Source organism: Dromaius novaehollandiae, chromosome 13, assembly GCF_036370855.1.
Source record: "Dromaius novaehollandiae isolate bDroNov1 chromosome 13, bDroNov1.hap1, whole genome shotgun sequence".
Taxonomy (NCBI): domain Eukaryota; kingdom Metazoa; phylum Chordata; class Aves; order Casuariiformes; family Dromaiidae; genus Dromaius; species Dromaius novaehollandiae.
The window spans coordinates 1849379-2124982 of record NC_088110.1 but is presented as its reverse complement, the minus strand read 5'-3'; the positions used below and the strand labels follow the sequence as shown (position 1 = coordinate 2124982).

At 50.6% G+C, this 275604-nt stretch overlaps 9 protein-coding genes and 9 non-coding genes across 34 annotated transcripts in view; 11 read left to right on the top strand and 7 right to left on the bottom strand.

Moving 5' to 3' along the window:
* COQ9 (coenzyme Q9) overlaps positions 1 to 216 on the bottom strand; it is a 9893-nt gene extending 9677 nt beyond the window's left edge. Inside the window, exon 1 of the mRNA XM_064519368.1 lies at positions 97 to 216. Coding sequence (XP_064375438.1) covers positions 97 to 160 — 64 coding nt within the window. The 5' untranslated portion in view covers positions 161 to 216. The remainder of the gene's footprint in view (positions 1 to 96) is intronic.
* Positions 124 to 9413, top strand: CIAPIN1 (cytokine induced apoptosis inhibitor 1). Its single transcript, XM_064519367.1, has 9 exons — positions 124 to 255; positions 3146 to 3321; positions 3618 to 3770; positions 5210 to 5283; positions 5689 to 5857; positions 6068 to 6141; positions 6475 to 6590; positions 7409 to 7478; positions 8116 to 9413. Exons 1-9 carry the CDS (start codon positions 182 to 184, stop codon positions 8224 to 8226), a joined length of 1017 nt encoding a protein of 338 aa, XP_064375437.1. The 5' UTR covers positions 124 to 181; the 3' UTR covers positions 8227 to 9413.
* Positions 9414 to 13352: 3939 nt separating this feature from the next.
* TRNAG-GCC (transfer RNA glycine (anticodon GCC)) lies at positions 13353 to 13423 on the bottom strand. Its single transcript has one exon. It is a non-coding gene; the product is annotated as a tRNA-Gly (tRNA).
* A 576-nt stretch (positions 13424 to 13999) lies between these two features.
* On the bottom strand, positions 14000 to 14070 carry TRNAG-GCC (transfer RNA glycine (anticodon GCC)). The gene has a single exon. It is a non-coding gene; the product is annotated as a tRNA-Gly (tRNA).
* Positions 14071 to 14659: 589 nt separating this feature from the next.
* On the bottom strand, positions 14660 to 14730 carry TRNAG-GCC (transfer RNA glycine (anticodon GCC)). The gene has a single exon. It is a non-coding gene; the product is annotated as a tRNA-Gly (tRNA).
* A 356-nt stretch (positions 14731 to 15086) lies between these two features.
* Positions 15087 to 15157, top strand: TRNAG-GCC (transfer RNA glycine (anticodon GCC)). The gene has a single exon. It is a non-coding gene; the product is annotated as a tRNA-Gly (tRNA).
* A 978-nt stretch (positions 15158 to 16135) lies between these two features.
* On the bottom strand, positions 16136 to 16206 carry TRNAG-GCC (transfer RNA glycine (anticodon GCC)). The gene has a single exon. It is a non-coding gene; the product is annotated as a tRNA-Gly (tRNA).
* An 854-nt stretch (positions 16207 to 17060) lies between these two features.
* On the bottom strand, positions 17061 to 17131 carry TRNAG-GCC (transfer RNA glycine (anticodon GCC)). The gene has a single exon. It is a non-coding gene; the product is annotated as a tRNA-Gly (tRNA).
* A 359-nt stretch (positions 17132 to 17490) lies between these two features.
* On the top strand, positions 17491 to 17561 carry TRNAG-GCC (transfer RNA glycine (anticodon GCC)). The gene has a single exon. It is a non-coding gene; the product is annotated as a tRNA-Gly (tRNA).
* Positions 17562 to 18134: 573 nt separating this feature from the next.
* TRNAG-GCC (transfer RNA glycine (anticodon GCC)) lies at positions 18135 to 18205 on the top strand. Its single transcript has one exon. It is a non-coding gene; the product is annotated as a tRNA-Gly (tRNA).
* A 586-nt stretch (positions 18206 to 18791) lies between these two features.
* TRNAG-GCC (transfer RNA glycine (anticodon GCC)) lies at positions 18792 to 18862 on the top strand. Its single transcript has one exon. It is a non-coding gene; the product is annotated as a tRNA-Gly (tRNA).
* Positions 18863 to 31080: 12218 nt separating this feature from the next.
* On the top strand, positions 31081 to 48900 carry GFOD2 (Gfo/Idh/MocA-like oxidoreductase domain containing 2). Of its 4 annotated transcripts, none has more exons than XM_064519361.1 (3): positions 31506 to 31640; positions 37280 to 37623; positions 46599 to 48900. In XM_064519361.1, exons 2-3 carry the CDS (start codon positions 37365 to 37367, stop codon positions 47495 to 47497), a joined length of 1158 nt encoding a protein of 385 aa, XP_064375431.1. In that variant the 5' UTR covers positions 31506 to 31640; positions 37280 to 37364; the 3' UTR covers positions 47498 to 48900. The 4 variants fall into 4 exon arrangements, with proteins under 4 accessions (XP_064375432.1, XP_064375431.1, XP_025959871.1 ...); XM_026104086.2 differs by lacking the exon at positions 31506 to 31640 and adding an exon at positions 31975 to 32049; XM_026104087.2 differs by lacking the exon at positions 31506 to 31640 and adding an exon at positions 34705 to 34857.
* An 11724-nt stretch (positions 48901 to 60624) lies between these two features.
* Positions 60625 to 76280, top strand: ENKD1 (enkurin domain containing 1). Its single transcript, XM_064519359.1, has 9 exons — positions 60625 to 60891; positions 61431 to 61524; positions 66628 to 66736; positions 67513 to 67737; positions 69156 to 69328; positions 72967 to 73128; positions 73594 to 73763; positions 74679 to 74815; positions 75353 to 76280. The coding sequence occupies exons 3-9, from the start codon at positions 66652 to 66654 to the stop codon at positions 75511 to 75513; spliced, it is 1113 nt and encodes a 370-aa protein (XP_064375429.1). The 5' UTR covers positions 60625 to 60891; positions 61431 to 61524; positions 66628 to 66651; the 3' UTR covers positions 75514 to 76280.
* A 3419-nt stretch (positions 76281 to 79699) lies between these two features.
* LOC112985437 (partitioning defective 6 homolog alpha-like) lies at positions 79700 to 86578 on the bottom strand. The gene is made up of 3 exons (XM_064519360.1): positions 86434 to 86578; positions 84845 to 85067; positions 79700 to 80841 (listed from the first exon to the last, which is right to left on the bottom strand). Exons 1-3 carry the CDS (start codon positions 86494 to 86496, stop codon positions 80054 to 80056), a joined length of 1074 nt encoding a protein of 357 aa, XP_064375430.1. The 5' UTR covers positions 86497 to 86578; the 3' UTR covers positions 79700 to 80053.
* A 6176-nt stretch (positions 86579 to 92754) lies between these two features.
* HERPUD1 (homocysteine inducible ER protein with ubiquitin like domain 1) lies at positions 92755 to 101564 on the top strand. Of its 4 annotated transcripts, none has more exons than XM_026104079.2 (8): positions 92755 to 93001; positions 94626 to 94703; positions 94789 to 94860; positions 96008 to 96129; positions 96497 to 96619; positions 97304 to 97651; positions 98948 to 99053; positions 99959 to 101564. In XM_026104079.2, exons 1-8 carry the CDS (start codon positions 92870 to 92872, stop codon positions 100124 to 100126), a joined length of 1149 nt encoding a protein of 382 aa, XP_025959864.2. In that variant the 5' UTR covers positions 92755 to 92869; the 3' UTR covers positions 100127 to 101564. The 4 variants fall into 4 exon arrangements, with proteins under 4 accessions (XP_025959864.2, XP_025959863.2, XP_025959862.2 ...); XM_026104078.2 differs by having other exon boundaries at positions 92757 to 93001; positions 94786 to 94860; XM_026104077.2 differs by having other exon boundaries at positions 92758 to 93001; positions 99956 to 101564.
* Positions 101565 to 107568: 6004 nt separating this feature from the next.
* CETP (cholesteryl ester transfer protein) lies at positions 107569 to 119064 on the top strand. Its single transcript, XM_026104039.2, has 16 exons — positions 107569 to 107729; positions 108942 to 109056; positions 110002 to 110136; positions 110845 to 110915; positions 112092 to 112179; positions 112317 to 112386; positions 113040 to 113100; positions 113710 to 113801; positions 114114 to 114293; positions 115030 to 115080; positions 115432 to 115599; positions 117178 to 117245; positions 117371 to 117413; positions 117499 to 117568; positions 117901 to 117986; positions 118081 to 119064. The coding sequence occupies exons 1-16, from the start codon at positions 107585 to 107587 to the stop codon at positions 118153 to 118155; spliced, it is 1518 nt and encodes a 505-aa protein (XP_025959824.2). The 5' UTR covers positions 107569 to 107584; the 3' UTR covers positions 118156 to 119064.
* Positions 119065 to 119974: 910 nt separating this feature from the next.
* Positions 119975 to 176963, top strand: NLRC5 (NLR family CARD domain containing 5). Of its 6 annotated transcripts, none has more exons than XM_064519354.1 (48): positions 119975 to 120034; positions 125489 to 125679; positions 126245 to 126545; positions 129872 to 129934; positions 133136 to 133201; positions 135377 to 137132; positions 138981 to 139064; positions 141024 to 141107; positions 141191 to 141274; positions 143100 to 143189; positions 144037 to 144087; positions 144956 to 145021; positions 145752 to 145835; positions 146816 to 146899; positions 147325 to 147414; positions 148056 to 148121; positions 149187 to 149264; positions 150056 to 150139; positions 151183 to 151266; positions 152304 to 152393; positions 152526 to 152576; positions 153031 to 153105; positions 154029 to 154112; positions 155066 to 155149; positions 156148 to 156237; positions 156344 to 156406; positions 157106 to 157189; positions 157624 to 157707; positions 158377 to 158466; positions 158768 to 158833; positions 159598 to 159681; positions 159770 to 159853; positions 160525 to 160611; positions 161222 to 161302; positions 161857 to 161940; positions 162322 to 162405; positions 163149 to 163232; positions 163955 to 164038; positions 164127 to 164210; positions 164929 to 165012; positions 165990 to 166073; positions 167200 to 167283; positions 168444 to 168527; positions 169534 to 169617; positions 169975 to 170058; positions 172299 to 172382; positions 173506 to 173589; positions 174693 to 176963. In XM_064519354.1, exons 2-48 carry the CDS (start codon positions 125668 to 125670, stop codon positions 174772 to 174774), a joined length of 5598 nt encoding a protein of 1865 aa, XP_064375424.1. In that variant the 5' UTR covers positions 119975 to 120034; positions 125489 to 125667; the 3' UTR covers positions 174775 to 176963. The 6 variants fall into 6 exon arrangements, with proteins under 6 accessions (XP_064375424.1, XP_064375425.1, XP_064375426.1 ...); XM_026104098.2 differs by lacking the exon at positions 119975 to 120034 and adding an exon at positions 121719 to 121834; XM_064519355.1 differs by lacking the exon at positions 157106 to 157189.
* A 3002-nt stretch (positions 176964 to 179965) lies between these two features.
* On the top strand, positions 179966 to 273822 carry CPNE2 (copine 2). 6 transcript variants are annotated; one of them, XM_064519350.1, is made up of 16 exons: positions 179966 to 180065; positions 205435 to 205631; positions 217463 to 217642; positions 221175 to 221249; positions 226556 to 226627; positions 232636 to 232719; positions 237096 to 237185; positions 237920 to 238018; positions 244383 to 244469; positions 245300 to 245359; positions 249141 to 249274; positions 250182 to 250236; positions 257724 to 257775; positions 260021 to 260154; positions 271551 to 271787; positions 273225 to 273822. In XM_064519350.1, exons 2-16 carry the CDS (start codon positions 205464 to 205466, stop codon positions 273330 to 273332), a joined length of 1635 nt encoding a protein of 544 aa, XP_064375420.1. In that variant the 5' UTR covers positions 179966 to 180065; positions 205435 to 205463; the 3' UTR covers positions 273333 to 273822. The 6 variants fall into 6 exon arrangements, with proteins under 6 accessions (XP_064375420.1, XP_064375423.1, XP_025959874.1 ...); XM_026104089.2 differs by lacking the exon at positions 179966 to 180065 and adding an exon at positions 181164 to 181874; XM_026104090.2 differs by lacking the exon at positions 179966 to 180065 and adding an exon at positions 201963 to 202187.
* The last annotated feature ends 1782 nt before the right edge of the window (positions 273823 to 275604 follow it).

The following is a 275604-nucleotide window of genomic DNA, read 5'->3' as shown; positions in this document are numbered from 1 at the left end:
CCCGCCCGCCGGGCCGCGCGTAGAGGCGCGCGCGCGCGCCTCCCTCCCCCCCCGCGCCGCACCGCCCCGCGCGCGCGCGCCCCCCGCCCGCCTCACCCGGCCGGGCGCGCCACAGCCGCCAGCCCGCGCGCCGCAGGCTGCTCGCCGCCGCCGCCGCCATCTTGGAAGCGGGCAGAGGGCGATGACGTTGCTGGAGGGCGGGCCGCGGGGTGACGGCGTCAGACGGAGCCGAGCGGAGCCGCGCGTGTCGCTGAGGTGAGCGGGGCCGGGGGGCGCCTCTCGCAGCGGCGCGGCCCCCCGTTGGCCCAGGGTCTGCTTTTCCCCCTAAGAAAGCCCCCCCGGGGCCTCGCGTCGCCCCTGGGCGCCTGCGGGGGGGCGCGGGGCGGTGCCGCCGCTGGGGGAGGCGGGGGCAGGCGCCGCTTGGCCCTGTCCTCTGAGGACACGCGCCGGCAGCCCGCGCTGGCCCCCTCCGCGCTCGGCGCCGCCGCCGGTTCGATCCGCGCCGCAGAGCTGCCGCGCCGCGCCGCCGCCTCCCTGTTGCGGCCGCCGTGTCCTTGGCGGGAGGAGCGGCGGTGTTCAGGGCCCCCCCGGAGCGCTGATGTGCCCGGCTCCTAGGCGGTGAAATCTGCTCAGGCTCCTCGCTGAGGAGCAGGGCTAGTGACACCTTCAAAGGGACAGTTGGGGCTTCAAAGGGGAGCTCCCTGCCACTCCCGGCAGTCTCTCTGGAGCTTTAATCTACCGAAAGCGTTATGTTGGGAAGGTCAAGTAGTCTAAGATCAAAGACTTTATAAGCAACGGTTGAGAGACCTGGGCTTGGAGAGAAGCCCTTCGGGAACGAGAGGCTCCAAGGCTCGTTGTGACCACGTCGCTGCTGCGGCTTAAGGCAGAGAAATAACCTTGATAATGTTTGTCACATCCTTGTGCAACTCCCAGGCGCCTTAGCTACTCATCAGACTAACAAGAAGCGAAACCCGGTGACTTATCTACTGAACATGTCTCTTCTTTTCTCAAAATGAACTGGATTATTTCCAGTTCTCCTTGAGAAACCGATTTTTATTACTGTTTCTTCAAATGCTTGCTTTTCATCCCGGCTGTGAAATTCCTTCCTGTAGCTAATTCCAAATCCTTACAAACTGTTTCTGCCTCCATGACTTAGAGGTTTAGCGTTCCCTTTTTGCATGAGGGATATTCAGCAACTGTAGGTCTGGTTTAGTAGTTGCCTGCCGCGCTGAACTGAGTCTCAGTCACTAGGAGCTTCTTGGTTTGCATCACGAGACACTGAGCTCTCAGAACACTTTGGTTTGTAGTTTTGATGTGCTATACAGGCTATCTTGGAGAACAGAAGATTTGTTAAGGTATCAAAGCTGGAAACCTTCAAAATTGTTTAAAACGCTTTTCTCATCCTAGTTCTGGGAGTAACAGTCCTGAGCCTCAAGGGCTGCTAAACACGTGTGAAATTAAGATAAGGAACCCCTCCGGCATACTATCTACCCAGCCCTGGGGCTGCCTCCCTGATGTGGCGCGAAGGAACCTAAATGTCACTGGCACGAATCCTTGCTGTGATAGAAGAAAGTTAGTGCTCACCTTGTTCATGGTGACAAAGCCAAACATTGTGATGGTTTAGCAAGCCAGGTCATTGTATTCTAAAGCTGGAGATATTTAAAAGAACAAAGAGAGTGTAGGCTGGTACACAGAACCTTGCATTTTAAATAATACTGGAAGCTATGGTGGCAAAAATGTTCCCCCATGGCCCCATCAAGAATTTAACTTATGCGTGTCTGATAGTCATTCCTAGCCATTAAACCAGCCGAAGGCAGACTACAACATCTTGTCTCTGAGGACTCCAGTAGTTTCCTAATTTCTTTTGATTATGTTTCAAGGGGTTGATGCAGACTGGTATTGTTTATACAGTTTGGGCTCTGACTAAAAGTGCTTATTGTCACATTATGTTTGGGACCTACTGGGGTATCTTATTTGCGAGGCTGCCTTGAAAGGCTGCAGCTTGATATTGCAAGGGGAAGACCCAACTATGTAACTCCAGGATGCACAGTGATCCCAGCAGATGTCCAGGATGCCCAATGTTGATATGATTTGGGCTAAAGAGCTTACATATAACAGGCTCTTCCAAAGCAGGCATGTCACTTTGGTGACTATGATAAGCTATATAAATGATACCTTTGTAATGCATATTTTCTTTGGACTCTATCAGAAATATGATATTTACTAAAATACTGGTGCAGAGAGTTTTCTCAAGACTGTCACATGTCACTGTTTCTCATGTACAGTGGAAATGTACACCCACTGGGTTATGTTCAGTGCAGAATTGGCAAGCTTATGTTTAACATCAAATAGTTGTCACTAGTCTGGAATTCTAGAAATCCTGTATAAGTTTTTATTTAAATCTTTAAGGAAAATAGGTACTTTTTTTTTTTTTTTAAACAAGGCTTGCAGTCTCCCTGAGAAACAGGCCTCCTAATTGGAGAGCAACTGAATTATGCTCTTAAATGTAGACGTTTCTTAATGCTGCATTAGCACTCAGCTTGTGGGAAGCTCTGTGTTGCCTGTCTCCTGAAAATAATCCCATTTATTACAAGAAGGCAATGCTCTGTGGATTAAGTCACACTCCTTGGAACTTTTCTGATGTGCTTGGCACTTAACGTTCTTCACAGAATAGTTGGCTTTGGGAGGGACCTCTGGAGATCATCTGGTCCAAACCCCTTCTCAAGCACAGTCCTCTAGAACAGGATACCCAGGGCCACATCCAGTTGGGTTTTGAATATCTCCAAGGATGGAAACTCAGCAGCCTCTCTGGGCAACCTGTTCCAGTGTTCAGCCACCCCCCACAGTAAAAGTGTTTTCTTGTGCTCAACTGCAATTTCCTGTGTTTGGGATTGTGCCTGTTGCCTCTCATTCCTATCACTGGGCACCGCTGAGAAGAGTCTGGTCCCATCTTCTTGACATCCTCCCATCAGATATTTATACATATTGATAAGGTTCCCCCCCCCAGAGCCTTCTCTGTCCCAAACAATCCCAGCTCTCTCAGCCTCTCTTTATTTAGGAGGAGCTCCAGTCCCTTAATCACCTTGTCTGTCTCATTCTTGTCCATCTCTCCCTCACCACCCCTTCTCCTATCTGTCCCTGCCAGGTTCGGTGCTGCTGCAGAAATGGGGGAGTATGGAATCGTACCTGGACAGCGTGTGGCCGTCATCTGGGACTCCTCCTCGCCAGTTGAGGCACTGAAGGATTTGGTGGATAGAATTCAAGCGCTGGTGGGAGCTGATATCCGTGTGTCCGTGGAAAACATTAACCAGCTGTCTCAATGTGAGAATGATCTTTTTTTTCCCACTACTCTAAATGGAGAGGGTGCTTTTATTCTATGAGCTGCCCTGGTTTGTAGATAGGCATTTATACCAGAAGCTAACTCTTATCACTGGCGATAGAGCAAAGAAGGTGGTTCACCCTACTCAGGCTTCTAATGACTAGTGTCTTTAATCAGCTACCGCTGTTGTGCACAAGTATGAGAGATGTGGAAAGGAGGTGAAACTGATGTATTAAGCAAGGGGGGGGGGGGGTATATAAAATTATATCACCTTATATCTTCATCTCTTTCTTTTCAGCGGCTCACAGGGAGTCCAGTTTCGATGTAATTCTCTCTGGCGTGGTGCCAGGTAGTACCGTCCAGCACAGTGCAGATGTACTGGCAGAAATAGCTCGGATACTTAAGCCAGGGGGCCGTGTCCTCCTGAAAGAACCAGTGGTTACAGAATCAGGTGAGAGAATCTGCACCAGTTCTGCTTTCAAACTAACCAAAGAAATTCTCGTGAGGATTAGGCTGAAATGAGAGGAGCAGGAACGCTCACTGATGTTCAAAGTAAAGACTTTCATTCTCCTCACATGCTAACCTGAATAGCAAGGTTTTTATCCTTTGTTTAAGTTGGTAGACATCCAAGATATCTACAGGGATTCTCCTGTCGAAAGTGCAGAATAGGCTTGTTCCTAAACCACACTGAAAAGTACAAGCTCTAGCAGAAGACCAGTGTCCATTGAAGAGTTAAATATTGCTACAGGTGTCACATTTTTTAAGAGCTTCTGAACTGATTTTGAAAATAGGTGTCCTGAGAAAAGTATTGTGCCTTTAGATGTTACAAGTTAGCAACAAATGCTGAGAGAGACTGTCCCAGAATTCAGCTGAGAATCTGTTATCCAGAAAACGTAGAAATGTTTGGACTAAGTCTTAAGAGTGAAGCCAGAGCACCTGCAGGTGTTGCATAGGACAGCTGGAGGAATACACTAGGAGGTGGATACTGGATTATTTCTCTGTCTTAGGTGTGACCTACATTCATACCTTGTTGGCGTAGTGATTTGGTTCAGGCTAGAAGGAGGAAATAACTCCCTACCTGATAAGAGTAGAAGCATCCATGCTGACTGTTTTTTGTTGGCATAATCTACAGTGCTGAAAATGGTGATTTAACTGGCAGCAGAGAACTCCTCTTTGAGGTCAGGAGAATTTGCCAATGTATTGAAGCTGGTAGTGGCTCTACAGTGCCGGCAGTACCCTATGGGGGGAACGTTTCTGGGACACAAAAAAGACCATGCAAAGTCAGGAGTAGATGGGGTTTCTTGTTTCCAAAGTTGTAAATGTCAGGCAGGAATTTGGTGAATGTGGAATAAAGTGCAAGTAGGACTAGTGTGAGAAAGTGGGCGAATTTTTTTTTCAGTGCTATTTTGTGCCCAAGGGAAGAGGTCTGTTAGGAGTTTATGATTAAATAGTGACTAATAACTTTTGCCTACTAGAATGAGCTCTTGAATATTATATTTCTGAGTATAATGTTCATGTAGGAGTCCATGTTTTGAAAACTTCATGAGTTATGCACTTTAATATGTTAAAATGTTTTGGGGAGAGAGGTGTTTTTTTTTTTTTTAATGGGCTTTAATTGGGTTCAGGAAGGTTTCGGCATATATAGAACAGATCCAGAGCAAGAACTAGCTTTTTAACCTCAGGCCATTATTCTAATGAACAAGCTGCTGACTCTCTGTGCTGGTTTGTTCCTGCCATGAACTGGAGAGGGCCCATTTTAGACCAAAGGTTTGGCTTGGGTGCTTCCTTACAAAGCTTTTGCTCTTCTGTGTTTCAGGCACCACGTCTGTTTCTCAATGACCTGTATTCTTGTTCTTCCCTCCTCTTACCACTTGCTTTTGTGTCTTCCAGAAAACAGCAAAATTAAGACAGCAGCCAAACTGCCCACAGCTCTGACTCTCTCTGGGCTGGTGGAAGTGAAGGAGGTATGTGTATACTGACTGCATCAAGAAACTCCCTCATGCTGTTATCCTGAAAAGTAGATCAGGGATTTCTGAAAGACTTGCTATGTATTAGCTCTTTAGCCCCTCAGGTTTGCTGTAAATATGCATGAACACTGCCTGCCGTAAAAACTGACTGCGAAGATAATGTTTTTCTTTAGGGTTGAAAATAAAAAGGTACCTGTCTCTTATCGTGACTGCTGTCTGGCATCACGCTGAACAGCTCTGTTACACCGGAGCTGGGCCTGACTCACCCTCCGCTTTGGGGGATGAGTAGCCAGAGCCAAAGGGAGCCAGTCACAGCCAATGAACTGTATTCAAAGCCATTCTGGACTGGGCACTGAGATAAGGTGCTTCTGCGTGAAGTTAACCCAAGATCTTGCATTGCAGCTGCAAAAGGATCCTCTGACCCCAGAGGAGGCCCAGTCGGTCCGAGAGCATTTGGGTTACCAAGGCAATGACCTTCTCATTGTTCAGATGGAAGGCAGGAAACCGAACTTCGAAGTGGGATCCTCAAGTCAGCTCAAACTTTCCTTTGCCAAGAAACCTCGTCCTTCAGGTAAGAAGTGGTGAATGTCTGGACTGCCGGCCTCTCAAGTGACAAGCATCTCTTGAAATAGTCTTGAAACAGCTCTGGGGTAGGGAGTGCTACAGTAGAAGTACAAACTTACAGGGTGGGGCTTTCCAGAGTTGCTTGAATTCCATTTATTGGGAGTAGACAGGACAGTGGCTGGAGTAACTGCTGTCTCTTTCTTTGTTTTGGCTCCAGGAAAGCCCTCTGTGGACCCGGCTACTGCTAAGCTGTGGACTCTCTCTGCCAATGATATGAATGATGAAGAGATGGTATCTATATTTATTTGTGAGGCTTTGCTGTTGTTCCCTTTCCCTTCTGCTCTTTCCTATTCTAAATAGTTTCAGCCATGCCACTTGGCAAGCTTTGCAACTTGAGAGGTAGAACAACATCCCTAGGGCAAAATTTCTCTGTTACTATATGAGGTCTTGGGTGCCCAGAGGTGCAATGAGTGTGGAGAGGAGACGTAGATAAGAGGGCAGGGCTGCAGCACTTTAAAGTTAATGCTATTCAGAGAGTACCATTTCTTTGAACATAATGCAGCAATGTCATTACCTACTGACAAGTCCCTTTCCTGGGTCCTGTCTTCCATGGTGTGTTTCCAGGATCTTCTGGACTCAGATGAGCTGTTGGATTCAGAGGACTTGAAGAAGCCGGATCCATCATCCCTCAGAGCTCCATCTTGCAAAGAAATGGGCAAGAAGAAAGCCTGCAAGAACTGGTTAGTGTTGAGATTAGCCTGCTGGTGAATCTCTTGACTGTAATATTGAACCTTTAGAGTTGCATCATTTTTAAAAAGATTGTAGGCACTTTCTGTTCTTCAAAGCATAGTTCATTTGGTTTGTATCTATTTTTATCTTAGCAATCTGAATGCAAGTCCAAATACAATAAGATTTTTTTTAAGGTACTAAATTCAGAAATGCTGGCCAAGTGAAGTTGCTTTGCCTGACTCTTAGTGTCCAGCATGTTAATTGCCCTGTGAAAACCTTAGGGCTTGCTTTATTTGAAGAGTTGTGAAGGTTTAACAATACCAATATAAGCATTCACTAAATTTAACTAAAAACCCAAACACTTTTGATTAAGCAGTTCATGTTAAAAGTTAGTCCAGGTACGGAAAGGTAATTCTAAAAGCATCTTCCTCTCACCATTTGGCTAGCTACACTGAAACTGCTAGAAATTACTGCACTGATACCATGAGCAGTGTTCTTGGGGGTAGAGGGTGGCTGCACAGTTTGTACAGCCTTCGCTAAAATCCTGATTCCTTCTCAGATTTCCAGAAGAAATAGCCCGTGTAGGTTTAAAAAGATCACCAAGTACTTTAGAGCCATTTTGCCACTTGGTTTCAACCAGAGGAATGTGCTTCAGCACTTGTTTTTGTTAAAAACCTTGTTGTCAGAGAATGTGAAATTCCCAGGATCAGCTGTGTCTTGCAACAGAGTGAGGGCTGTTGCCTGTTGTGTGTGAGCAGGGCTTCGACAGGTATTGGTGACCCCTAACCTTTAAGCAGAAAGATGCATGTGATTTCTTTATTTTTTGCAGCACGTGTGGCCTGGCTGAAGAGCTGGAACAGGAGAAGAAGAGCTCACAACCCAAATCCGCCTGTGGAAATGTAAATGATCGCTTTTCTTTCTATACTGTGGTTTGTACTGCACAATCTGTGTCTGAGAAATATCTTCCTGAGTGACTGCTCCCTAAACTGGATTTCTGTTTTCAAACGCTGCCCATGCAGATTCTGCACAGCTTCTTGCCCTGCTTGTCTTGGCTCTTAAAACAGCCTGCTGCCCTCTGCCCACATGCGCCTTATCAGTGCGTGCTGTGTGTTACAGCACGCCACCACCCATGCAGGAGAACGTGTCGGAGTGAACAGTGAACCTTTACCTACCCGCTGGCACGCTGATCAGCGATCTGCTCGTTGCAGATGGCCTCATGGGAGCGCAGGGGGACTTGGTGGTGGCTAGGGAGCTGCTGATGCCCTGCAAGTAGCAGCGCCTGGGTGACGCCGCCCTCCTGTGGGGCTGTGGTGGAAACTGGCCTCTTTCATGCGAGTGCAGGGCCCTGCACAGCTCTGCTAACTGACCTCACCGAGCATGTGTTGGGAGGAGGCAGAAGGGAAGTGGTTTCTGTGCTGATACACACTGAGGAGTGGATCGTCCCTCTAGCTGGATAAACCATATCACAGTGGGAGAGAACTGAAAGTTGCCCCTGGTTTTTGATTAAACAGAAACTGCTTTTCCTTCTCTTGCCAGTGCTACCTGGGAGATGCATTCCGCTGTGCCAGCTGCCCTTACCTGGGGATGCCAGCGTTCAAACCTGGAGAGAAGATTCTTCTGAAAGAGAACCAACTGCATGATGCCTAACAGACATTTCTGGGTGTCCTGCAAAGGACTCCTCTGCTTTTCCATCAGTCTGAGATGCAGAGCTTCTTCCAGTCCTCTTCATCCTCTCAAATTCATGCTCTCCAGCCAGTACTCCTCATGAGGAGGGACGCTGTGGACACTGACACTGCTGTGAGCTCATCAGATGTAATCAATCTTGGGGTATCTGATAATCTTTGACAGGTGGTCTTGTATGTATTAGACTTCTTCATGTTACGCCTTGTTTTAGGTGGCTTGATTTGATATTGAGACGCTGTCCATCACAGCATGTCCCACTAGGAGAGGGAAGTGGAATTGAGTGTCAAGCTGACCTTATGAGTGCGTGGCCGGAGCCTCGTTGGTACTTCCCCTAGCCCGCAGCGTACCGCTCCTTGCCATAATTATCCCTGGTGAATCAGCAGCTCTGGCTTAGCTTTCAAGGTGACACTGGGCTCCTGCGCTCTTGGAAATTTGAACCTGCAGTTCTTTACCACGTGAAGGTGGCTCAGCAGCTCCTGTTGTGTAAGTCAGGAGTAGTAAGTACACCCAGTGATGTACGATGTACATGGAAAACCTTTGCAAAGTTTGGCAGGCATGATAAATTTCCAAGAGTTTTGGGAGCCTGCCAGAGATTACCCCCCTCCCTGTCTCCATCAAGATGAAAAAGCTTCACTCAGATTGAGAAACCTCCTGCCCTTAAGGCAGGGAGTGGATTAAACAGGATCCCTGCATTGTTCCCCCACACCTTTCCATCCAGCATGAACTGGTAGCACAAGGGTAATCTGTCGCTTTTGGTGGTTACCAGCGGAGTTACCTACAGTGTCCGATAAGTGAGAACATAGCAATAACTTAATTTCTGGGATGACCTGTGGTCACTATCTGCTTCTCCATGAGATACTGACAGCTCTTTATTTATTTGCATAATTACTGCTAGTGAAACATCCACGCAGGTGTGGGATGAGGGAGCTGTTGTTCTGTGCCAGGCTTTCTCCTATCCAGAGAAGGAAAGGTGGGAAACCCAAATCCAGCGTCTCGAAAGGGGATTGCTCTGTTTGGAGCTGCCGCTCTGCAGAGTGTAACTTCTTGTCACTATGCTGCCTGAGTCACACCACAGACTCATGCAGGGAGTTGGGATGAAAGGCTCAGTTCTTAAAATAGATGTGACCAATAGTAAAGCATCTGTTTCAAAACTGGTGTTCATGGCATTTGAAACGTACGTCTCTCCTTTTACTCGCTCTCTACTCATTTAATCTGAGCTTGGGTCTGTTTGTGATTTCTGGAACTGTTAAAGAGTTGGGTCACACAGTACATCTTGGAATTCTGCAAAAATTTTTCCACTGAAAGCATTCGAGTGCATGGTACCCATTAGAAAGAATAGAATCAAGATGTCTAGATTCACTTTTTTTAATTCAGTATTAATTTCAGAAAGAGGCTTTCTCATAGTTAAGAGAGCAAAGCTTGCAGGGAGAGGAATGAGGATGCAGGAGACCTCAAGGTGTGCAAGGTACCCTGTGTGGATCAAGGCGTAGACACAGCTGTGTCGTACTTGGTACTTAGGAGCCAGCGGTGCACATGAGGGACTGGCAGGCTACGGTGACTTCCCGAGTGCTTGTAAATACAAGGGCAATGTTGTTGGCTACCCCCTGGCAAGAGCATGGCTTTCCTGGAACCCCGTCCTCATCCTGCTCCTGAATCCTTGGCTCTGTTGTCAGCACTAGCAATTCCCATGGAGGCACTGATCTCATGATAAATGTAGTGTCCCATGAGTCTGTTAGTGCTCCCGTCCTGTGATCAAACAAAATGAGTAAAAACCTCCATGCACCTTTATCCTTTTTCTTTTTTCCATTACCTTTTTTTTTTTTTTTTTCCAATTTTGCTCGCAGCTGAAGATAGGATCTCTGCTGTGGTCAAGAGAAATGTAGCTGTATCCGGAAAAGCAAGTGTCACCTTTTCATGGAGGAGAGTGATGCAAGTTGTTAAGGGGTGCAGAAAAGGAACTGACTGGGATTCTTTTTTTCTTTTGGTAATTAAAAAGAGTGAAACCAGGATGGTGGTTTACCTGATACCAACAAAGCTGGGATTTTTGTTTATCCTGATGCAGGGCATGAACTTAGCTGGAATTTGAGGTTGGGACAAAGACACTTTCAGTGGTGGAGACTTCTGCATTGCTCAGCAGACCACAGCCTGTCTCCAAGGCCATGGCAGCCAGTTGGTCTGTGGAAGCATGTTAAAGCAGAGACATTAAGGCATTTGCTAGTTCAGTGTGGCTAAACTGGTGGTCCTGGGTAGCAGTGTCAGTTCGCAGTGGTCTCTTGGCCCCAAAGTTTGGGAGCTGAAGTCCTTTGAAATGCTGTGTCTCCTGGAGCAGTAGGAGGGCAGTGCCCTTTCTGGAGACGGAATTGCTCAGTGCCTGCGTTAAATGAGCTGGATGTTTCCGTGTGAGAAGTCCTAGATAAAGGTAGTCCTTAAGCTGAGTTCTGCTTTCCCTTCAGGAGCAAATAAGATAAAGGAGGGAGGAAGCGGCAGAGGCTTTTGTTTTATGACAATTCACCAGACTGGAATTTAAACAAGCTGGGAGCACTTTCAGATACTGTTGAGTGCAGTTAATCATGGTTTAGGCTGTATAATCTTGTTTTCCTCTTTAAATAATGTTACTTGCTGCTCTTGCTGTGTAAGAGGCCCTCCAGTGGGGACAGAGTTTGGCAGTGGAACTTCATCCAGGTGGGAATATGCTGCTATCAAGCTGGGTTTGATGAATGTTTATCCTTTTAGCCCCCTTTGTTTGCTGGTCAGTGTCTGCTACGAGCCCCAAGCACACTTGTCCTCCCGTCCTAGTCCTGATCTCCAGCCACCCACCGTGCGTCAGAGGTGGTAGGGCTTGTCTGCGGGGACTGAGTGACCTGAGGCTGAGTCCTCCTTCACTTGCAGCCGGGAAGGCTGCGGGGAGGCCCACGGATGGGCACAGAAAGGAGTTGGCAAGGAAGAAATATCCCGTCCCGAGGACTGAGAAAACCTGCCTTGCAGGCCTGATCCAGCCCCTGGGCTGCCAGTTGCCCTCTCTATCTTAGGACCATATTAGTCTTTGCTGAGGTGTTTTTTTTTCCAAGCATGTGGACCAGATTTCTCCTCCTCACCGCTGCCTGGGGTGGTGGCTGGTGTGAGCCAGTCCCCCTGTGGCCTTACTAGATAGGGCTGACTCTGGAGCCTGGGCCATCCCGGCCAGGCCAACATCTCTGTGTCACTGCAGATAGCTGGGAGCTGGGGTTAGAAAAGGTTAATACATTTTGTCGCATATTGACAATGACCCCACTCTGGGTAGATTAACACTTCTAACCCAGCTCACCAAAGGGAGTTGCAGTTAGGAAGTCGAAGGCACTTCTTCCTGCTACCCCCGTATATTTTATTCTCAATTAAACCCAGCCAGGGCAGGGAGCAGTAGCGGAAATGAAGAGCCTGTTGTGCCTGCCGAGAGCTGCCAGCACGTGGGAAACGTGGCCGGGGAAGCCCCTCCGTATCCCTGGGGGATGCTGAAGACCTCGGTGCAGAGGGTGGTCCCGGCTCCCCAGCACCACGGCGGCTGCTGGGGCAGGGGCCAAGCCCTGCCAGCGGCGTGGGAGCGCTTGGGGCAGCACAAGCCCTCCTGCCATTGCTCCAAGGAGAGGCGAAAACAGCCGGTGAATTAAGCATTGACCCAAGCAGCACCCTTCTCTCAAAAACTGCGTGGTCTTTAACTGGTGTTTGCTGTCTTTTCTCAGATGAATAATTGCTACTGTTATCCAGGAACGAGGGCAAATTAGTGTTTCTCCCTGATTTATGAATGGAGAACCATAAGGTGAATGCTCATTGCTTTGCGTATTTATAGTTAGCAGAATCCTTCTTGCACTGTGAAAATGCATTATTCATTGGAAAACTATTAATTTTTGCCACACACTGGTAGCAAATCGAGATCTCAATATCAACAAATTACTGAGTTAAGCCACGGGAATGCATTGCCTGTCTTCAATCAGTCCAGCTATGGACTTGTTCCACACTTTCCTCAAGTTCTGCATTAAGAGACAGGTATCTCGTCTAAAAGCCGGGCTGGTTGTTTTGGGGCAGGGCGACTCCCTTTCACCGTCAAGCAGCGTCCTTCCCAGCAGGTCTGGTGCAGCCCACCGCGTTACATGCCGCACGCTGGGCATGGATGGAGGCTGGAGCGGTAAAATCGGGCACCGGGCGAGCACGAGGGCCGCACAGCTCTGCTCAGCGTGAGGGGTGAGGAAAGCCTGGGAGATCGCACCCACATCTGGATGGGATTTGGGGGCTGCCTCTGTAACATACAGATGTGTGAGAGGAGGGAAAGGGAGTGGGACCGAGGGTTTTGGACCAGGACCATCACATGAATTTCCCCACGCTGATCCTCACCCTCCTGCTATTTCCAATTGCGCAGCACAAACAGCCAAGACCTGGGGTTTCCTCCAGCTGCAGAAACTCAGAAAGACATCTCACCCAATAAATGCAATGTTGTAATAATAAAGTGGAGTTATACACGTCCTTGAGAGGACCTGTTGCAGAGGAGTGGATGCCTTTCTCTCCACCTGGTTCACTCTAGAGAGGGTAGTTCAAGGCACGATCATGTTTCAGGTTTCTTTGATGGCATCCCTGCTCTGCTGTCTCCCTCCAGCGGCTGCGCTCCAGCACGCCGGGTCCTCTTCACTGCCGGCTTCCCCGGCTCTGCAAAGCCTGTCACGTCACCTAGGAAATCCCATCACCTTTGTGGTTTTGGTTTCACCTCCCACCGTGTCTTTTCCCCCCGCAATAATTTCAGCAGAACTGGTCCTCCTGAGGGTTTTCTCAGTGCCAAGAAAAATGGCCTAATTTACAAAGAGAAGGAATTTATGTAGTCAGGGAGGCTGTTTAAATGTTCCCCAATGAAAACCAGTAAAGGACAGAGCTGAGACTACTGGAAGCTCATTGCTGCCAGGACCAGAGCTCTCTGCAGCCAGACTGGGACAAAGCCAAGAACCTCAGCGGCCCCCAAGTTGTGGATGCTGTTTGCACCTCTTCTCATTCAGGAATATGTTTTAGGGGGGAGCATGATCAGCTGTGGGCAGGGGCTGCTGTGGGGGCCCCAGGGGGAAAAGCAGGGCTGCATTGGCCGGGAATCGAACCCGGGCCTCCCGCGTGGCAGGCGAGAATTCTCCCACTGAACCACCAATGCTGCGTGGGGGCTGCCCCACAGCCCCAGACACCCCTGGGTGCCAGGCGCTGCAGAAGAAACAAGGGGAGGGAAAGGCCTGAGCCAGCGGTGCAGCTTCTCTGACAAAGGCGACCTCTGGGTGCCGCCTACCCCTGCGGTGCTGAGACAGGGAGCTGGGGGGCAGTGGGGCTGGCACCACCAGTGGGGACCTCCCCAAGGAGAAGGAGCCAAAGAGCCAGCTCTGGTTGAGGGGGCTCAAGCCACGAGAACACCAGTTTGTGCTGCCTCAGATGTGGTGGCCATGAAGGGAGTTGTCAGTAGGCTCCAGAGTTAACAATGCATCACAAGGGCCTAAACTAAGTTCGCGCTCCCCCGCAACGGGTAGGAGAACCTGCCGCAAGGGAAACACCAACTGCCTCAATACTTGGGGCTACAGCAGGGGGCAAAACTGCAGCAAAGCAGCATGCCCAGCTCCCAAGCACAGCTGCCCCTGGGGCAGCCCCAGCCCCAGCCAGGGCACCCGCCAGCCGCGGGGCTGCAGCAGGAGGTGGCGGCAGGCGCAGGCAAGGCTGGCGGCGAGGGGTGGAAAAGCAGGGCTGCATTGGCCGGGAATCGAACCCGGGCCTCCCGCGTGGCAGGCGAGAATTCTCCCACTGAACCACCAATGCTGCGTGGGGGCTGCCCCATGGCTGCCCCATGGCCCCGGACACCCCTGGGTGCCAGGCGCTGCAGAAGAAACAAGGGCAGGAAAAGGCCTGAGCCAGCGGTGCAGCTTCTCTGACAAAGGCGACCTCTGGGTGCCGCATACCCCTGTGGTGCTGGGACAGGGAGCTGGGGGAAAGTGGGGCTGGCACTGAGGGTGGGGATGAATCCCCCAAGGAGAAGGAGCCAAAGAGCCTGCTCTGACCGCGGGGGCTCAAGCCACGAGAACACCAGTTTGTGCTGCCTCAGATGTGGTGGCCATGAAGGGAGTTGTCAGTAGGCTCCAGAGTTAACAGTGCATCGCGAGGGCCCCAGCTAAGCTCGTGCACCCCCACAACAGGTAGGAGAACCTGTCGCAAGGGAAACACCAACCGTACCAACACTTGGGGCTGTGGCAGGGGGCAAAACTGCAGCAAAGCAGCACGCCCAGCTCCCAAGCACAGCTACCCCTGGGGCAGCCCCGGCCCCAGCCAGGGCACCCGCCAGCCGCGGGGCTGCAGCAGGAGGTGGCGGCAGGCGCAGGCGAGGCCGGGGGCGAGGGGGGAAAAGCAGGGCTGCATTGGCCGGGAATCGAACCCGGGCCTCCCGCGTGGCGGGCGAGAATTCTCCCACTGAACCACCAATGCCGGATGCGGGCGCTCCCCGGCTGCCCCCCCCCCACCGGGCCCCTCCCATTCCCCCGCTGGCCCCGGCCCCGCGCCCCCCCCACCCGCCCGCGCCCCTCGCTGCCCCCGAGCCGGGCTCCCCCCGGCCCCGCCCCGGGCAGAGCCGCTGCCACCGGCCCGCGCCTGCGGCGGCACCAGGCGGCAGCGCCCACCGGGCCGGGCCGGGCCGAGGGTGGCGGCAGGGCCGGGGGCTGCGCAGGCGCCGGCCGGCAGCGCAGGGCAGCGCGTGGCGCCGGGGGGCAGCGAGGGGCGCTGGCCCCGCCCGAGGGGCGCCCAGGTGGGGGGGGGCGGGGCCCATGGGGCAGCCCCCGCATCCGGCATTGGTGGTTCAGTGGGAGAATTCTCGCCCGCCACGCGGGAGCCCCGGGTTCGATTCCCGGCCAATGCAGCCCTGCTTTTCCCCCCGCAGCAGCCCCTGCCCCTCTGCCTGGCACCGCACAGCCGGGGCTGCCCCTGCGTGCTGCAGCCCCGCGGCTGCCTGGGCTGGGGCGGCTGCTGCTGCCTTCCCCCCCCCCCCCCCCCCCCCCGGGGCAGCTGCATTTTGGGTCCAGGAGCGCTGCTGGCTCGTGGCCCCTTGTGCTGCAGCGGGAGCCCGGGCGCTGGTGGAGCTGGCCTGTTCCTTCAGGCCGCTGCTGCCCCCTCCCCCCCCCAGCAGTGAATGGGCTCTGCCCGGGCCACTGGACATGAACTCTGGAGCCTAATGACCACCTTCCTGTGGCAGGGCTGTTGCAGGCAGCAGAAACGGCTTCTCTCATGTCCAAGCCCCACAGTGGCATCTGTGTAGCCCCTTGCGTTGGCCCCTTTCCAGCCTCAGCTCAGGAGGAGCCGCACGGCAAGGGAAAGGCCCAACCTAGAACTGCTGTTTCCATGACAGAGTCGACCTCTGGGTGCCAAACAGCCCTGTGGCTCCAGGACAGGGCAGCTGGGGGCAGCGTCCTGGTCACTGCTGCCCGGGAGACACCGGGGACAAAGACCCAACCAGATGGGTTCAAAGCTGAGGGCTCGGACGCAAGAGTGGCTGTTTCTGCTGCCTGCAACGGCCCTGCCACAGGAAGGTGGTCATTAGGCTCCAGAGTTCCTGCCATGTCCAGTGGCCTGGGCAGAGCCCACTTGCTGCTGGGGGTGGCACCAGTGTCCTGAAGGGATAGACCAGCTCCACCAGCGCCCGGGCTCCTGCTGGGGCACAGGGGGCCACGAGCCATCGCTCCCGGCTCCAAAACACAGCTGCCCCAGGGAGGGTGGCAGCAGCCCCAGCTCCAGGCCTGCCCAGCCCCCCAGGCAGTGGTGGCTGTGGGGGCTGCAGCAGGGGCAGCCCCAGCTGTGCCAGGCAGAGGGGAAGGGGCTGCTGCAGGGACAGCAGCAGTGCTGCATTGGCCGGGAATCAAACCCGGGCCTCCCACGTGGCAGGCGAGAATTCTCCCACTGAACCACCAATGCTGTGTGGGGGCTGCCCCACAGCTGCCCCATGGCCCCTGTGCACCCCTGGGTGCTGGGTGCTGCCCCCGAGCAGGGCAGGCACGGGTCTGCCCTCCCTCCCGGCCATGCAGCCCTGCCGGCACTTTGCTGCTGCCCAGGCTGGGTCCAGGGGAACCGGAACAGCCCAGGGTGACCGACTCCAGCGCCTCGTGGGCGCCGCGTGGCGAGTCCTGCCCTCCCGTCCCCCGTCAGCTACTGGAGCCTGGCTTGGCCCCTTTTCCAGCTCATCAGGGACTTTTGCAGCAGAAGAAACAAGGGCAGGAAAAGGCCTGAGCCGGCGGTGCAGCTTCTCTGACAAGGCCGACCTCTGGGTGCCGCATACCCCTGCGGTGCTGGGACAGGGAGCTGGGGGAAAGTGGGGCTGGCACTGATGGTGGGGATCCCCCCCAAGGAGAAAGCCAAAGAGCCTGCTCTGACTGTAGGGGCTCAAGCCACGAGAACACCAGTTTGTGCTGCCTCAGATGTGGTGGCCATGAAGGAAGTTGTCAGTAGGCTCCAGAGTTAACAGTGCATCACAAGGACCTCAGCTAAGCTCATGCACCCCCACAACAGGTAGGAGAACCTGCCGGAAGGGAAACACCAACCACCTCAATGCTTGGGGTCTGTGGCAGGAGGCAAAACCATGTCAAAGCAGTGCCCCCAGCTCCCAAGCAACAGCTACCCCTGGGGGCAGCCCCAGCCCCAGCCCCAGCCCCGGTCCTACCCCGGCTGGGGCGCCCGCCAGCCGCGGGGCTGCAGCAGGAGGTGGCGGCAGGCGCAGGCAAGGCCGGGGACAGCGGGGGGTGGGGAGGGGGCAAGGGGCAGAAAAGCAGGGCTGCATTGGCCGGGAATCGAACCCGGGCCTCCCGCGTGGCGGGCGAGAATTCTCCCACTGAACCACCAATGCCGGATGCGGGGGCTGCCCCATGGGCCCCGCCCCCCCCACCTGGGCGCCCCTCGGGCGGGGCCAGCGCCCCTCGCTGCCCCCCGGCGCCACGCGCTGCCCTGCGCTGCCGGCCGGCGCCTGCGCAGCCCCCGGCCCTGCCGCCACCCTCGGCCCGGCCCGGCCCGGCCCGGTGGGCGCTGCCGCCTGGTGCCGCCGCAGGCGCGGGCCGGTGGCAGCGGCTCTGCCCGGGGCGGGGCCGGGGGGAGCCCGGCTCGGGGGCAGCGAGGGGCGCGGGCGGGTGGGGGGGGCGCGGGGCCGGGGCCAGCGGGGGAATGGGAGGGGCCCGGTGGGGGGGGGCAGCCGGGGAGCGCCCGCATCCGGCATTGGTGGTTCAGTGGGAGAATTCTCGCCCGCCACGCGGGAGGCCCGGGTTCGATTCCCGGCCAATGCAGCCCTGCTTTTCCGCCCCTCGCCCCCGGCCTCGCCTGCGCCTGCCGCCACCTCCTGCTGCAGCCCCGCGGCTGGCGGGTGCCCTGGCTGGGGCCGGGGCTGCCCCAGGGGCAGCTGTGCTTGGGAGCTGGGCGTGCTGCTTTGCTGCAGTTTTGCCCCCTGCCACAGCCCCAAGTGTTGGTACGGTTGGTGTTTCCCTTCCGGCAGGTTCTCCTACCTGTTGCGGGGGAGCACGAGCTTAGCTGGGGCCCTCGCGATGCACTGTTAACTCTGGAGCCTACTGACAACTCCATGGCCACCACATCTGAGGCAGCACAAACTGGTGTTCTCGTGGCTTGAGCCCCCGCGGTCAGAGCAGGCTCTTTGGCTCCTTCTCCTTGGGGGATTCATCCCCACCCTCAGTGCCAGCCCCACTGCCCCCCAGCTCCCTGTCCCAGCACCACAGGGGTATGCAGCACCCAGAGGTCGCCTTTGTCAGAGAAGCCAGGCCTTTTCCTGCCCTTGTTTCTTCTGCAGCGCCTGGCACCCAGGGGTGTCTGGGGCCATGGGGCAGCCATGGGGCAGCCCCCACACAGCATTGGTGGTTCAGTGGGAGAATTCTCGCCTGCCACGCGGGAGGCCCGGGTTCGATTCCCGGCCAATGCAGCCCTGCTTTTCCACCCCTCGCCCCCAGCCTTGCCTGCGCCTGCCGCCACCTCCTGCTGCAGCCCCGCGGCTGGCGGGTGCCCTGGCTGGGGCTGGGGCTGCCCCAGGGGCAGCTGTGCTTAGGAGCTGGGCGTGCTGCTTTGCCGCAGTTTTGCCCCCTGCCACAGCCCCAAGTGTTGGTACGGTTGGTGTTTCCCTTCCGGCAGGTTCTCCTACCCGTTGCGGGGGAGCGCAAGCTTAGTTTAGGCCCTTGTGATGCATTGTTAACTCTGGAGCCTACTGACAACTTCCTTCATGGCCACCACATCTGAGGCAGCACAAACTGGTGTTCTCGTGGCTTGAGCTCCTCAACCAGAGCTGGCTCTTTGGCTCCTTCTCCTTGGGGAGGTCCCCACTGGTGGTGCCAGCCCCACTGCCCCCCGGCTCCCAGTCGCAGCACCACAGGGGTAGGCGGTGCCCAGAGGTCGCCTTTGTCACGGAAGCTGCACCGCTGGCTCAGGCCTTTTCCTGCCCTTGTTTCTTCTGCAGCGCCTGGCACCCAGGGGTGTCTGGGGCCATGGGGCATCCGTGGGGCAGCCCCCATGCAGCATTGGTGGTTCAGTGGGAGAATTCTCGCCTGCCACGCGGGAGGCCCGGGTTCGATTCCCGGCCAATGCAGCCCTGCTTTTCCCCCTGGGGCTGCCTGTGCCGGACGGGGCTGGGGCTGCTGCAGCCCCCCCCCCACCAGAGGCAGCTGCGTTTTGGGGCCAGGAGCGCTGGCTCGTGGCCCCACACCTCCTGGGCAGAGGCTGGAAAGGGGCCACGCAGATGCCACCATGGGGCTGCGCTTGTCCTCGCTCTTCCTCACTGACTGCTACGCAGAAGCAGGGTGCAGACCCCCCCCCCGCCCCGCGGCCCCTCCCGAGTGCCCATGCGGGGCTTGGGTTCCCCCCGCACAAGACCCAGGTGGCTGCGGGGATGGGTGACCCGGCAGCCAGCTGTGAGCCCTGCCGCCGTCCCGCACCCGTCATCTCTGCTTTCCCCCACCGCCAGGAGCAGCCCGAGAACCCGGCTGGTGGCAGCGGCCGTGCCCAGCTCGCTGCGGCCGGGGGAGAGGCGCCCGGTCCCCGGCAGGGCCAGCAGCCCTTGTCCCCGCGGCCGAGGGCAACGTTGGGCCCTTCGAGGCTGCAGGGACGGCTCTTCCTCTTCCTCCTGAGAAACAGGGCTCCACCTGAACGCTTGGCAGGCCACAAGCCAGAAACACACTCCCTAGCATTCGACATCAGCCAAAAAAACTACAGATATATAAATATAGATAGATAGATATATATATATAGGGGAGATGGGGACGTGCACCTGCTGTTAATGGCAGTTCCCCTCATCCTCCCCCATGCCCACACGATGCAGCTCCTCTCTCTTTGACCAGATATTACTTAAGTGAGGTGAGCAGCTAGATCTTTCATTCTTCCCTTGACAGGGGAGAGTAACAGCATTTTTCTCCCTGCTTCTTCTGCCTCTCTTAGGGTCTCCTGGATGGCAGGGGATAGAGCAGCTTGGCGCTGGGGAGGCAGCAGCGGCTGGGGGGGTCCCGCGCTTCGTGTGCGCGCCGGCTTTCCTTTCCCCGAGTCGGACAAGCTGCCTGTCCTGCTGGGAAAAGCACCATGCATTGCTTTCCACTTGAGTGTTGCGGAAGGATGTCTTGGACGGGCGGCTCAGTCATTCCTCCTAGCAGGGAGGCTGTCTGCTATCGCTCCTGCATCCCCTAGGGAGTCTGATCACCGCTAAGGACAAGAAGCTTTTCTCAGGGTCTTTGCCCATTACTTGACCCTTCTCAAAGAAATAAGAACAGGTCCCCGGCTCCCTTGAACGAGAACCAGCTGCATTGCTGGATGGGAAGGTACATGAACCGGGCAGTTCCCATGAGAAGCATGGAATAAACCTCTTTTCGTGGCTCCGAGAACTTCATAGGTATTAAGGTGAAAGGAACTCGTCAGCAGAAATATGACTGATCACCCCACTAAACTGCTGTTTTCCTTGCAGCTAAGATAGTCAGGGGTCTCCTTAGCCCGAGCTGTTTTTCTCCTCCAGCTTCTTCCCCTTCTCCTGCCTCTTCTGGTCTCTCCTCTTCTTTCTCTTTCTCTCCTTCACTTCCCTCCACCTCTCTCTTTCTGCTCTTCTCTCCCTAAATCTCTGCAGTTTTCTCTCTTCCGTGCTGTCCTCTCCTCTTCTCTTTCTCGTGCCATCTGTACACGCTCAAATCCTTCCTCCCTTTTCCTTCTTTGACCCTTTCGTGCCTCCTGCCCTCGGAGGAGCCGGCTGATCGCACACCTACAGAAGGTGACAGGACAGTGAAGGTAAAACATTTCCCAAGGCTCTGTGTGTCTAAGGGCGGCTGTGCCGCACGGGCCGCAACGGAGCTCGTCCCTGGGCTCCAGCTGCGACGGCCGACGTCTGAGCCGGCCTGCTGCTAAGCGGGACGCTTATCAGGTGCAGGATAATCAGCCTCCCCAAATACCTGTTGGCATGACTCCGCTGGAAAAAAATCGGGGAAGGCAACGTTTTGCTTCCCTTTTTCAGCATGGCTCCGAAGCTCCCTCTGTGCAGAGAGCAGCACTTGCGGGGGGGAGGAAAGCCTCCAGCTCAGGCAAGAGACCGAACCTCTCTCCATACGGAGGTGGCAAACACAGGTTTGGGGGGAGCTGCATTTAGCATCACCTAATCGTCCGATAGGCACTCCCACACTTGCTTAATCATCCCTTCGTAACGAGTAGTAGGTAGAGACAGAACGTAGCAGAAAGAAATAGTAGAAAGATACCTAGTATCGCCGAGAATGGAAATTCTTAAGATCTGATCTGCATTCACCCACTTCACCTTTTTAAAAATAGATGATCCTCTAACATGTTACGCCCACCCCTCTTCCATGTTCTTGCAAAAGGCCGCTAGATCTTAAGAGACTTTTTCACTTAGTCCCCTAAGCACTTGTGGGTGAATTTCTTCACGTCTTGCTCACTTGTCTAACTTCCCTAACGTTATCTAACCTTTTCTTCCCTGGTTCTGGCCTGCTCCCTTGTTTCCTTGTCAAAAATGCTGTCACAGATCTGATCCTGGCTAACCTTAAGTGTGAAGGAGGATGCAAAAATGGGACTGTGACTACCTCAGCTTTCTCCAGACCATCTGGAGAAAGTATACTGAGTGCTTCAAACAACAGCTTCTCTTCCAGTGCCTTCAGGACCTGCTGTTGAGGTTTTGACTCCACTTCTCCCTCAGCTTTTAATTTATGCCTTCCCTTTCCAAGCTGGAGCACCCTCCCAGCAATCCTCCTCCCCCGGGTCCTGTGGATGGCCAGGAGGAGCTAATGTCTTTTTTACAAGGTTGCTCCCCACAAACATTTGTTTTCTTCCTAGTTTTTTCCCTTCTATAGCCCTTTTCTGTAGCTGTGTCTTTCCGGCTGTGTGTGACCCTGATTATACCTGCCCTGTGGGGAGGATTAATGAGAACCCTGCCTCGAGGACGAGTGTCCATGGGCCCTGCTTCCATCGCTTCAGGGCTCTCCCACTGGTAGTTGGTCTGAAGCTGGACAGGGGGGAAACCAAAAAGGCTTCACTGCTCTGCGGCAGTTCCTCCGGGACACACTGGTTTCCGTGGTCAGTATATAACTGGAAATAGTGATAGTGAAAACCACACCTTTTATTTTCTTTTTTATGAATTATGGTAAAGCTTTATATACGTGAGGATACATGTCCACTCTTGGTATAAGGAGCAGCTCCACACAGATCATTACAGCTGTACCCACGGTGTACCCCTGCGAAGCAGACGATGGTTTTCCTGACCCATTTCTTGTGCTTCGAGTGAGCACATCAGAGCAGGGTCAGGTCACTTCACAGAAGACTCCTGCTCTGGACGAAGTGAGAAAACCCAGAAATTTGCTCCTGGGCTTTATCAGCGTAGCTGTCCCTCAGCGCCGGGAGGAGAGCTCCTCAGGGCCACTCCCTCAGCACACCTAGTGCCATCCGGAGAGTAAGTGCTTCCCGCGTCAGGGTGGCCGCACGTGGTGCCCGGTGACATTTCTGAGGTGTGGAGGAGCTTGTTACAATGGCCCTGCGGTGAGCAGAGACGGTCAAATGAGTCGCTGAGACATGGCAGTGCTCACAGTGTGACTGCTGTCCTGACTGGCCCTGCTGCAGCAAGGCAAGGGGAAAAGGGGCCAGGCGAGCCCCTTCTTCAGCTGAAGAGCTGGTGTCTTCCAGTGCAACGTAAAGCAGAAAGAGGGAGGCTCACATTGGTACCCATTTGGGTGTAAATAGAGGGCTTTGGTCTCCAAGACTGCACCTCTTTGAGAGCAAATGCCTGGTGTTCAGGGAACATACCTGGCAGGCGTGTGAGATGCTACTTGTCCCTTCAATCTTCCTCTTTCGCCCTCTTCCTAATGGGAAATGCTCACTTCTGCATAGGTAGCACTGGCATTCTCCTCCCTCCACTTTTGCCAGGGTTTTATTTCAGCATAAACAACTTCTGAGGCAGGTTTTGTCTCCTTGTTCTCAAAGTTCAGGTCACCTCATCGGTTTCAGATGCCAGGGGAGACTGCAGAAGAAGAGAGCGGTGAGCGGAGCCTGGGCTGTCAGTTCTGCACGTGCCAAGCTATAGGATCAAATGTTTTCCCCTGGCCAAGCACTGTCAAAGAGGGCCTGGCTTCTCAGGAAGCTGCTCCCTAACTTGTAAATAAGTCCCTGGCACTCCTGAGATGTATGTTGACAAAAACATAGCATCCTCACAGTGCCCTGATATTTGGAAATAGTGCCTGGCCCAGCACAAACTTTGCTCTTGCCTTGAACTTCCCTTTCTAATTGCTTAGAAAAAAGCGCTGTTTTTTTGTATTTTTTTTTTTACCCCGGAAGACCCTGTTTAACCACTATAGGGGAACAAGCAAGGCATCTCTCCCTGCTCACATTTTTTAACTCACTCACTCTCGGCCACCTCCCATGCTACCATGCACTGCACGGCTGTTTCTGAAGCTTTCTGTTTGGGCTGGTGCTGCATTTTAGTAGAGCCTGTCACTTCCCTCTTCTCAAGTTTTCCTGAAAAAGAAAATGTAGTTGATTTATTATTATTTTAACTGCAGAAAACAACAGCATTGGTCTTGTTGACTCTATTGCAGGAGATGAAGGGGTTCTGAGGCTGGTTGGCTCTGAAGACAGACAACCGTAGGCATGTTGCTGAGGAGTGTAAGTGGCTGGCAAGGATTTTAAAGAAGTGCCTTTGAGGGGTTCAAGAAAAGCCTTGACCTGCCATTTCTGGAGGCGTGGGCAGTAATGAGGAAGACCTGTTTCACATGCACTGTGTCTGCAGCTTGTGGCATAAACTAGCATTTTTATCAGCCACCGGACAGAGGAAATGGGGGGACGAATGTTCTCCTCGCTCCCGGATGGGTTTCTTCTGGGACAGGCAGGAGACACTAGTGTAGGGGAAACTGGCCCTGCCACCGAGTAAGCAGGGACGGTTGTGTACTCGGGTCTGGGAGCTACAGAAGGTGACAGGACAGTGAAGGTAAAACATTTCCCAAGGCTCTGTGTGTCTAAGGGCAGGTGCTTACCAGCTCCCACTGGAGATGGTGGCTTAGCCCAGGTTCAGCCTTACCTTTGGTGTTCATTTTGCACTGCCACACCATGACACAAAGTACTAGCAAGGAGAAAAATACCCCAACCACTACTCCACACACAGCGTAAAAAGGAGGTTGAGTCCTGTGACACATCATGACGAAAGAAACATTCATTAACTCCTGTCCCACTGCACAGTGACACATGCTTCGGCTTGCAGGCACTCGTGGTGCTGCTTCTTTGGGGGGTTTCTTTCCCAAGGTCATTGGCAGCATCAACAACACTGTGAGAGACAAGTCCTCCAAGGGGTCCCCCAGCTGCCTTGCCCCCCCTCCTGCCCACATCCCTCTGCCCAAAGTTTGCAGCTGCAGGTGGTTTGGGCAGTGCTGGGCTCTAACACACCTGCAGCAGGTCCGTGGGAGCTCACCTGCCTGGGTGTCCTCGCCGGGGGCATCAGTCTGAGGTGCCTCTGGGTCCCAAGCTGGAGGACAGAGACACAAGCGAGGGCCAGCACAGAGCCAGTGGGTCACCACTGCGCCTGCAGGCAGGAGGAAGGCAGTGCTGGGTGGGCTCCTGGCAAGGAGCTGGGCTGCACCAAGGGTGGACAGCGTTTCCGCAGGGCCAGGGGTCTCTCCCAGCCCTCCTCCCAGACCAGCAACCTCCTTCCCAGACACTCTGAGCACACGCTGGCCAGGCTGCTGCGGGACCCACAGGGCTATTGCTCACCCTGCCTTGGGGCAGAGACCCGGCGCTGGGACACCGACTGCCCCCTGCTCGCTCTGCCCCTGGTCAGCGCTGCCCTTCCCTGGCACCTCCGTGCTGGCACTGTAGTTGGGTACGGCAGTCCCCTCAGACACCCCACACTGCTCCTGGGTTCCTCGTGGTTGGAGAGAGGCATCTGGATGGGCAGAGAGCAGAAGCCCTCTTTTTCTATACATCCAAGCCCACAGACCCAGAGGTTAGGCAGGACCGGGCTGGGTCTGATGGCCAAACAGCTCCTCTGCTGCATGCTGGGTTTAGCGGATGGAGGTGGGAGGTTTCTGAGTTGGCCCCTCCTGTTCCTAAGACAAGGACACATTCGGGGGAAACACTGTCAGAAATGAGCAAGTGACTCAGGAACCCAAAGTCCTGTTCACATAAGTAGCTCAGGACTTAGCAGGCTTGCGGTGTCTGTATTGGTGTCAGAGCAGGGACAGTAATGTCAGGTACAGACTGAACAAGGTGTGTTGGAGCGTAGCACTCAAGGGGTCGTTTTGGAAAGCGTTCACTGTAGCAACCTTCTCTCCCTGCTCATCACTTCCATGAAAACCCAGTGGGAAATTGTGCCACTTACCGAAAACTGTCACTTGAGGGCCATTTCCTCTGCTCATCAAGTTCCTTCCTGCGATCAACACCGCACACACGTAGGTTCCTGTGTCGGCTACACACACATTAGTCAAGGCGAGATTGGCAGAGTCTTTTCCCATACACAGGGTTTGGCTGTTGTTTTGCCCCTCTGCCACCAGCTTGCTCTGTTTGTACCACTCCACGTGCGCAGCGAGGTGCCTGGACGGCATCTCAGACATGCACTCCACGCTGACGTTCGACCCTTCTGACCGGCTGATCGGCCCTGAGGTCTGGTACACAATCAGGTCAGAGATTTCTGGAGAAAACAAAAGCATGAAAAGATCGTACCTTGCAGCAGACATATTCCATTGGTACATGTTGCTCATAAAAAATGAGAGCTCATATAACTGTCCTTTCCTCCAGCAGCTGATGTTCTTTTCCAAATCCGGCTGCTAAGTGTCCTTCAATATTGAATATTAAAATGGTGCATGTTGATTAGTGCCATCCAGTGTTGTGCACTGCACGAACATTTCTTTTATCACGAAGGATCAAAAACTGCAAACGATCAGAGAGGAGACATCTGCTCTTGTGAGAGGATCTAAGGCAACCTAGGCAGAAGGGTCTTCAGGCACCCAAACCAGGAGGCATTGCTGAGGCCACTTATTCCAGTCTCCATCGTTCAGGGAGTGAAACATGGGTGTGCTGGGATAGAGGGCTAGGTGTAAGGAAACAGCCAGCCCTAGAGAATGACAGATACCTAAGAGACCCCCACAACCTCCCTGGTTTCATCCCATCCCCAGTTCTCTGTATTTCCTACGTTTGTCCCCAGTTTCAGGCTCACAAACGTACATTGCAGAGTTGGTGGCAGGGGCCTTCCTCAGAATGAGGGTTGGCAAACTGGTCGTGAAACTCAGCCCCTGACGATGGAGCTGCCTGGCCTTGCTCCCTGAAGGTCCCACACGATGTGGCATAAAATCTTCTTTCCCTTTGAAATAACTTCTCCTGTCTGCTCATCTTTGAAATGACCCCCAGGAAGGACCTGCTTTGGTCAGGCCTCAGCTTACCCCTTGCTCAGCCTCCCCAGCTCCTGATAGCAGTGTCCACAGGCAGTGAGTACGTGGCAAAGGGCTGAGGGCTGACCTCAGCCTGCCTGCACCTGCATCTCAGCCTCCACCTTCCCAGGAGAGGGTTCACCTTCCCTGCGGTCGGGGGTTCAGGCTCTCTGGTCATGTTGCCTAATAGGCGCTGCAGACCTCAGACCCTGCAAATCAATGGCAAATTCCCAGAGCTCAAGAGAGCCAAGAGCCAATGCACCCTGGCTGCCAGCAAGCCATGGTCCCAGAGCATCAGCTAGACCCCGGGCAGCGGCACTGTCCCTTCCACCATCTGCTCTTACCAGCCGTCTCCTCTCCTGACCCACAGTTAGAGCAGAGGGCGTAAGGGCCTCACTCATGGGCGGCCACACGAGGAACAGCATGGACAGAAAGCTGGTTGCCAGTGGGATCATCATGCTGTCTTCTTCAATGAACTCTCCAGAGCCTCGCAGCGACCATGATGCATGTAGTGAGTCGATTTGGAGCTTTCCTGTCTCTCTGCAGCAAAATGGTCACCCCTAGCTGCGGGGAGCCAGAGCCCTCCCTGCACTCCTAGGAGCTCTCCTCCTCTTTGCTTCCCTGCTCACATGTAGCTAGTTCCCTTTGCCTATGGAGGCTTCCTCTCTTCTTGGTTTCCCTCACATCAACCTGATTTTAACTCTTGTGTCTGCTGTTTGATTCACAGAATGGCTGAGGTGGGAAGGGACCTCTGGAGATCATCTAGTCCAACCCCCCTGCTCAAGCAGGGTCACCTAGAACAGGCTGTCCAGGACTGAGTTCAGACAGCTTTTGAGTATCTCCAAGGATGGAGACTCCACAAGCTCTCTGGGCAACCTGTTCCAGTACTCAGTCACCCTCACCGTAGTTTTTTCTTATATTCAGATGGAACTTCCTTTGGTTTCATGCCAATCACATGCGCCCAGTGCTGATGTAGACAGAAATAATGATGAACAAATTCTGAAGTGCAAAAAACTGAAATGCAAAGACGGAAGGAGGGTTTCAGAAAGAAGGCAACAGAGTTTGGGGATGTTGGGGTAACCCCTGATCTGGTGGTAGATCCCTGGACCTCAATGAACTGAAGGTTGGGTGAACTGCAGAGCTGAGGGTATGTGTCTGCAGCTCTGCTATAGGGTGCCCCCAGCCCTGCCCTTCCGTCCAGGAGCAGACACTGGCTCCCATGCTTCCCTTGAGCTGCACTTGGCATGGGCCTCCTAGCCACTGCAGGTCTGCAGGAAAGCAGAGGGAAGAGAGGGGGTGCCTACATTCTCCTGAGCCCTGCTGCAAAAGCCTTTTTGAGGTGCTGTGACGCAAGTGCAAACACCAAGGCATGGAGCCTGTGGCTCTTGGTCTCGGCTGGAGTCTTCCAGCTCACTAATATTTTAGCCTGGAAAGCGGTTTGGGCCAACTCAGCTCTGCTGTAAGCTAGCACAGTGCCTCATGCACACAAACCAGCATTAAATCTGGTCTTGTCAGGAGATCCAAATAAAGTAAAAAGAGCAGCCAAGGGAACAGATGAAAATAGTCCTTTATTCCCTGATAAGCACCGGTCCCCAAGGAGAAGATTTGCTTACACTAGGAAGATCAGGACATCCTTTTTTGGGTGGCTGAAAACTTCCAGCTCTTTAGGGAGACATCCTTCAACTCTCCAGCAGCGTAGCACCTGCAGTCATCCTCAATTGTTTCTGACACAGAAGGTAGACAGAGACAGGAACTGTACTGCCCCATGATTATGTACAAGCTTTATCTAGATGGCCTTAAGCAAGCTGGATTCTGTGCTCAATTAGGTACTAGGATAATTTGCTAAATCACAATTCAGAGAGTGAAGGAAACAGAAAGATTGTCCAAGTGTTGCCAGGCCTGTGTTACTGTCAGTGTTACAAGCCTTGCCTCACTTCCAGACCCCTGGTTGGGTTTTCTGGCCTGGGGACATAAGAGTATCAGTTTTAACTGCAATCTGAGCACATCAGATGTGTGGGCCTAACTGTGGATGGCAGACCAAAGGTTTCAGTTCTCTCTTCTAAGTTTTTCCATGGCTTTAACCACCCAGGCCATCCTTGGGTCAACACAAACCTCAAAACCACAAACAGTCACAAACCTGCAGCGAGAAGTGCAAGAGCTTGATAAGAAAAGTCAGTGACAACAAGACCTGTGAGCTCTTCCCTTTCCATGTATGACTTTCCCCCACTCCCCTGTAGACCTGTTTGCAGCCCCAGCGCAGACAGGGACTAGGAATGACTACTCTGGCAGGCAGTGCCCTCTGTGTGCAGGGCAAACAGTGCATTTCCGAGTTTTCCAAGACTGCTGGCATTAGCACGGCTATGCAGAAAGGACCAAAGTTTAATGTTTTTTCTACTGTTGACTCCACAGAGCTACTCTCCTACCAGAGTCCCTCCCAGCTGGACCCCATCTTTCACCACAATGAGGTGACTCTGTGGCAAGATGGGACAGGTAAGAGCTGCTCTAATTCTCAACCATAATGCTCTGACTGAAAAAGGAGGCAAATCTAAGCAGCGAGAGTGCTGTGTATTTACACAGCTGCTGGTAAGGAACAATCCCTGGGAGTCTCACAGAAACTCTGTAGCTGATGAGTTCAAATAGGTTTTTTCATATACATAACGCAACACTTCATGTACTTTTCTACAAAGAAAAACGAGGGAAGGAAATCACAAGTGCTGTTAGTAGCACTGGGTGCACTGTATTGTCAGACATCTGTATCACACATTACACAATATATGACACAGGACAGAGGCTGTGGACTTTCTCAGCATCTCCACACTCCCTTGTACAGCACTGGGAAAATGCAAAAGCCCTGAACATCTGCCTGAGGTCCTGTCCCAGGAGTTGTGACTGTCATGCTAGAGAGAGCTCAGCACAACCACGGCAGAAATTTGTTTCCCTTTATTGTAACATGCGCAAAAGTTGGAAACGCTGATGAAGAGGGGAACAGCCCTGACCCAGGCGCCCTACAGCCCTTGTTGTGAGGGGTGTTGCAGCTGTCAAACCACATAGTGATGCCAGGGCACCAGGTCAAGGGCCAAGGGCTTGGGGGTTTCCCCCTTTGAGGGCACAACCTGAATTGCATTTCAGAAAGCTCCCAAGATCCAATCAGTCCATATGCACACCCAAGTACAAATCCTCACAAAGAGCCTCCACACATTCATCCTGTCAGGGCTCTGATGTACTAATTGGCCTTAATGGCCCTGAACAGCTTCACCTGGGGCCTCCTCACATGCACCCAGAATGAGCCCAGAAACTCATTTATGCTCAGCCCTGGGCCTTCAGCCCCTACCTGAGCTATGTTGTAAGAGTACTGGCTTCTAGTTTGGCCATGTTTGTGTCTGGCTGCAGACCCCAACCCCTGGTCTGACATCCCAGCTTAACATCAGTCCTGCCTCATCACTGGATCTGCCCGACAATCACTGCACTGTTTCTCATCCTGGTTACCCTCACTGGACCTGATCCTGACCTTTGGGCTGACTTCCTGGCTTGACCTCAGACTTGCCTCATCACCACCAACTTGCCTGATGATCTGGACTCTTGGTTGAACCTGGCTACCATCTCTGGGCCTGCCCTGCTCACCTTGCTCAGGCACTGTGGGACTGGGCCTTGGCTAGTGAGGCCCCTGCCCTGCTGGCCATGTTGTTGTTCTTGGCTGCCAGCTCTCTGACCCTTAGGGAGCAGCAGGCCCTTGCTGTGGCCTGACACATCCCCTGGGAAACGGCTGCTGAAGTTTCCTTCTCCTGCCTTCTGCAGCTCTTCACAGCCTGTTGTGAGCAGGTGAGGAGCTGGCCCTGCTCTGCCCTGAGATGACCACTCACCCCCTGTGCAGTGTTGGGAGAGGAAGACCAGCACCAGGAGGACAAGGGCTGTCCTCAGGCCAAGCGTGGTGGTTGTGCAGGAGCTTTTCTTTGGATGCTGCACTGCTCTGCCTTCCCTAGGGTCTCAGGAGTCATCCTCTACAGTGCCTGGCAGAATCCTGCTCTCAGTCAGCCTGTAACAAGAAACTTCCTTGAACAACAGACTCGCAGTGAGGCAAAAATCTCCTGAACTAAAGCCTAAGCCTAGGAAAACCCAGTTCATTCTTTCTATGGACAGAAAGAAGGGTCCTGAGATGGACTGATCCAACAGCCCAGTTCCTGGGACCTACCACCAAGGCCCCTCACAGAGCTGGACCATGGAAGCACAAGCCTGCAAAATGGCTCAGTGCGACCACAATCCACCAAGTGGATCTCTGACTTCAGCACAGTCCGGAGGTTTTGGAAAGGGAGACAGCCACAACACAAAAAGCTTTATTTTCCACTGTATCAAAACCAGTGTATGAGCATCTCGGGTGTGGTTCTAGTGCAGTTCTAGTCTCCACGTATCAAAAAAGGTACCTCCAAATCGGAGGAGATACAGAGGAAGACCAGGGAGGGGTACATCAGTATGCCCACAAAGAGAGGGAACAGAGGAAGCCCCCGCTAACGTCCTTAATCCCGTGACCGTGGATGCCGGGAGGAAGGCAGGGCAGCCGGGCTGCCGCCTCTCCCTGCCCAGCCCCTCCCAGGGTGGCAGCCGCTGGGCCGCAGCGGCGCTCGGAGTCAACCACTTTCCTAATGCCCTCGGCTCCGGCAGGGCAGCCGGGACCTGCAGTCCCCTCCAGGGCCTCCCTCAGACTGGGCCTGGCAGCGGGGGAGACGGGCGGGCGCGAAGTGCCCCCGGTATCCGCACCCACTGCCGCCCTCAGTGCGACCGCCGAGCCGAGGCGCTTCACCACCGCCGCTGACGACACACCGCGCCGATCTTCTGCTGGCTGTCGGCGCTGCCAGTCGGCCGAAGGCCCGCCCTCCTCCCCGCCTCCGGCCTAGTGACCAGGCGCCACGTCAAGTGGCCGGGCTGAAGCCTCCCACGGCGCCGCCATTTTAGGAGTCCCTGCCCCGTTCCGGCTGTGAGGCGTGATGTAGGCGCCTCCAAGAGGCGGGCACGGAGACCTGCCCCGGGGCAGCCGGCCTGGGCCACGGCTCCTCGCTCCCCTCTGCCCCAGGGTGGCCGTGCCAGCCCCGGCGCGGGGTGCCTGAACCGGCAGGAAGCTGGAGCCGGTGGGGCACCTCCTCTCGCCCCTTCCTGCCCCGGTAGCCCTGGGCGCTGCGGCCCTTGCGCTCCTACAGCCCACTCCCGCCGCCTGCTTTGTCGCCGCCCCGGCCGGGACGCCTCCCGCTGCCTCTCAGCGCCCCGGCGGGGGGACGCGCCCGCCCTTCCCTCCGCGGTCCCGCTTCCTTCCCCGCGGCGCGCGAGGCCGCCCCGCCCACCGAGGGCCGCGGGCGCCGCGCATGCGCCGAGCGGCCGGGCAGGGCGTCGTCGGGAGCGCGCGGCCGTCGCCGCCGCGGGAGCGCGCCCGGCGCGAAGATGCGCGGGGGGCGAGGCGGGGCGGCGCCGCGCAGCCCCTCCGCCGGCCGGCAGCAGGTAGGGGCCGCTCGCCGCGCTCCGGGGGCCGCACGACGGGGGCGGGGGGGCGCGGCCCTGCCGGCGGGCGTTGGGCCGGGCCCGGGGGGCGCGGCGGGAGCTGCCCGGCACCGTGCCGCGGCCGGCGGGCGTCTCCGTGCGGGCCGGGCCGGGGAGGCGAGGGGCTGCCCGGGCCGCTGCGGCCGGCGGGAGCGCGCCGCGCCAGCCGGGCCCCCTCAGGGGCCGTGTCCGTGCTTCTGCCGCTGCCCCTGGCGCGGCCTCGCCGCCGCGCTGGACCCCGGCGGGCCTCGGGGGCAGCGGCGGGCGCCGGCGGCGCATCCCGCACCGGGAGGCCAGAGCATCGCACCGCCTCGGCCGGGGGGGTGGCGGAGGCTTGCGGCTCCGTGGGCCGCCACCCCGGACGCGCTTGGTAAGGAAAGGATGTCGGCCCCTCTGAGGGGGGGCAGCTGGTCTCGGGGGGAGCAGTGCGGTTCCCCCGCTCTGTCCCTGCGGGAAGCCTGTCGGCGAGTCACGCTTGCAGCCTCCGCCAGCGTCTCCGCTCCTCTGCGGGGCCCTTGCAGTGCTGAGGGTTGGGAGCAGCGTCTGTCGTTACAGGCTTTCTGTCTCAGCGGTGAGTTACCGTCACTCGTGGAAGACCCCTGTCTCCGGGTGAAAACTGGCTTATTTCCTATGTGGATTTTGTCAAGGATTCATATGCATCCTTGAGATCCATGGGGATGCCACAACCAGTTTCTGGCTTGCGCAGGCCTTGGTACTTGTCTTCACCTTCTTTGCGAAGAAGGCAGCGACAGCTGGCTGGCGAAAAGCGTGCCCCAGTTGTTGGTGTGCTCCTGCACCGAGTGCCTCGACATCGCTTTCCTCGGGAGCAAAGTGGAACCTTTAAGGCTGAGTTAGAGAAGTATGAATTGCTCTTTCCTTCCAGAGAGCCAGTGTTAAGCTAACTGGCATCTTTTTGGACACAGACTGTGTTTTTTTTACTCTATTTGGCCACCTATAATTATCCACAAACTCTTTCAGGGTATTGTAGCCCTGAGGTTTTGAGATTTCTGCCTCTGACTGATTCAACGTGGAATTGAATCATGATCAAATTCTGTAGGAATAATCATGTTTTTTCAATGTATTAAGTCATGTGTTTATTGCCATGTATCCCAAAAAGTCAAACAACTCCTTCCTGTGACAGTAGGATGTGACTTCAAATACATTGTCAAATTCATTGAAGAATGGAAACATTGTGTGGTTATGAAAAGGAAAGGTAGCTAGAGACAAGATTAGATTTAAGAGCCTTAAGTGCCTCTGTTTGAAAATACAAGTTCAGAATGATGCTGCAGGCATTGCTGATTTTGTCTCTCTAAAAGGGAATTTGATTTGTATCATTTGACCTGCAAGATAACAGTTTCAATCCAGTTTTCACTTCCAGATAAGAGTCCTGCCTTCTGATGTTTCCATGGTAGGGAGGGTCCTTACAGCAGTGTTCATTCCAGTGTTTGCTGACAAGAGATGCCAATATATAGGAATTATTCTTTTCTGAAAGACTGGCTTAAAAAAGGCTGATGATCTATTTGTGCAACTAATTTGGTCAGTCTTGTTTTAAGGTTTTAGACTTTCTGGTTCCTAGAGTAACTATAGAAATTGCACCTAATTCTAAGTTGGTGTTTGGAGGGCACAGAAGCTGGTGCTTGTCTCCTCAGGTTCAGGCCTTTCTTTCTCAGGCCTGTTTCCATTCTGCTGAATCTTGCCATGCATTTGGAGTCCTACAGCCAAAGAAGGGAGCTGTTTGGCTTCTTGGGGACACTTGGCAGCATATACTTATGTAACTCTAGATACCCAAATTTCAATGAGACACTTAGAGAAATGGCTCCGAGTGGTAATGTCTTCAGTTGGCGTGTGCTGGTGTCTGTTCCAAGTCATATTTGCAGATCAGTGTATCTGCAAAAGGAGACAATTTCATTTCCCTGCCCCAAACAGGGTGATAAGACTGTGCAAAAACATACTAGCCCATCTCTGATAGCACAAGCCTGAGGAAGGGTGTAAGAAGAAGGCATCCATGCACTGACGCCCCTTTCCCGTTTGCTCTCTCTGCACTTGCTGGGCTTCCAGTTTTTTTCAGCTCAGCTGCTTGTTGAGCTGGAGATGACTTCTGTAATTTGTAACCCTCAGTGGGTTCCTTGAGCTTGTCTGAGCTCCCTTTGGATCCATGTAAGCTGTTAGCACCCGCAATGTCCTGTGGCGAGGCATTTCACAGCTTATCAGTTTTGTGTCGAGAACCACTTTCTTTAGATTGTTTTGATCCTGCTTTCTATTAGATCTGCGCCGGTTTTCGTAAAGGAAGAGACAGTGAAAAATTGGTCTGTCTCCACCCTGTCTGTGCCATGCATGACTCTTACCTTCCGTAGTATCCCCCCTCAGTAACCTCTTTCCCGGGCTGAGGAGTCTTTGCTTGGTTAGGTGTTTGTCATATGGAAGATGTGTGCTGTTGATTGTCCTTCTCTGAGCCTTTGCCAGTTCTACTTTTTTTTCTTTTCTTAGATGAGAAGGATCAGAAACTCCCACAGTGTTCCCCAGGAAGGTGCACCAGGGATTTTTGCAGTAACACAGTGATGTTCTTTCAGTCTCTCTGTTCTTTCTGATGAAGAAATCTGTTAATTACAGATTCCTCTTTTCTCACCTGGGAGCTCATTCTGATACGCTGGGTTTTTAGATTGCTTCCCAGGGGTGGCCTGGGCAGGAACGCCTCAGGTCCAGGCTCTGCAATGCGTCTGCAAAGTAGTTCACTAGTGTGCGTGCTGCATGGGGTACGTGTTGGTACCCCCTTTCAAAAAAGCTTTTGCAGAATCTCTGTTACAGCTCTCTTAATATTTATTCTGATTCTGTCCACATCGTGTGTGCTCTGTGACTTCTCCTGTATAATACTTCATTTTCATTGCCCTTCAACATCCACACTGATCCCACTGTGACTTTCCAGGTGGTGAAGATAGAGAGGGAGCAAGAGGCTACAGGGAGCTCTCAAGTCGGGGAAGAGAGGCATGCCCTCTGGCCAGTGACACTTTTCTCTCTGCAGAACCATCTGGCTGCGTTATTTGGGGGGCTTTCAAACCCTGCTGGGGGTGCGGGCCATGTCTTCAATTGCCAAGAGCGTGGTTGAGTTGCTGGAAGTCATTGCTGAGATTGGGCTTGCCAGTTCTTTGATGGCTCTGGACTGCTGTCGTAGCACTTGGTGGTGAGTTGGTGTTGGGCTTAAGGCATTACACGATCAATAGTAGGTCTCCACGGAAGTAAAATGCTACTTTTTGTAGGTCTGAGCTGATAGCTGTTGGTGATGCTCAAGCAGCTGCACGCTGCTCTTTGGGAATAGGTGAGTTTTGAGTGAATTCCATGTGACTGGGACTTTTAAGAGGCAGTTGGACAAGAAACTGGAAAGAAATAGAACTTAAAATGAGCAAATGTTATGGAAATCAGCTTCCTTGAAAGGCAAGAGTCTCGTATTATATATGTTGAGTACTACAGTGTGCTTTTAATAGCAGTTTCAGGCAATTCACCCTTTTCTAAACTTTTGTTATATGTTTTTGAGCATGTCTGTGCAATCTTTTGCAAGCAGACATGTACTTGCTCTGTCTGTCTTCCAATATGTTTAGTTTGTGTGTGTTCAAAAAGAATTCTTCTTACCACAGGCACTTTTTCTTATTCCAGCTATAAATTGCCAAATATGTGTGGGGTGACTAAGATCTATACTTACCTGCCATCCAGTTGTCAGGCTTTATTTTTGTTCATTTGGCTTACAGAAAACAATCATAAATATAAACCATCTTTCCTGCCAGTAAGCTATCTTTTTCTGTAGAAGAATAAACATTTTCAAGATTCCTTTGATGCCATCCTTATTTGAGTGATCAGCTAAGTGTTGGAGAAAGAGGAGTAAATTTTAAATGCAAATGAACTTTGCTCATGTTTATAAGGAAAGACAATGAGTGTAGCACTGCAAAGCCAATGTCCCACAGAATGAGGAAAAAACATACAGAATTAGTTCAGTGAATGTTTCATAACATTTTATGGCATCCATAAATATTTATATGTATATTGCAAATTAATCACAAATGGTAATGTTTCTGTTTTCTCGTTCAGTGCTTATATCGCAGAAACACCTAGATGTTCAGTCAGTATTATTGTTATGCTGGTCAGTGTACGTACTTGTATAGGCAATGCCCCCAAACTAACAAAATGCTAATAGCATATAAAACATTTGCCCTATGGGTACGTTGACTTATGTATGCTAGTACTTCCCAATGCTAGGTCAGGATTTGCTTTCACGCGTTGTAACTTAGCTTGAGCATTTTAGGATGGGGAGATGCGTAACTGTGCTTTGTTCTGTGTCTTTTGCAACCAAATCGTCTCTTGCCGCTCGCAGGATGGCTTGCGGGGATTTTTTCTAGTATCAGTTCTGTTAGCAACGTGATCTTTGCCTTTTCATTATAGACTTTTAAGGAAACCTGATTCTGAGTAACCTTATTTTTTAAAGAAAAAATCTTATGAACATGAGAAAGATCATCAGCAGTGGGTGTAGCAGATGTGAATTCAAGAAAGCACGCAACAACAAAAACCAAATCATAGGTTGCAGTGGCATCACAGATTGAGCAGACTTCTGCTAAAGGACATTGTGGCCAGAGGTAGTTCTCAGACAGACATGCAAGTAGGAGTCTGAAGGGATTAATTTATCAGGAAATATGTTTTTAAAAAAAAATATTTGGCTAAACCAAATGTTTGTTTATAGGAAATATAATAATTGTGTGCAAGAACCTGTGTTCCCAGTCTCTACTGAATGTCATGGGCAGAAGGAGATATTTTTAACTGGTCCAGAGTTGAGGAAAACCCTGAGTACCCACAATGGCCACGGATAGAAGAATGTCCTTTTCCTTTTTGAAGCAGCCTTCTATGTGTTTTAACAGTGACATTATGTCTCCTTTTAGCCTCCTCCTCTCCAGGCTAAACAAGCTCAGTGAATCCCAGCTTTCCCCACAGAACCTATTTTCTAGATTTTCTCTCGAGTGTCTTAACTGTTTGGCGTAATTGTTAAACTCAAAATAGTTGTTTTCAACCTGTATATTTAGTTTGGAAAAAAGGCTTATGTGCTCCAAAGCTTGCCTATTTTTTCCAGCTATATCAGTTGCCCTAATAAAAGGTATTACCTCATCTCACAAACCTTTATCTTATTTAGAGACTGACATTGTCTCAACTTCAGCAGCGCTACTTTTACTGCTGATGCGATAAACTGTATGTCCTGTCCCCTTGATGTCTCCTCTCAGTTACAGTTTGTGCCTTGACTTTTCTGACTTGTCCTGGCATGCTCCTATGTATTTCTGTACATGCTTCCTGTGTTTTGAAGCTCAGGAGAAACTCATGACTTAGTCGAACCGCTTTATTATCGCTCTTCCTGTCCTCTGCAATAGAACTGTTTAGCTTGTTCCCTTAATATCATTTCTCCAAAAATTGCAAGGTTTTTTTCTATATTGGCTTTTTTTTTTTCCTTTGTGAGGATCTTTGAATATTTTGCATGCCACGTGAAGGTAATAGGTAGCATTTGGACTTGCTGCGTTTGATGTCAAAATATGCCCTCTGTTGATACTCGCTTGTAACTTTTCCTGTTTTAGGAACTGTGGTCAAAACGGAAAACTGAGGAGTTTAGCATTTTATCGAAGGCCTACATGTAGACCCTGATGCTTGAATGAACGCAGAATGAAAATGCTTCCTGGAGTGGGCGTTTTTGGAACTGGCAGCACTGCCCGGGTACTGGTCCCCTTGCTGAGAGCAGAGGGCTTCTCCATCGAAGCACTTTGGGGGAAGACTGAAGAGGAGGCAAAACAGCTGGCAGAGGAAATGAACATCTCCTTCTACACGAGTCGGACTGACGATGTCTTGCTGCACCAGGACGTAGATTTGGTTTGCATCAATATCCCTCCACCGCTAACTCGGCAAATTGCTGTGAAAGCTCTAGGTACCTTTTTATCTTTGGAGTTGGCCCCCAAATCTATAGCTTATTGGCAGAGTGCAATTTGAACCTCTTAGCCCAGTACTATTCTAGTTGTCCCAATGTGCACATACAGTGCTAAAGGCTATTTTGTTCGGAATTGGCAAAGCCATCTGCAAGAAAGGTTACCTAGAATTTCTTGTAAAAATACTATTTATAGTTATAACACTATTTATAGGCCCATATCCTTTTCAGACTGAATTTATGGTGAGAAGACTGTAATAAAAATGATTGAGCTAATTCAGAGAAGATGATGGGGGGGGGGAGTTTTTATGCCCATTTAAAAAAAAAATCTTGCTTGCTTCATTTCAAATCTCCCTGTGCTCTGGAATAGGAACCTGAAATTTGCCTTGGAGCTGAAGGGGGGGGGGGGGGGGGGATTGTTCAGCTGTGCTGCTTATTTTCCCCACAAATAAAACAACATTTGAAAGTTACAAGTCTTGAAAGAAAATGTTTGCATCTACTTGATAGTCTTGTTAGCGAGGACTTAAATTCTCTGAAGGTGCTGTCTTCAGTGAGTATGCTGTTAGCCTGGCCACAGCTCGGAGGCGTCGGGCTGTAGCAGGCTGTGAGGTCCCGAGTGCAGACATGCTCAGGGAATCTTTTCATTTGAAATGGAGGGCCCAGATGTTGGGGAAGGGACAGATGTTGGTCCATGTGGGATGGCAGGAGGGATCTAACAAGGAAGTCTGGGTCAAAGTGTCTGGGAGAGAAGGGACGATATACTGAACTGGTTGGGCAGGGAGGTAGGAGCCAGCTGCGTGGGCATCCTGACATTCCTTAATTTTCCAGCGCGTGACTCTGTAGTGTTAATGTTCTTCTTGCATAGTACAGCGCTGGTGTGACTTTGTGTATAATTCTGTAAATACCAAGTGTGATGTTTTTATTGTGTTTACAGTAGATACGCATGAATTCATTTTAGGAGGGAGAAGTAGGTTAAACTCTGTGAGCCAGCGTGGTTTGTTGTTCTTAACCTCTTTGCTCTACAGTAATTTGTTTTGGAAGTAAATAATTCCTCATATAAACCTTTTGAAATGCCACTTAGATATGCACAGAGATATTTCAGGCTTTATCATCTTTTACATTGTTAATTTGTTTGGTTTTTTTTTTTTGTTTACATCGTTAGGCTTCTTTAAGTCTAAGAAATTCTGTTTTTTCAATATTTGAACTGCAAGTCTCTCTCGTAAATACTGAAAATTCTTTTAAACACTTGTTAGGTAATAAGCATTTCACTAGCTCTCATAGCTTTTGATGGTCAAGTGTGAAGTGGGCTAAAAGGGAGACTTGAACCTTCTCTGGTGAATTAGTAAATAAAAGGTGAATTTGGGTTTTTTTCTGCAAAGACTAGGAGCCCATCAGATGGCATTACCCAGAGGAGGCAAGGGAGTCAAAGCTGGTGCAGAAGTACAGAGGTGGTATGTATGCTTGACTGCAAGATAGATATTTGTGCTTCAATGGAAAGTTGAAAATGCTAGGCAAATCAATGGATGGAGTAGCAAAAGACAGTTTATTCTTCACTTATTTCTATATTCCCTGAAATGTTCCCATCTGAAAACTATCTTGAACCCAGTATGAGGCTGCTCCTGTCTTTCAGCTTTCCAGATTTGTCGAAATGGTATTTATATACCGGCTACCAAATACGTCGTGACATGTTTTAAGCACAATGTTGGATAGCTTGTTATGATTCAGCATTTTGGAGCAACGCAAAATCAGAGTAGGGTCAAAGATGTGAAGTGTGTCTTTTAGGGACATTCAGATTGAAATAGTGACGTTTGTGATTAGAGGATTCTTGGCTGGGAATTGTACATGATGCTACACCGATGTTCTACTAGCTGAGACAGGGATTTAGGAAAGATCAGATGCGGTACAATGAAAACAGTTTGTCGTATCATGCGCTTACATTTTATTACTGGTGAAAAGGAGAGGCCTACTGTTTCCAGGGTGTTCCATTTATTTGCATTAAATTTCTCACTGATCAATGCCCAGAAACAAGCATAGGTACAATCCTGGCATGACAGGGGCAAAATAATAACACTAGACTGAATTCATGAACTAGACAGAACAGATCAAAGCCTTGAGAATAAATCAAATTAAGACAGTATAATCTTATGGTTTATCTTGACAGCAGGTAAAGCAAGGAGCTATTCTAAAATTTGTGCTTCTTTTGATCTCAGAGGAATGAAATTTAATTTTGTGGTTCATGTCCCACAGTTAAAATGCATTCATCTCTGTGTTAAATGAACTCAGAGCTGAGTGACAGGCTAGAGTGGAATGTGAAGTAGACAATATGTATATGAAGCCAAGTTTAAGGAGACAAAACATTAGGAATTCTCAGATAAAAATTTCTTCAGGATATTAATGGTAACACTGTTGCCCATGCAGAGCCCAGCCTTTAAATGGGTAGTTTGTGGAACAGCTACAAAGGAAGCCTTTTACTTTGCATGTTTTGAATTACATGGGTTGATTACATAGTTTGAGAATAAGAAATCTTTGCAAAATACATTGTTTGGACACCTGATTTTGTAGAGTCACTACAGATTATAGCACGTACCTGTTAATTATGAAGGAGAGAATCAGCAAAGGCTGTATTGCTGCTTTGCATTGTGACAGATCCAGATTTCCTGTTCTGAAACAGGATGAACAAACATGTTATGAATGCTCTTTGCATACTGTGCTTCCCATCTCTGTAACAAATAGCATGGAGGTCTTTTCAAGACTTATGCAAACAAGAAATGAAATGAAAGAGAGCATTTTGGAATGAGCTGACATTCACTGGGAGGCTTCCAAAGCAAGCAAGTCTGAAACTAAGCTGGTTATTTTGTGAAGGCTCCTCTGTCACTCCCAAATTCTTGTGATGGGCAAAGCAGTAACCTAGTATGCTTTGGTAATGGCCAGTTATACATCTCTCTAGGTTTAACCTCAAATACCTTGCATTATTCAAAAGCGGGTGAATAAAGTAGTGGCACTTCAATGGAATGAACATATTCACGTGGGATAAATGGTTTTAATAGTTCAACATTACAACTCAAGCAGAAAGAGGCAAGGCTGGGGAGATTTTAGATATTTATAGGAAGTGCTGGATGGGCAGCTGTACATGTGATAGCCAGGGAGATAACCAATCAAGCAGGTGAAGCAGTAGCTGTCTTGGTGGCAAGGCCATCCCAGCCCACCTCTTATGCCACCCGGCCAGGCTGCATGACCCCCAGCCAGGTCCCCCTCCTAACTGCATTGCCTGGTAAACCCTCGCACCCCATCCCTGTATTTCATTCACTGGAAACATTTGATTTTTCTCCATATTTTCTTTTTCCTTAGTCCTCTCCTTCCCCTGGAGGGTTTTGAGGTTTGCTGAGGAGAAATCCATTTACCATCTCTCCTTCTGCAGCAATGGCTGCAGTATTCGAATGGCGGGGTCACAGTGGAAGGGGCTAAGAGGAGTAAAGTTTGTGCTGTGTCAGGAGACAGGAATGCGATACAGGTAGGATGAGAAAGCAGTGGGTTTTCTGTGCTTCTGTTTTATTAACCAGTGCTTTAAAATACTTCTTAAATAAGGCAAGTTTTGGATCTGGCATGGCTAACTAGCTACAGGAGAAGCTGAGAGCTCTTGGCTGATGGCCAGCATGGATCTGACTAAAGATGTAAGATTCCTTTAAGGAAAAAAAAAAAAAAAAAAAAAAGGATCTAGTTTATCCTGCCATCCAAAAAGTCTCAGTTCATGTTACTTTTTGATTATTTCCATAGGATGTAAGCACACTCTGAATCAGATATTTTGCTGACTGAAACTATGTTTTGGATGTATTAGATGAACAAGAGGTGAAGGATGTCTTTTTAAATGTTTAGCTTATTTCCCGTCTCAGGAATCAGTTTGAAAATTCCTAGAATCTAGCATGGGGTTTTACTTCTGAATATGGGAGTGGATGGTTTGTTTAAGGAATCCTGGGTATGGAGTCCGTTTTTTTCTTTGCTCTCCCTCCTACTACAACAGCCAATTAAATAGCCATAAATAAAAGTGGTTTTTCTCCTGCACGTGGAGCTAGTGATAAATGTTCTAAAGAGGGTATCTACTTGGAAATATGTTTTGAAAAGGTGATTTCTGCTGTATCAGGAAGAGTAGCAGTCTGTTCAGAATCTGATCTGATTGCTTTAGTAAGGAATATTGAGTGTTCACACTTTTATTAAGCACTCTAATAGAAATACAGAAGGTGTTTCAAGGACCCTCTTTCATCTCAGGTGGTCTTACAGGCACTCGATAACTGCTTTCAGCTTCCAAAATAACCTGCTCCAGCCTGGATGCAGTCCGTGCTGTGGAATAGTTGGAGCGCTCCTTGGTGGAGTGGTTTTGGTCAGTGCCAGCTGTCAGACTCCCAAGCAACCTTCTGGCACAATTTAGGAGCCAATTTGGGCTAAACACTGTACCCAGTTAGCACTTCAGATGCAGGCATCCTGCTCTGGAGAGCAAGGCACATTTGTGATATGAGTATGGGCTCCTCTGTGCCAGTCAGTACCAGAGAACAGACCCAAGCATGCCTAACTTACTAGCACTAGATGTAGGTTCTGAGTTTTGCTGGATGCAGATTAATTTTTTGCGCCTTAACCCTAATTTGTTAGCTTATCCTTCTGTCTCACTTGGAACCATGTTCAAACCAGGTCTTCAAAAAACACTTTTTCTCTGATGGAGTCTCCCTTAAAAAGGGGGAAGGAAACAAAAGAGGACAACCTAGCCTGACAAGAAGAGTGAGACACTCACTGAGTCTACAAGGCAGGTGGCCCTAGTCCCCAGAAGAAAGAGTGAACTGATGCTACCCTTCTCACTTTCATTAAGCACTAAGGTTACACAGGACCACTTTCTCTTTAGTGTCTGGGTATGTTCTTCCTGTGTCTTAGACATTTCCAAAAGCATCATCACCTTGATGAAATAGGGTCGAGCTGCTTCTTACATCCTGTGCTCTACAGAAGGGACAGTCACCCCATTGCAGGTGGCAGAACCAAACTGCTAAAGATCAAGGGAGCTGGATGTTTTTGCTGGGGGTGTGTAATCAGGTTTTGCACTCTGGTCACATCAGCACATCCTTCCTCTGCTCACGTAGTGGAATCTTACTGGTGCCAGAGCCTGTTTCTGTTGGCAAAGCCATCATAAATGGTTGGAGCATGTAAAATGGTAGAGAAAGCAAGTTAAAAAAAAAAATCACTTTTTGCTTTTTCCACTTCTCAATGAAATACCAGCAGAAAGGCATGCAGCCACCTAATGCCTTTCCTTCAGGGCAGAACTCAACATTGTTTTGGGGAGGATGTTAAGGCCAGTCGCCTCAAGCCCATTCAGGGTTAATTGCAGTCGTTACCAGTCTGAGAGCTAGCTAAGAGCTGCATACATACCTTCATACTAAGATGATTATGTTAAACATGTAGTTTCACATTCGCTGACAGGAAATGTGACACTGAGAGTAAGAAACACTTTCCAAGGAATCATCACCAGAGCACAGAGGGTCTGTGGAGGCTCTGAGTTGTTAACTGCAGTGTGGGCTAACAGAGGAACCTGCATCTCCCAGGAAAAGAGCACTGGCTTTTGTTATGTAGAATGGACAGCCTACTTCTTGAATAAGCAGAAAATAGATAATTTTGGGGAGTGAGATTAAATCTCTCCCTAGCTTCCTCAGAGGGCTTCAGTGGAGTGACTGTCTATAGAAGCTAGTATGTTTGGTCTGCTAGATGGGGAGATGCACTCGAGATACGCACAGAGAAGATGCTGAGATGTGTTCTTAGGACAGCCTGTGGTGAAAGCTTCATCTTGGACTGTGGTCCCATGGGCAGCTAAGCTACTGCCGTACTAGCTTGTTGCCACTGAGGCAAACCGGAAGACATGGCCATTACGTTGTAAGGGACCTTGTGACCATCCCCTGCACAGCCCTTTCTCTTGCTGAATGGCCATCTCCATGAGCTTGGAGACGGTCTCCTCTGCAGGCAGCTGTGCGGGCGTTACGTCGCGGGCTTCTCAGTCTGTGCTGGTGAGCTCCCCTTGTCTTGTGCAGCCCCCGGGCTGAGTCCCGCAGCACCCTATGGGGGTCTCGCCGCTGGGTGTCCCCAGCCCCCTCTCCACTTATCCACCCCCTTCCGCTGTGTCCTGGCACTGCAGCGGTGCTCGATGGGCTGCGCTGAGCGGTGTCGGCGCGCTGAGTTGACTGCCATCCAGGAAAGGGATCAATCACTTTCAGCACCCTAAATGGCTCAGCCTGCGCTGGCAAAAAGAGCCCGGAGCTGACGCGAAGATGAGGGCGAGTGGGTGGCAGAACCAGGGAGGCTTGTTAGATCAGCTTGCGGTGACGGTGTTGGGTGGTCAGCCCTCCCCGCCCACCGTGACCGCGTGAATCTGGTTCCCGTCCCCTTTTGTGTTGATGCTGGCAATTGCCTGACTTTGTGGAGAGTCAAATCAGGGCAATAAACTGCCAGAAAAACAGCGGAGATAAGTGAATATTTGTGTGTTGGTTTTGCACCCTGAATTGGCTCATTGTACAGTCAAATCCATGCCAGAGGGGGATGGAGTTGCACAAGGGGGAAAACAGGACCAGCAGGCCGCTAGAAGTGGAGCTGTGCCCTGTATGTGCACGGATCAAGAGTGGATTTTATTTTCTGTGAACTTTGAGAATGGTCTGATCTACTTGGGATGCTGTGAAGAACCTTTTACTTTTTTTTTTTAATTGTATTTTAATGTAACTTGGCTTGAGATAAGTGCCATTTAGAACTATTGGGTAACAACAAAGCAAATAAATCAGGCACTGAAGCATCTTAAGAGACGCTCAGCAAGCCCTCCAGAATACTGAAAGAACAGTGTCCGTCTTAGCAGCAGGGATTGGGGCAGGAGAGTCGGGAATGGTCCCTGAATAGGTTACCAAGGGGTAACCAGGAATATCTGGCAGTCAGCAAGATAGTGGGGAGCACACCTGAGCTCCTGGAGACTCCAGGGAGTTTGACCTGACCCTTTCTTTATCAAAGCTTTTTTTGATGTACATTTATTTAGGGTCTTTAGAAAAGACCACTAGAATTTAACGAAACCTGAGGTTTATTATTTTTGTGCTCTTTGGATGAGGACTGTTCATACTCGAACCATTGCTAGCAATGACAACTTGGTAGTCTTGTCATTCTCCTGGCTGGATTTTGATTTTACCCATTAAAAATATATGCTTAGAGGTGACTTTAGCTGCCCCTGTTCCCTGGCTGAGTTGGGCCTAGAGATTTGTCACAAGAGCTCCTTTTTCACTTCATTCTGCTCACCAGCAGCTGGACCGCTCTGATGGCTTACTGAAAGGTTTCCTCCATCCAGCCAGGAGGTGGAGCGTTCGATGCAGGAGCTGCAGTGTGGGATTCAGCTTCCCATATTATGTAAGAGCCTGATTTAAATGATTATGCTGCTGTCTTTTCGTTGGGGAATCGATAAAAACCAAGGCAGTTCTGAGAAAGGAGCGCAGTCCACTTCTGTGTAAGGAGTAGCTTTCAGAGAGGTGCCTGCTACTGTATACTGTATTTCCTGTAACTCTTAGGCAGAAAATGGCACATGAAGAGGCTGACCTTCAAGTCTGACATCGCCAGTTAATGTCTGGAGACTTTAGATGTGTCTCTGGATATTATATTGAAAAATGCCTGTAAGTTTTTTATTGGAATAGATGTATATGGAAAAGCAAAGCTATGCCATAAAGGAGAAGCAAAGCTATGCCATAAAGGAGAAGGAAGGAAGAAAAAGGTGAGGATGGGGAAGGGAGAAGGAATCCCAGCAGAGCGTGGGATGTAGGATTTTGGTTGAAGCTTGCCCTGGGATGCTGTTTATTTCTGCTTAGAAGTAAAAGAATGAATTTATTGACTGCCCATGTTGGTTCAGGCTGGGAGCAAGACCAAGGTGCATTGCTAGCAATAAGACCTCAAGTGAGTCAGCTTGCAAATGCAGTTCTCATCTATACAACTCATATAGTCACCTTTGCTGTCTAATTATACAAGCAGAAGTCATTCCTGCTGATACAGCTGTCCTACACATACAGACCAAAATGCCTTGCTTTTCAATTAGCAATGGTGTTGAAGCAATCCACTTACCAAAAACATTATTTCTAATTCTTGTGTCTGCTATACAGGCCCCTAAGTATCTTGTATCTCCCATTTCTATTAATTTATTAAAATAACACATTCATAGTGATAGTAAAATACAAAGTCATAATCAAATCTCCCCTTCAGTCACCTTTTCTCTGCAGAGCACAGATTCCCATGATGATTTTCCTTCTCTGTGTTGTGTTTTGTTGCTGTTTGACCATCTGCCTATTGCTGTCCCACCTAATAACTCATGGCATCATAGTCCAATTTCACCGAATTTGACTGCAAGAGGGAGATTTCCTGAAATGCAGTATTCATTTAAAAGGAAAAAAAAATGGCAGCTGGGGAGATCTGAATGAGCACCCTACTAGAGGGAAAGCAGAGAAAGTAAAGGGGGGTGGTGGTGGGTGTTCCCCTAGCAGAGTTTAAAGCAGTTGCTTAATCTTAAGGATTTCTTTTTGATTTGGGAAGCCCAAAGTATATCAGATTTATTTTAGTGGGACTATTTCATTTTTGGAACATGTTTCTAAACAAATAGCCTGCTACCCTTAATTTGAAAGAGCAGAATTAAAATGGAACAGCTGAGCTCCCCCACCAAATGGTCATCGTTGTCATATCTTGTCACAATCTAGAAACTCTTTTCTTTGGAGCCTTTCTCTGTGGGAGTTTGTTGGCTCTGCAACCAAAACATCTTGGAAGCTGCTTTGAGACTTGCTGCACACTTGATGTTCTTATTCTAATTCCTAGACCTTTGCTTTGCAATTGGAGCAGGAAAGCCTGGCTCTTAGAAAACATTGCTTCATGGCAACCTTCAGGCCATCTGAGCATGTTTGTCTTCCGTGCGTGCCATATTATTTCTTTTTTTTATACTGCAGGAATAGGGAAGAACGTGATCTGTGAGAAAGCTGCTACCTCTGTGGATGCCTTCAGAATGGTTACAGCTGCCAGGTATTATCCCAAGCTGATGAGCATCGTTGGCAACGTTCTCCGTTTCTTGCCTGCCTTTGTGAAGATGAAGCAGTTGATAGAAGAACACTACGTGGGCAATGTGATGATCTGTGATGTACGAGTGTATGGGGGAAGCCTGCTCAGCCACAAATACAACTGGATCTGTGATGAGTTAATGGGAGGAGGTGGCCTGCATACAATGGGAACGTACATTATCGACCTCCTAACTCATCTCACCAGCAGGAAAGCAGAGAAAGTCCACGGTTTGCTCAAGACTTTTGTGAAGCAGAACACAGCTATAAGCGGGATCCGTCATGTTACTAGCGATGACTTCTGCTTTTTTCAGATGCTAATGAGTGAGGGTGTCTGTTGCACTGTGACTCTCAACTTTAACATGCCTGGATCATTCATTCATGAAGTCATGGTCGTTGGATCCACCGGTCGCCTTATAGCTCGTGGGACAGACTTGTACGGGCAGAAGAACACGGCGCTCCAAGAAGAACTACTGTTTACAGATTCTCTGACTGTCAACAAAGGCCTTTTGGAAAAGGGATTTAAAGACATCCCACTGCTCTACCTAAAAGGAATGGTGTACATGGCGCAAGCATTGCGACAGTCTTTCCAAGACCAGGAAGATCGTCGGACATGGGATCATAAACCTGTTTCTATGGCAGCCTCTTTTGAAGATGGCCTGTACATGCAAAGTGTAGTAGAGGCCATCAAGAAATCCAGCAGGTCAGGGGAGTGGGAAACTGTGGAAGTGATGACTGAAGAACCAGATGCCAATCAAAATCTTTGTGAGGCACTGCAAAGAAATAACTTATGAACAGTCCTGTTTTGGAAGATGGGACAATTAACATTTCCAGCTGCAATTGTAAAACTCTCTCTGTTTTTTAAGATATGTAGATTCTTATTTAATATGCTGAGTCTCTTGATTTTTTTAAAAAAAGTGTGTAAAATATGTGATGTTCTGATAGAAACCGTTCTGATTTAAAATTGTTTGAAGAGTTTTAAATGTTTCTGTTTTTCCAAATGTTTAATTTTTGTCTTGGAGACTGTTAAGAAAACTTGAATTGCCCTTTGCACTTCAGTAGCTAAAGTGAAGCATGGGATCTCTGCCGTTGCATGGCTTGGAAATGGGATGCAATCCCAAATGCACAGGTCGCTTATTTTAACAGTTTTAACATGAAAGTAAGTAGAGCAGGATCAGGGAGCATCTATTGTTCAGGTGCCTTTGCCTTCTCTCTTGGGGATTCACTTAGTTTTACTCCTCAGTTTGTAAAATTTTATAAAAGAAAAAAGTGTGGTGATGTAATAGATCTCTAAACTCCTGTAGTACAAAGAGTAGAAGGAACAGAATATAGTTTGTAAAATAAGGATCCGTCTTTGGCTTCCTGTACATGGCAAAAGTCTTTCATATTCATGTAATTTGCTGTTTTATTTAAATGATGCTATGAATTCTCTGTTGAGTGTCTCAACAGTCATGAGGAAACTGTTCTGGAAGTCTGTGATGATTTATGCTATTTTTCCATATCTGTAGACATTATTCCTTCTACTCAAGAGGCTGATGGCATCCAGCAGCTTTTTTTGTATAAGTTCCATGTCCATCAGTTGTGTTTACTGCCTGGCAGCCTGAATGCCAAGACTGTATTGCTATTTTCTCATTTCTGTGACTGTTAATAATGGCCTCACGGTGTCACAAGTGGGGCACAGGATTTTCACAATGTCATTGTTAACGAAGCTGTAAAACATTAACCTTCTAGAAATCCGAAGGTGGAAGTAAAGGGGTATTTCCTACCTCTCAGCTCTCATGGGCTGGCTGGGGAGTCGTCACACTACGCAAATCCTGATAGCTAAAGAGAATGGGGACTGAACTGTCTTGGGTAAGTTTGTTGTTAATCTCAAACACTGGATATTTACCTTCTGGTCCTGTCCATCCTCATGCCCTCTTACAGTGCATATCCAGTGGAGATACCTGGCATATCATGAGTGGAAGCTCATTCTGTTTGAGAAATGTTTATCTCTTAGGCAGTTGTTTGGAAAGGATAATCCAATTTTACTATGTTTATTTTGTGTACTTGAAAGTTTTTTAAATGTATTTCCCACTAAATTGTAACCCTGTATATTTATGTACATTAACATGCAAACAGCTTTTTCATAAGCTGGTCCTTCCTGAAGAGTGTCTTACTTGTTTTCTACAGAAATAAAAAGTTGTGTTTGTTGAGGGCATTCTTTATGCAGCTATTTGTTTGTATGTTTGATTTGGACCAGCTGAAAGCATCCTAATAAATGTGACCAGAAGACCATCGCTATTAGTTGCTAGCACAGCACTCTCTGTATTTGATGGCAGCAGATGTTTTATGGCAGCAAAGAAGATTCTGCTGTTTGTTTATATCTGTTCATTGCAACTTCCCACATGTGGGGTTAAGTGCCTGCTAAGTCATTCCTTCTTTCCCTGCTCTGTGAAAAACAAGGAGCTACTTTCATAGTGCCCAAGAAAAGGTACTGGTCATCCATGTATCACAAATAGATTTCATATGACATTCTTTCCATTTCCCACCTCTTTGTTGTTTCCTTCCTATCAACCTTTGTGATTAATGATCTCTATTTTCTGTCTACCTCAATCCAAAAATTGCTGGAAGGAGCAAGCTAAGCAGCAAAATCCCCGTTGGCTCAATGGGACTGGTTTCTTTGTTTAGTTCTTAGTTCAAGTAACTCTACTTTCAACTCTGTCAGCAACAAGTCTACTGACATGCTGCTTCAGAGGGTAGGATTGTGGCTGGTCCTGTGCTCTGAGCAACCTCATCTTTGCTGTAGGTTGGATAGAGAAAGTAAATGGTTGAGGTTTGTTCACTGTTCCCAACTGGAGCTGTGAAAGATCTGCTCCTCTCTGCAAACCTTCCTTTACTTGTAGTGGACTGTTTTCTGCCATAGCTCTGAGCATCTACTATCTCTGATGATGTCTGTGTGCTACATAAAGTGGATGAGTTAATGTCTCCTGAGCTTACCTGGAATAATCACTACCTTCATACAGAGAGCATAGCTTTGGCTTATTTCAGGCCAGGTTTGTACCTGTTTTGAAGCTGCCCTCCTTGAACTGAGAAACACATCTTCTGCCACCAAGTCATACATTTGCATTGAGCAGAAAATCCTAAAGTAAAACTCCTTCTGCTAGAGGAGAAGAGAGGAGCACAAAACAGGTCCAGGTAGACCCAAATGATCCCAGCAGAGGAAGGCGGATGCCAAGACTCCTGGATGCGCAGGAGACCTCATTGTGGAAATGCAGAGAGAAGAGAAAAGGGCTTCTCATAGCCTGGTTACAGTATCCAGCTGTCTGACTTCAGGTAAAAGCGTATGGGGATGGTGCCCGAGGGAGCACACAGGTGGGTCCTCATCATGGAGTCAAGATCCCCTATTTAAGCCCTGTTCATCTAACACAGGAGTAGTGGAAATGCCTGCTAGTTAGCACTGCTCTCAGAGCTAACACCTGCACAAGAAGCTTTAGCAGGCCAGGGTGAGCCATGATTCATACCATTTCCCCCAAGAAATACCTGGACAACTGCTGTGGAAGCGCATCTCATTTCTTCAGTTGGTTCTCAAGAGTCTGATTTAAGCAGCAATCTGCTAAATGTTCCAGGTTCATATTAAGCCCATTGCCATGATTCACTATGTTTCTGGACAGTGCATATTCTAGTGCATGTGTTTAATTTTTAAAAATCAGTGAGAAGTGTTTGGGAAGGGGGCACACTCTGCGGTCTGCCCCATTGACTGGCTGCACTGTAGTGTCCCTTGCAGTCTGCCCTGCGCAGGGTGATCTTGCGGCATGGCACACAGCTGGCTCCTTGCATTTTATAAACAAGAAGCGATAGTCCATGCATCCTAATGCCAAGCAGCATGCAGTGCATTTTATAAAGAAAAATTTATTTTTTTCAGGCAAATCATATTCTCTGTTTTAAAAAAACAGGTTTGTATGAGCAATGCTGTGATCATAACCCTGCAGGTTAGGCCATAGTGGCCAAATAGGACACACAAAGCTGCATGACTGTTTATACTGAGGTGAGAGAGGTGGCACAAGGTGAGTTGCGCACACACTGAGCATCTTCTCGACATCAGCCTGGGTGGATTTGTCATCCTCTGCTGGGGCTGGGATTTCTGGAGTGCTGCTGGCCCCGGTACCTGCAAAAGAAGTGAGTGCATCAGCTGCCAGGCCTCGTCCTCCAAAACTGAGTAAAACCCAGTATTTGCAAGAGCAGGATGCCAGCAGTGGCAGGGAGATGGGACCTCTGGGTCTCCAGCCCAACCTCCTGCTTGGGGCAGGACTGTCACCAGCATTAGCTCAGGCTGGCCATGGTTTTGTCCCACCATGTGTCGAAAACTATTGACCCTGGAGACTACAGAGTCAACTGAATGGTGCTGTGCTGGTGGGAGAGGTCCTAATGTGTTTGGTTGGGCTACTGAAGAGCAACAAGACAAAACCCAGTGAAAGAGCTGCTGCAAATGGTGAACCAGAGACATCCAACTAAGTAGCTTCTCTAAAAGATAGGAGCTAGGGCTGAAGAAGCAGGACAAGGTGACAAAACCTGCCAAAACGGTGGGTCTGCTGGGGAGCCACTGCCAGCAGCGGAGTGAAAACAGCAGTGAGCTGTAAGTGCTGCAAGTCCAGGTGATGTTCTACCACGTCAGGTAACCACAGGGGCTAAAGGCTTGCTGTCCTTTCTGATAAAACAGATGGTCTGAATTGCACCAGCTCTTCTCCCTCTGTTTTCCTCATTTATAGCCAGGAGCACACGAGAGCGGCAGGACTGCAGAGCCTGCTGCTGTTGCGTCTAAAAGGCAGCAGCTTAGCTGAGGTCAGGAGGAGTTGAGTGGCCACATCGCGTGTGGTGTTTGAATGAGAGCTCAATGCAGACCCTGCTGGTTTGTGCCTTAGGGAAGACCCCAAGAGCAGCACAGCGAAGAGCAAAGCCTCCATTTCTAGGGAGATGAGCTACGAGGACTGGCAGGTCTCTCTGTGGTCGCTGGCAGGATGAGGCCAGCTTCCAGAGAACACAGGAGCTTGGTAAATCCTTCCTGGTTCCCAGTCCTTCTCAGCCATTCACCCTCTCCCTGTCTATCTCTGTGCCCTGCCGGCAGCTCACTCCCTCTCCTGACTTGGTTGGCATGGGGTCCTCTCTGCCTGGCCCTGCGCCTACACTACATGGGGGTGCATGAGAGAGGCTGCTAAGCTTCATCCCACCAACAGCGGAATGAATTTCCAGTCCTCAGCTCAGCCAGTTTGTTATGGGCAGATGGCTCTTGGAGTCAAATGCTGCAGAACAACAAAAAGGGGAAGCTTGTTTTGATAATATACGCCATCCTGGTGCTTTCTCCTGCTTCCATGGAAGCTCTCCAGCTGTTTGGTAGTGCTGCCTAGCAGCACGTGCTTATGGAGAGGGAGCTGATGGATCCCACTTGTACTGACAAAAATGGCCAGGTAGGAGCTGTGCACTGGGAGGGATGCAATGACCCCTAATATTGCAGTGACGCACTTTCAGTCTGTGACCCGTGGGGGGGTCGCTCTGCCTTCGCCCCGAAGGTGAGGATGACCAGGAGGGCAATGTGTGTCCTTTGCAGCTATCCATCCCACACAGCAATGTTATTTGCGATCTCTGTCGGAAACTGCTACTCGTTCAGCCGCGATGCTTTAAAAGAGTTTATGTATAACTGATGCCTTGCACTGCACTCAGTATGTGATGCATTTGTAGCCTGATATGGTGCCAAGAGTGTTTTATATTCCAGATGGAAACTGTCACTTACCTCTGATTCCAGATTACCCCAAAGGACAACAAAGCAGGATGAAAATCAGCCAGGCCTTGCTGAATTAGGGCTCTCAGGGCAATCCTGGTCTAACACCGCTCCTTCCTGCCTGCACGCTGCTTGCCACCCCTCACCAGGGCTGGTACAGCAGGTTGGAGGCTGCACTGTTTGTCTGACCAGGGAATTATCCCAGGTTAAAAAAATAACAAACCAACCTTAAAAAAAGTCTCTTTTCACCTACCCGTGGCCAATAATTTAGAGTAACATTTCAAAGAATAGAACTGCAAATCTCTAATAATCAGAATCTACCTCGGGATTTGTAGAGAAGAGCTCAGATAGATACAGGAAGGTACCTGGGAGCTCTGGTTAAACCAGAACTGTGCTCTGTTTTCCCTCAGACTTTGGGATTTTTGGCTCTGTAGCTGAAAGCTCAGAGATGATTCATTTTTGTTAAAGCAACCTTTGTTTGCTTTCACCATTATTATTGCCTTTTACCCTTATTGATTGGGAGGAGGAAGATGAAGGTGGTGTGAGAAAGGTGCACACTATGGAGGCAGCAGGGATGGGCCAGATGTGCATGAGTGTGGGGCAGGAGTTCTGTCGGGGACTGAGCATGCCAGCTTCCAGCAGAGACCATCATCCACTTGAAGATGGAGTTAACCATGCCTGTAGTGTTTGCTTCTCTCCACCGTTTCTAGAAGACTCTAGATGTGAATCCAGGCAGGTGTGTGGGCTTTGAAGAAGGGCTCCTCTCTGGCAAGTTCAGACATGCATGATCTGCTGCAAGGAGCAGGCACCCAAGCTGGTAACCCAGAGGGACTTCAAACCACCCAACATGTTTGCTTTTACCTCCTTGGAGCTCAGCGTCCGGTTCCAGAGTAGTTGCACTCCCTGGGGCTCCAGCAACCTGCTCCAGCTCAGCCTGCCCTGCTGCTTCACATTCCTCCTCTGATGGGTAGCTCAGCTCCAGGCTGTCCAAGTTGATGTACTGGTATAAGGGTCGCAGACGCTGCCGTCGTCCTAGCATAGGTAGAAGAAGAGCACAACACTGATAACCCCTTCCCTGCCAGGGCTTTGCTCTATCTCACAGGCTACAACAGGCCTGGGAGGAAGTGGGGGGGAGGCAGAGGGGAGAGAATATTATCCCAGGGAGAGAATATTATCCCAGGCTAGGACAGGAGTCTGGGGCAGAGCACCCATTGCTTTATCTGCCCCCTCAAAGAGCAGCCACCGCCAACTCAACCTGGCCTGCAGCATCCCATTTCAGAGAGAAGCTGCTCCTGAGGGATGATGTCCCTCAGTGGCCCAAGGGTTGTATCTTCTCTGGATCCAACCTGTGCATCCTTGGAGGACAGGGACGCTGTTGGGGAATGATGAGGCAGTGACTTAAGGAAAGAAGAGGTTTGTAAGTAAAAACTGGGCTCAAACATAGCCATCTTGGAGGACTGCAGACTGGCTTAGCTGGTGGCTGATTTTTTTTTTTTTTTTTTTTTTTTTCCCCTGAGAGGTACAAGTTGAAGGGGGAGGCCGATGCCTTCTGGCTGAGGCTGCCAGGTGGGACAAAAGTGGAGTATGTGGCCACAGCCCAGAGACAAAATAGCAGCTGGAGGGAAGAGCCCTGGTGAGCCTGTTCTGGCATTGTGGTGCCCAGCTGAAAACTCGGCAGTAGCAGAAGCATGGTCATCACTAACCCACAGGGACACCGCCAGATTTGGGAGTAGCAGCAGGGCTGTGGGCCACTGTTGTGCTGTGGACTAAGCCTTGAGGCTGTCAGCATTCCTGAGATGACTCAGTTAAAATAATTAAAACAGATGCCAGCCCTTGCAGACACCATGCCCTGCCAGGCAAGCTGGTGAGGCTGCAGCAACACCTCTTTGCTCACCCAGCACACTCAGGCCAGCCCCTCCACAGCGGGCTGTACAAGAGGACAGGCTGCTCGTTTTCTTCCTTCTCTTCCTTTTCTTCTGATGTGTGGCAGAGAGGCCAGAATTGCCTCTGAGGGCATCCGTCTCTTCAGCTTTGGGATGCAGCTTCTGGAAATCAGTGTGCTGGAAGACGAGTACTTGCAAATCGACCCTGCAGGACCGAAACAAGCTACCTGGGCTCAGGGCCAGCTCTGAGCTGGTGCGGCTGTAACCTGGCATCAGGCTGCGGGGAGAAAACTAAGGTGTGAGACATCTCGGCAGGGCCTCTGACCTCTGGCTCAGGATCTGCATTTAAGCTCAGCCATCACCCTTGGTCCTTGCCTGAGCTATGCTGCAGCCATTCCCATGCTGTTCACACACCTCGCTGCTCCTCCCCTTGCCTTGCTGACTTGACTCCCTGGCTTGACCTTGGACTTGGTCAGCTAGACTCTGGTTCCCTTTCTACTGTTGACCCCACATCCCCTTGGGCTTCTCCCTTTATGCACTTATCTCTGGTCTATCTGCTCTTTTGAACTCAAAGCAACTTTTAAAATTACTACAAACTCAGTTCCTTAAATTTCAACAGCACAAAATAAAAACCAAAGCAGAAACATGTTCTGGCACTAAGCTGCAAATCCTTGATGCTAATATCTTCAGTGCTACACTCATCGCCTTCCTCCCGACCTTGTTTCACTCTCACACAGTGCAAGTGCACCCAGGGCAGATCCAGGCCTTACTGGTGGCTGTTCCCAGTGCAGTGAGTCCAAGTTTCACTGCAACACAATGTTGGCCCATGAAGGAGATGTGGTGACTTACTTTGCTTCCTTGAGTTGGAAGCCATAGGCTAGCAGCCAGACCTGCAGCGCTGAGACAGATCTGAGATCCTTCAGCTCCGGAAAGAGCTCTCTGTTCTTCTGCATCTCCTCCTCATACAGCTCAGCGTGAACGACGACACCTCGCCCATCCTCGTCCCACTGCGGCAGGATGCGGGAGGACATCACTAACAAATAACGCTCCCATGCTGCCCAGCCCAGAACCCTCTCTTCTCAGACCCTGGCATGGTCTTTGCTGACCCTGTTATTGTGACTTGAACCCTTTGGCAGTGGTTAATAACCATCTGGATTTGTGGTTTTACACCCATTGCAGCCACAAGGTCTGGGAGACGAACCCAGCTAGACCACAGATGGGAGCAAGCCCATGTTCCTGCAGTGGCTTTCTATGGTGGCTGAGACTGGCAGTGTCCATATGGCTCACGAGGCCTCCATATTTCAATATGGGTTAAGGACTCCCCTTCCTTGGGCTGTCAGCTGCAATCCTGCCCCTCCAGCAACAGAAGGAGGCATTGCCGGTGGTGCCACTGCGAGGCCCCAAGCAGTGGCTGGGGAGACCCCCTGAGTGTGCTACCACAGCAGAAAACCGTGAACCAACCAGACAAAGTGTTGGCTGGAAATTATTTGGCTGCCATTTCATGCAGTTTAACTGGAAAAAATCACAGATAAATATTTGGGATCATCTCTTCTCGGCTTGAGAAAGACTTAACAGTAATGTGGTACTTTTTGTTTCTGGGCAGCAGTCCCTGCCCCAGGGATATTCATCCTTTGCAAAAAGACACTTTCTCTGTGACTTTCTCCTCCCCTAATTCTGGGGCACATCAGGGTCACCCCATTCTCTTGCAAGGTTCACACTGGGGCAAATGCTCCAATTTGTGGCACCAGGGCAAGAAGACTTCTCTTTGGGTTCATTATAACACCCATGTCAAACATGAAATCTCTCTTCACCTCCAAAGCTTTGATGTTTGGGTTTTCCAGGGCTGCTGACAGCTGGGAGAGGATGTGCTCAGGTGGGACCTTCCCTCTGGGCTTCTTCGGCCTGGGGCTCCTCACCATGTCAGAAGTTCCAACACAGACGTCCACGTGGCAGACGCTCTGGGTCACAGACCAACGTCTACACGAGTGTTTGGTTTGGCTCAGGACTTCATCCCAAAGTGTGATCCTTTGCCCAGCCAGGCTGGAGCCAGGCCAAGGCAACCCTCCTCCACGTGGACATGGGATCCTCAGCACCGGCTGTTTCTCTGTACAGAGCCACTGAGATGGCACTGCCCTCCTCACAGCCTCAGGATCAGGGTGGTGGGTTTGAGCAGGCTGAGCTCTTCCTGGAGCAATAACTCCATGAGATGTGCTGGAGCCAGCACTGAACCTGGAGCCACATTTTGTGCTCAGCCATTAGCCCTCCTTCTCCTTCATGCTGTTTGTTCACTCAATCTGTAACTGACCCACTTTCCCACAGCAGACCCATATCTCTATCCCTCTCTACTCCACCCTGAGCTGCCAGAAGACCCCAATCACACCTTGCACCTCTTTCTTGTACCTCTTTCAGGTCAACCATCAGCTTCCAGGGTCTGACCTAAGCCTTGGCATTGCCTCCCCTTCCACAGGGAAAAAGGGGAGGACAAGTGGCACATTACATGGATGCAGCAGCTAGCTTGGTCTGTGACAGATGAATTTGAGTAGCTATGTCTCTGCCCTGCTTTTTATGGAAAAAAACAGATCTGTTGGAGGCAAGTAACCCTCAATGTAACCCTTGGGAGGGGAAAAGGAACTGATATGGCATGGAGAGTGGTGAGCAGGGGCTGGAAGAGACTATGAAGCAAGGAGGGGACACCTGTAACACAGGTATGCTGGGGGCTCTGAGGTTGGGGACACAGCCGGGGACCAGCACAGACCCAGAGATCAGATCCAACAACACAGCTCAGCACCTAGTTTCCCACAGATTTAATATATAATAAGGACCCACTATAGCTTTCTCATCTAGCCTCCTTCATTCAGGAGACTGTCACAAATTCATTCCTGTCCTGCCTTTTCTAGAGACCTCCAAACATGATTTAAGCATTTCCACTGGCTGACTACAACCCTGGGCAGCTTCAGGCACTAATTACCCTCCCCAGTGAAAAGAGCATCTTACTGCTGGTCCCTGCACGGTCCAGCTTCCCTTTCCAGCCACTAAAACGCCTTATAAACAGATGCCCACCTGGAAGGCAGCCAGCACGTGTAGATTTGGCACAGGCGATGGCTGATGCTGAGAGGCACAGAGCTGCAAAAGCCAACTGCAAGTGTTCAAGCTGCACTAACGGATGTCCTCCCCACAGCTCCCTTTTGAGCCTCCCTCGTGCCCTGGGGGTCGGCTTTGGGGTTTGGTTTCAAATGGCTGCAGTTGGAAAGGGAAATTCCAGAACACCTCGCGGGCGGCCGGTATTACCCTGCCTGGCGCCGTGGGGACACGCCAGCAATGCCGCGTCCAGTTTTGGGCTCCTCAGCTGAAAAGGGATGTGGAGAAACCAGAGAGGGACCAGCAGATGCTCCCAGACGGCTGGTGCCGGGGTACATGGTCCGGGAGGGTAGGTGGTGGCGCGGGGCCCTGTGAGGCTGACCGAGGGGAGGCCCCAGGGCGATCGCCCAGGGCAGGTTCAAGGAGGATGGAGCCAAACTCTTCTGGGTGGTGCCAGGCGGTGAAAGGAGAGGCAGTGCCCCCAAATTATGGGTTGGGAGGCTCAGGGGGGCTGTGGGGCCACTCCATCCTGGGGTGGGGTGCAGCCCTGGGACTGGTCACGGGGAGGTGGGGGCTCCATCAGGGCTCAGCAGGACACGAATGCCCCTACCTGGTGCTGGCGTTGGCCCTGCTCCAGGGGGATGAGGTCCCTGGTGGTCCCTTCCCGCAAACGCTGCTGTGGGTCCTACGGTGACCAGCACCAAGTCCCATCCCTCATGGCCGCAGCAAGACTTTGGTTGGAAGAGGCAGAGATTTCATTTGACTTTTGCACCCTGAAGCTTTAAGGGAAGGCAGGAGGGCAGGCAGGGCATCCGGGGAGGCACTTGCTGTGTGCCCTGAGGCAGGGCTGGGCTCTTTTGCTTCGCTCCATGCCACGGTGTCTAACCCAGCTAGGCACCGTGGCACTCCTGGGCATGCTGAGTTGAGCAGGGAGCCCAGCTGAAGGCTTTGGGGGCCCCTTACAGTTTTTAGTGAATCTGGATTTGTTAGCAGGATTATGACCAAGCACATCCACACACATCATGGTCTTCAGAAGCAGCTGAACCTGGTTAGTGTGGCCATTCTGTTATATACTGTCGTATCGCTGAACCTCTTGCAGCCTCTCTGTCACTTGTAGCATCACCAAAGGAACACTGGTTTGACCATGTCAAGGAAGTCTTCTCCATTCATCAAGCGAATGGTGCCCTCTCAGCTTGATGAAGAGAGTACTCTTTGCCTCCTCCACCTCACCAAAAAAGATTGAGAGTAAAAATTCAGATTTATCGTAGAAAATAAAAGTTCAGCTGCTGGAATTAGAAAGAAAATCACAGAAAGGAAAAATAAGAAAATACTCCATCAAAATATATCTCAAATCTAGCTCTGTTCCTAGAATTTTCAGAATGTTTGGAATTTTCTTCCAAGACATGCACCAAATTATGGATTGACATTTGGATATGGGGGAATCCATTCCCACACCTGCAGGTGTTCATTTTTTTGCTTTGCTTGCAAAATTTTTTTTTTTTTTTTTGCTTTTTGGGTGCTAGAAAGCATGAGAGCACATACTATGGGAGCAAGCGGTGTTACAGCAGTGTTTAAAGTAAGTGAGCTCCTCCTTTTAATTTAAGGTGCATGTCAAAACTCAGTGGAGTCAGCAGGGCATGGGGGCCCTGCAAAAGTGGGGAGATCAATCTTTGAACGAAGGGTTGTCATGAAGGCCTGAAACAAGGCTGTTCTGCATATATTACCGTGTCTGAGAAGGACACACGTTAAAAACGGAGTGATAAAGTGTAGGCAATTTGCAATTACAAAGGTGCAGAGAAATCTAAGCCATCAACTCTGTCTAGATGTGTCTGAGCTGAGTGAGCACTTGAACCTAAGGCACTACATTCTCACACTGGGGTCTAAATGCTAGAGTCCAGAAGAAACTATACAAGAGACTTTGAGGAAGTTTTCTGCAGGGTGTCTTCCTACTCAGGATGATTTATTATGGTAACCAGTGAACATAGGAGGGGAAAAGCAGCTGGCTGGCCTACAAGGTATGTTCTGGAGGAAAATAAGCACACTGCTTTTGGTATGGTTTAAGAATCAGTTAGTTGCCTGCTTATCTACTGCTGATCTCCCATTTGCAAGCAGGGAAAACTAGCTCCTTGAGTGCTGGAAAGTGGAGGCTGGTTTTCCCAGGTCTCTGGGTGGGGTGCTCAACCCGCGGAGGTGACGCCCTGCACATGGAAAACCAGGCCCTTGCGGAAGGCTTATGGGTGTATCACAAGCCCGCCGGCCCTCCCCGCAGCCAAGGGCAGTGAATATTTCCTGCCTGCCCGTTCCCACTCTGCTCGAACGCCGGTCATCTTCCCAGCCCTTTGGTTTTGTCCTGCCCTCATCAGCTCCTTTCCGACAACCACGGCGTTTGAGATGGGTTTCGCCCCGCTGCGAAAGCGCATCCCTGCAGGAGCGGGCTGAGCAGCGACTGAGCCAGTCTGGCAGCTTCTTCCTGACGGAGACGGCAGTCCTCGTCCCACCTCCTTCTTATCTTTTGCTTAGGAGGACTTGAAAGCCAGCCGTGCTCCATCAGAGAAAACATTTCAACTGGAATTAGTTTTTATCGCAGTTCTGTCTAGGCTGAGGCTTCTCTAGGCAGGGGAAGACTGGTTTGTTAGTGACTTTTTGCAGGGCAAATCACTCGATTAGAGATACACAGCGTGACGGGGCAGATCTGCAAGGCACCACCGAGGTGATTTTACCAGCCTGTGCGAGAGGGAGATGCCTGCTGCGCCTTGACACTCTTCTCACTCGCTGTTTGCTACAGCGCGGAAAACGTCTGTGAAACCCGTTTGGCTTTTCCCAAGCAGGCCTTGCTGCCCTGGGATCCGGCCGACGCCGCTTCCCGCCTCCCGCGGCTCCTGTCCCCGCGCTCCTGCCTCAGCCTGGAGCAGGCTCCCAGGCCTCTCCCCAAGCCACCCAACGGGGTGACCCAAAACTCCCTCAGGCAAAAAGCCTCGGAGCCTCGGGTGGAGCGAGCGAGCGAGCTGGCGCGGCCCGCGGGGGGCCGGGGGCCGGCGGGGCCTGGCGGGGGGACTCGCGCCCTGAAGCTCCCCGCCGCGGCCACTCTCCCCTGTCGCCTCGACTTGACCCCAGATGCTCCCTGAAACCCCCCCCGCTGCAAAGCCGAGCCCCCGGGCTGGCCGCCCCCAGGCAGGGCCGCCGCCGAGCCCGGGCCAGGCGGGGGGGCAGGGCCGCGGCCTGGCGCCGAGGGGAGGCACAGGGCCGCGGGGACAAGCCGCGGCGGCACCGCCAGGCCGCGGCTCCCCGGCCCTGCCCCGGCCAGGGGGGGCGGCCCGCCCCGGCGCAGGCGGGCAGCGCCGCCACGGCCGCCCCCCCCGTGCCCGTCCCCTCCCCGGCGCGGCGGCCGGGCGGAAGCGGCTGTTGCCGGGGGAGCGCGGCGGCGCCGGGCCGGGCCGGGCCGGGCCTTCACGCGGCGGCGGGCGGCGCCGGACGGGTCGGTGCGGGGTGCGGCCGGGGGTGGCAGGGCCGCTGCCCGCTGAGGCTCGCAGGGGAGGAGCTGCCGGTGGCCGCCGGCCTGCGTGAGGCCCGTCCGCCGCGGGGCAGCCGCCTCCCCCGGCGCTCGCCTGCGGGGCTCGGGGAGGAAATTCGCCCTGCGGCCGTGGCGTCGCCGCTGCCCTCCCCTGGGCCGCAGCCGCAGCCTGCTCCGTGGGGAGGCGGCTGGCCCTGGGCAGGGGCCTGCGGGCTCCCAAGAGGGTCCCCCGCGGCGCCCAGCGCAGCTCTGCGCTCCAGCGAGTCAGGCCCCGGCCTTCGTTTTCAGCCTGTTGCGCTGCGCAGGCTGCCTGCCGCAGTCCTTGGTTGAACGTTGAAACGCGGCAAGCTCTGGGATGGTTTGGGACCGCTTTAACAGCGCCACGTCTGGGGGGGAGCGGAAGGGGGGCACTCGCAGCTGTTAACATCGTGGTGTGCACAAGTGGGACATGGTTTGGGGCTGTAGCTCCTGCAGAGCCCTTATCTGTGACCCTGATTCTTCAGGTGTGTTGGGAAGTTCATCAGAAGGCTCCTCGGCACAACGCCTTGTTCCTGGTCTCAGGACTCACCTGGAAGAGCTTCTCTGCGGCCTCCCTTGGTGAGTTCCTCTTCGGCATCCAAGGAGGCGTCCCGGTGCCTCGTCCTGGGGACAGCAGTCTGGTTTTCAGCCTTTTTAAAGTCTCAGCGGGAACGTTTCTTGGCCTCTGTCGGACAGCAAGGCTGTTTGTGAGCAGGGTGTTTTTGTGTTTTTGGTGTGAGGATGTGGTGCTCCTAGAGAAGTCAGCTTGTTGAGGCACGTGGACCGTTCAGGTGTGACTGGAATTGCAGTGTGATGGAGTGAGGCTCAGAAAAGCCCAGCACTGGAGGGGCGTCTTAGTTGTTTTGAGGATATTAATGAAGTATTAGTGAAGCGCAGCTTTGGCGACTGCCCGCTGCCTTTCCATGGTGGAACTGTATCAGCCACAGGCTGTTTCGGGCAGTGGGTTTTCAGCCTCTAGACAGTTGTCTCCCAGGGGAAGGAGGGGTCACTGAACCCACTTGGTGAAACATTGGTGAGCTTCTGCCTACCCAAACTATTGGGCGCCTGCATGAATTGCTCCAGATTTTCTGGGCAGTCAAGTTGTGGCACCCTGAGATCTGTTTTTCTGGCTGCCTTTTTCACACCCACCCACTCCCTCCCTTGTAACACAGGAAACGAAAGGAGCCAGGAAAGCCAGGAGTGTTTTTTAGGGGTATCCAGATATTGTTCAGTGGAGCATTGAATCACAGCAGGACTCCCAAAATAGGCTTTCTGTGGATTTTCTGTAACAAAACAGCTAGTTGAGATTTTGGACCCCAATGTGCAGGCTTCTGTCTCCATCTCTCATAGCTAAGCATTGCGTGCCAGGTCCTGTAATCTCAGCACGTGATTCATCCTTGCATCAGAGAAGAATCCCACGTGTTAAGGTGGGGTGCCTTTTTGTTGTCCTCCTCCACTGATTTCCTTGTCATTGTAATAGAGGATTTGGCTGCATCTCTGCTCCTACTCTGAAATACCTGCATCAGCCTCTGCCTACCTTCCAGGGCTGAGCACAGCTCTCGTTTACCTCCTGTTCAAGGATGCTGCTGCAGGATATGCTAGCGACTCTTTAGACAGAATGTATAAGCTGGCTTTGTTCCTGAGGGGCTGTTCATGGACACATGCCCAACTCCTAGGGAACAGATGTCCCAAATACAAATGCCAGCACCACAGTTGGCTATACCTGGCCCCCTTTGTTTTCAAAGCGGCAAAAGAGAAAATAGGTCTTGGAGACTGGCGGGTGGTGAAGAGCTACTGTCTGAGGGAAAATGCATGGGGAATGGTGTTAAAAGGAGATTATTAGTCTATCTCATTGCGATCTGCACAGAGTAGCAAGGGAAAAGCATGCACGTGGACTAAAGTCGCTGGATAGGTTCGTGATACAGTAAACTGCACATTGAGTGTCACTTGGACCTCAGAAGTCAGGGACACACTGTCCAGTTCCACCCCTCTCGTTTTCCTGTTCTGTCTCCATCCTCTTCATCCCCTTCCTATTAAACATACTCACCTTGCATGCTGAACTAGCGCTGTTATTGGAATCCTGGAAACAAGGGGTGTTTCGGCCCTCGACTGGAAGAGGAGCAAGCTCAGTCCCTCTTGACCTGAAGTGTTTGCTCTTGTGACCTTGTTTCCTAACCCCCGATTTTGCCCTCGAGTTTCTGCAATAGGTATGATCCCAGATCTGTGTGCCAGCCTGTATGGCACTGGGCCCTAAGGATTATCCCAGGGTTACTTTCCATTTAAGCTAAGGGTATTGAGGGAGGGAGCAAACAGCCAAGACCAGCTGAGTTGAGACTAGCCCTTTAATTTGTTTCAGATGACTTGCTCGAGTTACCACAGTTTATCACAGCTGTGGGATTTTTTTTTATTTCCTATGCTTTTTGCAGAGGTCGGCTCATGAAGGCATGAGGCTCATTTTGTTTCAGCTCTGTGTGTGGCAGTAGCCTTCTGGCTAGAGACCCAGGCACAGTAGAAATGTGATCTGTGAAGAAAAGGGAGTGCTCGAAAGTCAGATACAGCTCAGGTTCAGGTTTTGACTGGGCTGTGAAGAACACCTGACAAAGCTGTATCCGTTTGTGTGTTTCATAGTTTCCTTAACTACGATGAACAAAAACAAGCCACAAAATGAAGTCACGGTTCTCCCAGGCTCTGAAAGGTCTCAGGCTACTTTACTGGGGGGGATAAGTAACATTTTTATTGTTTGATAAGCTGGGACAAAGAGCACAAAGAGTTGAATTAATGGTCCTTAAACTTACAGGGCTGCTCTGGGAAAGAGATAGGGCTGGAGCTGTGTTTCTTGACTCCCAGGCCAGGACTGAGCTGTGGTCCTGGAGAGAAAGTCTGCACCCAGTCAAGAAGGAAAATGCTTCGAGCCAGCCTGACTCAGACTGGATGAATAAGGAATGCTGAAGTATTTTGGTTGTTCTGGCAACTGCGGTACACCTCTTTTGTAGCTGTGCTAATTTCAGGTGAGCAGGGAATAGAAATCTAGGGTTTGTGTAGCCCTGTGGCTAGAAGCAGCATCACTGCTACCCTAGCCAGTTCTGCAATCTTGCATGGGGTTAAGAAGTCAGAGGAGTTGCACATATATATCCGTTTACCTGTATTTAACAGGATTGAGTTTGCGGTCTGCCTGCATCTCTAAAATGCCATAGCCTGAGAGGGCCCTAAATAGTGTCTTTCTCTTGGCATCTTCAGGGCAGTCAGATATGTGTATTTTTGACCTTTAGCGTTGTAACACACAGGTAAAGAAGATGCTTTCCTGGGTGCAATTTAGCCAGTGTGGCTGAGCCAGCTGTCAGGTCACTACTGAAAGGGCTACCTCTATTCTCTTTTCCTTCCTCCACTGTATTCAAAATGCACAGGACCATTTGAGCTACAGAGCTGTCATAAGAAGTGAAGCAGGAGGATGGGAATGGCAGTGGGAGAGCATGGAGCTCATCAGCACATCCCCTTTTGGCAGACGTGAGCCGTTAGGTTCTCTCTCCTGTGTCAGCTGTGTGCACCTTTGGTTGACATGGCCAAGAAACAGGAGCAGAGCAGCAGCTTGGGAAGTCTGCACTGATCATTGGTAACTGAAGGCTTGGCTGCTTCATCTTAAGACTGAGAGACTGATGCTAAGGGCTTGTATCCCACAAAGATGAGTTCCCTGTAGATACCTCGATAGGCAAAATACTATTGTAATGAGGTTGTCTGATCTTGCAAGATCCAAATCCAGAGGCAATGTGACTTGCAAAGCAGGGAGTGGGTGTAATTTGCAAATTCCATGCGGCAGGGCCGGGTGCTGTTGGGACGTGAGATGTGGCTTGTGCTAAGGTTTAAGTCAGCCCTCCATCCCCCGCGTCCTATCAGCTTGCCTTTCCTCCTTCAATCCCCCACATTAATTGTCTGCTTTGTTACAGGTCTCGCTTTCAGTCTGTCATTTTGTGTGTAAATTATTGGGTTTGAAAGTGAGTTCAGATCAAGATCAGATGTGAATTTCAAGGCCAGTTGCTATTCTAGAGTAATTTCTTGGTGAACACTTCTTTTCTAGAGTAAGAGAACCCGTTCTGGCGTAGCTGGAGCAATTAAAAAGGAGACTAAATAATACCAAAACAGTGTCCTCTTATCTCAGGCTGAGTGTCTGTTCTGAAACTTTAGAAATAGTTTTCCAGACTAACTAGGTACAAACAAGCCACTGAACTTGCTTCCTGATGTGCAGTAGTCACCATTGCTTACTGTGCCTCTGCAGTTGTGTGTGGGAGATGAATAACAGCTTTTTGCTAATGGGTCTCATGTCAACAAGGGTGATTTAACAGGGAAGACTGCAGTGCATTAGTTGCTATGACACAGGCTCACTCATCCTTGTACTAATTGTTTATTGGCTTATAAATTAAACTGAAGATGCTGTGTCCCATCAGTGCTAGGATGCTGAGGATCCTGAAAGGGGTTCTTCCCATAGAGTCGTCTCTGAAATCTTTAAATTACTGACTTGGGAGTAAGGATTCTAGCCCCCGCTCATTAACTGAGCAGCAACCTGTCCTGGTTCCCATCGAAATTATGTTGCGATCCTAATAATGGATCAAGCTCTTGTGGCATCTGCCGGAAGTTTACCAGCAGTCTGTGCCTGTTGATGCAGAATCAGAGGTTTTGAATCCTCATTTTCTGGGCAGGGAGCAAGTCCCCCGAGTTTCTTGTCCAAAAGATCTCAGCCAGCATCACAAGGACATAGATGCTGGCTGCTCATGTGTTGGAGGGCAGTGCATTCCTTCCTTGTCAGAGGGAGGAGAGAGATGGCAGGAACCAGCGTGAGCTAGACCAGACAGTGCATAACAGGGTTTGCCAGAAAGTAGCTGGGACAGGGATTTGTGGATCTGTCTTGTTCTCCGTTGGTCTGCTTTGAAAAGTTATTAAGAAATAAAGAAGATGTTTTTATAAACAGCTAACTCCCCCTTCTCCCTGAGATCTGAGAGATCAGCTGGGCTCTTTTTGTCTCAGGACTCTTCCCTAGAAATGAAGAATCTGCCCCTACGCCGTCCTGGAGTGAAGTGTTTTGTCTTGGGTCCTTTTGAGGTTCAACCCCAGCTTGCTCAAACCCAGTGACTTCACTGGCACATCTCTCGCTCATAATACACCAGAGGGGCTTGACTGCACGGGGTGGGGGATTCGGGTTACATTGGGCGGGTAGTGTGCGAAGCACAGTAGTTATGTGGAAGGAGCCCATGGTGCAAGGTAATTCAAACATAAGGCTAAAATGTGTCAGATGATGTCAAACTACCCTGTATTTCCTGTGAGCTAAAAGCACATAGGGCAGTTATAACAGCTCGGCTCTTGCTTGCATATCTGTATTAAATGTTTCTATGTGGGAGAGCAAAGCCAGGAAAGATTTTCTGTACTGAAGATATAGGTATTATAGCAACCACGGACATTTCAGGTTCAGCTCTGGTAAGAACACTTGTTAGTCACACAATGGGGATGGTGCTGCTGTTAAGGGCCTTCACCCCAGACAGAGTCCAGTTTTGGCTGATTTTCTCCAGGATGTTTCTGTAGTTGAGTGTGAGCTCTTTCTAATGAAGGTCGGAAGTCTAAATGTATATTAAATGTTGCTTTTCAATGGCTCAGTGAGCCCTATTCATTTCTGTTCTCAGTGATGTTTGGTTTCAGTTGCAGAAGCAGAGCAACAGCAGAATGTGTGAAGGGCCATCCAAAATTTCTGGACCCATTCCTCCAGACCCTACACTCTTTCCAAACTATTACAAACGTCCTTTCTCAGGTGAGTCCTTGAGTGCTTATAATATGTCTGCTTTTTTTTGGACTTTGGCATGAGACAGCATACCCATTTTCACAGAAACACAGAACGATTGAGGTTGGAAGGGACCTCTGGAGGTCAGCAAGTCCAACCCTCCTGCTCCAGCAAGGTCACACAGAGCATGTTGCTCAGGACCCTGTCCAGATGGCTTTTGTATATCTCCAAGGAAGGAGACTCCACAACCTCTCTGGGCAACCTGTTCCGGTGCTCAGTCACCCTCACAGTAAAGAAGTTTTTCCTTATGTTCAGATGGAATTTCCTGTGCTTCAATTTGTGCCCATCGTGTCTCATCCTATAACTTGGCACGACTGAAAATATTCTGGCCTCATCTTCTCTATACTCTCCCTCTAGATATTTAAAGGTATTGATAATATCTACCCCTTCCCCGCGCCCCCAGCCTTTCCTCTCCAGGTTGAACAGTCCCAGCTCTCTCAGCCTTTCCCCTTGTGAGAGGTACTCTAGTCCCTTAATCATCTTAGTAGCTTTGCTGGACTTGAAGGTTTTATGTCCTTGCTCTTTGGTGTGCTCAGCAGTCTTGGTCTCCACTCTTACTGGTGCAGGTATTTCTCCTGTCTCACTAGTGGTGATCCAAAAGGTATTCTGTACACCTGACTGAAAGATGGGAAAAGATAAGGTACAGGTGTGGGGGGGTGCCTCGTGTGCTGTTTGCAGCTGCAGGTGAAGAAAAGCATGAGGTAAAGTCATTTCCTGATAATCTGCTTCTGTTTCTTTTTCTTTAGCTCGAGGAAGGCTGGAAGGGAATGCACAGAAGCTGGATTTTACCTCTGGCCCCCTGGACCCAATTCCTAACCCGTATCTGACTTTGGGCAGTGCCCGCCAGGTCCAGCCAGCCCCTCGCATTCGTCCCAGTGGAAGGGACATTCTGGAAAGAGGGCAAAAGGGAACAGTCAGTCTCTTACTGCAGCTCGAAGGGATCTCCCTTGACAGAGGCCTGCCAGTGAAGAGTAAGTACAGCTGAATCATTGCTGATGTGGTTCATGCTCAGGACCAGGGATGAAACATCAGGGGTTTGGGTGGATTCCTCTGCTCTGCTGCCCCAGAGGTGGGAGAACCTGAGTGTCACAGGGCTGGTCACTAAATCTCCTGTGTTTGGTCTGCCTGTTTGTGGGCTGGCAGCAATGTCCCTGGGCCATTGCCCATTCTGGAGTGGTTGCTGCTGCGGCCTCCCTGACTCCAGTCTGGCCTAGGTCTGCAGTTGGAAGATGGACTGTGAAAAAGACACTGTTTAATTTGGACTGAGGACTAGTCATGGATTAGAGACTATTTAGAGATGCTGGAAATAAATCAAGCCCTTCTAATTTGCTGCCTCTGAATATAACCAGTATCATTTTAGTCAAACTTGCGTTAGGATTTCACATGATCCATCTTCATAGAGCATGTTTAACCTGGAGAATTCATTGCTGCTGAGGCCCGGATTCAAGAAAACAGTCTAAGTATGTGGATAATGAGAACAGTGGAGGAAAGTAGAAAGTGCAAAAGATACTCCCTTCCCTAGGGAAGTCACCCAGAGTAAGTAGGGAGGTCCAAAAAAGAAGAGAGGAAGCCAAGTGCTGGCTGTCACTTAAGTTGCCTCATATGCTGGTACTGACCCTGGCCCTATCTGTCACCAGTGCGGTGAATGTCAGCTGGTGGCTACCACAACTGCTGTGCCAAAGCAGGAGGGGAATGGAAAAGGGTCTGGTTGTGTCAGCTGTCTTCCCTGTCTTGGGGAGCCCAAGGAGGGATCACTTTTGTTGCTTGATTCAAAACCAAAAAATATGCTCCAAACTCTTGATGATGTCTCCTGGAACAACAGCTGGTCCTGAACCTGAAACCAGGAACAGTGCTGGTTCAAGACTCTGTGGTTGCAGTTAACCAGCGTTCCCTTCCGTGCCCAGCAGACCTCTTGATCTTCTCCCTGGCATCTGAGACAGGGACAGCTGAACACCTTTCTTTTCTTGTGAAGCAGAGTTGGTTTTGTTAGGTTCAGAAACATGACATTGGCCTAGCTCTCGAGAGTATGACAAGGGCAGACGTGGCTGGTCTGGCAAAGTCCAAAAAGGGACAAGTGTGACATGTTCCTTAAGAACGAGGGAGTCTGTGAACACCAGGAATGCACATAAACCTGTGCTGATACTCATCCAGGCACTCTGGGGTCTTGGTCCATGGCAGAGTGGAGTCACTCCAAGAATGTGCATGTAGCATGGGAGGAAAGCACGCAACAGATTGTCTAGTCTGCAGGAGAGGGGAGAGCTTGTGGTTTCTGTGGGCAGTTGAACTCACTCTGATGGTGGAGCTGTCAGCTCTGGTGCCAATGCTCCAAGAGCCTGTGTCTGTTGGCAGTGTCTGAGGGGTGAAAGCTCTGTCTCCCCTTGCTGAGCAGGGAAAGAGTCCAAGGACCACGAGAAGGAAAATGTGAGGCGAATAAAGGAGATTCAGAAGAAATGCAAAGAGAAGGAGCGAGCCCGTGAGCACAGCCAGCCCAAGCCTGTGAAGGCTCTGTGGAAATCCCAGAAATATGACAATGTGGAGTCAAAGGTGAAGGCCAAACTTCAGGTCAGTACCCAGTGAGCTCTAAACTCTTCAGGCCCAGGGATGCAGGTCAGCCAATGGGTCTGTGGGACACTGGCGGTGGGAGAGCCCCAGACCCCATGGGTTTGGGGCAACTCAGTGCTGAAGCAGGGAGGACATATGCGATAGTGGGACTGTGCTCTCTGGATCCACGTCACATGTTCTTGCTCAGCACAATTGCTGTAATAATCCCTGTCCTGTCTGGCCAAATGAAGCCCTCACATAAGGGAAGCAGAGAAGAGAAAAATCACATCACAACCCTGTGGCTGCAGGCTCCCACTTGGCCATTCTATTGCAGGGATCTAAAGATGGTTCCTGGGGGAATGTGATGCAGCCTTCACAGCATATGCAGTGTCTTTAGGTGTGTCCAGCTGGCTTTTCAACTTTACAGTGTTTGCGGCAACTCTTGTCTGGAGTTCATGCCAAAAGGCTGTGGTATTCTGCCCCACAGATCATGGTACTCACCATTTCTGCATGGAATTGGGACAGAGAAGGAGAATTAGGCCTTCAGGCTGCTGGCCACTGAACTTCGGTCCAACTGTTACGAGCCTATAGACCCTCAGGGGTCCTGAGGGCCCTGTATCTCCAGATTCTTCTTCAAGTAGTTGTCCCAGTGAACATTCACTGTGCAGTGGGTGCATACAAACATCTACCCAGGCAATCAAGGTGGAGGCCTCGTAGCTCTAGCACAACCTGTTAAGGGTGTGTGTACTTCTCATCTTTTGTACATGTGCTTGTGGGAGAAGGGATGTGGGTCATGCCTTGTTTTCTAAGTCTTTCCCAAGCTTTCTGTGCTGAAACATTTATGGCTCATGTTCTGCACACGTGTCTGGCTTTGTGAAGGTTTTGGTTTTTTTGGTTTCTTTCTTTTTCTTTCTCTGCCTAATCTTTTCGCCCTGGTGGCTTCCCTGAGCCTAACAGTGTTCAAGTAGTTCCTCTGTCAGAGGGCCTTGCAAAATGTATGAAATGGGCTGTCTTGGGTAGAAGGGTACCTGTTTGTAAGGACTGTAAAGTTAAGGCCCACTGGGAGAAGTAAGAAGAGTTCCATCGCTATCTTTGGGTGGATCCATTTTGGGTGGATCATCAGTTTGGATCTGGGAGGCCTCTGTCATTCAGGTGACCTTTGCCTTCGGTCATCCTCTTCCTTCAGCCGAAGGAAGTAGACATTGTGGCTCCTAGTGTTATAGTTGGTCAGTTCGCTGTCCCACAGCTGAGGGCAGGGATGCTGTGCCCAACCTCAGCCCTAGAGACCTCGTGCAGGTTCTTGGGGGCTCCCTTCCAGCTTCAGCCGCGCGTGAAAGATGCCTGCTGAGGAAGGGGAGGTGCAGGCCTGCTGCTTCAGCTGTTAAGCAGCTGGCTCTCAGGAGTAACCTCTCATTGTTGGATCCTGCATTCCCGTTTGCTTCAGGCTTGTCAGCTGCTCAGGAAAGGGCTTCGTTCCTCTGCAAGTCCCCAGTACCTCTTCATGGTCTCCTTCTCTGTTCTGTCTTTGGCACCAACTGCTCTGTGTGGAAAGGTGAGCTGTCGCTTGTGCAGACAGTAGGTGCAAGCTGGGTGATCTTCACTTATGCAAACCCTTCCTTGGTGCTCAGTAAGAGAGCTGGAAGCTTCACCGAGTCCCTCTTCATCTCCAGTCTGTAGCCCTTGGACCAACTTTTGACGCTAAAAGTGTTACATGTATTGACAAACATTGCAAAAACTGGCAAGATGATTTCCAAGCCAGTGGTTCCAAATACTGCATCCCTTCTTTCCAGTCTGCCACCAACCCACTCTCTGACATCCATGACCCATTCATGTGGAAAGGAGCAAACCCACATGTGCATTAGGAACACAAGCCTACACTCTTGTTTAACAAATCCTTTGAGTTAGAGGAAAATTGAGATATTTTTCTCTTCCGTTCTGGGGAGAAGGGGATGGTCTATTTGCAGACAGTTTCTGCATGGTGTATTACTAGTGCTCTGCAGATTCCTCCAGAGGGAGGTGGCAGAAGGCCCTGGTGCTGACTCGTGTCGCTTTAACTGTTACTGCTGCCCTCCTAGAGCTAGTGTGTTCCCTCTGAAGGATCTCCATCTTCTGTGGAGCTTCTGCTGAGAGACTTAAGTTGATTCTGTTAGGTCGTGATGTCTTGTGTGGGGTTTCTTTTCTCTCATCCGTCCCTGCAGCTGTTAATTGTAGTAGCTTCTTTGAAAAGGGCTTTGACAGTGTCTTGGTGCTCTCATAGAAGGAGACGGGGCACACTGCACTCTACTAGCACACTCCTGCTTAAGATCACAAATTTGCTTGATTTCTAGCTGAACACACTAGTTAGAGGAACTTCTCATCAACTTGTTGGTGAGATCTGAGTCTCCTGGCTTCTCTTGAAGAAAGACTTTGGAGTATGATCAGGCTGGGCAGTGCTGAGGCATCACATACAGTAGCAGCCTGGTCCTCCTTACACCGGCATTGCTGATGTTACTGTTCTGTCTCCCCCTTCAGTCTTCAGGACTACCAAGTAACCAGGCAACAAGGAATCTGCCTTAAAAGGACTGCAGTTCTGTGGTGACAGAGCAGTTGAGACTTTAGGTGTCTATAAAGATCTGGAGGATACCGTTAGTCCCTGTAACTGCCAGAAGTAGAGCAGTGTTGTAGTGGTATTTATCATAAAGCCACCCACTTGCCACAACATCAACTTTCAATATTCAGGGTTTGTTTGGGGGCTAACAGGCAGTCTGCAACAAGGCTGAGTGAGACCTCAACTGGTGTTGCATTGTGCTGATGCTAATTACTGCTGCTGCTGAAGATGCCTCTGAGATACAATTCCATCCTCCCCAAACCACTAGACTCTCTCACTCTCTGCTCCTGTTTTGAGCTGGGCACCTTTCTGTCTAGAATAGGATAATCACAGATTTGGGGTGCTGAATAGAGTGAACCTTGAGGACAGCATCTAATTTGCGCATCTGCCAGCTTCATGCCTGTGTATGTCATTTCATTAAAGTTTGCTATAGCAGGTCTCAGTAGCATGTCTCAGATTTATGGAGGAGGGATGGCTTCTTCTGAAAGCTCAGATTCTATAGCTTTGCCAACTAGGGAGACCAGTATGTGTCTCTCAACTTTCAGAACACTTACTTCACATTGCCATTTACCCTTTTCACAGAAAGATTTCTGCTTTTTAAGGAGTCGTGATCACTGTCAGTTTTGATTGTCCCACCATTGAGATTGTCCCTAGCACTGGTAGGTGACTCTCTTGGATCATCTGGTGTTGCTGTCTTTCCATGCCTAAAGGATTAGTCAGTAAAAAGGGAATCTGGAACAATGTCAATGCTTTGCGCGTATGTGATCTGCATGCTTGTTTCTTCTCTTTTTTTTTTTTTTGTGCGTGTGTTTGTGTTACTTCACAAAGCTCAGTTGACAGGTCCAGATTTGATGCTGTTGGTGATGTCTGCTTTGGCCTTTGCTGGCTATGATTTGTGTATGGATTGCCTTCCCCCACGAACTTCTGCCAAATAGTGGCAAAAAGGATGTGCTGTCATCTGTCTGCTGGAAACTTGTGGTTGAGCTTGTGGTTGACCACCCAAACTTTATTGAATGGGTTTCTCTTTACTCCAGCATCCCTCCAGTAGCATGTCTTTTCTTGCCTTTCCCAGGAAAGCTCTCCACCTCCAAATCCAGAGGCCTTGAAATTCCTGAGGGCATATTCTCGATGTGGCCCTGGGATCAAGCCATGCAGGCCGCTGTCTCCAAGCCTTGCCAGAATGAAAGCAGGGGCAGACACAGAAGCTCCAGAGGCACTAGGTGCCGAAGCCAAGGTGAGTTGCATGCTGTGTGCATGCTCCCAGGGTTTCCAACACTTGCCTGTTGCTCCTGCTTTGTACTCTTCGTGTGTTCCTTCTAAAGTACTGGTTTGGATGCGCTGCGTGAGCAGGGAGGTCTGTAAATACTGTTTCTGGCTGGAAGGAAGGAGCAGGACCTTGACCACGGGGGTGGTGAGACAGGGGTTCAAGGATTGCTAATACTCTGCTCTGGCATCTTCCTTGCTCATGTTTAAAGAGAACTCCTCACTTTAGAAGTGCAAGCGATCTCACATCTGCTTTTTCTAGGGCTTTTCTTGGTGCTGAGATGGGGTTGGTTGAGGAAATGTCCATCCTACTGTAGTACACCTGCAATTCAGTGTCTTGTACAGGTCCCTGACTATTTGCTTTATCCCTTGTGGGGCAGCTGCACGAGTGCGTCTGCCCAGCCATTCCCTACTGCCTCCCTCTCTCTCCTTTCAGATCCAGGTGGAGGGCAAGAGCATTGACTTCATTAAACACAACGCCCGCAACGCCAAGCGGGCCCCGTTGCGGCGTTCCCAGTCATTGCAAACCCTGGCTGAGCTGCTGGAACAGAAGCACCGGGAGCAGGAAGAGTACAACACCAAACAAAAGGGCCACGTCCCCCAGTAGTATGTATAACCCAGTCTGTAACAAGCCTGACTCTTCCTCTTGTTCCCCAGCTTCTACACAGATAGAAATGGGAACGAGTGTAGGAGTGTCTCTTGCCATATATATGCTAGCAGTGCAATGTGATGTGGTCTGGGGAATATATGCAATCCCTGCTGGTTTCCTGACTTAACAAGCATCCCATGGTCAACGTGACTGGGCTCGGAAAAAATTTGGTCTCCTCCTCCCTTGCTTGTTGCTATATGTTGATGCTAGCATGTGGATGCTCTGTGAGTTCTTGGAAATGTGCTCCTGCCTGATTGTAAACGTTGCTCCATACGACATAGCTTCAGTATTAAAAGGTCTGCTTTCAGAAAGGCAATTAGCTTGCTTTGCCTCGCAGGCATTCATCCTGCCTTGTACCCAGGGTCTAAGGAACATCAGTTTGGTGCTTTTTGGGGTTCCAAGTAAAAAATGGTCCTGTGGCCCCCAACAGCTCCTGGGTGACGCTGTCCTAAGACTGATCACTGTTTCAGTCCTTTGGCTCTCTGCTGCGTCTGCCATTCCTGGCTGTAGGCCACTTCATCTGAGTTCATTCCATCATTTGCCCACAGATGCTTCTGAGAGGGCTCAGTGGCCTGAACTGGAAGCAGGGAGCAGAAGCTCTTGCCTCCAAGGAGTCCAAATCCAGCCTGTCTGTGTGGGCTAAATATAAGGGTGTTTCCCTTTACGGCAAGGACATGTGCTGGCAGGGTGGGTGGAGAATGGTCTGTGTGTGCTGACAACATTGATCTCCGTGTCCTCAGACAGCAGCATGGGGAGTGGGAGGCTTTGGAGGGCCCAGTTTCCAGCCTCTGCCTGTTTCCCCTGGGCTGTCATGCCCTGGGTGACCCCTCTTCCAGATGTGCCAAAAATGTGCTCTCGTTCTGCCCTGGCAGCCTGTTGGAGAGGAAGGAGCTGTGGCGGAGACAGTTGGAGGAACAGCAGCGAAACCTGCCAGATCCTGACACACCGCCTGGTCATACCATGATGCCTGAGGGCCAGCGGCTGGAGACCCTCAGCAATCTGAAGCAGAGTAAGGGGAAAAGAGATAGGAATTCTAGCTCAGAAAAATAAGAGATCCTAGCCAGGCTTAGAGAGAGCAAAGTTCTGGGGCACAGGTTTTCCACCTGTTTTTCTTCCCCTTGAAGAGTTGTCCAGAATAAGACATATAGCTGAGATGTTGCATGAAGAGCCACACTTGTACTGTGTGTTCTCTGTGTGTGCAGAAAGAATGATCCCTTCCAGCTTGGTAGGGCTTGCAGGTTACAGGACCGGGTCGCTGGACTGGACTTGGCCCAGTGGTCAATGATGTGGGCTTGGCCCAATGATGTTAGGGTTTTTATTGCTCTTAAAATCATAGATTTAGGTTGGAAGGACCTCCAGATGTCTTCAATCCAATCCTTGCTCAAAGCAGAACTACTGCAAAGAGCAGGTCTCTCTGGGCCCGATCCAGCTGTGTTTTGAATCCAAGGATGGATGTTCTCTCTAGGTCCTTGATCCACTGCTTCCAAGAGCATAGTGTTTGGACAAAAATTACTTTCTTTGCTTACCCAGCTTTCCTTTTTTGCAGGCCAGGAGCAGCTGGTGAAGGACCTGGTGATGCTTCCAGTGCGTGCGGACACCCTCAGCATTCAGAAGAGGCGGATGGAGCTGGAGAGAAAGCTATCCCAGATAGAGGAAGCCCTCAAAATTTTCTCCAGGCCCAAGGTCTTCATCAAACTAGACTCCTGAGCCATTGGGTGTTGGGTGTGTTGTGCTGCTTTGTGTGAACATCCTTCATCGCTGGAGAAGGGCTGGTAGTCAGCTTGGGAGGGAGGAAGGCGAGTTCAGGACCCTGGGCCCATGCAGGTGCTGATACATTGTCTAATGTGCAGTCTGCATCTCTTGCTCACCCTCCAAGATTGTATCTCATCCAGGGGAAAGGGAGGGAGATGGATTAATTTACTGTCTCTGCGCAGTGTGGAGAACAGTTGTTTCTGTACTGCTTGACTTCTCACAGAGATCTGCTCTCTGTGCTCTTGATCCGTGGGATGGATCTCATCACCTCTTATTTCCCTGTTTCTGGAAACTGGTGGGAGGTCTCCCATGCTGCTGCCTCTGGGCCTGGTGCTCCTTGTGCCCCTTTTTCTCCTTAACTAGTCCATGGGCATTGCGCATTCCTGACACCTGTACACCTGGCTGCACTTAGAGGCAGCGTGACCAGCTGCAGCCACAAAAAACCTTGTGCTGCCTGTCTGCCATGCATGCCCTGGTCCTCAGTGCTGACCTGTCCTGAGCACGCAGCTGCTGCCTGTACAGCCTCTGACCTGCTGGAAGTGTTCAGCAGCTCAGGGACAGCTCAAGGGAAAGGGGCGTAGCGCTCCAGTCCTTCCCTCCCGGGAAAGACCTGGGGCGGCAGCAGCGAGATCTGTCAGGAGCCAGCCCAGCAGGGTGTCTGGAGAAACCTTCCTTGTTCATGGGGCAGGATGTGCTCCAATAAAACATCTTGTTTTCCTCCATCAGTGTGGACAGCAAATTGCAGTTCTGAGCAGGTTCAGCAGGGCCTGAAGAGTGGTGGTGGAGATGGCGGTGGGCCAAGGAAGCTAGAAGCATCGATGTAAGGCAGCCGAGGGGAGAGCTGTCGGTCCCCCCACAGCGGGGCTGTGGGCTGTGTGTGATGGCAGCAGACTCTGAAAGCCTGAAGGAGCCAGTGTGGTTAGGTATCGAAGCGCTGGGATGTTGGGATGCATTGGTGGACTTGTGAGTGGAGAAGCCAAATGTGAGCAGAAATCCAGCTGGATCCCAGTCTTCAGGTGCACAGGACATAGCAGGGCAGGTGTCACTGTGCAGGTGAGCTCACTGCCCCCTTACCGTCAGGTGCCATAGGTGGACCTGTGCAGGCCTTTGCAATGATCCTGCCGCATGAACCCTAGAAAGATTTAGGCTAGAAGGGATCTCTGGAGGGTCCTAGTCCATCTCTTAGAGCAGGGCCAGCTCCACAGCTAGATCAGGATACTCAGGGCCTTGTCCAGCTGAGTTTGAAAAATCTCTGAGGATGGTGATGCCACCACCTCTCTGGGCCTCAGTCCCAGGGCTGCACCACTCTCACAGGGAAGACTTCTTTTTCCTGAAGTCCTGTCAGAATTTCCCTCATTGTAACTTGTGCCAGTTGCCTCTTGTCCTTTCCCTGCATGGGGAGGGGGCGAATGCTGCGCACAGTATCTGGATGCAGCCTCGTGAGTGCCGAGTGGAGGGAAATAATCCCTTCCTTTGATGTGCTCACAGTGCTCTTGCAGTGCAGCCCAGGTGGAGCTGGCCTTCACCACCATGAGGGCACACTGCTGTTCGTAGAGAGCTTGACATCTACCAGCACTCCTAGTCCTTTTGCAGATCTGCTCCACAGCTCACCAGCCTGTCCTGTTGCATGGGCTTATTCAATCCCCGGGGCAGAATTTTGCGTTTCTGAGCTCTGTGCCATCCCAAGCAGTCTCAGTGCAGGGCTGTTGCAGACCAGTCTAGCTTTGCCCACAACCTCTGTGGGCTGATGCTCTGTGATGCCTGGCTCTCTGCGATGCCCTGGGACATTGAGGAAAGATGCTGCTGCCAAGGGCAGCTGAAGCTTTCTGCGCTTGGAAGCTGGAGAAGGCAAGATGCCAAACTGGAAGAATTGCCCTCAGCTCCTTCAGGGCTATCCTCGCAGCAAGCAGACCACAGCACGACCGAGCTGTGCTAGATTAGAGCTGTGGCTAGAGCAGCACCAGCCCTGCTGCTGGGCAGCCTGAGGGCCACGCAAACCAGCTCGTGTGGACCTCCCTGCCATAACCAAGTCTGGCTTAACTAGCTTTGCTGTCTGGTTTGCTCTCTCGCCTGTCTGGAGCCTGGTTTAGTGTGCTGTGGGCACCCCTCCCGTAACAGCTTGGCTGGCTGTCAGACTCGGAAACCCTCAGCTGCCCTGTGTGGGGGGACTGGGGCGTGTAGAGCTGCTCTGAGCCTCAGCCCTCCATTGCTCTTCTAACATCCTGTGTGCTCCAGGTAAGACTGTGACCCGGGCTGCTCTCCAGCCATATAGTCAAAAGGAGAATCTGTAGTCCCGTCAGGCCCTGAGAGATGCAGGTCTTCTATGTCCCATGCTCTAAGTCCCACCATGTGCCTTATGGACTCCACGGAAGGAGTCCAAAGGCAGGTTTGGGTGAAGATTGCACTTCCACGATAGCCGAGGAGGGCTGTGGGTCCTGGGGCGTGGGAGGCTTTCTGAGCAGCTATACCCATCTTTCCCTGTTCCCTAGAGGCCTTCAAGCCTGGGAAGGTTGGGTTGGGATTGCAGTGTGTTTGGGTAGACGGGGAGGTCGTGGATGCAGCACCTGGAGAAAGCCAGATCCTCATGGATGTTGCAGCCAGCTGTGCTTCCACCTGAGCTGCATCTGATTGGGCTACTCAGCCTCTACTGGTATAAGCCGAGCTGGGGCTGGTGTTGGGTTTGCCTGGGCAGCGTCTGGACTCACTTTCTGTAGGATTTAAGCAACTGAGAGAGCGCTTGTGCAGTGAAGGGGTCTGACGTCCCCGCTGGCTGCCCTCGCTCATCCTGTGTGCCTGTGTCCTGCTCTTCCCTTTGCTCAGGCGAGCAGGCTGGAAAAGTACTGGGCTTGCATGATCCCTGCCTGCAGACCTGCTGATGGAGCTTGCGTCTGGGCCGCTTTGCTGGCAAAGGTGGCCAGTGACCGTCCTCCTGTTTCCCTTGCTGTGGCAGGCCAGCTGACCATGGCGGCTGGTGGCAGTGGAGGGCAGTGATGGACCTTGATGCAGATGCCTAGATGTTAGCATTGGGCCTAGATGCAAGTGCTGTGAGGCTAATGCTGCAGGTGTGGAGAGAAAGGGCTGAAGGACCACACGGCTGTCCAGCCATCATCTGGCCAGGCCTGCTTCCAGCTTGGATGAGGAACGGGGAGTGAGACAGAGAAGCCAACACTGCTACAAGTCTGACTGGCCCCTGGAAGCACTTGCTCCCCTTGGGTATTGCTCCAACCCATGTAGCATCCTCCTTTTAGGCAGGGAGATGCTTGGAGGAGCAGTCACAACAGCTCCTCTGCTGTCCTTGGGCTGGACCAGGACAGCGAAGCTGCAGCTACAGCCTGGCAACGGCCCACGCCAGATGCCACCGACCATTAACCTGAGGCTTAGGCACAGGGTGCTGGGAGAGTGAGGGTGCTGGGGTGCTGTGCAGACCCCAGGTGAGCAGGAGGGATGGCTATAGCCCTCCACACTTGGAGCTGGAGGAGGAGGATGGAGATGCACCATCCCCAGCAGGGTTTACAGGTAACCACTGCCAGCCTGCATGCTTCCTGCGGACATCCTGTTGCCTCTCCCTGACAGATGTGTGCTGCGTAGTCAGCACGTTGTCCCTGCTGCAAGGTGGGAATGGGCCAGGTGAGGCTCACCACGTCCAGTAGCATGCCAGGCTTGCTGCCCAGGACAGCCTGGGCGCACACCAGGGGATGGGGAAGGGATGTGTCCCAGCATCCTCCCAACCCCCTGCAATGGGCCTCCCTGGAGCATCTCGCTGGGGTCACCTAGAGCGGCAGCAAAGCCTGGCAGCTCCCATGCCATGGTTGCGGCTCCCAGGCATTGCCTTGCACACGTGCTCCTCCCGCGAGGCTACGGGATGGCCAGGGTCCCTATATGGGTCCCCAGACGGGGGACAGCAGCTGTCCCTTCCTCCCGGAGGACTTGGGTTGGGTACACGCAGCCAGTTGCGAGGCTCATACTGGACCTGCTGTGCTCCCAGGGGACAGACCGTGGGCCAGGCCTGCCCTGTCCCGTGGCGCTGAGGCTGTTTGCTGTCCTCGAGAGGGCTGTGCCTTGGCCCCGTTAGCCCCAGGGCAGCTGGGCTCCGTGGGGCCTGACCCCTGTGGTGAAGTGACGCACGGACAAGGGGGCAAGCTTTCTAGAAAAGGTTTTACTGTCCATTGCAATATATTAATTGATGATGCATATTTCGATAAAACAATAAAAAAACAAAAACAAAAAAACCCACTTGTTTGGAAGAAGGAGTGGAGGGAGGCCTGGGGGCTCAGGTGGGCAGTGCCCGGCGCGAGCGGGCTCTGCAGTGGGGCTCCCCATGGGCATGGGTGCTGGGAGAGGGCAGGAGGGGCAGTCCCTGCGCTGCGCCCTCCCCAGAGGCCCCTCTCATCGCCCCGGTGCCCATGAACAGTCTGGCGGCGAGGAAACCCGGCCAGCCGCAGGATCTGGCCCACAACGCTGCTGCGAAGGGTCTCGGGGGAGCGGGGCCCCGCGGCTATAGGGTGAGGAGGGTGCCGTCCTCCCGCCCGCTGCCCCGGCCGGGGCTGCCGTCGTGGCTGCCGAGTGACTGCAGGGAGCCCCGCGAGCTGTGCGGGGACAGGCTCCGCTGGAGGGGTCTGTCGGCGGGACCCCCGTTGGGGCAGCCGCTGGGGATGTAGTGGGGCGCGCTGTCGCTCTCGATGACGAGGTCGCCCTCCTCGTCGCTCTCGGCCGTGCTGTAGTTGCTCAAGTACTGCGAGGCCGGGCTGGGTGTCTGCTGGCTGGGGGTGCTGTCCGTGGACATGCCCGAGCTGCCCGAGGCCTTGCTGCTGCGGATGACGTTGTTGCGCTGGTTGGCCGGCTTGACGGTGATGATGAGGTTGTGGCTGTTGGCCACCATCATGTCCGTCACCTGGTCCAGGGACTTGCCGGCCACGTCGATGCCGTTGACCTCCAGGATCTCGTCGCTCACGGCCAGCAGCCCCGTGCTCTCCGCCAAGCCGCCCTTCACCAGGCGGGAGATGAAGATGCCGGGCACCTTCTCGACGCCCTGCGGGGCCACGCGCACGCTGACGCCGTCACGGATGTAGAAGCCCAGCGGCTTGTCGGAGCCGTGCTTGTGGAGCCGGACACGGCGGTGGGTCTCGGGCAGGATGTCCACGTCGATGATGGACGAGATCTGCCGGAAGTCCTGGGGCATGCCGATGAGGAGGTGAGGCTTGGCCCGGTAGTGCGTGGGGCGCAGCAGCCCCTTCTTCTTCCGCTGCAAGGAGTTGGAGGCGAAGACGCTGGCGTCGGACTCTGCTGCAGAGAGCAAGGGGGATGGGGGGGGTCAGGCAGCGCTCAGCCAGCCGGTGCCTCCTGCCCCAGCAATCACCCGGTGACTCAGGGAACCAGGTCCTTTGGCCCTGGCTCTTATAGGACCCAGTGGGAGAAGTGCCTTGCTCCCAGGTCTCACGGTCTGTCTCCTCCAGAGCACTGGCCTGGCTTTTCCTGCAGCGTCTCTGCTGGAGCATGCGTCCAGCACGGCTCTACCCCTGCAGAGGCACTGGGGCCATCTCCTGGGATTACCCAGCATACATGAGGCCAGGATTAGTGGGATCTAGCCAGCGATTCGGCCTTAATCACACTTTAAGCCAAACTCTGCAGCTTAACACTGCAGCTCTGCTGGCCCAGAGCAGTGCCCCAGTTCGGGTTGCTGGAGAGGGAACCTGGCACCAGCTGCCCCGACACAAGGAGGGTGCAGGCATTTTTGGGGCCCACCCAGTGGGGTGAATCCACCGCGCCACGCTGACGCTGAGCGCACACCATTCGCCTGTCCTGCCCTCGGCGGTGCCGGCTCTGCAGAGGCAGTTCGGCCGGTCTCACTGCAACGGGAGCCGCTGCGCCCACCCCGCGGGGCACGAGGAGCCGAAGGCAGCGAGGGGCAGTGGTGCCCCCACGCAGCCCCCCAGAGTAGCCCCTGTCCCAGCTCACAGCACTGGCCCCCTGGGCCCATCCCCCAACAGTGTAAGTCACCTGGCTGCACCATGAGAGGAGGAGGAGGAGGAGGAAGGTCAGACAAGCTCGTGCCGCTTGCCAGGGGCTTGCGTGCTGTGATGCCAAAGAGCTCCCCGGGGCTGAGTCACCCGGAGGGTGAGTCAGGCTGCGTGATCGGGGGATCTGCCGGCCTCACTGGACCTGCACCAGCATTTGTGGGAAGGGACTGCCAGGGTCCCGCGTCCCTGGGCACCAGATCAGGGCATCTGAGTCCCATTGAGTCCTGCCCTCCCCGGGGATGGAGAGCCCGCAGCTCCCGGCGAGCTGTCCCAGGGCTGCACACCTCCTAAGGATGGAGTGGCCCGGGGCTCCCCCAACCCACAATTTGGGGGCACTGTCTCTCCTTACACTGGCACCACCCAGAAGAGCTTGGCTCCATCTTCCTTGAACCCGCCCTGGGTGATCACCCCAGGGCCTCCCTGGGGGAGCCCCATGGGCCCCAGCTCCACCACCTCCCACCTAGACCTCGTCCATCTGGGAGCATCCTCTGGTTTTCTGCACATCCCTTTAGACATGGGGATGCCAAAACTGGAGGTGGCATTGCCGATGAGTCCCCCACGGAGAATGGCCGCCTCCCTCGATCTGCTGGCCACGCTGCTCCTAACCGCCTGCCGCGCTGACTGCTCCCGGTGCCACGAGAGCAACCGCTGGCTCAGCCTCAGCCTGGCACCACCGGCACCCCCAGGTCCTTTTCAGCAGCACCCAGCTTAGCCCAGGCGGCTCAGCCTGCACCGAGGGGTCATCCTGCCATCCAGCACAGTAAAGCACCCACTCCCTAAATAACCCCTAACAGCGTTAAAAGAATGGTGACGGTAACGGAGAGCCTGGCCCCAGTGCCATGGCGAGGGGGAAGCAGCAGCTCCCACGTCCCACCGAGGCGCAGCATCTGCCCCGGGTGCCTCCCTGGCAGCCCCTGGAGCCCGCTCCAGCCAGATGGGTGCTGGGACCTCCACGAAGCCAAGAGGCAGCAGGGTTTCTCCCAGGCCAAGCCAGCCTGCCAGGGCTCCTGGGCTATAAATATCTCCCTGCAATACTCCCTCGCTTATTTTTAGCTCAGGGAAGGGCGGTCGAGGCTTTCCCACAGCTCTTGCAGTGAGCAGTTCCTCTCCCTGGGGTCGAGCCGAGGGGTGCGGAGCGGCTGGGCCAGGCAGGTCCGCACCCCGCGCCCGGCCCCAGCGATGCCGCAAGACCGGCCCCATCCTGCTAGCGGCATGGGGCTTTCTCTGCCCTTCCCTGTGCCCGGCCCCGCTTTTCCTGGAGCAAGCCCAGGGCTGCCAGCGGGACCCAGGGGGACTTCGCCGCCTCCGTGCGAGAGTCCAGCTAAGGCAGCATCCCCAGGGGTGACAGCAGAGAGAAACGGAGCTTTAGCTCTTGCTCTTCGACTCCTTCCACAGTGTTGGCCACGTCTCGCTGCTCTGGAGCCCGCCAACGCGTACGTGCGTGGACACGTACGTACACACGCGTGTGCACGCCTGCCTGCACGTGCACGCATGTCCCGTGCCCAGCCTGGCGCGTGACCGAGGCTCTGCAGCCGCATCCCCAGCCGACCTGGACTGGTTTGACTACAGCCCAGCCCCGGGGTGACCTGGATCCATTTTAAATCAGATGTGATTCACACGGGGACGGCTCCTGGCCTCTGCGCCATCCCCGCGGTCCCCCCTCTCCCAGGAGCGACGCAGCCAGCGCGAGCCCACGTCCCAGCTGCAAGCCGACTCCCCGCGCCGGAGCCCGGATCCAGCCCTCGGCTCCGGGAACGGGAAAAGCCAGCCTGCACCAAAGCCACCCGAGCCAGGGACGAGGGAGCGCCGCTCGGCCGCCAGGAAGATCTGGGCACGCCAGCCTGGCCGGATCCACGACCTTGGGCGAGTCGTTTACGTCTTCCTACGCCTCCGCTTTCCCTCATCCGAGGAGGGGAGCGACAGACACGCCGCGCACAGCCTGGATTCCCGCCGGCACCAAGGAGACGCTGCTGCCGGCAGCAGCTCCCAGAGCACGACGCGGGCTCCGGCCTCCGCTCCCTGCCTTCAGCCTGGATCCGCTCTGCTATCGCCCCACGTCCCCAGGCCACGCAGGGGCAAACGCCAGCTCAGGTCCCCCGGACAGAAAGGCCTCCTGGTCCCCATGTAGCCCCGGTGGAACGAAACGCAAGTCGAGTGCTTCCCGCATCACCCCAATGCGAGAGAAAAACCCGGCTCAGCAGCACAGTGGCCGGAGGCGCCCAGCGCTGAGCCCCGGCGAGGCGTCACCGCACGCCCAGGGGCTTCATCCAGACATTAGCTGGAAACCCCAGGCTGCTCCGGGCGCCATGCTGTTGAAGCCAGAGCTTTCCGAGCAGGCTACAGCTCTGCGGACTTTGGCTCGATGCTCAAAAAGCCTCGGCGCTAATAAACAGGGCCGAAGGGCATCTCCCGGGCTGGCCTCATCTCCATCCGTCCCGATGAAGGTGAGACATACCCAAGGCGTTTGTCACTAGAAGGCTTTCATCTTGGTAGCACCAGCAGCCTTTCTAGGGACGTCGCTATCGCGGCTATTTCGCGCTCCAGCACGAGGAAGCTGCTCTCCGAGGACAAGCCTCTGTGGTCAGGATAAGCCCCTGGGCTGCCGGGGCACAGACGGGCCTCCTCCCACTGGAGACAAGAAAAAGAAAAACAAAGAATCAGCCGCGTCTGGCAACCCTGAGCGCCCTGCCAAAACGATCGCTTCCGCGGCCCCAGGGGAGGGAGCCGGATCCGGCTCCCGGCGGCGGCGAGCGCGAGAGCACGCTGCGGTTTTACAGAGCCCACGCGAGCCCGGCTGGAAAGGCAACTTCCAAGCAGCAATTCTCTCTTCGGCCAGGGAAGCGCGGCGCGGGCCGTGTGCAGCCTCTCGCCGCGGCAGAGCAGCCCCTCTCGGCTGCCCTTCACGGTGGGGAAGGGCGGCCGGCGGGAGCCTGTGCAGGCACCGTGGCCCCCCATCTCCCAGCTCTTGCTCCTCGCACCCTTCCAGCGACATCTCCATGGGAGCCATCCACCAACGCGCGCGGCTGGAGAGGACACGTCAGGCGGGCCCAGGCTCCAGCAAGGCACGAGACCTCGACGCGGCACACCCTCAATTCGGCGGAGGCAACGGCGCGGCCCGAACGCGGGACCGGAGGTACCACGGGACGTCGGCTCAGCCCGCTCGCCTTCTCCTTGGAGGACTTCCCGGCTCCGTCAGGCCAGCGCTGCTGCGCGTCCCGCTCGTACAACAGCTCCAGCGCCCTTTTCCAGCCCCGGCGGCTCACACTCACCCTTTTTCTGGATGATGACCCTGAGGAGGGGGTTGGCAGAGGAGAGGGCCTTGTGGTAGTTGTCATCGTTGTTGATGGGCAGCAGGTCGCCGTGGACGTCCGTGTAGCCCAGCAGCACGTCCACGCGGGGGATCTGGTGCACGGTCTGCAGCAGGCGGTAGAAGTCGTGGAAGCTGCCCACGCTGGAGCGTTTCATGGCAAAGCGGCGAAACTCGGCGTCGAACTGCGGAGGAGGAGAAGGGTCAAGCGTGGCGCTGGGCTCCTCCAAAAGCTGGTAGAAAGAAGGGCCAAAGCCGGAGCACATGGGCTCCTTGCTGCCCAGAGCCCGTCCTTCTGCAGAAAACCTGACCTTCAACCCCTTCTTCTTCCCCTCCTCGCTCCCGAACCCTTCCTCCCCACCTCATTTGCTGCTCGGTTGGCACTCAACGCCCAAATCGTTTCGGCGCTGGGGCTGCTCTAGCAATAGGAGTAGCAGGCACCGCAGGCACGAAGGTACCAGCACCCTCCACGCAGCCCATCTGCCAGGCCAGGTCTCCAAAAGAGGAGGAAAAACAGCTGTATGTTTTCCTGTTTAAGCCCCAAAGAGACATGGCAGAGGTCTGCTCACGCGGGGGAGGAAGGAGGAGCGGCGGGACTATCTGGATGCACCTGGAGCAGCGGCCGCCAGGCCGGCCAGCGCTAGTTTGCACCCAGGTTTTCACGTAACTCGCTAGAAGGTGGCCCAAGAGGGGACACCGGCCAACGAGAGGGGACAGCAAACCCAGCCTGCACGGGGACACCCTGGATGTGCAACGCCTTCATTCCGCTGCAGGCGCCCAATGCCCTCCATGGAGCAAGGGAACGCTAATCCTATTTGCAACGGGAAGGCATCGGCAGTACAAAAAAAAAAAAAAAAAAAGGAGTTAATAGGGGGACAGGGCAGGGACCGTCCCCAACCGGTGGCCTCAGGCAGAACGGGCCCTGCTGAGACCCGGCTCACAAATCCGGCGGCTCTCGGGGCAGAGAGCAGGGTGCTGTGGATGGGGCCGTGCGCGAAGGCTGCGCCCTGCTCGGGGCGAGGGGGGCGGGTGGGTGCAAGGTGCGCTGGGCCCCCGGGAGCCAAAAGGGCCCGGGGGGGGGAAGCAGGGCCTCGGCGCAGGGCCGCGGGCAGGCGACGGCCCCCGGGGGGAGCGCGCGCCGCGGGGAGCGGGCACATCTGGCCAGGTGCGTGCCGCGGCGAGCGCGCACATCTGGATGCTGCGCCCACGGGCGGGCGTGCTCCCCCGTGCAGGTGCGCGCCCCGCGAGCGCGCACATGTGGCCGAGCGCCCCCGCGTGAGCGCGCACATCTGGCCGAGCGCGCACATCTGGGCGCGCGCCGGGCGCTGCTCCTGCCCGCGGCGCCGGCAGCCCCCGGGCGCGCTCGGCTGCGGGAGCGGGCGGCCCGCGCAGCGCTGCCGCCGCAGCCGAGCGGAGCGGAGCGGCCCGCACGGCCGGGCAGCCGCGCCGTGCCCCGAGCGCCCCCGCTGCCGGCGCGGCGGCGGCGGCGGCGCGGGGGGAGCGGGGCCGGCCGGGCCGGCGCGGGGCGGGGCGGCGGGGGCGGGCGCTTACCTTGCTCTTGACCTCGATGACGGGCTCGGCGCTGCGCGCCGGCGTGCGGTGGTGCTTGGCCATGCTGCGCCCGCGGCCGCCCCGCGCCGCTCCCGCCGCCGCCGCCGCTCCGCGGCCACGGGGGATTTTCACCGGCCATGACGTCAGCGGCGGCCCGGCCCGGCGCCGCGGCGCCATTGGCCGAGGCGGGGCCGGGGGGCGGGGCCGGCGCGCCGCGCCGCGGGGCTGGAGGTTGCCGACAACGTCGCCCTGGTAACGCGGCGGCGCCCGGGGCCGGCGGCGCCCAGAGCCCCCAGCGCCCGGGGCCGGCAGAGCGGCGCGGCCCGGGCCCCGCGGCCCCCGCCTCGCGGGCCGGGAGGGCGGCAGCAGCGGGGCCCTGGTCCCCCCGGGCCGCGCACCGCCATGGGCTCCCCGCGGCGCGGCGGCTCTCGGCGCCAGGGCGGGCGGTGCTTCCCCGGGACGCGCCGCGGCCTCCGCCGTTGCGGGGCTCCGGTGGCCCTAGCGCTGCCCGCGGGCGGGAGGTTGGGCAGCTGCTGGCGCTCTCGGCTGCGTCCCGCGGGTAATGCCCGTCTGCCCCGAACGGTTTTGGTTTTTTCCCTCCATCAAGGTCTGTCACTGCCTCGGGAACAGCCTTTCCAGCGGGAGGGAGGTTTTTGTTCATTTTCTTCTCTGCCTTGCCCCCGTGGGGAGCTCACCCAGCTCCCGATGGGCAGAAAGGGAACTCCCCTTGCATGCACCGCCGAGGGAGCGGCAGCCCGATTACGGCTTCCACAGGCTGATCGCAGAATCACAGCCTTGCATTACTCGTGCGGTTGCAACAGGAGCAGCACTCGCCATCCACGTCATCCCGTTCCTGTCGAGGGTCCTCAGTGGTGCAATAAAATCGACAGACACCAGCATGTGCCCCTTTCCCTGATGCGAGCTTCTCGCCGTAGTCACGGCGACTCACAGCATCCGGGTTCCTGCCGAGAGGAGCGCAGCGGCACCGGTGAGAGCGCTTCTCCCTTCCCAGGGTTGGGTTAAGTCGGGGATAGTTAGATACGTCTCAGCCCCGTGCTGGCCGAGCAGTCACGCTCCTCTCCTCCCGCTCCTCCGGGGCCGGGGGGGAGTTGCTCCGTGATTACGCAGGTTTGGTAGTCCTTCCCCATTTACGCTAGGACACCTTTTGGGGAGGAGGGCCATGCAGTTGCACAAAGCTAAGCCAAACTGAGGCTAAAGCAATTTAAGTGATAATACACCTAAACAAGCCCCAGACCACGGGACAGACAACAGAACCTGACCACAGAGTGCTATTACAGCAGGACAAGCTAGACAACAGGCACCTAATCTGAGAGCAAGCTGCAGGCACAGCAAAAGTTTCTCAAACGATTTTTGCAGAGAAACCTAAAATCAAGCTAAAATAAGTGCAAAACAAGCCAAGGTTTGACACGTCCTGAGGCCTGGTACGACTGCTATGAAGCCTGAGGCGTACTGCTAGCAACAGGCAGCAGCAAACTGGCTGGGCCACGTGGCTGTAGTCGGGGCAGAACCCCCAAATAGCATGAAACCGTTTGGGGAAACAGGGGCAGCCCTGGCAGGTCTGGGCTGCAACACACTACGTCCGTGCTATTCGGGGACGGTGTTCAGCGCAGCCTGCAACATGCTGTGGTGCTGAGTATTTTCAGCTTATACAAATTCTAATTTTTCTCCCCCAGTCTCGCAGGCAAGTTTCTTCACCCCTTCGGAGCAATGCAGGTCTGGGAAGGCTAGCACACAGTTTAACCTGGCCAGACGCAAATGCATCGATTTACCAAGTAGTGGAAAAGCCTAGAGAAAGGAGGGATATTTGTAATGCAACTTCTCGGAGTTCACTGGATATACGGCAAAATGTTCAACGTTGCTGTGCCTCTCCCAGTGCCAGACTGCCTGGCCATGTTGTCCGTGCCGGAGCAGATTTCCTGGGGTGCTGCCGGTTGTTTCTGTGGGTGATGCACTCAGGATATGTACCCGAGCAGAAGTCGCTCTGCTTATGCCTAGAAACACTCAAAGAGATATGCAGGCGACCCTTTCTCTCCAAATCCCATCTGCTGCCCAGGCGGGCGCAGCTCTGCCCGGGTGCGATGCCAGGCAGGATCCACAGCACGCCGCGAGCTCCCTGCCTGCTTGCAGCGTGCCCTCTCCAAAGTCAAAACCCCCAGCACATAGAAAGTCTGCCCAAGACTAAAATCTTGTTCAAGGGCTCAAAGAAAATCTACATAGCCACACCAATCGAAGGGACAATTACATATTAGGAAACATTTTATTAAGTGAGCTATCCAACAAACACAGCATTTCTTCCTGAATAAATATATTGAACTAAATCCCGAGAATCAGCCGGACGTGTTTGCATCAGGCTGTCTCCTGATCTCTGACCTATCCAGTCCTGCGGAGCGACCTTTGCACAGCTCCAAATTGCATCAGATCCCAGGATCACCAAAACAGCGGGCCCACATAAGCCAGATTGCATCTTTGGCACGCTCTCTTCCACTGCGTCACTGCACCTGGGCAGAGCGGTGTTGCAGAGATCGCATGCCGGGCAGAGAGGCGTTGCAGCGATCGTATGCCAGTCTCTGAGGCTACAGGACGTTTCTTTGCGTATAGTAAAATTCTCCACCGGCTGCTCCTGTTGTTCCAGGTCACTGGAGGGAGATTGTTATGGAGTGAAAATTAGCCTAACTCCAAACACTGCTATAAACTAATTGGCAATTTCCTACTCACCTCCCCCAGGTTTAATCCTGAGCTTTTTTGCACACAGTAATTGTGCTGAGGTCAGTGAGATAATCCCAATTTACACGGGGGTTAATGTTCACACAGACGTTGGTGGCAAAATAAGCTCAGAGCCCTTCATCTACAATTTTGGCAAGTTGGAGCTGGTTGTTCAAAGCACAGTGTTGATCACATGCTAGTCACACCTTGCGTTTGGAGCAGCATCCGTGAATGTGCTGCTGTGGAACAAAACCTAAGTTAAGCAGACAGTACCAGGGCAGGTATTTGTTTGGCCTCAGTTTCAAGAGCTCTGAGTCGGCCTCTGGGACTGGAGCATGTGCTACCAAATGTCCAGGTGTGTCCCCTCATTTTAGAGCTGTCAGTTCACAGATGCTTCAGGTGAAGAGAGCGAGGGCCTGAAGGCGGTGAGGGTCTGCCTTTCCAAGCGGCTCAGCACCCCTTACTAACTTGGAGGAGAAATGTTGAGGTTTAGCAATTGGAACCACAGAAACATTCAGTTGGGAGGCACGTCGGGAGGTCACTAGTCCACCTCCCTGCTCAAAGCAGAGTCATAAGGTTGCCTGGGGTTTGTCCACTGGGGTCTCAAAAACTTGCAAGGATGGTGATTCCACCCCTCCGGGCCCCTCTTCCAGTCGACCTCGTACGTATGCATCGGTCTGATGCTTGCGAGTGCAGTGTGTTTTGGAGAGACCGACACTGAGCTGCCTGTGGCCCCCTGAGCATCACGCAGGGCCCCAGCTGCTTCTTTATGTGCTGCTCCGCTTCCCGAGTCGCGGGATCTCTGTCTTGTCTCTGTCCCTGGCATCTCTGTTGTGCCTGGGGTTTGGAGGCAGAGCGGACTTGCGGATCAGCTGGGATTCAGCCATGCGGAGCTGGTCTGAGGAGGACGGGTAGGCAAGAGGCGGCCTTTGAGGCCAACCGAGTTGCCAGAGAAAGGAAGGTTTCCCCACAGCGCAGCCAGATTAGGGATGTGCAGGCCATACACAAGAGCGCTTTGGAATAGCCACACACCTTGCCCTGTCCTCTGCATGAAACCCAGCACTTCTGACCACAGCGCGTGGCCCCTGTGGCCAGCCTCTCCAAGCCATTAGAGGCCAGACTTTTATCCCATGAATCTTTTATCGTGCCATGGTCCTGATGTGCAGCAATAAGGAGCAGCCACATTGAAACGGGCAGGGCTGGCATGCAGAGGGTGCATCTGAGGGACCCCCTATCCCAAAGCTAGGATCCCAGGAGGTCTGTCCTCCCTCCCAGCTTGCCCAGCAGGTGCTTGCTAGCAGGTGGTTTTCCAGCAGCAGATAAGGCAGGAGAAGGAGCTGGGCCGTGTGCCGCTCAGGTGAGCTCTGCCCCTCTTGTTCATTAATGGGCACATGTGGGAGCTGAACCCTGCGGCAGCAATGGTGCTGCGACTACAGCTGCTCCCGCGCTCCCCGGGCTAGTGGCCGGCTGAAGGCCAGGCACAGGGAGTCCCAGCAGACCGTGCAAACAAAGCCTGAGAGCCTAATGCGATACTAATCTCTCTGTGTCCTTGTCCCTGCCACCCACGGGAGCCCTCTGGGCACTGTGAACAAAGGCTGCAACCAACCAAGCAGCACACAAAGGCACCCTGTCCTTAAAGGGGGACATTTGCAAGGATGCCCTTTGACATTTCATTTGGCTTTCCCTCTTCCACTGCCAACAGGAGCTGGGGGACACGGATCATGGTCCCTGCTGGCACAGCAAGAGCGGCAGATAGCTCTGACAGTCTTACGCCATCTCTCCTTGTCTTTGTGACTGCAGAGTTGAGTTAGCAGTTAGGACTGGGGAATGAAGCCCCTCCTGTTTAGTGCTGAGTCCACTCAAGGATAGATGAGGGCAGAGTAAATGAGGAGCACAGCTCTTCCACAGCTCTTCAGCTATTCCTATTCCTGCAGTAGTCTTTGTGGGGAAGGATGCCATATGGGAATGGGCCCGCCTGCTTTCTTCATCCTTGCAAGGTGTGCTGTTGTACGTGGCAGGTGGGAACAGTTCATCAGACCAGACTTAAACTCAGTTCGTTTCATTTTGATTTTATTTGTCGTTTCCCAAGACAGTAATGCCCTGTGGGCACAGATCTTCCTCAGGAAGCTGAGAGATGATGCGCTCCAGTGGCTGAGTGTCTTTTCTGGTTGCAGAAATTCAGCTATTGGCTGCAAAATCATCTATCCGTGCTTTTGGGCAACAGGTATGGCTGCCAAAGAGTAGTAAACAGCTAATGAAATGAGCAGAGTAAATACGTGGTGCAGACAGATACAACTGACCTCTCACATTCTTACTTCGTTTTTTAAAAGTAGGCAAAACCCCTCTCCTGGTGCATTAGTATCATTACCACTGGTTTTCCTGTTGCTGGATCACGTCTCAAAGGAAGACGAGTATCTGAAGGAAAATTCTGAAGCTGCAATTCTACAAGATGAGAGTAATTTTTTTTGTCAGTGATAGCTTAATGAAGTCTCACACCTCGCCAACAGCCTGCACACCCCTGCACGCTTATTTTGGACCCATGCAGAAGCTGTTGTGCCCCCCCCTCCCACACACACACACACTTTCAGGAACAAAATTGTTTAGGTAGTTGTGTCGATCTGGTAAAATAACCGTATCCAAAAAGGTGATGTTTCACCTGGATCACCTGTAGATCCGGCACACTGCAGGCCCCCCAGAGAGCTGTGTTGCTGTTGTAGAGGAGGGGGAAAGCGAAGCCTGAAGTCAGGAATCCTTTAAACCCGCCTTGCGCAGCCAATGTATTATGGAGCTTTGGCCTGAGCGGGTGACACAGAACAGAGAGCTCAGTAAATAACCTCTACCACAGAGCCTCTTTCTGCTTTTCGGGAAAGAGAAGAGCACGAAGTAAGAGAGGAGTCTGTGTTACTGGTGTTTGGGAATTACAGCCACAGTCTTTTAGGGGAGCAGCAGCAAGGCACGGACAACCGCGTTTCCAGCGCCAAGCGGCGGGACCTGGGCTCAGTGGGCCAGAAGACAGGCGGCAGCAGCGCAGCGAGCCCCCCCGTCCCGGCGCGGGGGCCAGCAGCGGGCAGGCCGGCTCCCCAGGGCAGCGGAACCGAGCCAAGCTCTCGGCCTCGCAGCAGGAGGCTGCGTGTTGCTAAGAGGCTGCAGTGGCTCCCTCGGGCTCGGCCTGGCCCTTGGCGGCCGGCTGCCCTCTCGTCTCTCGGCCACCTCCAGCCTGCCCCACGCCGGAGGCTCCCCCAAAACATGGGGCAAGAGGGGGGCGAGGGGGGTTCCTCTCTCCCCTCAGTCCCGGCCCGGCAGAGGGCCGCCGCCACCGCGCTCCGCTGGCACCGCGCAATGGCCGCCAACCCCTCGCGGGGCACCCGGCCGGGCCAAGGCCCCGTCACCATGGCAACCCCCAGGCGACACCCCCCCCCCCCCGCGCCCTGCAACGCCCCGGAGACCCCCCCCTCCCCCTGGCACCGCCCAGTCACGCGCCCTGCCCGCTGCTCCCTGCCACCGCCCTCCTGCCGCCCTCCACCCGGCGCCCCTTCCCATTGGCCCACGTAGCAGCCTCTTCTCCCGTCGCAGCCAATCAACTCCAGCCAGCGCGGCCAGGCTGAGGGGCGAGGCGGGGCGGGCCGGGGCTGTCCCGAGACGCTATAAAGCCCCGCCGGCGGCCGGGTGGGGGTCGCTACCCTGCCGGCTCGGTGACGGGAGGGCGACCGCCATGGAGGAGCCCTTCGCGCTGCTTGTCAAGAGCCCCACGCAGCGGCACCCCGACCTGCGGCTCCGCGCCGAGCCCGCCTGGACCGTGCGGCGCCTCAAGGCCGAGCTGCGTCGCCTCATACCCGAGGCACCGGTGAGTGTTGTCGTGGTAGTGTCCCCTCCCCCCCCACCTCCGGCCTTAAGGGCGTCGGCGCCGCGCGCGAGCCGCTTCCCGCCTCGCCCCTAACGGTCGCCCCGGGCGAGTCCGTCGCGGCTGCGGGCGCTACCCCCAACCCGGTGGCAGCCGCCCCAGTGGGGTGACCGCGAGTCCCCCGGCCGGGCTTCCGGGGCCGCCGCCGGGTCGGCCGAGTGACGCAAGTCCTTAGCGAGATTGCAAAAGAAAGAAGAAAAAAAAAAAACTGGGGGAGGGGGGAACATTTCCAGCACCTGCTTTTGCAAATGATCCGGGGGAGGGGGGCATGCACCACGTTGTATCAGTTGCCCGTTGTTTGCTGGTAAATATAGACGTGAAACTTGTTCAGACTGAGCTGGAAGTTATTTTTGGGAGTTAATTCGGTTTCTTGTTTAACCGCTGTTAAATATTAACTTTGCGTGATAGGGCACTGGGTGTACTTTGGAGGTGTTTACAGCATATGGTTAGAAACTTTTCTACTTTTTTGGGGGAGAAGTTGAGCTGAACTGCGGGCGAGGTCAATAAATGTTACTTTTTATGCAAAAAAAAAAAGTGTATCTACAAGGTTTCCTGTTGAACAGCACCTATGAAATCACATAAAATATCTTAGATGTAGGCAGTGGACTGAGACACTTTTTTGATTTAATAGGAACAGCATTTGAAAGCTGATTCTTGCACTGTAAAGCAAGAGGCCTTGAAGACAGCAGCTCAGTGTGTTTATAGCTCTGTAACAGACTTTGCAGAGCTCTTTGAAATTTTAAAGGCCAAAGTCTGGGTTGCTTTAAGTTGCAAGATCTTGTGGATTGACATCATGAAAGTTTGGTGAGCATGTAGTGCTGTTCTGTCTCCCTTGATCGGCATTTGGCATAAGTTCATATACAAAATGTCCTCACTGGAGGATATATGCTTTTGCCTCTTGATGACTAAATTCAGTGGAAGCAAGCCACCTCGTCCAGCTTCTGGATGCTGATCTAGGCTCTAACAGCATTGCATCACGTGTGAACTTTTTTAGCGGCCACTTGAGATGTGACTTACTAGCATGTATGAAAGCTCTAATAAGCTGTGTGAAGACTTACTTTCCCTATGCGGAAGGTGATTGCCCAGAAACAAGATTAATCTGTTCTCACTGACTGTTGTGCAGCAGTAGAGGGATTTTAAGTGAACAGCTGCTCAGATTCATCTCAGGGGGTCTAACAGATTTATTTGATAGCACCTTCAGTGCTGCTCAGATTAGACAGTACTGCAAACCTCTCTTTCTAAGAAGCACAAGGGCTTTTGTCAGGATTGTAAAAGAGTTGGCATGTAGCAAATCATTTGCTAAAGGAATGCTTTTTATCTTCCTACTAGTTTAGATCTCAGTGCTAGGAATTTTGCACTTCAGTAATCAACTGTTCTAATCGTATTAGCCAAATTCTTAGATGTGCACAGTTCCCTGTGCAAGTTAATGTGTGAGGTACTTAGAATTGCATGCATCTGTCCATTTGGCCACAAATTATATTAATCAATTCTATGCATAACGCAAATGTCTAATGTTCACATGCACTTGCCAGAGTAAGTAACCACCATACTCTGTCTTCCCTCAAAGCCTGAAGAGGACCAAAGATTGATTTACTCTGGAAAGCTACTGCTTGATCATCATTATCTGAGAGAGCTGCTGCCAAAGGTACAAAAACTTTTACGCTGTGCTAATATATCAAGCAAGGTGAAACAATGGCTTTTTTAATGTGCCCTCACTTATGTTTTAGCAGGAGGAATTGCATGCTCTTCATCTGGTGTACAACCTCAAGACTCCTGCGATTCTACAAGAAACCAATGCAAAGGTAGTCATACTGACTTAAACTCAAGATTCAGAGTAGTACGTTACGACTATCTGAAGAACGGAAAGTAATGGCTATTTTAAATGTCTCTGCTGTAGGTTTTTCTTGCAGGTGTCATAACAGTATTGCTTCTGGCAGTAGTTCTATTGGTTAGAGATGTGAAAACTATTTTGAATAAGTTCAATAGAAACTGATTTATGGTTCATAAGTAAAGATTGTAATGGCATTTGTTGAGAAATATCAAAACTACAACCTAGTTGTAAAATACAGCATTTCTCTACCAGGCAAAGCCTATATCTGGTAAACTCAGTTTTGTTAAATAGTATATAACCTGTCACATGCCTGGCTCTTTTGGACAGAAAGACTGTGCTTGTGGGCAGAAAACAGTTGTTTTAGGACGGAAAAGGACTTCTGACCCCATATCAGTGTATGAGAAAGAAAGAAGACTTAGTTGAAGACTGTTTAACTGCTCTTATTAAAGACTTGGAAAGACCGCATACCGGAAGCTCAAGATGATCATTAGTACTTGAACTGAGTACTTACTGGTGTTAAGTGCAATAGATACCAAATGGCTAAAGATGTATTTTACTTCAAAGAGTGTTTTAGTGTGTTTAAAGGTACACTTATATTGTCCATTATAGACAACTGGAGTTTAGTCTACTTATGCTTGGAGTTTGTCAGATGTGAGCTAGCTCTCATTTGGATATTGTACAGATACATTAGCACAGAGCAGCTCTTGACTTAGCATCTCTATACAGCAGTTTATGTATTCAAGTGTAAACACATTATAGCTAACAAGCTAAACTGTTTTGAGTGCAGTTCTCCATATTTTTCCAATTGCATTTTTATAACTAGACAGGACCTGACTGTATGTGCAACAGAATTATAAAATACAGACCTAGATATCTTGAAAAGAGTAAAATCAAGCCACTTTTAAGGAGCTTTAAAGTGTTGATGAGTTGCTAGTGGAATGGTGATTAAGAGCAGTGTTAGTACTGTGACAGCACCTAGAGGGGAGGTGCCTCAGGACAAAGTGTATGAACTGTATAATGGTGCTTTTAAAACTATGTTCAGTGTGGTATAACCTTTTTTGCATAAGACTTTCTTTGTGTTCTGAATAAGTCCTGACTAACTGCATTGTTATCCCCAGGTTAAAACTGATCAGCCAAAAGTATTGCCAGAAGCTAGTCAAGAACCTTCTGTATCTTCCTCAAATGGTGAAAGACGGAGATGCTCTTCTGCCAGCCAGTCTTCAGCAGAAGCTAGTACTAGGTAAATGTGTGTGTTGCATATGTCAGTGAAGTTCTTAAAATGTTGTCAATCTGGGCAGACTTTTGAATGCCAGCTCCTTATGTCACATGTTCTGTGTTAAGCTGATAGCATATAGGCCAAGGGTGATGAGGATCCGTAAGTTTTGGTGGACACTGAGGAAGCTAAAGGAGAAATGCTCTGCTCTATTAGTTGCAAGTCTTCCCTTTATTCACCTGGGTAAAGAGATGTCTTAAATACCTTAAATATGAATTTTGTGCTTGGGATGCACAAAATGGCAGAAGCTGTTTGCATGTGTCATGTAATAAATCAGTCTCCCAGTTTGTCCCGTATTTATTAACAGCTGTATTATGTTTAAATTTCAAACAAGGATTGAAACAGCTCGGCATCCCTTCCAAAGCGTGGCTCCTGGGTTTTCGGCTTACACAACTTACAGCATGCTTCAGATGTCCTGGTTTCAGCAGATTTATGCAAGACAATATTACATGCAATAGTAAGTTTTCTTTAAAAAAAAAAACTACCAGTGGAAAGTAGAAACCGTAATATAAGGAAATAGAAGAGCTGCCACAAGCTTTCTCTTTTGATGCAACTCAGTTGGGATACACATTTTTTTGGTACCTTACATTGTATGATGTGGAAATACATGTGGCATGTGCCTCTAACTGTCACTTGGTGTTTGGCTCGCTGTCTAGGCCAGTGGCTTTGAGTCTTGCAGTTTGCAGATCTGGAACTTTTTCCACTGGGAGAGCAGGTGTCTGCAGAGTAAATTAAATCCTGCTGATGAGCCTTATCTCTATGCCATCTTCTTCTGGCCACTTAAAGTAGGTTATAGACCACTGACTGTAAATCCTTGTCATAGGTAAAGCTAAGAATTGTAGAAATGTTCTCTGAGCAATCTAAAGGTATTCAGAAAGTTTCTATGAAGCACTGAAGTTTTTAAAACGAGGTAAAACTGTGGCATGGGTTGACTTGTTCAAGTCATCACTTAACTGTTGTCATAAGAGGAAACAAAACTTGCATCTTCTATCCTGCTGTAGTTGCTAGACTTGATGATTTCTACTTGCATGTATAATGTGACTCTAGTTTTACACTTTTAACAGATTAAGCAGTTTAATACCAACATCACATGTAAAAGCATTTCACCAAGCTTTATTCTGTACTTTTCTCTGGTTTTCAGCTTGGCTTCTACTGCTGCATCTGCTGACCCATCCCGTACACAGCGTTCTCAGGAGATACCAGTGGCACCAGTGACATCCCCTGCTCCTCTCCCAGACCCATTTCCTGCACAAAATCAGCCTGGAAACAACAATGTTGCTCCGCAGGTTAACCCAGCAGCCAACCAAAACCTACGAATGAATGCCCAAGGGGGTCCACTCATGGAGGAAGAGGAGGAGGGTGGCAATCGAGATTGGTTGGACTGGTTCTACTCAGCAGCGCTGTTCTATGTCTTTGTCAACATCATCTATTTCTACTCTAGTGTTGGCAGATTTCTCCTGGTTATGGGCGGCACTGTTTTGATGTATCTGTAAGTGTATGATATTCATATTTAGTGTAATCTTTGAAAACATTTCATTGAAATATTAAGCTCTGCTGTGTGAGCTTTCTTGTATTTGAGTTTCATATGACTCTTACATGCAGAAAAGTTGAAACATTCCTTCTATCCTGGCATAGCTTAGTGTTTAGCATAAGCATATAACTATAGCCTAGTCCTGGATTGGATGAAGAATGGGTGATAGCGAATGGCTATGTTACACTTTGTCATGTTAAAGCTTATTCTGGCATAGTTTGCTTTCTTTAGAGAACTGTTTGAAACCAAAGTAGCTCAGTAGAGTGGACAGACATGTAGGTTCAAATGTAAATAACACTTGCCTGTCAAACAGTTGCATGATGTCTGTCTGGAAGAGAATTTCATACCTTATCTGTAAGTCATGTAGCCACATGGGTTTTTCTGCTGTGTGCTACCTCTCTGGAGAGCAGACAAAACTAGACTGAATACAAATGTCCTGAGTTGTTTTCCAGTCTTCGTAGAGGAAAAACTTGGGGCCATGTCTTAGATAAAGTCAATAAAGATGACAGGCCTTCAGCTGGTACATTTGGCATCTTTTGTCTAGGAAAGATAATCTGTCCCCTCTTAAACTTTTTGACCACCAGTGAAACAAGTAATACTAACCTTTGAATTGCTGTTGGTAGGTCTAGAAGTTGATACTGTGGAACAGTTCAAACATTCAGCTTTTCACTCTCCAAAGTCTGCATAAAACTTGGAAAGTTACTTGCTGCTTTACTAGTCCTTACACTTTAGGATTATCAGTATTAAATTTAACTTTAAACAATTTGCATTTTGGTGCAGGTGCTGCAGTGACACTGACTTCCTAAGCAGCTCTAAATGGCCTGTTATGTGTGTGAGGCAGTACCAGTCTTAAGTTGTTTATTGTACAGCTTTCCTAGGGTGAGTGCAGAGAAGCTACCCAGGGGTGTGCATGACACTTGACTTAGTGAACTCTAAGCTCTCCTTGTATCCGCTATGTCAGCATGCTCCAGCAGGCTTAGGGTCCTGATTAAGCAGCACTACATCCAGCTTTATACCTGTTACTTTGAATGCTAGCAGATACTTGGTCTTCTGCTTCTGCCTCATAGTTTCTTTGTTAATAGCGAAGGCTTTAAAAGTATGCCCTCCAGCATCTCCATAGGTCAGGGCAGACTAGATCTTAACATGTTGAACTTGCAGTTGTAAGTCTTTGAGCAGTCAGATGTTACTTGAACTGTCTTGACGTAACAGGCAAGAGTGTTTCACCAGTATTAATAAGTCTATTGGCTTTCCTAGGCATTATGTTGGATGGCTTCCATTCAGACGAAGGCCAGTTCAGCTGCTCCCAAACAATGTTCCTCCTCAAGCTGCTGTAAACCAGGATCAGAACAATAATTTACAGGTATTGTCTTGTTTATAAGTCATGAAGATGAAATCCTGTGAAGCTTTATTTTCAGTTTGCTAACTACAGGTAGTAGCAAACAGTAAAACTCAGATTCTTTTGTCAGAAGCTGTTTTCCAGGGTGGAATAATTGCCAGCTTACTTCCTTTGGCATGGTTAATTCTTCTGTTCTACAAATATTTCAGGCTGCATGTTATCTTGTAGTTTCTGTACACTAGTATGTCCTCACAGTGACTTTTTTTTACGAAACTGAAAGTCTTTGTCATCTCATGGGAATTTATTTCTATTTTTAGATCATAATCCTGGTAATTCCTCATAAATATGCATCTCTGGCAGTTTATGCTGCAAGTCTTGATTAGAAGAGGGTACCTTTGTAGCAGAACTCATAGGCTCATCAGGTTTTCATCTGACTGGGGAAAAGGCAGGCATTTGCAGTAGGTAGGGGTAGGTTTGTACCTGTTGCAGTGATGGAGAGTGGTCTTTTCACAAGCTGAGCAGATTCTATAACTGAAGACAACATTTAGACTAATCTAGTGACAAGATTTACTTGAATGTATAAGCAATCTGAGTGTTTCACTTCAAGTTGACTTTTCTGGTTTGTCAGTGAATGTTATTTAAAGATGGTTGTAAATGTATAAACAGTTCACTTGTTTGGTCTCATGTGTGTCACTGCTTTCTTGCTGTAGGTATTTGTCCTAAACAGTGTTCTTGAACATGTATCATGAGTAAGCCAGCAACAGTAGTGTGCAGTTTGCTCTTCCAGCTACGTTGTTCAGGGATGACATTTTTGGTACAGAAGTATGCCTGTTATATTCTGAAAGAGTAACAATAACATGTTAAAATTGGGTGTCAAACAGCATTTTTTTAAATGCTACTCACTTACTAAATATCTTTTATTTCAGCAGGAAGAAAACGCAGGTGGAGTAGATGAACCAGAGGCATCTTCTGAGGAGGGACAAGTTTTACCAGAATACCAGCAGGCCAGCCCTTCACTTATGACCACAGCATGGCTTTTTTTAAAGACTTTTTTTGCATCCCTCCTTCCGGAAGGGCCTGGAGCAGTCCGCAACTGATTTGACACTGATCTACTTGTCTGAAGCTTCAGCAAGTTTTAATCTACCTGATTAAATCAAATTCCAACTCCAAAACATGAGCAAAAATGGATGGCGTTTCCTCTGGTTTGCATTGACCAAGCAAACAAAGCTGCAAGAAGCCTTAAGTCATTACAGCATAGAGACTAAGATGTGCTGTGCTTCTTTTCATTCCAAAGAACTTCAGTCTGTAGTGTGATAGGTACCTATATAGAAACTTGGCATTGTAAACCTGTGCAATAATGCACAGGCTGTAGCTAGGTGTGTACAGAAATGTAAGAGAAGCACATGGCTTCTTCCAGTGCAATGTGATTCCTGTTGGAATGTTTCAAGTGCTATTTAAATTACACTGAGTGTAGTATCTCCAAACAAATTGCTAGATATGCATTAGCAGAATTTTTAGGAAAGATTTATTGTTACATTGCTTCAATAACAGTGCTTAATCTTAAATTGTTTTCTGTGTAAATATTTTTCCTATGAAAGACATACAGTGCAATTTCCTTGTTTGACAAAGCAGGGAAATGGAAGACGGTGACCTCTTGATAAGCAGTTATCTGTGGGTCAGCTGAGTTACAGGTTAAATTTCAGATTGTGAAATTCAGATACTTTAAAATCGAGGTCTTACTCTTCTACTCCCAAATCACGGGAGAAAAATAAATGCATTCAATTCTAGATATCAAAAATTTATTTAATATAGACTTTTTTCCACTGCTTTTGATTATAAAGTTAAAACAGTCAAGCTTTGTATTCACCTTTGATGCATTTCCACTCCAGAGCAGTTTTTTTTAGTAGTTTCTTCATTGTGTTGCTTTTCATTTCTAATACAGTTAAGACCTTCAATAAAACTTGCAGGCATTTATATCTATATTTGTATGCACTCAACAATCTGGAGCTTACCAGTGCAAAGTGCGGGCTGTGCTCTTGACTTTTTTTGTGGAAAAATTGAGTTGCATCCTGAGGTGAAAAGGATGCTTGCAGATATTTAAACCCTGTCCCTTACCTAAAATACTAATGGTCACTGAAGAGTATATTCAGGTGCCTTGGGTGGGTTTCCATGAGCAAACAATATGTGTAGGCACAAAGGTCATGGACATTCCTGAAGCAAGGAATTCTGCAGACATTTGGAAAGCTGGAATTTGATCCCTTCAGTGCAGTGTGACTTTTGTTGGCTTTGTAATGCATTATCTTGGCTCAGGGATTAAATCTATGTTCAAACATGCTGTGTTTAGGGACAATAGTCATGAAACTCTTGCACCACTTTTCCTCAGTGCTGCTTGCTGAGAGATGGTAAAACTCCTGATTAAAATGTCAATGCTAACTTGCATGAGTTTGTGTACAATTAATTTTAATTGCTTAATCTGTAATGCCTGATCTTGCCATTTCAGATTAGACTGACATTAAACATGGTTAGTTGGTGTTACCTGCTCTGGCAAGTTTTTTAATGATAACTCATTGTTCAAAGCCAACAGCCCCTGTTTCTGAGCCTCTTCCCAAGAAGAACTTTTTTAAAACTGTTTTCAATTTGCTGAAATTTTTTTTTTTGGGAGGAAGGGAAGGGGGGCATTGGAGGGAAAATGGGCAAGGTAATAAAATTTGTCAAGTCTTCTGTAAATACTTCCAGTGAAATAATTTCAGAGGCAGTGAATTTTGCTTGCTTATGCAGAAAGCACCTAGAGTCAACAAGCCTTAGAGGATGCTCTGAGGTTGTCCTCTCCCTTCTTGCCCCAGCCCTGGTGAGCCCACCTGTGCTTAGCACTGCATTTTGAAGATGAGGGATTTCTCTACAGTGTTGGTCTGGTCATAATTTGGGTGCATCAAAGTGCCTAAATAAACTGAGATGCCTTGGCCCTAGTTTCAAGAGGGTGTTTCTTGGCAATAAAACTTTTTTTAGTAGTTTAGATAACTCTTCAGATAGACATGTTTCATAGCAAATAATCCAGCAGTTGATTCTTGTTATCTGAGGTGTAGGAATAACAGTGGTCTTACTTTCATGAGTGGTTTTTTTTATAACTGAAGCAATGCAAAACTGGGCAGATTGGTGAAAAACTACTTGGAAGGATGGAATGAAGCTGCTGGGCCTTGAGTACATGTTCTTTAATGACTTAATGGAATGTATGCATTTCTGTTTGCCATTAGGGTGCATGGAAACTATGATGACTGCAGGTGGGCAGAGTGCTGGACAAATTGCATCAAAGCAAGCACTACACTTCAACAAGGGCAATTGCAAACTGCTGCACTGGTGGCTGAAGAGCAAAATGGGAGTGTTTGCCTGACAGGTCTGCAGCTTAGTGACCCAGACTGAATGAGCCCAACTGGTGCTACACTGCCTGGGTGTGTTGCAGCTCTAACTGATGTCACTCTGCTTTAATCAGCTTTAAGCCCTCAGCTTCTGTGGCAGTTGACACTGCTCTTTATGGCTGAGCTAGAAAGCCCTAAAGCAAGCTGGGATGACTGAGGGGTGGAAACACGGCTGGTGTGAGATGAAGGAGCTGAGGCTGCTTAGCTTAGAGAAGGAGCTATGGAAATACTCAAATATGTAAATACTGCAAAGAAGGGGATAACCTGCATGTCAACTGTGGGTGAGGCAATTAGCACTAGCCTTAAATTAGTCAAGGGAATTGGGGTTAGACATTAGGGAAAAAGTGAACACTGGTGACTTCCAGTGTGAGAACTTTATAGGGAACAGAGTAAACAATAGTAAGGAATAACGTGATCCTGTGCTGGGACAGCAGAAGCAGGCAGGTGACTTCTTGAGGCCCTTTCTAAATGCAGTTTTCTGCAACTTTGGGGTTATAGGTTTAAAAAGGCAGAAAGGGAGAAATGGTTTGCGTTGGGGCACAACATTTAAACTGAGTGATCCTGCTCCTCTGTTATATCTTCATGCTTGTCATGTCAGTGCTACTGCAGCTAATGTTCAGGCATCAGTGTGCTGTCCAGTTCATCCCTGAAACCAGCCTGGTTGTATAGGTGGTGACTGGCCACAGGGTGGCAAAGCGAGCAGCAGAATAAAACCAGCCTCTCTGCTGCTCCGTCTTCTGAAAGCTGCTTCCCCCAAGTTGTGAGCAGATCCTTGTCCTTGCTGGCAAACAGGTCAAGGGAGAAATGTACAGTTTGCCTTATCTCAGGCTTTCTTCTTCTCACTATGGATTTATCTAAAATATTGTTTATTTGAAGAGTTGTTGAGGTCCTGTTTATCAGTGTGGATTTCTTCTGTCCTTAATTCTCACAGAATGTAAATAAAATGAGACTGAGGTTGCTGCTCAGCACGTAAACTTTGGAGGGGTCCTAATTTGCCCTTCTTCCCCAGAGAGTCATTTTGCTTGTGCATGTGTGTTGTTCTCCCCTCAGTCCTCTGCAGCTAGGGACATCAGAACAGCTGGGCACTTCTGCGGCAAAGGGTTGCAACCTCTCTTTAGTCTTTCGCCTTGTGGTTGCAATCCACTTGTAGCCGTTTGGTACCTGAGAGGACAGAGTGGGATTTGCAGAGCTGTTATGTTCAGACTTGAGGCTTTTTCTGGTGTTTAGTTTTGTCTGAATAACAAATTGAATGCTATCCTGAAGGCAAAGTACTAGGCCTGCTCTATGGCCAGCATCACAAGCTTGTGGTGAAGAGCTGGAGGTTGGTTAACTCTCAGTTGCCTGCCAAGGAGCATTGGGCAAATGCTAGCCCTGGAAGATGTTTCTACTAGGCACGTCTTGTGCTGGCTCCCTCACTGGCAGGTACTGCCTCGCAGAGGAACCACCCAGAGCTGCTTGTGTCAGCAGCAAAAGCTGTATTTGATGCATTTTCAGTCTGGGTTTGGCAGTGCAGTCAGTGCTGCATAGGGACACAACTGGCTGCTCTCTTACTGGCCCTCAGCAGTTTCACCTGTGAAAACCCTATGCTGACCTGGGGCTATGTGTGCGCCAGCTATTTTGGGTCTTTGGTGGTACCAGGAGGGAAGATGTTAGTTTGGTTTCAGGGGAAGCTTGTGAAAAGCATACTTGATTTCTTTCCCTTGTTCAAAAAGTCATGGCTTATTTGCCTCCTATGTGATAGTTTATTACCTTTTAAAACCTTTTGATCATAAACAGGAATTTGTGAATTTATTTGCTGCCTAATATGAAAACCTGTCATGGTCTCAACTTTGAACTGTAAGAAATAACTTCTTTTCAAAGTTGAGAGTCTCTTTTCATCCAAAGACTCCTGCTGCTGGAGCCTTAAAACACAACAGCGGACAACACAAGACTTATTTACAGTCTCTGAGGGACAAAGCTGGATGTTTGGCTAGTGGGTTCCTGTATCAGCTTGGGATTTACCAGGGCCTCCTCCTGCCGAGCACTGGCTCAGGGCGAGACAGCAGCAGCCAGTTTTGGGCTAGCTGCAAAGCTGGTTTGCCTTCCTGTGATCCCTGGGTAAGTCGTTTTGCTGCATGTGTTGGTGGGCAGTATGAGTCCAGATGGGATTACCAGGAGGATGAGGGGAGCGTGCTCCTTCCCCATCCTTCAGCATTGCTATTACTGTTCTATCTGCTCCTGCAAGCAGGGCAATCCCATGCCCTCGTTGCTATCTGGGGGTTGCAACACACTGAGGTGGGGCAGTAGGTGTATGCTTACTTTATAAATTTTTCTTCAGTTGGGCTGATGTGGAGGGCATGGAGGTGGAGAGAGCTGAGCCTGCAGATCGCCTTCACGTTGGCGCTGTAGGCACCAGCAAACCATCACTTTCTCTAGCCGGTGGGTCTGTGGCACTGGCAGGGAGTGCAGTGCTGCTGTTCCTGCGGGGCCAGGGGCCGGTGTCCCAAATCCATGCTGTGCCATATCTAGCCAAATGCCCCCGGGCCAAGGTCCCCGGTGACATCCCTGCTGATGCCTGTCTCTGGCTGACGGACTGGAGCGACCCCAGACAGGGTGTTTCTCCTCGGTGCGTGGGAGGGTTGCTGCAGCCCCTCTCGGTGCTGCTGCTGGCTGTGCTCGGTATGGGGTGCTCTCCCCTCTCCCCACCGGTGTGGGGACCGCGACAGGGCCCGGAGGTGGTGCCAGAGCCCATCTTGCTGACAGAGCAGAATGTGGCCCCGCTACCTGGAAGGCTATCTCAGGAAGCAGCTGCAGGGTAACACTGAGGGTTTGGGTCAGGGTAACGCAAAGATTAATGGCACCGCTAAGAACCTCTGCTCTGGATATTGTGGGGAAAAACAACCCCAGTCACCGATGGCACAGTCTGGCCCCCAGCAAGGTGGTGAGCACGCATATATGTGCACGTGAGGCCCTCAGACAAAGCCTTACACAGCAAATATGTAGCCTCCTCTGGCTGGTTACTCCAGGGCAGGGATGCTGCCTGCACCTCCACGCTCCAGATGCTTTTGCTATTGTGGGCGGAAAATCGCTGGCTTTCCCATTCCTGCTGGAGGTCAATGCCCTCGAGTCCCCTCTCCTTCCTTGCTCTTCCAGCTCTGGCTGCCTGCTAGAGGAAGCATCTGACGCGGTGAAGGAGCATGGGAGCTGCATAAGTACTGGATGGTACCCGCAGCAGCGCGCTGGATCTGCTCCTCGTTCTTCTGTCCTTACCAAACCTTGGGCACCAGTGCCAGATGCCCCCCTACCAAAATGCCCTGGCTTTCCCTGTCCTTTGTGGTGGTATGAATTACTGCCCCAGGCTGAGGGTGGCTCTGGCCTGCTGGGTCCTGCTCTCATTCAATTTTACAGTGCCCAACACCAGCTTCAGCGAAGCTGCTTCCTCACTTGAGTCTCCCTGCTGCAGAGCTAGGCCTTCCCCAGACCTCAGCCACTGCTCTGACATCCCTCCTCTGCCTTTCGACTATGGAAGGGCTGGATGTGTGAGAGACGTGAGCCGAAGGGTAGAAACCAAAGCCAGCAGAAGGCTTGTGTTCCTTAAAACCTATTTAATTTAAATGCTTAGGAGGAGCGGGAGCTCAGCTCCCTTTGTAACAGCCCAGGGTAACAACACGTTTGTGCCCTTTGCAGCTTCCCTGTGGAGATGTTTCCCCTTTCCAGGTGCTGGTGGCTCCTTGCTGGGGCAGCCAGGACGCTGCAGGGGATGCAGTGATGGCTCCAGGTGGCTTCGAGGGAGCTGGCGCAGCTGGCATGGACGGACACCTTGGGTGTATGTTGCATGCTGCTTTTTTCATTTATCTATATGTGTTTCCAAGGCATGGCCGTCGATTCGTAATGCAGGATTGGCCAGCCTGGTGCTGCTCGCAGCGGGGAACCTGTCCTGGGCCCCCGCGCCGTTCCATGGAAGAAGTTTGGAGGAAGACTCCGGCCTCTCAGTTTCCCTCGGCGGGTCAGTGACCGCGAGTGCCTCCCGCCGGGGTACCCGAGGCCGTTCACTTTCTCAACTCGGGAAGAAAACAATGCGGCAGCGGGGCCGGGGGGGCACCGGATGATGGGGCTCCCTGGAGGAAGCGCCCTTGCCCGGCGCGGGGCAAATGCCAAGCTCCAGCGCGCCCAGGCTCGGGGAGGGTGAGAGGTGGGTTGGGGAGAGGAGGGAGGGGACAAGCGGGCTCCTGCAGCAGCACAAAGATCTCGCCTTTTCCTCTCCCTCAGTCGCAACTGGCTCGTGGGTCCCCCTGGGAGCCCCATTGCTGAAATAACCCAGGTCGGGCTTGTCCTGGAGCTCGTTGTTTTGCGATGGGCCCCAGCACTGCGACAAGGGTGCGGGGGATGCGGGGCAGGCGTGCACAAGCAGTGGATTTGCACTTGGGTTTCTAGAGTTTCCTAAATAGAGGGTGGTGGGTGAAAAGCTCTGGCTTGAGAGCTTCTTCCTCATCTGGAAGGTAGGAAACTTGGCCATGGGTCCCCAAAACAGCCACTGTCAAGTGGAGAGGCTGAGAGCGTCCCAGGGTGGTGGGAGCAGTTGTCCTGTGGTCACAGTGCTCTCCAGGGAGCTGGGAGATGTGGGGTCACATGGCAGCAGCTGCAGGGTCTCCCTGGGCCCCTTTTTTTGCGATAGTGCCTCAGTTTCCCTGCCATGTGCCCAAAAGCAGGGAAGGAGGTAATAGTTAACAAAGCAGGCCAGGACCTTTAAACAGGGCTTTGCAGAAGCTGCTGCAAGAAAACATTCCAACGTATGGAAATTCCTGTGCTAAGAGCAGATGATGGACTGGCTACAGGCAAAGCTCAAGGCTGCTCCCCCAAATTTTCCCCCCTCTAATCTCTGCACCTGGCTTCTGCACTGATGCAGCTACCCCTGTGTTAGAGCAGCCTTGGCAGGGGACCTATGTCCTGCAGCCAAGCGCCTGCTGTAGGAGGAAGGCAGTGAGAGACTTGAAGAGGGTTAAGGAAACTATAGGAAGATTAGGAAATGTGTGATGAGTTTTGATAACTAGAGGAAGCAGGTCATGTCCTGCTTCGAATGAGCGCTGCTTGGAGGTATGAAAGCAGCCTTTGCCAGGGCCGAGGATCAGTCGATCTTGTCCGTGCTCTCCGCTCCAGCCAAGGATGCTCCACGCTGGCACGATGAGGCTGGGGACCTTCGGGATCTTGCTAGCGCTTGTCCACGCATCAGCAGCCTGTGAATTTGGGCCGTTCCCTTACAGCGTCACGGGGATCGTCTGCAGGATGACGAAGCCTGCGGCATTGCTGCGTAAGTCCTCGCTATGCTGGGCTGGCTTTCTCGCCTCCCAAGCAGGAGATGTTAGTGATGGAAGATCAGGCAGGTGAGGATGTTTCTTGCTTCCTGCAACTCTCAGGAAACTGTTTTTCTAGAGAGATATATTAACATCTGCCTGGGAGCACAAGTTAAACCATGGGCACCTGTATGACCTGAATAGCCGCAGCTCCTGAAAGGAGCTAGAAACCTGTACCCAACGCTTGTCCTTAGACAAGCATTTAGTGAAGCTGCTCCTGGGGGCTGGAGTGATGGAAGAACTAGTGCAAACAGGAGAGTGTTCAATTCCTCGCTGCGATCTCAGCTCCAGGCATCAGTCCGTGGAAGTGGAAAAGTGGTGTTTCTCCGCTGCCTACAGGTTTTTTGCAAGGGTTGGGGGTGCTGCGGTGGGGGAGGAATAACTAGTGCAAAGGGTGAGCAAAAATGGCTCTGTCCCATCCCCTTCATCGACGGTGTCACCGACGGTATGTGCAGAGAAGGATGCTGGGCCAAATGGAGAGCGGGTATTTCTGGAAAAAAATGTTCCTGTACAAAGCTCATCCTCTGCCTGAGAAGTGCCCAAAGTTGAGGCTGGAACAGGTAGAATAACTTTAGAGCAATGGGTACAGAAACCTCAGTTTCAGCGTTTTTTTTTCTAGCGGACCAACAGTTGACTGCAGTATGGGTGATTTTCAGACTCTCCCATTTCTCTGGCTCTCTTTCCAGAGGGGGCAAATGATATTACCTGGTGCTGTCAGGCACCATCAGATCTGATGAGCCCAAGTTCTCCCCAGAGTTGACTTGCTCCTGCTCTCAGCATTGCTCAGCTTGTCGGGAGTTTGCTATAGCAAAGCACTGGGGCAAAGTCAACAGCTTGTGCAGTGTAAAGACCAAACATGGCCTGGACCTTTCCAAAATCTGCCCCTAAAGTGCAGATCAGGTGTGGGAAAGCTGAGCTTGGTTCCCTGGGAACAGCTTATTTGTGACTGTTGAGCCATATATAGTGCTGTCCCCAGCTGCCTCCAGCTGCTAAAGTTAGGGTTTTTTTCTATTTACTATGAAGCTACATTTAGCGCTTCCTTAAGTCTGATGGATAGGAGATATCTTCGATAAAACTCTTTCATAGCGCTTTAATAGAGCACGTGGACCCAGCTTTGTAACTAGGAAAGATTGAAGCTTGTTGTCTTTTCCCTTCTCTTCCACGTGCAGTGAACCAGGAAACGGCGCAGGTCATTCAAGCGGCGTTCAGAAATGCCAAATTCCCAAACATCACCGGCGAAAGGTCCATGCGGTTCCTCGGCAAGGTGGCCTACGGGCTGACGAAGTGAGTATCGCTGCGTGCTTCTGGGCTCCCTTCCATGCCGTGGGAGGTGCAGGCTGACGGAGGGGATCAGAAACTTGCCTGGGGGGAAGCTTTGATGCAGTAGCTCCTGCTGAAAGCAAAGGGCAGCCAGCCTCTCTTGGCCTGGAGCGAGGCAAACGCCCTTTCCAACCTATGCCGTTCAGACAAATGATCTGCATTGCAAGACTTAGTCTGTGCCTTTTGGACAAATAATCTGCATTTTAGGATTTAGGCTGCGTACATGTTATTTAGGAGCTGTTCCTCTTCTACGGGGAGACGGTAAAGACAACGTAGTAGAGGAGACCTCTGAAAATCTCAGTGGAAAGCTCTGTCCGTGGGGGCTGTAAGGAGCTTTCTGAGCTCTCCTGATGGCCTGTTCGCCAATAGATGGTGCCAGTGGCTTATTCAGCACAAAAATGGGAAGCAGCCTGGGGCCGATGAAACCATCCTTTACAGCACGACTTCACTTGTAAATGTTTCATGGCGAATGAGGCTGCATTTCCCTGCGTTACTAACTGGATTGTTATTAGGGGAAAACACATATAGTGAGACGAATGAGGTGATGCAATTGCAGGAAAGGCTTCCTACTGAAAAAGAGCACTGCAATAAAACCTGGCTTTTTGCACAGTGCATTGCTCTGCACATCTTTCAGGATGTTTAAAGCAATCCCTGTGCTCATATTAAAACACTGCGGGAGAGGAGAGGACCTCAGTTTGCAGGGAGCAGTGCACAGGGTTGAGTGAAAGCAGCCTTGCCGTGGTGTTTGGCTCCTTTAATTTGCGAAGCCTCCTGAGCACTTTCCAGGGGAGGCACAGGCTGCTTTAGAAATGTCGAGTACTTGAGAGCAGATCCATCTCCTGCGGTTGGAGGCCCTGCGCTGAGCACAGCCACGGGGTTGGGAACGTGCCGGGTTTTTGTTCTTTCCAGCATCCAAGTCAACAACTTGTCCATTGAGCAGAGCGAGGTGGAGCTCAAGGAAAACGATGCTATTGACATTGCTATTAAAAACGTGACAGCCGTCTTCAAAGGGACCCTGAACTATGGCTATGACGGGGCCTGGCTGTAAGTACCCAGGAACCGCCCGCTTGCTCCGCTGCTCCTGTACTGAACTGCAGGTTCCCTCTCCGCTGGCTTTTAGCAAGGGCAGAGTTGCTTAAAATCTTGCATCGCTCAGGCTCTATTTAGCAGTGCTACTTAGCCTCCTCCCTCTTTGTCTCTTATTGCTTTTGGTCGCACGAGGAGGCGAGAAGGACAAAAGCTGCAGGTGGCTTTCTCCCACCACCTCCGTTGCTTCTCCCCGATTTTCTCCTGCTTGTCTCCTGCCCGATGCTGCCCTCCCTGAGCCGGCCGGGGGGGATGGAGGAGACTGCAGCGGGTTCGTGGCAGTGCTCCTCACTCCAGGACCTCCAGGAGAGCTGCGTCCTGGTGACTCCAAAGTCCACCACCCTTCAGAATTACCACCAGAAAGAAGCAGGTTGGGGGCAACAGTCCACTGCCTTTTTTTTCCCCAAGGGGGAAAAAGGTCTGAATGTGAAAAACTGGGCTTAATGCTCCCGTTTTCTTAAGTGCTGCTATGGCAGTGGTTTGCAATGGTTTGAAGCCAGAGGTTTTGTGGTAGGCTGCAGTGCACTGGTATTTTGTAGCCCATCATGCAAGGACTGCTGCCAATGGTGTTATAAAACCCAGCCCATTGCCAGTCTCCGGTCAGGAGAACCTGCTCCTGTCACGGGTGTGTGTGGTTGCTGAACGTTTTCTGTTTTTCTATTGCAGCTTGCACCTTTCTCATTCAATCGATTTTGAAATTGAGTCTTCAATTGATCTCCAGATAAACATTAAACTGAGTAAGTAAGGGCTGGGGATCGCTAGCTTCCTAGGTCCTTTGCACGTGGGCTCCTTCCAAGGCAGCAGGACGTGCCGTGGTCGTGAGCAGGGAACCCAGTGCTGGCTCCACTCTCCTCCGCGGTGATCGGACGGGATCCAGACAGCATCTGTGCTCTTCCATGTACACAGGGCAAGAGGCAACCTGGCCCTTGAAGAGCTAATAGCTTTAACAGACCAAGCAAAGGAGGCTGCTACAAATCATTTCAGCAAGATAATGCTGATTTACATGAAGAACTGGCCAACCTTCTGTCCTACCTGCAGGATCAGCTTTTATCTCCTTCAGGGCAGGATGACTTGAAAAAAATGTGGGGATTTCTCAAAAGAGTGAGCTAAATGAGGACCATGTTGCTGGAGATTTGAACATCTGTACAGTCTGCTTGTTCAGCTATCTCCAGGTCAGGCCCAAGGCATGCTATGGCAAACGAAGCATCTTCCTCGGGAAGGTCAATAGCTCACGGCTTAGACCAGAAGGGGACAGAGGCAAGCTGCGCTCCTCCACCCTCCCTAATGGGGTTAGAGGGTGGTGGTTTATTCTGTTTGCCTCCAAACACATTTTCCAGCCGCTGGGAAGCCCCCAGAGGGATAGTAGCACGAAGCTCTCAATGACAGTATATTACAGTTTCCAAGCTCTTTGCAATATGACTTAATTCTCTACCTGCTCTGGCTTGTGGGCTGTATGCTACTATCCAGATTTTCCAGGTGACTTTAAGGCACAACCAAGTCTCTGATGGCAGTGAAGCTGAGAGGTATCTGAAGCATGGAGAGAGGTGCCCCGTAGATGAGCTTTGCTGGACTCAGGGTGCTGCAAGCAGAAACGCCGCGTCCAGGTGTAAGGCAGTCCTGCCCGCCCCGACCTCGTAGTGTTCTGAGTCTTTTGGAAACCTTCGCTGGGACTTGTGGTTCTGTGCCAAGCACAGCGCTCCAGAAGTGAGCTCCTTCCCAAATGTAGGCATTTGGTGCCCTCAGTGTCCTTCACGCGGCTCGGTGGTGAAACCCCCACACAGGGAGCCCCGGCTGGCCCTCTCCAGCGAAGCCCTGCTCCACCTCCATGGTTCTCGCTAAGTGAACTCGCCCCCCTCATCTCAGTAGCGAGTTGGCTGTCATTGCTTGCTTTTTGCTTTTTCTGTCCTGTGCAGAGTGCCAGGAGGACCAGGTGGCTGCCGATGCCTCGGACTGCTACCTGGCTTTCCACAAACTGACGCTTCACCTCCAGGGAGACAAGGAGTGAGTCTGTCCCCTCCAATTTCAGGGCTTAGCTTGCAGAGCTGCAGGGCGGTGGGGTCCCAAGCGCGCTGACCCGAGCGCTGCCCACCGCGGGCTCCGCTGGGCATCTCTCTGACCGCGCTCCCTGTCTTGCGCAGGCCGGGCTGGCTGAAGCAGCTCTTCACAGATTTCATCGCCTTTACTTTGAAGCTTGTTCTCAAGAGTGAGGTAAGATCCATTGCCACCTGCAGACGAAGCAAAGGTTGGTTTGTACGCTGCTAGCTCCGCCATGCTCTGCTCATGTATGTCCACAAGATAGCAGCAATGCATTTTTGTATTTGTAAAAAATACTAGAAATGGAAAGAATCCACAAACCCTGCCCCCAACCTGGATGAGCTGGGAGGTTGTGCTGATGCTGGGATCTCCGACGGCTCTGGCTTCAGACTGACAGCTCCATCAGACCTCCCCACATGGCCCAGCTCCGCTTCTCCTGCCTGAAGACCCCCTCCTTGGTGCACATGGCACCAGGGGAGGTGGCCACCCCCCGTCCCTCAGCTGTGCTGATTCCCAGGCCAGCCTTGTGGCCCAAACCTTCCTCCACCAGGACTGGGATTCGGAGGGTCAGGTTATGCTGGAGCACAGCACCGGTGTGGTGGCGTGTGCCCAACCTGTGGCTGGGTCTCCCGGCAGCCGATAACCAGGGAGAAGATTTTAAGCTCTCCTGAAGCAGGTCATTAAGTGAAATCAGTGGCGTTATGCCAACTTGAGATTGTCACTCGTGAGACTGAGCAGAGCTTGGATATTGTCATGGCACAACCCAAAATTTCCCCCCCCACCACCTCCACATGCCCCTTCTGTTTTTCTCTTTTTTCTTCTTGTAGGTTTGTGAGGAAATCAGTTCTCTTGCCCAGGTGCTGGCAGATTTTATACAAGGCCTAGCAGGTAAATATTCTTATTTTTCTGCTTCTGTTTTTCTTTTCTACATGCAGCTTATAGCACTTTAGCCAGACACCAGCAGGGCAGTAACCGTATCCATCAAAAATGTCCTTTGAAAACATATCTGGGATCCCAAGTCCTGAGACAGCAGCAAAATACACCTTGGCAATTTTATGCTTTGAAATGTCTGCTTCAGGTTGATTTTCAAGAGTGATTGCACTGACTGAAAGACACGTTTCAGTTCATGAGGTATTTCTCCTTTGTTATTTAATGACCAGAGGTGCAGGATAGCTGCAGAAGGACTGACGCTTGCTAGCCAGAACAGGAGCGTGCAGCGAAGCATTAGGGCTGAGATATTGAAGCATCTGTATCTGCCTGCCAAAGATTTTTCCCACAGTTCTCAGTCCCAAATGTCAGGGAAAAGGAGAGGTCAAGGTCAGGACTAGCTCTCAAATGTCCTGAATCTCCCAGTCCTGTGCTTCTGCATGCTCCTTTTATAACTGCTGGGTCACCTTCATTAGTGCTCTGCAGCAAGTCTTAAAAGTGACTTTTGCAAGCTCTCCTTACAGTTATATTTCAGGTGCGGGGCATTTTTCGCTTGTTTTTTTCCTGCAGCAAATTTTGTCCAGGATGAGGATATCAGACTTGATATCTCCCTTGCATCAGCTCCTTTAATAAAAGCAAATTATCTGGAATCGCATCACAAGGTAAAGTAACCCAGGCTGCTCAGAGACCAAAATTCTGCCCGTGATGTTTGTTGGGAAGACTGGGAAGGGCTGGCTCCTTGCCGCCACGCGGTGTTTCTGTGCCCAGCCAAAGGTAAGCCTGCAATGTGGGCAGCTGAGCCTGGCCCAGCTGTCTGATTCCAGCCTTTCGACCAGTCGAGCAGCTTGCTCTCTGCTCTGAATCCAGCCAGCCAGCCCTTTGCCCTGAAGTGACAAGCAGAAAGTCCAGGTATGGATATTTTGTCCCATCTCCTTAATGCTTGCTGTTGCCAACACACTTGCTCTCCTTCAAAGGGCCTTGTCCAGTACAAGAACTACTCCGATGTCTTCAGTGACTCTCTTTTCTCCCCATCTCTGCTGTCTGAATCCCGAATGCTCTACTTCTGGGTGTCCGAACATATCCTCAACTCTCTGGCTTCAGCGGCTTTCTTAGATGAACGCCTGACGTTGACCATAGTAGGGGAGAAGTTGCAGGTGACTATCTGAGGGGTGGTTCCTTCCCTACTGGCATATTACATCGTATTTTGTGGAGAGGGCAAAAATTCTCTAAATACTGTTTTTTGTGAGAGCTGCTTTCTGTAGAAGATAGAAATCTGTAGTCAGAAACTATGTGTGAGCCTGGTCAGAAAATTGGTACCTTCTTAGCAAGTTTGCGCAACCAGGTAATTTTGGGTCAGAATGGCTTGATAGTAATAGCAGGCCAAAATATTTGTTCCTCTGAATCCCAAAGTGTATGGGAGAGCAAAGGAGAGTTTATTGTGTGGCTGACAATCGCCTTGCCAGCTGTTCCTGGCAGCGGGAATTTGGATGGCTTGGTCCCAGGCGGTTTTCAGAGCACGTTGTGCGTCTTCTCCAAGTGGTGGGTCAGTCATGGGGAGTGATGCTTACTACTTCCCGTCTAAATAGATGAACTTCTCTGGCCTAGGATGAATGTCAGAGAAGGTGGGCTGGTGCATTATACTCTCTGACTTGATTATCCTTAGCGAGATAATGTCAGCTGATAGAAAATTTGTCTACCAAGTTGTGGAGTAACCTGATTTTCCTGTGAGAGTGCTGAGGTAGAAAGGAGGTGAACTCAGGAAGAATCCAGTCATGCCTCTGAGGTGGCTGCAGGCCACACATTCATGTTCTGGCCCATCAACCTGCATTCACACTAACCATGACCACCTCTTTTGTTTTTCTAAAATCTATTTCTGGTTTGTTTCTGAAGGAGCTGTTTGAAATTGAAGACACAGAGGCTCAGCGGAGGGCAGTGCAAATGGTAACTTTTGGTCCTGTTCAAAGCTCTTTCTGTTGGACAAGGAACTTTTCAAGTTGATTCTCTTGCACTGTAACATCTCATGTCCTTCCCTTGCCACCTCAAGAGTCTGGGGTGGTAAAACCTGCTTTAGCCCAGAGGCTGATGGAGGAACCGCCGTGCTTTGCAGGGAGGATTTCTCCAGCCTCCATAGGGGCACAGCTTCCCTGAAGCCCAGCTAGGCTATTGAGCCTGGGAGAACTGGAGGAGGAATTGGGTACTATAAAGGGGATGCAGTTGCGTGGCAAGTTGGCATGAAACTGAGATGTGATATGGCAAAAGCCTGACTCCTCTGCTGCTCTTTATTTGAACTAGATTTTTCAAGGCACCTCCTACAATGATTCTGTGGCCAAGGTGTGGAGTCTTGCCCATCCCCAGATCTCTCTCCAACCTGAAGGGACAGTGGTGAAGTCTTTGGTAGCTGCGGAGATCAGCATCTTTCCCCCAGGAAGAAAGCCCCTGATGGCTCTGTATATGGAGAAGGTCAGTTCTTGCTTCTCCTGACTGCAAAAATCTTGGAACAGGCTCTGTCCTGAATCTAGACCGCTCCTGGTGCTCAGGGACATTAATGTCTGGAAGCCTTTGGAAAAGGGATGGCTGCTGAGCTATGGGAAGTGGAGAATGCCAGATCTTTTTAATGCTCCCATCTCCTTCCCTGGCATTTGGGGCTGGGAATGATGATTGGAGATGTAGAGCCAACAAGGTCACTCTGTTAGGCCAGCACTGGTGTGCAAGGTGGTAACTGCAACACCAGAAAGCTCTGGTGAGCCTCTATGAACCTGTCTCGATACAGACAAGATGCAACTCCTTTAACTGCAGTATTTTAGAAGAGAGCAGAAACACTGAGGGAATGTATTAATTTTGAAAACTCCATGTTCACAAATTTTAGCTCAGACCTCCACTTAGAGGGTGGTTGTCTCTGAAATGAAGATCTCTCTCTAAAGAGAGACTCAAAATATAACCTCTTCCTCTGTGTATCCCTGTATAAAAGTTCCTCACTATACTGTGATTTACCCCAAACCAAGTATTTTGCTTTATACTGAATTATACTGAAAGAAATGCCAACAGCCTTGCTGTGGTGGGTAACCTCACAAGAAGGCAGTATGTTTATCCAGCCCTGCAATGATGAGCTGGTGTAGGCACTAAGCACTGCACAAAAGCAAATCATTGCCTGGGGGTAGACTGCAATCTTTTTCAATCTCCTGCATGGCTGTTATCAAGAATATTCCCTCCTCTTTGCAGGTATCACAATGAGATGAGTTAGCAGGGTATTTTGGGGAAACAGGCATAGCTGGGTCTTGTGCTCTAGGTGATATCTTGAGACAACTTTGAGTAGGACTGCAGAAGACCCTAACTAGAGGTCCCTAAAACAGCGGTTCTCAGGATGTAGTCTGCTCCTGGGCTGCCAGACCTCTGCTGATGACCTGTAGTTGGATAAAAGAATGCTCCTTTTTAACAAACATTTGCTTACAGATGAAAAGGAGGAAATAAGCACAAATGGCCAGAGCTCAGAGATTGGTTTCTTTTTTAATTTGGCTATAAATGACAATAGTGTGGCAAGACTGCTTGTGGTAGCCCTGACAACCCTGGGAGTAGACTTTCCCCAACCAAGCTGATGAGCCCTCAGCTTGGGATGGACATTGTGCAACAGTACCATAAGTAACCACTTCTTTCCTTACACAGGACTCAACTATCATCTTACTCAACTACAACTATCTACCCAGACAATGGCAAAACATCCGTTCTGTGGCGTGTGGCAAGGATGGTCTAGGGACCTTTTAACGCCTTCTTTCAGTATTGAATCCTCAGAGTGGATACTTACATACATAGCTTCTCAGATTAAGCTAGTGTCTAGTGCCCCACTGGCTGTGGGCATCAGGGAGCATTTGTTGCATGCAAATACAGAAGGAAAATGCTGTCCTTCCCTGGTGATATCTGGAGGTGAAGCCAGAGAGATGTTGAACATTGGGTCATAGCAAATAAACCAGAATTTCCAAATGCAAATCCCTGCTATAAGGCAAGGTGAGCTACATCTAAACTACGCTGTTCATTTCTGTGCAGGAAATCACAGTCACTATCCAAGCTGCCTATGCGGAAAAGAAACTAATTTTGCACCCCTTGGACTCCAGGTTGGTACTGGGATCTCTTGAGCATTTCACTGTCCCTTTTAGCCCATGTCTGAGAGCAGCAGGGAGAAGAAGATTTCTACAGCTCTTATTGACCTGCTTTTTTCCCCCTTTTTCCTTCTCTTCAGGATAGAGTTTAAAGCCTTTAAATGCACGTCTGATCCAAGCGGGGTAAGTCCTTAACATGCATTCTCTAGGCCATTTGTTAGTAAAATATGCCTGTAAAACCTTTTTGTATGATTGTTCTGGCTTTCAGAATGACCAATCCCCAAGAAACTTCCTGCAGAAAATGATCTCAGTCACCGGGATCCCAGAAGTGGTTTCAAGTGAGTCTTCCCTTTACCCAAGTGCCAAAGTACTCCAAGAGGTGTCTAACGACAGATCTCCTAATGCTAAGCACTGAAAAAAACACAGCAATAACCCTTGCAGCTAAGGGGAATCTCACATCAATGGTGGGAATTTCTGCTAGATTCACTGGGGAAATGGGAAGCCTTTGTAAATGGCTGGGACAAGCGGAACAAGCTTCCCATCAGGCCGAAGGTCGTGGGGTGTTGGGGTACAATTAGCTTTTGGCAGCGGGCAGGCGGGTCACAGTACGTGGGGAAAGCCAAGCCAGGAAGGCCATAGCTCTAACTGGATGGTTTTACCAATGCCGTAGGGATCGAACCAACTTTAACTTCGCTGATGAACAGCAAAGGGCTTCATCTGTTTGAAATCAGAAGCCCTGAGATAATCACAAAAAAGGTAAGCAAAGTTCAAAAACACTTGGCTTTCAAAGCCCTTGTTGGAAGTGTGGTATAAGTTAATATAACACTGTTTTTCTCCTCCTCTTTTTTAGGGATACTTAATTGTACAACTTGACTTTAGCTTCCCGGATCATTTGCTTCTTGATTTTCTTCAGAAAACATTATAGACCTGATCTCTTCATAGAGGAGTGTGGGAACTCCTGCACAAACAGAAAGATGGTGTGTGAACCAGCTGAAAGCCAAGCTGATTTAGATCAGCTTCCAGCAGTTCACAGGCGTTAAAAGTGATGCTGAATTTTCTTTCCTTTTCCTGAGAACTACTCCAGTTTCCGTGCAACTGTATCGCCACTGAGCCTTTCCTCTGCAAAGATGCCACAGTCTGCATCTCTACAGAGTCTCTGTTTCAGGATCTGGGCAGGACTTGTGTGCTTAGGAGCGAGGACTGAACTCCTGGAGTCTGTGGGCTCTGGGTCAGCACTCACGGGCACCAACAAGAGGCGGCTTTGACCCGCGTCTGGCATCTCGGTTGCTACAGTTCGGAAATGTAGCACCTTTTTGTTCTGAACCTGCATCTCGTTTCCAGCAAGAGCCTCACTGAGATGTAGCAAGAGGCTCCTGATATTGACAGACTTAAGCAACTCGAATGACATTGCCACACTCCAAGTAAGCTCAGAAGCAGCGATGTTGCAAGACCCACGTATAGCAGAAGAAAGCGAATGGGACGTAAATTAGCAATGCGGTATAAGAAGGGAGAGATCTCATGTCCTCGGTACTTTCTTTACAGAGCCTGAAACACTGCGTAGAGCTCTAGGCGTATTTTTACATTCACGTTGTTGAGACGCTGGGGGCAAACTGAAGCAATTAAAATGATAAGGAAGAGTTTATAAGAGAAACTACAACTATCTACCCAGACAGCAGGTTCTCGTTCCTTCCTGCTACACTGCATTAATTTATCTGAAGCAGCGCAGTTGTTTTCCTGTACCAATTTTTGCTCCCCCTCCTTTTTTTAAAAAAATTAAACTTTTCATTTGGAAGAAAACTAAACTAACAAATCTGCATTTAAGAATTTTATGGCTGTGCGACTAATAAAGGCAGAGCATGATGTTACCCTCCCCTGTGAAGTAACACATTAAGCTGGGGCTGCCCCAAGGGGCTCGGCGAGCCTGTTAGCAGGATGGGCCCCGGTGTCCTCGGCCTCCCTAGGCGCGGTGGGTTGCTCCTTCGGCGTCGCCGTGGGTGTCCGCTCGGCGGGACTGAAGCAGGGCACTCGATCCTACTCCTTTCTTATCCTTAGCGGCAGAGGCCCCGGGGCTCCCCGGCACTGCCTTGCTCCACGTGAGGGTCAGTTTTGATGCCGCTTCAGCAGCCGTGGTGCCGAGGCCCCGGGGGAGCCTCTGCCCGGCCTGGCTGGGAGAAGGGAGGGACACACACAGCTGCACGCTGATACAGCTGCCCATTTTGCGGTTTGCTCGCCAGCAGCCCCAGCGCCTTGTCTCGTCCCCGCGCTGCTGCCTCAGCCCCCCCCCCGCCCCGATGCAGCGGGAGCCAAACGACACGCGCGGGGCGACGTGGCGCTGCGGCGAGCGGTGGCCTTGGCGAGACCCCGCAGCGGGGGGCAACTTCCCGCCTCCCTTCTCCCTGCCCCACCGGCTATTTAGCGGCCGGCTCGGGGCCCCCCTGCGCTGCTGCTTGCTTTGACACCCCGCCGCGGAGGCCTGGGGGGGGGGTCGGCCCTCTGTGGCGGGCACTGCGACGGGGCGGAACGGCCTCGGGTGGGCCAGGACCCTCGCGTCCCTCCCGCGCGCCGTGCTGCCGGCGAGACGCCGGGCGGGGGCCGCTTCTCTCCCCGGCGGGGGCCGCGCACCCCGGCGCGGGCAGAGGGGCTCTGCCGGCGGGGGGAAGGTCGCGGCGTCGCGCGGAGCCCTGAGGGGCGGCGGCCGCCTGCGGCCTGGCGCGGTGCCCCGCCGCGGCCCCACGTGCTTTCCCGGCAGAGCCGCTTTCGCTTTCGCGCCGGCCGCTATGGGAGGGCGCCGGGCTGCCGCCTCGGTGAGTGCCGCCCCTCGGCCCCGGGGGCGCGGGGGGGGGGGGGTTGCTGCCTGCGTCCCCCTGCGGGTCCCTCCTCCCTCGGGGCGGTGGGCGGCAGCAGCCCGGCGCGTCGCGCGTGCGGGGCTGGGGCCTCGCGTCCCCTCGGCCTCGCGTCCCCTCGGCCTCGCCGTTCCCCCGCCGCTGCCCAGAGGGTCGGCACGGCAGCTGGGGCGCCCACCCAAGGAGCCGGCACCAAGTGGGACTGGCGGCAGCGGAGACCCCACGTCGGGTGGCGTTTGGCGCCGGCTTTGGCCCGTGGAGGTGGCCGTGTTTCCAGAGGGTCCCGAACCCGACGTGGCGACAGGCTGGGCAGGCGCATCCCCTCCTATCCCTTGTGCCCCCCATGTCCGTTAAAGAGAAGGAGCGTCCGAGCAAACGAGGTTTATCCCGCGGCTTGGGGCAGTCCTGCGCAGGCGACGCGGCGGGTGCTGCCCTGTTTCGGTGCCCTCGCCGGGCCCTCGGCTTTCTGGTGGTGACATAAAATCAAGAGCCTCGTTGGAGGTTGCGTTTGCCTTCGCATATGTTCAGCCGCCTTCGGTTGAGCTTCTGGTTTGCTGAGGACATTGAGAAAAGCAGGTTGAAAAGTGTTCATTCTGAAACTACTAAAACCAGTTATTTTAACTCTAAGGAAATGGGGTGTGTGGGGGGGGAGGAGTAGCATTGTGGCTTTCACAAGCCAGAGCGACGTATCAGCCAACCAGACAGTATGATGCTAGGTTTTGGGGCTTATAACCGCCGCTTTGCGTGTGAAGGGTGCATCTCCCCTTGGCTTACCAGGCTCCGCTTCGTGTCGGTGGCGCAGAGCAGACTTTGCTCTGGCTGACCCGCCGGCTTGGCACGGCAGGCATGGCGCGATGGCGGAGAGGGTGAAACAGGGCACAGCGCGGCTGTCCCCCAGCCTTCGGCCTCCCCGGCTTCTCCTCGCTGCCTCGGCAGGGCAGCCGGTCGCCTCCAGCCCTCCGCTTGCCAGGCAGCCACAGCCTCCCTGTGCCCCCTCCCACCACGGTGCTCTAGGAAAGACTGCAAGAACAATTTCTTTTTTTTTTTTTTCTCCCCAGAGATGTGGGTATTGCTGGGTCTGGTTATTTTTATTCCAATAAATGCATTTTGAAGCAGTGTTATATGCCACCTTGCCTCGTCCAGGACCCTGCTGCAGCCTGCATCTGCTTTTTTCCCCAAAGGAGCTTCCCTGGGCAGGTTGCCTAATTTATGGGAAATGGGAAGTTTATGGGAAATAACTCTTCTCTCCTGCGGTGAAAAGCTCGTGGTATCCCAATGGAAATGGTGAATAAATATTTCCCCTTCTCCTAGGATCATCAGACCTACGCATATAAATAACAGTATTTTCTCTGCAAGAGCCTTAACCAAAGGCAAGTAGTTTACTCCACTGAGACTGTTTGCCCCTAAATCCCCTAATTTGGACCAGTACTCCAACGCCTAGCTAAGTTATTGTCCAGCTTTTTTATTTTTGTTTTTTTAAGAATAACACACTTCTGTTGCTTTTGGGGGGCATTTTGGCTTATCTGACTGTTTTTGTCATGATCAGCAGAGTTGCAGTTGGGGAATTCCTAAATATTTTTACTTTCGGTTTCGCTGTCTTTTGCTCACCAAGTCACAAAAGCCGCTGCGAGTGGGTATCGGGGGGAGTGTTGATGTGTAATACATGGAGAAATCACGGCCGCGGCATCATCCCCCCAGCTCTTTGCCTCTGCGAGCCCACCTGCTCGGCGGCGCGCCCCTCGGAGGCTTTCCTTCCCCTTGGTGAGTGGCGTGCGCGTCTCAGAGCGAGCGAGCAGGTGGTAGATCTGCAACAGAGTGCGTCACATTTCAGTTTTAATTTTTGTGGCCGGGAATGGTGTGAATGCTATTTTTTCTATTGTGGTTGAACCTTTTTTTTTTTTTTTTCCTTTTCCTGCTTGTGCATTTGAAGGACTGGGGCAGGGCTCGGAGGGTTTCTGGCTCTTCTCGGGAGGCTTTTGTGCCCCATTTTGAGCTGAAAGGTAACTCTGGCATTTTACTGTAGGTTGCTGCCCGTTGTTTCTGGTGTTGCATCTGCTTATTTAGCAAAGCTGTATTAATACAGGAGCTGTGCAGTAGTGCCTGTACTTTGAACTGCTTTTAATGTTTTCGTCTTGAATATGATTCTTTCACTATTCATTCACATTAGTCTGCTCTTTGGCTGAATGGCTTTCAGTCTTCGGTGACATTAAGGTTTGGTTTTTTTAATTATTGGTTTTTTTTAATATGTTCGTATTGTGTAGATAGTTCTCAGTCATCGGGGGAGTAAAGTCAGGCCACTGCTGTCTGCAGTGGTTTCTGTTTTTCAGCTGGATAAGAAGTAAAATGAGAGTCCCTAAAAGCTGACTGATCAAGACATTGGGAATTGAAGTTTGTTGTGCAGGAAGTTCTGATATTTTGCAGTTTGTTTTGAAGGGCAACTTAAATTTGAAAGCTTACAAAGGAAATTTTAAAAGTTTCCAGTTAATTGGAATGTTGTTTCTTTTAAGTCTTTTTTTGTGTGTGTTCCTATTAGCAGTCTTCATTTGTATAATTTGTAGTATAAAATTAATTTAATTTCATAAAACATTTCATGTCATAAAGTATTTTGAAAGGAAAACACACAGCATCCTTTCCAATAAGGGTCAGAGTTTCCATTTTTGGCATCACAGAAAATGCGTGAGGAGAACATTGACTGTGGTTAAGCCTAATTTTCTTATCCCTTCAACAGGATTTTGTTGTTGTTTTTGCTAGACTATTGAATGAGAGCCATTAGAGAATTTTTAAAAATTGGGATTTTTGACCCACATTTTGATGGAGCTCACAGCTGCCTTGCTTTTTATGTTACACATCCTGAAAGCTTGAGCTAGAATGAGACTCCGGATACCGTCTTTTTCTGCATTGATACTGTATAATAACAATATACAGTGATATTGTATAATAGACAACTTGTGACATGGTTTTGACCATCAGAGTCAAAGATTAGTAAAAGAGTTTACAATATCCTCAGCTTTGGTCTTATCAGGAATCTGCTTGGCTTCTGGAAGGCAGGAACAGAAGAGACCAGCTGGATCCTTCCCAGCTGGTGCCCTGCTGTTGCACTGAATCAGGTCCCATCCTGGTGCTACCTTAACTCAGCACTGTCTGAGTTACGCATGAGGTTGTTTGAAGAGGTGCAGTGTGGAGATGGCAGGGAGCTGTGCTGGTTTATGGGGGAAAAGATGTCTTCTTTGACTTGAGTTGGACAAACATCTCGAGCACTTTTGCCTCCAGTGCTCCATCCTGGCTCCTGCTCTTTGTTCTGTCTTCAGCTGTTGGGTGTGTGCTGTGCCCAGCAGGGATGTGGGAGAGAGGACGTTCTCCCCATGCTCTGCGCCCCGTGGGTGGCATGGTTGTGCTGTGAGGTCCCTCCAACCTGAGGGTAGCTCTCAGATGAATTAGGAGTTGTCTCTGTTGTGATAGGAAAGTCTTGGGTCTTTCTATTAGACCACCTTTCTCTCTTTTACTTCTGTTTGGTTCCTCCCTGAGCTCCACATAAATCTCCCACCTCCCTCCTTGGCTGGGTCAAGAAGGTGGCAAAAGCCTGAAGGTCTCTGGTTTATTTTAATGTAGCTGCCTGAATGAGTTGGTGCAGGAGAGAGCACGTCTGGGGAGTGAGGGTTGAATACTAGAGGATGTGAGCTATGTGGAAGGGCTTCCTCATCCCTCCACCCCTGTGGTGGTGGGGGTAGCGTTGCTGTTGGGTTGAGAAGGACTGCTCAAGAAAGGACAGTCAAAGGAGGATAGCACTGAGTGTGCAAGCATGGTTAGGTGAGGAAACCTTTCCTCCCGGCAGGATACTTCCACTCAACGGTGATACCAGCTTTTTGCTGTCATGCTGAACTGGGTTGGTCACTGCCCCATCCCCGCTCCTTTGCACACTCACATGAACTCAGACCTCCTGGGATGAACTGGTGTTTGGTTGCAGGGCTGTTAACTCAGACCTGTTTGCTTTTTGCATGTGCAGGGTAGAAGGCAAAGGGAAATCATTTGTCCTGGGGGGTTACTATGCTTGCATAGCCAGAGAGCGAGCCAAAGCTTGATGCAAAGCCACGTTAGCAGCTTGAAGCTGGAGATCTTTGAATCAGAGCATCCTTGGAGTCATGAAACCTGGAGAGCATCAGGAATCCCTCAGCAGCAGCATCTCCTATTGAGAAGGTCAAACCTTGTTCCTGTGATGTCCAGGGGAGGCAGTGAGGGAGGGCCAGAGCCTGTGGACCTGGGATTTCTCTGAACCATCCTGAATTTTGCTCTGCATTGTTAGGCTACACTGCAGGCTGCAGACTCACTTTATTTGGTTTTGTTCTCACCCCCTTTTGCCACCCACCCTCATTCTGCATTGCACAGAGCGGTTTCTGCACCACCTCATGAACACATGCTCTCTGGGTCTTGTTAAAGGTGCGGAAGGTCCCTGTGTGAGCAGCTGTCTGTGTGACGCCGTGTTAGCGTGAAACGAGACCCAGGCGAATGAGCCCAGCTCAGCACAGCCTCTCAGGTTGGACAGTGCCGCACTGTAGCCTTCTGTGCCTGAGCTGGCTTGGAGGAGATGAGCACGAGAGCCTCCCTGCCCCAACCTGGAGGGTGTTAAAGCAACTATGGGAATTTTCCCCACACCAGAAACATTAGCATGCAGTGATCTTGGACCTGCAGGGACCGTCTCCTTTAGATGTAAGACAGGGATTTGATGGGGAGGGAGTAGCACGGGGGCTGCTCCTTGTGGTTTCCGTTTCTCTGCCTTTCTGCAAAAGTGGTGGTAGCTTTAGTCAGAGCTGGCTTTAGACGCTGGCAGAGGCAGCAGGCTGCTGGGGGTAGCGCAGTGGCGTGGACCTGATGCTGGCTTAGCTTGTGCCAGGGTCCTGCTGCAGGACGTTTGGCGGTGTGCAGGATGCTAATCACTGTCAAAGAAACCAGTGCTCCTGGGCTCTCTCCCCACAGTGCCATCTCAGCTCTGTTTGTCAGCCCCATCCACGTGAAACTCTTTCACGAGACCTGAGTAGCCTCACGTGATTAGCTTTCCACAATTTTTCTGGTCTTGCTGCCCGAGTTGAGCAAGCTGCTTTATCTTCTTCTGTGTTTGACTTCCGCTAAGGGCAGCAGGTTGACATAGCAGACCAGCTCAAGTCAGGCAGCGACATCAGAAAAATTGCAATTCCTTTCTAGTGTTCCTGTAAAGCTCATTATTTTATTCACTTGCATCTCACAGCACAAATGTCCAGACTTTGTGATCACTGCTGGTTTGGGTTGAGGTTGCAACCTGTGGAGATGAAAAAGCTCCACCGCTTTTCCAAGGATTAAAGGCAGAACTTTTCAGTCTGTGTGACCTGTGTAATTGCACGTGCCCTTCATGTCTACATCCTACTCTGTTGCAATTTCTCCTAGGCATTCACACAGAGCGAGGCTTCTCCGTACAGACACACAACACGCATCGGGGTGCTACTGCACGGTGAAACTGTGCCAATAGCAGATCGGTCTGTTGGCAGGGTATGGAGGGGAAGCCACCATTGCATTTGAACATGCTGCTGGATTGCACATAGAACAACCAAAGGGAGACTGACCACATGACGAAGCAGGTAGGAAAACATGAATGTGCTGTGGGAACGAAGGGGAAGTGGAGGGGGAATTGGCTTGGGAAGTGAAGGGTGACATTGTCACCAAAGCAGAAATGTATTGTTCATCCCTGCAAAATGAATGGCAAGAGCAGCTGCCTGAGCCCTTTGTGCAGGGAAGTATCTTGCCCTTTGAGTCCCAAGCCTCTGCGGAGGTCCTGCTGCATGTGAAAGATGCCTGCGATGTTACACTTTGTAGCTGGCCACTGTATCGATATAGCCATCAACATGGCTTCTCCTTGGCTGATTCCACAGGGAATGGACTTCTGGTGTTTGCCCTTTCCCTTGTGGTATCAGTGTATTCGGCACTGTGCAGGCAAACGCTGCAGTCACTGCACCACAATATCCAGACCAGGATTTTGCTGCTGCATACCGGGAGAGTAAGGCAAATAAGTGGCTCCGGGTGGGTCAAAGCATAGAAAAACAGATAGTCATCGAGGGCTATGCTGGGTGCTCGGTAGCAGGGTTGTGTGGATGAACACCTCTTGCTCCCACGCCCATTGCTACCCTCTCTGGTTTCATCCCCCAGCCCCTTTTTCAGATGGATGATCTAAACCTGGAGGCAGCCACAGCAAGTGCTCGCGCCCAGCTAGTGGAGTTCCTCAGTCGCCGTCCTGACTGGCTGCTCACGACTTCTCAGCACTTCCTCCCAGGGGTGAGCCTCGGTGGCTTGGATGGGATCACTGACCACAGAGAGAAGGTCTCAGTGCTCCTTGACCTGCTGGAGAAGGCTGGCCCTGCCACCTGGAAACAGTTTGTACAGTACCTCTGCATGGAGTGTGACCTCCCCCTGGATCTGGAGATACTGCTCATGAGCTGTGCAGGAGAAGGTAATAGAGATCGGGCCAGCTTCCTCCGACCACCTCCAACAACGGCCAGTGCGTTGGCCCTCTGTAGCCCACAAACCAGTTTAGGCAGCGATGCTGCTAATGCTTTTGCCTACTCATTCAGTGCCTCGTGCCCTCGTCGGTGGGAGGTGATTTGCCACTCCATGGTGCCTAGGCAGCTATGAGCCAGCCCAAGCCACTTGATAAAACGTGGTCTGACTTTCTTTCTGACTCACCCTGCCCATCTTTCCTCATAATCTCTCGAACAAGATTAGTCCCTCCAAGAAGAGTTATTGCCCCTAAATAACAACAGTTCATAGATTCAGATGTGCTTTTTCAGCATGGCGATGCCCTGCTGGCGTTGTTGGGCACTTTCCCAGGCACATTACCCACATCACTGCCAGCACCACCTTGCTCTGAATACTCCTCTGCCAGTTGCAGTGGGCCAGCAGTGGACTGGGCTTTTACAAATAGGTATTTGGGCAGGAGGGGAGTCCAGGGGAGTCCAGGGGAATCCCTTTGGTTTCACTCCTCTGCATCCTGATCCTGCCAGGTGCTGTGGAAAAGGGAGGCCTGTGGTTACTCCTCCAAGAACAGCTGGCCTGATTTAAGGCTGGTGGGTTTCTGTGGACCCTATGGGACCCTGCATGGTCATATCATCTAGATTCCCAAATTGGAAATCTCCCTAAAAGCAAAGTCTTTTTGCCCAGGCAGAAAATGCTGTTTTCAAGGTGGTAATTAGGAGTATTTGAAATATGAGGAAGAAAGTGTGCTGTGCCGTAGGGATTCCTGGCTGCTTTTTGGGAGATGGAGCATGTCACAGCAGTAGTAAGATATAAAGCATGATGCTAGAGCGGCTCCGGAGTTTTCTGATGACAATATCTTCTTAATCAGATAATTTAGCTTCATTCCATATTTCTTGGTCAGAAAGTTATTTTTCCAAATTTTCTCTTCCAGACTTCTTGAAGAAAGGTTTTGAAACAGCTGAAACTTGTCATGGTTATTTTTTCTTGGAAGCAGAATTCTTGGCTTAGAAGTGTAAGTTAAGGTTGAAAAAAAAAAAACAGAATAAAAATTGTGCACCTGCTTTCCAGTAAAGCTGAGATGAAATGTTTTGATAGACTTATTTGAAGAAGAAAAAATATCTTCTTGTTCCATGTTTTTTTTTTAATTGCTATTTTTTATTTTCCTGATCCAGGAGAGGAAGAAATATAAAAGTCTTAAAATTCTCACTTGGCAGGAAAACCACTTCTCCATAGCTCTAGTTAGCACCTGTAAGCAGTGGCTGTAGGAAGGATGGTCTGATCCATAGAAACTCCGGTCACTGCAGCGAATGTTACACTATAGACTGCACACAAAGTGTGTGCACACGCTCTCTATTTTTAAAGCCTGCGGCATCGGCTACATTGTGTTTCTCCCTTACTGTGTTACTTCATCTGTTTATTTTCATGCTTCTTTTCTGTTAGCATCCTGCCTAGCAGGAAGTCCTGCATCATGAATTCTCCCTAACGATACCATCTTTAACACTCTCCTTGCAGTAACCTGTCAGTGGTTTGCATCAGTCAGGCTGATGCAGCCTTTACTACCTAACTGCAGCAGCAGTTACTTTTGCAGAATTGGGGTGGTGGGGGGTGGTGGTGGAAATTAGACAGTCAGCAGGAAGGCAGAGGGGACAGAGGTCGGCTTTCTCTCGGGACTGCAGCTGAAACAGATTTTAGCCTTTTAATGCAGTGACATATCATAAAAGAAAAGATTTTTGTTAAGGCTTCAGGGTTGGCTTATCCTGGTTGTAGTGTGGTGTGCTGTCTAACAGGTTAGCGTCACTGATCCTGCTGAAGATGAATTGCTTTTGATTTTGGTCTAGGGGTAGTTTTCAGTTAATTCTGACTCCCTGCATAGCTGTGTGAATGCGAGGGCTGTCCCAAGGGATTGGGTGGGTCTTGGTGCTTGGTGGGGGGACACAGGACCACCCTCTACAGTAGCAAAGCAGTCTTAGATTAGGCAAGTGTGTAACTGCCCTTCAGGTTTTGCCAGATCCCCAGGTTTGTCTTCAAGTGGGTCTGCCAGACCAGCAGGGAACTAGATCTGCAAACACAAGCGAATAATTCTCAGCCAGCTGAGCTGCCAAAACTGGCTTGTGCTGGGTTGGTGAGCATCAACAGTGGTGTAGGAAGTGGTGGGTGCCTGCAGCGAGATGAGGAGTGTGCAATGACTACACATGGCTCCCTTCAGCGGCAGGTACCCGTTAGATTGCCATAACCATTTCATAAAGTTACTCCTACAGAAAAGAGTTTGTGAGGCCACATGATGAACCAGACTGGAGAACTGATTCAGGTCAAAACCAATCTGAGGAGCGGTAATGGTTAGGTTAGACGCGGATCAGTTCTGCGACTTAGTTTGCTGAATGGCTGCATGAACATGCATGCTAACACCAAGGGATGAGAGTAAGGCTTGAGATGGGCGGTGGAGAAACAGCAGGACCAAGCCTTTCAGCAGCAAAACTGGCTTACTCTGCTTTACGTGGCACACAGAGCAAGGGTCGAGGTATTCAAAGCGCTGAATGGATTTTGTGTGCCATGGCACAGTGCACGTGCCCATTTGGAGCCTTGTTCTTGGTTGCTTTGTGCCGATGCTGAAGTTCCCCAGCTGCGTTCCCGGCTGGGGAATGCTGGAAATGACAATGAAAGTAACCTGTGTGCGAAGGATTCCCATCCGATTTTGGAGAGGGATGTTTTCAGAGAGGAGCTTATCTGAACAAGACGGTCCTGTCAGGACCCTGACATCAGTTTGGTCTAAGCGGGACCGTTCTCTGCAGTTTTGTGGACATAGTCTGTGGAGCTGGGTATGCTAGGTGGGGTTTCCTGGCAGCTTGAGCTTCCCTGCTTCAGTTCTTCTCCTTGTACAGCCGTGCAGCAAGTCAGAGGAGGTCCCTGGCTGGCCTGCCAACTAACACTACCAAGGGTTTCATCACAAAAACATCTCGATGCGGGAACAGGGCAGAGTAGGGACTCCCCTTTTTGGCTGCAGTGTGGATTTTGATCGGCCAAAGCTGCTCACACTCTGAGTTTGTATGAGACATGGAGACCTGTTTCGCTCCTCACCTGAAAGCAGAGGGTAACTCTATTTCAGGGCAAGCTGAAAGGAGAGGATTAAGTGGGGAGCCTGAAACCTGGCTGCGTTGCCTCAACCTTTATACTGACATTTGCTTTGTACCACTGTATGTATTGTGAGCTGCTTGCCCTTTGTTTTTGCCTGGCCAGCAGCACCCCAGATTTCAAGAGCAGGATACTGTCAATAACCGTATTTCATTTCCAATTCAACCCTTTCAGGTAATTTAAGCCAGAAGCAAGAAGCATGTGCAGGTGCGAGTGCCCGGTCGAGTGTGCCAGGAGGTAAGGCTGGAAGGGACCCTGGGGTGCTCTACTCTTGGAGTTTATCCGCTCTCCCCAAGGGCTTGGCAGGGCTACAAATATCCCATATATTGTGACCTATGGACCACAACGTTGACAAAGTTGGGGGAGAAAGCCGCTGCAACTTCAGTTTTGTTTTTTTTCTGTTCTCCATGCTTTCCAGATGAGTCTCCCTTGATTCATTTCCTCTCTCAGCATTTCAGAAAAGCCCCTGTTGGCCCTAACTTTGCTAAGGAGCTCATTCACTTTTGTTTCTCTAGGCAAGGGAATCTCCCAGTCTCTCTGCAACACCTCCTTGTTTTGTGCCTTTGGTGTGACTGACTCAGTGGTAGCTGGAGGATGCTCGTTTGACTTTTAAAGAAAGAGCAGACAGACAAATCTAGAATTGATCCAGCAGAAACCATTTTAGAGATGTCAGAGTGAGAACTTAAAAGAATGGGTAGTGGTATTTGTAGGGCTTGTTTCAGGGATAAATTTAGGGCTGAGGCCTTGCCACTCAGTGCAGGTCAGGAAGGAATTTGTTAGGTCACCCTACACTTCCACATGCACTTTGCAGCAGCATCAAACCTGAAAGTCAGTCAAAAGCCTTTGGTGCAAAGTGAAAATACTCAAGATTACATGTCACCACTGAGCAATGTCTCTGGGCGCTCATGTAACAGTTACTGAAAGGACTGGAGGCTGCTAAATACAATCCTGAGTTGCCTCTTCAGTTGCCTGGTATTCAGTTTTTCTAGAAGTGAAACACCAGCCCTGGTGCCCTGCCCATGTGAACAGTCTCACAGAGGAAAGAGATAGAAAGGAGGATAAATGGTGGTGACAGCAGCAAAAGGAATCTGGATTATCCACTGATTCGCGTCTGCACGGAGGGCTGCCCTCAGTTTGCATCCCCCTGGAACGCGTACTGGAGGAAAGCGAAGCAGCTGGGAGTGAGCCCTTGTACTCTGCAGGCTGCAGCCCCGAGGAGTCTTGCAAACTCCCTTCCCGAGCTGGGGACCCAACGGCGCAGGGAGCACAGTGCAGGCCTTGGGTCCTGTAGAGGTGCTTAATGTTGGTGGCAGAGCATGTCGCTTTGGTGCTGGATTGTGCCTTGCTGAGAAGTGAGTTACCTGAAGGAAAAGCTGCTCTTGGTTTTGCTGGGAGAGCTCCCATTCTTGCTGCATGAATTTGGAGACTGGTTTAGGCACTCACACTGATAGCAGCTTGAACCTCTTGCTGAGCTGGCTGTGGTTCTTGATGAGATTTACCAGTGCTCTCAATAGCTTGTAATCTGTGTGCATCAATCACTTCATGCTCCTGGCCAGGGAGAGGGAGGCTTTCAACCACATCACACCTGCGCTCCCTGAGAAGTGAGCCCATCCTTGTCCTTGTCCATCTCTGCTGGTGTTCCCCTTTTTAAGTCGCATCTCCCAACCTACCATTTGCAGTTCCACCTGTTCCCATGGTCGCAGAGACATTTTTGCCTCTGATGGTCATGCAGAGGCTGTGTCTCAGTCCCAACAGTGCAAATGCAGTACCTTGTGTGTCATGAGTCCTCCAGAAATAAGTGGTCACTGCCCTGCTTCCCCAGGGTAAAAAAGCATTTCCTGTGCACTTCTCTATTCAAAGCAAGGCAGATCCAGAGCCCAGCCTAGGAGCAGACTCACCAGTGAGGTGGCAGTATTTATAGTGCCTTTGCCTCGTGCTTTCTGGCCAGCTGAGCTTTCGGAGGCTGACCCGACAGTTAGCTTTGCTCACAAGGAAACTTTCTGTGGAGTGAGGGTATGTCTAGTCATTGGTACTTCCTGTTGCTGCTCTCTTTCAGGTCCATCACACAGGCTTATCCTGCTTTGGGTGGACTTAAATCCTGAGGAGGAATGGCAAACAGTTCAAAGAGCCTGGGCTGTGGGCTTTGCTACAGCGTGTAGGTGTGATATAGGGCACAGCTCTTTGGTTTATCTTTGTCTCAAGTCTGTCAGGCTTCTTTCACATGCTCAGAAACTTGCAATTTCAAAAGGGTGCACATGCTCAAGAGTGTGCACTTCCTGCACGCTCTCCTTTGCTTTACGAGTGCTCGCAATGTAAATCCTTTGACTAGACTGTCTGCAGCCTTTACTGCTCTTTCTACTTTGATATCCTCCCCAGAACCGGGAATTGCTCATACTTCTTTATTTTTATTTTTATTTTTTATTCTTTTTGCCTTTCAGCAGCTGTGCTGCCAGTGGGGTCAGTTCCAAGGATGCTTTATATAAGGCTGTTATGGTACTTTTTGGCTAAGGTTCTGCCACTACTTAGCACTATGCTGCTCAACAAATGGGGGCATTGAGCAAAAGGATCTGAGCATCATTTGCTAAATCTAACACACCTTGTGCGAAATATGCTTTTGAAAACTCACATTGTTCCCTGCAAAAATTTTCAAAGCCAGGCTTCCACAAGCAGCTTGCACCATTGCACCTGCCTATTTCTGATGTCCCAGATGTTGCTGGCGGAGAGTGATAAAATTTGGATATTAACTGCTCTGTGAAGCACAATCAAAGTCACATTCCAATTTTAGATAAATGTTGAATCCTCGTATCTGGTTATTTGTCCCAGGCAGGTGTTGTATCTCCATCACTACTAAGAATATCTAACTTAGAGGGCCTATGTCCATAGTAGATAGAGCAAGAAACTAATGGCTCGTACTATGGCAGGCAAGTTTGACGTTATCTACTAGGAAACACTGTATAAACTGAAGTGTTGGAATGAATTGCCTGGAGTAATTGAGGGGCCTCTATTACTGAAGGTCTTCAAAACAGCCTAGACACCTATGTCTCTTGTGAGAGCTCTAGTGTACTCTGGCTTGGACAAGGAAATGGATTAGCCTCTTGAGCTCTTGATTTTCTGTACTTAGATGTACCTGTGCTTTTACTTCAGTTACAGAATCGCAGAATGTTTGAGGTTGGAAGGGACCTCTGGAGATCATCTGGTCCACCCCCCCTGCTCAAGCAGGGTCAGCTAGAGCAGGTTGCCCAGGACCACATCCACTCAGGTTTTGAATATCTCCTAGGATGCGAAATCCACAATTGCAAAAACAATTCTGTAAACTCAGCCCAGATTTGCAAATAGTTGTGTCTCTTCCATTTTGCCTTTTTTTCAGCACCCCACTGAGCTCTAATAAGGTGACATTCAAAGTGCTGCTTTGACATGTTTGTACTTTTCAATTTTCAGGGTTTGATCGTCGCCGCCATGGCAGCAGCTGTATGAGTGATAAAGATGCTAAACAGCAGCGACTAGGTATGTAGATGTTCCATAAGCAGAGCAGTGGTGTGCTCCCCTCTGAGGAAGGACCTCTTCAACTTCTTTGCAAAAACACCCAAGAAATAAACCCCCTTCTTTTGTTCTTCTCAACCTAAACTTTTGTTTTGTGGTTGCATAAACTCTTAATGTGACAGATTATAAAATACAAGGGAAATGGGACCCCACGTATAACAAGTAAACACCAGTTCCATTTCAGGGATGCACTAAATCCCACCTGAGGAAAAACGATGCAGATGGCATGGGCTAAGAACACCCTTGAAGCAGGATATGTCTGTAAAGCAACCAGCTATTGGTCATCCCTGTATTTGAGTGCTTTTTTTTAACCAAGTCAGGAGGCATACTGACAATTTAAAACTCATTAAAGGCTCCAGAGTTTCTCTAGCACGGTAGAAACTCATGAGGATGATTTAAGCTCACCCCCTAGAATAAAGAAATAAGTAAATAGGTGAGTGATGAAAAAGTCATGGCAGAGTAATTTCAGGAAAGACGGGGTGGCCTACACAGGCCTGAGGGCTGTATGACACTGGTGTTGGCATTGTTTCCTTCATCATCTGCCCCTCTTTACCCTTTTCTACTTCTACTTTTAGCTTCTCTCCCAACAGAGCTCTACTCTGCCTCATGCTGCTGGTGGGGGAACACAGGGAGGATGGCAAAGCTAGCAGCTGCCAGGAGGAGCCTTTGGAGGAAAAGCCCTGGTCAGCCCTCATAGGCCTTGGCTGGAGCCAGATTTCAAGCTTTGGCTTGAAAGTACAAAAATGAAAGTGTTTTTCCATGAGGAAAGACTCAAGTGCTTTTGACCATAAGTTTACAAGCAGGAAACTTCTCCTTGAGGAGGTGCTCCCAGGAGACGATGTCTTATCTGATGATGTTAAAACTCAGCAAACTTAAAAGCAATGAGAACAGGGTTTGTCAGAAGGTGTTGAACACCCTTCATTATCAACATTGCTCTCTACCTAACGACGAGATGCTGATACCATCAGGAACAGATTCTTTCCTCTTGAGGGATCTTGGATCCCCACTGTTACCAGCTGGCTAGCCTTATCAGGCCATAACTGGGTCCTGGCAGCCTGCTTATCAAAGCACTGTGCAGTACTCTCTGTAGCAAAGCTAATCCATGTTAGCAGGATGGTGGTGAACATCTTGCCGTGATCAGTGCATTGCCCTGGCTCAGCTCAGCACAGAAAAGTGGCTGAGCCTCTTCATATTGCACAGATGGCTCCTCCTGGGGAGCTTTCTCATCTTCCCTGGTGCTTGTAAGGGACCCACAGATTCTGAAGGTAGAGAGGCTGCTGTAACCTCTGTCCCTGTGTCCAGTGTTACCCCTTGCACAATGCAGCCCAGGGAACCTCAGCCAGTGATTTCCGCTATGAGCGTCTGTCTTGTTCTTACACTGGATGTGAGGGAAACCTGATAGCAGGCTCAGCTGAAGCAGAGGGAGGAAAAGTTGCTACTCTGGAGAACTGCAACCCATGTTTGTACATACAAGCACAGTCGGTTACTTGTTGTGAACGGGGTCTGCCGGTTTGACTGTTCGTTTATTATTGCATGACTATTTGGCTAGATGTACTGCTGTGCTGTTGCTTGGCTATTTCCAGGACCAAGTGATTGGCTTGGAGTGTTGTTTCAAATGCACATGGAGAAATGTGCATAAAAGCATCAAAAAGAAGTATGTAGTCCTGGAAATAGATCTTGGGAGGGGGGAAGGGTGGAGAGAGGGAGGAAATGAAGAAATCCCGTGTTACAAAATCTTCAAAGACAACCTCAAAACACAAGAAAGGTCTGTCCCAAAATGCAGAAAGTTGAGCAAGTGTGGCACAAGGCCAGCATGGGTGAACGGGGTGTAACGCATATGCATAATACACCAACACCTCGCTTTCATTCTTAAAGAGATAAATAAGATAGAGTTTTTATATGAAGCTGTTTCACCTTTTTTCCTGAATTTTCTTCTCCTATTTCAGCCCCTGTGCAAAAATAGGAGAAATCATGGGTTATTTTCATGCTTTCAAAATTTGTCATCTCTGGCTGGTTCCATGGAACAGCCCCTGCTCTGGGCCAGTGTTTCTGTGTATGTGAGTGGTAGTATTTCTGATCACTCATGGCTGAGAGCTTACATTTTTGCCCTCATCCTCACTCTGTCATCTTCTCTCTCAGATTCAGCTGAAAGGTACCGGCAGCTCCTCATCAATTCAGTCCGACAAAGATATGGCAGTAGGAGAACAGCTGGACCAGCAACACAGGGACAAATGGAGCCACCAACTTTCAACCAAGCCTTTGTCAACCTTGTTATTCGGCAGAGCAAAGCTTCTCGATTAAAAGAGAGAACAGATAAGCCCCGAGAGGATGTGGCACTTACTCCAGAACCAGAAGAATGTGTAGATACAGCTGTGAAAGTGTCAGATCTGTTTGACAGTGTTGTTCAGTCAGGTACCACAAAGGTGATCTTTTTGTTTGGCAAACCAGGTACAGGCAAAACCATGCTAACGCACAGGATTTGTCAGAAATGGGCAGAAGGTGTCTTACCTCAGTTTCTCCTCACTTTCCTGTTTGAGTTTCGGCAGCTGAATTTATTGAAAAGAAAATTGACTTTGAAGGAGCTTTTGTTTGACCTGTTTCTTCAGCCAGAAGACAGCCCTGATGCAGTGTTCCAGCACCTCCTGGAAAATGCCCAGAACACATTGATCATTTTTGATGGGCTGGATGAGTTTGCAGGTAACATGCACGTGTCATCCTCTTCTAAGGGATACCCAGCCCTTCCGTCCCGTATGTCTATATCTGAGCTCTTTGCAGACCTCTGTCATGGAAAACTCCTACCTGGTTGCACAGTGTTGGTCACCAGCCGACCTAAGAAACTACCTGACTTCTTGCTAAACACAGTAGATTTGCTAGCAGAAATTTGGGGATTTGACCACGAAAAGGTTGAGGAATATGTCAGCCACTATTTTCATCAGCATCCTTTCAAAGAACAAGCAATTGCTCACCTGAAGAACAACACCAAGCTCCTCAGCATGTGCCTGATCCCTGCTCTGTGTTATGTTGTCTGCATCTGTCTGGAATATTTGCTCCTTAAACATCAGATGAGTGTGGAGCTTCCTCAGACTATGACACAGTTTTATATCAAAATGCTTCTCATCTTCATAAACAAGCAGCAGGGAGAGCATGCAGGCAGTGAGGAGACTCAGCTGAACTGTAACAAGAAGGCCATTTTGGGTCTGTGTGATCTTGCCTTGAAAGGCCTGGAAGATAAGAAGCTTGTATTTTATGTTGGTGATATTCCAGAGCATGTGAAAAACTTTGCTTCATTACATGGACTGCTGACTGTCTTTGAGGTGAAGACAAGTGGCAGTCTCCCGGAGGCTGGCTATTCCTTTGTGCACTTGAGTTTGCAGGAGTTTTTTGCAGCACTGTGTCTCATGATAAGTAAGAGAGTGGACAAGAACTACCTGAAGAAGAAGTTGTCTTTGAAGTCAAAGTGGACTTCAAAGAATGAAGCAAAGACCGAGTTTATGGAGAGTTTTCACATCTTTCTCTCAGGCCTGTCTTCGAAAGAGTGTAGGACATTCCTCATGTTGCTGGCTGAACAAGACGAAGCTTGGGTGCAGGATAAGCAGGACGCCATCCTGCAGTCTCTCAAGAGGCTGGCATCCACTCAACTGACAGGACCTAAGGTCATTGAGCTCTGCCATTGCACATTTGAAACGCAAGACCTTGAAGTAGCGCAGCACATCGGGAGCCTGCTGAATTTCAAGTATGAGTTTAAAAACTTTAGACTGACGCCTCTGGACATGTCGGCTTTGGTTTTCGTCATAAACTCAGGCCAGGATTTGACTCATCTGGATTTTGCAGGATGTCCCATGGATGTCGACTGTTTGGAGGTTTTGGCCAGCTGTAAAAATGTAGCGCACTTGAGGTAAACACAATGTGTGCTTTGTGCTGATGGGCTGAGAGAAGGGGTTAAGGGATTGGAAGGACAAACTTGGTATTTATGATTTAAAAGGGAGGGACAGTTATGAGAGAAATTCTGGTCTGGCTGGCCTAACTTTGGTACTGAAGAAACTTACTAAATAATGAATTTATGAGCGATTGAAGGATGTTAAGGTGATAAATCCATTCTGGTTGTTTTTTTGTTTCGTTCTTTGTTTTGACCAAAGCAATCAAACAACAAGATAATTAGCCTAATAAATAAGGGAGAAAAGAGTAGGTATTTCTTGGCGTTAGAAAAGTAGGAAGGATCTAACATGCAAATGAGAGAATTGTAATCTAAGTGAAATCACCAGAAGCTAGATGAATGGGAGGCCACAACTGCACTCTAAGCTACACTCCACCAGTGCTTTGCTGTTGTGCTGGAAGAACTCTTCAAGGAGAATCTCTTGGGATCCTGTTGTGGGACTGATCTCGTGCCATATTTTTATGAATGATTCGGAGGAATATGTCTAGAGTTTGTGAATGCGGAGAAGATGGGAAGGAGCCAGGATGGGAATTCTCAGCGATCTTGACCTATTGGAAGAAGGTTTAAAGGAGCATGCCTGGCCGAGAGCTCTGCACTTTATGGCAGAGGGAGCAGGCTGAAGTTCACCTGGTGAAGGTGTCAAGAATGATTGTGAAGGCATAAAATCCCCCAAAGTTATGTGAAATAGCAGAAGGAAATTATGTTGTCTGCTCCAAAGTAGAAAGCATAAACAAAGATGTGAAAACCTGGATATTGAAATCATTGTAAAAAGGACAGCAATCAATTCTTCTGTGCCTTCATTAAGGAAGAGAAGAATACCATTTAATTACCTGGTGGAAAAGCTTTCTGATGAAACATCTCAACTCTAAGTAGCTGACACAGGCCTTAGGGCAGTGCATAGAGTCTTCTGCTTTCAAAGAACAGATTAGACAGACATCTGAGGTTGGTGGGGGTGTTCCCCCACATTAAGAGAAGAAGTGGTTTTTTGAGGGTCCTCCCCAGGCTCATACACCCTTGAGTCTGTGCCTGCTTACAGTTACAGTCCTCAGGATATGAGCACTCAGAGTACTCTGTCTCGGAAGGGCAGATGAAGGGCAGTGGGTCCCCAAGCATGTCAACTGCTTTCTTACTGGTGTAAAACCTATACTATAAGAGACGCAGCCCGTGGTGCTGTGTACTAATGCCTCCCATCATAGAAGGAAATGATTCAAAGAAGGGCTTGTCTGCCTGAAAGCTTACCTGTTGGACTGTTTTCTTTCCAACAACACCAGTGGGTTCTATAAAAGAGGTGTATTTTCCTATAAACCTCATGCTTTTTATATTCTAGACAATTTTGGCTATACCGTCACCCGAGCTTAAAGCGTTTGCACTCAACACTTCTAACCAACCCTCTTCTAACTCAGTGACTCATCACACAGGGGCTTTTAGACATTCTGTTTGTGAGAGTTCGGTTTGCCTACGTGTGACCAGGAGCAGATCCTGACCTTATGTCAAGAATGAACTTCCAGAGTCCTGTCTCTGGTGGGACATGCAATTGTGCCTTGCCTTTATATATGGCAACAACTACACATGGTGTTGCTGTATGAAAAGGCAGCGGCCTTCTCCTCTTGAGGGACTTGCAGTAGGTGTGTGAGTTTAAGAGGTATTCACAGTTGCATGAAAAGATAAAGATGCCGCAAAAGAGAAGATGACGTAACAGCTGTTTCAGTAGCAATTCAATGCATTTTCCTTTTTATCATGTTTTAACATACTCTGTGGGTTAGTTTCTTTTGTTCTTTGTTGTGTTTATTTTTTTTCTTCATGTTTTAGCTTTCGGAGTAGGAAATATGGCGATGACTTTGCTGCTGCTCTTTCCGGGAGCCTACGAAAAATGGGGAGCCTGAAGAAGCTCAAGTAAGTGTTTGCCAGTAAGGTCAGGGCCTCTTCTCCTGTGTTTCCATATTGCAGTTTAATTACATCTGCTCCCTTTAGGCTCATCTGCTCTGTGCAGCGCTGCACAGAGAGTAATGTGGTGTCAGAGAGCAGCACAGATACGTGTGGTTCTTGTTTTGTGCTGCTACCCAAAACCAAGAGAAGTATTGCATTGCTGACTGCTGGAAGAACAGGGAAGGCGAGTACAAGTTCTGCAGGGAACCAGAGTATTAGTGCTCCACAGCACCCAAAAAAGGCAGTAGCTTCCTTAGGGAACACTCGCCCTTCGGTCTGTCTCCCAGGAGTGGTGTCAGATACTGAGAGTCGGGGCATATTTTGCAAATAAAAGATCCCCTCTGCACACACATGCCCCTGCGTTTGGCAGAGAAGAGTTGTTTTTCCTGCCCACAGGTACTGCCAGAAGCTGGCTCTCAGGGCCTCTTGGTAATCCTCGCAGGGAGCTGGCTCTCTTGATGCATATGCACAGATCAGGGTACCAGGTGGATAGTGGATTATGCTCAAAAAGAGTAGGTGGCTCTTTGATTTGAGGACCTCCTCCCCACCCCTCCCCACCCCCCAAAAAATTGGAAAATACTGTTTAGGTTTCTTTTGGAGCTTCAGTCAAGCTCCATTCAGATGGGGAGAGCAAGGGCAAGGAGAACCGCCAGGAGGACTCCAGGGTTAAACCGCAGGCTTCCTTTTCTAGAGCTGGTGGAAGAAGGGGTGATATCAGTAAGAAAATTAGATGAAGAAGGGCTTGCAATTAACCAAGCTGGCTTGAGTAAGTGCTTTGTGATGAGTCTCTACAGAAATATTCTTGCATAAGAGAGCAGTGACTTCATGCAGGCCTTGCTACTCTCACACGCTGTAATGTTAGAAGTTGCTCAGCCCTTGCCCGGGCAGTGCTGTTACTGGGGTCTCGCAGGAGCAAGTTCTACCTTGGAGACAGTCTGACAGTGGCTTGGCAGGCCACCCAGGCCCTGCATTGCTGAGGGCAGTTTTGTGCTGTAGATGGGCTGCAGCTGGGAGACAACCATCTGTGGAGTTCGTTTCTCTGGTGATGAACTTTAAGCGAGGCCGAAGACTGAATCTAGAGCCTGACTTCCCAGAGCAGAAGGGCCTGGTGAGAGCTGTGAGCCTGCTGCGTGAGCGTCGCTTGCAGCGCCTGGGGACACGGTTGTGCGAGCGGCACAGTCGTGGCAGTGGTTGAGCCACTCTGAGCAGAAGCAGAGGAAACACTGAGCCCTAGAGGTCTGTGGCCATCCTTGGAAGTGACGCCTGCGTTAGCAGACTTCTGCTGTCATATTGCCCTCTCACAGGCCTGGGAAGAACGGTGGTTTCCTTACTAGCAAAACTGCTGCCGTCTGCAATCTCATGCCTCTCTGAGGGAAGCCCCAGCCTCGGATGCACATCCACAGTAAAGGGCACACGTTCCACCCCTGAGCTTAGCAAAATGAAGAGAGCTGGAAAAGCTGAACGGGCAGAGAGGAATGGCAGGACTTAGACACAGCCTGGCTGTGCAAATGAGAGAAAAGCAGGTGGGAGACTGCACCTTGGTTTTGAGGTCTAGATAGGAGTAGTAGTGGCTCTCTCCAGCGGCTGAGGCAGGGGAGCGGGCATGGGCTTGGTTACAAGCCGAGCTTTCTTTTGGAAGTGGTTTAGGGTAGGTCTTCCTGTCAGCCTTCTGCAGACTGCAAAGCGGCACCCACGAGTCTATGAGCTGCAAGGGATGAATGCACATAGCAAAGAGATGCCACCGGGTTGAATTTTGCCCTGGTTGAGCAGGGCAAGTTGGTTGCAGGCAATGAAATCAGGCTCCATCTTCTGTGTGTGTGTGTACTGGGAGTGCGGCTCAGGCACACATCTGAGAGAGGTTTTGCCGTGTGCTCCACGGTGTGCTGGTCTCTCCTGTGCTTCTTCTGAATGGTTCTTTTTTTCTAGGTTGACAGGCGGGATCATCACAGCCAACGGGCTATCTAACCTGGTCCAGGCTTCGTCTTATTGCCTCCAGCTTGAGGAAATAAAGTGAGTGTGTGGTGGCAACACCACTCAAATCAGCTGGTCGTTCCTTGGAGGCCTGGGATACTGATGAGACAATCTGTGTGCAGCTTGCAGGACAATCGGATACGGGACCTGGAGGTGAAGAGGGTGATGGATGTGTTTTCCAGAATGGAAAAGCTAAAGAAAATAGAGTGAGTAAAAATGACTTAAACCTATTTAGCATGGTGGGCATTGAGAAACCAAGCAGAGCATCGCAGAGGGTTTAAGTCCCCCCCAGAGCAGAGCTGCTGGATGCTTGGGGAAGGGTGACACTCTCTCTTAGAAGTGCCACTGGGGGACTTGCGCGGCAGTAGCCTGGAGTGCAGATATTTCACAATGCAGAGGGGGCTGTGCTGGAGGTGCTGTGGCTCAGTTTGAGATAAACTCAGCTTCATATTTGCAGGCAGTTCCTGACCCATCTATTTAAAAACAGTCCCTAGGGAGCTCTGCCACCACTGACACCTCTCTAGGAATTACAAGGCCTGTGCTCAACTTGGTGTATGGCACAACTTCTTCCTCTTCTTCCTCTTCTTCCTCCTCACTTCCCTTCCCCTTTGTCAGGCTCAGATTGAGATGCTTCACCCCTATCTATATAAGAGCGGGTGGCTCCATCGCTGCCTTCCCAGCCTTTCCTTTAGCCACTTGCCAGTGTTTGTCCCCTTTTTGATTAAAACTCCTTGCACAGCGCAGCACTGAATGAGCAGGACTGACCACTAGGAAAACTCCCACATAAATCTGCATCTCTTCAGGTGGAAAGAACCAGCCTGATCTGCGAAGGGATTTAAAGCCAGGAAGAGAGCGGGAGAGAAAGGTCCCCGGACGAAGGCAGCCCGCAATTATCTAGGCTCATGAGGGGAAAAAGGCAACTTGGGAAATCAGTCTGTGCAACTTCTTTACCATGTGTTTGCCTTTGAAAGGCCAGCAGGGGCAGCTTAAGCAGCAGCAGGCAGAGCAGAGCTGCTGCGAGTGTCACACTTTGCGTTTGTGGCAGAGGAGTAGCCGCAAAGCTGTGCTGCCCCCGTGAGAAGGCAAAGCCCGGCCAGTCCCTGGCACTGCCTGCCCACCCCGGCTAATCGGGAGTGACTCTGCTTTAAAGGTCGTACCCATTCCCCCACATGCAAGCCGGTGAACCCAAAATACCTGCAGTTATTGCTGGACCCCATCTAGTAATTAATTACTGGCTTTTCAGTATGATTAGAAGTGATAAAAGCATGGCAGAGAGAAGGAGAAAAGGGGGAATGGACCTGCTCCTCCGCTCTGCTGGACAGTGGATAACAGATTCATGGAAATGCCATCATGTCCCCAGTGCAGTGGCTTAGTGTATGGAAAAGGTAGGAAGCCAGTGTAATTGTAAGCCTCATTGCTTCACATGTTTCTCTTGAACACATGCAGTGCTACTGTCAAGGATGATTCCTTTGTGGTCTGTGGGAATAGTGCTCCATAGTCCTGAAAACAGGTACGGGATTTGCAGGAGCAAGACCTTATGTCTCATGTTGAGTGAAGTCCAACAAGTAAAGAAACAGGGTAAATGTGTGGTTAAAGAATAAATCCTCAGAATTTGCTAGTATCATGGTTTCAGGGCTGTTTTAAATATGAAGGTTCAGACCAGTCTTCTTTAATATGCCATACTTAAATTGCTTGCTTTGTTACAGTAAGAGTTTAACACTGCAGTATGGATCAATTGTGTAGTCATAAGTGTATCCCTTACATTTTTGGTCAAAAACAGTTATTGATTCTTCTTTTGCACATATAGTTCCCATGAATTTAGAATAAGAGACAATTCCTATAACTGGGAGGGAAAAACTGTGGTCTTTGTTGGGTCCTAAATGCAAAATTCTAAGATTTTGGAGGAACCCGCTAGTTAAAAGCAGGTGTGTGCTTCAGGGTGTTTGGGGTGTGAAGTGGAGTGCATTTGCATGACAAAGGAGTGTGCTGTTGTGTCCAGCGGGTGACATTGTGTTCTCCTGGTATTCACAGTCTGAGCTACAACAGTCTTTCCTTGAAAGTAGTTCTCATCTTGGCAAAGGAAGTCGTCATGTGTCAAAATGCCACTGAACTGCATGTCAGGTATCAGTATATGAGAGCAGTTAAAAACATATGTTGTCTTTAAAAATGGACTCTGTTTTGCAGCTTAATTGTCTAGTAAACAAAATCAATGGAATATGAGTTTCACTCTTCTGTTGTCTGATTGAAACAATTTGAATAAATTATATTGGGGCTTACTGTTTATATTTTTTTAATAAGTCATTTTATCCTTTGTTTAAAAATTAATTTGCAGTGTGTAATATCTCTTCATATGTAAGAGGATCTAAACTTGTTTTTCAAGCTCTGCAATGCACCAACTGGGCCACAGTTCTTTACTGGCCCCCATAAATTTGCTATAAAGCAGCTTGGTTTACTGAAAGGGTATGAAATTAAGTAGCTGTATCTCAGTGTTCCTTTAAATTATGGGTTTTGATGTTTTCATAGGTCCAGAATGACAGAGAAGGAGGAGAATTTTTGAATCCTAACTCTTATGGTTGGCTTATGTTACAAGTTTATTAGGCCAAATTAATCCTTGGTATAACTAAAGGGAAGTCATACTGCATACAGCTTTTTCCCATTCTTCTTGCTGGAATGGAGTTTTTGGGAATACTGAACCTCTTTCCAGCAAAAAAAGAGGTCTGCTGGCCTCGCAAAAAAACGCCCAACCCATTTCTCTTTAACTCTGTTATTCCTTGTGTGCGCTGCAGCCCCAGTTCAACATGCAGGGCATCCTGCTGCTCTTTGGCTTGCCTGTGAGAATGTGCTAGCATGGCAGATGTCAAGGGCCTCTTTAGCGGACAGCACAACCTTGGTCCTTACTGAGCATCTCTACAGAAGAAATGTCGTCCTTCCACCTGTGCCCTAACGTTGACTTGGATCTCATTTTCAGGAAGAACACCGTGATAATGTATTTTTCTGGCCAATCTGGAAAAGGCCCAAGGTGAGAAATTGCACTTGGTGTCATGCTTTATTTGAAGTTATGCTGATTCAAACCATCAGCTTGGTGTCACTGTAACCACCCCAGCAACAGGATTGATTGAAGAAGGTAAACCAAAAGAGGAGGTCTTTGCACAGACCTACTGGCCAAGTCCACAAAGGCAGTGCCTTAGTGCCTCTAAGTCTGAAGTGGTGTATTTCTGTTGCAAAGCTGCTGATGCCAAAGCCGGTGGAGATTTGTGTATGGAGATAAGCAGAACAGAAGACTCTGCTCTTTTTCTGCTTGGCTCCTATGTTCTCCCTGCTTGTGCACACTTGGGAGGGTGAATTTGACCATAATTAAGAAACTGTGAAACAGTCTCTCATTCCCTGATAGGAAACTCCCCTTGCCCTGTGTTGTGCAGTCCTCAGGGGATTTCACAGTTTTTCACAGGCATGTGTGAACTGGCTCTGCCAGGCCTTGAGTCAGCTAGAAACTGCTCCTATGCCTGAACAGCCATCCAGTGCTATTTTAAGACAGGCTGAGGTCCTCTTGGTACAGGCGGATACATTTATCACCTCCTGTGGTGGTGCAGTCTCATGTCTGAGAAAAAACATCCTGCATCTTAGCAATGCCTTTGAATGTGGGCTCAGCATCTAGCTGATATGCTGTGAAATCCCATGTGGACGCCCCTTGTGCTGACTGCGCACACCTCGTGAGAGAGGCCTTTGGGCTCTTGAAAACCTTTCAACCATTGCATGGTAGGGCTGGGCAGGAGAACGCAGACCCTCTGGTTCCTTCCAAAAAACTTCCAGAAAATACTAACCAGCTCCTAAGTCCTCAGGTATTTTGTGAAGGCATATTAAAGGCCAAATATTTTGCTTGTTTGCAGATCTTTGGATTTGAGAGGGGAAGAGAATAAGGAACATGTGACTCAAACTAGACATATGAAGTTATGGTAAGAGAAGGCATTGAAATTCCTGCTGGTTAATGTGATCCTCGCATGACAGGCTTCATGGAAAGACAAGAATATCAGCTGTGTTTGTCCTTAAGGACAAAGAGTACTTCCACATAAAAAACATTACAAATAAACTTGAGACAGTGAATTAAAAGAAAAATAAAAATCTCTGTCTGGCCATACTAGTGGCTTCGTTTCCTTTGTGTTGGGCTCTAGAGCCCCAGAGAGGCAGAGGTCCTTTGGCCATCCACATGTTGCCGTATATTCTTGTAGTTACCAAATATGTGAGCCATTTGTTTTTCTTTCTGGCCTGGGCTCCAGAAGAGACTATTGGCTTTTTTCAGACTAGGAGAACTTAGGCACGTTGCCTGAGCACGTTAAAGCTGGGCAATGTCCCTCCCATGCCTCTTCCTCTTGTCCTCACGGCCTGGTGCAATAGGAACGATTATATCCACCCCCTTCACGTGGATGGTGGTACCAGGCGGCTCTGAAGCCAGGCTTTGCACTCTCACAGCACTTTCAAAATCCTCTGTGCTTTTCGAAGCCCTCTGCACTCTTTTTGCAGCAAGGAGCACAGAAAGCCAAGGCAATGTGCCCAGGATTGTGTGGCAGAACAGAGAGTAAAACCTCCATCTCCTGGCATCAGTCTGTGTGTCTTTGGAGAAAAGGACACCAGGGAAACCTAGGGCCCCCCATCCCCTCGCTGCTCATTGACTCTTCCTGTTCACAGCTTGCAGGGTCGCAACCTGTGTCCTCAGCATGCAGAGGGGATCGTTGCCATTCTCCAGAGCTGCCCCCATCTCTCAGAAGTGGAGTAAGTGCCTCATTTCCTTCCCGTTGTGTTGCTACAGGCTGTGTGTGTGTGGGGGGGGGGGGGGGGGGGCAGGGGATGTGGTGTGGAGAAGCGGACAGTGAGAAGGGGGCCTGGCCCCAAGGAGGGATCCCAGCACTCTTTGTTAGGCTTCCTAGGATCCTGGTTGGGGATTTCTGGAGTGGTTCAGGAGGTGGGTACTGGGTAACTGTGGGGTTGCTGTGACAGCGGCAGCCTCTGGCTCTCTGGGGCTGTAACGAGAGATGCTAGTCACAGAGCGGACCCTGCTAACGAAGCAGTGCAGCACACTGGAGCCAACGCGGAGCTGTGAGAGCTCTGGAGTGTCCTGGGATCCTCTGAAGGGATGACAGATCGCTTGTGTGTTGTCCTTTTGTCTTCTAAGGCCATCCAGCTTTTCCAGGAGAAGTGAGAGGCAGAAGGTGAGGGATCTTCTCCCTGCCCGTTGCAAGGAGTGCCACCCCCGCTGGGCCTTATTTGCCTACATATGGGGCCACTTAGATTTAGCTGTAGAGCTGTCCTTCTAGTTGGTCTGTACTGGCACAGGAATATCTGTTGCAAGGCAGTTCAGTCCAGCTTGTATCTTGGATTTAGCTACACCCAAAAGTCTAGCTTTTGAGCTCACTCATTTTAGTTGGGATCTGGAGATCTTTGTTGTGCAGTGTTTTTTTTTCCTTCCAAGAGGGCAGTGACCACCCATTCAAATGCTTTTTTATTTCCTACCCCTTCCCTGGTTTTCTGAAATAAGATGTTTCTGGGCCTAAAACATGAGACATGTTGCCCTAGGGATAAAACTCTGTGTCCGAAGATGCAGAGAGAAGCAGGGGACACAGGGGGGATTGCTCTGAGAGAGAGCAGCAGTCCAGGCAAAAAAACAATTGTAAGAGAGGGAAAGCAAGCAGATTTTGAGGACTTTGTTATTTATACTGTTCAAAACAGTCCCCACTAACTGGAAAATGCCTCAGTTTATCAGGTAACAAGCTCGGAGATGAAGGCTGCAGCCGGCTGCTGAAAAGCCTCCCTTGGATATCAATTTCGAAGCAGTTGGAGTAAGTGTTGCCTTGTGCAAAACCACATTGCTCTTTTTTTTGAAGCTGGCACAGACCATGCAGAGATGCTGAGCAGGGATCGAGGTGGTGAAGGCCTCGCCCAGAGCACTGCTGCAGGAGCAGCCCTGAGCACTCTCGAGGAAGGATGAGCCCCACCCTGTGAGACTGTTCAGGCTGAAGTTGCTCACGTGCTCAGAGCATCACATGCAGAAGCTGGTCTGAATGCATCTGAAGTGCTAAAATGCCCTTTCGTTAAAACCCCTTGCTCAGAAACAGTGGCCTGTTTTCCATCATGCCACTTTTGAGATGAAGTGGGTTCAAGCATGCAGCGTATTAATGGTCACTTCCATCAGTATGGTCCTGCCTTGCACTTACAGTGTGTGTGATTTCTGTGACCAGCTATTTGTCTTTTTTCTGTTTCTTAGTCTCAGTCAAAACCACCTTTCTGTTGATGGCATTTGCAGTTTGTTGCAGTCAGTAAATACCTGCCAGAAGATAATGGAGGTAGAAGTCAGGTACGTGAGTCTTGAAGAACGTTTTTGAGGTTAACCCCAATATACAAGTCTTAGAGTTAGGTTCTAAGATTTGTGCTAAGCCACCTCAGAAGTTGGTGGGCGAAGAACATGCTCACAGATAGTTGCTAGCACTTACACATGGTGATTTGTTACATTGCTGTAAGTTAACTCCATCTAAGCCATCAACCAGAAGAATTTGAGGGAGCCCAGAGTACAGGACTGCATGTCTTTTCATGCATGCGGACAGTATTAGACTCTTTCCTGCTCTCTGCCCTGAGAAGTTTTGGAGAGAGGTTCTCTGTGGAGCATAAGAAGTGGTGATCTCTCCTGAAGTGGAGTCAAGTTCTCCTCCTATAACTTTCCTTCGGAAACACACTGGGGTTGTTTTCAGGTGCAACAGTTTTGTCTGCACCTTCTCTTTGAATGGTTCTGAGAAACTAAGTCATCTGATACTAGATAAATTGATCCACCCAAGATTTAAAACTAATGGCATGATCTTTTGCTTGCTTTGGGAATATTTTAAGTGATTGATGGCAACAAATAGTTTTGAACAGATCTCCAGCAAAATCAAGCATTCATAAAACATGAATTCACCTAAATAACCAAAATGTGATGTTGACTAACTTCTCTTCCTCCCTCAGCCTTTGGCATAAGACTGCAATCCTGAGGTTTACAGGAGAGAGAGAATCTGCTTCTCCTCATCCCAGGTAGAGTATGTTTGGACAGATGTTTTTTCCTCAGCATCCTGTTTAGGTCTCACATCCTGTTTAGGTCTCACATCCTGTTTTGAGAGCCAAAGGATAATGTCTCATCTCACAGCAATTCTTGCCTTTTGTCCTCCACTGAATCTAAAAGTAGTACTTTCTCTCTCCTGGTTTTCTTGGTCATTTTGGAAGTTCTTGACTAGCTTCTATAGTATTTGATTTTGTTTTATGGCTCTAGAGCATGTTTCACCCATAGCATCCTAAGCAAAGCAGGCTGTTTAATGACAGCTGTGCTATCCAATAACAGTCAATAGTAAAGAAAAACAACCCCCCAAACCAAATTCCCAACACATTCACAGATCCTTGCACATTTAGAAGAATCTAGTTCAGAACCCTGTGCATTCTGGATTATGGTACTCCTAACTCAAAATAAGGTTAGTGCTGTATTTTTTCCCTCAGAAAACCATGAGTCAAAACAGCTCAACCCACCTTTTTGATTCTGAAATGGTCCCCTGATGTTTGTGGGAGCCATAGGCTCATTTATTTATGCTCTTGTTCTTCTCCATGGACTGAAACCATTGTAAAATAGCAATTCCCATGATACGCCTGCATCTGACCTCTCAGCCAGGGAGGAAGAGCAGGGCTATCACAGCATGCAACCCAGTTGCTGTGCCCATGTTTGGAGGAGAATGACAGCCTGAGGCACATGACCTGTGACTACTTTAAGGTACTAGACAGCATTTCAATTCAAGGATTTTTTGAGTTGGATGTTGCATTTATTCATGAGCAACCAGATTTTTTCCACAGATGTGGAAGCTGTTCACAAAACATGTTTAGGCAAAAGCCGAATTCTCCATCAAACTGGAACTCAGATGGGAACTTTGTCTTTCTTCCCCTTCTCACCCAGTTGCCTGCACTCTCAAGTATTTGTTTAATCCCTGGGAAGCTATAATTGGCAAGACAGGCGTGTGGGCTAGAGCCATGTGAGTGAGCCCCAGGGATCTCCCAAATTGCTGAAGTGTGAGTAGTTTACTCTGAATTTGTTCTGCTTTTGTGCTCACTTACTAGGGGAGAGCCAGTGTTCTCTACTGGTGACCAAGAAGATGAAGAGGAAAACCAGACACCTATTGCTTCAAAAAAAATAAGGTAGTATGACAAATTTTCATGTATTACCAATCTCTGGATCCTACAGCTGAGGAAACCAGCATATCCAAGTGATTCCAAGTTGAATGATGAATCACAGAGGGCTAGTAAAGACCCCATCAGTCTGTTGTTTGTCATGGTTGTTCACAGTCCTGGCTTGTGGTACAGTAAGCTCTGTGGTTAGCATTTGTGGTCTCCTACAAGAGTCTGGGTTATGGTCTCTCACTCACAGAATCCACATGGTGACTGTGTGGTTAGTGAATGAGCTCCCATGTCGGAGTGGGGGGAGCTGGCAGTGAGAGAGCTCACAGTGTCGGAGGGAGGTTTGCTGCTGTCCTTTGGAAGTGCATCCTGAGTTGGACCCACATTTGGATGCACATCAGATTATGCTCCAGCTACAGCTCAGAGTGTGCCCTTTTTTAGGCTGTTTCTTAGTGGTGCTGTTTTTATGCTGCAGAGAGGAATGAAAACGTTGTACCGAAATCCTTTTGACCAGGACACTGGGGACTGGGTTCCTTGTGCCACAGGTTTCTTTTGAGATTTAGTGCATCTCTTTACTCTCCTCTTGCAGACAAGAGCCTGAAGCACAGGTTATCAGTTTTTGCAGTCAAGAAAAGCAAGGTGTTTCAAGGGAATTATTAATTTCATAACCTTTACACCATCTCCTGATCTGGCTTTCTGAAGGAGTGAGGCTTACAGCCACACCATCTCCTGATCTGGCTTTCTGAAGGAGTGAGGTTTACAGCCTTTGCAATCTTGCAGTCCTGGACCACTGATTTCTCTTTTTCTCTTAGACTGACTGACAGTCATTTTCAAGTCAGTGACCTGGAGAAGCTGTGTGCAGTCCTGAAGGAATGCAGCAGTATCTCAGAACTGGAGTGAGTCCTTCTTTACTCTTACGGTCTATATTTGCAGTTTGTTGGGATATTGTGAAAATGCCATTTGTCTTTTGTGCAGTGTTCTCCAGAGAGGGTGGCTGAGACATAGCCTTATGAAAGATGTATTTTTTACATCCTTTGCCAAGGACACATACAGTTCTAGTGCTCTGTTTGGACAAAGATGACAAGTTATAAATCCAGAAAGGGACTATCTGATCATGTATCCTGACTTAGGTATTACACAAGTCTTGCCATGTAATGTTTGCATTTGCGGGGAGCAAAGCCGTAGGGGATGAAGAATCCTATCCGAACTGGAGGTGGGAGCCTGTGCTCTGCTAGTGATCCCACACCACACACGGTGTGCAAGGGCCTTCTGCACCAAAGTGTTTGCCTCTTTTGCCTCTGCTAGGGCTACTTAGGAGGAATCATTCAGTTTGCCAGCACCAAGAGGTCAGCAGACCCAGCACTGATGGAGAGATGTCCATCACGCTAGCAACACACACACCTGCCTGGATCTGGAGGGCAGAACGTGGAGCAGCACAATCATGTAGTCTGTATAACACAGCCTTGGGGGCTGGCTATTCCCGTAAGCCTGGCAGTCTGTGAGAGGGATTTTTAGCCTTTGTTCTTCATAAGCAATCATGCCTCTTGGTCTGATGTGGGCACATAGTCCATTTTAATCCTTAGGCGCTAATATCATCCATCTGAGGGATTCCTTCTCTGGGACTAATGCCTGGCTCTTCTGTTGGGCCTGTCCAGGCTGATCGTTTCTCAGACCTGTGGCCTCCTGGTCCCTGGTAACTGCATGAAGGGGGTCAGTATATGAGGGAAGGGGGAGCCCTGAGCTAGGTTTTTTAGCTCTCTTGTATTGGTGTAACTCCAGCCCCAAGATTCCCTGTAGGTTTTAGTTCTCAGAGGAGAAGGGGAAGTGCACATGTTATTTGAACCAGTGTGCCAGTGTTCTCTTTTCAGAGGTTTTGATACTAAGAGCTGTCTGTGGTCTATTTTTCTATAAAAATTAAATGCCTCCCTTTAAATCCTAGCCTATCAAATACAGCTCTGGGAGACAAGGGCCTTTGGCAGCTGCTTCAGTTCCTCCCAAGTTTGAAAATGTTACATTCACTCAAGTAAGTAGCTCCTGTTTCTTCTTGCTTATAGATAGGTTTTTGTAGGAGTATTGGTTGTAGAAACACAGTCCAGGTTTGGGAAGAGTTGTTAAGGGTCAAGTGTAGCATCCGATACAGACATTATATTCTGTGTTTTGTCAAGGGTAGATCCACTGTGCTGTCTGGTCTTTCCCCATCTCTGGTCCAGGACAGACGGATTGCACTTGAAACTTCACTGAGATCAGTGCCTGAGAGGCTGTGCACTCAGTACTCTGAAGGAAACCAGTGGTCTTGTGTTGCCTGGTTTCTAAAACAAGCTGAGATCTTTAACAGACCACCAAATTTTTCCTCTCCTCATTCCATATGAGGTGGGAGGAGAGCAGACTTTCATCTCCCAGGACTGGGCATCTTTGGAAGATAAATGCTGGGAAACTCCAGCTTCAGCAGTGAAGTCTGAATCCTGCCTTGGTCATGGCTTATATTTTTGAGTATTTTGCCTGACACTCCCATTACAAATGCGCTGTACAAGAGGCTGGGTTAAGAGTTGTAGCATCGTTCTTCTCTGTTGAAAGAGATACTTATCGTTACTGTTTGATTATTGAACTGTTCTCAAACTAAGACTGCTCCTATGCAGTTACTGATAGTTTCCAGTTTCTCCTCACTTCAGTGCCATGAAACACACTGCTGCTGTTCATCTGGGTTTTTCCCTCCAGCATCATGCAAACCACCTGCTGTCACACTAGATACTGTGATAGAGCTAATAGACCCGAGCCTGGTCTTCATCACTGTGGGTTTTGTACTGCCATGACTGCACAGGCAGCCAAAGAGTTGTTCTTGCCTTGCATCAGTGTAAGGTAGGAAGAACTCTCAAAGTGACGGCTGTGTTTAACACACTGGAATGAGTTATGTGGGCAGAAATGCAGCTGGAAACAGGAACTGCAAGGTGATAGAGAAGCATCCTCTGAGTTTTGGACAAGGATCTCTGTTTTAATCTGGTGACTGTGTAAATTGCTGATAGTTTTGCTTCCAGCAGCTGATTTCATCTCTCCTTCCTCTAGGCTGAATGACAATCAGATCTCCCTGAACTCCGTGTTTTCCTTAGCTCATTCCTTATCTACACTGGAACACATTAAAACAATGAACCTCAGGTATGGCCGGGAGTACTTTTCCTATGTTTCTATGCTATTTAAGACCAAAGTACCTGGTTTTCAGAGAATGATACAGGAATGATACAGTTTGTCTTCAAACTCTGTGATAATTATGTTCTCTTCTGGTTACAGCTTAGGACATATGCAGGTGGTTCATACAACCTTTTGGGAAAGAATCAGCAGGTAAAATCATACCCATTGAACTGTCTAAGCCTAACTGTCTAAGCTCCTCATCACCAGATCTTATGTAGATGGTGATGTGTGAGTCCCTGAGGTGTCCCAGTTAAAGAACCATTTGGCTCTCAGCTCCAGTCGGGGTGGTGGAAGCAGGGAGTAGCAGGGTGATGCATTTGGGGGTGACTGACAGCAGTTTAAGGGTATGGAGCAGACTGTAGTGTCCTGGTGCTGACTGGGGCCATAGTCATGGATGTGGAGCTCTCTGGACTCTGGGAGAGAGGCAGTAAGACCCTTTCTGTTCTGGGGACAATGGGAGCCTAATTCTGGCGGATGGAGAAGGGAGGTGGACTGGAGCATGAGGCCACTGCCATTACCTCCCCAAGCTGCGGGATGGGGAGTCTGCTACATGAGGGCAATAACATCAGCACAGCTGATGGGGGTAAAACCATTCTTTCCCCAGGGCCAGCAGTACCAGTAGATCCAGCAGAAGTTTCCTGGCACATCCCAAGCCTGTAGCAAATGGCCAGTGCTTTCGGTATGGCAACCTCAGCTTCCTTTTGTCACCTAGGAGTGTGAGGAGAAATGGCTATGGGATCTGTATCTTTAGCATAACGTGTGGGACTCAACGTGTCTCTCCAGTTCTGTCTCCTCAAAGAGCTGCTCTGTGTCCTGTCTATCTTCAGAGGCAGATTCAGCTCTCTCGGAAAGCAGATGTTTCTTTCCTCTGTGCGTAACCCATCATGACTGATGGAGCAGGCACAGAAATGGGAGGGGGAGGTGACACATATTCCACATGGAGACACTTCTGGAAAAGGTCTACCTTTAATATCTACCCTTTCCATTCCCCCCCTTGCTGAAATTGGTCAGGGAGGCCAATCCCCAAAATAACACTTGGTTACAAGGAAGAAGGTCTTCCAGGCCAGCTGCTATCATTCCTGTCCTTGCTGTTTGGGCTGTGTGGCCACTGGAGAGACAGTCATATTCCAAAGGTAGTTGGGTGAATAATACACCCTCCTGGGACAGACTTGGGACTTCCACTGCTACGACTGTATATGTTAAAATAAAAAGTGCACCTTCTGCTTGGCCAAGCTCTTAGACGTTGTCTTGCTTTCCTGTGGGGGAGGCTGCTGCCTGTAATTAATGAGATACAGACCTGGCTGGCTGCTGCGCTCATCCCATGCAGACCTGCCAGGTTTGTCACCCTGGGAGGTTTTTCCGATTTCCTTTTTGGAGAAGGATAGAAGAGACACCATTCTCAGCCTTGCTCAAGGAAAGCTGAGATGGTACTGAGCAGAGGAGGATGCTGTCCAGTCTCTAGAGGTGATTTAAGTACTGGTGATGTGGCTCCAGGGAGGCAACACCCAAGTAATGCAGTATTTTGGGGTGGGGGTGGGAGGGAGTGTTGCCATACCACGGTCGTGGGAAATGTTCGGCTCCTGAGTGCTTCGTTTGCTCCAGTCTCAGGGACTGCGCAATGGGTCCTGAGGATGTGACCATGCTGTGCCAGATCCTGGCTGAATCTACCCAGCTGACAGAAATTGAGTAAGTGCTATGCACTCAGCAACCGCGTTTGTCTGTCTGTCTGTCAGTCTTCCCAGCCCACAGAGGCAGAGACAGTAGCCAGGTCAGCAGCAGAAGGGAATCAGCATCACTCGGCTGTCCTCAGCTGACCTAGAGCTGCGAGCAGGCAGAGGAAGCCCGGCTGTGTGTACCAGTGTGCAAGGGATGGGCAAGTGAGATCTGTTTTCCCCAGGTAGAGTCCAGGGCAGGACAGGGAAATGTCCCTCCCAGCAGGGCTGCTTTCTCAGACCGCTGGCTGGAAGACAGCATTCAGAGCAGGCTCTGTGCAGCTTATGGGACCTCTGAGTCAGCCCACCACAGCCTCCTAGAAGCACCCCAAGACTTCACCCAGAGGTTTAGATAAGTCCACACCTTGCACTCTCCTCTGTTTCAGACAGATTTTGGCCTTTTATAAGTCTATCCTGTCTGTGTATAAACACCCCAGAAAATGTGTTCTCCTAGTCTTCCTCAATCATATGGCGAAGCACAGCTACCACCAGCTAGTCCTTGAGATCCTGGCTTGCAATGTAGCCAGAGTGAGAGCACCTTGCCCTGTAAGCCACGAACCAAACTCCTGAAGAGCTGGTCACCCTGCAGACAGGAGCCTGGTGCCAAGAAAATTAAAAGAATATTGCTTGAACAAAAATTGAATAATAACAAATAGCATGATACCAGTATTGCATGCAGGAAATACATCAGTAGCGTAATTTTATAAACTTACACTAACAGAAAAGTAAAACTTAAAACTGGAATTTTGATTGGTTATTAGAAACACTTACACTCTTTAGTCGTAAGGACTAAATCTGGCTCAACTTTCAGCGCATTTCTGGACGTGCCCTTGTTTCAGCATTTGCTCATGTCCAAACAGATTTTGTAGAAATACTTACAGATTGTCTTAGCATCTCTTGGAACTTGTTTTCTTCCATGTTTTGCAGGTTGTCTGGAAATTCATTGAGTGACCAGTGCATTGCGAGATTACTGACCTTCCTGCCCCATCTCTGTCATCTGACACTACTGAGGTAATGTCTGGCGTCCCTGCTTTGATTGTTGCCATGAAACATTGGTCTGGAAAGTGCTAATATCACATCGTGTCTTATGAGCAATAATCAGTCACTGTAGATTAACAAGCAAGGCAAAGAAAACTCTGGCTCCCTCAGACTCTTTCACACCTGTACCTGTCTTGTTTCTAGAACCAAAGCAGCGCTGGGCCTTTTTTCTTTAATGACACATAGAGGGCAGAAAAAGGACAGGAGGTGAAATGCCCACCCCAGGCCCAGCCTCCCTGCTAACCCTCACTCAGGTCCCATGGAACGTCACTTCCAGAATCCGTAACAGATGTAGGACTTGTTGGTGAAGATGCAGTAACAACACACGCACAGAGCACCTGTGTGTGGCCAGCATCCCATGGCTCTGCCCCCACAGGGATCTGGCATCCTGCCCTGCTCAACGCCAAGTGTTTCCTAGCAGCACGTCAGCTATTTAAGCTTGGAATTAGGCGTCTACCCAGAGGTGCAGTCAGGGCTGGGGCAGCCCCACCACTGGGGCAAAAAGCACAGAAGAAGCTTGGTCATCTCCTGCAGGGGATTATAGCGTGGAGGTGCTGCCATCTTGGGAGACTGAATTCAGTCACTTGGGAGGTTCTTTTCAATGTGATGTCCCTCCCATCCAATTGCCTGCCCTTCACCACCCCAAGAGGAGGTGTTCAGGGTAAACCCTTGGTCTGTGTTCTTTTGTTAGTCCAAGGAGATGAAGTGCTTGCAGAGGGTGATCTAGCACAACTGAGCCAAGGTTTCAGCTGAGATCCGAAACTCTCCCTGGGGATGTCTTGCCCTCTTTGTTGATACAGAGGGAACCCCATGCTCCAAACTTCAGATCCTCACTCAGTGATCTTGAATTAAGTGGGATGGATCCAGGCTTTTGCATCACAGAGTAAGCAATGGGAGAATCAGACCCTATGTATAGGAACCATTCTTCCTGGGAGCTGATTTCATTCTTTTTTCTTTCCGCTTCTTTCCAGTATTAGGAACAATAACTTTTCTCCATGTTGCACTGTCTTACTGGTCAACTCCATCAATCTCTGCAAGAGGATCAGAAAGGTAGAAGTGAGGTAAGACACTCAGGCTGTTTGTAGCCCGGCAGCTCAGCTCTGAAGGAAATACAAAGCTTGTCTTCTTTGAAGAACGTGGCTGAAGGACTGTCTGTGTTTGCTGCAGGTCAAGTGAGAATGCTTTTTTGCATTTTGGAAAAAGCATGGAAAGCAAAGAGACATCCTGCAGGTACTGGCATGCAACACTTAATTATAAATTCATTTATTTTGACTAGGTTTGAAATACTAGTGCAAGTAGACAAACCTCCTGGTTGTATGAAGATGTGTGGGCTGGTAATCAAAGAGTTAGGGCTAGTAACCAAGGTTCTAGGGCTCAATTCAGCTGCCTAAATGCAAATCTTAGTACCATTTAAGATGCTGTGGGATAGCAAAGGCCCATACCTTGAGTGGCAGTTCGAGGTCATCATGAATGGCATCAGTTCCCACTGCACAGGCAAATGAATTGAGCTCTATCTGTCACATTTTCCTCATGTTCCTCAAGTTCTGGGTGATCAACTCCAGGTGAGCATCTGTGTGATGTGTATGTGTCATGCATCTGCAGCCTCTGTGAGAGTGACGGTTGCTTGCTGTCCCTGTAAAGAAGGCTGTAACATGTCTCCAGTTAGTCACCCAGGCAATAAAAGGTCCATTTCTGACCTGTAACATTGGGTTGATCATTACTAACTTCATGGAGGTGGTGTGAGAAACATCTAACACTGGCAAAGCTAAGGACATTCATCTCATCAGAGGGATCAGGTGTTCAGCTTTAAAGACCCAAATGTTGCACAAAGACTGGTATAAAAAAGCAGCTGCTGATGAGTGGCTCTCAGTGCTCATGCTGAGCATGGTTGCTGTGCATACTTTAGCGCTCTTGTTGTCTTTTACACAGACTGATTGACTGCGCCATCAGTCAAGGGCAGATAGATGAGCTCTGCAGAGTCCTGGAGCAGCATGGGTGGCTGGCAGAAGTAGAGTAAGTGGGGCTTGTGTTGTTCCCGTGACCTTGAACAGGAGTCACTGAGGGAGAGCTGAGTCGGTGTGGTTCAGCATTGCCCTGGGTTTCTCAGCCTGTCTGTGTGTGCCGGTGTGCTATCTCAAAATATTTGGAAACAAAAGATAATTAGTAATCACACAGCTCCTCTACGTGTATTTTGAGAGGACTTGAGCTTGTATGGGACAGCATCCTTCGGAATTTCACTCAGTGGCTGTTTTGATGTATTTCATGCTGTGGCTTCATCTGAGAGTTACCTCTCTGGAGCTCATGTTTGTACGGCGGCAGCTTGTATTAGAACTGTAATGGCTGAGCTGGCATTTAAGCCCAGGAAGTTTATCTTTTTCCTTGGAAGCTTCTTACAGGAGCTTAAAAGGCTGAGTTTCAGTTTGTCACCTTGTTCTTCTGCCTTTCAGTCTTTCCAGGAATCAGCTGGGAGATGAAGGCCTGAGGTGCCTCTTGGACCACTTGCATCAGGGACCCATTACCTGTTCTCTCAAGTAAGAAAATGCACTGTGAATCTGAGTGTTCAGGGAATTTCTTGAGCCCTTTCACTTCAAGAGCAGGATGCCCCAGGGGAGCAGCAGGTGCCTAGCAGAAAGCTCTGTGTGGGATCCCCCATGGAGCCAGTTGCCATACCTCTCATCCAATTCTGCTGGAGAAGACAAGGTCTGAGTCAGCTGTGGATGTGACTCAGGGTCTGATCCAAATCCTGCTGAACTCAGTCAGTCTTTCTCTTGGCATCAGTGGGAGTTAACACAGTCCTGAGTGGAGTAGCATGACAGAAGTTGACCCTGTCCCTTGTGTTTTCAGTTCATCACCTCTCTGCAAGCATTATCCTTTTTGAATAACTCAGGGCACAGAGACCTTGTGAGCTTAGACGTGCCCTGCTCTGGCCCCTCTTCGTCCCTCTGTGATGGGGAAAGAGTCTATGCAGGCTGCAGGCTGCCTCTGTAGTGCCAGTCAGGCAAGTTGGAAGTTGGCTTTGTCACCAAGCTTTTGGTGCTGTGTCTTGGAGGGGTTTGGTGCGTTTAGCTCTGGCAGGAGAGGACCTGCACCCCACCAACTGCTCTGCCTTCAGTGCCAACTTGAATTTAGCTTCTGTGGTTAAGGAGCTTGGAGACAACTCCTTTAACACCTGAAGAACTTTCCTGTTCTCTTCTTTGTAGTCTCAGCCATAACAGGATTTCTCAGGATGGAGTTCTGGATCTCATAAATGCCTTTTCCACATCTGGAAATATCACTGAAGTTCAAGTCAGGTGTGTGTCTTGTCACTGCTTCCTGACTCTTCTCTGTGTATTTTCCTCTTAGTTATCCTATGGTTTATGATCTTCAGGTAAGAACAACAAGGGCCACATTGTCAACTAATTTCATGTTTATTGGTGCGTGCAAAGCTTTTGTTTATGTCCATTTCTACTGGCCAAGCATAGCTGCGTTGGGTAGTGACATCATTGCTGTGCTGTGTTGCTTTGTGCCTTTTGATGTACCCTTAAATTCTGTCCACTGGGGAAATAGTCCCTTTCCCTCTATATCCTGCACTCACATGTCTTCTCTGTGCAGTTTGTGCTCCAAAGCAACTTTAATCATCAAGCTGACAAGCAGAGATGACCCGAGAAAGATTTTGAGGTAACAGCACAGATTTTTTTGTGATTTCTTTGACAAAGGTGGTATCTTTAGGGAGAAGGCAGACAAAACCTCTTTTCACCTCCTAGCTCCTGGCACAGTCATATTTTGCAGTAATAGAGGGAACATTTGCGTTGATTCACGGTATGGGAAGAACTTTTTCACGTCACTAAGAATCCCCTATCTCACAGCTTCCCTGCTGACTGTTCTTCACCTCCACAGTCCGCTGAAGGTTTCGCACTGCCTTGTCTGCCTTCATAGATCTTATTCAATCATTGTCACCTTGGTTATATCTGAACTGTTTATATCTGAATGCTTCTGGCTTTATATGGCGGTGAGACTCAGCCATATCTTGCCCCACTCCACTCCATGCTCTAGTTTCCCTGGTGAGGAAAACAAGATGTTTGCATCAAAAAAGACCTGGGGTGTGCTCTGGGCAGGTCCCTTCTCTGGATGATCAGATGACCAGGACCTTAGAGTGTAACATGGTGGGTACCTGCTTGGTGTCACCATGGTTCCTGTGGGGTCAGTCACAGGTGCTATGAAAAGCTGTAGCATTGCCATGGGAAACCCGTTATGGAGAACCTGCATGAGAACATCTCAACAGATGCTTTTAAAGCATTGCCAGAATGTCCTTTGGAAGCCCTGCAAAGCATTTAAGGTTTTGGTACCATCCTTCTTTTTCCATGAGAAAAGGCTGTGATGCTGGGTCAGAAAGCCTAACTGTTCATCAGAAACTAAGACCACTTTCTTTTGCTTCCTTTCAGACTCACAGAGTGCAACTTTCAGCCAGAGCACTTGGAAAAGCTGTGCTCAGTCCTGGAAAAGTGCTCCAGTCTGACAGAATATGTGTGAGTTAATGACTGATAAAAAGCCTGTTTGCACCTATTTGGCTTCGCCTGTTTGCAAGCCTTTCTTTACAATGACCCTTGGTTCTAGATCCTCAAAGAACAATGTGTCAGTCCAAACAGCAGAGACTCTTTTGCATTGCCTGAAGAAAAATCTGGGTCCCCTGAAAATCAGGTACAGTGTCACTGTGATGTTCTAGATATCTATCTGGGGCTGGCCTGATAATTTAAGATCTCCTTTCATCAAAAGCATCAGTGAGCTGTGGTTCTTCCAAAGATAGGTAGCATTGGTCTGAGAAATTCTCATGGGTGACTCTAAGGTGTTGGTATTTCAGCTTTATCTCCTTGATTCATTACTGAGCTAATCCCCCTGGCATCTCAGAGCACTCTGCTGCTTCATATAAAGCTGTGGCTGTAGTCCGTGCTGTCTTTCTAGACCTTTACCTGCCTTTATAAAGAAGGATGTTAATTCTGTGTGAGCACATTCCTACTGTGGCCTCAACTAGGCCTCACCAGAGTCTCGCACAGTTCACACAGGTAACAAATTCTTCACTTTTCCCGAAGTGTGTTGTGTAAGAGTGCAAAGGTCACATTCCTTCCCCTTGCTTTAAGTGGCAGAGAGACAGGACAGAAGGTGAAGTTTGCATCCACCTCTGCAGGGAAACTAGGCTGCTTCTCATCTTTTTATTCCCAGTTTGTGTCCTGTTTCCTATGTATACATAACTGTGCTCTGATGAGCATAGCAGCCTTTCTGTGTATATTGGAGTGCTGAGCACTCAACTGATAGAGGCAGAGGTGGATCCGTGCATGAGAATAAAGCAGAGCTGCCTGTATTCTGCTTTACAGCATAGAAGAACCATGGGTATGTAAAGAAAGCGTCACGAGTCTTCTTGAGCTGGCTGTCCAGGCCTGTGGGAACATTACTGAGATCACGTAAGTAGTGCCTCGCGTTCTGATATCTTTTATATCTTTTCTTTTAGCCTGTCTTTTTTAAGGAAACAGGATTGAAGCTAGTGCTCTTACTTGCTCTGTTGTTCTCTTTTCTCTGTCTCCAGTGCGTTTGTAAGCCACTAGCCAACTTGAACTGAGTTTGATCCAGATATCTGATAGTTAGCAGTTCTTAGAAGGTTTGTGGTCAGATAGTGGAAGGGAGCCCTTGTTCCTGGTCTCGCTTGGGAGAAAGGTGCCAGCTATTTAGCCTGTATTAGGCATGGAGAATTCATACAGGAGAGCAATGTCCTCCCAATCTCAGAAAAAGCTTCTGACTGTGCTTGTGTCATACTGAACACCAGAGAACGCATCACAAGGCCATAGGAAGCAGACTTTGTGAGTCTGGCTGCCCCGGGACTGGCTCATTTAGAATTAGAGGCTGTTTTTGGAACTACGTTAAACATTGCAAACCTCTTCAGAAAGAGGTGATTAGCATTCATGCAACAGCATAGTCCTGTCCCATCCAGTCCTCCTGATTATTCTTCTGGAAAATAGCATTTTCTCCCCCCAGGAATACACAAGCTTGTGATGTTCTCTCATCTCTGCCTTCCAGGATATGTAAAGATAAAACCCTCTTCCAATTATGCATGGGGTTCCCACCCTGCCTGGAGAAGGTGGAGTCAGTCGTTAGCAGGTGAGAAAGTTGCTGTTTGTCATTACTCACTGCTTGTTCTGCAACTCGCCATGGGATCAAAAAAATCTTAGTAGAGTCTGGAGCTCTGGGCTCCATGTGCTCAGTTCCAGAGCACCTCTGTGCCACACATGCTGAGGGATTATTCACATGCATGTGTCTTGCAGGTCAACCTCCTTCAGGCCCATATTAGACCTGCACAAGGTAAAAAATATGCCTACCCTGCTGTCAGGACTGTGGTCACTCAGGCTTTTGGAGACTCTTAAGACATTCTGGCTTCTGCATGAACATCTAGGGAGGGAATAGCGTTACTGTTTTTTCCCTTCATGTAGCTGCCAAAGAAGGCAGCTGTGTCCTTGTGCAGCTAAGAAAGGGCTGTGTTTCCCTAGGGTGGATTGTGGGGCAGACAGCACATAGCAGGAGAGCCCAGAGAGGGCCCTTGCAAGCTCTGATCTATTCCTAAGCCTTGCTCTAAAGGATGCTGCAGTGGGAAGGCTGTGTGCAGCTGCAAAGACTGCTGGTCATCACTGGCAGTGGTGTGTGTTTGCATCTCACAGATTGAATCTGAACGAGCTGGAAGTCAAGCGTGCTTGTTTCTATCAAAGGGTTCATGAAAAATGTGCCCAGCTTCAGGAATTGAGGTGAGTTGCCAGGCATCGCAGGCTTTTTTGGGGGGAAGGAAGTAGCTTGTCCTTTTGTGTGAAGCGGGGCAGGGGAGATGGCAGTGCGAGGTCCCAGTCCCTGCCATCTGGACTCTCCTTCTGTCTTACTTAGAGTGGATAGAAAATAGAAGTGGCCTGTACACTCAGAGGCTTTCTGGGTCATCCTTTGAGTGTGTCTAAATTGCTCCTCTGGCCAGATAACCTGTGCTCTCTTACCATGACTAGGAGCTTCCATGGGACCTTCTCAGGTGTTCTGGGACCTTCTTGAGTGTCCCAGCACCTGAGTGCTTTAGCTGTGGGCTGGTACAGACCTTTTGTTGTCAGTGGGTATAGCCCAGACCTGTTGTTCTGTTCTTGCAGGTGGTCTCATGTTGAGCTCCATGGTGACGAAGCAGAAATGCTAGTCAGTATTCTGCTGCCTCTTCCAGAGTTGAAGAAATTTGGGTATGTCCTCATGCATGATTGTTTCTGCTGCTGAATGTGCACAGCTGTGGTCTCTCCACTGTGTTTTACAGTTTGCTAAACCGTTTACCTCACCCTGATCCTCTCTGAAACGCTCTTTGTCTGGAAGGAAGGGGGCCATGAGCTCTGTCATGTGTGCTGAGCCCTTCTAGGTTATGAACTTTGCAGCTCTCTGCAATTGGTGCTATAAGTGGTTACTGAGGTACCATGTGCATGTCTTGAGGTTTTGGTTAGATCCTGATTCTCCTCTTCCCCTTTTTTGAAGTGAAAGGAATTTAAGATTGAGACCTTGACTCTTGTTTACACAGTAGATAATTTTATACTTCCCTACCAAGTAAAAGAGCTTTTTCTGCTATGAATAGCATTCAGTTGTCTTCCCAACCCTCTTCGCCTGCCTGTAAATGAGAGGCAGGCTTATAAGGGGTATCTTTGCCCAGTGAAATGCTGTGGGCCATGTTCTCTGCTGGGGCTGGTTGACTCAGGCAGAGACTGTGTTATTTGGTACATGTGTGCATCCTCCGTTTCCAAGATCTCTCTGAACTACCCAGTCCTTGTAGTCCTGTGCATGGGGGGCATAGAAGTCTCTCGAAACCTCCTGGACCCCGATTTCTCTGCTAGATGGAGGTTGGAACAGGGGCACCTTGCCCATTAGTGAGGAAGTAAACTCTCCTCTGCCTCAGTGGGCTGAGATCTGACCTTCTTGTTTGATCCTTGCTGTTTTGCAGGCTGACCTCTAGCAGTATTATGCCGACTGGAATTGATTACTTGATCACTGGCTTGCAGAAGTGCCAGGCTATTGAAGAGCTTAAGTAAGTGTGTTGTCACCAGGCTGTCCAGAGTCTGCCAGGTCTTTCTAGATGCTTTAGTTAAACCGCACCCTCTTTTCTGCCCCTCGTGTGTGCAGATGGACAGATAGATGTGTTTCCTAATGGCTGGTGGACTTCAGATACGGAAGAAGCAACACGTGCTTTTTATTTGCAATGACGGATGGGTGGGAGGGACTGAGATCAATGGTCTGTGGCAGGGAATGTCCAATGGGGGAACCAAATGCTTTGGTAGCTGGTATTTGTGTGGATCATGTCTGAGCCGGGAGGCAGCGATTCCAATGCAGTAATTCCAGAGCCAACATTTTAGTCCCAGAGGGTGGTCTGGTGGCCTGCACTATGAGGTGGCTTTTCCAGGAACCTTCATATACTTTCTGAAGTCCAACTGGACTGTGTATTTCACTGACTTGAGGGCTTTGCCATCTGTATTGCGGTCACAGTGGCATCCTGCTGCATGAGGGACTGGGCAGCCTGAGGCCAACAGCAGCTCTTGCTCCAGAGATTTGGGATTCTTGGCGCTTTATCAGGATCCAAAAGCATCCAGTAGAAGCGCTTTAGAGAGCAAAGCTGAAAATTATTCACAGGGATTAAAATACACTCCCACTTCTCTTCTGCCCTTGTTCTGCTCTGATAGCTCACACGACTGCACTTGCACCTTGCCCTGACCCATGAGTAGTTAGTTGTTCCTGCGTTGCTTTGTCTTTTAGCCTAGGCCACATGAGACTCAGCGATGCTACCATTCCTAAGCTTGTGCTGGGACTCTGTGAAATGCCGTCTCTGAAAAGGCTTCTGTAAGTATGTAACTGCAGGTCACCTATAGCCTTGTAATTTTGAAGAACACTAGCTTAATGCCGTTTTTTCCGGGGCTCTCATTTCCAGCTTGAACCATAACAGTATTGGTGATGATGGCTGCTCCAGGCTCGCAGATGCCTTGAGGAAAATGCACTACTTGGAGGAAATAAAGTAAGTGCCTCATTTCTTCTGGACTCCTGTCAGCAGAGATTTAAGAACTAGTGCTGATGTTTGGGGAGATCCAGGTGTGCTTATGCTCAGTGCTGTTAAAAAAGCAGGGAGGCTGCAAAATGCTCTTCTATGAGGTACCTTGGGTTAGAGAAAATCAGAGCTTGATGTTCAGAAGGGGAGAGTTTGGTGTAATCCCACTTTGCTGCAGTCACATGTGTTAAATGAAGCCTCCAGATTTAAATCTTCCCTGGAATCTCTTGAATCTAGAACAGGGCAGGAAGCCCCCTTCTCTCCTGGGATAGCCTTGGACCCAGCACTTCCCTGCTCTGGAAAGGTCTGAACCTAGATGCAATCCTGACCTAGCTCTGCTTTTTGGCCTTCCTCTCTAGCCATGTCCCATCCCTTCTCCACCCTGGGCCATAGTAGTATGGCACATGATAACTATGCCTGGCTTGGGATTCTGGCTGAAGTAATTTCCCATCAGTTAATAAGATCCTGCAGTGATTTTGGTTGCTATTTGTGATTTTTTTAATGCCTCATTAACAGTTATTAGTTTTTCATGGGACAGTTAAGAGAAGCAGCTCTTTGATTCTGCTGCCAAGATCAGAGGTCAACTTTGTGTCATCCAGAAGAAGGGAGATGTTTAATAACATGTTGTGCTTTGTCTGACACTTAGCATTTTCCTTTACAACGCAGTCTTTTTTCCTCCTCTTTAAAGTTTAAGCCACAACAAGATTGGAGATCCAGGCCTGATAAATATAGCTGCTGTCCTGCTGGAAATGCCAAACCTGAAACGAATCGAGTGAGTCACTTTGTTTTGCTTGGATTGATTTTGGTTACAGCCACAGTTGGTGGGAAAGCCTGTGTGGGAAGCCCTGTGTTGCCTTCATTTATACAATGTTCCAACTCCTTCCAGGGTTTTCAATCTCATCAAAGGCCTCCTAAAAAATCTAGAAAGCCAATGGAAGGTCTTTCCTCTCCTGCCGTCCCTAAGTACAGCTGGGCCTGACACCAACTTTTTCTGCTGGTGTAGCAAGTTTGCTAAGAGTGAAGGTTGCGCTCTTTTTCTCAGGCAGTTGTCCCCAGAGACAGCGGTGGGCACTTGCCTTCTTTCGCTAGCTTTTTTGAACAGAGACACCACTAGCTCAATTGTGTCTTGGAAAATAAACTTGCAGGCTTGCAGGGAAGCGTACCAGTCCTAGATCCATGCAGCACCTTTCCTTGTGCTACGTAGGGTTCCCAGTGTCGTGGCCCCCAATGTTGCTATGTTGCCTTTCTATTCTTAGGAGAAATAGGAGTAAAATTGAGAATTTGCCAGAGCAAGGACACAGTCTCTGGGCAAGGTACTTTCTCAGAGATGTGGATTCAAGCTGTCTCTTCTCTGAGGGAACAGAAATTAGAGCATTCAGGCCGTTTGTTAGGCTCAGATCTGGGGTGTGCCTCTCTTAATTTTTTGAAATTAAAATAACCTGGAAACTCTTTGAACAAGATAGGGATTTTCCCAGTTCTGTCTGATAGAGAAAAAACTGCTCCATTTTCCTGGTAACTGCAGGGGCAGGAATGTCTCAGTACTTGATGAAAATATACTACAAATCTTGTTTTCCCAAGGCATTTTCTAGAGACCTGTGTCACCACTGGACACACCACTGCAGCCCTGTGTAGCCCATCATTACCCTGAGTGCCCTGAGTCTCCTATTACACCAGCCCACAAGGAAACACCTTAACGTGGTACATTCTGGTTTTCGTTCAGTCACTGACAGTCTTTCTTGCTTATTTTAGCCTCTCTGGAAACAGTCCTAGTCCTGTTGGAGGAGAAAAGCTCATGGATGCTCTTGCCTGTTGCAAGCACATCGAGGAGTTACTGTAAGTGTGTCATTTCCAGTGTCCCTTCAGGAAGCTGGGCAAAATTAAAGGCATAGAAACCAAGTCTGATCTGGCCCCAGTAAAGCCAAAATCAGTTTACCACTGATTCTTATGAGAGCAGGGTAAAACCCATGGCTGTATCAGCTAGGTTTTGGGACTATATGTTCATTGCAGTCTCTTGGAGATTCCCCAAAACTGTAGACTCCATCAGTGGGGAAGAGCTGAAGCTCAAGGGCTGTGCAGTGCATGTGTTGCCTAAGAAATCAGCTTTAGTCTGTGTGACTGCAAAATGGAGGGAAGATGACAATTAGAATTTCTATTCACAGATGAGTTTATCAGTCATTTCATTCAAGACCAGTTTACAGGATGAATGTGCCCCTGTCATATTAAAAAAGGAAAGAAAAAAAACAGATTAGAAAAAGTTATTTCTGGTGCAATGAAAATGCAGGAGCTATTCACATAACCTTCAGAGTGTGAGGTACTGGACTAAGGGCACATACTAAAAAGTGCCATTTCAGTATGGTTCCAGCTGATCATGCAACCCAGTCAGTAAGGAAGATCAGTCCATTCCTGAGGTGTCTGAGGCAGCAGATGCCAGAGGAAATAGCATTTCCAAAATGTGGCATCTTGCTCTGATGGCTTCCACACACACACAGGACACCTTCTACTGCTGGGGCCTAAGAGTCCTCTAACATGTTCACAGGGCAACAGTCTCTGCTCTGCCAGAGGAGTCCTGGCTTGGCTAGTTTGTGGAATAAGCCAGGTTGACTGCAAGAAGGCAGCAAAATTTTACAACAACAAAAAAAAGGAATAAAGAATATGAGCCACTTACATAGTTTTCTATCTGTCTGTGATACCACCAAGGTGATATCCAGAAGCATCACCACAGTGTAAGCATAGCATATTTTACTTCACTGTTTAGCTTTTGCTGCAGAATTACAAAATGTCTTCATTATTTCTGCCCATCCCCAGTGTCCTCTGGATCGAGGACATTCGCTCCTTCCACAGCAGTCCCATGCACGTGTGGGTGAGGAATGTGGGTCACAGATACATGTTGGTCACACACAGGTGAGGAATGAGGCTCTGTAGTCTGCTGCCAGTAACATTTTGTTTCTGCTCCTTTCAGACTATCTAGGAATGTTTTTGGCGACAAGACAGCAGTGAAACTTGCCCTCTGTCTGCCTCACATGAGTGACCTGAAGATCCTGCAGTAAGTGTCAGCCTCTGCCTGAGGAAAGCAGGATATCCTGGGAATATCTGGAATGGTTGAAAGAAAGTGCTAGGAAGGGAAATAGGCATAGACTGAAGTGGTTCGTGGATCAGAGATTATTTTAAGTGGCTCAGGATTATGTTAAGTGGCTCAGGATTGAGAAACCCTCTTCGGGCACTCTGCGGCATCAAGCGCTGATCATACTGCTTTATTATTTATTGCCTTAAGTCACTCCATCAGCAATGTCACATCAGCTATTCCTGTATAATCTCTTGCAGCATTAACTTTACATATGAATCAAGCATTATGTATAAAGTAGAATAACCCTTTTAATGGACTTTGACTCCATAACTTCTAATGCCTCTGGCTGTTCTCTTGTTCTGGTGTAACGTAAGCATAAATATGAGCATCTGTGTGGTCCCTTATTATTTTGTGCAGTCACCTGAGTCATATTCCGCCCTGAACTCAGTGGTACTGTATTTTTAAACCTTGTATAGGAGTTTTTCCAAGGCTCTAATCCATAGGATATTTTCATGCTGTGTCACAGTAGCAAAGCAAGAGATCTATGAGTTAAAAGAGCTTGGCTCAATTAGCCTACAGGATGTCTTCCAAGCTATGTCTAAAATATCCTCAAAAGGTAACTAATAAAAGCAATCCCAGTGCTGGGAAACTTCAGCCCTTGTGGATAGGTTCTTGTCTCCACTGGAAGGATGCTGGGATATCTGCAGACTTGAGGTCCCATCCACTCTTTGGTTCCTAAGGTCATTCCTCACTGTCAGCTCAAATCGATCCCTTGCGCTCCGAGTTGGACATGGACTCCCAGCTGTGCCATGCAGCGTTTGCTTCTGCATCGACTGCCTAAATGCACTCCTTCGTTGGGAGCACGGGCACATCCAGTGACCTGCGTGTCCATAGGGCCAGGTGTCACCCGAAGCAGCAGAGAGCCATGTGACTTGCTAGCCACATTGCTGGCCCCCACTGTTGCCACCCTGTTTTCAAGGCCCCTTCATTAACACTGAACCACAAGGATCCCAGGTTATTTCCAGCACCAGGTGCCGATTCAAAAGACGTGGTGGTTTTCTACTTATCAAGTTAAATATGAGCTTTCATTACAGCTTTATCCTGAAATAACCCCCAAATCCTTGTGTTTCTTTTGTCAGCTTGCAGGACAATAACATTGGGCCAACAGGAGGCACAGAGCTGGCCAGAGCCCTGGTGGGATGTCGACTGCTGGAAGAGATAAGGTAGGCCATGGCAGGAGTGCTTGGGATGGTGCCACACGTGTGTGCCAATGCAGCTCTGCGGATGGGAATCATTTCAGCTCGGAGGCCTGAGGCAGCCATCCAGGCTCTTTCTGTGCTCAGGGCTGAGGGTGATTCCACAGAAGACAGTTCGTCCACCGATCCTCGACATTTTCACAGGATAAGAGGAAACGCTCGCTGAAGTCTGCTGCTCTGCACTGCCTGGGGGGCTGCTTAGATCCCTCTAGATGTCAAACCCTGTTTGCCAGTGCTGTTTGCTTGGGTTTGTATAGATAGGTGCCTTTGAACTCTTGTATGCAATAACACGGTGAATGGCAAAATTTCTAAATACAGGACTGAAAGAGTGCAGGCTGTGTAAATAACTCTTCCTCCTGCACCTCTGATGCCACCATTCTTTGTCTGCTTTATGTACATCGTTAAATGACAAAATGAGCTAGGGTGCTGGTAAGTTAGGTTGGAGAAGATGCCATGGCTCATGTTTGCCGGTAGATGAGAATGGAGCCGCACACGCTAGTAAGGGCTGGAAGGCAGTTACTGCTGCCCACTGAGCCTTTGAGAGCCATGTCTTCTTCCCACTGTCCCTTTGGACAAGTTTACCTTCATTCCTCTTCAGTCACACCAGTCATTAACTCTAATATAACTTCTCATCCCCAGTTTTAGATGCAATACATGATACGTTGCAAATTCATCCATCTCAGGCACTGACATAACTCCATGTTCCTGTCTCCAGGTCTTTCACTGCTGCAAGGATTTATGCCTGCTAGTTAGAGCAGGGCTGTCACTCCCATTTCACTGAGCAGGAAACTAGCCCTGAGTTGCCATGTCCTAATCTGTCCTGTCCCTGCTGTCTCTAGAGTCCTCACTTATCTTAGTCTGGGTACTAGTTATTGATTTCTTAACTCACGTAGTTACCTTTTTTGCTCTGGCTCTTCTCTGACTGTAGCTGCTTTTCCTGCAGCTGCTCAGAGCTTTTCCATTATTCTTATAGCTTATCAGAAAATTGTCTTGGGGAAGGAGGTATCCACGCCCTGTCCAAGGGACTGCCATGCTTTGAACAACTCCGAAAGATTGAGTAAGTACCCAGGGCATGAATGCTACCGGGGCAGAGCGTGGCTGGCCCCGTTTGCAGCACTGTCAGGACAAGAGCGCAGCAGATGGGGCCGGGGCCGGTGCCATATTCCCCGCTGGTTCTCACGCCAGCACATTGTGCCCGTTTATGCTGGCTGGGGATGTGGCCAGACAGCTCAAAGCTCACCTGCCTTTTCCTGCTTGGCAGATCTGTGAGTCTGACACTGTTTTTCCCAGGGGACCCCCAAATGTAGTCACATAGTGCCTGACTCTCCTCTTGTTCACTGATTGTTGATGTTGAATACAAGTTACTACAAATGCACCCCCCCCCCTTTTTTTTTCCCTCTCCTCCTTGCTTCAGCTTGAAACTCTGTGGAATCACTGATGATGCTTCTAAATCGCTTTCTCATGGCTTCAGACAGTGCCCTTCCATGGAGGAGATAATGTGAGTGTGGGGATGGATGGGGGCTTCCTCCAACAAACAGGTCATGCTTATTTTAGTATCTGCTGTTACTATCACAGTTACAGTGCACTTCTGCTAAATATTTAGTGATACTTACTGCTATGTACTTTTTAGTGATAAATTTACTAGTAATGTACTAATTGACTAAATTCCCTGGGAAACACTTCCTGGTATAACTGGCAGCTTGTTGGAAGCTGAATCTGAAGAGCTGAACAGAACATAGAGGAAAACACTCATCTTTAGACTCTGCCCATTATCCTTCGTGTTTTAGCATCTCCTTTGGGAGGAGGGACAGACTTCTAGTCCTTGTTCTCCGTAGTCCAAGTTTTGCCTCCATTTTTTGAGATGGGTGCAGTTGGCTCTCAGAGCAGACCGGGAGCTTCTCTTTGCAATCATAGAGGATGAACTGGGAGCTCAAGGCAAAGTGAATTCAGCTTGTAGTTGAACAGTGGGTACCACCAAGTGCAATCTCACCCATTTAGATCCTATCCACACTGGAATAAAAGGAGTTGCACTGAATTTTGGACGTTTAATATGTTTTAAATAAATGGCATAGAGAGGCTAACCCCATTCTGATATGCATTCACCTGCCCAAGAGGACCTCAGTAAGAAACAGAAACTTGCAGTGAACCTGCCTTAGCTAATGTGTTTTTAAATGCAGTTTGCCCCATTGTACTAGAAGTACCTTAAGTTTGGTGCTGATAGGACTAGCATTTAAGGCTCCCATGGGGTATGTGGCCTCATAGATCCAGAGCTGTCTGTAACAGTAACAAAGATTGACACAGCTGGAGATGCTGATGGGAGACAGACCTCCTAGGAACCAGGCTGAGACCATTGCTCTATCAGGATATAGCTCTGCCTAACGGATAGACAGACCTAAGGTTTCTAATCAGCTCTGCTGTGGCCACCTGGGCAACCCTTGATTGTCATGTTATGTGCCTCAATTTCCTCTTCTGCAAAGTACTCATGAATGGTTTGAATCAAATGATACATGGGTTATAAGCCCATCAGACCTTCCTCTCCCTCCCTTAAAAGGTATCTGTGTGGTGATCACAGATATCTGAGGACTCAGGGTGTTGGGTCAAAGCGGGATTTTATTGCCAGTCCTGGGAGAGGTGCTGTCTGACGCTAATGCCACATAATCCAGGTTGGTGACAGCAGTCTTGCAACATTCCTGGGGAGTCAGAAATGGAGTAAGGGGATGAGTAAAGCAATGTTTAGCGCATAGGTACGTTGCTGCTTTTTGCAGCTTGACAGTAGGACAAGTTAACTGTGTGGGGAGTCACTAGCACTGCAGTACATTAGTGTGTAAGATTGATGGATTTTCCTTTATTTGCAGTGTTAAGAGGGGGCTTATCTTGTTAGTGAAGGCACATGTGGGTTTTATCATTGAGAAGATTTGGGTGACCACAGGGTGCAATCTCCTGACACCTGTGAAATCCCTGAACAGCCCATGAACTTGTTCAGTGAAAGGCCCCAGTTCTTGAGCCAGCTCCTGTTCTGCCTTTATTTTTGGCTCCTACATGTGACACAGAAATTCTGGAATTCCCCAGAATCGGGCAGAGGAGTGACTGTAAGGGGGTCCCCCAGGATCATTCAGCTGAGTGTCGTAGTGAAGCACTGACTGGTGCCATGCTAGGATTTTGCTTTCCAGGTGAGAAGGAAACAGCCAGGCTGTGCAGCTGGTGCAAAGAAAGGATCTGAAATATTTTCCCATGTGCTAACACACCAGAAAGTGAAAAACCCGCCCTTTCAAGTGCCCTGTGAGCTATCCTTTGAAAGAGATTAGAGACAAAGGGAGGCTTTAAGAGCAGCTCTGAGGGCCACCTTAGCTGCCACAATAGTTTAACACCACCAGCACAAAGATGAGCATCCTGGGATAAAGCTGTGTGCTTAACTGTCACTTCCACCTTTGGTGTCTCATTCCCGGGACCTACAGGACTCCAGAGATAACCACAGTCTCTGGGCTGTTTGGTGAGGCAGCCTGGTCTCTTATTATACACAGAAAAATGTGGTAAAACTGAGGAAACTCCTCAGTTAAGCTTGTAAAGCAGGGGAATGTTTACCTGCTGTGATAAGAGGGCGATAAGGTCTTGTAAATGACTGGGCTAATCCGTGATGGGGTTGTATCACAGCCGTGGTGTTGTTCCCCTTACATTCACCCTGTCCACCCTCTGTTGGGCTTGGCTGACTCACCGGTTGGGTTTTCTTGTCCATCTCAGATTGTCTTGGAACACCCTTGGTGACAGAGGAGCCGGAGAGTTAGCCAGTGCCCTCCCAAGGATGGAAAAGCTGAAGATGTTAGAGTGAGTATGACCCTGAGAGCAACCCCAAGGAAACTTTTTGTATCTTTGAGCCTTCAAGCGCAGCCCTTCCAGTAAGGGGATGCATGCCAAGAACAACAGAGACAGGCTTCCGCAGTTCACATTCTTGCTCAGCCTGCCGTGTACACCAGTGGACAGCTCTCCTCGTGTGATACACAGCATAGAGGCATTCAGGTAGCACTTGTTTTATCTGAGGTGTTTGCACTGTAGGTATCTAAGCAGAACCTAGTCCTACTAAGCTTCCTGTCTGAGTCAGGGAAGAGAAAATGGTATTTCTCAGGCATGAGTCATATCATCTAATGACCTCAGGTGAGCTGCTTCCTGCAAGTTTTTATTTCTCCCTAATGACTAGAAGGACGGTCTAGATGAATAGCTTGCTCAGAGAGTCTTCCTTTGTGAGTGTCTGCAGGAAGACATGAACTTCTGTCCCCAGAATGGAGCAACCAGACTGTGGGTCTTGGGCCATAGGAGCTCATAGGAAGCTCAAATGCAGCTCCTGAGTCGTAGTGCAACCAGCAGCCGGAGTTGACATCACCAGGTCACTCATTGGCTCAGTGGCATCACAGCCCAGCCCTATCTCATGGGACAGACTGTCATCTCCTGCCCAAGAACTGTTCATGAAGCTTTCCTCCTTTTTGCCCTTTGAAATACATGATATGTGTTCTTAGCTATATGAAAACATTAATCTGTGGTTCAGAGGATCAGAAACTGGTTTTTATTTGTCTTGGGCAAGGAAACTACGTAGTAGAGTTTGCCTGGCTGTTCCACAGGTACAAGCAAAAAGGTTATGTACGAGGCAAGAGGAGCTGTTTCTAGCATTTTTTTGGCCCCAAGGTTGCTGTGGGCTTTGTCAGAATGCTCTGAGGGCAGGAGATCTGCTTACAGGTCCTATGCTGGAAGGAGGTCACGGGGAGCAGCGCACACTTCTTGTATGAACAGGGCCATGGTGATAAAGATGAGGCTGATGTGAGTTGTGGAGCATTGCTGTGCTTGTGCAAAAGTGTAACTCTTTTGGGATAGGAGAAGGAGCCAGTGATAATCTCACTGTTTTCCATTCCTGATTTTGTTTTGTTTTTTAAAGCTCTCTCTTTGTCTTTTAAAACAGTCTGGAGAAAAATCTCATTGGAGCCTGTGGGGCCACAAAGCTAGCAGAGGAACTTGCCAAGTGCCCAGAAATTCAATTCATAAGGTGAGCAGGTGTCACGGAGCTTTGCAGCTGGATATTGGCTCAGCTAGAGGACATCAGGGTGACCAGTCCTGAGATGGACATGGCCCTGCTGGCCCATTGCCCTGGGTTAGCAGTGTGGAGTTAGGATACTGCACTGGACCCAAACGCAAGCCAACTAAGCTGAGGGTTTTCTAGAGCAGCTCCACCACTTCAGAAAGTCATGGGAAAAAGGGACTGAAAAGACTTACTGGCTTTAAATGAGACAAAAAATGAAGGCTGCTTGTGTAATGTCTCCCTGTCAGGAAATTTGTTGCATTTTCCCTTTAAGTTTTCTTTTTCCCATTACCGCTGGTTCCACTTCCCACATTTTCCTGCCCCATCCCACCCTCTCTGATGGGATCCATATCTTGCAGATACTTGGACACTCCTAGTTTTTCGCCAAACCCTGTGTATCAAACTCCAGTATAAACCTTCTCTCTTGCAAGACAGACCTACTCATCCTTCACTCATTTGAAAAGTCACTATTCTAAGAGCACCTTTGATAACTTTTTAGTAATATGAGTCCCAAAAGCCAACTGTCCAGTCCTTTCTGAGCGGTCTCTTTGGCCCATAACAGGCTCTGACTTCACCGACAATGAGAACAGCCTCAGAGCAACCACTGAGGAATGTTTCTAGTCCCGGCTGGAGCTTGGGGCCACTGTGTGTTTGCTGAGGTCCGCTGGGTAAAGGACAGCATATAGTCCCACTGACTCCTTGGGGCACTCCCCTTTGCAAGCTAAAGGCCGAATATGGGCAGCTTTGGGGTAGACTCCAAGAAGTCATGTAGATGAAGAAGGGTAGCTCAGGTAATCCAGGTTGCTTATGTGGCTCAGCTCTTCTCTCCTTTCTGAGATCCCAGCAGCCTGAGGACTTTCAAAGCCTTAATCTCTCTCCCCAGCTAGATTACTCGGGCCAGCTGCTGGGTTGCTGCTCTGCCACTGAGATACGGCCATGCCTTTCTCACCGTGGGGCCTGCTTTGACAAAAACCCAAAGCTACCTCATCCAGTCAGTTGCTGTCTTCACCAAGCCATGTTCTTTCTTCACCACACCACCTCCTACAATAATGTCTTTCCTCTCACTGTAGGCTGTGGAACAATCCGGTGCCGAAGGGCCTTGCTGAGAATTTGACAAGCCAAGACTCAAGACTGTGTTTCTCCTTCTATTAGTAAAGAAAAGCCCTTGAGTGACTAGGAACTGCTCTCTGTCTTCCATTACCCTCAAAAATTGCACTAAAAGGGATTCTGAAGAATCCAGGAAGCCAAGATCTGTACAAATAAAAACTGTAAGCATGAGGTCTTCCTTCACTGTGCTTAACCAAATGTGAACATTTACACGTGTTCTGTTTATCGTGAGCTTTTACGGTACAGAAGAGCAAAAAGTATTGTAAGGAATTGCTGCTGAGCAGGCAGTGTTCTCGGCATACCAACTTTCAAACTCTTTCCAAGAGGATGAGATGCATCTGCTCAGGGTTTCCGAAAACCAGGGGGATCAACACCTGCAGGATGTTCCAGTAAAAAAATGAACATCTTCCAGGAGAGGATGTAAAATTTGACACTATTAGAAATGCACTCAAACAGGCTGTTTGAAAATTGTGTACAACTGTGTGAAATACCTCTATGATTTTTAGAAAAAAACTTGTAATATATATAACAGTAATATATATATTTGTTTGCATGATAGCAAGCTCCTTTTCCTACTGAATTGCCTCAGTTTCCTAGTGAAAACTTCAAGACTTCTGAAATTTCAAATCATTGTCTGGCAATGACCAGTAATTGTACTGTGATGATGTGGAAAGGCCAGCATCATAGATTTCAGTGGGAAAACTTAAAAGTACTGAGGTTGTAAAATAATTTGTAACAAAAAAGTACTGAGGTTGTAAAATAATTTGTAACAAAACTGGCTATTCAGTGTGAGGGGATTATTATTATTATCATATGTGCTTTTCTAGAACTTTGGGTTTTTTGAATGCTCAGTTGCACTGATCTCTTTGAGGTGAAGCGAGTGGCAGGTTACCTCAAAATGCTGCTGTTCTGACTACACAGGGCTCTGCAACTCCCTGAATCCCAAAGCCTGCATATCTCTGGGCAGTGCATGTTGGGCATGTGGGAACTGGAGAGGGAAGATCCCAAGCACTGAGTTTGCTGTGCAGCAGAGACAGACCATGACTGCCCCTTGCATGCGCGGAACAACAGCTTGTGTTGCGGGAGTGAGGCCATGTCATTCACCTTATTTATTAAGTTGTTATATTGTATGTTATGTTGTTATATTGTTTGTGCTAGAAATATTTAATCCTTGTGGTGGGTTTATTTATGGCAATTTGTTTACAGCAGCATTCGCCTGGGGAGAAAGTGTTGGTCTAATTTGGGCAGGGCAGGTTTTTGGAATGAAACAGAAGTGCTGATCAGGCAAACCTTTGAGCAGAGGAGATGGACAGCTGGTGCCTGTTATTTCTGGAGGAGCCACTGTCCTTATTTAAGAATAACATTACATTCTGTGAGATACTGACATCGTTGCACAGAGGTAGGATGTGTTTTGCAGACAAGACTGTACTCTGAGAAGGATTTAAAAACAACAACACACAAAAAAAGGTGAAATTCCCTATTAGGCCATAATTCAAGTACCTGAGATTTGAACACTCGAGTTTAAGTATAAGCTTTACTAAATGTGGCTGCTATTCTGTATTTTCAGAACTCATTTGCAGATGCAAATCTTTCTAGTGCCCATCAAAGGAACAGAGTGGCATGAAAGGTAGTGTGATCACATTCGAAAAGGTGTCTCAGTGCTGTTAGCTCTTCACAGCTTTCCAGGAGAGAGTGCTTGTTAGCAGGCTAGTCTCTGCCCCTGGTCTCCCAAGATATTTGGGAGTTCTTCTTTGGAAATGTAAGAGGGTGGACAGAGCTTCCAGGCTGTGAGTTGAAAAGTCATTTTTTTTCCTGCATTTTTGACATCATTCTAGTAGGACTAAGTACTATCTGTCGTAGATAATAGAGGCTGTGTTTTACTCTGTATGGAGGAGAAAAGTACTGGGATCGTACTTCATAATGTACTTTGTAATGGCCATTTTGACATCTTCAAAAGCGACCACAGCAAGAGTCTTTTGGCTGTTATCGCAGGTCTGTGTACCATGGGGAAAAATAGACATGGCCACTGTCAAACAGATGTCTGCCTAGCTCCGTTGTATCGTATTGCTTGTATTGATGACAAGCACTCTTGTATTTTAAGTTGTTCGGGTGCCATGCTAATTTATTTTCCTCTTTCACTGGTTTGAAACATGCCATCCTGTATATTGTTTTTCCTGCCTTTTTTTGATGGGAAAAAATGTGCTCTAACTGAATAAATAAGAATGTCACTTTGAGTGCTTGATCATGGATTCTTTTTCGTTTTCTGTTTCCAGTCACTTACGGTTTGTGGGTCTTGGATGCTTAACCCTAAATGGCTGCCTTGGGTAGAGCAACCATTCTAACAAAGGTCTGTTGGGTTTGGATCACAATACCGGATTATTTTCCCTTGCAATGAAATGTGCTGTTTAAAAATAAATGAAACCTGAGATTCCCTCCCCTACAATTCCCCTGGCTCCTGATGTTAGGAACCATACATCAAATACAGCGAGGCTTGTGAGAACATAACAAGGCATGCTAAAGCTGTTCATGCAGCGTTTCTGTTGACTTCAGACAATAAGGAGTGCCTCTGAAATCTAAGGGCACGCTTGGATTTCTCAGGTTCTTTTCAGAATTCAAGATTAGCTCCCAAACACACATCTCTCTGACCTGAGAAGAGTGGTCATCATAACCAAAGCAAAGGCACTTGCAGGACATAATCAGACGGCATCTTTTCCAGAACACCAGGTGTCAGCAAAAACCCAAAAATGGAAAGCAGTTGTCTACAGCCCAGCGATGTGGACTGGCTAAAATAGGGCTCTGTGCTATCTTCTGAGTGCCTGGGTTTTCCCCCAGAGTGCCTGCACTCAAAGGTCGTGTGTTCTCTGCTGCTAACTGGGTTTAATTGCTGCTTTAGGCCCATAAATACTGCGTTGCTCTGACACTTAGTGCACATTTCATTAAAAATATTGAGATTTGGATTGAGTTACATATGAAACAGAATGATGTAATTGGTCCCTAGTTTGTTTTTTATATTGAATGCCAGGTACTTTTAGGCTGGCCTTGCCATGCTTCCCATTCTCAGTGTGCTGATTTCCATATTCGCAGCTTGCAGTTGCATCTGAAAACTTCTCAAGGGGAAGCTGGAGGTTTTGTCCAACTGTGAGGTTTTAAATTAATCTCAGGGTATGCAGGAAGACATGGGAGGCCATCTGGGATTGCGTGAGATGGCCGTGTACTAAAGCGATTGCTGACTAGATAATTATCGTGGTCTATTTTAGAGCTGTTACGATTTGGTTTCAGATGTATCATGGTCCAAAAAATGGAAATGTATCAGGACGCTCCACACATCCCTGTTGTTTCTGGCTCCCTGCAGTCTCAGGAAGACAAGGAATGGGCTAGTCAATACTGGTTTCATACGCAGAGGGGTTTTTACCCCCTGAGATGAGATCTTTAGAAATAAATGCACTGCTGCAAGTAAACACGCTGCTGGAGGGCAGCGAGGAGCCCAGGCTTTGTGCTATGCAATATATGAAGATGGGCTGAGCAAGCTTTTGCACGCAGTGAATGCAATTTCATAGAGCCCGAAACCTCAGTTGCTGTTTCCCCTCTGATAACACCAGCTCTGAACCTCTGCTGTGACTTTGAGGAATGGTGTTGGGCAGGAGAGAAAACAACAGAAAAACTTATTTCAGGGAAAAATAAGCACATTGACATTAGTGAAATACTGGCTTGCTTTCTCTCTGTCTCCCTCCAAAGAGGTGTTTTGAGGTAACTGCGCTGAAGCAACGTGGCGGGTCTGACACAAGCCTCACTTCTCGCGCAGTTCAGGCATGCGCTGAATGCACAAAAAGGTGGCTTTGCTCCTGAAAAACGGTGCTGGGGCTCAGCTTTCAGCCGGATGCTCCCCCAAAAGCCACGTTGCCCATGCTGAGCCCAAGCGTTACTAACTCGTGAGTCCATTCTCCGGGGCCGCCTGTGCCACGTCCCGGTGGCCCTGGCGCCTCCAGGCCCTGCCCGGGGGGTGGCTGAGCACCGGAGACGGGCCGTGGGCGGCAGGGACACGACTAGGAGCAAAAAGCGACTCGGTGCCTTAAAGATCTGCTGGCTGTAACTGCTGTAGCTCCAGGAGAGGGGAAAGGAGGTGACGGGGGGGTGTAGGATTATTTATTTATTTTGCCAGCGAGCCTTTAAAAGCCCTAGCAAAGCCCGCAGTAAATGTTCCTGTGCAAAAAAGGACGAATCATGTAATTTGAAGCCTCCAAGGGAGGCTTTCTGTCTTATTACTGTCTCTATATATCAAAAAAAATCCGTACAAATATCCATCAAGTCTGATGACGCGTAAGCCAGGCTTCAGCTCAGGACGATAACGGTGCATTGGATCTAAACACCGGTGGTATCGGCCTAGAAGGCCGACAGCTCCCTGGGCCGAGCGGAGTGAATCACAGGCGTAATATGGGGCAGCAGGTCGCCTGCCCTGTGGAGGAGAAGGGTCCTCCCTGGGCACCCGAAAACCCAGGGGCTGAGGCGTAAATCGGCTCAAAACCCAGGCTGAGGTACCCGCCGGGGTCAGGGCAGCACCAAATTGCCGGTTTTTGACGAAAAAGTGAGGCGGCGTTTCCGAAAAGCCGCGGTTTCGTCACGGCGGGGCGGGTGACGAGGGACGCGGCCTGCCGGCCCTTCCACTGGCGTTTGCGCAGGGTTTTCCCGAGCTCGCGGGGCAGAGCCGTGCCTGCGAGAGGCTGGGAGGAAAACGGGCGAGAACACGGTAATGATACAAAAACGCAGGAAATTGGGAAATTTTCGAAAGGCTCCTTTTTTTGCGTCGGAAAATGGTCCCGCCGCGAAGCGGAGGCTTTTCGCTGAAAGGTGTGCGTTCAACGGAAACGCGCAGTCAGCAGGTAGCTGAGCCCCAAGGGGGACTCTGGGTGGAGAGCGAGAGGGAACACCCCGGGACACCACGCACGCGGGTTCTCTCGCTTAATTCCCTCCATCCTCTCCCTAAAAAGCTCTTTTTTTGGTTCATTTTGGTGCAGACAAAACACAATTTTCGCCCCCCCCCCCCCCCCCCGGACCCTGCGGTTCGCACCCCCCCCGCGGCCGGTCGCCGCCGCGGCCTCTCCCCACAGGGGCGCCCGGGGGGGCGGCCCCGTCCCGCGGGGCACCGGGGCGGGGCGGGGCCGGGCGGGGGCCGCGGGCGCTGGGAGGGGGGGCGGGGCGTCCCGCCGCCGGCTCTCCCCGCCCGACCGGCCCCGGCCGCGCCCCCCGGGCGGCGCGGGGAGGCGGCGGGCAGCGGCCATGGTGAGGCGCTGAGCCCGCGGCGAGCTGCTTGGCCCGGCCCGGCGCGGCCCGGCCCGGCGGTGAGTACCGGCGGGGAGGAGCCCCCGCCGCCGGGGGGGGGGGGCACGGAGGGGACAGGGGACGGGAGACCTGGGACGGGGGACATGGGACGGGAGACCTGGGACACGCAAGGGACAGGGGACGAGGGACAGGGGACGGGAGACTTGGGACAGGGGACGAGGGACAGGGGACGGGAGACTTGGGACAGGCAAGGGACAGGGGACAAGGCAAAGGGGATGCTGGGCTGAGGTGCAGGGGACAAGGGACAGGGCCAGCAGGAGCCAGGGGCTCCTGCCCCTGCCTGAGGTGGCCCACAGCGGGACCCCAGTGGTTGGGCCAGCCTGGCAGGACCCCCGTCCCCCCGCCGGGACACGAGGTGACACTTCTTCCGGGGTGGCACGTATCGTGGTGGCCCCGGGGACAGCGGGCACGGCGGCGGGTGGCCCCTGTCAGCGGGCTGTGCTCCGAAAGCGCCGGCGGTGGCCTCGCCGTGCGGGGGACCTGCGGGGACAGGGCCGCGGGGTCGTCCCTGGGATGTCCGCTCGCTGGTCCTTCAGCCCTCGCCGGCAATCCCTTCCAGCCCCAGCACCCCCACCACGGGAAAGGTTTTCTCTTCTCTTTATTCCCCCAGTATCTCCCTGAATATCCCTGACTGCGGTTGGTGCCTCTTGCTCTTTTTCTGGGCTTTTCCCTTTCCCCTATGCCACAGGCGTTGGAGATGGTGCGGTTTCCCCTCTGCCTTCCCTCCCCTGGAATTAGCCATCCCAATTCCTCCCGGCTCTCCTCCCCGTCCCCGGCTTCCTCCCTTCGGGCACGTTGCTGCTCCGGTGTAGAAGTTCCCTTCCGTATCCCGCTCGCCATACGAGGCTGCAGACCTGTTGCCTGCGTCTGCGGAAGCTCCCGCTCTTAATGAAGCAATCCCGCTGGAAGGGCGATCCCCGAGACGGGCGCTGGCGGCTGACGGCCACGCTCTGGGAGGTTTGGGATGTTCGATAGCTTTTTCCTGGTAGCGCAGCGCTGTCGCGAGCGCCCCGTGCTCTCCTCCAGCTTCGGTGCCAGTCGCGGGGGGGAACCGGTGAGCCGAAGGCTGGGGAGCGCCAAAGCGCTTCTCCGGGAGCTGCTGGCAGCGTGCTGCTGCTTTGCGTTTGGCTGCCGTAGCAGCTCGCGATAGCCTTTGTGCAACGCCGCGGTCGCGTAAAGCTCGAGGGGGCATGTAGAGGGCTCGCTCTCCTGGGTGGATGGCCTGCCCCTCTCTGAAGAAGGCTGTCGGGGCGTTAGTAAGAGCTCCGTTCCCAGCAAGACGCCTTGTTCTCTGAGATACCGACAAGCAGAGCAGCCTGAAGTGTTCGGAGGATGACAGGCGGGGAAGTGTTTTCCCATCAGCTCCGCCAGACTGAGGACCTGATACGATAAGTCTTCATGTGAGTAACCCTAACTTAGGTGAGAAGCCTGGTGAAAGCCAGCGAGGCCGTGTGCTGTAGGACTTTGTGGGCAAACAAACCCTGCCTAGCTGTTCCCTGCGCAAGAGGTGGAACAGGAAGTAGGAGGGTGCAGAGTAAGTCAAGAGTAGAAGCTTTGGGGCAGCAGTGGCAGAAACGTCTCCAAAGGGCTGGATCCTACCTCTTCGAGAACCTGAGCTGCCTGTCGGGGAAGGAATTGGGAAAATCCCCATGAATGCGAGCCCCGAATTTGAAGCCTCCTGGAGATGCACCTGAACCTTGTTGAAGAAGCTGGGATCGGAATCAGGCTGGTGCGAACAGAGCTCTGGAGGGCTCAGATCTGAATATCGCTCCCATTTCTCCTGCCTCGGTCTCCTCCTGCCAGACCAGGTACCTGCTTTTGCTGCTATTAAATGATCTTCTTTGGCTGCTAGCAGCCGCTTGTGCATGTGGGTGCTCGTAGATGCACACACAAGGCATCCCCCAGACCACTGGGAGCCAGGGGAGACTTACCAGTGGAGAGAAAAGATCAAGTCACAAATTTCTTAATAGCAGGGCCAGTGTTTGAGCTCTCTTGCCAGTGTATGACATCACTGTGCTTTTCAGGGGTCAGAAAATGTATTATTGCAGGCCAGAAATGACATCAAATTGAGCCCCATCAAAGGGGCCGGGAGCAGGGTGATGGGCGGGAGACTGGGACCGAAAGCTCAGGGCGTGTGGAAAGGAGCTTGTTTGAAGCAATGAAGAGGTGGAGAATGTTTTCCTGGTGTAACCTTGGGGAAATGATGCATTTGCTTTGGGTACAGCTATGTGATAGCCTGGGACACCAGATCTTTTGACGGCTGGTTTTGTTTGCCTGCTGGGCTCTCTGTAGTTGCTTCTGGGACATCCCAGCTGAAATAACGTGGAGGGGAAGCGTAAGGTGAGGCTTTCGGGCACCCTCCAAGGTGCAACTAGCTGCAGTATAGGCAGCCCCTCGCACTTGTATTGGGTAGATGAGAAATCCTGGATCTGCTCTTCTGAGGGCTCGGGTCCCCCTTACCCCCCGCCCCCGGAGGTGGCATTTGCTGGCAGACCACCTCCGTAGGCGCTGGCAGTGTGCGTCACGCTGTTCCCAGGACCAGCGCAGTCAGGTCAGGAGTGGCATAGTCTTGGTCTACATCCATTTAGCAGGGGCTGCTAAATGCAGCTCTGGGTGCCTGGACGGGGTAATAAGACTACAGGTATTTGAGAGAATCGAGCTGTAACGCTTCTCCCTCTCCACTGCCTTTCTGAGTTTGGCTGAATGATTTAAAGAGAAATAAAATCATAGCTGCATCAGCACGTGTAGCCCTGGGGGATGTACTTACTGTTGGGGTTTGACCTGTTGGACAGCGAGGGACCCTGTGCCAATTGCTGGCAAGGTTGTACGGCTTGTAAAAGCATTGCTGGCAGGGATTTACGGGACCCTGATGCTTTACCAGTCGGTGCTGAAGGAGAGGGATGCAGACCCTGCGCGCCGTGGTTTCTGCTGAGGAAAAATCCTCTTAGGATTCGGCAGCTCTAGCTCAGCAGCTGAGTGAAGATGCTGCATCCCTACAGGGCAAAGATCTCCCATGCTTCAGTGGCAGTGCTCCTTGGCAGCCTTGTCTCCCAGGGACCTGGCTTGCACCCCAAAATAGTGGGGCTGTGTCATGCTGGAGCAGTTCTTGGTAACCCCGCCATTTACCCGTCTGCCCAGTTGTATACTGGAATTGCACTGGCTTTGTTTGCCTGGTAGCACTTTTGGGAGTCGCGGTGGGGCTTGTTAGGAGTCTGGGACTAATAACTCCGTCCCTTGCTCCTGTTAAACTCGGTGGAAAGAATTTCCCACTGACTTCAGTGGAAATCTCTGCCCGGAGTATTGGCCCCAGGGGAGAGCTGAGCAGAATCGCTTGCGCGCCCGTAAGTCAGGGCTTGTTCTCCCGGAGCTGCTGGAGTGCTGCAAATGCACTGCCAGGTTAATTGATGGAAGAGCAACACTTGCAGTCTCCTGTCCCAGTTCAGTGTTGCCAGCTCTCATAAGGAGCTCGTTATGTGAGAGCCTTGGATTTCATTCAAAAGCAGGCTGGGGGGAAGGAGAAGAAAAGGTAACTTTCTGGCACAGGGGAGTAGACAAGCGTTTGAAACTGTGTTCCTGGCAGGCTCCAAAACCACAAAACAGTGTGAAAAAGAGAATTGAGCACTTCTCTCCGCCCCGAAACCCTACCGTTTGTCTTTTAAACCTCTGTAAAACGTTTGTTGAGGGAACCGAATCATCCTTTTTTACCATTTTGGTTCGGTTTCCTGGCCGCTCACTTTGCTCTGGCCAGAGAGGTGGTTTGTTTTGATTGCAGGAGCAAGGAAATAAGTAATTCCCAAGGACTCAGGTGAGGTAGGAGCCCTCATTTTATAGTCACAGAAACACTGGTAGAGCATCAGAAAAACAAACCATAGTGTTCAGCAGTAATGGCTGCACTTCTTATTTGCCTGCTGTTTTTTCTGAGGCTTTGGGTTTGGGAACTGTCAGATTGTCTCTCTTTCCCGCAGCCAGCAGGAAAAAGCTCGCATCTAAAACGGTCACCATCCCTCTTGGTTCTGGATTTTCCATGATCTTGTGATTCCAGAAGCTGAGGATTTACGAAGAAACATCAGACATCATGAGGCTTTATTTTAAAATTCACAGGAGCTGGGAACACAAGTTTTGCTGTTAAACAGCTAGTCCAGAACTGTGCAACTGCTTAAATCAAGTTTTACATTCCCTCTAGCAGTCTTTAAAGCTGTTGGAAAGGAGTTAATAATTTATCAGACTTAATTCTCATTATAAATCACTGCATTCAGGGTTTTGTATCTCTGTCATAGAAATCCGTATCAGGATGAAGCTTAGTGCGTCAAGTGCCAGCCTGGCAGTATCTCTCTGCTGCAAAGCTGGAAGATAAAAAAATATGTTTAGGAAAAGATTGGGTCTTACTGATGAGAGTAAAGCTGCACTGGATGTTAGTGGGAGCTTTACCTGTGTGTGGTGTAAAGGTGAGCTGCAGCCCTTAGGGACATGAAGGGGCAGCTTCCAAAATAAAGACTTAAGGCGGGGTGTCTGTATTGAACCTTGCTCCCCAGCAAAACCAGGTGGATGCAGTGGTGCTGAGTATTTGCATCCTTCTTGTTCTGACCAGTTTCTGCCCGGTTTGATGCAGGATGGGGCCTAAAAGATGCTGAGGTTTTGTAAGTTGGTGGATGGACGGGTGAGAGGTGATGGGAGTCCCTCCATGGAGGGAAAGACTAAAAACCTCCTCTATCAGACATCAGCAAATTGACATGGGAGAGGGCTGTTGCAGACAAAATGCCGTATTTTCCTGTACGCTGAACTACCTCTGCTGCACACAGAGGGTTTTCTTTCCCCAGTGTTGCTGTGGCTTGGTGTCTGCACCCCACTGCAAATAAGCATTGCACAAAACTACCTGTTAATTTTTATTTTTGTAATTAGGGGAAGGGCTTTGAAGTCCTGGCTGTTAAGCAAGCAGCCAATCCTTGTCCCAACTGGTTTATGATACAGCTATCAGGAAGAGATGGCAGCTGGATATGGACTGGGAAGCACAGGGATAAGAGGACCTTGTCGGTCTGATGAAACAGGTTGGCCAAAATGTGTCACCCCATGGAGTCAGCTGGGGACATGCCGAGCGATGCAAATAGTCACTTGCTCCGGTCTTTCTGTTGCTGGTTTTGCCCGTGGAGCTGGAGTGTGAAGATCTTGTTGCTCCACCTGTAGGTAAGTGAGAACAAGGCAAACCTGCTGAATCCCCTGGGGCCAGCCTGCAGCTCTAGCTCACTGCAGAAGCAGGAGAAGTACCCGGCAAATACTGGTTGGCCATGGACACAAACCCTGTGCTTTTTTTGGTGGTGTCATGAATTTTGTGGGGGAAATATTCATACATTTGTTTCCAGTGGAAAAGGTGCTCTACTTAGTTTGGTAGCTTTGCTCTTGTCCGGAGGAATACGCACTCGCTGTCATCCGGACCGCTTACGGCTGCGTGGATTAGATGGGACATTTGGGTTGTCCCCGAAGCCTTCTGTGTTGTCCCCCCTTACAAAGAGGCTGCTGGTCCCTGCCTTGGGGTTGGGCTACTGCCATACGAGGGGATCAGGATGGAGTAAGATGATGGCTGCCACTTTTGCAAAGGGATGCAATTTGGGGCGGGGCAGCTGTGTGGAAGGATGGACACCCCTCCCGCTCTTCCCCCATAGCAGATATATCGTCTCCCTGCTTGGCAGCAGCAGCACAGCGTGCCGGGGGGACATCTCTGGCTGTTGGGACTGTCCTTGCTGCTTGAATTGCTGTTCCTTGTCTTCTCTGGGGACCCGGGATGGAGGGACCTGCAGGCTGATTCACCCTGGGGGCTGCCGGCCGGGCCTTTCTGAATGGCCCAGTTGTGATTTTGGCATGGAGTTGTGTTAGAAAACGGTTAAAACCATTTCTCATTACCTAAGTGGTGATTTCCTTTCTCTCACTGGCGATATATGGTAAGCTGCTTTTGGCTGGAAATAGGAATTCAATTAAAATTCAGAAAGCCAGCATTTACGATTTTAATAAGTTAAATAAGCCTTCGTTAAGTATACCGGGCAGGGAAAGAAAAAAATGGTTTTACCCTCAAACATTTTACACCTAATTCAGGCTGGCTCAGGGAGAGAAGCATCGCATTAGTGCTAATGGACTGAACTGATTGCAGGCGGCTGGGAGGATGACTACCTCTTGCTTCGTTTGTCCAAGAGCTGAGAGAATGAGGTCTTTTATCCCTCTCTCCTGCTTGACTTCGAGAGAAACAAAACCAAAGGAGCGATTGGAATGAAAGAGGTTTTCTCTACACCTTCCTAGGGAGCTTCAGCAGAGTAAAAGCCCTAAATGTGTGGGGTTTTTTAGCAAACTCGGCTGCCGGATGCACTGCCGGTGGCTTGATTTTCGTTACAGCTCTGCTTCCTCATGCTGCTGCGCTATTCTTTTAAATCTCATAGGGGTCTAGGTTTAATTAAGTCTGCCCTCTTTCCCCAAACTTGAAAATAATGTTTGTTTTTACTGGTATTTGAAGCAGACATATTTCCCCCATCTTGAGAGTAAGCCCAGCTATTTTACGGCTGCTGTAGTAATGTGATGGGAAAGTCTTAATGCAATGGCTAGAAGCTAAAATTTTCAACAGGAGCTATACATAGTCCTGAGTTTACCAGTGCATGTGTCCGAGATGAATCTCTCTGCCACGAGGAGGTGAAATTTCGATGTTTTGCCTGTGCCTCTCTTTAGACAGAGCTTCCTGCAGGTGCTGCCCGTGCCGGGAGCTGCCTGTCACCCAGCGAGGAGCTGGCGTTGCAGGATCCCGTCTCACGCTCACCCGCGGGGAATGCGTAAGATCATTTTCTCCTTGCAGGTAGTGAGGGAAGGGGCCGCCTGAGCGGTAAGCAGTGTATCGCCACAGCTGGTGGGAAGCTGGCACGTGGACCTTGGGTCTGCTTTGTAGGGACGAGGTGTGTAGAGGAATTGATGTGATCTCCAGGATTCAGAGTGACATCGTGAGGTTTTCTGCCCTACATCACAGATTTCCCTAAATTGGGCCCCGGAGGAAGCCTGCATTCAAGCGAAAATGTGCAGTCTACTTAGCCTATCTAACCCAAATGTGCGCTTGGCAGGGGAAACTTGAATCAGGTCAGCGCTGCGTGGCTCAGCCATCACTGCATGTCTTTAAAGGAGGACACCCTTGCGCTCTGCTCTTGCCCTCTCTCTCGCTTGCCCTTTCTCGGTTTCGGAGCAGCGAGCCCAGTGCTGCTACCGCCCTGGAAACCACAACGCTGCTTTGCGAGCGACCAGTTAACGGGGCTTGGGGCGAATGATGGGCGCGAGAGACACCCTCGGGGCTGGGTGCTCAGCCTGGTTACCCAGCTGCGTCTTGGTTGTCACCTGCACGGTCCTCAGAATCAGCCTCTTTTTTTCTCAGGTTTAGAGGAAATAGGGTTTTTTTTTTTTCTCTTTTTTCAGTTTCTGGTTTCCTAAGCGCTCTTCTGAAATGTGCTTAGTCTCTGCAGCAACTTGCGACTTTTTTTTTTTTAAAAAAAAATCTTGCCACCTCCTCTGCACATCTCCGCGGGCTGCGGAAGAGCTAGTTTTGCTTTCGTTTGCTGAGTTGCGGCCCGTTGCTTTCCGCCAGGTGGGAATTACGGGAGCATCCTTGCCGCTGGGAGCCCGGCGGCCGTGCCTGGCTGGTGACCTGCCCTCTCCTAGCGCTCGGCTCTTGTGCTCTTTAGGGCTGGCGACTTCTTTCTGGTAAGCGATTTGCCGTGCTCAGCCTGGGTGACCAGGACATTTTAAGGCTTCATCCAGCGTGCGTTGGAGAACAAGTCTGGTTGCTCTTTATTACCGAAGTACCAGGGCAAACTCTGCTCGAGGGCGCTGTGTCGGTGCCAGCTAGCTGGCATCGAAGGCTGTCTCGACTCCAGAAGACATTTAAAGATGCTTTGTTCTACCTGCGCATCCCTGGCTCGCTTAAAACTCCAGTTTCCACGCTTGAACACCGGGTCTCTAAGGATGCAAGAGCCTCTGCGAGGATGCGGGTCCTGTGCTCTGTGTCCTGCTGCGCGGGTGGAGGAGGCAGGCAGGACTAACGGTACGAGGAGAGCTGCACTTCTGTGTAAACGCATTTCAGGTTTCCTCCAGACTGAGCGCTGGAAGCAGCTGGGAGATCCAGCAGCGTGGAGGCCTCTGGGCTCTCGTCTTGCCGGCCGCGGCGAGGTAGCCCTGGCGGGGTGAGCACTGTGCCCGGCAGCCCAGCCCAGCCCTGTTGCGTGCTCCAGGAGAGGCTTCAGCCTGGCAGGATCAGGCCAGTGGCCGTGTGGCTACACCCGGCTTGCAGGAATGGCCTGGCCACCGGGAGGGAGCTTGGAGCTGGTACAGGACTGCCGTAAGGGCGCTTGCGTGCCCTGACCCCCTCGTCCTGGGGCAACGGCAGCTCTCCTTAGCCGCAGGCTGGCTGCTCGGTTTCCACTTGGACGGGGGAAGCAGCCAGAGTCCTGCTCTGGTCCGTGTGTGTGTGTGTGGGGGGCAAATGGCAAGTTTGGGCAGATAAGATTAGAGATGGTAGGCCGTCCAGATGCAGCCAGGAGCAGAATTTGAATCAGGACTAGATAAATATGAAAAGCAACGAAGAAAGCCGCCAGCGCCCTTTGGGTTGAAATCTGGTCCTTCTTCACGAGGCACTTACTTCGCTGGCACCCTTGTCCTGGAGTCCAGCAGCCACGTCGCCATGTACGGTGGTGGCAGGAGGCAGGTGGAGATGTTGGGTTCGTGTTTTGATGTATGTTTGCAGAGGCTGCCTTGCCTCCTAACTGGGCAGGGGAAGGTGCTTTTGCATTGCTTTTTAGATTAAAAAAAAAAAAAAAAAACACAAGACAAGCAATGTATGATGCTGCATAGGCCTGTGCTTTACTGATAATGTGGGGAGGCAGAAACTGTTTGCCAGTGCTCGCGGGTCCTGGCGAGGGGAACGTTGCTCCTCTCTGCCCAAATCGTTGCCTTTCTTCAAAGCATCTTTCCTGCCTCCAGTTGTTGATGGCCCTCTGGTATGGTCTAAAATCCCAACAGGGAGGTGACACTCCTGGCTGGGGGGCGTGGTGGCAGAGATGTCCTGCTGCACAGCAGGAGAGCTGGCGTGGAGCGGACACCACTGCGAGCCGGTGCTTGTCTCCTGAGGGGTTCAACCATGTCACTGCCCTGGGCTTCAGGTGTGTCCTACCTGTGCCAGCCCAGGCAGCTCACAGGCTTTCGTTAGACCCTCCGGGGGAAGGTAGGGGAGATGGGAAACAGGCAGAGAAATGAGATGCTTTGCCCAAGGTGATGTGGGAAGTCTGTAGAAGACAGCGAATGGGGATGGTCACTTCCTCACGTGCTGTGGCTGCCGCAGATGGATGTGTGTCCGTGGTTGAGGCTGCTTCCCCAAAGGTAGCAGTGGTGGTTTGCCTCTGCAGAAGTGGGATGGAGTGGGTAGAGCTTTCCCCTCCCAAACCTGGTGTTCCTGAGTTCAGATCCTGCTTGGCCAGCGGACGGTGACATCTCTCCATCTCCTCCCATCCGGCTCCTTGCTGTCTGCAGAAAGCCCTGCTGGGGTCTGGATTTCCCACCCCTTAGGACATGGTTTGGCTCCCTCCATCAGGTTCCCTGTGTGATGAGAAAAAGGCTTGGCTGTCCCGGGGGAGCAAAGGGGACGAAGTGGAGTTTACTTTATCAGTGCTTGCACAGCACTTGGAGCCTGCAAGGCCTCTTGTAAGCGCTAAGTATCACTGCTAAGCAGCACTCGCAGGTATCAGAGGAGCTCAGCCAGCACAGCCAACATTAAATAATAGCATTTCCTAATCCCCTTTCCCTCAAGGGTCTTGTGTGCTCCACCTGCTATTACACTGTTATTAGAGTGCAATATCTTGCGCTATTATTGTACTTGTTAGCGCCCCGACTCCACGGGGCACCGGGGAAGCCGGCTGCCTTGGTGCAGGTTGGATGGGGTCCCTGCACCCCTCGCTGAATGTCCCAGGAGACGGGCAAGCGGAAGGGGGACATTCCCGTTCTGTGGCTGTGGGAAAGACAAGCAGGCTGTGAGGAAGCGGGGCAGCAGTCTCCGGGTGCGTGAAAGTCTGTTGCCAACCGGGAAGGAATAGATGAGCTTCCCCATCCTTGGTGGGTAGGGCAAAGAGTGGCTTGAGCTGCAGTGAGGGAGGGTTTCTAATGGGAGGGGTTGTGAAATGCAGGAATAGGCTGCGAGGAGGTCACAGGGTCTATCGAGGACTGTTTTGTTGTAGCTGGTCCTTCCTTGCGCCTGGCTCTTGGGTTCCCTCGAGGAAGAAAATCGGAACTGGAGCTGGCATGTGGGAGACACTCAGCTTGGGATATTTCCTCACCAGTTTCCACCTGGCACGTGCCCGTGCATCCTCGGCAGCTCCAGGGCAGCCTTGGTAGGATGCTCAGGGCTGCCCAACCCTGGATCTGCCCTGGGAGTCTGCCACAAGCCAACAAATCTGGGCGACGCAAGCCTGAGTGCACCGCCGGCCCCTGCCTCGGGCTCAGCAGCGTGTCGTAGCGCCTCTCGGCTCAGTGCCCAGCCAGGGAGTCCTTTGCGCTCTGTAAGCCGATGCGAGGAGAGAAACCAGATAGCAAAATGGAAGGAGATAAGACGTGTCTGAACCGCAGTGATTCACGCTGCTCCTCTGGGAGTTGCAGTGCCAGCGTAAGTGAAACCGCGGTAAGTTCCCTGCAGCTGCACCCTCAGCGCCCCAGGGACCTTGGTGTCTGTCCTGAGCAGCTTGGGAGCCACCCTCCTCCTCCTCCCCAGAGCTCTGACCTGTCCTCCCCACGGAGCTGGTTGCCAATGGGCATTCTCAGGCAGTCCAGGGAGCAGCACCCATGGGTGCGACAGGTTGAGTTGTGGCTCCTTTCCTCGCACAACGTAGCCTGAAAGGGTGGCAACCTCACTGAGCCCTTGTGAGCCAGCTGGCTGCCCGGGGTGGTTTTGAGAAGATCCCCCCTCACCTGAGCATCAGGCAGAGCTGGCCTTACCGAGGGGCTCCACTGAGACAGCGACTTCTCTGAGCTCGGGAAGGGGCTTGAATTCTGAGTGACCAGCAGCCCAGGGTGGATCAAAGCCAAATCGAGTGCTTCTTTTAATGGCCTGTGTTTTCCTGTGATAGGAAAGCAGTCTCTGCATGTCCTGGGCTTCTCCTGGCTGTCCCCCACTGGAAGATCTAGAGGAGGGTTTATGGCTGCAGTGGGTTTCATGTCGCCTGTCAGTTGTCTGAGGCTAGGAAGCAGTAATCTTTGCCCCTGTAGCAGGTTGTTCATGGGGTTGGGTGAGGCCTGGGGAGCAGGAGGTGGAAGACTTGATGGGACTCTCAAATCTGCGAGCTGGAGATGCGCATCCCAAGGCTGCAAAGGGAATGATAAAAATCACTGTGGCTAGGTCCCAGCAGAGAGTGTGTGAGCTGCTCGAGTGACTCAGCCTGAGCAAAACACCGCTCGGGGGTTACAGGAGTGCTTTTGCTTGCTGAGCGTTTCAGGAGATTGTTGCTAACAGGGCTTAAGCAGAGCCTTTAAAGTTTGAGCTGGCATGAAGTGAAAGCACAGTGATGGCGATGACTTGGTTTCGTTCTGGCTCGTGATTCCTTAGAAAGGGTAACCCTCCTTCTGCATGGGAAGTGCGTCTTTCTTCAGGTCTCTTCTTAAAGTTATAACCCAAGCTTCTGGTTATCAAAGCTTGGATGTTGATTAGTGGATCATTCCCCGTTATCCCTCCTGTTGCTGTCTGGAGGTGGATCTTCTGCTGGGTTAAACTGTTCCTTTGTGGTCTGCTGGTGATCCTAGTATCCCTGTATGTCCTGTGGGAATGACAGTCTTGCCCCTTGAAAAGCCATGCTGTTGTCTCACCAGCCCTGAAGTGAGTATGAGACAATAAGGGTGGTCCATGTTTCTTTCTGTACAGTCCCTATTTCCACGCATGTAACTTCTCCTGCAGGCAGAACTGGATGTTCCCAGCTCTAACTCTTGAAATTAGGAAGTACTGGAATTAATGCTGGCTCTGGGTGCAACCTTGGTTAGTCCTGAGTGCTTTGTCCAAGTGTCGGATACTGGGCAATGAATTAATCTGGCCTAACTCCAGCCACCTAAGGGTCAGGCTAATTGCCCTAGGTTCCTGGAAACTGGTGGAGGGGGCAATACCGCCTGTTTGCCTGAGACCCTCCTAGCAAAGTACAAGGTGCCCTCTTGAGATGCAGATCTCTCTCCATTGACTGTAGAGGAAGCTTGGCCTTTTTGCCTCCTTTTTTAGATGAATTCTGCATTGTGCTTTTGCTCCCTTCCCATTCATTGCTTTCCTGTCAAGTTCTGCTGCAAGTCTTGCATCCCTCACTTCTCTTTTCTCCTTCACCACCCCAACCCAGTCCATCCTGGGCGTTAAAACACAGCAGAGTCCAAGGAGAAAACAGCATTTTATCGCATTGTTGAAAGCCTTCCACTTCTTAACACACTGTTGAAGTATGATACCCGCACCATGTAAGATGTAAAGCTGGAAACGGTAGAGTTGGCTCACTTCATGAGTGTAAGAAAATCTGTAGCTTGAATTAGTTTGTGAGTGCTCTACATTTTGGAAGAGTTCTCTCTGAGTCATAAAGGTTTCTATCTTGGCCATGGATGCCATTGACGAACCTCTCACGAGTGGCTGTGTTTGTCATCACATGATTTATTCCCCATCTGAGCTTGCATGGACGAGCAAGGCCAGCGTTACTGTCTGGCCCGCTTCTCTGCACCGCTCGCATGGCAGAAGGGGCCCTGACTGAGTAATGTTTAGAGAGGTGGGAACTTAATGAAACTGTAGCTTCGGGCTGATTTAAAACAGTCTTTGTAAGCTTGCGTGGGGTCCCTGTGAACACTTTGGCTTAAACAAAAGGTTTTGTGTGCAAATAGAGCCGAGACATTTTCCACTTTCCATTTTGGAGTGGCATTTTGTGATTACTTTGACTTGCTGCTGCAAGGCTGGTTTGGAATTAAACCCCGTCTCCCTCATCTCATTCTCTGGTCTGGCCAGGGAAGGGAAGCACGTGTCTTTCTCTTGGCCAGGCTGTCACTGAGCACGTTTTGTGATTTGCGTTTCAGTCAGCCCTGCAGGGCCTGGCTCATTACGAGACCACCAGATATAGCAAGGTGGACTTGATGGTCGTCTTCATCTCTGAGGGTCTGGATGATCAAACAGTTTCCTCCACTCGAGCACCTCATCCCGGTGTCTACACCACCCTGCTGCCTTGCTCGCAGTCTCCTGCCTGCCCTGGATTTGGCTCCTGGGAAATTATGAGCCTTGCAGCTCTTCCTAATTTATTTATTTATTTGCTCTGTTTTCTCGCTTGCATGAGCTCACTCAGCTGTTGCCTCTTCAGATTATTTAATTTGTCGGTGCTGCCTCTTGCTTCCCGCACTCTGGAGCGTGTGCATGTGCCTGCGGGAGTACCCGTTACCATCTTTGAGCCTCCTCTTAGCTCCAGTGTGTTAACTTGGGTCCTGGTGGGCGGCCCCCGTCCAGCCTCCCGCCCTCCGCTGGGACGTGAGGGCTGGCCAGGCGCTCTGCTCGGGGGGCGCAGACGCCCCTGCGCCCCTCTCTTAGGGAGCTGCGGTGTTGCTTGTTCCAGTAAGTGCGAGGTGGGCACTGCCCGAGGCTCCCAGTGCCTTCCTGCGGCCTGGGCTGCCCCCGTTGCAGCATCTGTTTCCCCAGAGATTGTATCTTTTCTAGCCTGCTGCTCGTTGGTGGTGCTCGCTCTGCCGTGTGCGTGAGAGGTGTCCTTTCCGTGTCTCCTGGCACTGGTACACCCCACCGGACCGGCTGTGATTCGGGAAGGTCTTCCCATGGTTGGGCAACGCGTGGGAGCTGCTCTTTGATGCACACCTAAGCATCAGGAGCGCGGGGCAGGCCTAATACTGGTTGCTGAGTGATACCCTCCAGGATGCGTACGCGGGAGGATGGGGCTGCCTGGGAGCAGGTGATAGGACGGGATCGGGCCGCCAGGGACTGCGTCGCTCGCTCGGCCCATCCTGAGCTTGCTAAGAAGCGCGGCTTGGCCCTCCCGGGGACCCAGGAGCACCGGCTTGTGCTGCCAGCTCGAGGAGAGCTGGGGTCACGTGCTGAGCTGTGGGTCTGGGTAGCAGCCACCGTACGCATTTGGTTTCCATAACATGCTTTTAGAAAGAGCTTTTGGGTCGCTGGGTTAAATGCTGGGTTAAGCCTTGCATTATTCAGCTGCCCCCTTAGACCCTGCTTTCATTCCTGAATCCTCTCCTGCCTGTGGCTGGCACAGCCCAAGCTTCATTGCATATGCTGTACCTGCCAAGGCCAGCCATTCAAATGCAAATTGTTTTAGAGCTACCACAAAAAAGGTGTTTGAACCGTTTCCCAAACCATTAAAGACGCCTTCCACTCCCTCCCCCGTGATAAATTCATTTAGATATCACCAAATGGCATTTTACTGTACGAAAGCAAAGCTCTCATTGAGAACAGTGAATGATGGAACACTTTAGCCCGAAGAGTACATCTTTCCCTGAAAGCGCCTGAAAACAGGGAGTGCTCTAAGGGTGGGCTTGTATTCAGTGGGCTTGTCTGGGACTCTGGCTCATTTTCCAATTCTGCCACCGTTTCTTCTTAGAGCTTTGGGCTTTTCCCCCATCTCTGTTGCCCTTGCGAGCTGCAGGACAACGGAGATGCTTGTTTGCCTCTCCCAGGGTGCTGGGAGGTTGTAGCCGTGAACGTCTCTGATGCAGCTGGAAAGGGCAGAACTAGGTGTAATTAAGAAATGAAATAAATGCCTTGAGGCATTTCCAAGAAAGTGTTGTCACTGCTGTTTGTCTAACATACAGATACCTGCAGCTTTTCCTAATGTTATTCAAAATGCGGGAATGGGTTGAGCTTAAAGATCTGGCTTGTTTTGCCACAGTATTTCCCGCTGGCTCAGACCATGGGTCTGATCTCACTCGTTTAGCAGACACTGAGTGGTACGGCTTGTGCCAAAAGTGTCACTGAATGAAAGAGGGATGCTCGTGCAGTAAAGGGGTCAGAACTGGGGAAATCCCTCTTTTTAGCGTATATTTGCTACAAACATGATAAAACATGGACAGAAGCTTTCTAGATGGGCTTAAATTAACCCACTCTGGGGGCCAGTTCTGATGCTGCTGGAAGCCTGCTGCAGCCCCTGGAGCTACGTCAGCAGGTGCCTGCGCTCCGTGACTTCCAGGCACTTGAACCGCTGGCGATTTACAGCGTGGAGGACTTGTGACCACCTGGACATGGCTCTGCCGATCATCTTCCACCTGGGAGAAGTTTATTTGCCTGCTACCCTGGTGCAGCCTCTGGCTTTTTGGCCAGCTGTTTTTGGTGAGGACGCAGCCTCTTTAGCAGACAGCTTTTGGGGGATTTGGGCTATGTGACAACCATTTGCAGTTGAGTCCTGAGTGACGGGACACCCTTTGTTGAAGAGTTGAGTTTGTGCTGGAGCTTTCCCTTGATGGGATTGCTAAAATCTGCCTGGAAAGGCTGTTCAGAAGTTACCAGAGGGAGCAGTTTTGGAGAAGAAGGGCTGGAAATGGTTAAACCGTGACTGCCTAAGCATCATCTCTTTAAGAAGCTGCTCCAGTAGGGTTGAGGCCAGGTGGGAGTTTCTGATGTGGTCAGCCCTCCACATCAAGTATCTGCGTAAGATGAGAGACCACCACTGCAGTAGGCAAGGGCAGGCAAAGGATGGGAGGGGAATGAAGGGTCAGGCGCCTCCAGCGACTTGCCCAAGGTCACACCACGGTCCGGCAGCGAGCCAGTCAGCCCTGAGGTTGCCCAGGCCACCAGTTAGCAGTCGTTGTCACTGCTTGCCCACGACGGGATCTCACAGCACCAGTGCAATGAAACCTCCCATCCGTGATTACCTGTTGAAGCAGCGTTAGACAGTTTCCATCAGGAAGGGTTCATCTGGGAAACTGCGTATTAATTTTGTCTTGAGGCCCCTGAGACCCCTGACACTTCCCTGAGAGGCTGGGCTGAGGTTTGCGTTTCCAGTGGTGCTGGTCTGGGGCAGGGAGTGTGAGTCTTTCCCGCTGTCGGGTCTGGGCCCTTTTGCGTGGATCCGCCGCAGCTGTTGGCAAACGAAGAGCCAAGCGTGTGCTCCGAGTCCAGCGTGCCCAAATCTGCTGCGTTTGAGGTAAGTGCTCAGCAGGGAGCTGTGGGGTGGCACTGTGGAGGGGGCAGGCAGCCCCCAGCACAGGGAAAGGGGTACGGTCTGCAATGGATAGGATGCAGGGTGAGTAGAGAGCTGGAAAGGAAGGGAAAAGCATAGGGATGTGTTTTCAGGGGCCCCAAAATATCTCAGTGCAGTTGTTCTGCCTCTGGGCTCCTTCCGTTAGCAAGTGCTGTGGGACTTGCTCGCAGTGTGCCATCGTGGCAACCACAGACATCGCACGTAGTGTTTTGTGCCGGGATGGGTGTAAAGGGAGTGTTGGCCAAATCCAGTGTGTACGTCCCCTCTATGCCAGGTCTACCCTGAACCTGCTGGGATCTGGGAGACCTGAGTTCAGTCCCAGCCCTTCCACCCATATGGGGATACCTGGGGCAGTTGTTCAGCTTCCCCATGAAGGGGGAGAATTGCTCTTTCCTACTTCACAGGAGAGAAATGCATTGAAGGTCTTCTGATCGTAGAAGGTACCAAAGGTAAATCATTGCAGTGAGCTTCCTGGAGCAGTGTTTTCTGGGGGAGAAACACCTATTACATTTGCTGCCAGAGCTGAGCAAAGGGGGTCCTGAATGCTCCCTTCCCGGTTCAGGCTTGCGTTCTGCAAACCTTGAGTTCAGGTTCATACCCACACCGGCCCCAGGAGGCCAGGAGCCCTCCCAGCCTGGTGTTTCGGAGGGCAGGCTGCAGATCCGCGCTGTGTTTCCATGTGAAAACATCCCCTTTCTGCTTCCTCCAGCCTCCTTTGCCTGCAGTAGAGGTTTTTGCAGGAGGAGGCTTGCTCTCGGCGGGACTGGCAGGGCTGCGTGGATCGGGGCTGGATATATGACTAATTGCACGTGCATTCAAAAGGTAGCGAGGCTGTTATTAAAACCAGGTGCAGGCTGGTGAATGCACCGTGTTGCCTAGGCGAGACTGAACGGCAAACATTTTTGCTTTGCAAAATAATTCGGGAGATGACTGTGTTTGTTTACAGGAGGGAGCAAAGCGGTTGAGGCAGGTTTCGAAGGCGGGGGAGCCGTGTCGGGCATCCATCACAGCACATCCCGGCTTTTACTTGCCTCTCCGGCTCTGTGCGCGCTGCGTTGCATCTTTGCTGCTGCTGTGGGCAACCAGTTTCTGCGTCCTAACGCTTTGCTCCGTTGTTTCAGTCTTCTGACCAGCCGCGTTCACGCGTTCTTCTCCCTCCCGCGGGCGCTGCTGCTCGCCTGCCGGGTCCCTGGGGTAACTCCGTCCGTCAGTAAGCTGGGAGACATCCTTTGTATAAACCCACATTTACCTGCGTGATTGCGATCTCTCTGATTTTCCTCCTCCAGGAAAGGAATTTGCTGCTTCACTTTGCTAAGACTGTAGCAGAGCACCCTGAGCGGGTAAACTGAGTCACGGCTAAATTGTTAAGCGTTACGAAAATCCCTGATAGCTTTTCACAGAGGGGAGAAGGTTTTTCGAGGCGGACAGAAAAGGACTTTCCATAATTCAGTACGGTGGTGGGTATCGCTGCTTTGGGGGCTGCTTCAAATACGCCTTGCATTTTCAGTGAAAAGAAGTGTGCTGATTTCTTTAGGGGGAAAAACCTATCACTGAGGTCTGGTGGTGGTGTTAATCTTAAAAGCAGCCCCCCCAAATGTTTTGTTTAAAACGCAGTGAAACTTTTTGGATCGTTTTTCCCAATCACGCGCTGTTTATGTTTCTTCAGAAAATGGAGAGGAAGCTGGAACAGGCTGAGTGTGAGTAGGAAGCAGGGGGCGGCTTCATGCTGGGTTAAAATCCTTTATTAAAAATAAATAAATAAATAAATAAAAGGGGGTCTTTCACCAACTTGAAAGTGTGGTGCAAAAGCTCTTGCAAATATTCAAGTAGCTCTAAGGTGGGCCCAAACAGCTTGGGAGGAGCAGGGCTGGGACTTGTGTGTCCGTGCTGTAATTTGGATTAAGCCGACCTGTGCCACCAGCTTGAATGCCCGTGATCCTGGCTCTGGAAGAGATGTCGGCACCGAGGGCGAACGTGAGGTGCCGTGCTGTGTCCGTACGTGCCGGGGAGCTTTTTACACAAGCCATCAGCCCTGCAAAGCCTGCCTGTCGGGCTGCGCTTCAGTGGTACGGTAAACCCTGGTTCAGGCTCCTAACCCAAGGTTACAAATGCCAGGGCCACGTGCTGCCGACCAGTTTGGTGGCATTGCCGCGCCGTGCCAGTGATTTATTCAAAAAGCGTGATTTATGCAAAAAGCATGCCAGGAGGCTTTGTGCCAGCTCAGGTAGCAGCCGGGCGGGTGCAGGCGGCTCCGAGCAGCCTTGAAGGCCGTCGCACGTGTTGTGTGATCAGGCCGGCGGGGCTGCGCATGGGATTTTTGTGCCTCACCCGCATCGTGTTTGTGCCACTGCGTGATCTGGCAGCGCCCAGCCCCGCCGCTGCCGAGCCCCGCAGACCTCGTGGTCTGCCCCTCGGTAACAGCTGCTGTGTTGTGCCCCCAAATTTTAACTCCTTAAGGCAACCGAGGCGCTTGGAGGCGGTGACCAAGGGTGAGTCCGCTGTCTAGAGCACATTTCGTTCTCCGGCTGAAAAGAAGTTATTGTTCTGTTTCCCTGAAAATTGCACATCTGTTTCTTTTAGTAATGCAAAACTCTGACCTGGTGTGATCTTATTTTTTTTCTTTTCTTCCCGTTAATGCTTAAAACAGTGCTGTAGTGTGGCCAGAGCAACGTGCTTCTTGCTGTACTTCTCTTCCAGGGGATGGAAGAAAACCTGTGGTAGCAGTTTGTTTGAAAGGCAGGTGCCTCCTTCCCCTCCTCCCCTTTAAAATAACAGAGGAAAAACAATCCGACTGCCTCTGGTGGGTCCTTCTGCACGTGTCCCACGGGAGAAGTCAGCAGAATAGCAGGCACGCTCGCGTGCGGTGAAGCTCCTTGCTGCAGAACATCGTGAACATGATGGTTTACAGGTGATAAAGTCACGGAAGAAAAACTACCTGAGGGCTATTAAGTATAAAGATAGATCCAGCTCAGGAAATCCTTGAACCGTTGGTTGTTGGAGCTCAGGAGGTATCTGGGGAACGCGTCTCTCCACCCTTGCCCCGTTCTTATTACTCGCCTTTAGGCTGCTGTGGCTGACGTCAGGCAGGTCCGTAGGGGAACTGAAGCTTTGTCCTTACCGCTGAGGCCTCGTATCAGTGTAGGCCATGTCTGGCAGTCCTGCCTGATCACCCAAATGCCTCTGCGTATTTCTGGGGCGTGACTTCAAGGTGGGAAGAGAGGGCCAGGGGGCCAGGCGCAGGTGCACAGTTGACTTGGGTCGAACGCACTCTGCTTCTGGTTGAACACGCTCTGCTGTGTCTGCTCTTGGAAGCTGAGTAGCCCTGAGCTGGGCTTGTATTTCCCTAGGAAACCATGTGGCAGTTTGATAAGCACAAACCTGGCAGCTGTGATTATATGTTCAGAGAATATTTGACTGCAGATGCCAAGTGAGTGGAAGGACTTTATTTAGGGCGGCGAATGCTGAGAGACGAGAACAAAAGAGGAGGAGAGACTGGAATATAGATGTTGGAGAGCCAGCTCTTGTGTGTTTTCTTTTGGTGCCAGCTCAACTTCCCCTGAGTTTAAGGCATTTACTGGGGGTAAAATTTTCTGCCACTCTCTCATTCAAGCCTTGTAGTGCCTCAGATGTGAAATCTGTGAGCAAGAGAGACACTTCACTGCCTGATGTGTTGTCCAGCTGCTGCCCCCACCACTCTGCAGAGAATGCAAAGGCCAAATCCTTGCTTGGCATCAGTCCCTGTCTCCCAGTGAAGCTACTGGATTTGTGCCAGTTGACATCAGCTGGCCCAGGGAGTACGTGTAGTGGGAGGAAAGGTGCTAGGGATAATAAAGACTTCTTTTTGCTGATGTAACTCTGCCAGGAGAGAGGAGGCTAGTCCTATGGCTGAGTTCCCCCTGGAAAGCAAGGCGAGACGGGCACTAAGGGTGGATGGCGTAGGTGGGTACGTGTTATGGTAAGACCCACAGATGTGTCTGTGCTCTGCTGAAGCGTCACAGGTGCTTTTGGCCTTCTGCGTCCTGCAGTACCCCTTAGTGTTATCACTGACATTTTTGTGCATGCACAGTTTGGGAGCCAATCTGGCTGAAAAAATGACTTTTTACTTTTAAATGAATTGGTTTTCAGCTGGATCAGCTCCCTGATCTGATTTGGGAACATGCAAACCTTCATGCCCGCAGAAGGCAAGGGGCAGCGCTGGGAATAGGTGGCTGGACACTGTTATTTGGTAGCGCTGCCTGCTTCCACCCGTTTGCACTCCTTGGGGTTTTATGGCAGGGTTGGCCTAGGGCTCACCATTGCCAGCTGGGCAGTCCTGCCACATCTCCCCGGCTGGCTCTTCTCTGGCCTCGTGGAGAGCCAGTTCCAGCAGCTTCAGGGGCCCAAACCAGCATCACAACAGCCACGACCTGCTCTGTATCTTTCTGAGGAGATCCGTGCTGACACAAGGGAAAGGCGCAGCCAGGGGTAGAGTGGGATGTGACCCTTTGTCCATCTTCGGCTGCTTGCTCTCCGATCTCATGGCGTTAGTGCAAGTGTGTGTGGTGTGCAGGCATTGGCCCAGCTCTGGATAAGCCCGGATGGACTGGACGCGGGAGGGATGGCATGCTCTGAGCTGGCAGGCGATCCCGCAGAGCGACCCGCCTCTTTGACACCTCCATTGCCGATGGTGAATTGGGCTTGGTGGGCTAGCGGGACCAGCAGATCTGTGGAGGTCACCTAGCCAGGTACTGGTGATGCTTGTGGATTAAGAGATGGCTTTGCTCAGTACAGTCCAACCTGCCGCAGTCCTAATGAGTGATGTCTTCTTGTCTGATGCTGGTGAGCCCACATCAGCTTTGTTCTGAATATGTGAAGCCAAGTTGTGTCCCACACGGGCACAGATATTTAGCTTTGGGACGCCGGGATGAAACCCTTCCTGCAACATCCCACCAACTGCTGGGCGCTGTCAGCGCAGAGGCAAGGACTCAAGGGCCACAGAGTCCGAGTTCCTCTCTTTCGCAGAAGAATCATCTTTGCTGGAACTGGGGCCGTGTGGGGATGGGTTGGGTCTTTGTGTTGCCTTTTGCCTTTTTGGGGGGCCAAATACAGGGCTCTGTTGTTGGCACCTGAGAGATGAGGTTGGACTTTCAGGGCCAGGTAGCCAGCATAAGAGAGCCTCGCCCCGGTGGCTTGGTCATGTGCGTCCTTAGGCAGAGAAAAGGCAGAAGCCAGTGTCTGGATTTCTGATTTCAGGCACTCCCGGTGCCCTTTGTGCCTGGGCTGGGAGCAGATCCTTCCCAGGGGAGTTGAGTCTTGCTAGGACCTTGCCCTAATGTGCCCCAGGACCAAGCACTGGCTGCTCGTCTCCTCTTCCCCTTGCCCGTGTTGACCGGCAGCTCTGCCTAACGCGACTTCTCTCTCCCTGGGGCAGAGGGTGGTGGTGTGCCAGGCGGCCCTGGGAAAAAGCTTTTTCCACTGAGTCATTTGCTGCCGCCGCTTTTTCTGAGGCGGAGATGAGATCTGGGGGAAGGAGAGATGGAAAAACCCAACCCGGCTCTCCCTGCCCCTGCCGGCCCAGGTTCATGCCGGCGCTGCTGCCCTGTGTTTGCTTTTAGGAGGGAGCTGCAGACGGTCAGCGGCATAAATAGAACAGGCCTGCTATTTTAAGACTTTGATTGCATCATCTGTGTATTAAAAACAAAAAAATCTTTGTTTTAGCCTCAACTGGCAGCAGAGGCTTGAAAGAAAGAAGGTCGATCCCGTAAGGCCGTGACATTTCAAATCACTTTTTCCCACCGCAGGCAGGGCTTCGAGGTGAACGGGCGTGGAGGATTTTTTTTTTTCTTCTACATGTCTCTGAGACCTTCTGTGTCCTGCATCATTTTAAACGCCGAAGGGATACTGCTCCTTGAAATTCCTGTTCCTCGTGTGAGTTGCTGGTTTTGCTTTCGCATTGCTGAAAACTGGGAATGACTGCGCCAGGCTAACGAGCGAGCAAACCCCGTTCCAGGAAGAGAGGTGGTTTCTGTTTGGAGAGGTGTGTGGACACGCACGGGAAGGGGGTTTCTCTTGCAGAGAGACAGCCGGGTCCCTTTGGAGCCAACGCGATTGTGCCCCTCTGCTTTTTACGATGCCCTTTAGTGCCGAGCAGAAACTGTGACGAACAGGACAGGAAGGGCTCAGAGGTTTGGAAGTGTGAGTTGTTTTCCTCTTTTGCTGGATTCGCTCCGTATTAATCGCAGCTGTGCTATTTGAGGCTGAGTGCTCGGAGCAGACGTCCGTGTTGGGTGCAAAAGCCCCCCTTTGGCTCCGGGCAGGGGAAGGGGGGGGGGGTGCATGCCATCCGTACGCCAGCACGTGCCCTGCTCTGTTTGCCTGGCAGTTTGCCTTTGGGTCCTGGGAGGCTGTTTTCGGCAGCCCTGTGTTGTGGTGCCTGGGCTCTGCTCCTGCAAAAATGCGTGGTTGGGATTAGCACATGCACTGCTCGAAGATTAAACCGAAAGGGAAGGGAGCAGTCCCAGAGCTTCCTCGTAGCAGCTGAAGAGCACAAACATTTGTAAATATTTGTGCCTGGGCAAGATAAATATATGAAGTGGGGTTTTATTCCCAAACAGAAGCAGATGGTTTATTGAGGTGGAGGAAGGTGATGTTTAAGGTTTTAAGATAAAGTGGGTGAGCCAGGAGCTGCTCTTGAAGAAGAGGGATATGGAGAAAGGTTTCGAACCAGCTGCTGAAAACAGTTCGTTCTCTCCAATAGCAACCCCAGCCATGAAGGATTATTGATATAACTTAATTAGAAAATGCTTTTTCTTTCTTTCTTCCTCTCTTCCCTCTTCTCTGTTGAAGACCTTTGATGTTTTTTGCCAAGTAGTCTGCACATCAGAATACAGAAATGTCACGTGGGAGATGGATGGGGTTGTTGCCATAATGATAGTGCAAAGCTCATATTTATCTGTCGTAAATAGCTTTGATAGTAGACTTTTGCTGAGCTCTTATTATAACGGATGGTTTTTATCAGCGCCCTGTAAATCAGCCCATGCACCAGGTCATACAGTGGTTGTCACGTTTGCCTTGCTCTTCTGTGGACCAAATAGTGCTGCTTTTTAACTGATATTAGAACCACTGCTTCTCTCTGGCGTGGTGGCAAGGCTGGAAATAGGACTGAGCCAGAGCTCAGGGTTGGAGTTTCTCTCCAGCCCGCTGGATCCTCCAGCTCTCACATCTTCCTGCATGACAGTTTGTGGACAGAATCCAAATTTGGCCGTCGTGGCTTGGGCCCATCCTGGCTCTGCGTCCCACCGCACTGTGACAGCCTGGAAGCATTTCGTATGGTGGGACAATGACTTGAAATTTCCAGGAACCTCTGTCCATGCTTCTTGTGGACTGACTGGGGCAAAACCAAGGCATCAGCAGAGTTAATTTTACTCCATTTGTGGGAGGGTAGTTTCCTTCCATCCTTGTCTTGCCCTGCGCTCACCAGTGGACTTCATAAAGAGTAGTTTTGTTGCTTTTCTGTCTGAAGCAGAGCAAGGATGGGACAAACCCATCTGCTTCCTAGCAGGGACTGCCTGGAAATACAAGTCCCATGGGACTTGCTGGAACAGCTAAATGAGAGAGCTTGCCAGTCCCATGAGACCAGGGAGAAATCCCCGTGCTTTGAGCCTTATTTCCACTCTACCCCCATTCAAAAGATGCCAGAAGAACAGTTTTTGTGCTGAAAAATGTCATGGAAATGTAATTCTCTTCCCTCCCCACCAGCATCCCTGGCAGAAAAAAATTATGCTGGAAGAAAGGGTTGAAAGGGAAGGGGAATCAAAGAAAGGGAAAAAAGGGGGACTTTTCCCCTGCTTGGATTCAAAAGTGTCATCTGGAGATATCAGCAGGAGGTTTGGCAGAGTGCTGATGGAGTGGCTGCGACCTCCAGGTACCTCAAGTCACGTTGGAGATCTCACCACCTCCGCGCTTGTGGTGGCATATTTCTTACTGGGCGGGACGTGCTCGCCCCGGGCTCTGTGTGCGTGTGTACGCGCACACAGGCGGGTGCCCACCTACGTGGGCACACAAAACACCGAGCCCTTGGGGCACGAGGGGGGCACAGCCTCTCTCGGGGCCGCTGCCTGGGTCGCGGAGCCGTTGAGTCCCCACAGCCTGTTGGCAAACGGCTTTGCAGCAGTGCTCGGGCGCTGTGAAGGTGCCAGCCCTTGAAAGCAGAGGGGCTCTACGGGGTTTATGTACCTAAAGGAGTAGTCTCTTACTTCTTCAGTGTTTGAGGCTGATCTTTATTGTGTGATGGCTCAGTAATGCAAATAACTGCAAGGGGGGGGGTGCTGGAGGGTGCGTCTTAAGGGCCAGGGTAAGGCTCACTTGCCGCTCTGTGTTCTAGCGTTAGACGAGTTCAAGCAGTCTCATCTTCTCCTAGCGTGGCCCACACTTTCTGCTCCTTTACCTTTCATTCCCCCGTTTCCTTTTGCTGCTCCCCCTTTCCTTCACATCCTTTCTGTTGAAGGCTGGGAAGCTCTCGCTCCCCCTACGTAACTGTTGGCACTTGCAGAAAGCAGCAAGGGAGGGTAAATGTTGGAGAGCATCAGTCCCCGCGAACACAGTGAGGGAGGATAGCAGAAGTGAGCAAGGAACTGGGGCGTGAGGTAGGAGATGGGTGGCGATGGAGCTGTCTCATAAGCAAAGCTGTGTTTATAGGGTGCGGCAACAGCAGTGACATCTTTTATTGGGCCAGCTGATATAGCTGCACTATATGAGTTTTTAGGCTCCAAAGCCTACCTTCAGGTCTGCCTCTTTGTGCCTGAGATGCTGTCTGTGTCTTTCTACTCCATCGGGGGATAAAAAAGACATTACTTCTCTTTGAAAATCTGTCATTTATGGAGCTAAACCACCACAGATTGTGGTTACGCTGTTGGGCTCCTTCCACCCAGGATGTCTGCCTGTTGCAGTATCCACGTGGAGAAGGTAACTGGTCAGAACAGAAGGTTTGGTGCCTAGAGAGGCTTTAACTCATTTTGTTTCAGGAGAGAGCTAATGGAAGAGCATGAGACCCTGGATGTGGCCACCTCTCCCTGTGCCCAAGCCCCCTGCGCCAACATAGCATTTCCTACAGCCGCGTGGTTGTCCGCCTTTCCACTTGCACTAATGCTTTTCTGCTTTCTCTTGCATCCCACAGACTGTCTGGAGTTGCTGCTGCTGGAGTCCATGGCGTATACAGCGAGCCCCACTCCAGCGGGGCCGATTGGCACCCAGTACTGCGTTTGCAAAGTCGAGTTGTCTGTGTGTGGCCAAAACCTTCTGGATAGGGATGTCACTTCCAAATCTGACCCCTTTTGCGTCCTGTTCATGGAAGTCAATGGAAAATGGGTAGAGGTAAGTCCTGAAGTTGTCCTGGTTTCCAGCGCATGTGATTTACCTAGTGTCAGTGTCTCCAAATGATGCTTATATTTCAGTGCAGACTGATTTAGGCAAGGGGGCACTAAATCCTGCTTGTATGTGTTGTGAAGGAGGCTGTGTTTAAACTGATTCCCTGGTTATCCAGAGCAGGGGAGCGCCTGGAAAGCACTGCGGCTCCAATCCACTCCCGGGCTTCCTCCCAGTGGCAGCCAAGCTGGGGAGGCAGAGCGGTGGTACCCTCAGCTCGTCCTCACGGGGCTGGAGGCTCTGCCCAGACTTGGGATCTGAGAAGAGCTCCCAGGCACTCGGTGCAGATGCAGCTGGAGACAGCTGGCCTCAAACCTGCGAGTGCTTAAGCAGCATGTGTCATTTTACTCGTTTAAGTAGCCCCGCTCAACCAAAAAAGGCTACTCACATGAGGAGAATTATATATGTTAGCTGTAAGATTATGGCTCCGACTGAGAAGGAAGAGCCCAAGTTAGGGGGATATCAGGGCACAGCTGTAAGTGTTACATAAACCATCCTGTTCGCCAGCTGTGTGCAGGGAGTCTCGTACAATCAGAATTCAGTAAAAAGGCACGACAGCGTGCTTTGCTCTGTTAACAAGTGCTGGAGGAAGACACACAGACTAAACAAGGACAAACCTTGATTCCTAACCAGAGCCGAGCCTCTGTGTTACTCATGGCTGGATCAAATTGGATTAACATTTCTCTAAACATCTTTATTTTTCCCTTCCTTTTGTGCCCAGGGCCCAGCCAGAGGCTGGTGTAGGAGTTCTGAGAAACCGGCTCTTGTCAAGGTGCTTTTAACAGCAAGAAATAAAGATCTCAGGGATGAGCTTGCGTTTGTGAGACTTCCAGCCAGGGTTTGCGAGTGGGTGTGGGTGAGCTTTCAAAGCCACGCAGGGTTCTGGGTGTCCACTTCTGAATCACATTTATCTTTTGATCAGGACAGAAATTGTTCTCAGCGTGCCCGTCTCTGTGCAGTGTCACCGTGCGAACGGCTGCCCTTTGAAGCTGCCACAGAGAAAGGAGCTGCCTCTCTGAAGATCAGTCTCTCTTGGCTTTTTTTTTCTGTGTTGAACCAGGAATTTCATGCCGGTCTGGAGGCTGCATGTTGTGCCAGGGGAACGGGGTGTGTGTGTGAAAGGTCTTTCAGTGCTCTCAGCACAAAGCATGTAGAGATGTGTTACAGAGGGAAAGCTGCACCGAAGCTGCACCTTTGAAGATTCCCCACATCCCTTGCCTTGAATGAAGCAGCTTCATCAAGCTCAGTTCTGGTTCCCCCATTAAACTGCCTTCCAAAGCAGAGACGAGAATCCTTTCGGTCCCCTCAAGGTTACACGTGTGGCGCAGGTGTGTTAACTGTGGCGCATCTGCTTTTGCTACCGTTCCATTCACCTGGCGTGGTTTCTGTTTTGAGCTGACAGGTGTCATGATGACAGGTTAGACGTAATTGCAAATCTCAAAATACCGCCTTCTGGCAGGGCGTGTGGTAGGCCTACAATGACCTCGCCATGTTTGAACTGGTCCCAAGCACTTCTCAGTCCGCAGTAAGCTGGGAGCACTTCTGACTTGCTTGTTTAAAAATGCTAAGTGTACGTGACCATTAGATGGTGTGAAGTCCTCTTGGAACAAGGGGCAGTTCTAGGGCAGCCAAGATGAGCTGTTTCCAGGATCCCGAGCCAGATATAAAGCTGTTCTTTGGGTTTGACTTGAAGAGTTGCTGTTTCTGTGGGACAGGATGGGCTGGATGACGGTCTGGCAGGTCTGTCCTGCAGAATAGAGGTATTCAGGATAGCTCGTGTTTGAATACCTGGGGTCTTTTCCAAGAATTATATCAAGGTCAGTGAGGCCTTAAGTTGCACGTTTAATGAGCATGTGGGCTGTCATTTACTGAGAGGGGCAAGACTGTGGGATAGGGAAAGGCGAATATTGTGAGTTAGACGCACGGGGGAGACTGGGATCTGCTCTGTCCCAGATGGACAGCAAGCAGCTGGCAAATCCTGAGGAGAAGCCTTTGAACTCTTTATACCCGTTCATCTTTCATCCTTACCAGAAATCTCAGAAGTGTATGCTTCACCTGCCACATTTAATACCGGGAGGCGCTGAGGAGAAACTGCAGAGGATCTTGTTACTTGCTTGGTTTCAGGAGGCAGCTCCTTGCAAATAGGAAAGGTGATTCCTGTAAGAACAGAAGAGGGCAGGGATTATCCTCCCTGCCAGCACTGGTTTTCCCTGGATTTACCAAAGTATCCAGCTCCGCAGATGTGCCCTGCTCTGGGAGCAGTATGCATGTCAGCGCCGAGGCATGCCTTGGCCCTGGTCTGTGTGGGGGAAGCACATTGCTCTGACGGAGTATTTTTGTTTTTATTTTCCTTGCATGTTTAAAGGAGCTCAGAGCTGCACTGATTTTTGTCTCCCTCCGCACCACACAAGCTTACTCCAGGGCAAGGTCCTGCTGATAAAAGGCTTTTTAAGGACAGGAGGATTTTCCGTGCTTGCGCTGTCCCTAGCCGTGGGTGAACAAGGGATGAATCTGTTCTCTCCGAGATGCGAACGACGCACAAGGCACCGTTGTGTGGTTGTTTCCAGCCCTCTGCTTCGACAGTATGAAGCTGCTCGCTAAGCTAATGGAGTGTGAGGGAATTTACCCTTAGCAGCTGTCTGAATTATTTGATAGCATAAGTAAAATGTTGGCTTGATCCCAAGAATTTGCTTCCCAGAAAGCCCACCAGCCAGATCTTCCTCCTGCTGGGAAAATCCTCCTCCTGCTAGGAAATGGCACAGGGGTGCTTCACCCTGCCGCAGCCACTGCAAGCTGCTCCCGGGACCGCACGTGTGTGTGTGCTGCCATCACTGCAGTTCACGCAGAGCTGCCTGAATTGGCTTTAAATAAAATTACCTTGGTTATTACCAGTGTTATTATTGCACCAGCAAGACATTTCGCTTGGGTGACCCTCCAGCATAGGTGCCAGCTTCTCAGGCTGGTTTTGGTCTGTGCCTGGGAGGGAGCAGATAAGCTCTGCATGCAGATGTGATGGATACAGGCACTGGTTTGGATGCAGGCCTGGTCAGCACAGCACAAAACAAGGAGCTGGAGGGCATTAAATCACCTAACTGAAACAACCATCCCAGTTCCCAGGAAATTAGGTGACCCTGGTTTTGCAGTGCCTGGACTAGCTGGGGAGCCTGAGCATTTGGCCAGGGAGCTGGTGAATGAATGGACATACCTTTGGTGTCCTACAGCTGGTCTCCTGGTGCCAGCGGGGTCAGCAGGGTAGGTGCAGAGGAAGACCTCACTGCTGCTGGGGCCTGGAATTAGGCTGGTGGTGTTAACTCAGCCACCTGGATGAGATTAATGAGCTTTCCAGTCTTGCTAGGTGGCATCTCTTTGAGCCGATTGTATTTCTCAGGAATTTCTCTTTTGCTGTCAGTAATGTCTCAGTCCAGCAGTTTTGATTCCAGCGTTTCTTTTACAATACAATCAAACATGTTGGTTACTTTTTTTCCTCCCCGCTATTTTTAGCTTCTTTTTAATTGGCAAAATAGGTACTGGAAGTCAGTCTCGAATGGCAGATTGCAAGATGCTCTGCTTCTGTGGTTTCAGTGGAGGTCAGCGTCTTGCAAAAACTGACAGGCGGCATATTTACAGCTTTGCTGCCAGGCACCAGGCTGCTTCCAGATGGGAAACGGGGGTCGTCATTGCTTCTGCGTGCAGAAGGCTTGGGCTCGGAGCGCCGCTGGCCAAGATCCACCAACCCGCTGGTGAGGGCACGACGAGGAGTAGAAATAGTCTCGTACCTGCACCCACCGTGGTAGCGATGGATGGTTTGGGCTGTAGCTGGGCTGCCAGGGGAAGTGTCGTTGTAGGAAGGAGAGATGGGCTAGCTGGCAGTAGCCTTGCTGGATGGGTACTGATGCCAAGTCGCTGTGGCCGTGCTGGCCGTATGAGCCTTCCCGAGACCTGCTGAGGGCTGCTTTGGCATCTGAAGCTCAGGCCACCTTGGTTTAGAGCTAAGCTGGGGGTGCCTGTGTTGTCCTGCATGGATTTCAGTCATGCAGACGTGCCTGTTGTCATGGCATCGCCAGGTTCCAAGGATAGTCACTGGAAGACCTCACAGATGAAGCTGTCTTAACCTTGCTGTGTCACCAGGCGATGCTGCCTCAAATGTCCTGGGAGCGTAATACATCCTGATATTTAAACATGGTCTGTCTTTATGCAGAGTGTCCATATCAGACTGATTTATGGCAAGAGGTGGGACAGGTGAAATAGGAGACTTGTTACAGTTACTGTAATTGGCCTAAAAATGAATCAGTTTCGTATTTGTAAGTGGTGGCTTTAATAACGCAGCTAAATGCAGGGGCTGGATCGGAGCAGGCAGTAACAAGCTGAGCAGGATGAACTCATCCCATTGCACGTGCTGACAAGCACCGACGCTGTATGTACCTCCTCTGGACTGATCGGTGACAGACGGAGAAGCCACGAGTATCAGCCCTCCTTGAGGACACAGGTCTCTTCCTTCAGTAACCGGACCCAGCTGTGCTCGTGCCAGCATCTGATAGCTGGGTGGTGGATTTGAGGCTGCAGTGCCTGATAATGCTGACAAAAAGGATTCTCTTCACTGTTTTTTCTAGCTGTCAGATTTGTTCCCAAATACAATTATTTTGTCTCACTAAGCTTAATAGGAACTAAAGTCTCTGAATCAGCCTTGAGGGGGAAAGGGAAGGAACAGAAAACACAAGCCAAGAAGTGACATAAAAATGGGTAACGTATTAATTTTCCGCCTGATGACATCATGTTGCAGTAGCCATGGAAGACCTGGCCCGCGATGCAGGGAGTAGGGACACGTATGACTCAGCTGTGCCATTTCTTTTGTACCCCTTGTGAATCACCTTTCCAGCCCTGAGCATGGGGTATGGTGGAACATCACTGCTTACTCGTGCTGTTGAGGGCTTGTTTGTCTTCTAGGCACAGCTTGGTCTGAGCTGGATATTTAAGCCACCGAGTCAGTTGCCAACCTTTTGGCTGGTGTTTCTTGAGCTGTGACTTCCAGGATGTCTCTGGAGGAGAGAGAGAGGAAGGAAGTACAGTACAGAGTCCCTGTTCCTAAATCGTGTCCTTCCCGCATTTCCTCAGTGCTAGAAGTGCCCCCCTTTCCCTGCTCCTCACTCTTACTTTTGTCCAGGTCTATGAACCAAGCACTGATTGTTCCTTCTAGGTAGGACTCTGACTACTTTTTCAGCTCAAGTTTTCCTTTGCACTTGCGACAGCATCTCCCAAGTGAGGAGGTTGCTTAAACATCTCTTGCAAACCTCCCTTCTGGATCTGGAGAGCACTTTGGCTACAGCCGTTTAACATAAGATCTGTCATTTGAGATGCTTTCCTGGTTTTTTGCTTGTTTTGTAGAATTAAGACTCTTGCCTGAACAGAAATCTTTAATTAGCCTGGTTGTCTCTTAAAAACCCTTATGCTTTTCTGCTCTTGGCTTGCACAGACAGTTCTACACTTTGCAGGGTTAGTAAATGTGTAAATGTTCAGAGGGAAGGGGGAAGGAAGGAGCTGATGGCATGTTTGTCTCGTGGTGGATGTGGTGTGAAAAGGCCTTGTGCTTGATGGTCGTTGGCAAATTTGAAGATGAAGAGCTAGGTCAAACCAGAGATCAAAATATGTGTGACCAGCAACTGGAAGCTTGCAGTTTAGGTGTGCTTCACACTGACAATAGGCAGGCGGTTAAATACTTTTACAGCTGGGTTTTGAAGGAAGCCTTCTCGCTCTGCAAATGGTAACTCAAAACACGTTTCACCCCTCCCTTCCTTGGGCCACCCCTTCAGACCCTTGTTCGAGGTGTGGCCAGCTGCAGGGTGATGAGGGGACTGGTTTTGGTGGTGAAAGCTGTTCTTCCCTTGAGCCGTGGTATTTTATTTGCAGCGTTAGCAACCGTTAAAAGCACAACACCATGACAGAGTTTGTTTCTGCTGTTCAGTCTCTCCTGAGGTTGAGGTAAAACACTTGAGTTGGAGGCAGCAAAAGTGTTACTGAGACCTGGGACAGCAAGCTGCTCCTCTCCCTTCTCTCTGCTGTCCTGCATGTCTGGCATGGCAGAATGTGGTACATGCATGGCTCATAAGATCAAAAAGCTTGGCCACACTCCTGTGGGTCTTCATAGGATGCTGGACCCTCAGGACTTGAGATGAGCATCTTGCATCCCCATGGGGCACATGTCCCCAGACCCTTTTTTAGGCCAGACCGCTCGCAAAGAGACTTGAGAGTTTGTGCGATTCCTCGAGTTGTGTTAACTCGCTTGGCCATGGTGACACAATGGTGTGTTGGGCTCTCCTCTCCCATCATCCCAGCCTTGGTGCCTTTTTCAGCCTCTGCGAGCCCAGCTTTCCCCCTCTGGATTGATGTAGCATTGCTCGTGTAGAGGTGAGTAAGAGTGCTTGTGTGTCTGCACTATGGAGGTGCTCATGAAGATCATCTTCTTTCTTTTCTTTCCCTTGAGTACTCAGAAGAAAAAGCCCTTTTTGTTTCACTTTTGTTATTCAGCAATCTGGTTTCGTGGTTGCGCTGCCGCAGGGTGGAACAGCTCTTCCCGCAGAGGCCTGGCTCATTGCATCTTTGGCTTTGGTCTTACACAGTCCGTCTACCTCCTCCAAGCCGTGGGGGAAGCACCGTGTATGAGTCGGGTGTCCCGGGCCCCACACCGCATCCGGAACGGCTCTCTGCTTGTCTTAGTCCTAGCCAAGGAGGTGTTTTGGATAGTGGCTGGGCAGGGAAATGCGTAGGCAGCCTGCTGCCCTCCTCGCAGCTGCCCGTTTGCCCCAAGGGGAAGCTGCTGCCTTGTATGAACTCAGTTTTCATGCTGCCCTGGTTTGGTCCCTGGCTTTCCATCACTCGGGGAACGCGAGAGGAGCAGAAATCCATCTCTGTGCTGCCTGCTGCTGGGGGGAGCGTGCTCTTGTCTCGGAGGCTCGAAAGCGGATTTGTGTGTGCACTGCTATTTAAATAGGGAGAGCTCGTGAGTGTCCATTGCTTCTCGTTGAGCAGAAGTTTGGGGTCCTTCAGTACAGGCAGGTGGCGAGGAAGGAAGGGTCTGCGTGGAGCTGCGTTGCGCTGGCCGGCTTGCAGCCCACTGGGGTTGATTTATTTGATTTCCCTCTTCCCAGAGGATGCAGCAGGTGGCTATTCTGAGAACATAGCATTAGTTTACTTGTTTTCCTGGCAATTAAGGCAGACTAAGTCACCAACTTTAAAAATACTGCCATAATTGGTGTATATATAGCAAACTTACCATGTTTCCACTCAGTCACTCCAAAACCCATCTCCTATGCTGAATATGTTTCATGGGGACTAAGGTGTGTTCTCTGTCTTTTTTTATTTTCCCCTCCCCTCTCATAATGTGCCTATTTCCAGCTCTCCAGTTCTGGGAGATGTCCTCTGCATCCTGCCCTCCTGATGCCACCCATGGATGTCAGGGCAGAGGCTGCTTTCTGGCAGAAGTGTTGCCGTGGGCCTGGGTTGTGTCTGCTAGCTCAGCCCTCCCCAGGGTTGGGTTTCCAAGCTGCGAAGCGAGGAAGGGTGCTCAGCAGGGCTCTGTGATGGCGATGATGGCCAGTGCCCTCCCGCGCGTGTCTGTGAGGGAGGGAGTGCTCTAACACCACGTGGCAGCAGCTTTTGGAAGACCCAAGAATGGTGGGTGAGATGTGGGTACCACTGGGCTTGAAATGAGGAAGGAAACGTCTCTTCTTGTCAGGGTGGTTGCTTTTAAATGACTTAGGGGAAGGAGGAGGGAAGATTTCACTTTGTTAACAAGATGTTTCGTGTGATGTGTGGAAGGACAGCCCAGAGGCTTGATCACGAATGTGAGGTTTAGTCTGTTCCCTCCTCTGCGCTCAGCTCCCAGCAGCCCACAATGGGCCGGATCCATCTGATCCAAACTCCTCCTTAGTGCAGTCTTTCTTTTGCAGACCTGGAGCCAGCTGAAGGCAAACTGGATATAGGTGGGACAAGGCCTCCTGGCTCGTGGTGACCTTCATGAGTTACCTCATGGGAAGGGAATGGTCTGTACCCTCCCTGCCCTGCTTATGGGGTGCTGTTTCCCAAGGTGCCTCCTATGCAACTGTTGTGACCCAGTGGAAAGGGTTACGGGAGGGTGCATCCAAAGTAGCTTGGCCACCAAAACATGAAGAGCTGTGAGCAAGGAGAAGCCGTCTGCTGTTTTGTTGGCAATCAGAGTTTACAGAGCCTTGTATGGGGAAGAAACAGTGGCTGAAAAGAAAGCAGTTCGGGGCAGTCAGGGAATTGCTGGTGAGTTAATCATTCTTGCAAACTTTTGAGGCTGTCATCTCGGAGGTGCAGCAGGCTCTGGACATTTGCAGAGCAAGGACTTGCAATCTCAACAGTGCTCCCTTTCAGACAGCAGCTCAGGGCCGTATGGCACTCGCAGCTCTGCGTAGGGCTCAAGGCAGCAGCAGTTTGCAGTGCTTGCAGCCAAGAAAAGCATGTCCACACTGGAGCCCTGTGCATCTGGAAGCCTTTGGCCCAGGCAGGGATATTGTTCATGTGCAAGAGGCGTAGTACCACCAGCTCAGGAGGCCGTCTCCCAAAGTGTTTAAGAGAAGCGTATTTTTGATAAAATCACACTGGAGTGCGTGTGCCTTTCTTTTAGTTGCTCCTGTAACTTTATCCTGGAATAATAGAGTGAAACGGAAAAAAGGTCGATGCTACCACCTTGTCTGCCAGCTTTGTCAGGGCAAGACTGTTCCCAGGCTAATCTGATTTTGTGACTCTTCGTCAAGCCTGAGAAGCTGAAGTGCTGCGAGTGTTCAGTGCTTTCCATGGGATTTTCTCCCAGTCTCATCCATCTCACAGGAAGCCTGTTATAAAATTGGCTGAGAACACTCTCTCTCTCTTTTTTTTTTTTTTAAACTATCACAATATTTGTAGCTGTCTGTCCTTACAAAACTCTTATTTCATTTTCTTGCTTGCAGTTTATCCTTGTAATTTATCCTTGCAAGCATTTGTAAATGGTTATTATGCCATACCCTTCATTTCCTGTTCAGCAGTCACTTAGTCAGGCTGTGCTTCCAGCTTTATTTCTGTCCTTTTTAGCTCCCTGAGGGTATTTTGTATGTCGTCCTCCAAACTTGCCCTTTCCCAGCACCTTTAGGGATGGAAGGTGGCCTGGTGGGGAAAACGGGTCCCGAAATGAGGGCTTGGACCCTCCTTGGCCATATTCTGAAGGACCTTGGGTGAATACACCAACTTCTCTCTGCCTCATTTTCCCCATCAGGGCAATACTTGAGTTTCTCCTGCTCCACATCTGCCAGGCTGGCTTAAATTTTAAGGTGCTAAGGTCCTCTTGGCCCTCTGGCAGTGGGAGTTATGGGGTTCAGTGCTGGAGCTCTTCTAGCAGAGGGAGCATTCCCTACTCTCCAGCATGTCTGTCCCCGAGATTTTTGGCTAAGCTGAGATTTTGTGTCCATCTGTGCCATGCTGTGTTGTAAACTCACACTTCCACCGGCTGCCTGCCAAGTTTCCCCTGCTCTTATCGCTGTTGTTGGCTCTGGGATCTCTCCCACAGTGCTGCGGGTGGAGTTCCCAGGCAGGTCTTGTTCATCCTTACTCTCTAACCGTGGATTCCCCACGCTGGCTTTGCGGTCCTCTCAGTTTGCAGATCCACATTTAACCTCCATGCACTCTTGCTTCCGGGCCACCGAGCACCTTGTTAGACCCGAGTACACAGAGCAGCCTTCCTTCAGCTTGGGGGCCTGAGCCCCGGACACCAAGGCTGTTGACGGGCCCAGGTCCCCTGCTCAGTGTAAGGGCTCAGTGTTAGGGCTGATTGAACAGGGAGCTCCTTCCCCTGTGCCTATCAGTCCTTCGAAGCTCCTACCATGGTCGCGAGCTTCCTTCTACTGGCCGACTGCACACAGACTCTTTGCTTTATTTTTATTTCTATTTTTATTTTTTGAGACATCTTTTATTTCAGCCCGCTCACCAGCCCTGCTGTCAGCACTGCACCAGTCCAACATGTAGCTGTAGCTTTTTTGAAGATATCTGTCACTGTGGTATTCAGTTGCTGGGAATTAAGGATGATGCTTTGAAAAAAAAATTTTTTTTAAGCACCTCACCTAAGTTCTTATCAGCTCTTGAGAAGCTGGTTGCTTTTTTGGGGTGTCTGAGGATGGATCCGAGGTGCTCCAGGTTGTGGCTATGCTGGTTGGATTGTGCCTCTGCCGAGGAGGCTGGGCTGGGTGCTGTCTGTGGCTCTTGGGAGCTCATCGGATTTAGGAAGCCGGCTTGGCTGGTCCTGGCTGGTGCAGTTGTAGCGTGGGCTGGTGGGTTTTAGAGGTTTTGGAGAAGCGGTATTGCTTCCATCTGCTTTTTTCCCACTTCCTCCTCTGGAGGCTGGTCCTGCCTCTGGGAAAGTCCTTTTGGAGAAAGATGCTAAGTGTTTCCCATGGCCGTGGGGCAGATGACTGGACGTATGGGTTTCACGTCAATGGGTGACTGTGGCTCACAGGCAGGAGCCTGTGGCACGTCTGGGTTGGCGTTGTGTTAGCACACCCCTCCTGCTGTTCCTGAAATACCAGAGAAGAGGCACAACATGCCGAGAAGAGTTATCCTGCCAGCACCAGCTCTCCAAACAACATGTCTAAGCTGACAAAAGCTCTCCTTGCTGAGCGCAGTAGTATCCAAACTGCAGGTTTTATAGCAGTATCGACAGAAGGGTGAGAATTTTTCGAGCTTTGCAGTCTGGAGCCTCGCGTCTGCATATGGAGAGGCCATCTCATTACAGAAATGAGACTGGGAGGAGAAAGCTGAGTGGCTTTAGCTGGGAGATTTTCGGTCAGTAGCCAGAAATGGGATGTGTCGTGTCTCCAAGTGGCCGAGACCTAGGCTGCTGGAGTAGATACCTCAGGGACTTGGGAGATTCAAATTTGGCCCCGTCTCAAGTCTCTCCTGTGCTAGTCAGTTAATGTAATCTCCATGTCCCAGTCCTACTTGTGTGAAGGAGGTTACAAATACGAAGATGCTCTCTCCAGTCGAGGGACTTCCTGAGCTCTTTAGGATGACAAAGCCTATTGAAGTATGGTCTTCTCCGTCCTTCCAGCCTCTTGTTTCTCCTAATGCTTGGCTAAATCCAAGAAAAATGGACTGTGGTGGGGTTTTTTTTTCCTATGATGGGCCAAGAAAGAAGAAACCACATGGATGTTTTGTTTTGAGGTTCTAGTGGGAAATGCTAGAGGGCTACTGCTCTGTGTTGTAAAACTTTTCTTTTTCTTGCTCGTCCTTGTTGTTAGCTGCATAGCTTGAAAGAAACATAGGTTTGGGCTGCCTTAGAAAGCATTACAGCTGTGCGTGTCTGGCAGGCTGAGGACTGGAGAAGCATTCTGACATGGAGTTTCCAGGTCGTGTCACAGAACAGTATATGGGTTAAGTGCTTCTGTTGGACCCGTGCGCTTGAGGTGAATCGCCCAGGTGAAGAAACACAGTGCAAAATCCTCTACAGATTTTTAAGTTCTTGATTGGGACTGGGTGTGGAGAACAAGCTCAGCCAGTGCCACAGATGCAGTCCAAATGAAGAGGTGATGGAGACTGGTCTGGGAGTGAGGAAGTGCGTGAGAACACCAGCTCGAGGGACGTTTCGTGTCCTAGGAGAAGAGATGTCAGAAGCAAATGCAAAGACTGGCGTCAAGAAGCTTTGAATCCACCCTGAGCTTTGACTGGGTTGGTATTCTCACACATCATGAAGTTAGGGTGTAGATGTCTGAATACTTGTGCCCTTTTTTTCCTTGCAGCTCGACAGGACGGAGACAGCTGTGAACAACCTCAACCCAGCTTTCTCAAAGAAGTTCATTGTCGACTATCACTTTGAAGAAGTGCAGAAGCTCAAGTTTGCCCTGTTTGACCAGGACAAGTCGAGCATGCAGCTGTATGAGCATGACTTTCTGGGCGAATTCTCCTGCACGCTGGGCATGGTGAGTCTCAGACATCCTGGCCCCCTGCTGCTCGCTGCCCCCCAGCAAAGGGACCCCAAATAATATCAGCCACAGGGAAGTGGGGGGATTAGAGCTGCTGTTGTGATCTACAGTTAAGTTGCTGGGTCCTTCCTGGCCAAAGCTACTTTCATATGACTTGGTCGCATTTGAGCTGTTCGGCGTTAGGACTGGGGTTCTTCTCATCTGAAGGTAGAAGTCTCCTAGCTTGCCCAAGTCTAAGCTAGTTATACGGGCTCCCGCTATTGCCTGCAGAGAGAATTAAAACCCCTGGTGGACATAGGGGAGGGCAATGCACCGAATTACCTTGGACACTTATCTTGGAAGCCTTTGGAGATGCTTGTTTCTCTCTGTGGGTTATAGTAGGATCCCTAATGACTAGCTTGGATTTGGACCTGGGAATCTTTCAGATGCTTTAAGTTCGGATGAATTCAGTCTATGGTTCTTTCTCAGTTATCTGCCTGAATGTAATACAATACATGTTTTTCTTTTCTTTTCTTTGCAAAGTTTTTGTAATAAAAATGATTGTTCTTCTTTTTGAGAACAAGGCATTGAAAACAGACCTAGCTTTGTCACATGCAGAATAATCTTGCTATTGTATAGCAAATCATATCTCCTACTTAGCATGCTGGTGCAGGAATGTGTCTTCTGTTCTTCTTGTGGAAAAGGTCTCGGGACACATGCAATTTATAAACCTTTGGAAGGTGTCTGTTTTCCAAGAGCCCAGACCGTGTTAAGATTTGATAGCTAAATTCTCCAAACTTCTCTCTCTTTTGAGCTTGTTCTGACTCAGAGACAGGAAATGAGTGGGATTTTTCCATTCTTTTTCAGCATCCAGCTGCCCAGGGCTTCTGTGGTACCTGGCATGAGCATGGAGACTGGGAGACATTCTCTCTTTTGCGCTCAGTGCCGGGAACCAGGAGGAAGCAGACACTGTAATAGGTGGGTTGGGGTGGACAGCCAGCACAAGGTGTTCAGGGAGGACTGTGAATGTGATCACCTTTTTACACAGACTGTCATGTGGCTCTGCATATGCCAAAGGGGGCTGAATAACCTTCCCATTGCCAACTGTGTTCTGGCACTCAAGACCTTGACTTGTCAGAAGAGCATTTATAGTTACAAAGTTTGAGATATAGCGTCTCTCATGGGTGGGGTTTTTGGGAGCGCTCTGTAATGACACGAGCAAGTGCCCGTCTCTGTGTGCAGGGCATCCGGCACGGAGGTGGAAGAGGACTGCTCAGTGGCACTCCTCCGTTCAGACAGCAAAGGGGGATGTATTCAGCTTCGCTGACAGCATGAAGCTGTCTCCGGTCTCACACTCCTCAGCTGTCTTGTAATAATTCATTTTCTTTTTCTCTCTTTTTTTTTTTTAATCCTTATTAGAGAAAAGATAACTCTAAACTCTTGTAACTCTTGTAAACTCATGCAACTGTTCACACTCTGCAAAAGAGAACTTGCCTTTTGTGTGCACCCAGTTTGGTGTTTTTGCTTCAATTCCCATAAACCCAAGCCAGTGATACACAAGCTTCTTGTTGATGTCTAATCCATAACAGATGCCAGCTTGAAATGGGGCGATTGTTTCTCCTTTTCCCTTTTCCTCCAGTCTTAATGAAAGATTGCAACCTCTAAGCTTTGAACGCATCTCTTCACTCTGTACCTTGTAGGTTAAGACTGGAGTCGAGCCGTTCCTGGAGGTGTTCTGTCTGAAATTTTTGCTCTCGTCTGCCTGTGGAGAGCACAGCCTCCCGGCATGCTGCAAGCCCCACGTTTGCAGCACAGCCTGATCGTGGCAGGAGGCAGATAGGAGTGGTAGCATGTGTGCCGGGGTGTCTGATGAGGAGAGATATGAAACAGGGAGGGCTTGGGTTTGTGGGTTCAGCCAGGCTGCTGTGGGTTTTCTGGCTGTGTTTTGATTTCTGTTTCTTGTCTGGTGAGATGTTTTCATAAACCTGCCCGGTTTTGAGGCGTGAGCAGTTATTGGAGGGGAAAGAAAGCAGACTTGGGTAGAAATAATCTGGTCCTGAGGAACTGCAAAATGAGCATCTGACTTTTCAATTCTGAGTTTGCATCAGAGCTCTGTCAGATTAGGCAGATCATTGTATTGCAGCTAATTCAGCCTATGGTGAGATTTAAAAGGGTGGCTGCATCGTTCTCGGACAGGTAACGACCTCTGTGGCCAAATGAAATCTAACAGGGATCAAACTGCAGGCTTCCGGGGGTAGGTGGTCTCTGCTAGCCAGGGTAGGAGGAAATTTCCCTAGCCTGTACTCAACATTGCACAAACATGTAGTTTATGTTATTTGGTGGTTCCTATGCCCTTCTGGAGGAAAAACTCCAGGACGTGACTGGATCGAAGATCCCAGCATAACTGCAGGTCTCCTGTGCAGCTAGCCACAATGAGGAGGGACTTTGCCTTGCAATGGCAAAAAGAGGGAGAAAAGCATTGCTGCGGAGGAATGGGGAGAACCTGAGTGTGGCTGGGTCACTCGGTCTCATGTGTGGACAGCAGGAGCAAGAAGTTAAGCCGTTTCATTACTTCTTGTTGTTATTATTATTACTTTCTTAAGCTGGTGCAATTGGATGCTGAAAATGTGACATAGGACCAAGGGTGGAGGTAGAAGGATGGCTGGGACTGCATTTTCTTAAACTGTAGCCTGTAAATTTTGAAGGGTTTCTCGAGAAGTAAGGGAGACAAGCAAGGCTGGTTTCAGCAGGTCCCAGTTTGTTATGCAGGGATTTGCACCTCCTTTGGAAAAGCTTGCAGGATCCCCAACTCCAAAGACAGATGAAACTCACTGAGCCAGGAAAATTGCAAGGGGTTTTATTCAGCTCCTAGATGGTCCCGTCTTGTATCTTGTGAGCCAGAGGTGAAAGACAGGGGAAAAACACCTTATGGCAGTACTTGTGGCAGCGGGTCCTGGAGGCCTCGGGGGGGGGGGGTCGTGAGCGTCCCCTTTGTATCAGGATTCAGCCATGGAAACGTGGCCCAGAAGGGAATTGCTGGTGCAGTGGTCACGGTAGTAGAAAAAGGAATTTCCTTTTGTGGTCCAAGGGAGTATTTAAAATGGGGTTGAAAAGGTTGCCTTGTAATTTTGCTTGGAACAAAGCACGGTAACTCCGACTCCATGGGATCCCGCCGACCCGCGCTGCGCACCGAGCCGCTCCGCAGGTCAGGTTGGAGACGGCGTGTTACGCAGGTCGTTTCGGCCCCTCGGCGCTGCACGCCGTTTAGCGGCTGCCCTGTCCCCCGAGGGCTCGGCTGTGTCGGAGGGTGCTGCCGTCACAGCCGACGTGTCCTGGGGCTTGTTCTCGAGACGAGCCAAGAGCTTCGTTCAGGTGCCAGGGTGATGGTGGCGATACGAGTGTTACCCTGGTCTGCTCTGAATGCCCTGTCTGTCTTCTGCTGCTGGGAACACTTCATCAGGATTAACTAACGTGAGCAATGATCAGTTGCTTATGACTCTGCTTTTGATCACTTGTATGATCATGACTTTATTTTCTTTGGCTTCTCTAGATCGTTTCCAGCAAGAAAATAACAAGAACTCTCCTTCTGGGGAACGGCAAACCAGCTGGGAAAGGGATGATAACGGTACGGTTACTCATTTCTGTTGCATACGGAGTGTGTAAACACAGATAATAAGCTGGGGGCAAGGCAGGAGCCCGGGGTTTATGCTTTATCACTAACTTCAGGTCCTTTGCCTCCCATTTGCCTGGCACCTTTGGTCTGTTTGGAGGAGGAGGTATTTGGGGCAGGGACCATCTTGCCTCGTGACATTTGGGTGTCCGGCACTGTGAGACTTGGATCTTGATTTCCGTCTCTGAGCACTAAAATAAGAAAACCTAAATTTGGAGAAATACAAAGTAAATATGTGTTGTTGTTGTTTGTTATCTCGTGATACAAAATGTCTATTCAGCCCTCCCCGGAGCAGATGGAGGTAAAAGGGCTGATTACTGCGCTGATAATCAGTGGTTTTGTTTGTAGTAAGAGGATGGGAGTTATGCGGCAGCAACAGGTCTCTTAGCAACAGCCTCTGCTCCTGATGCAGACCCCTTCAGGCGGTGGCATTCCTGCTGCTGATCTGTTTAGGGATATTTTTAAAAATGAAAAGACTAAATTTAGGCCTGTTTCCCCTCTCCCAGCGTCTTGGATCTCTTTTCTGCATTAGTTATGGGCTTTGTTAGACTCGCAGCTGGGCAGCAAAGATGTGGGAGAAAAGGCTTTTCCTTCCCTCCTGTTACTTGAGATGGCCCACAAGGGGTTAAACCAGAATTAGGTCTAAAAAGCCTTGGAAGGATTTAAAAGCAATTTAAAAGACCAGGGTGTGGTTGCTGCAAGAGCATCCCCATTGCGGTTTGCTAGAAAGACTGGGAAGATGCGGTCAGCTTTTCTCTCTTGATTGCTGCAGTTAATCTTTAAATGCAAAAAGAAAAGCACTGCGAAGTTCGCAAGGTACCTGATGCTGTATGCCTTCCCGAGTCCTGGGCTCTGCCCACCGCATCCGACACTTGGCTGGGGGGAAGAACTGGACCAGATTAAAAGTTTCCAGTCAAGTTCCCAAGTTGCAAGCTTTAGAAAAGGAAACTTCTTATCAGTCACTAATGTGCCATTAAAACCAAAGGGTCTGAGATGTCTAGTTCATTTTGTTCTGTTTCTGTAATTTTCTGATGTGGGTTTTTTTGTCCCCCACTTAAATCAGACTGGGCGATGAAAATAGGCTGTGGCCAGCTCACATGTGCTGGGAGCCCCTTTCCCTTGCGGCTGGGCGCAGTGTTGGAGCATGGTGAGCCCCCGGGTTAGGACTGCGAGTTTTGGGCTATAAGCAGCAACAGAGAAGGGGTCTTCTGCTTTGGACTCTGTAAACATCAACGCATACGAAATGTGGATTTTGGAGCCAAACCCTACCTTCCTCACCCATGTTCCCTTCCACTTTTTCCAAATATCCATTTTCTTAACTGCAGCACACAAATGTCATGGTGATGAATGCAATAGAAGTGCCTTAGCTGGATTAATGGGATCAAGTGAGGGTCCCTAAGCTTAAATAGATGCAGAAATCCCAAAGCATGTCACTGTATTGGTAGGAAACAATCCTGTATTCATAGGAATCAATCCTGAGGTCTTTTAACATGAAAAGCCTTGATTTCTGTCACTTGAATAAAAGACGTGCCTCTGCCGGTTGAAGTGGTTTGTGGGTTGTTATTGGCTGTGCTGGCCATGGGAAGATGCTACCAGGACCTGTGCCAGTGCGGTACAAGCAAGTGTCTGGTTTGTCCCAGATACTGGTAACACTGGTGGGTCCTGTGACAAGGCTTTGGACGCTGCACAGTGCTTTCTGCCTCACTAGAGCATCCTTGCAGTTGACTTCATTATGGAAATAGGGCTAAGGTTAATTCATTGCGTTATGGAGACCTTTCGTCTCTCCCCCCCCCACCCCTATTCAACAGCTGAAAAGGAATTTCTCACTGCTTTGGAAGGGGTTTCCTTGTGGTCAGGCGTCTTTCCAGCAGGCACCAGCCCAGTGAGCCCTAAAACGTGGGGACTCCAAGCTGGGTGTGTTTTTGTGAGGAGTGTGACCAGAGAAGGGCAAATTTCTACCCTGGCTCGGGTGCTGACGCTGGGGGGGGCGGGTAGGTTTCCAGTGCTTCCTTCTATCGAGATGGGGAAGCTCTGCAGCCGCAGCTCACAAACCATCGGCTCAACAAAGGCATTTTGAAAACGGACCGGAAAGGGACCTAAATGAGTTGACGCATGTGTCAAACCTCCCTGTGAACACTTGCAAAGAAAAGTTCTCCCGGATCTGCTTCCCTACAGCTTCTCTTCCTGGTGCTGATTCCAGTGACCACATGCGGTCCAGGCCCACAAAGGACTAGGTGCAGGAGAAGACTGGTACCGTGGCTCATTTTAAAATATATAGGGAAGAATCCACATGTTTGAAAAAAATATCCTTAAAGAAATTCAAGTTTATGGTCCTAGTGGCAAGCAGAGCCCTGCGTGGAGTCTCCCCAGGGAAATTATTATGCTTGTAGCATAAGGGAGCATCTCCGCGTTGCGTGTGTGGCCGAGGTGGAAGATCTCATACCAGCAGCGTCCCCGAGCCCATCAGGAAGCTTGTGAGCACGAGCAACCAAAAGAGAGTGACTGGAGAGCGTGTCCAGCCCTGTTTCCCGCAGCGAGCATCGTGATGCCAGCTGCGTGCCATGGTTGGGATTTCATTTTATCTCTGTTAAGGATGGGAAGAGGGTCAGTCCTCTGCAGTTCCTCGGGGCTCAGGTTTACACTCAGATCATGTGCCGTGACCAGCTCTGTCTGTGCTGGAGTCAGTCTGGGAAGTGAACCTCCTCTTGTTCCTTAGATTAGGGTTTCCACAAAGGTCCTTATACTGCCTGTTCCTCTTATGATGCAGAGAGTTATCTGCTACATTTGCTAGCAGGGAACTTATTCTGACTTTATCTACAATGATACATATGTATACGGGGGAGAGAGAAACATTGGTTTTGCTTGTAGCGAGCAGATCCTCCGCCTGGGATATGACTGCGCAGCAAGCAACATCTTCAGTAACTGCACAGAATACTCCTGTTCCCCACTGCCGACAAGCAAATTAAAGCAAGGGTTTTTAACCCACCTCTCTGAACCCTCAGGTTAGTGTTTGGACTTGTTTCTCGGTCCTGTTTAGCTTCTCAGAGCTCTAGCCTGCCCCTTGGAATAAGTTCAACTCAAAGCACCTGTTGCTCCAGTTGGAAGTGAACATCTGGGCGGCGAGGGGTTGTATTTACTTGTTCTATGGACTAAAGAGACCTGTCTTCGCTTAAAATGCTTTGCTCTGATAGCTGTGCAGGAGCTGTGACTCGTTCCCTAGCCCAGCTGCCCAGGCAGATTCAAAGGCTACAACTCTGTCTAATTATCTCTGCAAACTCTGTGGTTTTCATAAGTGCAAATAATCCTCTGATTGCTCATTCTGAGGAAAATTGTCCCCTTGATTTCACCGAGTTTTATAAAGGCCTGGCTGTAATTACTATACTGCGTGCGTATAGTAAGAAAACAGCCTCCTTGCGTGATGTAGCACAAGGCAATGCTCGCAAAGCTAGCGCACTGGTAAGAGGAAAAATGTCCCCTCCGTGCTTCAGGATGTCCTGCTGCTGTCTCCTTCCCTTTCTATCCACAGCTGCCCCGGGGCTGGGGGCGTCGAGGGAGAGGCTCCACTACTGAATTTCGGGCTGGACTGCGTTAGGGCAGGGGAAAGGGCAAGGAGCAGTGCGATAGGGAAGTGGAGAGCAGATGTTTGGGCAGGACACAGCCTTAAGGACAAAATATAAGTGATTCAGAAAATTACTGTAACAGAAGTGAATATATATTTTTTTTCTTGTTATAAACATTCCCTTTCTTAAAATACCAAGAGACTCATTAGACCGTGTTCCAGACAAAACCGGCCCACTGGTGCTTGGCAGTCAAAGCCATTTTGAAGTGCATGTGCAAAATGTCGCTTAAACTGAAATAATCTGGGCTGCACTTGAGCCTGCTGCAGCTTGTCGGGAGCAAGGGCTGGATTGTCAGCCATGGGGCTGTATCCTCAGATGACGTACGCTAAAGCTGTCGGTGCCGCCTGGATTTCCACCACGCGAAGGGCCAGTCACTTTTTTCTTTCCCAGCCTGATAAATAGCAGAAGAGGTGGCGCAGCTTGTTGGCAAGGCTTTGCATGGCTCCTGCTCCCTCTTGGCTCCATCCTTGGTGGCTTCATAAGGTCCTGGAGCCTAACGGGGATGCGCGGGAGCCCTTGCGCAGAAGAGGCTGGGTGAGACGGGCTCAGGCTTTGCTGACGGGTGTCTTGGATCCTTTTGCACGGCATCCGAGAAGGGCGATAAGTCTGTTCACAGACGCTTTGTGACTCACGGTTTCTTTTCTGATCTTTTTGGGAAGTCAGTACTGCTTTGCTCAGTCCTGATTAGCATCATTGTTTTTTCTGAGGCTAAGGGAAAGTACATGCTGTTGCGTTTGATGTCGGTTGTGTTTCCATAACTCTGATCTCCGTGCTGGCCTTCCCATGGAGTTCCGTTCCCTTTTCAGATTTTTCCTGAAACTTAGTGAAGAAGGAGGGGGGAAAAGAGGGAAAACTGCCCAGTTCCTGCTGGCAAATGGCCAGAAATCTGTGGCTGTTGCATCAAAAGGCCCGAGAGGAGAGAGGCACGGCCTTGTGGCCATCTGCCCCGGACTGAGGAGGGGAGGCTTGGAGCCGAGCATCATCGCAAGGCCCTTGTGCATCCAAGCAGCTTTGCTGCAAGGGACCAACACGGCCGGGCGAGGGATGCAGGAGAGGCTCCTTTCCGACGGGAGCGGATTTAGAGCTAACTGTATGTGGGAAGGAGGCTGCGTGGAGCATCGCGGCGGTCCGTTCCCACGTGGCGCCGTGCTCTTGAGCGGCTTCGTCCTTAACTGTTGACTCCCAGCCCTGCAAGTGAAGGGGCTTCCCTGGACCCAGCCCCGCGGAGGAGGCTGTCTAGGCTGGTAGATGTCCCCAGGGCTCTGGCTGCAAGGTCAGCAGCAGCACTGGGTGCCTGTTTGGTTTCCTTTTAAAGCTGGTGTATAAACTGTCTCCTTGCAGGATAAATTACAGTACTGATGCAAGGGAAGCTGGGGCTTTTTCTCCTTCTCCCTTACAGGGAGCAGCTGGGGAGTAGGCTTTGGTCCCGAATTACCCATTGGTTTGCAAAGGTAAAATGAGTTTCACTCCTCAATAGTGAAATATTGATGTTCAAATATATTAGCTTGGAAATAGGCTCTGCAGAAGTTACAAAAGTATCTGCAGAACATTTGTCCTCAGGTTCTGAATTCTCTAGTTTTTGGCTTGATGTTCACTTACTTTTCATGTTGAAAATGAATCCAGCTTTCCCTTGTCTTTCAGATAGCTGCCCAAGAGCTCTCAGATAACAGAGTGATTACTCTGAGCATGGCTGGCAGAAAACTGGATAAAAAGGTAAGCGGTGTTGTGTCTACAGGATGCTGTTAAATGTCTTTGCTGTACAGGCTTTGAGATCTAAAGAAATTTTTGCTTATGGGTATAGCAGTGCCTGAAAACAGCCATACTGGAGAAGGCATTATTCTCTAAATTGAGTAAATGTTACTTTATATTTCAAACGGGAGGGCCCATCTTTTCCTAGGGAAGAAGTGTTGACCTCGTGGAAGTAGGTAATGCATGGATTTTGCTTCATGTATGATGCACAGAAAACCATAAGCCTTTCTGAACAAAGCAGTCTGACCTCATTTACCAAGCAACCAGAGCTATTCTTCTTAAACCAGTTCTGTTGCTAAGCAATCTATGGGATTTTTTTTTTCCTTCCTAGCCTCTCTGGAGCTTGCATTATTGACAGGATGGCCCTCAGTTTTCAAACCACAGTAAAGTAAGCATCCAGGCAGAAGGGTGTTTTGGGGGGCAGAAATTTTGGGTTGTCCTGTCCCATTGTCCAAAAGAGATGGATACAAAATTTATCCAAGGATTTTTCTCAACTGTTGGCAACTATTGTTTCCTCTCTGTCCCACTTAATCTACCAGCTCTTGTACTCTGTAGTGAAAAGAGCTGAATGCCACTGGTAAGGAATCCCCAAATAACTCCATTTTCCAAATGGACTGGATGATGTCTTTGAGCTAGTGGCTTCCTCCGAGACTTGGCTGAGAGTGAATCCTATGTGTGTCAGTGAAGAAATTCCTAACGCAATAATTTTCTTCTGGTGCTCCGAGAAAATGCCTCTGCCATCTTGCCAAGCAAGAGATGAGATATCATGGCAGGCTGGGTACTATTTCTTCATGCTTTGGGGTCCCTTTGCAGCCATGGCCATTTTGAAGAGCAGCGCCGAGGACTTGGGGCCATCCTCACAGCACTGGTACCTCAGGCGTATGTGCACTTGTTATAACGGCAAGTTAGTTGGTGGCACCACTTGCTCCGTGGGCAGGAGTTGCCTTTCTAACCTGATTTGTGACCAAGTTCCTCTGTCTGGTTATGCAAAGCTGAAATCTTGTGATGCTGCTCAAATAGAGCATCATACATACAGGTCTGTTGACCTTCAGACCCAAAATCGAGACGCAGTAATTCAATGTCTACCTGCAACGCTTTAGGCAGGCTGTTTGTGATACGGATATGGGGTTACATTGAGATAAGGACTCTGAATAATGCTACTCTTTCTAGGTCTCCCTGCAGTTTGTCTGCAGGTGTCAGCAGAAAGCTCTTTCCTCTAACTTCAGGCTTCGCCTCAGTGACCGTCTGCTGCTACCAACAGCTACCTGGGTTTCTTTGCCGATTCCCATAACACAGAGCAGTGCCGAGGTGCTCAAAGTCTTGGTAATGGGCAAAAGATGTTGATGTCACTTCAAAGGAAAGCACTTGCAACTTAAATTGTCCTTGAGCATGTAAAGGGAAATTAGATTGAACTCAGTTTTTAAAAGAAATCCTGAAATTCTCCATGACCTGGAAACCCCACTGTTCAGCAACTCTCTTCTCAGCAGAAGCACTCGGTTTCCACCAGTGTCCCAGATCAGATGCCTGTGTCTTCATCAGCATTATTGTAGTTTTAACCCCCTTCGCAGGCTGTGTCTGCTGCAGTAGATTTAGTTTCCGTTGCTGATCCTGCTGGTCTTTCCCACCTGGCAGCATGTGATGAGACTCATATGTTGGTTGCTGAAGTCCTGCATGGAGCGCAGAGCCTCAGAAGCTGTGCTGCCTTCCAGCGTGGGAGCGCGTGGCGGGGAAAATTGCAGCGTTGCCTTGTGACCCATTACATGCAGTATCGCCCCTGCTAGCCCCGGCCACCGGCGTCTGTGTGAGATCTGGACATCCTGGCCTTTAGGCTTGTTTATCGGTCTGAATTTGTAAGAACTCTGTAGCAGACTTGTTTTGTCACAGTGTAGAGTGCAAGCGTGGCCTGATAGCAGGAGCCTTGAAAAGAGATGATGGGCTGAAAAGAGGTGGTTGGTCTATGAACAACTCACTGATGGGCAGTTATTGGTCATTGATGGAAGATAACGAGAGCATCTAGGTAAAAAACAGTCAAGGGATGAGGCAGCTGACTGCAGCTTGGGAGATAACGCCCTCCAACACAGCACAGCCCATAGCCGGGGTGGGGCAAGACTGTGGCCTGCGGGGAGACTCAAGCATCATCTTTGCATCTCCTGGGTAACATCCTACGGGATATCATGGGGGTCCATGGGATCCTCTTGCTGCACATGCTGAGTCGAAGGTGTGAGCACCCACCTGCATCAGGAAGCCCAACTTGCTGAGGAGCTTTCGACTTGCCAAGCTGCCATCCAGGGCCGTGTACCATGGTGTGCGTGTGCGCACGTGTGTGTGTTCATGTGCGTGCACGTTCCCCCTCGTCTGGCTATGAAGGGTGTGAACGTGCGAGTGTCTGAGCGTCTGTGTTTTCCCCATGAATTCTTCACTTCTTCTGACTCTTAAAACCAGCTGAAGAGAAAGCATTGTGGAGATGTCAGTTTGGCCAGTTTCCCTTCTGAGTAACAATAATTTAACCTGCGTGGTTAAACCTTTCCCTTCTTGGCAGCTGTGCTGCAAACACTGCCTGGAGCCGTGCTCAGCCCCAGGCAGCTCCTGCCCAGTGACCGCCCCGATGCTGGGACCTTCCTCTGGCAAAGAGCAGGTTCTTCCTCCACGTCACCCGTCTGTTGTTTTTCCATGTGCTGCTCGCTACCTTGGTTTAAATGGCGAGGCTTCACGGGGGAAAAGTATCAGCAGCAGAGGCAGCCTGAGGATTTTGTACCTTCTGTGAGATCAACTCTTTGTAGAGTTTTTTCCTTTTTTTAACAAAAACATAGCCTGCAGAAAAAAAAAGGTATTTTTACCCAGGATCAGCCCTGATAGCCCCACAGACATTTGTACAACCCAGCTGTGGGGGCAGCAGGAGGATAGCACACAGGTGAGATGCTTCTGCACAGGCAGATGGAGAGTGCTCTAAGCCAGAACTGGTGCTAACAGCTCTGTATTGCGGCACGGCATCTTGCGCAAGTGCCATCTCTGCCCTCCTTGTCTGTGATGTGCAAGACCCAGTTTGGATGAATGAGATGTCTGAACCAGTTTGCAGATCGGTCTGGCCTGCTGAGCCCTTTTCCTTGTTCAGTTTGTGTCTCTTGCCGGGCTTGCGTGGGTGAGGTGTTGGTGGCTGACATTTTAAAATAGCAGTCCACAATCCTGTGGCTTGGAGGCATCTCCCACCCCGCTTTGAATGGGGCAAGGCTGAGCAGACTTGCAAACCGGACTGCTCCACTGTGCGTAGGATCACGTCAAGCATCTTTCAAAGCTCCTTTCTGTCATCTGGACCAATGCCTTGACCAACTCTCACTGGGCAAGGAAACCACGGTGGGATGCAGGTTAAATGAGTGCAGGCAGGGTCAGGATCCTTGGGGATTAGGGACACACTGCTAGTTCTTTAATTTAACAGTAAAGCTTTAAAGCAGGGAGTTCAGGCTCCAGGTAAACAGGAGCAGAACTGTACCATAACCATTTTCCCTGTAGAAAGAATAGTCTGTTTTTCTTTCCCACAAATGTGTGCAAAACGGTAGGAGAAAAATAGAATCACCTCACCACAGAGAACCTCTCTGCAAGCCTTTATGGCCTGGTCTTCTCTACTGACTGGCTGTAAATAAAATAAAATAAAATTAAATTAAAGAAGTCATCAGAGGTGACTGTGAATTTTGACGAAAGCAGGTATGGCTTCTCCAAGCCAAAATGCTTTGCAGTGATTTATGTTTCCAGCTGGCTTTGGAAACGGGTAGGATTTTGATAGAAACATTAATTGGTTTTCTGCTGGGGAGTTGCAAGGACCTGTGTCCGTAACAGTCCTTGCCCCTTGGGCTGTCCCTGGAGGAGGGATCCCAGGGCTTCCAGGCTCCTTGCCTGCAGTTAGGAGCCTGCCTCAGTGTCCCCAGCATGTGGCCTGGAAGCCTGGAGAATCCCTGCTCAAACCGCTAGGAAATTCCTCTGGCTGTTCATAGGATTCAGGCAGCTATCTCCACTTCAGCTGGGAGAAAACCCAGCTGAAAAGGCTTGAGTTCTCATTAAATATGAGATAATTCCGCATATTTTGGCTTTGGTTTGCTTTTAACCACTTCCTAGTTTTTCTGAATGGCAATGAGATTCCGCTTAGAAATACTGGAGTTTCTTTCTGACGGTGATGCAACCCCCGCCGCTCTCTGTCCTGCTTTCCTGGCTTCGGACCTACTCCCAAACCTGAACCGAGATCTCTGCCTGCTCACAGGCGACTGCGCAAGGCGGGCAAGTGTCCCGAAAGAGGCTGCCTGCAGATAGCAGGAGGGCTATGTGTCTGCCTGTTTCTCATAAATCGGGAGAAAAACAAGCAGCCCTTTACCAGGGGCCTGTCTGAGGAGGCGCTGGCGGGAAAGGCAGACGCACGCCGACTGAAGCCTGCGTATCTCGGAGGGTGTTATATGATCTCTGTCAACACTAATGCAGCTTATTCCTTAAAGATTTGCTCTGCTCCTGCTTTATTGCTGTGTGTAGGAGGGTTTTTTTTCCCCCTCCAAGACACTTGTGCACTTCACAATTCTTGTTTTTTTTCCTTCTCCTTTTAAGCATTGGATGTTTTTCTGAACCCGAGCTCAGCAGCCTCCCAGCTGGGCTGTTTTCCGTAGCATCTTTGCCCAGAGAGCCTGCCGGGTGCTGGGCTCCTGGGCGCGCAATGCCGCGGACGTACGCCCAGGGTGCCGAATCACCTGCTGCATAAAAGCCAAATGATATCAAGCGCCAAATGGTATCAAGCGCTCTCGATACTCAGGCACCGTCCGGGATCGCGTGCACGGCATTGTGTCGCAGGCTGTTTCTTGGCTGCAAGAGTTTGCAAAGGTTTTCGTAGCGTCACCCTGCTTGGTACGCTCTCTGTCGTTCCCGGGATCCTAGCTCAACTGTTCCTAGAAGATTTAGAGCTGTTTTCTGCAGGTAGAGCCCTGTCCCCGTTGATTTAAAAAGTGTAATGGTCAGCCGGTCCCCGGAGCGACGGCATCGGCAGGCAGTGCAGCATCACAGCACTGCAAGCTGCCTGGCTGTCAGAGGAGGAACGCGGTGCTGCTCTATCTCCTAAATGTCGCTGCTGATAACCGGCTTCATTGCTCTGTGACTTGATAGTGAAATAAGACCGTTCCTTTCCTCGGTACCCTGTGGATGAAAAGCATGACAGAAGAATTAAATTATAACTATCTCAAGGAAAGGGAAATTTGTGAAGCAGCCTTTTGTATTGAGGGTGGCTTGGCGGGAGGACACCAAAGGAGGCTGGGTCCTGCCGGCACTGCTTTACCAGTGGATGGGTGGGCCAGCGAGCAGTACCGGGGGCTGGCCGGGACCCACGTGTGCGGCTGTTCATTTATGAAATTATAGCATCTGCGTGAGGATCGGATTGTAACACAGAGCTGCACTCATGTAACTGGAGGTGGGATTTTAAGATCATTCTTTCAGTTGGTCTGGAGACATGGTTTTTGACTGATTTTAAAGCTGTCTTTTATCAGTTTGGCTTCCTATTGTGAGCTGGGAACTACGTAAGAGTTCCTATGTCTCTGGTAAATGCGGAGAGGAGCTTGGTGGCTTGCCTTGTGGTGTTCCCATATGTGCTGTTGGTGGGTTGCTGTGGCCTCGCGTGAGCAGAGTCAGCCCAGAGCTGAGGCACCGTGAGATCTTCTCTGAGACCTACAGCAGGCATCCGGCATTTGTTCTGGCCAGCCCAGGCCCATGTTTGTATGTGCTGTGGGTGGCATTAATCTACCTGTTAGTCTCGCACAGTTGGCTGTGGGGTGTTCAGTAAGGCTTGTGGACAGTTGGGCTCGTGTCCACGCTCACTTCTGCCCAACGTCCATCTGTTGATGGAGTGACAGGAAAAGGGAGAAGAAGGGGGTCTCACTTGGCCCAGCTGTTGCTTGACTGTGAAGCGGTTGCTTGAAAATCACTGTGTAACCCATACTGTTCTTCCCCAGGACCTGTTTGGAAAGTCAGACCCCTTCTTAGAGTTTTATAAACCAGGTGATGATGGGAAATGGATGCTGGTCCACAGAACAGAGGTGAGTGGTATTCTGACCGGAGTTAACTGAAATGCCACTAATGTTAAATTAGCTTATTTTGTCTTTGATGTCATTATCTCATGGATCGCTGATAATGGGCAAGTGGGAGCCAGGGATTTCCAAACCACATTGCTGCTTGCCCTGTCCAGCTGAGGCTACTGGACTCAGACAGGTAAAGACTCACTGAGGCCACATTTTTTTTAAAAAAAGAGCTGTCTCTCTTTATGCTGTTCACTACTGTATCTACTACGCAGAGAAGGCAGTGGTCTCTTAACCTCATGACTTGATTCCTTCAACCTAGATGCAATTCAGTAGCCTGGGTCTGTATTTATTTCATGGAATCCATGTGTCCCTTGCATGGTCCCAGACACTCTCTTGGTTGTGAGGCCCTGTTTAAACATAGGCATGAATCAAAGGGATGGAGGGAGGGCACGCAAACTGTCACTCCTGGCTAAGCCTTGGTGCTGGCCGTGCCCTGGATCACTCTTCCCCAATGTGATGGAGCAGCAGGACGAGCCACGACCTGGGAGAACCGGAGTGGGGAGAGGAGGTGAGTGCTGGCAGGAGATGGCCCAGGTGGAAGAGCAACAGGAAAGAGGTTAAAAATAGCGTTGCCAGCTCTTAGCTGGCCTGGAGAGACTACGCAGATATCTCCAGCTTCCACCACGTGAGCATCTGGGCCTTGTGTTTCATGGTGCTGGAGCCCTAGCCAAGGAGGAAGCTAGGTTTGTGCTTTGGTCCAGCTGTGTGTGGTCACGGGCAGCAAAACCTTCTCCGTCCCCTGTTCACATCTGCCACAAAATTTTGCTCTGAGCTCCCTTCTGATTACGTTCTTAAGCTGCTAAAGTCAATAATACTATGAAGAAAAAATACAGCGTGGGCATGGAGTATTCCAGTTAGAGGAGCTGCAGTGCTCTGGGCTGCCAGTGCATTGAGCACCTTCCCAGCCCACCGACGGGGCAGCTGCCGTCCTTGCAGTTCATGCTTGGAGTAAGCAGCAGAAAGGAGGGGAGGGAGAAGTGGCCTGAGCATTTTCAAAGCAAGCAGTAAAGATCTGGACCCTGAGGAGGAGGACGAAAGCGCAGGCCTGCATGAACCAGAAGGTGCTCAGGTGCTTCCCCAGCCACAGGCCGCGGCAACGCTGAGCCAGGCTTGCTGCTGGCAGACCAGCGCAGGGGCATGTGCCGCAGCACTGCTGCTTTCCCTTCGAGCTTTGCTGTGAGAGATGTGACGACCATCGACTCTCTTCTTTCTTAAAGGCAGGCTAAAAAGTGGCTTTTGATGGCTTTTTTCCCCTCCCTCTTCAAAGTTTGCTTCAAAGGAAGAGACTTCTTTTTGCACATAGTTCCTGCCAGCTGGCAGAGGGGGGGTGATAGCTGCCGGAGGAGGTCGCAGGAACCAGCGCGCTGGAGGAAGAGGGTCTGATCATACCACATTTCACACCCCTTTTTCTTTTCCCCCAAGGCTAGATTAAGGACCCTGCAGTCCCACTGTAGGAAATTATTGCAACAAAACACAAAGTGAACTGCAGAAGGGGAAAGGTGATACCTATTAACAAAATCACTAAATGAGTTAATTTTTCCCACTGCTATTCATTCTCTCATAGTTTTCATTCACTCACACACCCCCATGCACATAAGCCCCAAGATGTGCATACCAAGTGGTCCAGCTAGGATCACTCGTGTGTGACACACAGGAGAAGGGACATCAGCTGCTGAATCCTCATCACATCTCTTGGGTTTTTCTTGATTGGTGATGATGACCTAGGTTTTGGACAGATCTTTCCCATCCTGTAGGAGTCTCCAGGTGTTATGGGGTTGTCCTTCAGACTCTTGCTTGCTTCAGCCTCCACAGCTTCTAGGAGTTGCTGCCTGTTGTCTGCTTTTCCTTGTCTGGGATATATGTTTGGGATGTAGACATCTCTGCGGCCACAGCCTGCCTTGTTGGGCTGGCAGGAGGAGGACCGGCACGTGTGACAGGCAGTAACCCTGCTGCCATCCTCCCGTAGTCACAGTGCAGCTTTTCCACGGACAAGTTGTCCGCGCTGTGGCCGTATCGGAGCACAGACCTTCTGTGCTCGATAAAGGCAAGATGCTTCACAATTTTCCTACTGGGAGCAATGTCCTTCGTTACTGATATGGGCCATCCTTTTAGCCCCAGCTCTGCTGTTTCTTCTGGTGCTTTCCCACACACGTTTCCATTCATGTTTCATTCACTCTATTTCTGTTGTAAGTCTCTGCACTGTGGGAGCAAGCTGGGATCGTGCTATTTGGTTGTTTCCCACTGTTTAGTGGAGATAACTGAGCCTTGACTTAGAGAGCATTTAAACGTATTTTTCCGACACGTGGATTTCGAGCGCCCTCCAATCCTTTCCTCCTGGAAGGGACATGGGGACTGGGAACATTGCTGTGCGCGGCTGTTGGGCAGCCGTCATTGGGATCTCTGTGAGCAGGTCAGATTTATGGGGAGCCGGATTAAGTAGGGCTGGTTTTCCTCCGGATCGCTCCCCAAATCCCTGCCGCTGGCTCTCCTGTCCTTTGGTGGCTGAGGGCCTAGCCAGATTTTTTGGAAGTGGCTGATGTAGGGGAGGAAGGGTTGCATGCCTTACAGGCTCTCCGATAGCTTCGTTCTTCCCAGCCCTGGAAGTAAACCACTGCCCTCGGAGGAATCCCAAACCAGAGGAATAGCTTCATATTCTGAGACCAGATACAAAGAAAAAAAGGTTACCTGTTCTCGCAGCTTTTGGTGTGTGAATGTAATTAGCTGCTAGTCTGTGCCTAGTATTTGTCATGCCACAACGGAGGTGTCTGGCAGGGAAGGATTAATGCACTTGTTACAGCCTGTTATTTAAGGCAAAGTGTGAATGCCCAGCTGAGTGCTGGGTGCCAAAATGAGCCCAGCTCCTTCTACACGCCCACCCTCGGGCCCCGGTGTCTGGCAGCGTATGGGCACTGTAGCGCTGGCGTTCCTGGGGCGCGTGGGCTCCTCCTCGCCCTTTCCAACCTCGAGGAGGAGGTGTTTACAGATTCCCCGCTAAACCGTGCTCGCAGTGTCAGGGTTTTTTTTCCCGTTCTCTCGCAGGAGCCTGTCTGTAAAGATAAAAGCCAGTTCCCTGTGTGGTTATGTGCCAGCTCCATCGTGTAGCAGCGAAGATGGACCTGTTCCTCACCTGGCTGAGCTGGTGCTGGGCACAGCAGAAGTGCCTGATGGCTCTGGAGAAAGGAGAGGGCTGCTTTTGCCTGCTGGCACAAATCTCCACCTCTGTCCTATTGGCACAGAGCAGGGTTAATCTGCAGTCTACCCTTTGCTGCTTACTGTCTAAATTTCCTGAATTTTTTTTCTTCTTCACTTCCTTTTCCTTTGAGCCAGGAGAAACTCAGTGCTTCAGTAATACCCTGCCGCAGTGAGTTCCATGGTTATAACACCCTCCATATGTAAGGAAATGGACTGTCTTCAGGTGCAGCCTGTGTTCTGGTTTATCTTGAAATGAGAAGGCACTGTAACATTGAGCTTCGCGTAACACTGGCCTTTGAACCTTCTCACATGGCTCTTTCATCAGGCCCGTGTCTTGTGATATGAATGAGCCTGTATAAATCAGTTTTCCTGTCCCTCCCCTCATTGCTGTTGCTGTCAGGCTTCCTGTTCCTCCGTTTTCCTAATGAAAACATATAGTAAAATGACTTCCTCGTGTGAATTTTTGCTGCTGCTGCTTCAGTGAGAAATGACATCATGAAAAGGCTGTGATTCATTCTGTGCCAGGGCTCTGGCACCTCTGAACATTGTGCTGCAGACTAAAAATCAGCTGAATCTCTCTTTCTGAGCCTGGCGCCTTCGTGGAAGATGGTCTTCGCATGTCCTACAGGCAGCTCTGATATACACAGAAGTATACCCAGAGCCTGCTAGCATTTGCTTAGCCCTCGAGGTTTCCACCAAATGATTGCATTCTCTCAGTTAATGTCAAAAGGTGTCAATTGTATTTTTTCAGCTCGGGCAGATGTTACACAGACAAGGCAAGAGATGTGGACTTGCTGGGGGCTGGTCTGCTTTGCTGCCTATGCTGCTTTATTCAACAGGTTTCCTTAATTGCCCCTGGAGGTGATTAAATCACCAGAGGTGATGGAAGCAAATATGTTGTACCTCATGCTTGCTATCGCCTAGGAACTGGCAGCTGGGGAACTACTGTTCCCAGCTGAGGTCTCGGCTGAGGAGGCAGAGAAGGATGGAGACAGGGCTTTCTGCAGCATGCCTGGCCCACCCCACCCCTCTGAGAACCTGGTCCAGGACCTCTCTCGGAAACCTGTCCGCTACTTTTGTGCTCAACTCTCCTATTTCATGTGTGTCTGTAGTGACTCCATCCCTATGTTCCCACCCCACAGGTGATCAAGTACACGTTGGACCCTGTCTGGAAGCCGTTCACTGTGCCTTTGGTGTCACTGTGCGATGGAGATATAGAGAAGCTGATAAAGGTAATTGTGGGGCTCTTCAGCCCGGTATTGTGATGGCCTTTGTGATCCCCTCCTTTAAGCAGCTGAAAGCCCATGGCGTGTTTATAAGAAACTCATTTTGGGCCCTCCTGAAGGAGGAGCTGGAAACCTCGACAAGTGACGCTGCTGGTGCTGCCTGTTGTCAGGGCCACTACGTCCCCTTGGCTTAATGAGGGACAAGTGTGAGCACAGGCGTCTGCTGCTGAGCACTGGGAAGTGTTGTGGCTGGCACCCACCAGCGGAGGAGAGCCTGGGGGAGCACCGAGGGTGCTCCTGAGACCCTTGTGCTCCAGCCCTCTTGCTCCCAGCTCCCAGCTTTCTCTCCAGGGCGGTATTAGCAGGGCAGTGTGAGAGGCACTAGGCAGCTGGCAGCCCCTTGGATGGGCTCCCCAGAGCCTGGGCAACCCATGGGTGGTCACGGCATTGGTCACAGCTGGCAGTGAGAAGCATGGAGCCACTGAGGGAGCCCTGGGAGGGGGTGTTTTGCACAGCTGCGGGGTGTTGCTCTTCTCTGGCTGCTGCGCAATGAGGCAGACTGGCTGCAGAGCCTCCCCAGGCTGCTCTGGCAGGGGTGGCATGGGGCAGAGATGCCTCTCCACTACACGCAGGAAGATGAGACCTGCTCATGGGCAGAGCAGAGAGAGAATGTGCATTTTGTGCTCCTAATAGTGAATGTTTGCTGTGTCTGAGGCTGGCTTGTGCTCCTTCTGCCCTAGGTCATGTGTTACGACTACGACAGTGATGGAGGACACGACTTCATCGGGGAGTTTCAGACCTCGGTGGCCAGGATGTGCGAAGCCCAAGATGCCTTTCCAGTAAGTGCTGTTCCCTGGGAGGATGAGCAAGAAAGGGACAGTGGAGGGGCTGATGGTGGAGTGGGTTGTTTAGAGTTATTTTGCTGCTCACAGTGAGACCTTGAACCTGTGTCGGGGTTAGTGAAGGCCCTGAGAAGAGGCCAAGTTCAAATCCTTTTCTCCTCCCACCCACACTGTGAGTGAGTCACACTACTTTTGTAGCTAAAACAGCTGAGTTAGAGCTAAGGCAGTCTTGTCTGCAGGCTCTGTTGAGATGTCTGGAGTGGCATCTAAAGTCATCAGAAACGTAACAGTTTGAGGCTCGTGTTGCTGACACTTCCTCCTACGTTCTCCTGTGCTCCTTGCTTTGCTGTTGAGTATGTCCTGTGATTTTGGGGGGCTGGAAGGGGAGGGAGCAGCTGTCTTTCCTCTCCCAGTGAATAGCCAGTGTGACATGCTGTTGGGACTCTGTCTGCCCTGCCACTGAGAGGTGGTGCCAGCTCCTGTGAAACTCAGCATTGGTTTCGTGGCGAAAGGTGTCCCCATCTTTCTGCTGAAGTGCCAGCAAAAATCTTTTCAGATGCTGCCTCATTCAAGGCATGTTGTGAAAAGACTCCTGGATAAACAGGGCTTTTTATAGCAGTCGTATCTAAGATTAAAAGCTAGAGGAGGTCTTGGCTGAGAAGTGGGTGTTTGTAAAACACAGAACTCAGCCAAGTTAGAAAAGTTTTCCAGCTGGGAAACTGAGGCACAAAGATGAAGTTTGTGCCAAAGTTAGGGATTGAGCCCCTTTTTCCACTGGAATTGACCCCTACAGCCTAGCAGTAAAATCTTCTTTTCTCCCCATCCGACACTGAGACATTGATTGTAAGATAGAGTTAAATTCACTTTGATGTGTGCCTGTGCTCCCATGCCCCTGTGGATAACACATCTGAGAGCGTGGCATGGGTACAGCTGAGGACAGGCCTCTCTGCCTCTTCCCCTTGCGTGGCTTGTCCATTACTGTCTCCCAGCACCCCTGGGAACTCCAGTGGCGTTTGGGCAGAGATGACGACTGCCTCAGAAAGGTCAGGCGCCATCCATTTCCCAGTAAATCTGTCCCCCAGCACACCCCAGCAGACACTGCTCTCTGAGCCGAGCTGGCTGCGGGCTCTGAGCGGAGGAAGCCTTCTCCAAAAGCAAGCAAGCACGGCTCATCACTGCCTTGTATCGTGGTTCCTCATCCCATCTCCCTGAGGTGGTTCCTCGTGACCTGTCTCATCCTTCGGTGTGGCCATGCTGACGAGGGTAAATACAGAAGCAGGAACAGAGATGCTCTTGCCGACAACCAGGCACAGTGTGCTGGCGTGTCTGTAGACATGAGCAGCGCTGTCTGGCCGCGGCCCGTCTGAGATGGGGTGGGGGGAGGCTTCTTACCACGTCCAGAGCACTTTGGTTCAGGCTCTACTCATGACTTGGTTGAAAGGATGGTCTCCTGTCTGCCTAGAGCAGCTGTTCCAGCTGCAAACTGGCAGGGGCAAACACGTCCCACTGGCCAAACTGTGCTGCTGAACGCTTCCTTCAACGCTCTTGGTATTTGGAGCACCAGTTGCAGCTTCACTGATCCCTATGGGTTCCTCAGTGAGGCAGGCTGGTATCCTTATCCTCATTTTGCAGATGGGGAAACTGAGGCACGGGAGAGTTTTGCCTTGTCTGAATGAAGACTCCTACTCCCGGTGTTGTGTTTTGTGCGTGTTTTAACAGGCTAGAGCCCCTGGGTGGTAGCGGGCTGCAGTCACCTCCCAGCACATCAAAAAGGACATGTCTGTGGCAACCTCTGATACCAGGATGGTCTGGGGTCAGGACGCAGCAGCAGAGCACCTACAAAATTTTCTGCACTAGTTAGCTGTGAATTCTTAGCTCTGTAAGACTGGGGGAAAGCTGCTCCTTGCAGTGTGTACATGGTCCGGTCTCAGCCACAGCTTTTCCCTCTGGGCTAAGGAGTCCTCCTCTGCTGAATCCCAGTGTCTTTCCCCAGGGCCTGGGCCGCATTGGCCCTATCAGCCAGTGCTGCTTTTACTGTGAGCTCTTGTCAGAATGATTCAGGCACTTGTTTTCTGCCCTAGAGGGTTTTTATTTCTGTTTTGTTGACATTTGGGTTTTTTTTTCCCTGGATGTGCTGGTATTTGACCTGTACTGGGACATGAGATGGCTGAAATTCTTGGCCAAATATGCTCTTATTTATATGTACTGCAAGAGCTGCAGTGCAACAGGCAGCTGAGTGTTGAGCCCCGTTTGCTCTGATTTTGTTGGCTGCCTGGAAGGCTGCCCGGCAAGATCTCACCTCATCCCTTGCTGTCCCATCCCTCCTCTGGTCACGCATTCCTCTGCAGCATGGTCGTCCGTGGCTGGCCCGCGGTGCTGGCCTCTGAAGGACTGTGTGGTGCTGCTGTTTGGATGGTTACATCTCAGGATCCGAGCTCCATCCCAGCGCTGCCCTGGACCCGTAAAGGCTTAGAGCAGGTGGAGAAGGCCACATGCAGAGCATCTTTCTCATCACTGAAGCCTGGCCGGGAACTTGCTTTGAGCTCATCTTTTCCTTGTATTTAAAAGCCAGGGGCATGGGCTACTGGGGCTGCCAGGGTCCAGTTGACACAGTGCAGGGAGAGCTGGTTGCTACCGACGTTGGATGTCAGGATCTCACCCATCTCTGTCCCTGCTTGTGCAGGATCAGGCAGCTCTGGGTATCTGGCCTCGGCGTTTGTGTGGGAACGTGAACGCTGCAGTCGGCATGTGCCCTGGCCCTTCATCCCTCGTTCCCACTGTGGGTCATGGGCGGAAGAGCTCTACTCCTGTCTCCTGGGGAGATTCGTGGCAGGGTTTTCTCTGTGGGCCTTTCCTAGGGGAACGCCACCCTCGTCTTGACATGTGAGATCTGGTGTTTGCGCATTCGTGGACTGCTCCCAAGGGCGTGTGAGAGAGCAAAGAAAAGTAGATCTGTGGTCAGCAGGCTTAAATTTGTCGCGGAGGGTCTGCCCCTTTGCCCGCAGGGAAACGGAGGGGACTGCCGATCGGAGAAGGCTGGGAGCTGCTGAGCGAGGTGCTGCTAGGTCCCACTACTACTTGGGCACAGATGGAAGAGCAGTAGCTGCCAACCTCCTCTGTGTCCAAGGCCTGAGCCAAAATGCCTCCTCCCTGACCTCCTGTGGGCCCTCCTCGGTGCTGCCGCTGGTTTGGGAGCAGAGGAGTCATGAGGAGAAGGGCAGAGCCAGGTTGTTCCCCTGCAATAACTTGCAAATACATGCACAAGTGTCTTGTTTACTGTCTGCCCCTGCTTTCCGACAGCTCAGGATTGGTGAAACTCCTCGGCTTTTGCTTTTGCATTTGTCTGGTCTCCTGTGCTTCTAAATGCAGCTGCCTGCTCTAAACAGCCCTGCAGCCTCATTGCTTCAGATCCCGGGAGCGAGTGCCACGTGTCTCCCTTGGCTGCCTTTGCCAGCGTATGTGGCTGCCCAGGTCGGTGTTTGGACCCCGTCTCCTGGCTTCTCTTCGCCTCCGTTTTCTCGTGTCCGTTCACCAAAGCTGATGAAGATGCTACTTTACTTTTTCCTCATCAGGAGAAGGGTTTTTCCAGTGCGGGAAAGGGATATGCCAAGCTTGGGTCCCTCGAGGGGGTGATGCGGAGTTGTTTGGCAGCGCAGTTTTAAGGGCTGGGGCCCAGACCACAGTAGGGACTTTGTAGGATTTTGGTACCCGATTGTCAGAGCCTGTCTCTTTGGGCCCTGACGTGCTGAGCTGATCTCCAAGCCTGGCCACTTGTTTTGGGTAATCAAATGCACCTGAGCTGCCTTGAGAACTCACCCTGTTGATGGCTCTTTTCCAAACCATGTTTGATCCTGGCAAATAAAATGCAGGTTTGTTTAGCTGCCAGGCCAGGGGGAGGGAGGTGCAGCTGGGTGCCCTATAGTTAAAATCTCAGGCCCTAGGGAAATCTGTGGGGCCTGGTGAGCATGCTGTTTAGTGGAGAAATGATCAGGGAAGGTTTGGGGTTTGCTGTTGTGGACAAGGGAGGACAGTTGCTGCCTTGATGCCCCACTTCCCCTCTTCCTCCAGCTGTAAAATTGACACTATATTTCCCTCCCTTTGCCTGCGGTCTTTCTTCAGTGAATCTCAGCAGTCTTCAGCCATGGCCTGATGGTGGGAAGAGAGCAGCTGACAGCTCAGCATAAAGTGGTGTATTTACCCAGCAGGGCCTGACTGACGTTAGTTCCTCCCTCCAGCTCCCATTGGGTCCTCTTGCAGCTCTGCTCGAGCTTTTCCCTTGTAACTACTCCAGATTTTTATCCTGCTTTCTGCACCCTTTGGATTCTTCCTCCTTCCAGCCTCTACCCTCCCTTTCTCTCTCTGTTTCTCCTAATCCTTCTTTCCCTGGTCACTTCTACTCTAGAAAGACCTTGAACGTTGCGTTTGCTCTAGGCATCTCTCGATCTCTCACCCCACTTTCTGCCCAGCCTATTGCACTCCGGTGAGCTCTGGTCTCCTTCCAGGCTGTCAGCTGCAAGATGCCTCCTTCTCCTGCGAGCTCCTTGGAAGTGGGGCCATTTCTTTGCTTCCTATTGAACATACTTACCGCTTGCTGGAGGGGAGGACCAGTGCGGGGAATTACTAGAACTGCACTCAGGCAAGCGGAGAGCTGTAAACCAGCTGGCTATCTCTAGCACCGTGTTTTTTTCAGAGGGGTCTAATGCCTTGCATCAAGGTGCAGGGAATAGAGGGAGCCCAGTCAACAGGAGAGGATGTGACTGCATGTGGACCTGCTCCAGGTTTGCCCTGTGCGACTGTGGGCAGGTTGGGTCCCAGCAGTGGGGAAGAGTGGTGGGTGGTTGGTAGAGTTAAAGGATAATAAAGGATGAGCCCTAACCAACTCAGGGCATTGGGACCCTGGAGAAGCTAAATTCACATAGCTATGAAGAAAATTCCCGAGGAGCTGGGCCAGCTTATCAGTATTGTCAAACATCCTAGGCAGAGGGGAATTATTCAGCCTCCAGTGGCTGTGGGAGCAATGGGCCATGCTCCAGAGGGGGAAAAAATACCAGTTAGTCGTGACAGTGATGCTGTGACTGGTCACACCATGGGTTTCCTATGCAAGGTCCGCAGGCTGATGCTGTTGAACGATGTCTGTGGAGCCTGAAGTGGCTATGAATGGCCCCGGGTGAAGCAAGGAGGCATTTCTTTGGCTTCCAGCAGTTCTCTGCCAGCTCTTGGAGGACGGTGAGGCTGGGCAGTGGGTTGCTGCAGGGAGCCGAGCTCAGACAGGCTGGGGCTGTCCCACGGCAGCAGGATGGTCCAGTGTGGGAGCCACGTGCTAGCGTGTTGGGGTGACCCAGCTGGATCTTCTGCTTGGATTTGTTTGAAGTCAGGGGATTCTGTCAATAGATCTGTATTTTGCTTTTGGTCAGGCTGTGAAAAGTTTGCATCCAGCAAATTCACTTTCTGAACATTCAAAGAGGCTTTGTATTTTTTGCAGAGCTTTTGAGGAAAGATTCTGGCCTGCCCTAATTATTAGTGTGTTGTCCTGGTTGTTGGGGTAGTGTTACAGGACTCAGCAGCATTTAGGCTATTCAGTTTTGCAGGTTTTTTTGAATGTCCTTTCCCTGTCCATGCCCCATGCTTGTCTTCCATCCTTTCAGTAACCATCTAGGGTTTGCTGACTTATCTCTGTGTTTCTGGGCTTTTGGAAGCCTCTCCTTCCCTGAAAGGAAAGTCAAAGTGACTGTCAACCTCTAAAGTGGTCTTCTCCTTTCCTACTACTAAACCACCCCCAGACTGAATTTATTTCCAAAAAGCAAAGTGGCTTCCTCGCAAAGGGGCAGATTGCAACTGATGCTAGGCACATCTTAAAAGTCCCCGGGGAAGATCTTCTCTCCCCTGTTGCATCCCAAAGCCCTGCCCTATGCAAGGTCACAAAGGTAAAGTATTATTATCCACCACAACGGCGTTCAGAGCCCGACTTTCTGAGACCCCGGTAACTTCCTTGGGGTGTCTCTGCTGCCATGAGCCAGGTGGTTGGACATGCCAAGTCGAAAACCCCTGGAAAGGAGAAGTAGCCCCTTCCCAAGCAGGCCCTGTGCCTCAGTTTCCTTTTCTGCAGCAGTAACGTGCCGTGATTCACTCATGTCTCCTGAGCGCTTTGAAACACATGGCTGGGAGGTGCCACCGCAGTCTACAGCTAGCCCCTGCGAAGGGGAAATGGTTCATGCCGCCACCACCGCTGCTTGGCATTTGCGGCGGCTGGCCTAGCTCTTGGCTGAGCAAGTCCAGCTGGGCTAATCGGCTCGCAGAGGCTGCTGCTGGCTGAGACAGCCCAGCACTGCTTTCACGCTGGTGTCTCTGTTGTGTGTTACAGCTAGAGCTAGAGTGCATTAACCCCAAAAAGCAAAAGAAGAAAAAGAATTACAAGAACTCTGGGATCATCATCGTCAAGTCCTGCAAAGTGAGTACAAAGCTCCGATATTTCGTTCTATTCCTCACCCAGGTTGAGTCTTTAAATTGCACGGAGCTTTTTTCTGCTCCCTTTTGTCTGCAGCGCCCTTGCGTTTCCAAGTGCTGCTCCTATGGAGTACACGGCTTCTTTCCATCCCTGGTTTCTCGCCACTTGGCACACTAATGATTACACCCGCTTGCTATCTCATTGGTGCCTTGTGCTAGAAGAAATTGCTGGTGTCATCCCGAGCCCAGATGGGTGGCTGGCCACCTTCCCAGTGAGCGCAGTTCTCATGTGGGCAGCGTCAGCACGAAGCCCAAGCTACAGGGCTGGCAGAAACCAATTGCTCGGTGTCTCCTTTGGAGGCAAGGGTTGATTCGGGATGGAAAAGGTCCTTTTTCTATGCCGTGGGGTTAGTGAAGTCCTCCCTTCATATAGCAGCAGCATGCAGGGGAGTGTGTATTTGCAGAGCCCTTGCTGTACCAGATTTGCAGATGGTGTGAGTCTGTTTTGGCCATGGGGAGAGGCTTTTCAGATCAGTTCGGTTAAGTTTGCCACCACTGACGCTTTCAGCTCTCAAGGTCCCCCCCCGTTCAGGCCTTTTACGCTGGCTATTAACTGGCGCACTGACCCTGCTTGGCCCCACTCCACATGTGATTCATGAAGTGCCAAAATGCTGCCATGGGAGAGCCAGGTGCTTCTTCCCATTTGCTTTGCCGCATGGATAAAGTTTCCTGAGGACCCAGAAGCACGATGACTGGAGACACGGGCAATTTCAGAGGGATTTTTTTTCTGCAATGATGAGGGTTGCTGAAACCCTTCCTTTATTTTTCTTTCAGATAACCAGAGACTTCTCCTTTCTCGACTACATCCTGGGAGGCTGCCAGCTGATGTTTACTGTAAGGGCTTTTGCTGCTCTTTGTCCAGTAATGGTAACAAACACAAAATTGTCAAAATGGGGGAGGGTTCTCTGCCTGAGACTCTACCAAGGTGGACATGAAATTATAGCTACAGGTGGCTGGACATTGGCCAGCTTAGCCATGGAGCCAGACGTGGCTGGCTTGGTTGAGTGGGGTTTGACGGCAAGGAGGAGGTGCTGTATTTTGCTTTTAAGCCACGTGGTGCCGAGACTTTTTGGATCGATACAGCAATGCTCAGGTGTGTCCAACAGCCCAGCTAGCTAGTTTTCAGGACTAATATGGAAGACCAGACTTCTGCAAAGACCTTCTTCTGAGTCTTCATGAAGTTTTACCAACTTCTCTCCCAAGTTTTGCAGTGGTATTTCCTCATTTCTGTCTAAACATAGAAGCGCTGCCCTCATGACAAGGGGCTGTCCTTCCAAGGGCAGGCAACGCTGGCTTCGGCTTATTTGGAGGGAGCCCTGAGCAGGAGACCTTGTCCTGGGGAGACCCCATGTGCCCTCTCCCCATCCGCACCAGCCTGGCATTTCCTCTCCTCCAAGGGGATGTTCTGATCGTCTGTTGAGGTCTGCCTGTTACTGGTTTTAGCCACCAGCTGGATTTTTGTGCAAGATTTGCTTATTTTGGACTCCACTGAGATGCTTTCGGCGGTTAACGAGACTGTTCTGAATTTTTATTTGCATTTCAACCCTCATTTGATCTGGAGCACGAGCAGTTTGTCAAGAGTAATTAAAAGAGGAAGTTACAACCCTTGAGTGAAACCACAACAGAAAATAAGTGGGCTTTCCCCCCCACACACTTTAGCCTTTTAATTTCTGCAAACTTTTCTGATAGAGTATCTAGAAAGCTCTGGGCATGCACAGTATTTCAATTTTTATTGTGTTGTCTTGTCTAAAAACATGGGGGGTGGGGAGGAAGAGGAAGAGGAGGAAGAAGAGTTGCCATAGAAACAGGAACAAGTGCAAGAGCTTTTTATATGCCATTCTGCTGCTATGTGCTAAGGTCTTGGTGTGAAAGAGTGAACAGAAGAGGAAAATCATTAAGTTTACTGGTAGCACAAAGCTCTCGTATAAATTAGTCTGCCTCCTTGTTTAAAGATCTACTGGTTTTTGGAGGGCGCTGGGATTTTTCCCCTCCCAAGGCAACTGGTTCTCTGATTTGTGTTTGCCTGGGTGGATTTTTGCTTCGTATGTGGCAGGTGCAATTCCCTGCTGAAATACCAGAGCAGGGAGAAGGAGACCGCAGCGTGCAGCCCTGCAGTTCGGAAGGGCAGCTTGCATCCTCGGGTACACGCTGCCTCGCTGACGTTTGGATCGTGTTGCAGGGCTGGCAAGGTGCTGGAAGGAGAGGTTGCTGCTAGAGACAAGCATTAAAGCAGCAGGGAAGAGGGGATCTAAAAACAGCATTTCTGCCTGTCTGCTTTGTGCTAGCAGGAGATTGGCTGCATCACTAAGAAATTTGTCCGAGGGCTGCTCGGTCCCTCGGTAGTGTCCTGGGGCAGCGCTGCATTATGTGCCTGACTCAGGCGGAGCCACCTCCCCGTGCCTCAGTTTCCCTCTTGCTCTCTGACAGCACTGGAGGCTTTCTGAGGCTGGGATCCTGCATGTGTGCAGTGGCCAGTGCAGGAGGATTTGATCTCCTCTGGCCCCCGAGCTGCCCCTGGACGCCAACAGCACAGGAACGTGTCAGCGGGGAAAAGGAGAGCTCGGACCGGGCCATCTTCGCAGGGAAGAGCAGGGTCAGCCTGCCTTTGAGAGGAGCTGAATAAGCAGCAAAACCGGTGTTTGGAGTAACCGCTGATACAGAGCAGAGCCCTGTGTTGCTCCCAGGGGTGTTCGTTAGAGAAAGAGCCAGCGCTGCCTCCCTTCCCCCTTCTTCTTCCTCTCCCTCTGATGTTAGCTTCATGCTGGCTGGGGAGCCACAAATCACTTGGGTTGAAGTAAGATGTGAGTATTGCTCGCAGCTGAACCTTTCTTAGTCTGCGCGGAAGCTGAAGCGATCATTTTGGTGCTGTGCCCTCCCTTCGGTGCATCTGGAAACGAAGAAAACCAAAAGATGGTTCCTGTAGGCCATCGAATTCTCTGGTGGCAGGAGGAGACCTCGAAGGCCAGTGCTTTGGCTTGGCAGGACCCTGGGCACGCACGTGCCAGAGCGTGCCTAGGAGAGAAAACCAGAGGGAAACCGAACCTTGGGAGCCCACGCTGTCACTTGTGTGTGCGGGTGGACAGGAACAGGGTGGCCTCAGTGGTACATTTGTCTTGTGGGCTCTGTGGATTAAAGTTCCCCAGTGTGGTAGATGCATCTTCTGTTTTATTCAAAGCCATGTGTTTCATAAACTGGGCTACACCACAGCAGGTGTTACAGATGCGAACTGCATGTAGGTAGGCCTAAGCTTGCGTGCCAAAGAGGCAGGGTTTTGCTAAGGCTTCTTGCGCTTTCCTCCTCCGTGTCCGTCCACCTGCCGCTGGCTGCTCTGGCCACTTCACTGGCGCAAGGTGGTAGCTGTTGTCCTGGGCTGTGCCTTCTTCTTGCTCTGGCCGGGCCTTCTCAAAGCTTCTCAAAATCAGAGACAAAATCCTCTCCAAGGCCGAGGATGGAGTAACCCTGCAGGGATCAGCCTTGGGAGGGTGCTGGGTGCCCTCCCGGCCTCTGCCCTTCGTGGCCGTCCTTGGCCATGGGCAGGCTTGCCTGCACTGGGCCCGTCAAAGGGGGTATCCGGCCTGTTCCCCGCCAGCACCAGCAAAACAAGCAGCGAATTCGCCTTTTCCTGTGGCTAGTTTGTGTCCTCTCTTGGCATGCTGAACAGGGTGGGGACGGCCCGCGCGGCCTTTGCCTAACGCCGGCCTCGATCCTGGCCTGTCGGTTACACACACTCATTTATTGAGTGAATCTCTTCTTTACGCACCCCTGGCTTTGGCCCAGTCGTTAGCGGTTGCTAGCTCATGAGCCGAGTTTATCCTCTCTCATTACAGATACAGAGCAAAATCCAGTACAAATCCCCTGAGCTCAATTTAGCCGGCGGAGTTATTTTGGGTTTTGCCTATTTGCTAAGCAAACAAGGCAAATGCAGTCACGCTGTCTGCTTGTCTCTTCCTCACTCTTCCTTCCTAGTCATTTCTAAATCTGTTGGCTCATCGTCTTGCCACTTTTGACCGGATTTAACTGGGTCCAAGGTCTCGTGTATAAGTTCCTACAGAAGTTTTTGAATAGACAGCCTGGTAGAGGGAGGTGATACATCAGTTCCTTGCTGATAAACAGATGCCCTGAGACCTCAGCCTGTACTGGACCCTGGGGAAGCCCAGTGTGGAGCAGCCCTTACAAAGGCCCAGCTGCAGGAAAAGCTCCACTCAGGGATGTCTCTCTTTTTTGGACACCAGAATCAAAGACCTTGAGATCTGAATGTACAGGGAACCCTGGCCTCTTTCTTGTCCATGGAGCTACGTGGTCACAGTGCTTAACGTTTGGGAGATAGGCAGCTCCAGGCGGGAGCACTGGAAATGGTAATGGCTTGCTCCAGGACCAGGGAGCTTCAGGACACCTCGTGTATGATGCTTGATGGTGAAAAATTCAAGGATAATAGTGGGTATTTAATTAGGGCCTTTTTAGGTAAGCCAAAGAACTGCATTTTGTTAAACTTTCAAAAGTTTTGGGCCTTGACTGGACTGTGTCATGATCTCAAAGTCAATGGAGAATTGGTGGCTAGGTGTATAATGGTGGTGTCTAATAGAGGATGGGTCTGTGCTTCTCTCTTGCAACTCAGGTCGGAATTGACTTCACAGCCTCCAACGGGAACCCGCGAGACCCTTCCTCTTTGCACTATATCAACCCCATGGGAACAAATGAATATCTGTCGGCTATCTGGGCTGTCGGTCAGATCATTCAGGACTATGACTCGTAAGCATTGTGCCTTTGGGCTTCCACCATTGTTTTACAGGCATTTTCCTGGCTTCCCGAGGGGCTGCTGGGATGCATTTCACCCATTTCTGTGCGTTGATTTCCTGTCTGCAAAGTAGGGGTAAATATTACCTTACTTTTGAAAATGTCTTTGGGAGAAAATAACCATCTGTATTTAGCTGCAGGCAATTCAATGAGGAGATGTGTAAGGACAGAGGGAATTTCTCCTCTCTCTCCATCCTTGCAGCTGGAAGTAGTTTAGTGCCCTTTACTCGGGGCAGTTGGAGACTGGTCATTTGGTGCTTTCTCAGTACAAGGATAGGTGCCCTCAGCTTGGTGATATTTGCCATTAGCAGCCACACTGTCAAGTTGTCTTGTTCCCCAGCCACTCCGAGGTGCAATCTGTGTGTAACATAGCAGAACATCTGAGACGTTAGAGAAAACAAAACAGAAATCTGTTGGAATTGCCATGCTGGACAATACTAGCTTTTGGGACCAAAAGAGATGGTTAATTTTTTTTTAATTCCCAGCTTCTGGATGTAAATGACTGCAAGAAACGCAGCTGTTTAGGTGAGGGGATGCTTTTAGTCCTTGTCCTAACTCTTTTCTACCTAAATATTGAAAGTCAAAGGGGTAACCATCTACTTTCTCTGTTCAGCTCTCATGATTTTTAAAGCCACTATGTCATTTGGGGGCAAGGGAAGGCTGGCACCTTTTTTAGTGCTGGGGTCAGCTGTACACCTGGCACTTTCATTGTAGTGGACGGGACGGTCGGGTGTTGGCCAGCTGGTAGCACGAGGAGGCCTTTCGTAACCAACGGAACATGCCTTTTAGCAAGAGCTGTGCAAGCAGGCTGTGTGTGTGTGTAAATACACCCATATGGGTTTTTTGTTTTCTTCTTTTTTAGAGACAAAATGTTTCCTGCTCTGGGATTCGGTGCCCAGCTCCCACCGGACTGGAAGGTAAAGTGCAGTGGTGGTCCGCATGTTTAAAATGTGCTCGTCCCGACAGAGCCTGGGCAGGATCAGAGCTGTCTGGGCTTCCCGGCTGGCTCAGTAGGCAAAAAGATTTTGGGCAGAGGGGGGACTAGGTGGACGTGGGCTTTCAGCTAGGGGAGGATGAAAAGTGACAGCATGTGTGGGTGGCGAGGTGGGGATGGAGCGCAGGCAGCCAATTCCTCTCTGTTATACTGGCATTAAAGCAGCAGCTCGCTGGCATTAATGGGCAGAGTCAGCTGTTGATTCATTTTCCTGGCAGGAGGCAGGAACAATTCTGGGCAAGGCAAAGGCCCCTGGATGAGTGTGTCAGACAGAAGCAAAATCTGGAAGGGGGCTGGGAACTGAGTAGCCTCAAGATTATGTCGCATAGGTAGTGTCTGCAAGACGTGGGAGTGGATTAGAGCAGAAGGGCTTTGCTATGATTTCCTCAGTGTTGTCGGTGTGACACACCATTTCCAGCCCAGGATCTCAGCAGGTTTCCTAAAAGCCACCGTTGATCTTTTGTTGGGCTTGGGCACGGAAAGGGTTAAAGGCACCACCGTTCTGCAAAGGCATGTGCTGAAACATCTCGCTTGACACATGGCAGAGCGCAGCACTGCTCTGAGCATCCCCAGGAGCCTGGTGGAGGCAGCGTTCCCACCACAAACGCTGCTGCTCCAGCAGGAGACTTTGGTAAGGCTTTGGCAGGCTGGGGTGGTCCAGCTTCCCCAAAATCCAGCTTCCAGAATGGACCAGCACGTGCTGAGCGCTGGTTGTTCTCGGAGGGTGTATAGCCAGCATCTCTGTGTCTCTTTTGGTTAAGCGCTCTGTCATTGCTCTCCCTCTCTCTGCCCCTACCTGGGGACATCCCCTGGGGGGGCTCCATGCTTTTTACCCCTTTCGTCTGCTCAGTAATCCTTCATAAGCAGACAGACCTCAAATGCTTCTGCCCCAAAGATGCTGGTGGCACGTTGCTCCCATGGTGCCACCTTCACAGGGTGCTCTGGGTCGCAGGCTGTGGTGGCAGAGCCATCCGCGTTGGCTGGGTTGCAGCGGGATTAGGAGAATTGTGCTCTGTTCCTGGAGTCACTGCTGGCCCCATCGGCTAAGTGACTATGGGGAAGTCATTCATTTCCTCTGCTGTTTTCTCCAACTTATCTTTCTTTGGCCTGTGAGCCCCTCAGAGCACTGGTTCACCCTTTCCTTTGTGGTTGTACAGCACTGTGCAGTGGGGTCCCAAAATTTCTACTGTAGTAACCCAGACTGAGAGGTGGGTGCTGGAAGGTGGCAGCTGAGATGGAAACTGAGGGGCAGGGGGTTGGGGCTGTTCTAGCAGTAGTTGCTGTCTGGTGGGAAGCTGTGATTTACTGCCTCGACTCTCCCTGATTCTCCATAATGCATCTGAAAAGATGTTCTGGGAAAACCACAGTGTTTCATTACTGGCCGGTGCTTTTGGCTGCTCTCTTTGCTAATGCCCTTAATGTGCATTATTTCTGCCTGCTGCTTTTGATATGTCCCCAACCTCTGGCACGGGGCTGGGGTTGAATCTCAGAAAGCCTTTTGTTTTCTTCGCAATAGGCATGGGAGGAAGGGAGGTGAGTGTTGTTCTGGGCTGAGCAGAGGAGAGCACATAAGTCGTGAGCAGCTGTGAGCAGGACCATTAACCTTCATGTTGCTGGCCCTCAAAGCTGGGGATGCTCTGCCTGCTGAGGCCTTGTGCTTTCTTTTGGATACTACTACTAATACTAATAAAGGGACTGCTCTGCTGCTCCTGTGGTTTGTTTGAACCTGTTGGTTGGAATCGAGCCTGCCGTTCAGAGGGGAGAGCCTTGAGCCCTCATGCCCCCCTTTCCTGCCTTTCCCAGGATGGTGAGTAGTTGCAGCACTCTCTCTCGTAATTCCTGTGTGTGGCTCACCTGCAAATCCCTCTGTGAGAAGAAGGCTGGTTGTATCAATAACTTGGCGAACACCAGCACACCTGCAGAGCCCTGTAGGCATGCCGCAAACCTTGAAATAATGCTGCTTGCCCGTCAACTAATGCCGACAAGCCTGTTGCGCCCAAGCACCTCCCTTGCGACCTCACCCCTTGGGCAAGAGGCTTGCATAAAATACCCTGGTCTTGGACCCACACTCTTCCTCCCAGTGAAGGAAGACCATCGGGGCCATTTCTAACACATATAGAGACTCCACTATTGGAAAACCGGCCCTGAGTCACTCACCACTGCCATGCGGGCCACCACCAGCTGCAAGCCACAACTTAAGGTCTGCTGCCTGGAAAGACTGGCTCCTGGAGGCAGGCAGCAGCAGTGTCCTGCAGTTTCCACCGAAGATCCACATTTGCAAGGTCCCAAGCCTCTCGGCTGGCCTTGACTATGGGGTAGAGCCCAGAGGCAGGGAGTTTCCTACAAGACAGAAAAGGCTACCAACCATGTTATTCAGCATCAAGTCTTATTCTTTAAATTTGGAAAGACGCAGCGCTATTGAGAATCCAAGTGCATGGTGTGTGAAAGGTGACTGCCTTCTGCATCAGCTGAATTTACCCAGCCATCATCAGCCACAAATCCAGGCTCCGTTGTGCCCCAGTGATGCAGCTTCTGGGCTGGCGAGGATGAAATAAAATAAACAGGGCACGTGTATTGGTACTGCTATGCCGCGCATTTGCCAGTGAGCCTGAGCACAGAGGAGCAGTAGATCAGGGATGTTGCCGGGCTTGTTTTTTCTGCCCCATCTGCATGTTATGGTTTTTACCATTTCAAGCCAGTCTCTCTGGCCTACAGGCAGCCAAAATTCATTTGACTCAAGCAGGAGCTGTTGCTGTTTGCCAGGCATAGGAGGAGATCCCTCCATGTGCACTTTGGAGCTGATTCATCCTCCTTGGCCAGCAAATGTCTCTGGTCTGTCACTTCACCAGTTTTTTGTGGGAAAGTCTTGGTAAGCAGCTTCCAAGTAATAACAATCAGTTGTCATCGGGGGATTTATTATTTGCAGAGAGAAATCAGAACGGAAAATGCGCAGTGGGGCTAAGGAGAGTATGGCAGCTTGGGCTGCTTAATGGGCTGGCGGGCTGTGGGGGAATGGGCAAATTGTCACTCTGAGCAACCCGCTTTGCGTTGGAGGCAGGGCCTGTGGGTGAAATGCGTCGCTTGGATCCGGTACCGCTTTGCTAATCGCCCTGGGCGCGTCACACACCGCTGTCAGCCCGGGGAGGCTGAGCCATCAGGGCCTCCGGGACCAGGGGGATGATTAGGCCCCCAAGGCATCAGTGACCAAGGTAAAACCGGCAGCGATTGCGTTTGAACCGCAGACTTCTGGCATGTGAAAAGCTCCTCCGTCCTAGTAGGCTAGGAGGGAAGTCACCTAGCAAAGCGCAAAGAGCAGGGTTGTGCACCACAGGAAGACATCAGCAGTGAGCACAGCCCGGGAGGCTGGAAGTGGTCCTTGCTGCTTGTTTAGATGCAGGTAGCCGGTTGCGGATGCTGACTGGTAGCCATGTGGGAAGAGGGGGACCTTATTCCTCTGCCCAGTGTGGCACTGCCTGCCCTCCTGCGACGTGCTGTAGAAACCTTTCCGTCTGCTCCTCCTGCTCCCACGGGGCTGGGGGCCGTACCAGAGAAACCACCTTATTCCCCTGACAGAACCCAAGTAAGCCCCAGCCAGAGGGCAGCTCTGCATCCCTGGATGTTTGATGCATACATGAAGATCACCTGCCTGGACTAAACCATTCATTTTCTCAAGTTAGTGACGGTGGTTGCCAGCGCCCAGCGCAAGCACGAGTGCCCCATCAGCCTTGGTCAGGCAGTTTTTTTTTTTTTTTTTTTCCCAATTGTGAAATGATTTCCACATTGTGAGAATTTGAGATGAATCCTGCTCTCTCAAGCAAAACCTATCCAGGGCCTGTTCTCCTCTACAGTTCTGCTTTCCAGTGCCCGCTCCAATCCCCCACTTGCACCAGCTCGTCGAGGCACTTCATCCCTCCCTCACCTTCTGCTGCCTGGTCCAGCCACAGAGCTACTCCCAGCCCTGCCAGGGCACAGGTCCCTCCAGCTCAGCTCACTAATTAAGGCAATCAAGACTCATAGTTTCAAAGCCAGAATGGCTGTCCTTCATTGAAACCAATGTCTTATTTTCACTCCAGGCACTCAGTTGGCAGCAGCTTGACTAATATGCTCCCTGGGGAATGTCTGCATATAACACCTTGTACCTGCAGTAGGTAAAACTCTGACCATGCCAACCAACAGCCAAGGATGGCTATTGTAGACTATGAACCAGAATAAAAATGGGGAAGATCGCTGAAGAGAAGAGTCATATAAATTGTGCTTTGTTCTAATTGTGCTCTTGTTGCCATGGCACCACCAAATGCTTTCAAAGAACCAATCTGAATGAGATATTTTGCACACAAAAGTCTTGTTGGAAATGTCAAAGAACATCTTGAAATGTAACAGCTCTGTAAAGAGCCTCAAGCAGTTTCCCAGTAGGAAACAGGAGAAGGAAGCAGATGGGTTTCAATTTATGTGGGATGAGGCAAAGGCAAGACAGCATCGTAGCGACCGATGCTTAAAATCCAAGCCCCACTGGTAGCTTTCTGCTTGGGTTTGGGAGCTGTGCTTGAGTCGCACTGCCCGGTAGCCAGCTAGACTCGTTTTCTGACACAGGCAGTTCAGCAAATTGGGGCCAGCCAAGGGAAATGTGTTATTTTTGTATCTGTGGAGCTCAAGAGTCTCAAATTGAAGCTGGCAGCTTCACTGGGATGCGTAGCAAGGCAGGCCACCCCCAAGACTTGCAGTCCGTTTGCCTCTGCGTATAGGGAACCTGAGTTATGCCGGGGTTCGGATCGCTCGGGGACGTCACAGTGGGACCAGGACTTGATTCCAGGTTTTCAGGCTCCCAGACCAGCGCTGTTTCCAAAGTCTGTTCTCCGTCACGACTCTCTGGCCGTGCTTCTGGAAAGCACATTCATAATTCCTGATGGGAAAAGATGGAGCTTCCACCCTACAGCCTCTCCCCCATCCAGAGCTGGACCAGAGTATAACGGCTGAATTTCTTAGCCGTCATGGCTGCTAGAGAGAGTTTTTCACTCTTGGGAACAGTCTTGCAGTTACTAGTGAATGTGAAACCCATAGATGCTATATATACCTTTAATCAGACTCCACAGCAACTGCTTTACAAACTGTGGAGCTGAATAGGGATTGAGATCCACTTTTTTTTAAATTTTGAAGCCCTCCTGTTGAATTTTCTAGCAGAGATATATATATATAATCTGTGAAAACTCCAGAGGAGGTTTTGAAACACTTCTGCCACCCAGGGGGGTCTACTCTGCAGCTAGTACTGCAACAAGTGAGGAAAACAGCTTCAAACCATTTCATTGCTGCTTAAAAGACAGAGAAACCCCTGGTTCGGGATGCAAAAAAGAAATATTTTTGCCTACCTTGTCTACAAATGTTTGTACGGCAGAAGTTTGAATGTGCCCTGCCCTGTAGCTTGTTCTAGGACCTTTTACGGTTTGCCCAGGTGAAGTCAAACAAGCGGCATTTTCAGAGTTGTGTCTCAGGTGACCTTTTTGTGTGAGTTGGAGAAGGGCTACTTTTGGTGGAGAAGGTGCATGAGTTTCTCTTCCGACCTTGCAGCCTGGCATCTCTCTGCATGGCCAGCTGGACATGCTGGTTCCTCACCTGAACCTGTTCCTCCTTCTGGGGTGAGTCATGGTGAAATTAGGGCTGGGATTTTCTAAGCCAGACCCTGGGTGTGATACGAAGCCTGTGGGATTCTTTCTGCTCACATTGGGGGTTAAATCTGATTAGATACATCCATAGAGGAGAAATCCTTCACAAGCTACCAGATAAAAAGACCCTGAGTCTAGCTCAGAAAGTCCATTAGCTGGAGGTCCTGGCAGGCTCAGCCCAGCCACCACAATTGGTATGTGCCTGCCATGGGCTCAGGCCAGACTGGTACTTATTGGTATGAATGGGAGCATTATTGATTGCACTCAGCTGGCATGAAGATACCCAAGCAGGCTGCTAACGTTTGCCCGTACAACAGCTAATCAGCTTTGCAGCATGGGAAAGAGTTTTAGTTCGACCTACTTTTGTTTGTTGTTTCCCACTCCACACTGTCTTGCAAAAATAGTTTCTGCTGCTTTCAACACAATGCCCATTATAATTGGAAATTCTGAATCAGATGCATGTTGCTTATGCAGTCTCGGGAGGACTTCTGCTTTGCACTGAGTTTTAGAGGACATTGATTTTGCTAGCTTTATGAATACACATATCCTGAAGCGATCCCCTGGCTGAGAATCTCAGCAAACCACCACCCTTGTGAGAGGGAGAAAATAGCTTTGTTTTGAAATTCTGGCATGAACAAAGGGGGATCATTTCATTTTAGAGCCCTTGGACCAGTCACCTAAAATCCCAAATTCCTCCTCCAGTTTTTAGAGGTGCTGAAATAGAGAGTCGTGAGTCCTTAGTACTGCTGAGAGCCTGCGCCTTAAAGTGCCTAAATCACAGGTAGCAGAATTAGGGAGTTAGGCACATGGATTGGATGCTTATTCCCCAAACAAATTGTTCGCCCACATCAACACTGGCAAGACTCATATTAAAATCCAGGAATCCTGACCCGTCTCTTGCACCTGCGCTATTGGACTGCGCTGTCTTTGATAGCAGAGATAGGTTCAAAGCAAGTGGTATCCCATATTTTTGTGGTTTGGGGCTGATGCTAGTTCTCCTGAGAAAGGATTTGCAATCAGCACTGCTGCTTGGTTTCTCAGTGACTGGGCTATTGCAAGAAGCTGTGGCAAGGGATATCTCCTGTTGCCAGCATCCTGCAGAACCCCGTGAGAGCATCTCCTCTGGGTTGGGAGGGGATGGTGGAAAACCTGGAGCATCCTGCACCTATACTAGAGGGAGGATGGTTCCATGGTCAATGAAAACAAATGCTGTCTGTGCTGGTACTTGTTGTCCACCATGCCTGAGCATTCATGTCACCTCTCCTGTGCTGGCTTTCGCTGTCATGATGACCCTGATCAAGAAGATAGTAATAGGGTGCCGTCTTTGACAGGTTAGCCGCCAGCCAGATCGGTTCCTGAATCCAGCCTGCTTTGCGGCTGCCCGAGCACTGGTGCGGGCACAGCGGAAGAGGCACGAGACTGTGGGCAGTGCTGGGACCTGGAGGAGATGAGGGACAGTCAAGCACTCATATAGCTTTCCAGTTGCTCTGAAAGTGCGTTTCCAGCATTCAGCAGGCAAACAAGCAGTTCCAGGAGCTTTTCCTTTCCCGCAAGGAAAAGATCCTTCCTCCCTCACACTGCACAGTGCCGTTTGCAGGGAGATGGGGAGCCGGGATGCTGCCAGGACTGGGTCTCCCTGTGATGTGGTGGTTGAGGGCCATACCCAAAACATGCAGCATCTAGCTAAACTGATAGCAAGCATCCAGCTCTGCAGTAACCTTCCATGTTAACTGAGGTCTTTTCTTCTCCCCAGGTGTCCCATGAGTTTGCCATTAACTTCAATCCAACCAACCCCTTCTGTTCAGGTGAGTATCCAGCAGATCTCTAATACTCCTGACATGCCTTCAGTGTCTTCTGTCCTCTCCTCTGTGTTTCACCTGTAACTTGTCTCAGGAATTTTTCAAAGGTCTGGTCAGAGCCAGGCATGAACAGAGGAGCGGAGTAAGAACAAAATGCTCACTCACAGGAAAGCAGAGGGAATCTGGGGGTGTGTAGGAGGTCCCAGCATAAAATGAAACTGGATTCAGACAGCCTGAAGTACGCCTTCGTTCTGATGTGTCCCATCAGCCGTCTGCTCTTACAGCAAGCAGTAAGAAATGCTAGGCCTGGCGACCAGATGGGGGAATTCAGTTACCTGCTCCTTAGTGCTTCTGTAGTTCACTTAAGAATTGAAAGCTGATCATGGTGATCACTGAAAAACTGCCCAAGTCATAAATGGTAGGGGCTACCATGGGCTGCAAAAGTTGTGTGGTTTGACCTCTGCTTTACCCTAGCAAGGCTGGAGCTTGGTCAGCCTCCAGGCCTCATATGCTAGTCACTGGTTTATGAAAGCTTGCTGTGAACATCTGCTTTTCTGCTATATTTACTTCATTAGGTTCCCTTCTGATAGTTGTAAAGCATGCTGTTTGACCCTTACTTATTGGATATATTGTAAAATACAGAAGCCACAGTCCTGGGTTTCTCAGTGCTGTACAGGTCTATCAGTGACAATTCCTCCCCAAAGAATTGATTATCAGCTGATTAATTGTGGAGTTAATAGTTTATCAATTAAACACACATGTATCATGAGATTAGTTATTTACCCCATATTATGTCAGTGAAACTGAGGCAAGGAAGGGAAAAGTGATTTGGCTTGATATCACACAGCAGTTTCATGCAGGCAGGAGAACTGCTGGGCCCCTGTCTGGCCCTGCCAGCCCCATTGCGGCATCCTGTGAAATGCAGTTCGGATACTGTTTGCATCCAAGTGGTTGCGGGGTCAGGGCTGTAAAAGCAATGGAAGTGATGGGTAAACTGCACATCAGTGCTCTGTCCAATGTGGTGGTTTATCTCCTGAAAATTGGCCGGTCCCAAGTCATGACCCATCAGGAAGAAAGGGTGGTGGGAGAGGTTGCAAAGCAGAATCTCATTCGGTCTTTCTTCCTGTCTGTAAAGGGAGTTTGTGCATCTGCATGTGTGTAAGAGCAGGTACGTGTGATTTATGTGTGCAGAGACACTTTAAAAGAGAGGTAAAGGGATGGGAGCAGCTGAGAATTCAGGGCACAGCTGGAGTGGGAGTGCTCACTGCCATCCCATATAAAAGCCCAAGTGTGGCAGGGGGTTCACAGGGCTCTCTTGCTGCCTGCTCTCCTAGGTGACATGAGATGACCCTCAAGGCAAGGCAGTGCAGTGCAGTGCAGTCCCCCTTTGCCTCTGAGGGTAACGTCCTGTTTATTTCCTTTTGTGTGTCTTTATGGTGCAGATTGAGGCCAGGGGATTTAAGCTGTTCTCAAAGAAATGTGGTTCCCCTAATAAGAAATGGGGAACTTCAGAGCTAAACAAGCTGCACCGTGAAAGCTTGGCCATTTGATGCAAAAGCACAAGGATCTTAGAAACGAGTTGCAGCATCAATACAGCTGTAAACTGTACATTGTAAGAGGTTAATCCTTATCCCCTTGCTAATGCTGGCAAACAGTTCATAAAGAAACTTCTAAGGTTGGCTTATTTTTCTGCCTTACGTGAGTTGGGAAGGATAGTCCTGGCCAACCAACTGGCAGAAAAACCTTCTTGGACAGGTTCATGGTGTGACAGAAGCAAAAGAGTCTCTGATGGCTTGCAGGTCAGAGTGGTGCTTCCCAAACACCGTTTGTAAGCTCCCAAGGTGTTTCTGCTTCTCTCTGCTACCTCGTCTGCTCTGTGCCTATCTGGTTTTTGGTTACACTCAGAGACTAGGAAGTGCTTTTCTTTTTGCTCTTCTTCTTTGTCCGGTTTTTGGAGATTTTTGCAGAAACACAAGGAAAACTTTGTTTGACTGTGAGTGCCATAAGGCCTCTCTTACTGAGGAGGTCTGAGAATCTGCTACAAAGTGACTGACGAGCAAAGCCCTGTTTTTAGAAAATTTGAGCGCAGCTGGATGAAACTTGATGAGCTGGAAGGGTCTGGGGAAAAAATGTTTTGTAACTTCAGACCACATGGAATTATTCGTGAATTATGTTTGGAACATGGAATTGTACTGGTGGCTGGCTGGGATGTTGCATATTGTAATGTTTGGCTTCTCTGGTTTCCCTGAAGGTGTTGAGGGCATTGTCCAAGCGTACTCAGCCTGCCTGCCTCACATCCGCTTCTACGGACCGACCAACTTCTCTCCTATCGTCAATCATGTGGCCCGGTTTGCAGCTCAGGCAACCCAGCAGGAGTTTGCGACTGTAAGTTCGACTGTTCCTCTCTTTATCGATGTCACTGCCTTGGCTCAGCATTTCACAGGGAGTTGTTGGGTTCCACATCTGGGTGCCCCCTTGAAGATGTGAGGTTGCAGAAGGGCCAGGTGGAAAAGACCCACTAGAGAATTGAATCCACCCAGACGACCCGGACACCCTGGCAGTCATCAGCCCTGGCTGTGTGCTCTTTTGACTTCCTGGGTAGTCTAATAGGTGCTGTCTCTCCGGCTGTACTGAACAGCGCATCCCTGGCATGGACCTCAATATGACGTGTTGTTGCTGTCCACCCTCATTTAGTTATTCACTGGGCTGCTGTAATCCTGCAGAGTGTCACAGCTTCCCCGTGAGATTGCCTCTGGTCCTCATCTGTGAGAAGCTGCCATGGTGAATTCACTCACTCTGTGGCAATATGCATCACCCCAACCTTGTGCTCTGGTAGGGCTGCGAAAGAGATGATCCACAAGATACAGAGGAAGAGAGAGGACAGAGGGGGTGGCAGCTAGCGATAGTGCTATTCCATACTAGGCCAGTCTTTACAGCCACATGATCGTGCCTTATGCCTTTGTCTGGACCTGGCTTTTCTGTAGGCAGTTTGTTCTCTTCTAACCTGGCATTGGAAGCAAGTTTGCTCTGAAGGCAGGAGATGAAAGAGGTCTGCTGGACCTTACACAGGGCACACTAAGAATGAGTAGAGCAAGGTACTCACTGGATTACTGGGTGGATAAATTGTCACAGTGGACTCTGTTCACTCGCTTTCACATCAGAAGAGACAAGGGCTCAATTCCTGTGTGGGAGGAGGCTGTTACTGGTATTTGCAGTTGTCGTAAAGGGCCAGTGGGATCAGCACACCAGCCAGCCCTCTCCCCCTTCTCCTGGCAGTGGCTGGCTCCACTAACAGCCTCAGAGTACACCCCGGTGTCTCGCTTTTCTTTAGATTTGACAGTATGGTGGCGGTCCCGAGGGGTTTTGGCAGTGGAAGGCAAGGCCTGAGCTCTGACTTTGTGTCTCTGCTTTCCCTTTGCTCCAAAGATGGAAGTGGTGAGGCAAGGTCCTTCGGCCAGGAGGTTCCCCTGAGGCACAGCAGAGGAACCTGGGGACCTGGCATTGTTTCTGTGCCCTCCCAAACCTGCCCAAGTGGCCGTAATGCTGTGGGAGAGGTGGTGCAGAGCCGGCTTCAGCCCTGGCTAATCGTAGGAGAAAGCACCTGGTTCGGATTTAGCAAAAAATACAACAAATTTGCCAGGTGGAAGGAACAGCCAACAGGATGGCAGATGATTTTGTCTGTCTGAAGTCTTGTGGTGGCTGCAGCTTCACTGATAAACTTCCTTTCCCAGTCACATGAAATGTTGAGCAGACAAAAGCTGGCCAATGATACCAAACTATTTAGGGGAGCTGAGATTAAAGCTGCCTGCGAACAATTGAGGGAAGAGCTCCTTATCCCTAGTGGCCGAAATTCATCTGCTATTCCTTTGCCCCATGTTGATGAATGGAAAGCACATGGCAGAGTGTTAAAACTAACCCTGTCTACAAAGCCCAGCCACGGGCTCTAAGTTAGCTGTCATCACTTTAGACAGAGAATGTAGAGTTGCTGCAGATGCTTCTTGGAAAAAAGAAAAAGCCCAAAAACTTGACAACAGTCAACAAAATTGCAGCTATTGAAAATCAGAAATTATTGGGGAGTGAACTGAGACCAAGGCAGGAAATGTCATGAGATGGGTGTCCCTTGAATTTATACAAATGTCTTGAGTACCGTATGAAATTCTGGTCACATCACCTCAAAAATGATCAAGTAGCCCTGGAAATGGTAGTGAGAGAGCTGACCAGGATGTTCAGAGTCATGGAGCAGCTTTCATATGAGAAGAGGTGAGACCGGGACCCAACAGTAGAGATGCATAAAATCATGAATGGTAAAAAAAAGTCGATTGATTTCTCCCTAATTTTTATGAACAAGGCCTGTGAAATACCTCAGGAAATGACTTGATAATGGATATCAGACAAGCTAAAGGAAGTGATTTTTTTCACAGAATGCACAATGGAGTTCTTATAGTACATTATATTCTTGCAAAAGGAGGAATAATAGTCCTGGAGAATGTGGTCCTCTTACTTTCAAAATAGTCTGCTTCTGTGTGGTGCAGGATTAATTGGGCTGTCCTCGGGACCATGAGGGAACTAGGATGGTGATAATCCTGCTGTAATAAGAATGGGAAACCTGAGCAACTGGAAAGAGGTTCTTTGAGTGTTTTTAAACCTTGGCTTCTTTCACTTCAACACACAACAAGCAGTTGGAGGAAGATCATCTTGGTTAAAGCATCTCCCCCTCCTCAGTGAAGATCTCTTCAGAGATCCTCCTAGAGGGACTTGGTGGTATACTTCTAGCCTTGGAAAATGACAGAGCAACCCCATTTGTCTCCTTATCAAGAAAATTGCCCTGAGCAGTGCAATCCTCTTGCAGCACGACCACACTGCTTGCCTGGGGTGTGCGGTGGCTTCCAGTATAATGTTTGTGATGTGGCTGACAATTGGACTTGGACCTTTTGCTTGGAGAAGACCTTTTTGGTTTTCCTCCTTAAATATAAAAATCAGAAAACCATCGGATGGCTCTATTTTAGCATTGCTTTTCACGCTACTTGGACAGACAATGGATTCAGAGCCAGAATTTGGGTTCCCAAGTGGCTGCCTCCAGCCGCTCAGCAGTCCTCGAAGTCGCAGTTAATTAGTCCATCACACTGTTTACATCCATATGTCAAAAAGCTGCTTATTAGCACAGAGGCCCCCTACAACTGCGCTCCACTGCACCAGGCCACGAGGCTCTTGTGTGCGAGACAGACCATGCCAGCACGTTACTTGGAGGGTGATGCTGGAGCAAGAGAAGAAACCACAACTGGTTTAAAGAGAACCGGATTAGCTGGATGGTACAACTGCCGACGTGTCTGGATCCGCGTGCCGGGAGGCACTGGGGAGCTGCAGCCATCAGTCCAGCCATGCCACTGGTAATTAAGATGCCTCCTTCATGGTGCGAAGAGCATCTTAAGACTGTAAGGAGCTCATTTGGGCTGATGTAGAGGCAGGACCCAAAAAGCTTGTTGCACCAGCTTGAATGTGGAGTCCCTGGAGAGGGAGCTGGAGAAACAGATTCTCCTGAGACCCTGCCCTGTGTGAACGAACGAGTGTGGGCAGCAATGACTGTAAAGGCTGTTCTTGACAGCATCCACAGTCGTATCCATTCGCCGAATGGAGCCCTCTGACCTGCGGCAGGAATTGCAGTTTGGAGGGGCTTGATGTGGATCTGCCTGCGGCTGAGCTGCCTTTTTACACCAGCTCCGTTGCCTTGAGGGTGCAGGATTGCAGTGTGAGCTCAGAGCCAAGTTACTCCAGCGTATCCGAAGTTGCCTTAGTTGGCACAAGTGACCTGTGGGAGTGAAGCAGCGTTTCTTGAAGGCTTTTTCCTGTTAAAACCTGGCTCTACCCTTCCTGTTTTGCTGGGGTAATCATCCTGGTCTTCATTTCCAGTGTCTCAGAGTTTCTCTGGCTGTCTGAAAAAATGGCTCACTACTCTTCTTTTACCTCTCATTTTTCCATTAGTGCTGGGGTCCGATTTCAAAGCCGTTGTGGCAAACTGGCTTGTACGTGCCCTCAGGAGCCGAAGGAGCCGTCTGTCCGAGGAAGCCGGCAGGTCTAACCCCACTCCCTGCAGAGAGCAGGAAATGGCTTTCCATGCTTTGCTGGCCAAAACCAGCTCAGCTTGGGCAGAAGCACATGGGTGGCAGCAGCTGGTTTGGGGTGAGCAGCTAACGTAAAAGCTTTCTTGGTTCATCGTTGGAGCAGAGCTGGTTGCATCTGAAACCACGCAGTCCTCTCTCTGAGGGAACCCATTTCCTGCCTTGCCTTACGTGCTCATCTTTTCCCAGCTGTGGGCACATGGAAATACTGCCTTTTTCTTCTCTTTTTTGGTTCAGCTTCTTAATTAAAATAAGCCACTTCAGTTGCTGCCTTTTCAAGGGAGTCTTAATGCTTCCTGCCATCCCCTCCCTGATCCTAATGTCTTTTCAGTGCTTCCTGCTCCATCTCCCCCTACTTAGAAGAGCTCCTTGCTGCCGGAGTCTCCGGTGCCTGCTGCAGTTATGCACTTATCTTGTTGTATGAAAGTCTGAATTTGGTTTAATTCAGTGTAAATCCAGATCACTCCTCATTTTTAGTCTTCTCTTTCTATGGCAGAAATCGAGAGTGTGGGGGGGGACAGGCGCACAGGCCCTGCATTGAACAGCGGCACTAATCATATGCAAATTGCACCCCTCCGTTGGCACTAATAGTTTAATCAAGGGAGATTTTAAATAATACGCAGTAAAGTAATAGTTCCATCATAGGCAAGTCTGAATTGGCTCTTTCTTTTTTGGAAGCACAAAGAATTATTGATAAGGGTTTTCACTCCCCTGTGGCCTTCTCCTCTTTGATCCAATCTTAAATGCATACAGCAAAACCACCCTCAACAATGTCATCTTTAATAATAGCCTCATAACAAAGAGCCACCGGCTGGGAAGATGACAGCAGCCTCTTTTCAGGGAGAAAGGCGCATTTTATTTTTAGGCATGAAACCAGCAATGGGTGTTTTTGTTTGCTTTGTAAGCACATTGGAGGGCACCATCAGCCAGCTGAAAAAAATGAATAGTAAACAGTTCTGGCGTGGATCTGTTGAGAGGTCGGGAGGTTTGGGAGGTTCAGAGCAATCGTGCAGGTGGAACTGTACTCCACATGGCAGCTTTTCTAAGCGTGGAGGGAAACATGCAACCTGGGCTTGTGTTTCTGAACCATGGAAAGAGCATCCTCGCTTAGTCCCGTCTCCACTGCACCGTCATGGCTTGAAAAGCCACTTGGGAGGCTGTTTCTCCAGTCTTGACTCTCCCTGAGGCTGCCTTCAGCTGCTCTGCAGAAGCTTTTTGACTGGGTGGGAAATCGCTGGTTAAAGTTGATGCGTCTGTACTGCATCTTTGTCTTTTGACGCTTGGAAACGTAGCAGTGTGGTTGCAATGGATGGGTTTTGCTGATGGGGGAGATTTAAGGTGCAGACCAGGCAGAAGTGGCTGGGCTTACTTCTACTGCGGCTCCCACAGAGCGGAGGAGTTGCTCGAAAGGAGGCCCCGTTCATGTGGGGCGCAGGAGCTACATGGCCAAAGAGCAAGGGCCCCTTTGGAGGGTGGACTTCTAGTCCCAGCTGGGGAGGGCCGAGGCAAAGGTGCTCGTAACACCTTTTGGGGGATCTCTCTGTGCGCAGCACTAGACCTTTCCAAAAGTCACCTGTACAGGATTAGCACCTCTGGCTTTATAGCTGGCTTCATTGCCCGGACGTTGTTGCCCATCTGGCTGCCCAGGTCTTGGCCGCCTGGCCAGGCAGATCTTCACAGAGGCACCTTCTGTGCTCCTCCGAGCTGGATTTCCCGTGCCACCTCCACGGAGAGCAGCAGAGGGTGGGCAGCTGGGGTGACAATGTGCCGAGAAGCTGCCTGGGAGACTTGGCAGAACTGCGGGAAGCGCAAACGCAGATGCAGCTCTCGCCCGGTGCCTGCCCCGGGCTCGCGCTCGCTGCCCCGCTCCGGGGGTGCTGTGGGCCAGCCTGCGGCACGCGCCTGGCTGCCTTTGCCGGATCTGAGCCCTCCTTTTCCTCCCGGTCTCATTAAGCTCTGTGTGGCAGAGGTGCTTTTTCCTAACATTGCAGATAAACCCCAAACCCTTGTACTTTTTCCATGGCAACATGGATCACAAACAAAGGAGCCGCCAGCTCTTAGGGGATGGAAGCACTCAAATGTGTGTGTGTCGGGGAGGAGGGAGCGAGGGAGAGATTACGGGCGTCCAGCTTGATCAGGGAAGGATTAATAAGCTTTGGGGAATTAAAACACACCTTTCCAGCAGGATCCCTGCTTTCCAAACCTCCTCTTTTCTTGCTGCATGCTGTTTAATGCCACCTAATCCCTTGGAGTCTTGCTTGTGCATCCGAGTCCAATTGCTGATTTTGTTAACAAATAATCAGTAATCATCCCCCAAAGCTCGTGTCAGATTCAGAGATCAGCCATTTAACAACAAAAAGAAGAGAAACGGCGAACAGTGCTGCCCGGTCAGACGGCAGGTTTGCGTGCTGGCGACCTGCGCTGCACACGAAGAAGGATCTCCAGCCCGGCCGAGCATGTGGGTTTGTGTGACGGGGTAACGTGCTCTGCGTTACGTGCTGAGAAATTATTATTATTTTTTCCTGCTCCAGAGTTTCACCTGGCAGCCTGCGAGCCCGACACGGCCTACAACCTGGATGGGCTTAATTATCCGAGGAGGCGCTGAGGAGGGCCGCGACTCGCATCCTTGTGCTGGGCGCTGTCTGTGCACTGGGTGCCGGGAGGTTTTCAGGCTGCAGCTTTCACCACCTAATCGTTTGCCCAGCCCTGTCTTTACTCCGGCTGAACTTGTGTCCCACTGCGGTGTCATTAGTGGTCTGATATTGTTAAAAATCTGGATTTTTAAAGCACAGTTGTAATTAGAGCTCGGCCTTCCCTGCGTGCTTTCAGTGGGAGACGGCGGCATTGAATAATCGCTAAGCAAATAAATGAGGGCCAGTACAGCTGGAGCAAGGCCGGGGGGTTACCACGCCGTTCGTTATCTGCACGTCTGCAGCCTCTCTGGCAGGGAGCCTCATTTAGATGCATCTCCTCTCCCTCCCTCTCCAGAGAGCTGGTTCTTCGGTCCGGCTTTGATTTCTCTTGCTGTCGCTAGCCCTAAAACTCAGGCAGCGGCAGCTCCCCCTGTGCCTTCCCGCTGCTGCGAGGCCGCGGCGCTCTGCTCTGAGCGGGAGCAGCTGACGCGGGCTCGGGTTGGTACGGGGTTCGGGCGGCGTCGGGATGTCAGCGTGGCGGCCGGCTGTACCCGGCGTCAGATGAAGGGTCCGAGGAGGACGGAGGGGCGCTGACCTGCCTCCGAGGGAATGTGCTCTTGGGGGGACGAGCAGGCTGCCTCTGTCACTGCCGCCGGCTCATGGGGGTCAGAAGCATCCCGGGCCCATGGCACCGTGCGGGCTGGACGCAGGGAGAGTCCGGCGGCTCCGACGTCAGGTCGGCAGAGACATGTGCCACGTTAGCGCTGCGTATTCCCTGGGTAGCGCGGGTGGTCAACCAGAAGCAGGTCGCCTGCACCCATGCATTGCCTTTGGGTGGCATTTACTGATGCCTCAAATTGCAAATCAGAGCCACCGCTGTGCAGGTGAGACCGGTGGCATCTGTGCATCTGAGCTGGCTTGTGTCTCACCCCCCTGAACCGGATTCTTGTGGGCTGTGCTCCTGGGAGAGTTTGCACTGCCGCCTCAAAACCTCTTTGAACAACCCTCCCACCTTGTTGGTCAGCACTGGCTGCCTGACACACACGCATCTGGCTTGGTCAGTGCGTGTTTGCAGTCCCTGAGGAGTCCAGGTCTGGCTTTTCCAGGCAGGCTTAGTTTCTATTCCCTTTCCGTGGGAACTGCGTGCTCAGCTTATGAAATGCCCAGTGGAAACTGCAGCCAGGGCTCCTAAGCTGCCGGGGCTGCAGGGCGGGTGTGGGGCGAGGACTGGGTCTTGCAGGCTTCTGCTCCCGGGGGAAATGGGAACAAGCATCCCAGGTGATGGACCTTTTTTTATACTGCTTCCCAGCCTTTTCCCTCGGCCTAGGCCACACTGGTTCACCCAGGCAGGCCAGCTGCTCGTTCTGCTGGGCCCGCGGTGCCTGGTCGCAGCGCTAAGCCTTGCCGCGGGCAGGCACCTGGGCGACGCACAGCTCTCGAGTGCAGCAGGGCTCCTCCTCAGCCTCCCAACGCAGGCGACAGGCTCGGGGTTGCGGGAGGGCTCGAGGGCTGGAGGAGAGAAGTCGTCCCTCCGGCTCCAAAAGGAGCCAGTCTAAAACTGCCGTGGCCAGTCTGGGGACTCTCCAGGCGATGCCGCGGCGTGCGGTGCCCCCCCGGGATTCCTCTGCTGCCGCCCCTCCGGGCTTCAACGGTGATCTCCAGTATCGCCGCGTGTTTCACTTGGCCTCTGAAATATGTAGCAACAAGCAGCTCCTGAGCTCTGCTCCTGCCTCTTCTCCTGCATAGTTGGTAGTGCTTCTCCCTGATCCCGTCAGGGATTTTTGCAGAAAGGAGGAACAGAGGAGACGGGATTTCGTGTTTCCTTCTCTTTGAACATGCACAGAGGCAAAGTTTGCACTGCGTCTTTTTTTTTTTTTTTTTTTTTTTTTTTTGCAAATACTGGGAGAAAGGGTGGAATCACTTAAAGTTTTGCTTGTTATCTGCCATTGTCCTCGAGGTTTTACTCTTCCTTCTGTAGAGGGTCCTAGATGGGGCCAGGCCCCAGTCAGTTCTCCTGCTTCCAGTAGTGCCCAGTACCAGCCACTGGTGTAAAAGCATGCAGAGCATGCAGGCAGTCTTCTCCTGGAGTTTAGTAAGCGGGGCGGGGGGGGGGGAAGCAAAGCCTAATACCAAAAATTATTGTTGATGCTAATTCTGGAAACTAGACCCTTCATTCCTCTATAAATCTCCCGCTAGAAAACATTTTTCTTTTTTCTAGCCGGCCTGCGTGTGTCTGGCTAGACCACAGAATCCCCCTGTTTCAGCTCATGCTTGTCGGGACGAATGTCCCCTCTGAGCAGAAAGCTCAGGGCAAACGGGGGCCCCGGCAGCACTAGCAGCCCGGCAGCTCTCTGCAGGTCGCTGGTGGTTTGGAGCTGGATCCCTGCATCGCCGTGGTCCTACAGCATGGCCGCTTTGGCATGCACGACCCAAAAGCGGTTTCAGAAGCCAACTCTGCTTTGGGAAAAAAAGGAGGGGGGAGAGTGTATGAGGCAAGGCAGGGATGGAAAAAGTAGAGAGGCTTTTTTTACCCTCAGCTCTCCAACTCTTGAGTCCTGCTCTTCACACCCGTCACTCATACTAACATCTCCCATCACTCACACAATTCGCTCTGAAAAGTTCGGCTTTAAGAAAGCCCTAAATTTCAGACGGTGCTTAGCCGGCAGGGCTGACGCTCACTGAGCAGACAGATTTAGGAAGGGGGCTGGCTCGCTGCCCTGGATTCGGAAAAGCATCCTCAGACGTGGAAAGACTGAAGTGTGTCTGAATCCGGGAGACTGAAGCCCTGTGCTTGAAACGCGGCTCTGACTCGGGGCCATTTCCCTCCCAGGCACGTTCGATACATGCTTGCTGCAGTTATTTTTAAGTCCTTGGGAAGCCTTGTGTCTTATTTAAACGTGAACAAGCCTAATTTGTACTTGGAGTTTAACACAAGGGAGGGTGGAAAGCAGCAAACACTTAGGGAAGATTTCAGGAGACAAGATGTGGGCTGGAGAAAAAAACAAGAAAATGGGCTTTGGGCTGTATTCCTTCTCTTGCTGCTTCTAGGATTTCTGAGCTAGTGGTTTTGTGAGGAAATGGAAGGAATGAGGAGGGAAACAAAGAGCTTTAATGCTCTTAAGTGCTTATTTTTCGTCATTTCTCCAGCGCACAGAGGATGCCTAATGCGCCAAAATTGAAGCATTGCGCTCCCCCGAGGTGGAGGAGATGGACGAGCTGGTCTTTTCTGGTGTCCGCATGTCGCAGACTCGCGGAGCTGAGTTCAGGAGCGGACCTGCTCTTCTGGGCTCCTGGGTGCATGCAGAGGGCCAGCCAACACAGGTGCTTTTCTGCGGGAGCTGTTCCGCTCTGTAGAAATGATTAAATGTTTGTTGAGCCCGAGAAACTCGCTCCGTCGCCACGGGGTAAGGGGCCAAAACAAGTCGGAAGGCGGCTTTGAGCAGGGCCTGTTCTGGCATCCGTGCAGGGGGTGTGAGCGACCAGGCAATTTGCCCCTTTTGAGCAGAAACCTTGACGAAAAGTGTGTCGAAACAAATGCAGCATTTCTCTTAAGAGCGTTCGGTTTTGACCTTTGGTATTTTCCTAGCATAAAAATGTGCTGCTGGCTGAGCTCTGACCTCCCTGTCTGTGTTGGCTGTGCCTATGCCACGAGGTTTCATCTCCTTGGGGCGCTCGGAGCAGTGCTCCTCCTCAGCCCATGCACACCCGCTTATTTACCCCCAGGAAAGCGGGCAAAGGCCAGTGGGATTTTTTTCGGGAGTGTTTACTGCTGCTCCAAGATGCAACCAGCAGCCGTTTGAACCAGCTGGGGATGCTGCAGGGGTCCGATCAACTCATCCATGAGATGAGCGTGTGGAGCTCGTGCTAAGCACCCGGGGCACTGGAATCGGCGCGTTCGTAATCGTGATAGGTGACTCCCCGAAACATCTGCCTCGGCCTGTGATCCCCAAACTGGGGATCTGTAATATGGTGACTCGAATGTGCCTGGTGAAGCGAAGCCAGGCGTCCGCCCTCTTCCTCCCGTGGGGGCTCAGCCACCCCCGGCAGCCCGTCTCGAAGCAGGCGGCTGGGTGAGGGGTTGCATGTCGGTCCCCGGGCAGATGCCAGCGTTGCAGGGGCATCCGGCAGCAGCACTGAGGGGCGAGTGCTCGCCTCCTGCTCGCGGGGCCCATCCCCCATCTGGTCTGATAGTGCCGGGCTGCTGAGGAACGCAGGCTGGGGGGGTGTTTGGGCTGCGGCACCATCTGTTTGCCAGTATCTGGGGCTCCATCCTCGGCTTTGCGGCTCGCCCATGCCCAGCACCTGCAGAGACCCTCTCTGGTGCATGGCTGAGGCTGCGCCAGAAGCGGAGATGGCACTGGAGGGAAGGAGCGGAGACCCTCTGCTGTGCCGGAAAGGAAAACAGCAGCGAGACAGGCTGGCCACCTCCTCCAGCGCACAGTGCGGTCACTGGCCGCGCGGGGAGAAATTCCCTGCTCAAGTTAAAAATCCAAGTGGCACCTTAAGCATGAGCAGTGTTGGGAAAGCAGCGGCAGGCCTGCGCGTTCAGCACGGCACGGGGTTTTCTGGGCTGTGGGTTGTATGCCCACACTGCTGTGTGCAGGGAGGGGAACTAGGAGGAAAAACCTTCTTTACTGCGAGGGTGACAGAGCACTGGAGCAGGTTGCCCAGAGAGGTTATGGAGTCGCCTTCTCTGGAGTTGATATCCAAAACCCACCTGGATGCGATCCTGTGCAACATGCTCTAGGTGACCCTGCTGGAGCAGGGGGGTTGGCCTAGGCGGTCTCCAGAGGTCCCTTCCAACCTCGACCACCCTGTGATTCTGTGGGAAGGATTTCAGGTCCCGAATGAACTTGTAGCATGGCCTCAAGCTCCTCTGGGTTGTGACACAGAGGTTTGCAAAGGTCATTTCCTTTCCATCGTTAAGTGTGGTAAATTAGTTGGTGATTTCCCTTTGCTCCTACCTCTGGCAGGAAATCAGCAGGTGTTACAGTTCTCGCTTGCTTCCTCCCCTCTGCTCTCATCTCCACAGCAATACTTCATCCTCCTCATCATCACGGACGGGGTCATCAGCGACATGGACGAGACGAGACATGCCGTGGTGCAGGCGTCCAAGCTGCCCATGTCCATCATCATCGTGGGGGTGGGCAACGCCGACTTCGCCGCCATGGAGTTCCTGGATGGGGACAACCGCGTGCTGCGCTCGTACACTGGCGAGGAAGCCGCCCGCGACATCGTGCAGTTCGTGCCCTTCCGGGATTTCCGCAACGTGAGTGTGGGCAGCTCGCGGGCCCGCGGGATGGATCTCCGTCCCGTGACTGCCCTGGGGCTGGACCCCGCGTCCGTGCTGCCGCTGGGCTGCAAGCGGGCGTCCCCCCCGCCCGGGGCTGCGGTGTCAATCCCACCGTGGGGCAAGCCGTCCTGCAACGCCGTAGCGAGGCAAGGCAGCGCGTGGCGCTGGTTTGGGCCTTCGAGCAGCGCTTCCCGCGCTGGCAGCCCTGACCCAGCCAGGGCCTCCTGGTGCCAGGGAGCGGGTGGAAATCTGTGCCCGAGAAGGGGATTTTGACCAGAAATCTGGTCACAAGCTTGGAAATGATCTTAGAAGGGGCAGCGATCCCAGGGGATGCCAAAAGGTTTGGGAGCAACTACTTCAGAGGCAGCCAGGGGCAGAAAGAGCTCACCGTCTTCCGAGCGGACTTGCACCTCCCCCTGTGTTGCCCGGTTTACACGGCTAAATTACGCCTCCCCCAGAGCGGTGCTGGTGTTCACCCAGGAGCCAACGCAGTTCAACGCGTGGGCTGGCGCGTTTCCCTCGCAGGCTGCAGCTGAGAGTCTCTGCTGTCCCTCGCCCCTGGGACTGAGGCCGATTGCAGCGCAGCAGGGGCTCCAGGGCGAGCTGGGCTCGCAGCCCTCGCCGCGGTCCCGTGGCCGGGGTCTCCCACTCGATCCTCCGCCACTCGCAAAGCGCTTTGTGCCGAATTGCCCTGGGGGGGGTGAGTAGTGAGCTGGCAGCACGCCTGGTCCCAACCAAGCGCCCGCGGCAGTTTGCAGCTGTACGAACTCGTGTAACGCCTGCGCTGCCCCTGCCCATATCCCTCCGGGCTGGATTCCAGCTGCCCAGGGTCTGACCTGGCATTTCGTGGAGGAGGAAAGTTAATGAGGAAGAAACAAAAGCCGAGCTCAGCTGCAGTCCTCCGCTGTTCCCAGTCGGACAGGAGCAGCCCTGGGCTGGGGGTTGGCTCCAGCTACGCCACGCGCTGGCCGCTCCTGGCTGCCGGCAGAATTGCCGAAGGATGCAGAAAATCAAACTGTGCTTATCTTTCATCTTTTTTTTGGCAACAAATCAGTGTATTTCCAGTTCACTTACTGTTACTCGATACCTGATTTTTTTCTACCCTACAGAGGCTGTTTTATTGCCTGCCCACCAGGGAATTATCGCCCAAGAGGAAGGTGTAACTCTCAGGTGTAGGAAATCCTGAGTGTCAAGAGATGGCTAGATACTGTTCATGGTGTCTTCCAGTACAGACTCTAGGGGGTATTAAGTGAAATGCCGGAGGCTGGAGCTGGGAGAGTACTGGGGAAGGGCAATTCGTGTTCGCCCTGCTCTTCCTCCTCTCTAGGCACCTGCGGTGGCCTGCCCTAAATGGCGCTGAGCCCTCGGTCTGTCCCCCACAGCCGTTCTCATGCTTGTGTTTCTTCTCTGCAGGCCCCCAAGGAAACTCTGGCCAAAGCCGTGCTGGCAGAGCTGCCCCAGCAAGTTGTGCAGTATTTTAAGCACCAAAACCTGCCGCCCATCAACTCAGAGCCTGCGTAGAGCCGTGCCAGGCAGTGCCGTCTGCATGTTGCTGAAGTCTGTTGGTTTTACTGAAAGTGCATGTTTCACATGCTTTTAAAAGAAGAATCCCCTCCCCAAAACACACAAATTTGTACTTCTTAATTTAATTGTTAAGGTCTTAAAATGCATCCCAGAGAAGCATCTGGATTCATTTTGTACAGTCCTGGGCTGAGGTAACACTAAGAGGCCAGGCCATGCCCTGGTCCTGCTCTGTTGAGTCACTTTTCAGTATTGAATGTACTTTGTATAATTTTAGTGGAACAGGACACAATTTTTACAATCAAAACTTGCTTTTTCCAAGCAATGATACACTTAATATATTATTATTATTATCATTCAATGAACTGGTCCTTGTATAGGTCATGTATCTGTGTTGTACCTCTGTCATGCTCTATGTTCATTTTTATACTGTGTACATGTTACATTTGTTATACTCAGGTTAATAAAGAAACTGGCACATTTAAAACAAGGTTCTCCTATCCAGTCGGCCCATCGAAAGGTCTTGGAGCACCTTACTGGGGTTCATATATGGGCTGGTGTGGCAGGCACACAGCGTGGCTGAGCGTGGCGCAGTCCCAGCCTGGAGGCAGGGGCTGGGTGCTGGGCCAGGGATTACTCCGTGGCACAGTGCAGCACCGTGAAGCCCAAAACTGTGATGCTGATTTAAAAAAAAAAAAGAAAAAAAAATAAGAATCCAACTTTTGGGCAGTGACAGCGGGGTGATGGTCCTACCTCCCATGCCTTTGATGCTGTTTTAAGACAACCCCTAGGCCTGTTGCTGGGGCTGTAACTGCTTCACCACATCTGCAGTTATCACAAAAGCTGCAAACTCTTCTGCGTGGAGGAAAATAAAGCCCAAAAAACCCGCAGACAGGCAGGCCACTCCTTGAGGAAGTTTTGTGAACCTAAGGAAGCAGTACCAAATGCTTTGCCCACTCCTGCCTGCATGGGGGCACGGGCAGTAACTTGGTGGCCAGGTTGCCCCAGAGCCGGGGGGCAGGTTGCAGGGGAGCTGGGGAGAAGAGCAGTGAGCCTGCATCAAACTGGCGCGGGAGTTTGACAGGTCCTTGCCGCTTCAGCTTGAGAAATCTTTCCGAGTCTAAGTAACAGAAGCTCACTGCTGGCAGGCAGAAGATCGGCTGTGGCGGCACCTGGGTAATTAAATCCTATTCTCTCGGCGTTCTTTTGAGCGGAGGATCAGAAAAGCGATATCTTCAGCGCTAATTACTGCTTTGTTCTGTTGTTAACTAGATTAAGGCCTTTTGAAGATGGCTGGTAAAAAGTTGAATATCTTACAGGCATCACCAGCAGTTCAGCCTCAGCTCAAACTCAGTTAGACTTGACTTGCCTTCTCCTCATCAGCTAAGCTGCTTGCAGGGGGAGTTTCACGTCTCCTTGCTGCCCACCCTGAGTAAAGCCTGCAGCAGAGCTGCAGAGTGCAGAGTGCCACTGACCATCATAGTGAAATGGCCATTGTCACTGCTGCGGCCGAGCCACCGCCACGCAGGCAGCCCCGTGGCCAGCTCGTGCGCTGTGGCCGGAGCACAAAGCCAAAGCCGATGGTGAGCCCCCCTCCCCAGCAGGTCTGTGTGGCCCAGTGGTGTGAGGACCTGTGCCAGCGTCACCCTTGGTAAAGGTGGGGCTGCTTAGTGAAATAGTGTCCTTGCAAAGTCCCCTGGAAAGAGGGGGGGGGGGGGGGAAAGAAAGAGCCCCCCAACCCCCTTTCCCAAATGGGGAAGCTGGCTTTGAACAGTGGCTGCTTTAAAAACAGCTGTGTATACAGTTCCAGTCGCCTCCTAAGCAGGCTCTGTAATGCTCAGCTTCCAGATCAAAGTCTGTGGCTCAGGAGAGAATATTTCTTCTTTCCTTAAGAAAACCTCGCATACAGCTGCACTAGCAGCAAGCTCTTCTGGCAGTAGGGTTTTTTTCATTTTTTAACGCCTCTCTGAAGCCTTAACGACTAGCTCAGACAACAAGTAGTTTATGAAGCAGAGTCCTTGGAAAGGAGATGAAGCACATGCTATGCAGTTGTGGCAAATACAGAGGGAAGGTCTTAAAAAAATTCAGTCCACCACTAAATGGCAGAGTTGATGGAGCCATCCATTCTTCTCTAGCATGCCCTCCCCAAGGCACAGTTACTGCCACAGCTGCTGTTTTCAGAAGGTCTAAGTTACCCTCTACCCCTTGCAGGCTTTGTGCCCCTGCATATCTCTGAACGCACTTAACTGTTTTAGCATCAAATGACTTTGCA

Bases quoted from the DNA above. Each gene is read 5' to 3' on its own strand.
- LOC112985437 (XM_064519360.1), bottom strand. From the start codon at position 86,496: ATGGCCAAGCACCACCGCACGCCGGCGCGCAGCGCCGAGCCCGTCATC. The intron at 85,068-86,433 runs GTAAGCGCCCGC...CCTCCTCCGCAG, and splicing joins TCATCGAGGTCAAGAGCAAG to TTCGACGCCGAGTTTCGCCG. The intron at 80,842-84,844 runs GTGAGTGTGAGC...TGCTCTCTGCAG, and splicing joins GGTCATCATCCAGAAAAAGG to CAGAGTCCGACGCCAGCGTC.
- CPNE2 (XM_064519350.1), top strand. From the start codon at position 205,464: ATGGCGTATACAGCGAGCCCCACTCCAGCGGGGCCGATTGGCACCCAG. The intron at 232,720-237,095 runs GTGAGTGGTATT...CCCACCCCACAG, and splicing joins TGCTGGTCCACAGAACAGAG to GTGATCAAGTACACGTTGGA. The intron at 245,360-249,140 runs GTAAGGGCTTTT...CTTGCAACTCAG, and splicing joins GCTGCCAGCTGATGTTTACT to GTCGGAATTGACTTCACAGC.
- HERPUD1 (XM_026104076.2), top strand. From the start codon at position 92,870: ATGGAGGAGCCCTTCGCGCTGCTTGTCAAGAGCCCCACGCAGCGGCAC. The intron at 94,704-94,785 runs GTACAAAAACTT...CTTATGTTTTAG, and splicing joins TGAGAGAGCTGCTGCCAAAG to CAGGAGGAATTGCATGCTCT. The intron at 96,620-97,303 runs GTAAGTTTTCTT...TCTGGTTTTCAG, and splicing joins AGACAATATTACATGCAATA to CTTGGCTTCTACTGCTGCAT.
- NLRC5 (XM_064519354.1), top strand. The intron at 161,303-161,856 runs GTGAGAAAGTTG...TGCATCTCACAG, and splicing joins GTGGAGTCAGTCGTTAGCAG to ATTGAATCTGAACGAGCTGG. The intron at 166,074-167,199 runs GTAAGTGTGTCA...TGCTCCTTTCAG, and splicing joins AAGCACATCGAGGAGTTACT to ACTATCTAGGAATGTTTTTG.
- GFOD2 (XM_064519361.1), top strand. From the start codon at position 37,365: ATGAAAATGCTTCCTGGAGTGGGCGTTTTTGGAACTGGCAGCACTGCC. The intron at 37,624-46,598 runs GTACCTTTTTAT...TTTATACTGCAG, and splicing joins AATTGCTGTGAAAGCTCTAG to GAATAGGGAAGAACGTGATC.
- ENKD1 (XM_064519359.1), top strand. From the start codon at position 66,652: ATGTGTGAAGGGCCATCCAAAATTTCTGGACCCATTCCTCCAGACCCT. The intron at 67,738-69,155 runs GTAAGTACAGCT...CTTGCTGAGCAG, and splicing joins CAGAGGCCTGCCAGTGAAGA to GGAAAGAGTCCAAGGACCAC. The intron at 69,329-72,966 runs GTCAGTACCCAG...TGCCTTTCCCAG, and splicing joins AGGTGAAGGCCAAACTTCAG to GAAAGCTCTCCACCTCCAAA.
- CETP (XM_026104039.2), top strand. From the start codon at position 107,585: ATGCTCCACGCTGGCACGATGAGGCTGGGGACCTTCGGGATCTTGCTA. The intron at 107,730-108,941 runs GTAAGTCCTCGC...TTCCACGTGCAG, and splicing joins GAAGCCTGCGGCATTGCTGC to TGAACCAGGAAACGGCGCAG. The intron at 110,916-112,091 runs GTAAGTAAGGGC...TGTCCTGTGCAG, and splicing joins CCAGATAAACATTAAACTGA to AGTGCCAGGAGGACCAGGTG.
- CIAPIN1 (XM_064519367.1), top strand. From the start codon at position 182: ATGACGTTGCTGGAGGGCGGGCCGCGGGGTGACGGCGTCAGACGGAGC. The intron at 5,858-6,067 runs GTAAGAAGTGGT...TTTTGGCTCCAG, and splicing joins CAAGAAACCTCGTCCTTCAG to GAAAGCCCTCTGTGGACCCG. The intron at 6,142-6,474 runs GTATCTATATTT...GTGTGTTTCCAG, and splicing joins ATATGAATGATGAAGAGATG to GATCTTCTGGACTCAGATGA.